This window comes from Arvicola amphibius, chromosome 9, assembly GCF_903992535.2.
Source record: "Arvicola amphibius chromosome 9, mArvAmp1.2, whole genome shotgun sequence".
NCBI lineage: Eukaryota > Metazoa > Chordata > Mammalia > Rodentia > Cricetidae > Arvicola > Arvicola amphibius.
Genome location: NC_052055.2, coordinates 117,330,565 through 117,604,459, shown reverse-complemented (window position 1 = coordinate 117,604,459; position 273,895 = coordinate 117,330,565). Strand labels below are relative to the sequence as shown.

Genomic DNA, 273,895 nt, shown 5'->3' with positions numbered 1-273,895 from the left:
TTTGGCTCTGCACAGGGCACTCTGAGTGCCAACTGATAGACAGTTGCCTCCCTCTGCTGGTGGCCCTTTGGTTGGGTCTGGTCTTTGCCCAGTTTATTTTGAAAGGGAAAAGGCAAATTAAAGGGGAGCTAAAAAGATCTTTTAGCTGGGTGTGGTACCCTAGGCCCGTAATTGCAGTAATTGGGAGGCTTGCTATGAGTTCTGGACTAACTATAAAATGAATTGTGGGGACAGTGGAACACAGAGGGTGGGGCCCAGACCTCTGCATAGTCTAGCATATAGAGCAGTGATATGGGCACCCAAGATGCCACCTCTGGCCATACCCTGCCACTTGGGCCTCAGTTCATAGCACAAAGGATGCACCAAGCTTAGGGGTCTCCCTGTCCTCAACCCCAGACTCCCAGGCTGTCAGCACAGTTGTTGGCACTCTACAGAGTGGTTCAATAGTAACAGGAGCTGACTGGTCTGTGCTAGGTGGTGCTGCACCCCTTTAATGCCAGCACTTGGGAGGCAGAGGCAAGAAGAAGGAGCACTCCGAGTTCCAAGACAGCCAGGGCTATACAGAGAAACCCTGTCTCCAAAAACAGGAAAGAAAGAGAGAGAGAGAGAGAGAGAGAGAGAGAGAGAGAGAGAGAGAGAGAGAGAGAGAGAGAGAGAAAAGAAAGAAAGAAAGAAAGAAAGAAAGAAAGAAAGGAAGGAAGAAAAGAGAAGAAGGGAATTAGTAACAGGAACCCTTTGCCAAAGCAGCTTCCTTGTGGTCCTCAGGAACATCTGCTCTCCCAGGTCCCATTGCAAGGGTCCTATTTCAACAAGAAGAGCAGTGCTTGGTTTGGCACCTGTATTGTTTCTAGGACTCAATGTAGGTTTTATTTTAATGTCTTGAAGTCATTTACAAGGAAGGGGTACACTGCACCTGATATGGTAACATAGCCCTGTGCTGTCCCCCTACCCAGCTGCCTGATGAGATGGCCTTGTCAGCAGATACTGGCCTTTGCAGGAGCAAAGGGGTTGGACTCTGGGTCCCTCACCTCTGACATCTCCAAACTCTGTCCCAACCCACTGGGCCTGCTGGCCTGGGCTAAGGGGAGGGAGGAGGTGTGGTGGTGTGTAGGCAGAGACTGCTTGTTTGTTTCCCAGCCACTCTGACCCAAATAATCACACAAAAACTGTATTAATTACAACACTGTTTAGTCTATTAGCTCAGGCTTCTTATTAACTAACTCTTACATCTAGATTAACCCATTTCTATTAATCTGTGTATTGATTGGCACAAGGCTGTGGTTTACTGGTAAGGGTCCAGCTACAGTGGTGGCTGCTGCAGACTTACTAACCTGATCTCCCTTGCTGCTCCCACTCAGGTGAGAGCGGGGTTGGGGGTAGGGGGACCGCAGCCCATGCCCAGCCTCTGCTTTGGGCGCCTCTGACTTTCTAGGCCTTGGTGCTCAGCTCTCCGAGTGCGTGGGGTGTTCCCAGCTCCCTCCGACTTCAGCCTCAGCAATAATACTTCCGTTATATATACTTCCATATATGATAATAATAATATGGGATGGGAGGCATTTGCTACTTCTGGACCAATGCCCTTTCCTGCTGTGGGTCCTGGGCAAGTGTGAGGCAGAGCAGAACCAGCATTTCCAGTCTGAGCTTGGAGGACAGGGGAGGCAACCTCTCAGCTAGGTACATCCAGTGACCCTTTGTGCTTGGTGCTGAGACCCAAAGGGCAGGGTATAGCCAGAGCGGGCAGTGTGGCCTTCAGTACCCATGCCACCTTCCCTCTCATAGACTACGCTAGTCTATGGCAGAGGTCTGGACACGTTCTCTGTGTTCCGCTGTTCCTATAGTTCCTAGGCCCCAGGGTTAGCACCGATTCTGTGGGCCTGCAAGAATGGGGCTCTGCTGGCTGAGTCCAGGGCTTCCTGTTGCCATGGATAGGGCAGCAGAAGCTGGGGACTAGGAGTGAAAGGAAGCCGGGCCCACCCAAGGGCAGCTGCCACTCTCCTCCACAGCTTTCTAAGTGTTCTGGGGAGTAGTTGAATGCCAGACTCTAATTTCCTGGCTCTGAGCCCACTGGGATGGGAGTGCCATGGGAGTGTTCAGTTCTCTCTACCTGGACTGATGGCGTGTTCCAACTCCCTTACAGGTATGAATGCTGCTGTCAGGGCTGTGACTCGCATGGGCATATACGTGGGGGCCAAAGTCTTCCTCATCTACGAGGTAAGGTCGCGTTTGGTGGGGATGAGGTGGGAGGAGCCTATGCTGAGGTAACCTGTGTGCACCTACAGGAAACACATTTTTTTCTGTGGTACAGGACAGTGTGTTCTGTTCTGGTCACCTTGGAAGCTTTCAGATGTCTGGACTTGGACTAACGGGATGTGCGTTGTCTGAGGGAAAGGGGTTGAGCCAAGGCATCTGCAGAATGAGACATTATGGGGTTGGTGCCCACTGATACTTGTCCCATAGCCACCTTTGGGCATTGTTCAATGACGGAGGCCTCGCTTATGGAAGGAAGGTCACTAGGAGACCAGCCAGGACTACAAGATCCATGCGGGAGGGTCCAGGCCCTACCTATTCCAGCCCTGCTTTGTCTCTTGCTGTCCTGTAGCAAAATCCATCTTCCCAGGTCTTTGTCAGCATAGAGCCTTAGGGGCAGAACCCCGCCCCTCCCCTGGGCTACACTGTCTATCCTGGGTGGTTCTGTCATTGTGGCCTTTAGGAGCAAGGTCAGGGTGGGGAGGCTCCCTGACACTGTTGCTTCCGGTGGACACTGCAGTCTATGAGCCATTTTCTCTTTTCCTCTTCCCACCCTCTCCCTGAGTGTCTTGTCTTCCTTCTCCCTCAGGCTCCAGAATTCCCTTTATTATCTTATGGATTATCTTATGGTTATATTGTTTTATATATATATGTATATATATATATGATGTATCCAACCCTCGCTGTTGCTCTGCCTCTTCATAGGGCCTCTGCCTCTCCCTCTCGCTTCTGGGTGTGTCCTTGTCCCTTTGCCCTGGCCCCAAGTTATGGCAGGGCCATACCCAGTCTTCTGCTCTACAGATGTGGGGGAGGGAGAGATAGTGGGGGCTCCCCCCTAGTATAGAAGATACTGCTCCCTCTCTGAGTGCAGGCTTCAGGCTTGGATGGGGGGGGGGACACCCTGCAAATACTGAAGTGGAATATCAGAGATCTGAGGCACGGGAGCCTGGCAGCCGTGGCTGGGGACCTGAGGATATGGGGGCTCCCAATGGGAAGAACTGGGTCCAAGCCATATGTGAAGTCCCTTTCCTCAGGATCCTGGCGTCCTCAGTGAAGTGGGAATACAGAAGGCCAGGTGTGTGTGGTATGTGCCTTTGATTCCAGCGCTCGAGCTGCAGAGGCAGGAGGATCTCTGTGAATTAAGGAACCAGCCTAATCTATATAGCCAAATAAATACATAAATATGAGTTCTCCCTCGTGTCTTTATGGGTGGAGGTCTCCTAATGACTGTGTAAGCAAGTGGGGGCTGCTTTGTTCTCTTGGAACTTTTGGCTTGGGGGGTCCCCAAGGAGGAGAGTGTCCTGGACTTTACAGTGGTCAGCAGCAGCAGAGAGGGAAGGACAGAGATGCTGCCCCTCTCCATCACTGCAGGGCCCTACAGAGTGCCCCTCCTCTTCAGAGACCTCTACACAGACAGCACTAAGAGTCTCTACTTCCAAGTAGAGAGGGATTTCAGAGAGAGCCAATGTGAAGCTGATGGGGTTAAAAAGAGACATTTCAAACAGAACCAAGCACCCCTAAGAGCGTGGGGGGTATTGGGATCCGTTTGTTTGTTTGTTTGTTTATTTGTGACAGGGACAGGGTTTCTCTGTAGCTTTGGAGCCTGCCCTGGAACTCGCTCTGTAGACCAGGCTAGCCTTGAATTCACAGATTACTTCTGCCTCCCGAGTGCCAGGGTTAAAGGCATTTGCCACCACTGCCCACCAGAAACACAGATTTAAGTTTCCCCCAAATTCCATGTTGCAATGCGGGAGCGGTTTCATGAAGTGTCACAGTTTTACAGAGCAAAGAAAGGCATAAATCAAGGCCAGTTTAAAACATTGGTAGGGGTCAGAGAGGTGGTTCTCAGGGGAGCTTTTCTATAGGGCTCAGGTGCTATCCTATGAGGGTCTTAGCTTTTGGGCCAGCCTAAGCTAGTGGTCTGCTGAGCTAATAGATTCCCAGAGGTTTTTATCTATTAGACGTAGGATGTTAGTTCTGATACTGGGATGGGCAAGGCCAGATACAGTGATGGGCCTCTGGACCGGCAACAGTCTACCGTCTCCACATCCCTGCCGCTCTAACCAGTTGGCCTCTGCACATACAGCTTCTTTTCGGGAATTCTTGTTGACACTTAGCATGTGATTCTGTTTAATCAGTGGTGTCTGAAGTCTTCGTGCTTTCACGGCCTAGAGGTCTTAAGGGCCCAAAGGAGGTACAGTTGGCCTGGCTTGAACTAGGAAAAGCTACTTACTCCTCAGGCTGGGGTGCCTTGTCCTCCTGTGGCTCCTGAGAACCTTCTGGTGGTTTCCAGGGGTGGAGGCAGAGTTCTGGAGCCTGAGCTGACCCTTCACTGTGATGTTTTCTGCACACCCTCTGGGGCCTTACCACTTAGCTAGGGGGGAGCACGGGGCAGAGCTGAGTTGGACAGCCCAGGCCAAGCATGGCATGCCCACTTCTCCCTGGTGCTGGGAGGCCAGGAGTGTCCCCTGAGGAGTTTGAACTACATGGTAGAGGCCGTCCATCTTGTCTTACTGTCTTAGTTAAGGTTTTCATTGCTGCGACGAGACACCATGACTGTGGCAACTCTTATAAAGGAAAATATTTAATTGGGGCAGCAACTTACAGTTTCAGAGGTTCAGTCCATTATCATCGTGCTGGGGAACATGGTGGCGTGCAGGCAGCATGGTGCTGGAGGAGTATCTGAGAATCCTTCATCTTGTAAGAAACAGGAAACTGACTGACAGGAACAAAAGACCTCAAAGCCAGCCCCCACAGTGACACACTTCTTCCAACAAAGCCATACCTCCTAATAGTGCCTCTCCCTTTGGAGGCCATTTTCTTTCAAATCATCAGATTTACCCATGTCCATCATGTATAAAACCCACAGACAGCATTTGTGGTAGAGGCACTTGGCACCTTGCTGTCTGATGAGCAACAGCAGAGGTCAGCAAAGAAGCCAAGTGGAATTCCCACGAGGGTCCGGTCCATAACCTCCAGGATGAAAAATAAGTGTTGTCTAGACCTGTGGGGTGTACTGCCCTGCGCTGCTAAGCTCCGGGGTGAAGATTGGCCACAAGTACCTGGGGACACATAGGACACTCACTGTCTTCTGTGGCTGCCCACACATCCATGGGACTTGTGAATTCTCCCTTGGGTATGGGCCTTTCACCCAAAATGCATGTCCCCCTGGGGAGTAGTGTGTGTGTGTTCCTGGCAGCCTGACTTCAGCCTTAGAAATTAGGAATTACATATGTACATGGGTAGGGGAGGGCGTCACATTATGTTGTCATGTAGCAGGAAGCTCTCATAGTCCCCTCAGACCACAGCTGGGTCATTTCCACCACTCACACTGGACAGATCTCTTCTGAAGGACATCGGGCTTCCCTAGGGGCTTCTGTGTCCTGGCGTTGTCTCTCTGATTTGGGTGCAGTGATATGAGCTCTGCTTGGGGACAGTCCTCAGGTGTCTGCTTGCACCACGAGCATGCACCGAGTGTTTTCCTCTGTAATAATGGATTCCTGGGCATGTCGAGCATGCTTGGAGTCCGGCGTCAGCTGCTGGGCCTGTGAGCAGCAGGGTTTGTGGCTGGGCTTCTTGAGCCAGCTCACTGCGGTGAGCACAGTGCTGCTGGCTTCAGTGGGGCTGTAATCTCATCTGTCCGTCTTTGCTTTCAGGGCTACGAGGGCCTTGTGGAAGGAGGTGAGAACATCAAGCCAGCCAACTGGCTCAGTGTTTCCAACATCATCCAGCTGGTGAGGCTTGAAGTCAGATGGCTCCTTCCCACCCCAGCAATGTGTGAGCATAGAGACACTCAGATACAGAGATCTCATGGGTGCACAGACACGTAGACATGTCAAATGACACACACACACACACACACACACACACACACACACCAAGAGGCAGTCTAGACCAGGGAGGCTGTGGGTGGAGACAGGGATGCTTCTGTTCTGGTGGGTGGCGTGTGTCATGTGATATGTGTTCTTTCTAGTTCTAAGACTTGTGGATATTCCCCAGACCCAAATTTTTGGACTGAAGGATAAAGGCCAGAGAGGAGGGGGAACCACACAAGGTTCTAGAGACTTTTCGCTCTAATTCTGTGGGGTCCACCTCGTCCAGCAGTGGCATCTCTCTGATGCCTCCTGGGACCTTCTGCCACCCCACCTAAAGGCCCCTTCCTCTTCCATGCAGGGTGGCACCATTATTGGCAGTGCCCGTTGCAAGGCCTTCACCACGAGGGAAGGACGCCTGGCAGCAGCCTACAATCTACTCCAACATGGCATCACCAACCTGTGTGTCATTGGTGGGGACGGCAGCCTCACAGGTGCCAACATCTTCCGCAACGAGTGGGGCAGCCTCCTGGAGGAGCTGGTGAAGGGAGGTAGGTCGTGTACAGCTGGCTCTTACCTGGCTCTGGAGGTAGCTGGAAGTCGTCTCCTCCAGGGTGGCTTCTGATGTGGGGTGGTCTGCTGGTGGCCAGGTCAGCATGAGCCCACCGCTCCTGGCCTCAAAGAGCCCTCGAGATCACAGGTGGTGTCCCGTGTTCTAGTCTAGCATGTTCCTGGTCATGTGATGGCCGTGTTTGTGACCGAATCCTGAGAATCTGGTGTGGGACACAGACTCAGTTTGCAGAGGTGTAGCTATGGCTCGGGTGACATTTGGCTCAAGTCCCAAGGTTGCCGCTTAGAAGGCGACATCTCAGCCTTTCTGTGTCTCCTGTGGGAAACCTGGAACACAGCGGGTCCCCCGTGGTCTCCTGGAGGCTTCCTACTGGGTGATGAGGCATTTGAGAGGGGCTGAGTTAGGCCCGGGGCCCTGCTGGGCTATACCCCTTCTTATAGATGGTGGATGAGGGAGAAAAAGGTGTGGGTGACTGGAGTTTGTTCAGGTCACAGCCCTCACCAAGCCTGTGGTTCTCTGGTGCAGGAAAAATCTCAGAGACCACGGCTCAGAAGTATGCACACTTGAGCGTCGCCGGACTGGTAGGCTCCATCGACAATGACTTCTGTGGCACCGACATGACCATCGGCACGGACTCAGCCCTGCACCGCATTATGGAGGTCATTGATGCCATCACCACCACTGCCCAGAGGTAAGTGGAGACCCATGCTAACAAGGCTCGCTGGGGGAGGGGGGCTATGTCCCATCATGGTGGTGAAGTTGGCTTCATGAGGCTGCCATGGGGGCAGTGGAGCCGGTAGCCAGTGGGCTCTATAGCTGTATCTTCAACTCTTGGCTTTTAGGCCAGTACCTTCTGCTGAAGGAGATGCTGGGGTCAGCCCCCACCCTTCTAGATGTCAGTGCGACATTGGCAGTGCACCCTAGCTGTCAGAGGCTACTGCACTCTGGGGTGGTGGTGCCCCTGAAGGGGGTTCTTGGGCTTCAACCAGGGGTCACCAGGTTTGGATCAGGACCAGGCTTTCAGGATGGTTGAGAACTGTCTCGAATATTGATGGGTGTTTTCTAGCCCGGGGAGCAGTTAGCCCTGGGCATGAGGAGGTGGGCACTGCCCTCGGTCAGCACCCCTGTCCTCTTGGTATAGTCTGGTGGGTTAAGATATGTGGGCTACGGGACCTGGCACTGTTATCTCCTCTCATTTCGTCTCCGCAGCCATCAGAGGACCTTTGTGTTGGAGGTGATGGGGCGTCACTGTGGGTAAGGAGACTATCTCAGTCGGCGGGGAGTGCTGGGGCACCTGGGGACTGCTGGGGACAGTGGGGTGTGGACACATAGTGTCGGGGACGCACTATGTTATGAGTATGAGGGAGCCCTTCAGGGCATCAGGGAGGAGAGAGACAGAGAGGAGGGAGGAGGCCCTGAGCAGGCTTGGCCCCTCTGCTCCTCCAGATACCTGGCGCTGGTGTCTGCACTGGCCTCAGGGGCTGATTGGCTGTTCATCCCTGAAGCACCCCCTGAGGATGGCTGGGAGAACTTCATGTGTGAGAGGCTGGGCGAGGTGAGTGGCCAACAGGGATTTCTACTTCAGCCACTTGAGAATCTAAGAGGCAGGTGTCCCTGGAACCCCATTTATTTATTTGCTCGCTGGTTCAGCAGCACCTGCTGGCACCCTTTAGGGGATCTGGGAGGGTCATAGTGTTGACTATTGGATGCTCATGCCTGTGTGAGGATCATGGCACTGACCTGTGGATGTGCTTGCAGGAAGGTCATAGCACTGATGGCTGGATGGGCCTGGGGGAGGGCCACACTGCTGATGGCTGCAGGTGCTGATGTGGGGTCCCCTGTGCTGACCTCTGGACATACCAGCTGTCCTACCCATTGTGGGCAGAGCCAGTGGGCAAAGATATTCAGACCACTGTCTGGGCTCATCTCTGTGGCCAGTGCAGGGAGCATGGCAAATTTGTTTCTTGGAGTGCTGGCACTAGCTCTGAGAGGTGGCCTCAAACTCATAAACTCAGCAGTGACCCTGTAAGAAAGGTAACCCTGTAAAAGCCCAAAGGGTAGTTGAGGGACCTGGGGGCTTTTCTACCAGGTCTGTGCTCGTCTGTGGGTGGTGTCTGCCAGGTCCTGACTCGGGGACCCTGGAAGCAAGAGAAATGGGGTGCCTGGTAGGAGAGACTCCTCTAAGAGAGCTGGGGAAGGTGGCTGGTCCCTTGGTCTGGAGCAGGCAGTCTGGTACATGGCTCTCGAGATGAAGCTGAGGTGGCTCTGGCATAAGCAGGTATACTCTGCTCTCTGCAGAGGACCCATACAGACAGGGTGGTGCCCACTTACCTGTCTGCCCAGTGACTCTGTGTGTGTGTGTGTTTGTGTGTGTGTGTGTGTGTGTGTGTGTGTGTACACACATGCCTGTTTTGGAGAGGCAGACCCCCCAGGACAGAGCCAGTACTTCCTCCTTGTGGCTATGCATCCTGTCCAGGCAGTAGAGCTTCCTGGGGTCATGACCTGTTTTTTTTTTTTTTTTATGACCTGTTTCTAGAACCTTCCCAAGTGAAGTTACTGGTAGGATGGAGGTAGAACAAAGTGGGCAAGGCCTAGTTGCCCCTAGATAGAGGCAGCAGTGCCAGGAAGGGCCCGAGCACTGAGGTCTGTGTACCAGGCGCTTATCTACCTGGGTAAGGGGATGGGCTTGAGCCTCAGGTTTTTGGTTCTTTTCCCCTGAAGATATAGGCGTTTTCTGCCTTGTCCATTGCTCAAGCTGAAGGGAGGGGAGGAGCCTGGCTATTACACTCTGCCTGCAGCCTTGGCCTGGAGGTCTGGCTCCTTGCCAGCGTCACCTCCTCCATGCAGCTTTCTAATGTCCTCTACTATAACCAGGTCTCTCACAAGCTGCTTCCAGCTTCCTGACACGGGAGCAGCATGCGTTCTCTGCCAGCCTGTGCCATACCAATTCTAGGTCAGCCTCGGCAGTGCCGTGAGACTGTCTCACGAGCTGCTTCCACCCTGCCCTTACTAAGGCTCTGGGTGTCAATGCAGCCTGCAGGCTGGTGTATCAGGAAGATCCATCTGTCAAATCACTAAAGGGAGAAGCCGAGGAGCGAGCGTGCTCTGTGATGGTTAGATTAGCCTGTGACACTGACTCACCTAGGGAGAGCTCTTATTGGGCCTTCTGGGTCCCCTGTGCTAAGTGTAGCCCTCCCATTAGTTTGGTGTAGAGGGTGGATCAGAACCCTCGGCTGTTGGTTGGTGGTGGAAGTTTCCCCGTTGAAGGATGCAGAAGCAGCCTGAGAAGGGACCTGTGAGTCTCTAAATTAGCTACCTGCAGGAACGGTTATTTCTGGTCTGCCCCGTGCAGACACCCTAGCCAGTACCCGCTCATCCCGTCCCTAGCCTATTGCTTGCTGCCCTCCACCAGGACGGTGTGGTCCCGGTCGGCTGGCCTTAGCTCTACCATGCACTCCAGATCTCTTTCCCGCTTTCAGAGGTGGGGAAAGGTACTGTCCTTGCTCAAGTGGGTTGTAGATAGTGTCCTAGACCCCACCCAGTGAGGCTTGCTGTCCCCGATGGCTACATGTCATGAGTGGTCCATGGCTGGAGAGTGAGCCCAGTGTCTCTGACAGACGCGGAGCCGCGGATCACGACTAAATATCATTATCATCGCAGAGGGAGCCATCGACCGGCACGGAAAGCCCATTTCATCCAGCTACGTGAAGGATGTGAGTACAACAGCCGCCCGGGGCTCCAGCAGTGTCTCCTGCAGAGGCCCTGCTGGTCCTGGGTTGGCTCCTCTCTGGGCTGAAACTGGCACTGGGAGATGCTTTCTCCTCTTGACACTGTCAGTTGTAGGGTGGCTGGCTGGGGTCTCCAGGTCTGGTGCAAGATCCCTCTGTATTGTGAGCCTCAACCCTTTGGGTCCTGACTGCATTCAGTTTGTCTCTGGCTGGGCCCCTTGATACCCCAGTGTTAGGTCTTAGCTCTGTGAGCTCTCCAAGTGATGGAGTCCCCACCCTCCACTCCAGACTCAGCACTCAACAGTGTGGATTTGCCAGATGTGTTGCACACCTGTAATCCCATGAGGCAGAAGGAATGTGAGTTCTGTGCCAGCCTGGCATTCATACGAATTCTAGGCTAGCCCTGGCTTTGTAATGAAATTTTATCTCAAAACAAAGCTAAGCAAAACTAAACAGAACTAATACCTGGGACTGAAGTGCCTGCCTCTAGCCTCTGGTGGTGGTGGGCATCCCCCGGGAAAACACAGCCCCCCCTCCTGCCTTGGTGTTCCTACCTTTGCCCCCGGCCCCTCTGCCAGTGATTATGTCCCATTTCTGATTCTGTGCCAAGACTCTAACCTATTTGCTATTCTGTCTGTACCCAGGCCCCCTGAACCACAGGGGTTCAGTGGATGCTGAGTAGAGAGGCCAGAGAGTACGTTCAGTGTTGAATAGCCAGGGCCATAGGCCATGAAATATAACCAGTCCTGGATGCACAGGTGTACTTCCGTATGCATGCACACATGGACCCTCCATGCACACGCACATGGTCACATGGTCTTCACATACACATTCACACTCACATGAGCTCCAGGCTTGGATGCTGTAGCATGTTTCTTAGACTGGTTCTAGGGACCCTCGGGACTGTTTGTAAACCTAAGACTACACGAGTGGACCATGGAGACTGGGCTCATGGACAAAGCTGGGCAGCACCTACTGCAGAAGCCTATAGACCTTCTGTTTTTTGGTTTTTTGAGACAGGGTCTCTCTGTGTCACCCTGGCTGTCCTGGAACTCACTCTGTAGACCAGCCTGGCCTTGAACTCAGAGATCCACCTGCCTCTGTCTCCCAAGCGCTGGGATTAAAGGCGTGCGCCTCCACCGCCTGACTGATCATCTGCTCTTTTGACACATAGCTGGTGGTTCAGAGGCTGGGCTTTGACACCCGAGTGACCGTGCTGGGCCATGTGCAGCGAGGAGGGACACCCTCAGCCTTTGACCGGGTTCTGGTATGTTTATGAGCTTGTGCAGGGCCATATTGTGTGTGTGTGTGTGTGTGTGTGTGTGTGTGTGTGCGTGTGTGTGTGTGTGCGCGCGCGCACAGACCGAGCTGGCTATCTCTTGGCTGCTCCAGATTCCTTCTGAGACTGCTGAATGAACATCATATCAGAGCCAAAAGGAAACAGGTTCTTGGCCATAAAAGGCTGATGCATGTCCAAGACTGTGCATGTGAGGGCTAGTAGTCTATGAAGAGCCGTGCCAGAGGTCTCCTGACAGACTGGACTGTGTAGATGTAGCTTGGACCCTGTGTACACCACATCCACTTTGCTGAGCCAAGAACCCCAGTATGCCATCTCCCTCGGCCCTATGGAAGAACTGGACACAGACCCATGGAAAGGGGCCTCACTGGCTCATCCAGTCCTCTCCTGCACCCTACACGAAACTTGAGTCTCTAAAGAGGTCAAGGGAGTCTGAGACTTGGGCACAAGGCCCATACCACCCCACCAAGATCTAAAATGCCCTGAGATCACTCTGCCTGGTCAGTGCCCTGGATGCTGGTGAGAGTGCGAGGTGCCCAGGCAGAGGCAAAGGCCAAAGGAACATCTATCTCACCACAGTTTGGCTGTCACCAGAGTGCCAGCATTTTTATGCCAGTTCTGAGTCCAAATGTCTGCTGGGTGATGCCAGGGGATACCTGCGTGAGGAGCAGATCTTTCAAGAGTCCCTCATTCCTGTCTGTCTGACTGTTCTCTCTGCTCTACCAGAGCCTGCAGCTTTGGTCTGTCCCCCTGTAGCACAGTTCTTTGGCATTTTGGGTGTCTCAGCCTATCAGCCCACGTTAATCACCCCTACATATCAGGAGAATGTGACATGAGGCTCCAAGTGAAGAACGTTGTGGAAGGAGCCCTGGCTGTCCTTCCCTGCCACTCTCAGACCACTGACCTTAAGCAAGTCCTCACCAAGCCCACAAGCCAGGCTATGGGGACTGATGGGAAATGGGGCCTAATTGGCTATTGTGGCTATAGCTCATGCCAAGGCACCCTGCTGGCGGAGGCTGAGAAAGCTGGGGCGTGAGCACCCGCAGAGGGCTGTGTGGTGTGCAGAGCGGATGGACGACGGGGTGCACTTGTGTGCCGTGGGGTGGGCTGTAGCCTGAGCTGTGCTGTCTCCTTGTGTGCAGAGCAGCAAGATGGGCATGGAGGCCGTGATGGCCCTGCTGGAGGCCACACCCGACACACCGGCCTGTGTGGTCAGCCTCTCCGGGAACCAGTCAGTGCGGCTGCCTCTCATGGAGTGCGTGCAAGTGGTGAGTGCTGCTGTCCCTTCAGGACCTACGTCCGAGTCCTCTGCTTCTGTGTATATTAGAGGGTGGGACACAGGGGTCAGTGGGGGGAGGAAGAGGTTTCTGGGCTTCAGAAAGCGTGGAGAAGCTGGTCAGAGGGAAGTCTGGAAGTGGACAAGTGTACACAGGGAGCAGAGACAGCAAGACCTCAGCTTCTTGGGGGTGGTGGCATTGGGTAAGTGACTAGGTGTTTGGGATTATGGTGGGAAGGGAGGTCATTAGGGTAGCCAGAGCAGGGACCCTAGGGTGGAGCACACATAAAAGCAGAAGGACCGTGAGGCCAAGCTGGGAGATGCTGACTTTGCCTCTGTAGCTGGGGGCAAGTAGACAGGGTACATTAGGAGTGCTGGAGGCAGGGGGCAAGCTTGGTCCTGATCCTCTTAGGAAATCTACCATGCCAGGCCATGCTAGGTACTGGTTATATGTCTGGGGGGAGGTGGGGGTTAGGGGGGTGGGGAATCCTCCCATTCCCAGGGCTCTCCAGGCTCTGAGGGGTTTGAGGCACAGTGAAGCATGTGACTAGTTTGTCCCTAGTAGGGGAGGACTCATGTCTGGGGCCGGGTGGGCCTCTTGGGCTTCCTGAAAACTGGGCTTAGGACATGAAGGTGTTGGCTAAGAGTCCCTTCTTGAGCCCGGCAGGCTGGGTGCAGTCCGACCTCTGTGACCCCAGCTCCCTTTTCTCTTTAAGACAAAGGAAGTGCAAAAGGCCATGGATGAGAAGAGGTTCGACGAGGCCATCCAGCTCCGTGGCAGGTAAGGGTAGCTAGCCTTTAGGGCAGTGGGGAGGTGGGGGTGAGCCTGGACTTGCATTCGCTGACAGTGCTTTGCACGCACTGCGCCCCGCTCCCCTCAACACTCTGAGCTAGCCCCTGCTGTTGGAGATGCTGAGGGGAGGTAGTGCCTGTGATGATGGTGCCAACTGTGAAGTGTGGGGCTGCTGTGCCAGGGAGGGACATACAGGGTGTAGGTGTTGGGGGTAGTGGTACTGCAGGATGGACAGAGGTCATGGCCAGCTTTGGATGTGCTCTACTGGAGGATAGGGAGGGCCAGCAGGTATGCAGACTCTAGTTCTTGGTGGCATGGGGTGCCACCTCCTGGCCCTGTAGGCCTGACTAATATATTCTGACTGACTGCCCAGGCTAGGGCCTTTGTCACTGGAGGGAACACAGCCTTGTGTCCTGCTGGATCTCAGGTGGCTGTTGAAGATGCTCATATGGAATGCAGCAACAAGACAAGCTGACCGCACAGGATCTGACTCCTGTGTTCTGGCCTTGTGCTAAGAATGTCCTGAGCCTCAGATGTACATGAGTGCTTGTGCCCTGCTCTGACTGTTGCGCTGTTGGGCTCATGCCTCCCTGAGTTCATAACTGTGTGCGGCTGCAGGGAAGCTGTGGGCTTCATCATCTCCTTCCTTTCTAGGAGCTTTGAGAACAACTGGAAAATTTACAAGCTCCTTGCTCACCAGAAGATCTCTAAGGAGAAGGTAAGGAAGAGGGTGGAGCCCAAGGCCTTGGTGGTTCTGCCATCTTCTGCTTTCTCCTGTCCCACTGCTGCCCTGCCTCATGGGGACCTGAGTTCCAAGTCTGGGGCTGGGATGTGGCTGGCAGCAACTCCTCCTTCCTGCCTTAGGTCTTAGCCATGCTCGCTCCAAGGGCTGGACTCAGCTTTGCTTGTGGCCACAGGGTCCAACTATATCATAGGATAGTGCTTCTCAAGGACTGTTGAATGACATGGCCCCAATGGAACTTGGGGGAGGTGCTGGTGCATCGAGCTGTTCCGCCACAGCTGAGAACCCCAGTGAATGGTCTCCAGAGCAAGAACAATGAAAGGACCAGTTCCTGCTACTCTAGGGACCAAGACAGGGCCCACTCAGATACTCTGAGCCGGCACACTGGATCATAAAATTTATATCACTTTATATCGACATAGCAAAGCCGGTGCTCCTGCTCTGGGCAGAGCATAGCTGCTATAAGATTGGGCGTGCCCTCCCCCTCCATGGCTGTACCACCTCTGTCTATGGATGGCTGATGCCTGGGGGCTTTGAAACAGCTGTTTACCCAGCCCATCAGGCTGTGCCTGTGAGCCTGGCTATCGTGCTGTGTCCATTTATCATGCCAGGAGACCTTGCGATGTACGCAGGACCTGTACCCGCTCTCATTTAGTCTTTCCCAGAGCTTTCTGGAATGAACAGGACAGATACATTACTGCCAAGGGAGTTGACAGGGTGGCTAGCATTCGGGCTGGCTAGGGTTCCATCTGTTGTTTTTCTTTTTCCCTGAAGTCCAATTTCTCCCTGGCCATCCTGAATGTGGGAGCACCGGCTGCTGGCATGAATGCAGCTGTGCGTTCAGCCGTGCGCACCGGCATCTCCGAGGGACACACAGTGTACGTCGTGCATGATGGTTTCGAAGGCCTGGCCAAGGGTCAGGTAGGTGTCATGGTGATGCAGGTGATACCTGGGGCCCTGGACTCAGCCACTCACATTCAAAGATCTGAAGGATGTTGGATGTGTAAGCACAACAGTCCTTCCTATTCAGGGATGTGAAGACAGGTGATAGTCCCTGTGAACGGCTGGCTGCCCTGGGAATAGGAACCATGGGACTCTGTCCTCTAAGTCAGCCCTGAGACCCAGACCCCTGCTTTGAAGAGATGCCAGCACTGACAGAGTGTGTCCCCTACCTGAGGGGTCACACTGGGCCACCTTCCTGAAGCGATGTTTTTCCTGGCAGGTGGAAGAAGTGAGCTGGCATGATGTGGCAGGCTGGCTGGGGCGTGGTGGCTCAGTGCTGGGGACCAAGAGGTAAGTAGCTGCTTCCTGGATGGTGTGCAGTCTAGCTGATGGGACAGGTAGAGACTGGTCCTGAAGTTGGGAGTTGGCCCCTTGGGGCTACAGCCTTAGGTGAGCCGGGTAGAGGGCACTGCCCAGTTTCTCATGCCTGCCCTGCAGTGTTGGGACACCCGGTAGAAAGGCAGCTGGAGCAGATGTGTCTCCTATGAGAGATGGGTTGTTCCTTCTGGCTGTGGCTGTGGCTTTTATCTCAAGGCCTGGTGGTCTTAGGATGGGTTCGAGGTCCTCCACAGAATTGGCATGGGGTGGTGTGGTCACTTTGTGTGGTGGTGGAAAAGTTGTCCAGTCCAAGTCTGTGGAGCTACAAAGGCTGGAGAAGGCGTCCCTTCCTGTTACCAACCTCAGCCAGAAGGGACACCCAGAGTAGGCTGCCAGGCAGAGGGTTGGCTATGGCTAGCCAATGCCCAGTAAGGTTGTTGAGTAAGCAACCAGGCCTCTCACATGCTGGCCCCCAAATCTATCCCACATTGAGTCTCACTGAGGGGCCCTTGGGTGACTGATCTCTGACTCTGGGAAAGGCCAAGCCGCATACTTTCTGAGGTGAATGAACTCTTGCTTTGTGAGCTGCATGCCCCTCTCCAGGCTGATGTATCTCCAACCACAGGACGCTACCCAAGCTCCACCTGGAAGCCATTGTGGAGAACCTCCGCTCCTACAACATTCACGCCCTGCTGGTTATTGGTGGCTTTGAGGTGAGGCTTCTCATTTTGGGTCGCTGTGGGTGCTGCTGTACCCTAGGGCTGGAAGTGCAGCCTCCAACATGGGCCTTGGGTTGGGGCAGCCAAAGGGTCAAAGCTGTCGTGTGTAGGGTTGGGGCTGGAGTTTTTACCTTCTGAAGTACAGTTAGCCTAGTGCTAGGAAATCACGAGGGAGACGGGGAATACAAGGCCTAGAAAAAGGAGGTAGAGAGGAGAGGAGGAGGAACGAGGCCTGGGGGGAGGTGCGTTGATGCCGTGCCCTGGTGCTTGGTGAGTCCTAGCCAAATGATAAACGTAAACGCTGGGTAGGATCTTGATTTTCTGGTAGTACTAGTGTCTCTAGACAGCTTCAGCCTCCATCCAGCTCTCGGGTGGGAGTAGACTGTGCCAACTTAGGATCAGATATAGCCATCAATGGGAGCAGGGCAAGATGGCTCCCTAGCCCTGGGGAAACCCTGCCTCATCCCGCCCCGCCCCCTGCCTTACTTCCCTTTCTGCCCTGCAGGCCTACGAGGGTGTGCTGCAGCTGGTGGAGGCACGGGGGCGCTATGAGGAGCTCTGCATCGTCATGTGTGTCATTCCGGCCACCATCAGCAACAATGTGCCTGGCACTGACTTCAGCCTGGGTTCAGACACAGCCGTCAACGCTGCCATGGAGGTGAGGTGTCTTGGAGAGTCCAGTCAGGCCATGGGTGGGTGGCTTCATGGCTCCCCTAGGCCCTGCCCTTGGGATGACAGTGATGACCAAAAGTGGTTCTTTGCTGCTGTCTGCACCCCTAGGGGGCAAGCACCCCCCACCTGTGAGCCCCTGAATCTGTGCACACCCAGTGGAGGTGGCCAAGGCTCTGTCCTATCCAACTATCATGGGTATTGTGGGAGCCCTTAGTACTGGGTACAATTTTTTTTTTTTTTTGGTTTTTCGAGACAGGGTTTCTCTGTGGCTTTGGAGCCTGTCCTGGAACTAGCTCTTGTAGACCAGGCTGGTCTCGAACTCACAGAGATCCGCCTGCCTCTGCCTCCCGAGTGCTGGGATTAAAGGCGTGCACCACCACCACCCGGCTTGGGTACAATTTTTGCCACCTTGTGACCCTGTCATGGTCCATAGAAGGGAGAAGGATGATCACAGAGGGTTTTATCTGTCCTCCCTTTCCTTTTGTTTTGAGTAAAGGTCTCATTCTATAGCCCAGGCTGGATTAGAACTCACTACATAGCTCAGGCTAGCCTTGAACTTGGAATAGTTCTACCTAAACCTCCCAACTACTGGGATTATAGTAGTTAGCTGCTATGCTGGGCTCTGATTGCTCCCTTGATCCCTCCAGAGTTGTGACCGCATCAAGCAGTCAGCCTCGGGGACAAAGCGTCGTGTGTTCATCGTGGAGACCATGGGGGGCTATTGTGGCTACCTAGCCACGGTGACAGGCATTGCCGTGGGTGCTGATGCCGCCTACGTCTTTGAGGACCCTTTCAACATTCATGACTTAAAGGTGAGCCTGGCCCCACTCTTGTGCTCTGCAGCTACCGGTGAATCTGACCAGGCCCCTCCTGAGACAGAAGCAGACGGCTCAGGATGGGAGTCACTGCATGAGCGACAGCATTCACCTTCTGCAAGTCGTGCGGTGCCTCAGCCTCCCACTGAGGTGGCTGGGTCCCACGTACCCTGCTTTTCCTTCCACCTCATCACTCACCTCTTCTCCTTCCCAGGCCAACGTGGAGCATATGACAGAGAAGATGAAGACAGACATCCAGAGGGGCCTGGTGCTCCGGTGAGGCTGCTGCGGTGCTGGGCAGGAGGGCACAGAGCCTGGGAGTTGCCACCCCTCCTCACCTATCCCACTCCACCTGTGCCCGGCCTGGGGAACCCAGACCTGGGGCAGCCTCGACCGCCTTGTGTGCCTCCATAGGAACGAGAAATGCCACGAACACTACACCACGGAGTTCCTGTACAACCTGTACTCCTCGGAAGGCAGGGGCGTGTTTGACTGCAGGACTAACGTGCTGGGCCACCTGCAGCAGGTACAACTCCAAGGGTGGTTCCCCGGCCCCAGCAGGGTTCCCATCTCCATCCCATGTTCTTCTCTGGGGGTCCTGGGAGGACCCAGGAGAGAAAGAGAGAGGGAGAGAGAGACTGTCCTTCATGCGTGACCCAAGAAGGTGCTTGCCAGGCTGTTCTCATTCTCAGCACTCTGGGGTGGAGAATGTTCTCATCTCTCCTTCACGGAGAGAAGACTGTGGGGCTGAGACCTAAGCCTGGCACTTGAGCCCTGGGCTGAGCCCTCATTTTCTGGGAGGTGGCCCAAGCCTCTGTCATTCTGTTATATCCTCCTGGTCTATTCCCTCACCTATTAAATAAACCCGATTGGCTCGTGGTGGCTTTTAGGAGGCCTGGGGTGAGGCCTTGGATCCTGAGTCCCAGGGGTCATTTCTGGTCTCTGGAATAGAGTGGTTCTAGGCTGCGCTTTAAGACCCTCCAGGTTATAGGAAGAGGCCTGATGGCAAGAGGTCAGAAGTGGTCATGCTCGCTGCAAGGATACAAGGAGACAGTCATGGCTCATGTGCTGGCTTAGGGCCCCCTTAGTGTCCAGTCTCCTTTGGGGCTTGGCTAGCTCCAGGGATAAAGTTTTGCCTGTGTTTCTAGGGTGGTGCTCCAACCCCCTTCGACCGGAACTACGGGACCAAACTGGGGGTGAAGGCCATGCTGTGGATGTCGGAGAAGCTGCGGGATGTCTACCGTAAAGGTAGGTGGGGTGAGCTGGCCCGATATGGCTCTGTGAGGGTCTCCTGAGGGCATGGCCTTGCCCACTGCATGTCTGTTTCCATAGGACGGGTTTTCGCCAATGCTCCGGACTCGGCCTGTGTGATCGGCCTGAGGAAGAAGGTGGTGGCCTTCAGTCCGGTCACAGAGCTCAAGAAAGATACTGATTTTGAGTAAGTCCTTTTGGAGCTGCGTGGAGAAGGGAGGATCCTGGGAGGCCCAGAACGTCCCTGGACAGGGTCCTTGTCAGATTTTAAACACCTTGTCTGGGTGTTCTAAGACCAAAGCGGGACCGACTGGGAGGGTCTGTGATGAGCAGGCTGATTAGCTTGTGGCTCTTGCACCTAGCTCCACCTCAGCAGCATCCCCTCACCCCCGGCCAGAGGAATGGGGTGCCCAGATGTATCCCATATACCACCCTGGTCACAATAACACTGGGTTTAAGGGACTGCAGGGTTCAGCTTCTCTAACTACCCTACCTTGATCTGTCTACCCAGGCACCGCATGCCACGGGAGCAGTGGTGGCTGAATCTGCGGCTGATGCTGAAGATGCTGGCACACTACCGCATCAGCATGGCGGACTACGTGTCTGGGGAGCTGGAGCACGTCACACGCCGCAGCTTGAGCATAGACAAAGGTTTCTGAGGCCACCGTCACCACCCTTCCCGCTTTCCTGGACTCTCTCCCTTCCAATGCCAGCCACGGATCCCAGCACTGAGGGGAGCTCGCAAGGAACTCAGAACCGACGGCTGGAGGATGGGGGTCTAGTGTGCTGCCCTGGGCCTTCGCTCCCCTGGCCACCTCCAGGACAGAGCACCTGGGGAGCCCTCACCTTCCAGCCCCGCTGGACAGACCCACATTGCCTCTCCCTCACTGGTCAGCTGGCTGCCTCATCACGTACTTTTTTATTTTAGAAATAAAGTCACCTGACTAGAGCCTGCTTACCTGGACAGCATGACCTGAGGAGTCCAGGGAGAGGGTTGTCAGGATCCATGTGCTATTATGCAAGATCAGATGGTAGGGGACACCCGCCCCGCCCCCCCCCGAGTGGGGCACTAAAAAGGGCCAAGAAGAGTTACTGAGCCTGGTGTGGGCCCCACACCTGCCCCCTGAATAGCTGGGGTCTCGACCTGAGTACAGTGGACCCCTGGGTCTAGAGGGGAGACTGTCACTGTCAGTATAGTGTTCCCAGCTGGCTACTGACCCCTCCCGCCCACGGGCGTTTCTTGGGGCCTACAGGCTGGCTCCTTAGAGAAGCCTGTGAAGGTCAGAGCCCTGGCTACCCCCACTGCAGATCCTGCTCCAATCCACTGGCCAGGGTTTCTGTGTGAGCCACTGCTGGGTTCATTCCCTGGAACGGCTGGATGTTTACAGTAGATGGAGGCTGTTCTCCTGCCTGAGGATATGGAGGTCAAGGGTTGTGGTTTTGGCTTTGTGGGCCTGTTGGCCACATGGGTGTGGTGATTGCCCTGGGTAAGGGTCTCCCTGTGGGCCTGGACTTTTCAGGCAGCTTTAGGAACCAGCTGAATTGCCAGGGATTCCCCCTTGGCTGCCTTAGTCCCAACCTAAAGGGCAATAGGTCTGGCTGGACTAATGAGGCCAAGAAAAGGACAAGCACTCACATAAATGGCTGCTATTTCTCAGCCTCTGGTTCCCATGCTGCTCTTTCCCATATGTTGGCCACCAGGAGACAACTGGGAAGCCATTGTCCTGCAGAGAACAGACCACAATGGAGCAGGGCCTCCCTCTGGTGCCCAGGGTACTGGGGGTAGCAACAGTGGTCTGATATCCAGAGCTGGCCGGTCCTTTGTCACTGTTTAGTGCTTTCTGGGTCTTGAGACCCCTGAATAAATCTTAGGGTGATAGGGAACCTTAGGAAGCATTCCCCAAAGCATGACAGCCGACAGGCTTACCCATTGTACTAGCCCCCTGCAGCCCTGCTTGGTGGCAGGCCACAGAGTTCCTGAGTCACCATGTCACACTGGTTCACATATGTGGACTCAGAACCCAACATGAGGAGCAATGGGAAAGCACCTTGCGACTCTTCCAGTAGCATAATATCTAAGCCATTGCCCCAGCAGCCATCAGAGCCCCCACCATCCTACGGCCTCACATCCCCATGTCGTCTAGTCTGATGACATGAACTGGGTGATTCCGCCTATTGGGATGTCTGACCCTTGTGAAGACTAAACAGGGTCGGGGTCAATGGAGCATGCTGCATCAATGGCTTGGCTGAGATGGGCAGGTCCTTGCCAACCCTGCCAGCTTGCCCAGCCCAAGAAGGGGCAGCATCTGTAAGGGCGTCATCTTCCCTAAGGCTAAGCTCAACAGCTGCCCACTCTACATTGCTCTGCTCAGAGTGCTGCATGGATGTAGGTGCTGCCGGGCAAGCACGTAGCTGAGATGCCAATGGTCGGCCCCATAGGTCACTGCAAGGCTGCTGTGGGTCTCTCTTCCAGGCAACATGCCAGCTGCCCTCATCTGGCTGGAGTTCCAAGAAACCAGTGTCCTCAAGGCTGCTGGGAGAGGGGTCCAGGCAGGATTTGTGTCTTGAGCACGTGGCAACAAGGTCTGTATTATGGCTCTTGAGGAACAGAATCAATGGAATGTATATATGTTGTAAAAGTGGGTTCACCGGGCTGGTTTACACAAGTGGGCTGGGTGGCCCAGTAATAGCCATCTGCATGTGGGAGAGGCTGAGAACCTGGTAGCTGTTAAATTCATGCCTGCATGTCTCAGCAGCCCCCATCTGCTGCCGAGTGCCTGGAGGTTTCCTGTAAAGTCTCTGGTCTTCAGTTCACACTGGAAGCTGAGAAAGTTGGGTTTTGGATTCTGGTGTCAGTAGAGGAAGGAGACAGCAAGAAGGACTGGCAGGCAGCATTGCCTTTTCTCCTGGACCACTCTGTATCTGGGCTGCCTGCTGGGGTGCTGCCACTCTGAAAATGGCCTCTAGACCATCATAAGACCTCACTGGCTCTCCTGCTCCCCAGCTGACCGGTTCAGGAGTCCCTGCTGGGGGACACATGCGCTTGTCCCAGAGTCACCATGAATATCCATTAACTGTTTACCGTGTGCTCCCTCCATGGAGGGCAGCTCAGGGTCTGGGAACAACAGCAGGCCGTGGTTGGACACCTGAAGATTAAACAGCACCCACCAGGCTACTTGCTCAGTCTGGGCATCTGCCACACTGGGGTTCTACAACATGGCATCACATGCTGGAGATGCAGACACAGCACCTGTCTCACTCTGGTCACTACCAGGTGGGGTCAGGTTATTGTCCCATGCCCTGGTTCCTTCAGCATGGGGCTCAGCTCTAGGTATGGAACTCTGCCAGGTTCAATATTTATCTGTTCAGCTGCATGGCAGCTTTGGGTCCTGGTGACGGCAATGGCTTTAGGAGACACCCAGGATACTGAGCAGCTAGCTCTTTCCTGAGCTCTCTTGTATGGCATCCACTCTTTTAGGGGTGACACCTCCAGCCTCAGTTCTCCCTGCTGTGAGTTGGACAGGAGGGCGCCTCACCCCTGTGATGCCAATTCCTGTTTTGCTCAAGGGGCTACACCTGGAGCACTCAGAGTAGGGGCTGAAGGTCTCCTTGCTCAACTCCAAGTAGGGCCCCATGCTGTGCTGTAGCTTGTCCCCAGTCCTGTCAGAGAAGGCTGGAGGTGGGGATCAGGGATTGGGGTCTTATCACAACTGGTACAGTTTGCCCATCCCTGAGGTATGCATGAGTGTGCCACAGGAGGAAGGAAAGCTAGGGTGTTACAGGCATGTGGTGTGGTTCAGAGGGCAGCTGCTAGCATTTCCAGATTTTTATGTCCTGGAACAAGGAACTGGACCAGGGACACACATACTGACAGAAACAAGTTTATTAAGAGAGAAAGTACTCCCAAGATTGGAGGTGGATCAGAGGAGGAGCAAGGTCTAGTGGCCAGTGGTCCTGAACTGTCAGCATTAAGACCCTTAGAAGTCATCTAGAGTCAGCTATTGTAATGCAGCCGGCTTCTTGGGCCATGTCTATCTGTACCATGGTGGTGGTCCTGGTTCCTTTTTGCTCATTGTTCTATATACGCTAATCTTGATATCTTTCTTGGTTCTATTCTCTTGTGGCAGGTGTAAGCTCACCCCAAGGCCCCCCTACCTGGTGGGTAAGTTACAGGCCCTACCCCAGCTGTTCTAACAAAGACAGCCTTATTGATAGCATCTAACACCTCAGAATGCTGAGCATCTCTGGATGTCCCCAACATTTACTCTACCTATGTGACATCCCTCTCCTGAAGAAGAAATAAAAAGGACAGTGTCTGCCTGTCCTTGTCCTGAGAGGAATCCATTCTCCTAGGCTACGGTGTCTAAGGACATCTGTGACACGGTGTCTTGTAAGACCATTTCAGGCCACCTCCCTGAGGACAGGTTTGACACGGGGACACCAGGGCTCCCCCATAGCTGCTGAGAAACAGCATGGACCCTGAGGTCAAGGCCTTGCCTGTCACTGAGATGCTGGCTTCCAGCCCAAACAAAGTGCTTTATTGGAGGGCATGGCTCGTACAGTCCCCCTTGAGGAAGGGTCAGGCATTGCGCAGATCCTCAAGGTCTCAGCTGTCAGGGACCATGCTGATGGGCAGCACCTCCACCAGCCCTAGGCACAGGAGAGGGGTCTGCCCAGTTGGCAATCCCTGTTCCTCCCTGGGCCTGGTGTTGGGAGCCCAGAAGGAGGCTTTCCAGGTTGAGCTGTGTTTCCACAGGATAGAGGGTCCAGGTACTGGGGCATATGCAGTCACTCCATGTCCTCCTGGGGCTCCAGCCTATGCAGCGCCTGTAGCCGGCTGCCCACAGTCTGCTGGACAGCCTCTAGCCCCTCTGTGTCCAGTTCCCGCAGCAGCAGCAAGATGGCAGTCAGGATGTTCTGGGGACAGAGAGGGTTACCTAGAGACTGCCCGGTGGCATCCTTTAGAGGGTAGACAGTCTCGGGATGAGGGGGCAGGGCTTCCAAACAACAACTTGGGGAGGTCACAGCACAGACACTGGATAACTGCCTCCCTATCCAGTTCTTGCCAATCTTAGGTCTGTGCCCTAGCTTCAGATGGAGAAACTGAGCATATTGGCTGGGGGCCCAGGACAGCTCAGTGTGGTATTCTCTCATACAAGGTGTGAGAAAGTGTTTCCAACCAAAGACAAGAGGATGGCTGAGGGGCAGTACCAGTGGCTCACTGGGAGGAACGAGCCAGAAGTGAGGCTTGACCCCTGACCTCTACAGCACACTAAGGCCTCTGAAGACCCCTATTTGTGTCCTTGCTCTACAGATGCTGGTCCCAGGGTGACCAGCCGGAAGGTGGGCCTTTCTCTGGGGTGGGTGTGCCCATTCTAGCTGTGGGCCAGAGGATACCTGGTGGGCACCAGTAGACAAATGCCTTTGGCAATTCTCTGTGGAGCCCTTGAGGACTTGGAAAGGAAAGAGAGACTGGGCACAGGCCTGCTCTTGGAGTTGAGTTTGACATGGGCATCAAGTGGAGAGGGAGGAATCCTGAGGGACAGTGACCTCGAGAGGTGGGGGCTCCAGCGTGCTGGAGTGGGAAGCAGAACTGAGCCTCGTGCCTGCCCCCCCACTTCCTCCCTATGAGCCTATATCTGGCCCCATGTTCTGCTGTCTGGAGAGAGGGGGCAGGGGCGGTGGTCACTTACCCTACTCTTGTGACTCCTCAGGGTATCCCTCTGTGAGAAGGAAGGAGGATGGTCTCCAGCAGTCTGACCTGGTACTCTGCTGGTGAGAGGGAAACAGAGTGTGGCGGTCAGAGGGCTGTGGGCAACACCTGCAGCCAAACCCTACTATGAAGACACCAAGTCACACTGGCAAGTGGTCCCAGTCCAGAGCAGCAGACAGGGGGCAGGCACCCTCAATCTAGGCATTTTATAATGGCACAGGAGCCCAGTGTACAGAGCAGGGTCCCAGAGTTACAGGGAGCAGCTTCTTTGTGCTCAGGTCTTCCCGCCTGCAATGCTTTCCACCCAGGGCTTTAGGGAAGGCACTGCCATGGAAATGACCCTGGCGGGAGTCAGAGCAGAAGAGTGGCCCATGGTCACTCCCAGGGTTCATCTCCAGTGCCGTCCACAGATGGGAGAAAGCAGGCTGCATGTGCCATGTGGAACTCAGCTGTGCCCCTCTGAAGAACTCACAGCCTTCCTCCTGTGCCATTCTGACCAAGCCTAGTCACAACAAGCAGTAGAATGCCCTCATTCAAGGCCACCGAGGAGTATAACAGCCTTAGGCTGCTTCCGTCTCTGCGTTACCCTTCCTCCCCGGGCCACCAGCACTGTGTTGAGCTTACTTCCCTCCCCAGGAGACAGGAAGCCTCCTCATGGCCTGAGGATACCCCTGGAAGTAAAGGTCCTGATCCCCTGGCAGGCTCTCTCACTCTGTTTCCTCTGTGTAGCTCAGCAGGCCTGGGCTGGTCTCAGTTGTCGAGGTGACAGAGCTGAGGGTGTAGGAGGGCTTGGGACAGCCATTGCCTGCACCCTCTCTGTCTGGGGCAGCGGTGATCTCATCTCCCTCCATCAGTGCACGAGTCAGCTCTTCCTCCGTCACGGCTTGGGGAGAAGGACAGAAAGGTAAGGGTGTCACAGTGTCATAGGCCTGTGCTGCACAGCTCCATGCAGCTCCAGCCTCCTTGGGGCTTCAGCACGCCTGCTTCTGTGTGTATGGGGGCTGTCCCTGTAGAGAGTCAGTTCTGCTCCTTCTGATCCCCAATCCCAGAACGTCTATGACACTTGGCAGAAGGGCAGGGGGTGCTTGTGAGCATCAGATCTTGCATCTTCTAAGAGCAAACCTCAAGTCCAGATAAATCTGCATGGTGCTAGGGTTGGGCCCAGGCCTTGCACATGCTAACAGGCTTTCTGCCATTTCTCTGGAAATTACATTTCCAGTCCCTAAAACAAATCTGAAAAAGAATGGGCTTTCCATATTGACTTCATCACTCTTGTTCATTAAGTGTCTGGGAGAAAGCAATTACAAGGTGAGCATCAGCATCTGGCTGCTAAGAGCATAAAGCCCTGGTGTCAGCGAGCTGGACCCTGCCAAGAGCCCATAGCAGGGCTCCCCACCATGATAGAGGGGCATGAAGGCACAGCATAGGTGGGCATGGTGTGGGGGGCAGTGGGGATCTCCGCCATGTGGCTTCAGAGGCCTGGCTGCCAGTGCAGCTGAGCCCACACCATGCTGCCCAGTCACCCCACTGCAAACCCTCACCATAGTATACAGACTTTCCTCACAGAGCGAGGCAAAAGAAGGAGAGACTGTTGAGGCACCCAAGTCCAAGTGGGCTTAACAGACAGGAGCCTGTGCTGACTAAATGCTGCAATGGTATATGGGAAAGGGGACACTCTCACATGGGCTGCTCCTGATGACACTATGCGGTGGGCATAAGCCCATTTCCGCAAGCTGGGAGCTGCATAAGACAGGGAGGTGGAGTGCCTGGGAAGCCCCCGAATGGGGACCACCTCAGTTGCCAGTGGGTGGACACGCCAGGCCCTACCTTGGTTGTCTAGCTTCTGCAAGTGGGGCAGGTTGCGCAGCACAGTCATGCGGTAAAGGTGTGGGCTGGTGCCGCAGCACGGGTTCTCGGCCAGCCACAGCACCCTGAGCTGTGGGAGATCCTTCAGGTAGAACAGCTCATCCAGGCTGGGGATACGGTTCCTCCTCAGGTAGAGCTCGCTCAGGCGTCGGCAGCCACGCACAGGTTCCAGGGTGGAGACACTGTTGACGCTGTGGGACCAGCACACTGTTAGGGACCCATACAATCTGGATCGCCATGGGCCAGGACCTGTGTGGGTCTGCCTCAGCCTTGAGTACCAGCGAAAGGTCTGGCCTTAGAAATGGGTCAAAACCAAGTAAGTCGGGGCTGGGGAAGAGGCACCCTTAGGAGGGTCCCTGAACTTGAGGCACCATGTGGGCAGCTCCTTGGCCTAAAGCTCTGCATTCTCATGGAATCATTGTGGCAGACGGGGTGCTTCACCCTCCCTTGTAGGTGGCACTGAGTCCCCAAGGGACAGGCTTAGCCCTCAGCAGGCACAGCTAAAACTCAGCAACAATGCCCACAAGCCCTATATCACATGCAAAGCAGTTCTGGCTTCCAGAATCCAGGCTAAAGACAAACAGGATTTTAGAGTGATTTCCATCCTGTAGGAAAGGGAACACAATGCGGGAAGGGAAAAATGAGCATTCAGAAACCCCAAACTCCTTATCAACACACCAGATCTTGCCAAACTTTCTACCTCCCAGAGCCAGGGCCTGGCCTGCTGCACTAACTCTATCCATGCTCCCTCTTGCAAGGCTGCTCTAACATGTTAACATGCTCTAGGAAAGAACACCAGCATCATGTTGACATGCAGAATACCCATATGCCAGCACCTGGCAGGCAGTAGGGACCGTAAGTATCAATCCTATCTTAGGTCCCAGAATGCTCAGGGGGGAATCTAGGGATGGAGGAGCTCCTAGCAGTGATAGAATCAGCATGGTGGAGGGGGTTGGGCACTGGGAGGTTCTTGGGGACAGATGCAGCCACAGGGAGGACTGGCCTGGGTGGACTACTATTCATTATTAGCAGGCTTGACTAACCACGGCTACAAGCGCACAGATAACTTCCTGGGGCGGATGTGAGAGGGTAAGCAGAGTGGAGCCTTTGGGAGGCCCAGGTAAGTCCCTGAGAAAGCAGGTATGAGTTGCAGGAGGGCCAGGCTCTTGTAGGCCCACTCCCCAACCCAGAAGCTGCTATCCTAGACTGGAGATAAGATAGCTCCAGCTTTCCTATCTTCCCTGGGTCCCACAGGAAGGCCATGCAGACCCCCACAGCTTCCATACCCCGGGACTATGGTGACACAGGGTCAAGTACCTGAGTGTGATCACTTCCAGGCTGGGCATCTCGCGGCATATGGAAATCTAAGGAGGGAAGAGTGGGGTGGTGAGCTGGCAACTGTGTCCGCTGTCACTTATCAGGTCAGGGAGGACATCTATCCTGGGTCCTAGCACCTGCACTAATGGGGCCAAGGAGCATAGCCTTGCACAAGCAGGGTGCTCAGAAGAATCAGTGCCTGCCGATCTCTGTGGCCCAGACTGCCTTCAAAGTGCTCTTCCCTGGGTTGGGCATTTCCACCTGACCGTTTAAGATAGTTCTAGAGACAGAACATTGTTATATTCAATGCCCTCAAAGGATATCTGGCTGGGGAGCTTGGTTTCCTATGCCACAATACAGAACTTTTTCTCTTGCTGAGGCACAAGGAAAGGACAGACACCCTTCCTGCCAGTGGATCTGGGCCCAAGTCAGACAGAACAGCAAGGAGGTTTTGGCTACAAGACACTGTTGGATCTGCAGATCAGACCTGGGTCGTGGGCTCCACAGTCCCAGCTTGGTATACTGTCTAGTCTCTGCCTGCCACGGTGAGATGGGGGGCACATCCTGAAACTGGGCCATCTGACAGGAGGCCATGCAAAGAGCCTCTGAGGATGTCTGTGAGGGAAAAGCACCACCCAGGACTCCTCCAAGAGTGGAGCTTTGACTTGGCCCTCTTCTGTGTGGGACCAGCAAGCGACAGGGCCCCGAGCTGATGACCACAGATCTGTGACTTTATCTAGTCTTCTGAGGAAGAGGCATCTGGGAGATGACCAAATCAAGGCAGAACTTACGTCTGTGAGCTGGCTGCCCCTGGGGAAGAAAAGACAGATATACTTTAATCTTGTTGAATGGAAATGACAATTGTCTATACCTCTGAAGAGTCTATGATCTGAATGGCACAGTAAGGGATGCTGGGCACCCAGATAACAGGAGAGATATCACAAATGATTAGGTTGATTTCTGACACTACTACATGCTTGGTGTATGGGGGTTCTCTGTCTGCTGGACACGCGATTTACTCCTCACAGATGCCCACAGCAGAAAGCTGTTTCCTCTCACAGACATGTTCAAAGGCTGAGCATGCAGCTTATGAAGCAAGCTACAAAGGCCTGCAATAAAGCTGTTGTTTCTCCCTGAACAGAGGGATCCCTGCCATGTTGGCTCAACAAAGGCATTATTGAAAACTCAGAGGACAAAAGGGACTGTGGTTCAACACCAGCTGTGCCAGGGCAGAGAAAGGCTTTTAATTAACCAACTTCAGTCTTTCCAATAGCATGCTGACCCTGCAAGGAGCAAGGGACTGACTTGCTGTGCCTCTTCTAGATGCTTTGGCCAGTGTCCCACCTGAGTCCCCAGAGAAACCTGTAGCTCTTTCGTACCCCACTAACACAAACTCCTCCCAAAGTTCTGGTCTTTCAGTCTTAGTGGGACCCAACCATGCATCTGTGAGCGCATCCTTCTTAAACTATCTAAGTGCCAGGCTGTCTCTCAGACCTGGTCACCCTCTCCAGCATCTAGTGACCACGGAATCATGACTTTACAACCTCAGTTCTCTCTTCCGGTAGACACACCACTAAGCACCTTCGTTTTTAGATAGCAGCCGCACTCACAGAGGGTTAGTGGAAGCCCCTCGGGGAGACTAGAAGGAAATTCTAGCTGTCAGGCGAGAGCCACAACTCCTCCGAGGCAATGGCCCGGTGGTGGGCCTGCAACATGGCTAGCTTGGGGCAGCAGGCGCCGCGGAGGGGGCGGGGAAGGAAATGGGCTCTGTTCCCTCCCGCGCCTGGCCGGCCTCACCAGCAGTTGAGCTTCCGCACGCTGTGCAACTCCGAAGCTTTGGTTCGGGACAGGACCATTTTTCGCGTTAGCTTCATAGTGGCCGCGGGGCCGCGGACCCGGCCGCCCCCTTGTTGTACACTCAGCTAGCGGGAGAGGCCTTCGCCGCGGCGCGTTTCCAGGGGCGGGGCCCGAGTCTCCAGGGGCGGGGCCTGAGGTCCCATTGGTCGCTAAAAGAGAGGGTGGAACTGCACGGGAGCAATGGGACGGGCCGACTTCCGGGGCAGGAGGCTCCGCCCCGAGCCTGCGATTCTGCGCATGCGCGAGGCTCCCTGCTCTACTGCGTTTGGACCGCCTGTCGCAAGGAGGTTGGCTCTCTGCTAGACCTCCGGGCTGGGGGTGCTGAGAAGGCGCGGGTGTGCAAGATTCGGGACGCCAGGCCGGTCCCGGAGACATCGGGAAGGATGTAGCTGCTGCAGTGCAAGCCTGGACGAGTGGGGAAGGATGACGGAGTCCTCGTGGAATACTCCCGCGGAAACCCCTCCAGGGCCGCTTGCTTCGGATCCTCATCCCTCCCAGGGATGGAGGTCACCCTTGCGCCCTTGCCTATTCCTGCGCGGGCCCAAACCAAGGATTTGAGTTACAAAACAGCTAACCCACCGCCAGGCGTTGGCTTGTGCTTGTAGTTGCTTCAGTCAGAGTCTGAGGCAGGAGGATTTGCCTGAGCCAAACAGTTCCTGGTCAGTTACAGAGGGAGACCTTGTCTTAAAAAACAAAGCCAGGCAGAGGCAGGAAGACTTATGAGCTTGAGGCTAGCCTGCTCTACAAGTGTGAGTTCCAGTACAGCCAGGGCCACACAGAGAAACCCTGTCTGGGACACCTACCCCCCCCCACAAAAAAGCCAGGGGGCAGAGCTGGGGCTGGAGGAACCTTTCAGAACATTGCTTTTTCGGGGAACTCAGGTCTGTTTCCATCACCTGCCTGGCGGCTCACAACCTTCTGTAACTCTAGTTTTGGGAGATCTGACGCCCTCTTCTGGCGTCTGCGTGCACTAGACATCTCGCTTGCAAGCATGACACACACGTGCAGGGAAAAAAAAATCTTTAAAAACAAAACTCAAACAGAAAATAGACTTTATGTTTTTGAAAGTCTCCCCACCCTATGCCTGTGATCTGTCAGTGCGCATCTCAGGTGATCCCAAATGAATGTTTTGTTTTGTGAAGCTGGCGCTGACTTTATTTTTAGGTCGAAAACTTCTATACCATCTCCTGGCCTACAGATTACACCAGGACAGGCATTGGGGACCTCGGGCCCTTCAGAGATGACAAGCTGTACTCAATGAGCGTTTTCTAGGGCTTCCCTATGAACTCTTTTCCCATCTGACCACCCTGGCCTACTTTTACCAAAAACTGGTTTCAGGGGCTAGTAAAATGGTTTAGTAGGTGAAGACACTGGCTGCACAAGTCTGAAAACCTGAACTCGCTCCCTGGAACCCACAGTGGGAAGAGAGAGCAGACTCCCGAGGTTGATTTATCTTCTGATCTGCACATGTGTGTCATTAACCACTCTAACAGTGAGGCCTGAGCTGAAAGATACAGAGAGCAACTCAGCCTAGCCGGTATGGTGGGAAGATAGGCTCAGTTTAGCTTAGGTCCTGTGGCCACACCAACGGAGGCTGTGCAAGAAAGACACGGGTGATAGAAAGTGGCTGGAGAGGGCAGCTGATATTTGGGGTCAAGACTTGGAGGGGTGTCTGACAGGAGGAGCTGGGCATCTCTTACTCTCCTTTCTGTCCTGGGAGAGACCTAGGCCTACGGAGGAGTGGTATCACATTGTACCAAATGCTGGTAAGGCTGATGGAAAAGTGTGGAGTTGCTATTCTGGTCAGCTTGGATTTGACTACCCTAGTTCTTGCCTCTTTTACCTAGACAGAAGTGGCTAAGGTGCAGGGGTGGTACAGGCAGAGAATGGGTCAGGCTGTGGTGGACCCTGGTTCTGCTGCTTTTCCAGTCCTGGTATCTGACCCTTACCCTTCTGTCTATGTGTTGCTTTTATTGGTTAATGAATAGCGGCTCCTTGCAACAGGAAGGTCACTTTGGTGATGGACAGAATATAATGATGGTCCTTCTTGCCCGGCAGCCAACAGTCTGTTCCCACGGCCATCTTGCATGCACACCCAGAAGCACCCTGGCATCACTTGGTGCAGACTCAGAACAGAACCCTTCTGTTCTCCCTGTCTGTCCAACCCTGCATCTACCGTTGGGGGGGGGGGCACACTTGGCTCCCCAGATTCTGAAAGCACCCTTGCCCCACTTCAGGAGGGCTGCTAAGGGGGGCTTCCCTGAACCCTGCAATTTCTCGTCTCAGACTTCCACTTCCCTATGCTGGAACAATTGCGTAAAGTTTGGCGCCTCTAACAAAAGTCTCATTTCGAATGTCAAGGAGCATGTTTTCCTGCAAAGAACCTGGCGCCGACAGGAAAGTAATCCCAGCCCACTTAGTCTGAAAGTGACACACTGCCTCCCCGGCCCAAGAAGCTTGAGTAGTGGCTTCTTACCTCTGGTCAACCACAGCTCTCAGGTCATGGCCTCATCCTGTGTGCTACTGGCCTAAGGCCGCTGTGGTTGTTTTCTTGGTATGGAGTTGGCAGTTTCACATCTGGCAGGAAGAGTGTTTGGCCAAGTTCCTCAAGTTCACACTGGGGCTGGCCCTGTCTGGGTCCTGTCCTCTCCCTGAGTTGGCTGTGCAATACCCCATCTGTAGTCGGTAGTCCTTCCGGGGGACTGCACTGTTAGTGTCCTGGCTGCCAGGGGACCAGGCTGCTGCCAGCCTGGCATTGCTGGGCTCCTGCTTGGTTTCCTCAGCACTGACACTTCTTTTGCTGCTGATGCCCCTCTCTGTGAGGCCAAGGCTCATCCCCTAGTGTCGTGTGGCTTTTCCTACGGAGACACAGACAAGCATCTATAGGGTAATGACAATAGACAGAAACAATTCTCAGTTCAGTTTGATGAACCAGTGAAATTGTTGGGGTTCATTCTAGGGGCGTGGGTGGCCATTCACAAAAGCTGTGTCCATCAAACGTCCTGAACAAGTTTCAGGCAGTGGATGGCGCTCAGAGAGTCTCCTCAGCAATTTAGCTGCTATTTGACCTTGGGGAGGGGCCTTGCCAGTCTTGTTAAACTTTCTGAGTTTCTTGAGCCTTGTGGGTTCCCTTAGCTTTTCCAATCTTAAGTACCTCCCTTCTCCCTTAATGAGCAAACATTTCAGTTGAGAGGAAACAACTGCACAACACCTGGGAGCACCTCTCCTGCCCCCCAAGAAGAGGAATGTGGCTGTTGTAAAACACCATCCTTGTCAGATGGGGTGTGCCTGTTTGTAAGAGGCCATCAGGGGTAGTCTTGCTGACCACTGATGTTCTCTCTAGAAAGGGGGGGTGGGGAGGGCCACTGGACCCTCACCTGAGAGTCTAGCCCCTCCTCCTCCCAGTCATTTGTGTCCTATGTTTCTCTAGTTTCATGAGGCCCTGTGGTCTTAGGGTGTGAGGGCACTTATTGATGGGCGGCTGCTGGAGAAGCTATTGTCCATGGTGAGTGAAGAGGTTACAGTGTTGCAGGGTGGCTTCTGTGCTGCTCCCTTCCCCATCCCCACCACCTATGCTCCCACCACTAAGCTCTTACCTCTCTGTAAGTAATCCCAGCAATGTCACTGGTTGCCCCAGGTAAACTTTGGTGGAATTGTACTTTGGCTTGAGGCTAGGACCATATTGTGCGGTGTGTGTGTGTGTGTGTGTGTGTGTGTGTGCGCGCGCGCGCGCACAGTAATATTGTTTACATCTCCACAGGGAAGGAATTCTCCACATAGTGCCCCTCCTGTCTAACCCTGCTCCTTCCTCCTCTGTCTGAAGCCCCACCTTGATCGCCACCGAAAGATGGAACTCAGAGCCTAGTCCTGGGAAATTACCAACAGAGGCCAGCAGAGGGCATCCGATCTCCTGGAACTGAAATTACAGGTGCTTGTGAGAAGCCATGTGGGTCCTGGAAACAGAACTGGGGTCTTCTGAAAGAGCAGCAAAAGTTCTTGCTGTCTGAGCCAGCTCTCCAGCTCCACACAGCGACTCTTTACTGAATCAGAAGCCATCTCTGTTCTCAATGGTTACGCTAGCCAAGTACCTCTCATAAGAGGTACGCACTGGAGGTCTTTTTTGGCACTTACAGCCAGGGTGCCCGGGACCTCAATTACCTGTGCTGGCTCCTGCACTAGAGCCCTGGCTGGGGCTCCACAGGAAGACCCCCCACAGGGGATGTCTAGCAGCACTCAGCTGCCTCAGCTCTTCTCTCCTCCCAGAACGGGTTCAGAACTTGCTTTGGAGCTTGACCTTCCTGGCCTCTTCCAACCCCAGTGTGAGGCATTCATCTCAGAGGGAGACAGGTACAGTGGATGATGCACATTGTCCCCTGCACACATGCAGTGCTCCGTTGTGCAGTTGTGAGTCTTACATACAGCAGGGATAACCTCATCACACATAGGTGTGTATTTGTGTCTTGTATCCGTGCTTTTTAAAGGTTTTTTTGTTGTTTCATTTTTAAGATTTTTGTTGAAAGACTGTTTCATTGGATTCTGTTTTTAACTATGTGTATGTGTATGTGTCTACGTACGGGTATGTGCTGTTGACTTTTACTGAAAATGTCCTGTGACCTTTTGGGCCCTGGGGTCAATCCAGCTCTCAGGATGGCGTTGTAGCATTCAGCAGCCTGCAGTGAGTGGAGAGTTCCCAGGTGGCACCAACTGCTTGGCTCACAGCTTCCTGCAATGCCTTCTCACTGCTGAGTTTCACAAGCAGCCCTTTGGCTGAGATGTTTCTAGAATGCCGAGGACCTGTAGACTCCCTCGATGAAGGAAAGTGAGGATGTTCCCCACTCTCAAGCCTGATTCTCACCTCCAAATCTGGCACTCTGCCTGTTTTTTAAAAAAATATTTATTTATTTATTATATATACAATATTCTGTATATGTGTGTATGCCTGCAGGCCAGAAAGGGCACCATACCCAATTACAGAAGGTTGTGAGCCACCATGTGGTTGCTGGGAATTGAACTCAGGACCTTTGGAAGAACAGGCAATGCTCTTAACCTCTGAGCCATCTCTCCAGCCCTGTTTTTTTTATATATATATAAATAAAGTTTTATTGGCATATAGCCATGCTCATTCACTAATACATCCTCTATGGCTGCGTTTCCTAACACAACCACAAAAACACTGGGCCAGAGCAGCTACTGTACTCTAGAGAGAAAGTGTGGGGCTCTGGGCTCAGACCTCTTCTTCCACAGCCTCCTTTCTCAGTCCTGCTTCTCACTCGTGACAATGCAGGGAGCCATCAGATCACATTTCTGTGGTTTGCTTTTTGCTGTCCAAGCAGGGGCTTTTTGTCTTGGGCATAATGTCCATACCTTAAAAAACAACCCCTCCCCCCCCAAAAAAAAACTCTTGTGCTGAATATTTCTTTTGTCAGAATGGAGGCGACTTTCTGGCGAGATCAGCATGTGCCGCATCCGAGTTTTATGGATGGTGCTCGCTGTTTTTATGGATGGATATTTCAAAAATGCCATTGTGATGGTGTCTTGGAAGCTGTGATATGGCCTTCCTGTAACCTGTGGTTCTTCTCTAAAAGAGAAAGAACCACTCGGGGCCACACAGCACAGACACTTCATGGGAGATGTGAGGCTCATTGGCCATTTCACCTTAGATGATATTCCCACAGTGGCCCTGGGCTACTTGGAACCAGAGGCCAGTCTGTTCGTCAGCTGGCCATGCTGCAATTACTGTCTTATGAAATATTAACTGCACATAGTTACTTCAGTTAATGAGATGTCTTAGGCAAGATGTCTATGTGCTGCCGGCATGGGGAGGAGGGTAGCCACTGCCTTACCTGTTACCGTAGGTCTGGGCATGTCTCCTGGGAATGGCAGCCAGTCCTATAACCTACCACTTACTGAGCTATGGTTGCCAGGCTCTAGGAACACAGTAGTGGACAGGGAAGAGATCTGGGTACCAGCGCAACAGCAGCCTAGCAGGGCAGTCACAACCCTGATAACCATGTGTACATTCGCCCCGTCTGTGAACCAGCCAGATGGGAGACCCAGCCAATGGGAGCGACCAGCTCCTCCCAGCGCAATTATTTCTAATAATATGTCATAAAGAAGCTATCAAGTGTTGTCCTTGCAAATAGTGCATCTTTACCATGACTCCGTGGAGACTGGGGTGGCTCCGCAGAGGGGGAGATGGTGGGCAACTTCAGTGGTGAGCATCAGCAAGCTGTTTGGTGTAGTGATTCCTCTGCAGCCTTTACAGGAGGCAGGGAAAGAGCGATCCATGAAGAGACAAGACTGAAACTCAGCTCAGCCTGATTTTCTTGTAACCAATGCTGGACCAAGACTTCTAGGGTCTGGCCCAAATCGTTTTACCTTAGCCATATTCAAGCACAGCACACTTTTTGAAGAAAGTATTCAGACAACAATTAACTCAGTCCCAAGTACGCAACAATTTATGACATGTTTGCTTTGATATTCCTTAAAGTCCATCTGGCTTCTTAAAAATGGGCACTGTTGACTCAGAGATAGTGCCCAAGGTTTAGGGTCTAGGAAGTTTCACTAAGGTAAACATAATGCCGGTGGGTATCTGCATTGGCCTGACCCTAAGATAACACAGAAGTCACTTAGGCTGTTGTAATGTACAATCATAAGATTGGGTTTTATGGCCTAAAAGCAGTGCTCAAGATTGAGGGAAGAAAATCTTGATAAGTTAAATCATAAATTCTGGGAGATAAGGCAGAGCCTGTCTCTGACAGCAAAGGATCACCAGGTTGTAAAAAGGACATCATTCCTAGCGATCCAGGAATGACCTCAATGAACCTCATTCCGTTGAAGGGGCAAGAAGCTGTGTGTTCAACTTTCCTTGCTTCTCCTCCGCATAAGGCTCTTTGCTCCCTACAGGTTGGCTCATCTGGGGTGTCAAAGCCACAGGCCAGCTGTGGAGGGACCTTCAATGGTGTATGCTTGAATCAGGATCTGGATGGGGGACTCGTACCCCAGGGAGGAGATGAGAGAGGAAGCTGCTGGCCAGACATGACTTCCTTGGGCAGATCCCCCATGATCCAGATCAGCGGTCATAGGTCAGTCCTCTTCACTTTCCTGGCATCGAGGCCAAGGGCTAGGGAGTTCTGCCAGGCATTGCCTTCTGGTGTTGGGAATGGAGAACTCAGAGCGTGATTTAGGGATGAAAGAATCGTTGAGGAAGTCACAGTTGGTGTCTTAGAAGCCAGTGTGGTCCTTGTCACTCTCAAGAACCAGGCACGACACATGCCCACTGTGAGGTGGACATCTTTGGGTCCTAGAACCTCCTTGGTTGCAAGCTCAATTTGGGATTGATCCTTTGGGTTCGGGTTCTTCCTGTCTCATCTGTTGTGTGACACATTTTGGGGAAGGGGTCCTGAAGCTGACATTGCTCTAAGGTCCAATGTCAGTCACTCCCTGGGAGTGGTTTCATATTTATTTATTTATTGGCTTTAGGTGCTGCTAATGTGAGGGTAGTGGTAAGGGACTTTTAGCAGGAGGGTTCTGAGACAGGTGTATGCCGGTTACTTAACTGGACTCAGGTCCAACAGGGGTCCCCTGACTCTCTATCCCAGGCTGCCTTTGTGGTTTAGGGTTTGGAGACAAGGCTTTATGCTTTGCGGCGATCCTACCCTCAGACCGCAAATGCCATTATTCTGAGCGTCTGTCACTAGGTGTCCTGAGGAGGCTGGCTGACCTGCAGGTGGAGCATCTCAGGGGGCCCAGTACATGCTTGGCTTCACGTTCTTAGTTGCAGCTGCCCTGCAATCAGGCTGAGTGACGCAGAGTGCGGGGCGGGCCACTCAGGCTGCGCCTAGCCCTGAGATGTGGGGCAGGGCTGCCGTCCTGCGCAGTTGCGCAGAGTGACGCTGGGGTGCGCGGCCTCTGAGCAGGTACCCGGCGCTAGTGAAGGGGCGCTGACCCGGCATCTGGAAAGGAAATGCGGTTTAGTGGGGGAAGGGAGTGCTGGTTACAGGGGGTCAGGCGGAAGGCAGGGAGGGTGCTCGGCACCGGGAGGGAGTGTGAAGTGTGTGTGTGGGGGTGCGGGTTGCTGTGTCCTTTGAGTGTGGTTGAAGAAAGTGCAAAGATTGAATCTTGGACCTTGGTGCAGGCATGGACTGGAGTGCGGTCAGCTTTCTGATGCAAAGATTTCGGCTTGGGTGGGGGAAGGTTGTGCCCTGGGATAGGGGTTGCGGTGTCGAGGGGCTGCAGGGTTTGTACAGGCTCTGAAGCTAGTACACCGTGCAGGCTCAGTGTCAGTTGGTGTGATCTGTGTCCACACCGCGGTACAGCTCTCGGCTCATGCTCTGGACTCTCACAGGGGACTGGAGATTAGCTCCTGTGCCCTTTCGTGTGTTTCCAGGTTAGTATGCCTGAGGATGCCTGGGGAGCAAGCAGAGAACTAGCGGGAAGCCTGAATGCCATAGCATTTACACTGAGCAAGGTAGGGAAGGTGTCATATGTCCCAGTCACCAGCCAGGGTTCACAAGTTCCTCCCTGCCCCACGCAATAAAGTCTCTTATGTTTTCTGATACATCTGTGCCCTGGGGTAGGTGGGGTGCCCAGATACACAGTGGGTCCAGAGGTCCTGAGCTCAAATGCCAGTTTGGAAGATGTTCCCAGAGTCCGATTGCATTTGGCTACACATCCATTCCTAATGAGGGTTATCTCAGCAGGAGCTGTACTCAATTGCTGTAGGGCTGTAGGGGAGGGTGTGCCACCCCCCACTTCTGAGCCCTTTTCTGTCTCTACTAGTGACAAAATGGGGTGGGGTGGGGAGAGGATAACAGATCAAGGGGCCAGAGCATCTGCCTGAAGCCAGCAACTGTAGCCACAGTTCAGCCTTAAGAGCCCCGAGGAAGAAGTGCTGACCAGCAAGTGGGCAGAGAAACAGCTTGGGGACCTGTATTGGAGAAGAGATGTTCAGCGCAGGGAGAGGCTGAGGTGTGGGGTTGTTTTTTTGCCCCTTGGCACCCTTCTTTTATGCCTGCTGGAGTAGTGGAATGAAAGGTGATTATCATCACAGGACATCAGGGGCATTAGGAGATACATCCCAGGAAGTACACAAGACTAAATACCTTTTTTTTCCTTTTGAGATAGGGTTTCTCTGTGTAGTCCTGGCTGTCCTGTAACTAGATTTGCAGACCAGGCTGGCCTTGAACTCAGAGATTGGCTTGCCTCTGCCTCTCAGGTGCTGGGATTAAAGGTGTGCACCACCACGGATTTTCCTGAGAAAAACTGGTAGCTTTTTGCAACCTCAGCCAAGCAGAGCCAGGGAGGAAGGGTTTGCATCAACAGGCTGGCTGTCGTTTAACAGCTGACTTCTCAGGATGTAGCAGTGTGGTACTTCCCAAAACCTACTTTGTGGGCAGCAGAGGCTTTTGTTTTCCTTTTGGAAAATGAAAGAAGCCAACTGAGCTCTGTAATCACGAGATGAAGAGCCACAGGGCACACACCAGGGCGTGTGGTGGCCACAGGAAGTTGTCTTCCTTTACTGGTCTGGGCGCTCCATCGGGGAGCTGGTGAATGGCGGAGCTATGGAGACACCTGAGATTGCAGCCATTAGGATCGGGCTCCGAGGGCCCTTATCTGCATATGTGTTTGTAGACTGCCCAAAGCGCTAGAACTCTGGAAGCGTGGAGAGATATCCAGCCCGACAGGGGGAAATAGATGAAGACCACAGAGGAAAGAGGTGGGTGTTCCTCTCAGAACTACAGCCTGACCTTCCTCTTTCGGGTGCATTTCAATACCTCTCTCTCACCCCCAGCCTCGCAAATGAGAAAAGACTTCCCTGAAGACATCCAGAAATCTCTCTCTTGGGGGTGAATCTAAAACTGTGAACGATGGAGTCCTTAGACCGGAGAAGAACGGGTGCTGAGCAAGAGGAGGGCTTTGGGATGGAGGCCAGGAGGGCCACTGATCTGGGCATGGTCCCCAATCTCCGGCGAAGCAATAGCAGCCTTTCCAAGAGCAGGAGGCTTCTGTGCCCCTTCATTGATAAGGTAGGCTTCCGTTGGCTGATTTGTTACATCATGGGCCACAGAAGCAGCCCAACGGTCACCATTGGTTAGGTCACCCTGGGCTACTCAAGGCAGTCAGTGACCATAGGGTAGGCTCATTTCTTACCTGGGTCTACCCACCTCAGGGCCTCCAACCCAGAGATGCCCTTTTGGGAGAGGATAGGACACGACACCAGCCAGACTGCTTACTGAATATTGCCCAGCCACAGCTGTTTCCCCTTCTCCACTGCTTGAGAAATGGGCAGGCGCACACTGAGGCCCCGTGCCAGATAATGGGAGAAGCCCTCACTCGCTTTCTCAATTGTGCAATAACTCTAGTTCCTGTCTTTCTGCGGAGTTCAGGGGCGTCACATCAGGTCCCAGGCCAGTGTCACCGAAAACCCTTGAGTAATCATGTTGAAAGTGCATATGAGTTTGTGCTCAGGCAGGCGGGAGGGTGGCTTCAAAGCCAGGTGCCAGGTACCAGCCAGGTTTTCACCCCAGACGTTCTCTTCATATCATACAATTCCCAAGGAAAGCGAGCTGTAGAGTGCTGAGCACAAAGTATCCCCCAAAGAAAATGATTGCATAGTCTCATCCCTGTCTCCTGAGTACGCACCCAGAGCCCAAGCAAGGGTGCTTTTAAGTTTTTTTTTTTTTTGTTTTTTTTGTTTTTTTTGTTTTTCGAGACAGGGTTTCTCTGTAGCTTTGGAGCCTGTCCTGGAAGTAGCTCTTGTAGACCAGGCTGGTTGCTTTTAAGTTTTAAGGTGGCTTTGGGTCCCTCAGTGGAAGCTGGTCAGGGAGCAGAGAGGTGTCTAAGGGAAGCCTGGGGACTTCATAATGTCAACATGCTCTTTTTGACTCCCAGCAAGAAAACCTCAGCTCATGGATTCCTGAAAACATAAAGAGGAAGGAATGTGTGTATTTCGTGGAAAGTTCCAAGCTCTCTGATGCAGGGTAAGTGGCATGACTTTGATGAAGGTCTCTGAGCCATTTCTCCTGGTACAGTGAGCATGGCTGATCAGACTCCCTTATGCGACCTCAGCCAGGGCCAGTAAAGGGGCATCTGGGGTTTATGCCAGGCTGAGAATCTCCCCATCTCATTTCAGAAGACACTTGGGGGAACATGCCCAGTCCACCTCCTTCACATCCCTAAGAGTTCTTTGGGGGCATGGAACGTGCTTTGCAAATAGGTTGGCCTAAAGCAGAGGGTGACCTGTACTGAGTCTTGCTGTTGGCTGCGCATTCAGATCAAGCCTGGTGGGCCAGGGCTCCATGACACGTCTTTGGAGCTTCTTGGTTTCCAAAGAGTCAGGGATCCAGGAACTGTAGGGACCTAGGGGCAGTCCACAGACCAAATGTCCTTAAAAGCCGCGTCAGAGGGTCCCACTGCCGCAGGGTCTCTGGGCCCCTTCTCTCCCATCACTTAGCCCACAGTGAGACTATGGTCTCTGAGACCAGGATGGAGGTGTTAGCGGTCGCTCCAAGCAGCTGGATGTTGTTGTTCCCCAGGTGGGACTGCCCGCAGGTGGGGCCAGTCAGAGGGACTATGGAGCAAATGGGGGCCCAGCTCTGTTCCTAAGACTGCAGCACTCTTAGAAACTGCTCTCTGAGGTGGGGGGTCCCTGAGACGGAACTGGGTGATGATCTATGTTGTAGCCCCCTTCAGCCACCTGCTCTTTTCCTTTTCTCGTGGAGACCCCCTCCTCACTCCTCAAGGCCAATGGCAGGTACCACCTCTCCAGGGCAGCCTCCCTGGATTCCACACCTGTTCGGGATGTAGCCCTTCCCCCCAGCAGGCTCCACTGATCGCTGTGTTGTGCCTGGGGCTTAGTGCTCGTCTCTCCTGCTTACTGCTCAGGTCCTTTGGGGGCTGCAACCAAGGCAGAGTGGCTTTATGACTTCTTTATGATACACATCTGGCCTTTCTGTTCTGAATGGCGTGGGTAAGGACATGCCTCAGACTGTGTTCGGACTGAGAGACCGCGTTACCTCTGAGCCCTGTGACCTCTCCTGGTGTGATCAGTGGGAACCCCGGGGCACGGAGGCTTTGGGGCCCATTCCCTGGCCTGGGTTCTCTTCAGGGAGGAGTCTCACTGCTTCTCGGTCATGATGGAATAGATCCTGGAGGGAGAGGTCACCCCACTGTCGCTCACAGCTTCACACCAGGAACGCTACTGTACCCAGTGAGTAATCAGTTTCCAGCGAACTTCCCTGAAAAATAACAACGCAAAACCATGCGTAGCACGTGTAACCACGCACACAGAATGCACACAGCTCGACTCCCACAGAGATGGCCCTATGTAGTCATCCCCCACCCGTTCTCACCTCTAGTAACCTGTACTCCAATCTTCATATACGTTTCCACTTGTCACTTGGAGAAAGTCATAGGAATGGAGTCAAACGCCTCCAGGTCTGTGTCACCACACATTGGGGGCCTGTGCCCTTTGACGCGTAGCCTTTGAACGCCATTCATGCTTCCACACCAAACTCTTTCACAGTTGAGCAATTCTCTAATTGTGTATATTTGAGGTGTGACTTTGTAGATAATAACCAGGTTCTGATTTTTGCTCATTTGTTTTGTTCGTTAATCCCATCTGTCTGTCTGTCTTTCCCTTGTAGACCAGACTGGCCTACAGATCTATCTTCCTGCCTTTGCCTTCCAAGTGCTGCTTGGTGTAGTCTCTGTTTTTCAATGGGTGATGTGGGATTCCCCTCTGTGTGCTGTGTGTTGTTATTTTTCAGGGAAGTTCGCTGGAAACTGATTAATTATCATTAATGAATAAGGAAACTGCTTTAGACCTATAGCAGGGCAGAACTTAGCTAGGCGGGGAAAACTAAGCTGAATGCTGGGAGAAAGAAGGGTGGAGTCAGAGAGAGGCAATAGAGTTGCCTCCAGAGTCAGACTGCCGAAACTTTGCCAGTAAGCCACTGCCACGTGGCAATACAGAGATCAATAGAAATGGGTTAAATTAATATGTAAGAGTTAGCCAATAAGAAGTTAGAGCTAATGGGCCAAGCAATGATTTAATTAATACAGTTTTTGTGTGCTTATTTTGGGGCTGAGCACCCAGGAGCCAAAGAGCGGTCTCCTCCAATAAATGGGTATATTTAGACCACTTACATTTAATATAATTATTGCTGCTTTAGAGAGCTTAAACCTGCCTTTTTTTAAAAAATCTGTTTTCTTTCTGTTTCAGTTCAGCTTCTTTGTGACGGCTGTGGTTATCAAAGTTACATAACAAAGTGTGTCACAATCCACGAGTGTTGGTAGGCCGAGCGTTACAGTGGAGTGTAGAAACACCTCCTTTTACCCCTCCTCACTTACAATTGTCTAGAATACCGTGTTTGACCCAGTTCAGCCATCAAACATCATTTTAAAACTCAAGAGAAATGAAATGTATTTACTCACATTTTCACTCTTTCTATTGTTTCATCCTCCCCCATGCTCAGAATGTCTTTGTCCTTTCACTTCCGTTTAGATAATTTCCTTTACAAGTTGTTTTTAAAAAGAGTCTCACGTAGCCCAGGTTGGCCTTGAACTCCCTATGTAGCTGAAGGCGACCGTGAACTTGAACTAATCTTGCCTCTAGCTCCACCTCCTGAATACTTGGGTCGCAGGGGTGCCTCTGAGCATGCTAGGAAGCCCCTGCCAACTGAGCTACAGCCCCACTCCCTTTAGCCATTCTTTGGACTTATTCAACTGTTGACAACTCTCTTTAATGATAGTTTAGCTAAGAGCATTCCTTGACTTCTTCATCCCCAATGGGAAGTTTTGCGGACTATAGAATTCTGGGTTGTAGTTTTTTAATCTTTCAGCACTGAGCCTCTTCTTTTATGGCTTCCGTGGCTTCTGATAAAAAGCATGCTGTTTTTAACCTGGGTGTGGTGGCGCATGCCTTGAGCCCCAGCACTTGGGAGGCAGAGGCAGGTGGATCTCTATGAGGCTGGAGAAATGGCTCAGCAGTGAAGAGCACTGGCTGCTCTTTCAAAGGACCAGGGTTCAATTCCCAGGACCCACGTAGGGGCTCATCTCTGTTTCTATCTCCAGTTCCAGGGAATCGGATGCCTTCTTCTCGCTTATTGGAGCACCAGGCACACAGGCAGGCAAAATACTCATATGGATTAGAACAACAACAGAAACAAGAGGCTTTTCGGGGAGAGAAATTGGCAGGCGCCACTGTGGGCTTACTACTGTCCAGCTTTTTTTCTCTTTTGGTTTTGGAAGTTTGATGATGTCATCTCTTAGCCTGTGTTGCTCTGGGTTCACGCTGCTTGTCGCTCACTCGGATGCTTGGATCTGTAGGTTTATGTGTTTGTTTGTTTATTTTGAAAGCTCACCTGGGAAGCTGTGAGAATCCGTGTAAAAAAACTGTGAACTTACTCTGAACTGTGGGTGGGGCAGCGTGCAGAGTGTTCTCCCTACAAGGAGGCCTTCTAGAAAGAATTGCATGAACCATGATAAGTGAATGCTCTTGGAAACGAGAATGTGGAGGGAATCCCCGTGGCTCGTCCACATTATCTCTGTGAGAAAGGCAAAGGCCTGGGAGGAATATTCTTGGTTCTCATCATATAACCAGAGATGAACAGACATAGCGCCAGGCATATTGCCTCCCTGTACCTGTATTTTCTTAAGCTAATTGTGAACATCACCTAATGGTTTACTGGCTTTAGTAACAGAAATGAGAAGGACTTTGTCTGTACCACTCTTGAACTCTGATGCTCTGAGCCCCTGGTTGCTCCACACAGATCTTTGGCATTTTGATCCACAGAGACCGAGCCTGGTTGGCCGGGCCTGGGTCAACAGGAAATTTAGGACATTATTTCTTCGCATGGCTTTGTAGGCTTGCTTGTCTTTTCTTTCTTTCCGGGGACTCTGCCTGCCGGTCCCCGTGGCTCTGTGTCACTGTGATTCTATTTTGGTTTATTTTCTCCCTCTTGGTCATTACCCTTTTGCAGCACCGAGATTTCCAGTTGCTGTACTCTCTGTCTCTCTAGAAGCTGCACTTTGAGTTCAGGGTATTTTTAGTTGCTCATCGAAGCATTTTTAACCTGCTTGCTGTAAAGTCCTCCCCAGATGTCTCCCGCACCTGGCTTATTCTGGTGGGAGTGTCTGGCGTGGCTGACTTGCTTGGTGTGACTAATAATTTTTCTGGCTTTTGTATTTTACCTAGCCCTGACCCTGTCTGCAGGAGGGAGGGGCAGCATCTCATTATTGCCACAAGGGAAAAGTTCAAAGGCCAGGGCCACTCTCTGGCTGTCCCTGTTTGGTTCCTAGCTGATGCCACCTGCCTGGGGTGGGGGGGGGGGCAAGGATGCCTCATACTCACTGCCCACATGGTCCCCTTGACATTCAGGCAGAGTGTCTTGTTCCTGCTGAGTGGGATGAGTGTCCTGGCTCTCCTTTGGGTCCCCCGATGTCCCTATAGAGAGCGTTTCATTCCTGTGATCACCTTGGTGTCTTCACAGGAAGGTAGTGTGTGAATGTGGCTACACTCGTGAGCAGCACTTGGAGGCCGCCATCAAGCCTCACACCTGTCAGGGCAAGGAATGGGACCCCAAGAAGCATGTCCAGGAGATGCCTACAGATGCCTTTGGCGACATCGTTTTCACAGGCCTGAGCCAGAAAGCCGGGAAGGTGGGTTCCATTGCACTCATTCTTCACTGTGTTGGTCCCTGTGACCCTGTAGCAGATTTCCTGGAGGGTGCGGGGAGAATGAGAGTAGGCATCCAGGTGCGTGGAACCCACTATCCACCGAGGAACGGCATGGGGTGGTTTGCACTCTTCAAGCAGACGAGAGGTCTGTAAGCAGAAGGAGAAGTGCAGGACATCCTAAGGGAGGTATGGGCTCATTCTGAAGGGTCCATTGTCCGTCTGGGTCTAGGGGAAGGAGAACAACAACTCAGGACCTAACACAGACGTGGTTGGCTTCTGAATGGTGGCGAGCGAAGGGAGGGGAGAGGGTGTGGGAAGCAGAGGCAGGAGCCTCTGCAGGTGGCTGTACCCTGGGCAGGAGGTGACATAGGTGCAGAAGGAGGTCTTGTCATCTGGTCTCAGGTCAGGAAGAGTGGTAAGGAGAGGGCTCATCTCTAGCTCGAAGTTATGATAGGTAGAGCCATGGTGGATTTAAAACCAGCTGATCCCCAGTCCAGGTTCCTAACCTGACAGCCTCCTGGATCCAGCAGCTTCTCCAAGGGCAGTGACAGGGAGAGTCCCGAGCCAGGGACAGTTAGTGGTGGGGGTTCTACAAGGGAGTGGGATACTTGTTGGGAATAATAAGGTATGTCCTGACCTCAGTGAATCCCTTCCTGAGTGTGTGTGTGTCCCCACTGTGTTACTTTCTTGTCCCATGACAAAGGCAGTTTCTGGAGGAAGGATTTATTCTGGCTTATGATGTGGAGAGATGCAGTCCATTATGGTGGAGTTTCAGGTGCTTGAAGCCATGGGGTGGGGGTTGCTGGTTGCATCTTGGTGGACCAAGACACACACACAGAGAGAGGGGGGGGGGGAGGGAGGGAGAGAGAGGAGAGATGAGGAGGAAAGCCAGGCTATCTTCACCAAATCTTGCTCCCCAGTGACCAGCAATCCAGTTCCCCCAGACAGATGCCACCTCCTAAAGGTTCTACAGCATCTCCTTCCTCCAGATAAAGATCAGATGTTCAAATACGTGAGCCTGTGGGGGAACGTTTCATATTTAAACTATAGCACCCACAATGTGGATCCTTAGCCCCTTTCCTTCTGGACATCATGTGGTTTACAGTCCAAAGGGAAAGACCATGAGAGGATGGTCCTGGACACCGGCTCAGCCCTGTGAGAACAGCTGCGGTGAGGGCTGGCAGGAAGCAGCCACTGTGGCATCAATTAGCATTCTTTGTTGTTATGCTGTGTCCTGTCTGCTCTGGAGGTTCCTAATGTCCCTTTGGATTTCACATTGTCCATCATCCCGCCCATTATGGGTCCCTCAGGTGGATCCTAGTCAAACTGAATCTCCATTGATTTAACTAGAGTGGAAAAGTCCACGGTGGGATGTGGGCTTCAGTGCTTGTCTGGCATACATGGGTCTCTGGGTTCCATCCCCAGTGCATGCACACACACACATGCGCACACACACATGCATGCACACATATATGTATATACACACAAACGCATGCATGCACACATATATGCATGCACACACACGAACACATGCACAATGCATACATGTGTGTACATATACACACACAAACACGTGCATGCACACATGCAAACACACATGCATGTGCATATACACATATGCATGCACACACGCAAATAGATATGCACACAGACATACATGCACATACAAATACATGAATGCACACACACATATACAAGTGCATGCATGCAAACACACAAAGTCCATCATGAGCTTAGGGTGTTCTGGAGTGTGAAGCCAGGGGGCTGCCACCTCCCATCCCCCCACCCTACCCAGGGGCAGACAGTGTGTACACACAGAGTAGGGCCAAACCCAGGAAAGTCAATAGCAGGTCAGGGGCCAGCAGAGGGCAGCCAACACCGGGAGTGTGAGGATAATAGGAAGTAGATGGGGTGGAGGTCAAACCTCATGGAGGAGCCAGTGCAGAGGGTAACAAAGGAGGGTGTTTGTGTGTGTGGGGGGGTGGTCTGAGCTGCTCTTTAAGCAGAGAGGATGAGGAAAGAGGAAGTATGGGAGAGGGAGCTGGACCTAGGTGTTTTGTAAAAAATACTCTAGATTTACCTAGGGAGCCTCTGTACTTGGGCCTCTCTTCTGGGCCTCAGCTAGTCTTTCTTCTTACAACCTGTGTTTTGGCTACTTTTCTTCCTGGATGTGAACTCAAGGTGTACAGCCCCAGGCTGAGCAGGCAGGGCACAGGTAACCTCACTCTGTGTTGAGCGTGAAGGTTGAAGCCATTCTCTCAGGGCTCCTTCACTGTCTCCTGCTGGGTAACCTCACTATCCCCTGCATGGTTTCCTTGCCCTGCAGGATGCCCTCACGGTCCCCTACAGGGTGTCCTTGTGCCTTGTAAGGTTCCCTTGCTGTGTCTCCTGCAAGGTGTTCTCACCAGCCCGTGATTCCCCTGCAGTATGTCCGGGTCTCCCAGGACACGCCCTCCAGTGTCATCTACCAACTCATGACCCAGCACTGGGGCCTGGATGTCCCTAACCTCCTCATCTCGGTGACTGGTGGAGCCAAGAACTTTAACATGAAGCTGAGGCTGAAGAGCATCTTCCGGAGAGGCCTGGTCAAGGTGGCCCAAACCACAGGTGAGTGCTGAGGCGAGTATAGGATGAAGGATGAAGGAGAGCTTCAATGGGATCTATGTTATGGGTACTGGGAAACTCTTGGGGATTGTTGGGACTAATGAGTCCTGGCCTTCAGCTGTTCTTCCCTCCTAGAACCTTCTAATTGAAGTTACTAAAAGCTGTGCCTAGCTTAGAGGATCAGAGAATGGGATTTTCACCTGTTGGCCATTGATTGCAGGGTATTTAAGCCTCCATGGTGCTATTAAAGAAAGGCTTTTGTACCAGTGTTGGAAGGTCTGTGTGTCGGTCTGTCTCTGCGTGTGTTTCCTCAACCTCCAGCCCCTTGCCCAAAGCTCGCGAACTGGGTTCTAGCGCATAGAGCACAGACCAGGGCCGCGGTGCGCGGCAATTGGAGGTTCCACCGAGAGGGGATAGCTGAGTTCACAGCCAGGCCTGGGTCAGATTCCTTGGGTCCCTCATCTACAGGCAGCCCTTCCCTTGATGCCCAGCTGCCTCTTAGCTCACACTACTCATTTCCCTGACGTTTATAGTGACATAGCCGCTGCCATGTGCTAATGGACTAGATTTAAAAAAATTCTTTTTACTTAGTGCCTGTGTATCTATCTGCATGTCCGTGTGTATGCATGTGTGTGTATGTGTGCGCGCGCGCGTGTGTGTGTGTGTGTTTATGTTACATGTGCTCAGATGCCTGTGGAAGACTGAAAACGACATTGGATACCCTGGAGCTGGGGTTAGTTATAGGTGGTTGTGAGCCTCCTGACATGGGTTCTAGGATCAGAACTTAGGTTCTCTGAAACAGCAGCCAGTACTCATAACTACTACTGTCTCTCCAGACCCTAGATTTGGTTTTATTTTAATGTCCACATCACACGTGTCTTTGAGAGCACTGTGCAGTGAGCTCACCACCCAAGCAACAGCAGATGGATCTTGGCTCATGGAACAGCAATGAGGGCTCTGCTCACATGCCCTCTCTTTAGGGGCTCAGGCAGGACCAGCAGACCCCACTTGTCACTTGCTGCTCTATAGGTAGAACCAATTCACTCAGCCCTAGACATTCTTACCCTAACCAGCATGCAATGCACCCCCAAGGGTAGGGGAGACAGTGACAGAAAGAGTGTCCCCTATTGGGGCCACTGTAAGTCACGTGGCTTTAGGCGTATAGTCATCTGTTAGGAGTAGGGCCAAGGAATGGGGAACATGGACATCATCTACCATTCTCGGGTCTCAGACACTGAGGAAGTTGGAAAGCGGCAGGTCCTTCAGATCCTGTGTGCTCCTTAGCCTGGGACAGAGAGAAGGCAGAGTGGCAGGAGAGGCCTGCAGAGAGAAGATGGGGAGTCTTTCCTATTCTCATCTTTGCAATGTGGGGAGCTCAGGTCCCAGAAAGGCATCAGGAAGATAGTGTCACAGTACAGTATCTCCTCCTTAATCCTGCTTTAGAGACATATCTGCCAGTGCACTTGATGAGGTCCCATGTCAGGAGCACAGTGGGACTCTGGGGGTCACTACTGGCTTGACAAGAGGCATATTGGAGCCTGGAGGTATGGCCTGTCTCTTTCCCCAGGGGCCTGGATCATCACTGGAGGGTCCCACACGGGTGTGATGAAGCAGGTGGGTGAGGCGGTCCGGGACTTCAGCCTGAGCAGCAGTTGCAAAGACGGAGAAGTCATCACCATTGGCGTAGCCACATGGGGCACCATCCACAACCGAGAGGGGCTGGTCCACCCCACGGTGAGTAGCCAGTCCAGAGTGAGCCTGGGTCAGAGGAGGCAGGCTGGGAGCAGAGGGAAAGGAGCCCAACTCTCTACAAAAACTACAGGGAGCTTGCTGAGTGTCAGCGTGAGTGACGGGAGAGGTCGTGGTGCTGCAGGGCACGGGTCTGACTTAGGTAATGTAATACCTCGGACACAGTGAGCAGGGTGGGTGGCTAACAAGGACAGCCATAAGATCACAGGAGGGATTTCCATGCTGATTATTACCAGGTCGGGGTACATCTCAAGAGTCGAATTGGATAAGAAATGGGCTTCAAGGAAAGGGGGTGACTGACTAGGACCACACAGCCAAGCAAGCATGGGGGTTAGACTGAGCCAGCTTTCTGACCACAGAGTCTGAGATTTTAGCTTTGAGCCTCTATGCTCAGAGGCCTCCAGCCTGGAATTCCACACAGCCATGGTTTCTGGCAGTCAGCAGAAAGTTGGGCTACCCTATAATGCTATACCTAGAGCTTGGCTCAGCAGCTGCTTAAGAATGGAGACTTGAGCTGGATAACTTGGTTTACTAAGGGGGATTTTCTAAGGACACTTTGACTCTGTACTAATGAGGACATGGACATTTAAGTCATTGTCAAGGAAATCTGGGGACAACATAGTCTGTGGCTAGAGAAGGTTTTTGTCACTGCTGAAGAGTGTGTGCCTGGCTCAGTGTAAAGTCTTGATCTGTGTGTGTGTGTGTGTGTGTGTCAGAATCATGGAGTGTTTCCCTGGGCAGGATAGGCCAACTGACTGAGGCTAAGGGAGGCTGGGGGAGTTCTGAGTTGAGAACCCTCTGGTTGTTCCACTGTTCTATTCTCTGTGGACAGTAGACAAGGTGTCTGGTCCAGCAGATTAGTCTCCTGGGGTCTTGTGAAGCATGACCAGACACCTGGTGGTGGAAAACAACTCACTTATCCGCCTACAATTAGACGTCACTCTCCCACAGCACAGACCCCACCACTCGGCCCCAATGAAGATGAGGTTCTACTATTCTGGGGCTCTGATGAGGACCCTTCCTGCCCTTTTAACTTCTGGTGATTCTGGAAGTTCCTGGGGACCCAATCCAGATAATTCATGTTAATTTTCTCCTGGTTAGATTCTTAACATCACAGCTGCAAAGGCCCTTTCTCCAAATAAGGGGCCACAAGCAGATTCTTGGTCTAAGGACATGGTATTTTTTTGGGGGGGGACATTATCCAAGCTATTAGACCTCCCATTTCCAGAATACAGATATGACTTTTTACCAACCTGTGTGAGTCTCCCTTGGTCATCCGCAGGGAGGCTTCCCCGCTGAGTACATGCTGGATGAGGAAGGCCAAGGGAATCTGACCTGCCTAGACCCCAACCACTCCCACTTCATCCTGGTGGATGACGGGACCCATGGCCAGTATGGTGTGGAGATTCCCCTGAGGACGAAACTGGAGAAGTTCATATCAGAGCAGACAAAGGAAAGAGGAGGTACACATGAGCGTGCTTCTGAGGGAATTTGGGGCAGAAAGAACTGAGACCCTTCCTGTGTCAGAGCCATTGCTGGCCAAGGCCTACATTGTGCATGGAGGTGAGATCACATCACACCCGCATTGGTTTCCTGGGTCCCCGTCTGCTTCTTCATGAGGACCTGTCTTCTCTTGCTGCCTTAATCAGTGGGAGGGTGTCAGTGTGGGCTTGTCTGTTTGCTGTCAGTCAATAAAACAGTCTACATTTTCAACCAGAGACAGTTTCAGGCTGGGAAATGAGAAGATGGCATCCAGAACTCTTAGCTTGACCTCAGCTGCTTGTGGGGAGGTGGAGTACCTCATGTTTGAGATGAAGAGAGGGTCTAGGGAGCACGGGGAGGGTTCCAGCTCAGCGCCTCGGGAGCACGGGGAGGGTTCCAGCTCAGCCCAGTGTTTCCTGAGTCAGGGTCCCAAGTGGGGCCTGACCACTCTAAAATCACCTCCCCTGGGTCTGGGTGGCATAGAACTTGCATGCCCATTAAGTTCCCAAGTAGATATGGTGCCTGTGTAGGTGCCACACTGGGAGAGCACCATTTTCATGAGGAGAACCCAGGGTGAGGTGTGTGAAAGCAGGGACTCTTGTTGGCACTGGGTGGGCTTTGCTGCTAGGGGAAGTGACTCCTAATATTACATCTGTTTCTCCTGCCCTCTGGGTGAGGTTGAGTAGAAGGGGAGAAGAGACATGAACTGTGCCCCAACCCAGCCAATGCCAGATAGGTCAGTGTCCTCATAGAGGTTCCCTGGGCCAGCTTGGATGTCGAGGTATCATAAAAAGAACAGGAGAGAGGCAGGGGGTTAGAGTGGTCCCCTGGGTAGAGAAGATGGTGTTCTGTTCCTTTCTGGACAGGAATTCAGTTAGGATGGAGTAGGAAAAAGGTGGGAGGACGGGGTATGTAGTTAGGTGCAAGGGTAGGGATGTGTAGTGGGTGCAAGGGCAGGCCAGGGATGGGGGTGGAGCAAATGGCCAGGAGGCCTTAGTTTGCTCTTTCATGGTGCACGAGCAACTTGTCTGCAAGCCGTCCTCGTTCACCTTCAGCTGCTGCCCGTTATCTACCACTCGGCCCAGCTGGTGCTTATCCGCGGGATTAGGGGAAGAAAGCAGCTTCGAATAGTAGGCCCGTGCTTCCCCCAAATTTCACATGGGCTCCATGTCTGCCTAGGTGTGGCCATCAAGATCCCCATTGTTTGTGTGGTGTTGGAGGGCGGCCCTGGCACGCTGCATGTGAGTACTAGCTGCTGTGCATCATGGGGCCAGGCCTTGCTGTGGAGGAAGGACTGGTGGATGCTTTTACTAAAATCTGGCGCCATCACTAGCAACACACATGGCGTGCTGCCCTGAGGATATGGAGGGGAAGGAATTCACCACAGGACAGGGATGTTTCCTGGTGGGAGAAGGGACGCCTTACAGGTAGACGCTCATGTGGGAGAGGTGACTTGGCGTTAGCCCAGGTCGTGGTGGGGTTGCTGGCTCTTTCTTCCCAGAGCCTCTCCAGAAGGCGTTCACCCAGAGTCCCAGGCACTATTCTCAGAGTCCAGTCCAGCTCCTGGAGCTCAAATCTGGGCTTTTCCTCATGGTTCTGTTATTCCCCTGGGCTTTGGTCATTCTGGGTCCCTGTGAGTGGGTCTGGTCAATGACTGTGCCATGAACCCTTTTGTTACCGCGCTATTGGGTGTTGAGTGACAAGCTTGAGTCAGGTGTGCCAGCGGCACACTCCTGGTGTGTCAGCAGCAGCTCTTTTGTCTCTCGAACGGCATAGTGCGCTAAACCAGTGACGGCTTCCAGAAAGTTCTAGCTTCATAGGCTTGCTCTAGCTGCAAGTGACTTGCAGCCCTTGCTGCCACCAAACGATGCTGTATTTCAGAAGTGTCAGAGCTGGGTGAGGACTCTGGCCAGCCGACACTTGGTTCTGCTTTTGCAGACCATCTACAATGCCATCACCAATGGCACACCCTGTGTGATAGTGGAGGGCTCCGGCCGAGTGGCTGACGTCATCGCCCAGGTGGCTGCTCTGCCTGTTTCTGAGATCACCATCTCCCTGATACAGCAGAAGCTCAGCATGTTCTTCCAGGAGATGTTTGAGACTTTCACCGAAAGCAGGATCGTGGAATGGACCAAAAAGGTAAGGCATATAGGCATATGGTCACCAGGCTGACTCCCAGACAGACCAGGACTCCAGGAACCTGAAATGGGTCAGAGTGGGTGCACAATTGAATTTGCAGATGGTGGGAAGCTCTGAGACCTAGGACAGGCAGGGCCTCCTGGTTGGGCACTGGGAGGTTGAAACATATGACAGACAGCATGCCAAAGCAGAGCTGAGGGGCTGGAGAGATGGCTCAGAGGTTAAGAGCTTTGCCTGCTCTTCCAGAGGTTCTGAGTTCAATTCCCAGCAACCACATGGGGGCTCACAACCATCTGTACTGAGATCTGACGCCCTCCTCTGGCATGCGGGCATAAATCAAGACAGAATGTTGTATACATAATAAATAAATCTAAAAAAAAAGCAGAGCTGAGATTTGAACTCTATTTGCAGAATGCCAGGGCCATACTGGGACATCTCAGAGCTTGAGAGTTGTTGTTCTGGGACCCAGAGTGTGTTAGACTGAAGGGGTGTGGTGCTTGGGAAGGACCAGGAAGCACTGCAGAACACAGGAGGGGTCTTGACCAGGATACTGACAACAGAGCTTAGCATCCACAGCAGTGAGTGACAGACAGCACATGGTCCAGCCTTGTCTCCCCATAAGAACACTAATGGAGCGCCCTCAGCAGTGCCCAGCTCCCCAGTCCTGAAGCTGGGTTTTGGGGTGGTGTCCTGATGTGTTCTGCAGAATGTGCAGTGAATAGCTGCCCCTTTGGTCCCAGAGTTTAGATAAAACCCCCAGTTTTCCACAGTGTGTGAGCATCCTTGGGTGAGCGTGAACACAGTGCTAGCTTTAGCTGAGTTGAATTCAGACCCCACCAGGCCCAGGCCAAAGGAACACCCTGGAGCTAGCCACGCTGAACCGTGGCTCATGGAGGGGATGAGCTGTGGCTGGACAGCGGAGTCAGGAGCTCTCTGGGTGGCTCAGGGAAGCAGGAAGACCTTATTGTATATCTGCCAAGTACTCAGAGTGGCCTTGTTTGGTGTGGATGCTCTGTGAGATTATCTGGTAGGGAAAAAACAGAAGTTTAGTGAGCCCCTTATCTCCTCCCCTCATCCCCTACCCTCTCCTGAAGGCTTTTGCTTGCTTATCCAGGGTGCTGTAAGCTGCTGGGCAGGCCGGAAGCCTTTTTTCAGCAACATTATAAATTATTCAGGCAATTCAGAGAACTGAATTTAATCTCTCTTTATCCAAGAGTATTTTTGTTACATTTAGTGTGTGTGTGTGTGTTTACTCATGCTCACACGCTGGTGCCACAATGCACACATCATGAAGGTCAGAGGACATTTTGTACCAGTCACCAGTCAGTTCTTTCTTCTACCGTTTAGGTCCTAGGAGACTGAAGTCAAGTCGTCAGACTTGGTGGCAAGCGCCCTTACTAGCTGAGCCCGCACAGACTAGGGGGTGTGGTTACTTGTTGGGGCCTCAGTCCCTATTGTCCTTTAAGGAGGCAGAATCCCTCAGTCCTTAATCTCACTAGCAACCATTTGCTGCAGATCCAAGACATTGTCCGGAGGCGGCAGCTGCTGACAGTCTTCCGGGAAGGCAAGGATGGGCAGCAGGACGTGGATGTGGCCATTCTGCAGGCTTTACTGAAAGGTGAGGCTATGAACGGGGGAAAAAGGACAGAAAGACCAGGACATGTGTGCACATGATGAATGACAGCATCCAATCAGATGCGCTGGGGCCATGCCACCGTACACCCCTGTCATCCAAGAAGCAGCAAATTTCCAGTAGGCTGAACTCAAAGGAACCCATGCCAATCCCATTACAGTAAAGCTTTCTGAAGACAATGTATCTTGAGAATAGCAAGGAGAGGCTGCTTATCCCATACAAGGGAGTCTCAGTAAGATAATGTACAGATTTCTAATTAGAGACTAGAAGGTGGAAGGCGGAGGGCTGTAAAGTGGGAGAGATTAAGGTATTCTCAGATAAATTAAAGCACAGGGTATTTGTAATCACCAAACCTGAGTTACAAGAAATGCTCAAGGGAGCCAGCAGAATGAATTGAAAGAACACTAGATAGTGACTCAATGCCATATGAAGGAATCAAAATCTCAAACAGGCAAATGTATGGGCAGTTATGAAAGCCTGTGTCATTGTAACAGGCTTATAACAGCAGTGTTAGCTTTCTTTGTTACGTAAGAGATTAAGACAGTAATTACTAGTCTAAAAGCTACTATTCTAAGCCAGGTTTCCCAGCTCATGTCTATAATCCCAGTACTTCCGAGCCTGAAGCAGGAGATTCACTGCAAAGTTCAAGGCCAGACTGGTCTGTATAATACATTCAAGATCAACAGGGGAGCCTGCAAGATAGTGTGCAGAACATCACTACAGCAAACACCACTTGCAAGAGGGACTCCAAGTAGAGAAAGGAGTGGATCAGCTGGGTTCTGATCTCTACACACACACACACACACACACACACACACACACACACACACACACACAGACACTGTGTGTTGGCTTTTGGAATTCTGCTTTGCATGTTAGTGTAAATAAATGCTTTTTAGAGCCCTGTATCTTGTTTTTCTATGGCTTTTTGCCTCATGCTGGGTCTCACCTGTCGCAGAGGGGCAGGGCATGGCTGGGAGATGACTCAGGGTGGGGAATGGGGTGATGATCAAAACTCTGGTTCTCTGAGTCTAACAATGAGTGAAATGTGCTTTATAAAGCAGATGTCTCAGGGAGGGTGTCACCAATAAGCTCTGAGTTATCACTTTCAATCATTAAGGGAACTAGAGTTCCCAACCAACTCCCGAGACCCACGCCAAGCCTCACACAGAGGCACCTGACACACACTGCCACCCACAGCCTCTCGAAGCCAAGACCAGTCTGGCCACGAGAACTGGGACCACCAACTGAAGTTGGCAGTGGCGTGGAACCGTGTAGACATTGCTCGAAGTGAGATCTTCACGGACGAATGGCAGTGGAAGGTGAGGCACCTGCGTCAGTGGGTTCGTGTGTGTGTCTTCAGGGTTCTTAGCTCCCCTTTGGGAATAGGTGACCAGGGTGGATTCCATCCTTCAGAAAAAATATCACAGCCACTCCTTCTAGGGTCCTGAGCTCAGAGTTCTAGGGGGTGCTGACCTAATGCGCTGGCCACTTGAACATTGCTCCCTCTTAGCCCGCAGATCTGCACCCCATGATGACAGCTGCCCTCATCTCCAACAAACCTGAGTTTGTGAGGCTCTTTCTGGAGAATGGGGTGCGCCTGAAGGAGTTTGTCACCTGGGACACTCTGCTCTGTCTGTATGAGAACCTGGAGCCATCCTGCCTCTTTCACAGCAAGCTGCAGAAGGTGCTGGCTGAAGAACACGAACGCGTGGCCTATGCATCCGCTGCACCCCGGCTGCACATGCACCACGTGGCCCAGGTGCTGCGTGAACTCCTGGGAGACTCCACACAGCTGCTGTACCCCCGGCCCCGATACAGCGACCGGCCGCGGCTATCGCTGCCCATGGCACACATCAAACTCAATGTGAGTCCTGGTAATGTGGGTGCCAGCGATGGGGTTGCTGGTGTCCGGAGGCAGTGTCCATGCTGGTTCCTTGGTGGGTGACTGCTGTGTTCTCAGCTGTGTTATGAGCTCTTACATTCATCAGGAAAGAGATTGCTAAATATGTGTGTGTGCACGCGCACACGTGCATGTACGCATGCATGCACCTGCGTATAATTTCAGCTCTCAGGAAGCTGAGGTAGATGATAAAGAGTACAAGGCCAGCCTGGATGGCATAGTGAGGTAGTCACAAAGAAAGAAAGAGGAAGAGAAAAGAGAGAGAGAGAGAAAATCGAAACCAATTGACCAAACAAATAAACAACCCTAAAGCAATGGGCTCTGCAGACCATCCTGGAAGGCATGGGCTGTGTGAAACCCTGTAGATCTGGGACTTAGACAATAGCAACTCATTTTCTCACAGTCCTGGGGACACTGTCTGAGGACAGTGACAGGGCTGGCTCCTGCTGAGGCCCCCTCTCCCTGTCTTGCAGGTGTCAGGGGGTCTCTTGCTGAGTCTGCATGAGAAGAAGGGTGGGAAAAGAGAAGGGCCCCTCCTCTGCCAATAGCCTCATTTTGTCTTATTTACCTCCATAAATGTCTGTAGTAGTTACTTTTCTCCTCACTGGCAGAAAGTATCTTTTGGGAAGAAGGTTTTATTTGGACTCAGTTCTAGGGTACATCTTTTTTTCTTTAATGTGGATGGTGGAGAGAGCCAAACTTAGGCCATCCGGCTTGTGTGGCAAGCTCTTTCCTGCTGAGCCATCTCCTCAGCCCCCAGCGAATCATTTAATTACATTCCCAAGAGTGGAATATGCCATCTCTCCATGACTGCCCAAGGCAGGACACACACTGCCCACTACCTTGGGGTTCTGCTGCTAGGGGCCCCTGTGGGACATGAACTATTCTCCACCTACAGGTACAGGGAGTGAGCCTCCGGTCCCTCTATAAGCGTTCAACGGACCATGTTACCTTCACCATCGATCCAGTCCGCGACCTTCTCATTTGGGCCATCATCCAGAACCGCCAGGAGCTGGCAGGCATCATCTGGGCTCAGGTACCAGGACTGGTTTAGTTGCAGACTCGACAACATCTAGACTGGTGATCTGCCCCTACAGCAAACCACAGTTCATAAGGGACAGTAAGATCTCTAACCTAGGGAGGCTTGGAGCACTCGGTGGGGAACAAAAACTTTTGTGGAAAAACAATTCTCAAAAGAAAGAAAAAAGGGCTGGAGAGATGGCTCAGAGGTTAAGAGCACAGGCTGCTCTTCCAGAAGTCCTGAGTTCAATTCCCAGCAACCACATAGTAACTCACAACCATCTGTAATGAGATCTGGTGCCCTCTTCTGGCCTGCAGACATACATGTAGGCAGAATGATGTATATATAATAAATAAGCAGACCTTAAAAACATAAATAAAAACTGACATTTAATAAAAGTAAGAAAGAAAAGGAAGGGAAGATAAAGGCTTTCTAAGCAAGCTGTTGTGGTTATTTCCAGGGCTGAGGATGTGGGCAGTGTTGCTCTCTATGTCCTGCTCAGATCTTACCAGCTCCTGTCTGTGCATTACACCTGTTAGGGAGACAAGGGTATGGTACCATGGTTGAGTACAAGCGGCTACCATCAGAGGGGTTATATGTTAATGTGGGGTGACTCTATTTGTTTATATGGATGGGTCCCCCCAAACTTCAGGTCTTAAGCATCTCTGTTCACTATCATAGCTTTCTAGATACAGGGTGGGTAAACCTAGTGATTCCCCAGGTCCTCACAGTGCCCTGTGTCTCAGAGCCAGGACTGTATTGCTGCAGCCCTGGCCTGCAGCAAGATCCTGAAGGAGCTGTCCAAGGAGGAGGAAGATACAGACAGCTCAGAGGAGATGCTGGCACTGGCGGATGAGTTTGAGCACAGAGCTATAGGTGAGTTCCCTGGGGCCACCTGCACTGTCACCAGGGTCTCCATGTCTGTATGTCAGCTCCAGTGCTGTTACCTAGAGTCCTTGTCCATGACCTGGATGTTTCCAGACAGTACCTAGGTACCTAGTATGTTCTGCCTTTGCTGAGGGTCCCTTTGCTGGCTCTCTTATTGTCCCAGGCTCTATTCCTTTTCTTTTCTTTTCTTTTTTTTTTTTTTTTTTTGGTTTTTCGAGGCAGGGTTTCTCTGCAGCTTTTTTAGAGCCTGTCCTGGAACTAGCTCTTGTAGACCAGGCTGGCCTGGAACTCACAGAGATCCGCCTGCCTCTGCCTCCCGAGTGCTGGGATTAAAGGCGTGCGCCACCACCGCCCGGCTTCAGGCTCTATTTCTTCTCCCTCTGCTCAGGCGTCTTCACTGAGTGCTACCGGAAGGATGAGGAGAGAGCACAGAAGCTTCTCGTCCGGGTGTCAGAGGCCTGGGGGAAGGCCACCTGCCTGCAGCTGGCCCTAGAGGCCAAGGACATGAAATTCGTGTCTCATGGAGGCATCCAGGTGACTCCCTGAGGGCCCACTTCCAGAGTCAGGTGCCCAGGGGAACACAGCCCTGCCTCTGATGATATGGCTGCTCCATGTCCAGCAGTGTGACTCTATGATGGCTGGGATAATGCCTGGTACCTAGGCATACACTGACGGACTGGCTATTGCCTCCTGGTTCGGGGATGGGGAAACTGGTGCACAGCAAAGTCAGTGGCTGGTAGACATGGAGGCAGCTGCTCAAATGTCAGGTGGCCCCCAGTGTACTTTCCAGGAACCTGTGCCATCTGGGGGGGGGGTGTCTCAGGAAGGGCAACGGGATAGTGTAGCCCTCATGGAACATTAGACTATGAAACATACTCCTTTAATTTGGGTATCCTTGGAGCACAGCCAAAGATGTAGTTTGTGCTCTTACCGTGTCCACGGGACTCCATGTGTCCTGGAATGTGCAGAGCCCGGGGATACCCAGGGAGGGATCAGGCCCTGCCCCATGGTGCCCAAAAGGGTCTGCTTATGACAGCTTGGGACTGCATGGCCTCGGGACCTTGCAGAGATTGGGGGTCCTGAAGCTGGAGGAGGGATGGCAGGCAGGAGGGGAGTTAGAGCCCTGTGTGATAAGCCCTGCTTATCCATCACTTATCATCCACCATGACCTGACTCCAACCACTCAAAACCCTGATTGCTCTACTGGCTGACCATGGGGTGCCTGCCATGCTAGCCACTTGTGGTTAGGGGTTCAGAGCACAGTGATTAGGGGGACGTGACTAGCACTCATCCTCGGGTGGAGGTCAGACTGCTGGGTGGCCCCTGCCCTGAGACCACGCTGTCTGCAGGCTTTCCTGACCAAGGTATGGTGGGGCCAGCTCTGTGTGGACAACAGCCTATGGCAGATCATCCTGTGCATGCTGGCCTTCCCACTGCTCTTCACTGGCCTCATCTCCTTCAGGTGAGAGGGAGGGGTCCAGGCTCCTAGGAGGTGCAGGAAGTAGAGGGGGCACCGCCCATCCTCAGTGCCACCTTGGGTCAAACTCTTCCATGGCCCAAGTGTTCTGCTGGATGCTGGATGCTGGCGGTGCTGATGAGCCTGTCTCTTGGCCTCAGCTCCATGGCAATAGGGAGCATGGGGTGGGTAGGGTACACTTGATGCTGTGGCCAGACTGGGTGGAAGACTGAAGACCGGGTCTGGCTGTGGTTCACTTGTGGTCACCTCAGAGCACAAGCACTCTCGTGAAGATGTTATTTCTATTTTGCTAGATAGCATCTCTGGGTTCCCTGGGAGTTCGGGGGCAGATGCCAAGCTCCAGGTTGGGTGGCCAGTGGCGAACCCTCTCATAGCCATAGGCCACATGCTCTATCACCTTCTCACGCCCTGACAGTTGGGGGGTGTGTCTTGGGGGAAACGGAGGGGCAGCTCAGGTACTAAAGCAGTTTCAGTCTGCCCTGCTTTCTGAACTCCCACCCTGCACAGACCCAGGAGGACTAGAAGTCAATCTCACATCCTTCCAGGGGTCGTGGACATCGTCATGTGACCTTCGTAGTGTTTCCCCCGCTCCCCCTCATCCCTGAGGGGAACAGAGCTGCATCTGTGTTTCCAGCGGCAGCTGTGGCAGGAGGCTGCACATCAGAGTGTGTCCACGTGGGGACTCGGTCACGCTGTTAGAATAGCCTTTGTGACAGTAATGGCAGCTGGCCCCCGTTTGTGGGGGCACCTGAGGCCTGAGAAATCCATCTAAGAACTCATGCTAAGAGCATGGCACAGAGAACCTAACCCAGGTTAGGCTTGTAGTTAGGCCTCGGCCCTGGATAGGCGCTGCGATGTTCACAGTCCAGCAGGAGGCAGAGACTCCTGGCCTTTTGGGTCTGTGCAGGGTTTGGGGTCTTTAGTGCCAAGGTTGTGCTGGCCTGTCTAGAACTGCTATGTGACCTTTGGTACCAGGGTCCTTTCCTAGTATATTTGCCCCTTGAGCCACGTGTCTCTCAGGGCAAGTGGGGATCCCGAGGACTGTGGGGTATTGGGTTTTCAGCCTGTCACAGTCCCCTGAGGTGTCTATTGCAGGGAGAAGAGGCTACAGCCCCTGTGCCGCCTAGCCCGTGTCCGCGCCTTCTTCAACGCGCCTGTGGTCATCTTCCATCTGAATATCCTCTCCTACTTCGCCTTTCTCTGCTTGTTTGCCTACGTGCTCATGGTGGACTTCCAGCCTTCGCCTTCCTGGTGCGAGTACCTCATCTACCTGTGGCTTTTCTCCCTGGTGTGCGAGGAGACCCGGCAGGTGCTCACCGCCCCCACACCAAGTGTCTGTCACTACGGAGCTTCATCCAGGCCCCCGGGAGCTGGGTGGAACCCCAGGGGGCAGGCACCCACTTTTCCACCTGGGAGCCTTGCCTCCATGGTCTGGCTACCTTGCCTGAGGCTAGGTGATGGATGGTTTCCAGTGCCCCAGAAGTTGAGCTGGTTCTGTGTGGCCCAAGGTCCCCCAGCTGCCTAATCACATTCCGTGACTGCCTTAAGTAGATGTGTCTCCCTACATTGCCAAGTGTGGGGCCCTGTGTGATCATTTGCAAAGGACGCAGACTGATGGAGAACCATGAATATGACTATGGCTCATTCCAGAAAAGGGCTTAGAGTAAAGCCTGTCCGATAGAGGTGCCATCCATCCAGGGACTGTTGGTCCAGAGCATCCAGAGGTTCATTCCCTGAGGCAGGGGCAGAACATGATTCTCCCTGCAAGGGTGTGTAATGACATTCAGGGTTCTGGTCCTTTGGGCTAGCCTCTGTAGCCAGAGACCCTCCATGAGAGTCAGAGCTTCTGTGTCCCCTGAACTCACCTCAGCTGGCAGCCCAGCATAGAGAGCACATGTGTCTCCTAGAATCTGTCCCTCAGGTCCAGGGAACGGACATGCTTGACCATGGCATTTGGGGCCTGTTACAAGAAAAGGGTGAGGATTCCTGGCAGGCAGGGCAGACCACATGAGGATGCTGGGGTCTCCTCCAGGCCCCTCCTTCCTGGGCTGTCTCAGGAAGCGGGTGTCATTCTGGACAGAGCAAAGATCCTTGTGGGAGGAGCTGGCAGGGAGAAGGGAGCTTCTCCAGCACACATATATGTACACACTTGCACTCATACATGTGTACATGCATACACACACACACACGCGCACCCACCCACCCACACACACACCCACCCACCCACCCACACACACACCCACCCACCCACCCACACACACACCCACCCACCCACCCACCCACACACACACACACACACAGGTTTAATAGAACCCCTGGTTCATGAGAGTCTAGCAGGGAAGTGTGGCCGGCACTTACCTCTGCTCTTGCTGTTTTTGGACTTGTTGAGTGCAGAGGATCCCCCCCGTGTCCTGCTGGCCCCCACCACAGCCAAGCTCTGCCCACAAAGAGCTGTCAGTGTGATGGGGATGGAGATGTTGGCCTCCCTAACTGTGGTCTCCTCAGTAGCTCTTCTATGATCCCGATGGGTGTGGGCTGAAGAAGATGGCGTCCCTGTACTTCAGCGACTTCTGGAACAAGCTGGACGTTGGTGCCATCCTGCTCTTCATAGTAGGACTGACCTGCCGGTGAGTGGCCAGGATACCCCTGTCTTCTTCCTGAGGGGCACCTGGACCCAGTCAGCTTAAAACAAGGTGGGGAACTGGCTTTGCCCCTGACAAGGTAATCTCTGAACCCTGACTCTTGCCTGTCTGTGGGCACAGTGACGGCTGAGACCATGCCTGCCCTTGACGCTGATGGAGAAACGCTGTTGGGGTGCGTGACTGTTCTTGTCCATCTTGGGTTGCTGTCACGTGTGAGGGCCTCCAGTCATTATTGTTTGTCTCAGCTTCCCGGACATACAGTGTCCTCTGTGCCCCTCCCTGCCGGGCTACATCTCACTTGCGACAGCTTGTGTATCTGAGAGGTGGTGGCCCTCTTTCTTCTTGAGGTGGGATAGATATGGCCAAGGCTCCTGGAATTGTTTCTGCGATGTCCTTGCACCTGAGTTTCTGGTTTCTACTGAAGCCAACTCAGTTCTTCACAGGTATTTTACTCTTGATATCTCCATCGCCTTTGATATATTTGGCCTGGCTCCTCCAGAGCCCTGTACTTCCAAGGACCACCCCAGGTCAGGGAGAGGCTTTAGAAACCTCTGCCTTCTGGCCAACAGAGCCTGAGGTGGTACCTTGCCCACTGCCAGGCTCATCCCAGTGACACTGTACCCCGGGCGCATCATCCTGTCTTTGGACTTCATCATGTTCTGCCTCCGCCTCATGCACATCTTCACCATCAGCAAGACGCTGGGGCCCAAGATCATCATCGTGAAACGCATGGTGAGGACACAAGGGGCTTGCCTGGGAGGAGCTGGAGCCCACGGCTGCTGTGAGGGAAGCTGAGGGCTGTGCCCATCATGAAAGAGGCAGGACGGTACTAGAGCTCACCGTTTGTCCCATGCCTTGCCTCTGCCTCATCCTCAGAATCTCTGAATGTCCCTCATCCTATTGTCTGGATGTTATCTACTTCAGGCTGCCTTGCCTCTTTCTCATTTCACTGCCCTAGGTGGGCCCCAATCCTGCTCAGATGCAAGCCCTTTCTTCTTTGAGTCATAATTGTCCGGCCCCATTCCACATCTTGGGGTGTTCCCTGAAGATGTCAGTGAATGCTCTGTGAGATTGCAGGGAGGTCCTGCATTTATGTCGGGTTGACAGCGGAGAGAGGAGATCCAGGATGGAAAGTACAGCTATTGCTTCACTCTCTACAGATGAAGGATGTCTTCTTCTTCCTCTTTCTCCTGGCGGTGTGGGTGGTGTCCTTCGGAGTGGCCAAGCAGGCCATCCTCATCCACAACGAGAGCCGGGTGGATTGGATCTTCCGTGGGGTCGTCTACCACTCTTACCTCACCATCTTTGGGCAGATCCCAACCTACATTGATGGTAGGAGCCAGAGTGGGCATCTAAGGGCCAAGGGGGATACAGAAAGATGGAGTGGGGGAGCTACCTAGAGCCCTCTGAGAGTCCAAGGTTACAAGAGATAGGGTTCATTTTCAGCCAGGCTGTGTGGCTTTTCTTTTTATCCACTGGATGCTGAAGCCCTCGGCAGAGAGTGGAGGGCACCAGGATTTCCCAGTCAATGAGGAGCGTGACAGCAGGAACTTAAGCTATGCAGAGATTTATGGGGCACAGTTGACAGTCCACAGCATTAAAAGTCACCCCATTCCCCTCTCTCACCCCACTGTACTCAGAAACGACTGCTTACTCTCTGATAGAAAGACAGCTTCTCAGTGTGAGTGGGTGTGTATCTGTGCCTGTGTGTGAGCTTGTGTGTGCTCACACAACTTATATGAATGTGTGTATGTGTGTGAGTTCATGTGTGTATCTGTGAGTGTGCGCACATGTGTATGGGTGTGTATGCAAGTGTGGTGGCCAGAGGACAACCTCCGGTGTCATTTCTTAGGAGCCACCCACCCTGTTTTTGTTCTTAGTTTTTCCTTTATTTTTATTTTATGTGTATGAATTTGCATTCATGTATGTCTGTGCACCATATGTGTGCACTGCCCAAGGAGGTCAAAGAGGGTATCAGACCCCTTAGGACTTGAATTACAAACAGCTGTGAGCCTCCATGTGGGCGTTGGGAACTGGACCCAGGTCCTTAGGAAGAATAGCCAGTGCTCTTAAGTGCTGTGCCGTCTTTCCAGTCCCTCCCTTTTATGAGACAGGATCTCCAATTGGTCTGAAACTTGCCTAGTAGTCGAAGCTAGCTAGGCAGGGTCCCAGGGGTCACCTGTTTCCTCCTTGGCACTGGTATTGGAAGCACGGGCCATAACATCTGGCTTTTAACATGGTTTGAACTCAAGTCATACTGCAAAGCAAGTCTTTTACTGATGGTGCTATTCTCCAGTCCCATGTGTGTTTTAAAGCCAGCTTCTTTCAGGTAGATTTTCTGTGTCATAAGCCACCCACAGAAGGTCTACACATGCATGGCATATCACGGAAGCTAGCTTCAGCCCTCATCCCTTCAACGGCCACTGCCCTCCTCTCTCTGTCCTACAAAGCTACTCATCTGCTGCCGTCCATACACGTTTGCCCTCCCGGACTTGTCACACACGTTAGACCTAATGTGGTGTGCGGTCAACCGGGTCTGGCTTTGTCACCTAGTGTCACATTTCCAGGCATCACTGTGTGTGTGTGGAGGGGGGGGCGCTGCGACAGTTATCAGTGCTTTATTCTATATTATTGTTAAATTGTATTTCTCTGCATGGACGAGGCACATTTTAGTGATTCTGAAGCTGTGACCTCTTGCATTCTTCCTGGGTTTCGGCAACTCAGACTGCTGTTGCCGTGAATTTATGTCTGTGCTTTGGTGCGGGTGTGTTTAACTCTGAGACAAGCCAAGCTGCTTCCACAGAGGCTATGCGTTCCAGTTTCTCCATGCTCACCTCACACTCGTCCAGTGGGGGTCAGTGGTGTGTCCTTGTGGCTCTCATGGGCACTTCTGTTGTGGCTTCTGCTGAACATATTTTTATGTACTTACTGGACTGTTTGTACATCTTCTTGGGAAAAATGTCCATTTCTATCTTTTGCTCATTTCCCCCTTCCATTATAATTTTTATTGTTGAGCTTTTAAGACCTTCGTCACAGGGCCAGTTTGCAATATTTTCTCTTATCACAGAGGTTGTCTTTTTATTTTATTTATGGAAAGACATTTTCTTTGAAGCATAGAATTTTAATGAGGTGCAGCTTGATTTTTAAACCCGTTTATGCCTCTGTGTCACAGTGGAGGAAACATTGCTGAACCCACGGCTCGGAAGGTTTATTTATGTGTGTGCTTTTTTTTTTTTTAAATGAGGGTTTATGGCTTTCGATCTTTCTTTTGGCCTCTGACTCATTTGCAGAAATTAGCTTTCAGCCTCACCCCATCAGTGCTACCGTCTTCTTTCCCTAGAGAGCCACAAATCTACTTCATCTATACACATTTGTGTGTGAGATAAAGGCCATTCTTGTTTTTAAATTACTATTATTTTATATATGTTGGTATTTTGTTTGCATGCCTGTTTGTGTACTACATGTCTGCTTGGTGTCTAGAAAGGCCAGAAGAAGGCATCAGATTCCCTGGAACTGGAGTTAGAGACGGTTGTGAGCCACCATATGGGTGCTGGTAATTGAATGCATATCCTCTGGAAGAGCAATCGATGCTCTTAACCTCGGAGCCATCTCTTCAGACCCACTGTGCTCGGCAAGGGCCATTCTTTCTCAGGTGGCTGTCTATTGTCCCAGCAGCATCAATTGACAATTGTTTTTCCCTGAGCTGTCCTGGTTCCTGTGACAGTCACCTGATCCTTAATTAAAGCATTCATCTGAGGTCTCCCACCTTTTTCTGCTGTGATGTGCATCTGGCCTTGCCCAGCCCCCGCTGCCACGGCTACTGTAACTTGTAGTAAATTTGATATCGGGTAAGGTGGGCCCTCCGGCCTTGCTCTTCTTTTCCAAATTGCTTTGGACTCCTTGGGTCTACACGAATTTTGGGGTTTTGGGCTAGAAGCAGGTTGTCCCTCTGATTGTTTGAACCTCTGCTTACCTTAGCCATTCTTCAGTTTCTAGGGGCCAGGTCTGGGGCTGTTAAGCTCATTCTGGGGTATGTCCTCCTTTTTGTGTTAGTGTTATTTTTTCTTTTAGTCCTATTAGTTTCTTGATTTATTTTATTTTTAACGATGTGTATGTATATGTCTCTGAGGGTATGTTCACATGATAGTGGTGCCCACAGAGGCCAGAAGAGGTCTGATCCCCTGGAACTGGAGTTATAATAGTTGAGAGTCACCCAAAGTGTGTTCTGGGGACTGAACTTGGGTCCTTGGAAGAGCAGTTCTGTGCTCTTACCTGCTGAGCCGCCTCTCTAGCCCCACTTATATATTTTAAGGTCCTTTTCTGCTGAATTGAATTTCTCAGAATCAAGACCCATCCACTGATGTCTGCAGCCATGAGAAGTGCCCTGGGGGAGGGCTGGCTGGATCCTGGAGTGCAGGCTGCCAATCTGGGCAACAGCTCTGGCTCCAGACTCTCACAAGCAGCCCACTTCCTGCTTGAGGATACCCAAATACAGACAGACCTCTAGTCAGGCTTTGGACCCTAGCTGGATACCCATCCCTAACTCTTGGGATGTCTGAGCCTCTGGAGACTCTCAGTGCCCCAACGGCCAGGGTCCCTGGCAGCCAGTTCCTGGAGACCGACTTCCTGTTTTCTGGTTGCCCTGCCCACTCCCCACAGGTGTGAACTTCAGCATGGACCAGTGCAGCCCCAACGGCACAGACCCCTACAAGCCCAAGTGTCCCGAGAGTGACTGGACAGGGCAGACACCCGCTTTCCCTGAGTGGCTGACGGTCACCCTGCTCTGCCTCTATCTGCTCTTTGCCAACATCCTGCTGCTCAACCTGCTCATCGCCATGTTCAAGTGAGTGTAGGCGTCTGTGCAGGGAAAGGCTGTCCTGGGCTGGTGTGTGCACAGGCAGGCGAGTGTGTGTGGAGCCAGTGTGGCATCCTGTCTGTGTCACTGCTCCCAGGGGCCCAGTAGCGCCTGTCCTCTGACTTTGGGGTCATAAAACCCACTCTTATTCTGACTGGGAGCAAGTCAGCCATGGAAGGCCCAGCTTGCCCACCGTGAAACCCTTGAGCCCTGGGCCCTCCTGTCTCTACAGACAGGTTCCTGGTGGCCGTGACCTTTGGCATCTCTCCAGTGTGGTGTGAACCATGTAGTCTTTTCTCACCAGCTGACTTCAGGGGACTCCCCTTCTGTTTTAGAGTATTCTAAACACTGACAGCTACATGTACTAGCTAGATCTGAGGTCAGGGCAGGGGGTATGGGGAGGGGGTAGGGTGGACTCTGTCTCTCAGGCCGCAAAAGCTATCTGATAAAGTGGCACGGGTCCTTTCCCCTGCTCCTGAGCTTCTCTGTCGTTCTTGGGTACCTGGATACCTGAGACAGTGTCCTCTACTGCTTTAAATCTAGACATGCAGATAAGCTCTTCTGTGCTGTCCCTCACAGACACCGCCTTTGTTTATTCATAAGTACAAATCTAAAATCCCTGTGATTTCCTGTCCTTGCCCTTTCCCAGAAGCTGGCTGCCACTTGGCATTTGGCTTACTTCCTGCTCACCTGCTTCTCCTGTACTTGGCCCTGGAATGTTGTGTCCCACAAACATTCTGATCCATATACCCCTGCCTCCTGGGGCCCGGAGAGATGGCTCAGAGGTTAAGAGCACTGACTGCTCTTCCAGAGGTCCTGAGTTCAGTGCCCAGCAACCGTATGGTGGCTCACAATACCCCTGTACACATTCCCACCAGCTACACATTCCAGGAAGTGCAGGAACACACAGACCAGATCTGGAAGTTCCAGCGCCATGACCTGATTGAGGAGTACCATGGCCGGCCCCCGGCCCCTCCCCCCTTCATTCTCCTCAGCCACCTGCAGCTCCTCATCAAGAGGATTGTCCTGAAGATCCCTGCCAAGAGGCACAAGCAGCTCAGTGAGTCCCCCTGTCCCCCTGACACCGTGCAGTCCCATCATCCTGGGTGCAAGTGTGGGGTTCCTTCCAGAGTCCTGGACCATCAGTAGATATACTGATGTCTCATGCTTCTGGGTTTTTCCCACACCTGGCATGGGCTAGTAGCTCCCTGGATCTGGATATGGGGTGATGGACCCTCTCCAGGGAGCCCTGAGTGGGTCCTCAGGTCCTTGCTTACCCTATCCTGCCTACAGAGAACAAGCTGGAGAAGAACGAGGAGGCGGCTCTCCTGTCCTGGGAGCTCTACCTGAAGGAGAATTATCTGCAGAACCAGCAGTACCAGCACAAACAGCGGCCAGAACAGAAGATCCATGACATCAGTGAGAAGTACGGAGGTGGGGAGCCCTGGGGGATGCATTAAAGTCATGTCCCGCTGCTCCAAAGCCACACTAAGTGCAGTCCCATGGGGGAGGACTCATGCTCAATTTGTGGGAGAGAAAACCAGATGTCAGGCAGACAGGGCACCCGGTTGTGATGATTTTGGCAGATGATGGTGATGGTGATAATAACGGTATTGATGGGTTGTGGGGATAATAACGGTATTGATGGTCGTGGGGATAATGGTGATGGCAACAGTGTCAATGATGTTAGGGCTGGAGGTGATGCTGATGATAGCGATGATGTTGGTGATGGTGATGATAATGGCTGAGATGCTGGTGACGCTAGTGACGATGCTGGTAATGAGAGTGCTGGAGAGAATGGTGTTGGGAGTGACGGTGCTGCTCCCGATAGTGCTGGTAGTCATGGTGACGATGATGGCAACATCAGCAAACCTCATTGAACTAGTGAACTACCTAGTATGATGGGTGAGCTAGACAAAGATATCCCATTTGCTTGAGTTTGGGTACAAGGACATCAAGCTAGTCCTTGAGACTCCTTCTACTTAGAGCAGCTGTCTACTCAGTGTCCTTGCACTGAAGGGTCCTTCCTGCTCCCACACCCCCGTCTGTGCCTCTAAATGATTCTGAAGGTTGGCTGGTTGGCAGGTTTACTGGTGTGTTAGCTGATGGTTTTGTGAGTGCACTCTGTGGTGAGCCTGTCTCAGGTTTCATTTGTGGTTTATTGGTGGATTTGGAGGTAAGCTTGTTGGTTGGTAACTGTATCAACTGATTGCTTGCGAATGTACTGGTTATCTTTTGGTAGCTGTGATGAAATGCCGTGACCGAGGTGACATATAGAAGAGTTTATTTTGGCTTACAGGTCCAGAGTGTAGGTGCCAATTATAGTGAATGAGGCGAGCAGGCCTGCTTTTCGTCCTGCCCTGCTCCTGCACGGCTAGTTTAGCCCCAGAAATAATAACACAGAAACTGTATTCATTTAAACACTGCCCGGCCCATTATCTCCAGCCCTTTATTGGCTAACTCTCACATATTGATTCAACCCATTTCTAATAATCTGTATCACCACTTGACTGTGGCTTACTGGCATGAGTCTAACCACCATCCGTCTTGGAGAGAAGAGCCATGGCCATCTGCTTGACTCTGCTTTCTTTCTCCCAGCATTCTGTTTGGTCTACTCTGTCTATCTAAGCTGTCCTATCAAAAGGCCAAGGCAGTTTCTTTATTAACCAATGAAAGTAACACATAGAAAGAAGACCCTCCTACAGGGCAACAGCATGGCAGTCTGGTGATAGGCATTTAGCAGGAGCAGGAAGCTGAGAGCTCACATCTTAGACTGGAAACCCAAAGCTGAGAGAGCAAGTCTCACACTTCCTCCAGCAAGAATAACCCAAACCTTCCCAAACAGGGCTGTCAACTGGGTACCAAGTGTTGAGATGCTCAAAACTTAGGTGGGAGGGCATTTCTCATTCAAACCCCCACACTGGGCTGGGGTAGTATCCAGCTGTCCCTCTGTGAGCTACCTGAGAGCAGGGACAGAATTTTACAGGGTCCCCACAGTAACTGACCCCCAGAAAAATCCCAGAGCCACACAGAAACTCACTGAATGCTGTGTGATCCTTGAGCTATGGGTGTTGGCCTGGCTACCTTGCGGCCGTCTGGGCTGTGTTCTTTGGTGACATCCCACTCTCATTGTCTATTTAAGGGCAGGTGCCAGGGTCCATGCAGCCCCTTAACACCTGCTATTACCTGCTCATCAATAATGGTTGTATGGTGCCATTTAATTTTGAATAATGACTGTGCCCAATGCCCAGATATTGGGGTGTGTGGTGTTTAGGGAGCTCCTGAAATGGGGCCCATGTCTGGATGCTCCATTACCAGGATGGTCTTGAAGCAGGATCAGTAGTGTTAACATGAGGGTTATGACGGCACAACGTCAAGGGCTTGCTGGACTGAACACGTGATCTGATTCCCTACCCTAGCCTTTCTTACAAAGAGGTGTTGGTTATTCCACCTTTGCTGCTGAGGAGACAAAGACGCAGAAAAGGGACGGAAGTAGACTAGTCCAGTGTTCACTGCTGGAGAGCGGTATAGTCTGGACTTGGGGGCTTGTCCTGGTGATTTCACTGCCTGCTCTGCCAAAGGTCCTGAGTGCAATTCCCAGCAACCACATGGTGGCTCACAACCATCTGTAATGAGATCTGGAGCTTTCTTTAGGAAGAGACCTGGTCAGTCATCAGAATCAACTTAGACTATGAAACCCAATATGGACAAGTTCAACAGAACCGCCATATTTGGGCTGTCCGGGCATGCTTCAACATTGCCAGGGCATAAATTTCATTTTTGTTCCTGGTGATTTTCCAGTCTTCTGCTTCAGGGAACTAGGCTAGCTCTGAAGAAGTCAGTCACACAAGCCGAGCCCACTCAGCCCTCACCCCAGATTTCCTTCTTTGTAGGAGGCTCAGAATGGATCTGATGTCCAGTTTCCAGCCTGGAGCCTGGAGGAACTGGGCTTCTCCAGTTATTTCCTGAGGTTGAAAAGGATTATTAATACAGCAAATTTCCAAGATGGTTCTGACAGACATTCTAGGGAAATACTATCTAGCATGCTAAGATGTAACATTTCAGAATCTCTGGCCTGTTATCTAGAAGCCTTTAACAAAACTCTATGTGCTCGGTCAGGGAGTGCTGTGAAACAGATGATGGGGAGATGAGGAGTAACCCCTCAGCCCCGGTGAGGACCTGGCCACACACAGCGAAGATCTGAGGCCCAGGGGGTGCCCTGGTGTGTGGTGTAGTCCCAGCTCCTCACCCACAGAGTATGGCTGGAGTTTGGGGAGTTCCTGCCAATCTAGATGGTTCCCATGTGTCACTGTGACTGAATCGTGGGGTTCCAAACATGCTATAAGTGTCACTATGACCTGTTCTCAAGGTTGTCTGAAAAAAAAAAAAAAAAAACCCAAAACGTCAGGGGCGCCAGAGTGTCATCTGGGGACTGAAGCAATGCAGTGTGTGGGGAAGTAGACTCCAGCATGCTCAGTGCAGTCCTTATCTTCCCTTCCTTGGATGGCTGTTTAAATTGGGCCACATCCCCAGAAACACATTCAGATATTACGGTGTGGCTCACTTTATTACACAAGAATATTGCTAGCAGTTGGCACCGCAGGTTAGAGGAAATAAAGGAATCCCTGGGCAGAGTCACTTGGAGCTCAGCAGGCAGGCCTTGACTTGATGGTAGTTTTAACCGTAAACACAGCTGGCCACTGTAGGGAACGGGAGGGGGGCTTCTGGTGCAAATCAAACACTCCCCAAAAGCCCCAGTGCCCCACCTGTACCAGCCCAGCTGTCGCCACAATCTTTGTCATTTGAGACAGCTTTCAAAGCTCATGGCCCGGCACCAGCTGGCAAATCTATACAAGTGGGCTACTGTGAATGCAGTCACCTCTCCCAGCTGACACTCTGATGGCCCGATGAGCTGGCCACATGAGCCTGGGTTGCCCTTCTTCTGGCTTTATTTTATGATAGAGATGTATGTTGTAGATACTTTCAAATTCTAAGAGACAGCATTGACCTGAGAGCCAGTGGCATGCCACGCCTGGGCTACTGGGTTTGCTGGGGCTGTCTGCAATTGGGGTATCATGTTTCCTAGAGTTGTCAGGGTCCCTAAAGCCTGTCTATTTGTCCTGTATCAGAGTGGACACCATGGTGGGTCTGCTGGACATGGACCGTGTGAAGAGGTCAGGCTCCATGGAGCAGAGGCTGGTCTCCCTGGAGGAACAGGTAGGTTGAATTGGGGTCTGATGGGACATTTTGTGGTGCGGTAACACTGATACCAAGAACTTTGGGGAAGGATAATGGAGGTCTGAGGGGCAGGGAGAGGGAAAAGGAGAGAGGGAGAAAGAGAGAAATAAATACAGAGACAGACACAGAGAAAGAGGGGAGAGATAGAGAAATAAATACAGAGACAGACACAGGGAGAGAGAGGGAGAGGAAGAAAGAAAGGGAGAGAGATGGAAAGAGATATAGAGACAGAGACAGAGACAGAGAGAGAGAGAGAGAGAGAGAGAGAGAGAGAGAGAGAGAATTTTCCATTGGAGGGAACCCCTTTATTCTCCAGAAATTTATACCCAAGCTTTGCCACTGAGCTTCCCCCGGGTTTGAACAGTGAGGTGCCCACATCAGTACACACTCCTGGCAGTCCCAGGACCCTTCTCTATTCGAGGGCACTCCTTAGACATGTCTTGAGACTATGCCTTAACTTGCCTGAGGCCAGAGGGCCAACCTCAGGTTCTCCTCTGAGGCTGCATGGCCCAAAAGGGTGCCTTGGTCACTTGGGGAGTGAGGCCAGTCCTCCAGGCCATAAGTCATTTGCAATGTGGGCCACAGGTGTCAACTTAGTCTTTTTTGGGGCATGCCATCCAGGTAGCTCAGACGGCCAGAGCTTTGCAATGGATTGTGACAACCCTGAAGGACAGTGGCTTGGGCTCGGAGGCAGGTGTGCTGACCCTGGGTGAGTAGATGGTCTCTCGATAGCTTTCTTTTTTAAAAAAATATTTATTTATTTATTATGTATACAATATTCTGTCTGTGTGTATGCCTGCAGGCCAGAAGAGGGCACCATACCCCATTACAGATGGTTGTGAGCCACCATGTGGTTGCTGGGAATTGAACTCAGGACCTTTGGAAGAGCAGGCAATGCTCTTAATCTCTGAGCCATCTCTCCAGCCCTCAATAGCTTTTTTTATTGATCTGTATGATTTGGAGTCTGAAGGATGGGTTGGCAGGAAAGGCTGGTTATAGGGGTTTTGGCTGTAGCTACCTCAATGCCCTTTGGGGCCAGTTCTCACCTATGAGCTGAGCAGGTCTCTTCCAGCTTGAGCAGTTACAGGACTCCTGGGGACAGCATGTCATGCCTCCTTGACCTCCTTTTACACATCTTGCTATTGGAGGCCGGGAGCAGTTCTAGGGGACCGAGACTATCATGTTAGTCAAGGCATAGAAAGCAAAGCCTGTTTCCTTAGATGTGCAGCCAGCAAGGAAATGGAAACAAATGGTCTCCCTTAGGTGTGGCTGCCCCATAGGGAGCAAACTTGCCCGATTAATTGGACAGGCCCTGTTGCTCACTGCTGAGACATTTAAGTGTGGTTTCAGTGGCAGGTGTCTGCTAGGTGGTGCTGACCTAACATTTTGTCCTTCTGTAGCTGAGGACCCTGGGATGGGACATGGGGTCTCAGAGCTGGCATTCAAACACGTGTCTGTGTCTAGCATCCCAAAGGGCCTTTGATGAACCAGATGCTGAACTGAGTATCAGGAGGAAAGCAGAGGAGCCAGGAGATGGCTACCACGTGAATGCCCGGCACCTCCTCTACCCCAATGCCCGCATCATGCGCTTCCCTGTGCCCAACGAGAAGGTGCCCTGGGAGGTGAGCGTAACTCTTATGTGAATTAACGCAGGAGGGGCTGACTTTGGGGGAGGAGGAGAGATCCTCCCGTGTTCATAGTGGCCTCATCCCACTATAGCCTCTCTGGTCATCTGCACATTAGATGAGGAAACTAAGCAAGGCATGAGAGATTAAATCACATGAGCCATACAGCCAGTGTGTGGAAGAGCCTGGTGTGGTACCCTGGCCTTACAGAGCCATGGCCCAGGGCTGCTTCTGTAGCTCCTCATGTTCCAGCTGTCCCGGGCCTCTCATCCCATCCACACCTTCTTGTTCTTGACTCTTTGAGCGTTGGGCATAAAAGAGAGACCCATACACAGAGATAATGGCACTGGGGAGTTCACCTGCTTGCTGTTGCAACCCCCAAGGCTTTTTCTCAGTTCTTCTGGAACATTCTAGCCTAAAGCTCCCTTCTTGCTTTCTCTGCTGTATGGAGTTTTTATTTTTTTCCTCTAGGGACCCGTGTAGTCCTGGTCCCACCCCTGGAAGGTTTTACATCATCCATCGCAGTGCCCGCTGCAATGGGCTGATCCCACTGGAGCGTTCATCTGGAATTCTTCCTTAGCTCCCCAATGTGGCGAGATGCCCATGCACACTTGGGGAGGGCATTTGGTCCAGAATTGGGTAGTGGCCTTGGCTGTAGCTGCTCTTGTAGCACCCAGGCCTCTCTTGCCCGGGAGAGCAACAAAACCCTGAGGAAGCCACTTGCTTTGTTGCAGGCGGAGTTTCTGATCTACGACCCCCCGTTTCACACAGCTGAGAAGAAGGACGTGGCCCTCACAGACCCTGTGGGAGAGTGAGTGGCCCCTTCTCCAGAGGAACCCTAGAATTTACCTGGAGCAGGCCCAGGCAGGCTCTGCCTCGTCTGCCCCAGGGACCCCAGGGCAGCTCTTTCTGTCCTGGGCACAACTCATCCTGACAATGGACATGACTTGTGGCCAGAGGTCCCTTTCAAAGGCAAGGCCTGTGGCCACTGAATTTGAGCTACCCATAGAGGCCGAGTCCCTGTCTCTCTATCCTCTCTGTGCCATAACCTTGCTCCTATTGGGACATGTCCTCTTCCTTGCCCCCAGTACAGCAGAGCCCCTGTCTAAGATCAGCTACAACGTTGTGGATGGACCAACGGACCGTCGCAGCTTCCATGGAGCCTATGTGGTCCAGTACGGGCTGCCCTTGTGAGTATGCCCAACCTAAGCTGGCATTAATAAGCTGGCCTTTGGGGTGAATTCATCTCTGAGCAAGCTGGCATTTCTTTCTGGTAAAAGCCAACAAGAGAAGAGGAGACTTAACTTGTATCATTGAGAAGGCTCCTGGATCTACCTTAGCTGGGTCCCAGGTGTGTGGGTTTCTTGGTACCTGGGGCTTTTGTCTCATGCTTGATAAAGCGGGAATCACAGCCAAGCGTGAGGAAAGCACTCTGCTGCCAGATGCATGGCTGGTAGGCCCACATTAGGGGTGGTAACCCTGCCCAACATCTGTGACAGGCCCTTTACGGGAAGACAGCAAGAGACCCATAAATACCATTGTGCTTCCAGATGTAGGATGTGGCCAGCAGGGGGAGCAGTGGAGCAGAGGATGCTGTGGGGCCTGAGGGAAGGAGGAGGCAGGCAGGTTTTGAAGAATGAAGAGACTGGGCTATTGTCCCTGGAGCCAAAGGTCGGAGCAGCAGGGGAAAGGCAGCATGAAATAGACCAGGGCTCTAGCCTGGGTGTCCTCATGATGGGGCCATGATGGATGGGGGAAGAGTGCTTAGTAAGGAATGTCAGTTGTGGGATGAGTGACGGACCGCAAGGGAGAAGGAGCAATGCTGAGGTGACAGGTACATCCCTGTTGTCAGAACAGCTGTGTAGAAACATATGCGCTGATAGGGCTCAGGGTGGTCCTGTGTTTGTGCACAGGGAGAGCAGAGGCGTTGGGTGTCCCCTCCACCCTGTCACTTGTCAACTTCCTCCTTGAGGCATGGTCTCTCAATGAGACCAGAGCTCACCAGTTGGTTGGACTGACCGGTCAGTGATCCTGTCTCTGCTGCCCCTGGGAGCACAGGTGTGCTCCACACTGACCTTATTTTACATGAATTTTGAGGATTTGAACTTAGGTCCTCAAGCTTGCATGGCCAACACTGCTTACTGAGTCATCTCCCAGCCCCAATAATTTTTATATAATAGCATACTCACATAGTTAGGACTCGAACTGCTTTTTAAATTATATTTCCCTGGACATAGTTTCCGTCTGTGAACTCATTGGCTACGTCTGTTTTATGTTGCCCCTAATAGAATACCGGAGACTAAGTAGGTTATGAAAAAGAAAGGTTGATTTTTTGGCTCATGGCTCTGGCCCAGTGTCAAGGGCTTGCATCCAAGGATGCCTCCTCGCTGATGGAGGCGGTGCAGGATGTCACATAGCTAGGGCCGTCTGGGAGAGCAATCACTTTCTGAAGGCCTCACCTGCCCCAGTGCCCCATGCATCTAACGATAGGGTGGATCTGACGTGAGCTTTGGTGGGGACAAGCGCAGATCATAAGAAAGCGTTAGCCTCTTTTCTTCTCCACAGTAGTGTTTGAAGCGAGTGTTTCTCACTGAGCCACACAGCTGAAGTGGGGGTGGGGGAGGCCCATCCAAGGTGGAGGAGGTGCTGGGCCCGGCAGCTTTCCATCATTACAAAACACCTAGGACAGCCATCTGAGAAACAAAGAACTGTCACAGTGGGCTCGTGGGCTTGTCTGGAAGTTTTTAGTACAGACTCAAGGTGGCTCTAGTTGCCCTGTGTGAGTGTAAGCCCACCATGGCAGGATGTGTGGAGAGTGCTAGCTACCTTATGGCTGGGAAGCAAACGAGAGGGAAAGGAAGCTGGGGCTCCTTTGTTACCTTAAAGGACATCCCAATGACCTAAAGCCTCCCACCAGGCCTCACCTCCAAAGGGCTCTACCTCCTAATAGCTCCATGCCGGTACCAACCCACTGGGTGGTGTGGGAACACCAGGACCTCAGCTGAGCAGTTAGAGATAGGGGAGGGAAGGGAGGGAGGGTGCCAGGGAGCACTAGGAGCTGTGGAAGGAAGCAGAGCCCATCTACAGGGTGGCTCTTGCCAGGTGACAAATGTGGAGTGGTAGGCTGAGAGGGTCCTATGTGGTGGCGGCTGTGCCTGTCCTGTGGCAGCACAGGGGTGTGTCTCCCCCTGTTTTGTGTTGAAGTCGTGAGACCCACCAATTCTTAGACCTGATTTGGAATGGGGTCTGGTGGAATGAGAGGAGGGGAGAGGGGTCCTAGCTCAATGAGAGGGACCTGCCCTGCCTGCAATTAGCACTCTGTGCTCCAGGGGTACAGTGAATCCGTGTATCCACAGCCTGGTCCCCATCATTTGTGGCCACAGCCACTGGACATAGGCTTTTGAGTTTGTAACCCTAGCTGCGGAGGAGGGCCGACCATGGTGGTTGTACACTGACCAGAAGTCTTGGCTTTACCCTCTGGAGATCTCAGAGGGGCCAGGAGCTGGCACACCATCTCTGTTGTACCCATTGTGACTCAGCCCCACCTGCCCATGTCCCTAACCAGTTTCCCTCCTAACACTGTCCTAATCTCTCTATCAAGTGTAGTGGCTAAGTTAATTCTTTCTAACCTAGGAACCCCATGGGCCGTACGGGGTTGCGCGGACGTGGGAGCCTCAGCTGGTTTGGGCCCAACCACACCCTGCAGCCGGTGGTTACTCGGTGAGTCCTATGTCTGACAGCTATACCTTGGTCCCAAAGATACCCCCACCCCCATATGTTCTGAGGATCTTGGTGCTTGATACTCAGTGGAAGCCTGTGGAAAAACACAAACACATACCCTGTGCCCAACCCTCTTTGAGAAAGCTCAGGCTACCCTTTCCCCCCTGAAGACTGCATACATTTCTTAAGGCACCCTCTTAACCCTACTAGAGGGCTGATCAAAACTGTCTAGAGCCTCTACTAAAGAGAAAATGTTTTAGAAATGACAAAACCTACCCACGATCCCACTGAATGTTAAGACTGGGAAGTTTTCCTACCAGGGGATGAGTCCTACCCACCCTCTTACACAGCCTTGCCCCCACACCCATGTGTGCCACCCTCAAGCCTTTTAACCATGCGATGTTTCCAACCCTGGATCCCACCTACCTTCTGGGCAGGTGCGGTCTGGCTGCACTTGGGGAATCTCCTGGGGGTCCTAGCCTCTGTTTCACTGAAGCCCAGCAAGGCACTAGGCTCTCAGGGACAGAGAGCTGTGGCCTTGGACAACTGGGTCAAAGGCTGAGGAGAGACTTTCCCCTGCAGCTTCTGTCTCTATTCTGCCTTAGGGAAGAAGATGGGAGTGGGCAACACAGGGGAGAGAAGAATTGGGGGATGGAGGTGGGAGTATTGGCTGTGGGGGATGTTGCCTCCAGGCCCAGCCAGTCCCTGCCAGCTGCTCGGCACAAGGGTGCCCGTGGCCCTGCAGCTGTAAGTGGGTCCCCCCTGTAGGTGGAAGAGGAACCAGGGTGGAGCCATCTGCCGGAAGAGTGTCAGGAAGATGCTGGAGGTGCTGGTGATGAAGCTGCCTCACTCCGAGCACTGGGCCTTGCCTGGGGTAAGCCAGGCACCTTATCTGTCCATCCCACTCACTGTGTGCATACTAGCCACCCGCAGTCACTGGCACGGACAGTCCCAGCCTCCCATCGCCCTGGATGAGCTGATATGGTACTGTGCCTCTTGAGAGCTCCTTCCCTGGCTTCCCCACAGGCTCACATCCCAGGCCAGGCTTCCCGGGGTGGCAGAACTCAGTACTGGGGCAGCTTAGTACTGGTTTAGACATGGATTGCTCTCCCTCTCTAGATTCTGAGTTGAGCCCTAAAGGCAGAAGGGTGCTATTTTAAGGGCTAATGGTGGGGTGTTGCACGGGCCTTTGGCACAGGAACAGTCACTGGCTGTAGGACTGAAGGTGAGAGACCCTTTGGTAATGACAGAATTGGGGTACAGAGGCCCAGGCCATCCATGCCAGTTTTTCCCAGATCAGCTTGTCCTGCTCCCCCCACCTCCAGGTCCAGCTTATAGCAGGGGTCAGAGAGCCTTGTCCTGTCGCATCTGTGATGCAGTCCATCTGTCGATGCACCTTCCCTGTCCCTGTTCCCTGGGTCTGTGATTTTCTCCAACTCAACTGCTGTCCTGCCCTTAAGACATCTGTCTATCCCATGGCTCAGAGGTTGCCTTGGTAGGAGAACATGTCCCTGTAGTGACTTGGAGCAGTGGTGTCAACCAGAGTCTTCAGGCTAGAGGGTGAATTACAGGACCAGGGCAGCATCTGGGCTTTATGGGCGCTGAGAGCCTAGCAACAGGGGCCAGGCAGAGGGGACTGAGGATAGGCAAACAATTCGGATATGGTACCTGTCCGTCTCTGGTGCCAGGGTGCTGGGAAGTGGTGGGAGGGCTCAATTGCCTTCATGGAGTCACAGTGGCTGTCCCTGCCCCTCTTTAGCCCCACGCTCCTGCTCAGGCTGTGGATTGATGACGCGGATGGTAGGTCTGGGCAGTGTCACACAGCCAGAGAGCTGATTCTAGACTGACAGATACTGCTGCCTTCAGCTTTTCAGGGGGCTGGCTGGCTGCCTACACTGGGCAGGTGGCCAGAATAGATGGGTTCCTGAGTTGCTCGGGATCCATCTTGCATGTCTTGTTCACTGGCCTTCGCCTCCTCTCTGCTCAGGGGTCTCGGGAGCCAGGGGAGATGCTGCCACGAAAGCTGAAACAGGTCCTCCGGCAAGAGTTCTGGGTGCCCTTCGAGACCTTGCTGGTGCAAGGTACAGAGGTAGGGCCCACTTCCTGTGTGTTGAGCTCCTGTGCTGAGCCCCTGCATGTCAATCAACGCCATCCTGGATCCTTAGGCAGGGCTCGGATGCTTACTTCTTTATAGGACCCTCCACCTGCCCCCCTGCAGCCAGACTCTCTGCACACAGATATGCACGTTCCTGATGAACGTGGGCCACGAGCAGCCTATGACCTGCTTTTTCTTAGCAGCTGAGATGCTGTGTTTAAGTCCAGATTTGTAAATTCATCTCCCTGTTTGTTGGGACCAACATATATACTGTTCTGCATATACTGTGATCAATCTTAGCAGCCCTCTGGGGGTGGTCCAGCTGTTCTGCATCTTAGAAACAAGAGTGATGGCTGGTGAAGCCCACTGTTTCCTAGAAGCCACACAATTTTGAATGGTGTCATCGGCACGGTGCACTGGACACCACTGCCTTTTCTCTTAAGAATTTAAGTTCTTCTCTTAGCAGAGTAAAATTCATATAACGTGAACCTGGAGGAACTCCATGGACAAACAAGGACACACCCAGCAACAGGGCTGGAATGCCTGCATCTCACCCTCTTTGAGAAAGCCCAGGCTATCTCCCTTCCCACAGAGGCTGTTTAAGTTTCCTGGGCTCTCTCCTTAGCCCCATGATGGGGCTGACAGAGACTTAGTCTAGAATGAGCAATTTCCTCACAATGACTAACTCCTAACACTCTGTGGCCACCATCCCTATCTAGTCCCAGCATGTCTCGTCACCCTGAAGAGGCATCTGTGCTCTGGGGTGGCCATCTGCCTTTATCTCGAGGATTGCTGGTCTGAACTCTCGCCATGTCCTCCGCTGTCTGGGTTCTCAAACAGGATCCTTGAGGATGAGGACTCTGATCCCCAGGTCCTTTGCTTGACTTGGGCCAGAGCCCAGTCGTGGGGTCAGGAGGCTGTGGGGCCTGAGACTGACCAGGGAGAAAGCATGTAGCAGGCAGCCTCAAGGCAGGGGTTGAACAGCCAGCCAGCCATGTTCAGACCCTGGCCCAGGAGGCCCTCCCTGTGGATCTGAGCTCTTCCACGGTGGCCTGGGGAGTTGGGGCCCCATCACTGAACCAGGTAGCTCACCTCTGTATTGGCCTCCCAGGTGTACAAAGGGTATGTGGATGACCCAAGGAACACAGACAATGCCTGGATCGAGACGGTGGCTGTCAGCATCCATTTCCAGGGTCAGAATGATGTGGAGCTGAAGAGGCTGGAAGAGGTACGAGCCCGGCCTCCACATGGTGGAATGTTCTGGACACGTCTCTGGGTCCTCCCAGTAGTGGTCTGCCTGGGGTCTTGACAGAGCTGCCCGTGGGTGGGGAGGCTGAGGCAGGTGCTCATCCTGGAGGGACCAAAGGGGCACCAGGGAGAGGTCAGAGAGCCACAGTAGGGGCCTAGACTGCTGGATTGTACTGCAGGTGGTGAGGAGATATATTATTTTTCTGTGTATTGGTTACATTGCTGTGACCAAATACTTGAGAGAAAGCAGCATCAGGAAGGGTCTATCTTGACTTGCAGAAGTCATGGCAGCAGGAACATGAAGTGGCTGACCACGCTGTACCTGCAGCCAGGAGAATGCTGGTTCTCAGCTCAACTTCTCCCTCCTTATGTGTCCCAAGACGCCATCTCAGGGAATGATGCCATCCGCACTCAGAGGGGACCTTCCTTTCTTAGTTAATCCAATACACCCTCTCATAGACTTGCCTGGGGATTTGTTTCCAAGGTGATTCCAGATCCTGTCAAGTTGACTGTCGGTATTAACCACCATAAGAGGACTTGGGGACCGTGTTCAGAGAGAGGCTGGCATGGTCTTCTCCACTCCCTGTGCCCCCTTTATGGGACAGTTGTCCCCTGGCACTGAGAGCCGTTCCTCCCTCCTGTTGATCTGGAACCAGGGTGGGGAAGTCCCACTCTATGAAACCCAGGTTGTCCTGGCAGGACAAAGGCCTCAGTAAGGTTACATCTTCTTAACTCACTTTGGTCTATGGGTCCCAACAGGGCCACCAGCTTAGGCACCCAGAGCAGGCGATCTCACATCATACAGTGAGCTGGCCATGGGCGGGAGGCAATCTTGTAGGCTGCCTTGGTCCCCGCAGCCTGAGGATTCAGGTTACCGGGTGGACATAGGCTGTTTGTCCTTGCAGAACCTGCACACCCACGATCCAAAGGCATCAAGCTGCGGCCTGCAGACGTCTACTGAATGGCAGGTGGTGGATAGGCGCATCCCCGTGTACGCAAACCACAAGACCATCCTCCAAAAGGTGGCCTCGCTGTTTGGAGCTCACTTCTGACTGTGGGTTCTGGTGGAAGCTTCAGGGGCAGGAGTGGCTGTCCACCAATGCCCTCCAACACTTGGACTGCTTTATCTTGGTCTGACTGGCAGGTTAGGGTACTGGGTTGGGTGACCACGGGGACAGAAGTGGTATCCTGAAAGTCACTTCTGCTACAAGAAGAAGACAGCATGAAGACAGAAGTGCATTCAGTGGCTCCTGGTGCCTATGTCCTCAGGTGCCATGCCTTGACTTGGGCTTTCTGGGGCCCTGTCCAGCAAGATGCTGCCACTACCCATAATCCTGGCTGGAAGTACTACCTCTGGGGCAGGTACTACCCCCCAGAGAGACTTCTGTCCTCATTATGGGAGCCTTCCATCCCAGGCAGAAGGTAGATGGAGGCTGAGCCTCCTTCAGGAGAAGACACTATCCTCACGACTTCTGGCCAGTGCTGGGTCCTAGGCACTGTGGGAGGCAGTGAGGACTTTGAGCTGGATGACTGCCATCCCTGGACTTTGGAAGTGCTCTTCCGGAAGCACTCAAACAGAGCATCCCCCAGCTCCAGCTGACCTGCTGGCTACAGAAGGTACTAGAAGACGACAAGGCATCATGTCATGGCCTCTAGAGGAATGTACCATTGGGAATGCTAAGCTTTCTCTGACAGGTGGCCAGAGACTCAGGGATTGGTACTGGCTATGAGATCAACTCTACAGCCAGGGTAGGGGGTGAGCAATGTTGGGGTTTAGTGGGATGGGACAATAAAAAACTGGGTATGATCAATCTATCTAAAAAGTAGTCTTGGGGAAGTTCAGGACTCAACTTGCATCACCATGAACAGAAGAAAGCTTGCGAGCTCTGGGGTGGCCAGGGCCTGTCCCAGTAGACCTGGGGGGCACATCCTGAGCTGCTCTGAGCCAGTGGAGGCAGCCTGGTTCCCAGGAATGAAGCCTGGATGCCTAAAGGGATGTGATCTGATTGAGAGTCTCTGGGAAGTGACAGGTAGCCCAGCGAGGGTTCAGTGACTCAGACTTGTGCTGTCTGTAATGATCTTTTCACTGTCGAGCATCCTCTCGTTCTGGAGAGTGTATTCTGTTTGAGTGTGTGTCTGCTGTCTTCTCACAGCTGTACGAGGGGACTCACTGGGTAGGACATCACCAGAGCAGGGCTGTACCCTTCTCGAAGGGTAGCTACTGTCTTTCTGATCACTAAAGACATGCACCCAGTGTGATGACTAATCATTGTAAACTTGGCTGGACTTAGAATCATCTAGAAGATGGGAGAGCACCTCTAGACAATCCTGTGAGAGTTTCTAGAGGAGTTTAACTGAGGCAGGAAGACCCAGACCAGGGTATAGGTTGAATAAAAGAGGAAAAGGGGAAAAGACAGCTGAATGCTACTATTCAGTCATTTTGCTTCCTAGTCCTCTAAGATGGGAGTAAGCAAGTTGAACAAATCCTGCCTTCTGGGCTATGAATGGACGCCTGCTGCCATGCCTTCCCCACCAGGAGGGCAGCCTCAAACTGTTAACCAGAATAAATCCTCCTGTCAGTCACTTGTCATATTGTTCCCCAATGAGAAGAACAACCAGTGCACTCGGCCACATAGACGGCGCTTTCGCTGCTGTAAAGTTATCAGTTTTCCCTTTGGAGTTGATTGGTTTTGAGAGGTGCATCAACACTGTGGGACCCTAAAGGAAGTGGCTTGAAATAGAAAACTCTGTTATGTGAAGAGGAAGACAGAAGGGGACGTCCTACCTTAACTTGACTGAAAGGAAGCAGGCATGGCTGTATTAACGGCATACAAGAGGGATTTCCAGGAATACACAGGCAATTCACAGTGATAATAGGGTCAGTTAGTCAAGAATACACATGGTCAGAGCATAAGGGTTCGAAATGAGCAAAACAGACGCTGGTGGGGCTGGGGAGATGGCTCAGTTGGTAACACGCTTGCTGTACAAGCGTGAGAAACTGAGTTTAGATCCCCAGCACCCGTGTCGAAAGAATCAGTACAGCATCTTGTACCTGTAACTCAGTGCTGGGAAGACGGAGATAGGGGGATTGCTGGGGCTTGCTGGTCAGCTGGACTAGCCAAACTGGTGAGTACTGGATTAAGTGAGAGACACTGTCTCAAAAACTAAGGTGGAGACTGAGGAAGACACTCAACATCAACTTCCGGTCTACATCTGTATACACTTGTGTCCATACACACACATTCACACACACACACACACACACACACACGAAAAGCCGACTAATTTACAATTTTTTTTTGGATTTTTGAGATGGGGTTTCTCTGTAGTTTTTGGTGCCTGTCCTGGAACTAGCTCTTGTAGACCAGGCTGGCCTCAAACTCACAGAGATCCATCTGCCTCTGCTTCCTGAGTGCTGGGATTAAAGGTGTGCACCACCACCACCTGGCTAATTTACAATTTTTTAAAATTTATTTCTTAACATTTTTTTTTTAGCTGTGAAGTGGTGGTACACACCTTTAGTACCAGCATCGGGAAGCAGAGGCAGGCAGATCTGTGAGTTCAAGGCTAGCTTGCTCTACAGAGCAAGTTCCAGGATAGCCAGGAAGAGAAACCCTGTCTTGAAAAAACCAACCAAACCAAACAAAATCATTTTATTATTGTGCTATGTGTGTTTGCACATGTGTGCATGCGTGTGTGCACCACAGCACACATGGAGGCCAGAGGACGACTTTGTAGAATCAGTTCTCTCTACTTTTGGGGGATTCCGGGAACTGAACTCAGGCCATCAGGCTTCAGTAGGTGCCTTCACCAACTGGGCTATCATGATGACCCTAATCTACGATTACATCATGATGACCCTAATCTACGATTACATCATGATGACCCTAATCTATGATTACATCATGATGACCCTAATCTACGATTACATCATGATGACCCTAATCTACAATTACATCATGATAACCCTAATCTACAATTACAACTAGGGAATCCCCACACATCAGTAACTTTCAGAGCAAGCGGGCGAGTTGGTAATTCCAGAAGCTTCTCTGTAATATAGCCAGCAATTTCCATCCCACAGACACAGAACACCCCTCAGACTGCATGCAAATCATCTCCAGATTCTGGACCATAAATGGGTCTCAGTAAAATTAAGAGGACCTGAAACATAGACTATATCTTCTGACAATGAATCTAATTAAATTAGTAACGATAGAAAGATTGCTGGAAATTTTCCAAACACCTGGAATTTGAATGACATACTGTTAAACCCATGGATCAAACAAGAAATAGAGAGGCTGATGCGATGGTTCGGAGGGAAAACCAAGCCTGCTGCCAAGCCTGAAGACCCAGGTGTGATCCCTAGGACCTCATGGTGGAAAGAGAGACCCTGCTGCTCTAAGCTGTCCTCTGACCTCCACACACTTGGGTGGCATTCGCCTGGTCATACAAACACAAAATAAATATTTAAAGTAGAATGAGAGTTATAGAGTATTTAAAACTTGATAATAAAAGATGTTCCGATTTCTGGGAAGCAACTGGATCAGGATGAGAGGGGAGCCTCTGCTGGAAAAGGAAGCAGAGTCTGGGAGCTTGGCCTCTAGTTGAGGAAACTAGAAAGGGAAGAGGCTGCTAAACACATGGGAGCAAAAGCCAGAAGAAAGTTCAGAGTGCAAATCAGTGGGGGAAGAGAAACAGTGGAGAAGCCACTTAAACCAAAAATTGTTTCAAGTTGATCAGCCAGTACATGTCTGTCCTGAATTATCAGAGAGAAAGTGCAGGGCACTGGAGGAGTCAGCCATGAGAGCAGTGCCAATCCAGCACATTTCATGGCCGCTGGAAGGAAGGACACTGAAAAGGTTAAAGGTATTATGAACTTATTTATGCGACAGCTCGGATGAGATGGAAACTTCCTTGAGGGATAGAAAACATTAGGCTAAGGGGAAAAACTCGGCACTTGTAAATGTGCTAAATAATTCTACTGCATACAAAGACGATGACATCACGAGTAAGGGTGCTTTATCCCCAAACAGAGGCCACTTTAACACTTGAAGATCGATTGCTATAATCCCATGTTACCAGACTTGTGAAAACAAAATCCAACACCCACTTCTGCTTAAAAAGATATTCTCAGCAAAACAGAGAAAGGACTGTCCTCTCTACATGCAGAAAACATGGGCTGTCCATATCTCATGTCCCACGCCGTGCACCCAGATCAGCTCCAAGCCCAGACTCACGTGCATATCTGGGCATCTGTAAACTTTATCTCAGGCAAAGACATCTCACATATAACACCCAAAATCATAATCCTCCAAAGAAAGAAAATCGCTCAGTTAAACTCCCTCAAAATTAAAAACCAGCTGTGGGAAAAACTGTCAAGAGAATGGAGAGACAGTCCGCACAGACTGAGGAACATTTACAAACCATGCATCTGAGACGGGTTTCCAAAAAACTCTTACAACTCAAAAGGAAGGAAAACAAACAGCTAAAAGAAGAGCCATGGAGCGGACAGGAAACAGCAGAGCACAGACCCACACCACAGGTCAAGCCGCCACTCCACACCCAGAGTGTCTCTGACGATATCTACCAGCCCATCAGGTGCTATTGGCCGTGTGTCTGTGTTGTCAGTGGGGTGTGACATGGAACCAGAAGTCAAACACTGCTCGCATTCATCAAGACTCCTGCTGCACACTGCTTCCATTACCCTTCCGTTTCAGCCCCAGATCAAATCCAGCTGAACAGATGAGCAGACACAGAAACTGGCACACTGGACCTAGGAACCGCCTCAAGAGCCACTCCGCATGTTGAACCTCGAAATAAGGAGGCCATTTATAGACGTCGTGGGAAATGCTTATTCCACTGTCCAAGGAAGGCAGGTGACAAGGGGAGACTGGGGTCCTCTTGTGGCCCTTGGTGATAGGGTCGGAGCTGAGGATCAGGTCCCAGTTGACGCCCCTGTCCACCTTCCTAGGGTGCCACCACTTTGGATCTGGGATTTGGGGTGAGAGACGTCAATCAGGAGGTGAGGACACTCAGGGCCGGGCTTGGCCACGTGGCACGCCTCAGACACTCCCCTTACCAATGCCCTAGAAAACCGCTAAACCCTCCCTTGCCATCTCAGGCCCCGCCCAGACTCCGCCTCTGTCAGGTCAGTTAAAAAACCAGGCCCCGCCCCTCACACGGAACTCCGCCCACAACCTTGCGCACCCTTCCTCAGTCTCCGCTCTTTAGGTTCTGGTCCCGTCTTCAATCGTACTCTGTTCAGCCTTTTGTTATTCAATCCTCACCCCTTACCCAGATCCTTCCACTTAAGGCTTTAGCTCTCCTCAAACAGAACTCTCCCCTACCCAGCCCCTCCTCCAACAGGCCCCGCCCATTGATCAAGAACCGCCCCTCATAGACCACGCCCTTACCTGACACTTCTCACCCACAACAGGCTCCGCCCTGTCTCCACCCCCCCCCCCCATGCACACACCACCACCACCCTTATCTGGACACCTTCTCACCGGCCCCACCCCTATAGCAAGGCCCCACTCCGCCCGGCCCCTCCCCTCAAGGCCCCGCCCCAACCACGTGAAACCCCGCCCCTCTGGCCTCACCCCTCTAATTCCAGACCCTGCCGCCACGCTGCCCCTCCTCTTGCCGGCCCCTCCCCTATCTCAAAGGCCCCCCGCCCCTCCCGCCCTGGCTTGCCAGCCTCTTCCCTCTACTGGCCGCTGGGTGGGCGCGGGGCGGGTCGCCGCGGTGCTGGGAGGGCTTTGGTCAGGCTCCGGGAAGCTCGGAAGGCTCAGAGTAGCCACGGCCGCTCAGGTAAAGCTCCTACCCTATCCGCCCGCGTGGCTTCCTATCCGCGGAGCTCTGGTGTCCCGGCCCTGCCACCCTGCTCTCTGACGCCGCTCCCGCCCAGCCCCGCTGTACGCAGGGGGCTGCTTTTCCTCTCCGTTGCCCCCAGCGCCACGGGCATGGAGCTGCTGCCTGGGGACGCCCGGCAAGCTCTACTGATGACCGCAGTCTTTAAGGTGTCACAGGTAGCCGAGTGCTCAGGGACAAATGGGCCGGGCGGGCACAAGCGGCCACCTGCCCCTCCCGACCTGGCTGGCACAGATCGGGAGGGAAGCCCTCCGCCAGCACTTGCCTGGAGTTGGGGGAGGGGAGAGAGATGGATCTGTGGGCCTATGCCCAGACTTGGGTCCCCAGCTATGGGTGAGTGACCAGGGATAGGGCCGGTCTCCAGCTAGCGGTCAGCCCTAGTTGTCTTTTTTAGCTGGGAGATGCTTCTCTGGGTGGCCTTGGGAATCTTCCAGAGTAAGTTGCAAAGCAGGTATGTTTGATAGCCTGCAACCCTGACTCAAACCTGGCTTGTCTATGACGCCTTTCCTCCCCGGTTCTGTCCTCCCAGACGGACGGTAATGGGCAGTGTTAGTCACCCTGACCTCTCTTTTCTCTTTTTCTTGTAGACCTGAGACCATTAGGCTCTTCTGTAAGTGAGGACACAGAGTTTGTGTTGGATGACTGCCTGCAACGCGGAGGAGGACACTCACCGGCAAATCCCAGTAGAGAAGCACTACCTGGGTCAGGTGGAGGCAAGATGGGCCCCAGGGGCAGGCAGAGCCCCTCATCCCCACTGGCCCCCTCGCAGGGGTCTTGTTTCTTCATCCTCTTCTGCTTGCGCTTAGGTGCCTCCTGCCCACAGGCCTGCCAGTGCCCTGACCATGCTGGGGCTGTGGCTGTCCACTGCAGTTCAAGAGGCCTGCAGGAGATCCCTAGGGACATCCCAGCGGATACCGTGCTCCTGAAGCTAGACGCCAACAGAATCTCCCGAGTCCCCAACGGAGCCTTCCAGAACCTGCCCCAGCTGAGGGAGCTGGACCTGTCCCATAATGCCATCGAGGCCATAGGGCCTGCAGCCTTCTCAGGTCTGGCTGGAGGCCTGCGGCTTCTGGATCTATCCCACAATCGCATCCGAAGAATTCCAAAGGACGCACTGGGCAAGTTGAGTGCCAAGATCCGCCTGTCCCACAATCCACTGCACTGTGAGTGTGCCCTGCAGGAGGCCCTGTGGGAGCTGAAACTGGACCCTGACTCTGTGGATGAAATTGCCTGCCACACCTCGGCCCAGGAGCAGTTCGTGGGGAAGCCACTGATCCAGGTCTTGGACTCAGGCGCCAGCTTTTGCAGTACCCACCGGAAGACCACCGATGTGGCAATGCTGGTCACCATGTTCTGCTGGTTCACCATGGTGATCGCCTATGTGGTGTACTACGTGCGCCACAACCAGGAGGATGCCAGACGACACCTGGAGTACCTGAAGTCCCTGCCCAGTGCGCCAGTCTCCAAGGATCCTCTCAGCCCTGTGCCCTAGCGCCTGCCTCCGGAGGGCACTGAGCCTGGCTGCCCCGGTTTCTGCACCAGGTGGAGGTGATGGTGCTCTTGTGTTCCCAGAGAGGTGCACTCCAGCTGCTTCTGCACGGCCCCAAAAGCACTTCCATTGGCATTTGGTCCCTGCAGCCACTGCCTACCCAGTAGGGGATTTGCCCATCTTATTGGGTAGGTAAACTGAGGTTTAGAGGTATGGAACACTTTGCCAGAGACGGATTCAGTTGGCACCTAAACCCAGGCTGCTTGTGGTGTAGGTCTGAGACTCCTTTGATCTCTCTGCCAATCTTTTCCACGCGGTGCTGTGGGAAGTGAATATCTGCGCACACAAGGATGGGGCCCTGGTGGGGAGGATGGCTGCAGCTCTGTCAATCAGAGGCATCAGCAGCTTTGCCGCTGGGGAATGGCTCTCTCTGTTTACTCTTGCCCTCCCAGTCTATAGGAACACAGAGATGCTGCCCTTTCCCAGAGCAAAGCACGGGCGATCTAGCCTTTCGAAAGAGGTCAGTGCAAAGTCCAGCCTGCACTGACTTGCACTGACCTTTGTTCTGGGAGTATCTGAGTTGCCCTTGTGCCAAAATTTCAGTCCCTTGAGGGGGAGAAAACGGGAAAACGTGAGAAAGGTCCAGCATGGGCTTACCGTGGCAGTGTCCGCTGCCAGACAACTTATGGCCCTCCCCTGCTTCTGCCACTCCCATCTGTGCCTGGCCAGTGGAAGCCTGTCAATCACAGTGGCTCCTGTGCCTTGCTTTTCTACTGCCAATATCTAAAGCAGCTTTTTCAAAGGAGGAGGGACTGGTGTTTGAGGTTTCCATGCCAATCAACAGGATGCTGCTTTTGTCTAGCAACAAGAACTTTCTCCTTTCACCTCGCTGAAATCTCAGAGTTACTTCGTTGGTCAATTTTCTTACCTATATTACTTCATGTTCAGGGGTAGATATTACAGCCACCTACTTGACTAATTTCCAGTTTTATTATTTTCTGTCTTCTTGTATAAGTGTTTTTATCTTAAGGTTTGCTGAGTCCTTGGGAGAAGCAAATGAGTGTAGATTGTGTGGATGGTGAGTGCCGTCAGGTCTAGCTGCCTTTTCAAGCAGAAATTGATGATGGCTTCTCTTTCTGTTGGGAAATTCTCTTGTGACCTGCAGGGACAAGGTGAGACTGTGTCTGGGGCCTGGCTTGGCTTTAGCATCACTGTGGCCCACAGCTATGTCACCACAAGACGTGGCACCTGGGCCACATGACTGTCAGCCGCAGAAGCACATGAAAAAGAAAAAGCAGCACTCATGAGCTTTCCCTACTGCTGAGCGCTCACACTTGCGTGGCGGCCATGGGGCCACCATGCCCAGCATGTGCAGTAATATAAGCGGAGCGTTAATCTGGAGCCTTGGATGAGCTCAGATCCTGACCACCATTCCTCCACCGCACTGGGCCAAGCTACACTTATGACCCCAGGCACTGGTGTGACTGTTGCCTGGCCCACATGGCACAGACATGGCCAACACATGGTGTCCGCTTACGTGTTCAGTGGAGACAGGCACTGAGGGCAGAGTGGTCTGGCCCTGGAAGGTTCTGTCCCAAGGAGAAGAGGCTAAAAAACCAGCACTGAGGGCTTGGATTAAAGACCGGGTGCTATCCTGATGCTGGGATGGTGCCGAAGGGGCTGTGTCTGTCCCTTGAACAGGGACACCGCTAGCCTGGCAGTGTCTCCGGGAGGTGCTGCTGGAGAGGATATGGCTAGCATGCCTCTTGTTGGGTGTTGTGACGTGTGGTGGAGGGAGGGTCTCTGCTTCTAAGCTGATGTCACAACATAGGTGGTAGCTGGGCCCCTGCAGCCCTTCCACCTTTGTCAGGGGCCTCCACTGTCCAGCAGGTCTGTCCCGTTGACATGACCGGGTCAGGAAGGAGAATGGATGGAGGCTGGGTGGATGGGGGGTCAGTACCCCAGAGGTCTTCTGTTGTTCTTGTCCCAGAATCACCAGTGGGCCCTTTAGATACACAGGGGTAGGACTCCTTCTCAGGCTGCTCAACTCACTGCCAGACTCAACATGCTGCCCTTAGCCTAGGACATGGCCCTACCTGGCTGTGCATCCACAGGGCTCCTGCAGAGCTCCTGCTGGAAAGAGAAGGCAGGGGACAGTCTACTTGTGTGGAGCCTGGAAGGACATGTCCCCTCCTCCTGTGAGGAGAACCCCAGGGACCCCAGCACCCTCCTGCTCATCCAGGCTTCCAACCCTACTTCTTTGGAGTCCCATCTTCCGGCCGTGCCATTCCCTGTCCTCGCCTTTCCCTGCCTGGACCAGCTCACAAGATAAGGGTATGAGGCCGGGCTCCCTGATGGAAACTTGCAGGGGAAGGGGTGCATTGAAATGTTCTTTCTTCCCGGATCCCACCTTCTTCACCATCCTTCAGTCCTTGAATGAGATGCTTTTCCTCCCCAACCCTGCACAGACCCTCTAGATCCTTAGACACTCTGGTCAGCCCTGCTTCTATACCCCTCCCCAGACTATGGAAGGCAGGTGGGACCTTGCCACACAAACAGAGGTGCCCAAATGTTCCTCAGACACAGTGGGTGGTTTATGCCACATGCCTCCATGTCACCCCCTCCTCCCCCCATCAGTATAAACTCACTGTCCCAGGTCCCAGCCATTGGCCCCACTGGGCATTTTCCTTCCCACTAGTCACTCATGGTTTCTAAGACACGGTTCTAAACTGAGTTCCTTGGGTGGGGCCAGAGGTAGACTGAGATGTAGTGTTCTGGACCTGTGGCAGCTCTCAGCCATGCAGAAACCTGAGGATGGCTTCTAAATTGCCTTTCCTGGAAGCCCCGTCCTGAACCTGATCTGTCCCCTTCTCAGCCTTTTTTTTCTGTGAACCCCTTTCTGTGAACCCCCAATAAAGCTCTTTGTGCTGAAAGCCACCGATGGGGATTGTGTCTTCAACTCCAGCCAATGCCTGTCCCTCACAGCCCTGTCAGAATATGCAGGTCCTCACAGCTGGGAGGGCATCTCCATCTGATTGTTAAGAGTTGTTGCATCATGATGATCACTAAGTTCCCAGGAATTCTGGGAGCCTGCTTGCACCATGGCCCTTTCAAGCTGACCACGTTGAAGCACTACGCCAAGGACTTGGTAAACACTACATGTCAGAATTCCACCCTCACACCCTAGTAAATGGTCACCATTTGGCAACATACTGCCAGAGAGGTGTCTGGTGTGGCCTCCAGGCTGGGCCAGCAGCACCTGGATCATCACAGTGCAGGGCTCCCACGCAGTGATGCGCCACCGGCTTACAAGCCACATTCTGCATTGTGCTCTCCTGCCATGGAGCCTTCCTACACCAAGTCTCTGCTCTCCAGCTCAGTTCCCAGCGAATGTGGCTGAAAGACCCCAGAGGGTTCCCATCGCCTGTCAGCCTGTCTCCCTTCCCTGCAGACTGGCTTGTCCCTCCTAAGGAATCCTCAGTGTAGGCAGAGCAGGGCCCATCAGCTTCCACAGTCTACACACACACACACACACACACACACACGTACACACACACATGCATGTACTCATGCATACACATTTTCACTACATATAACCCAGGCAAACACTGACATGATGTCACATTCATGCTCACACACACGTGCTCACATGCACACGTGCTCACATGCACATACTCACTTAGGGACATGCACTGTTCACTGGTACCACCTCCTTTCTCAGCATCTGCACCTGCACCTGCAATCCCTCGGTCCTTCCTGGTACAGCGTGTCTGTGGTACTTGGTGGGAGTGTTGTGCCCCCTGCCCTTGGCCTCTAGAGACTGTTGCCTGCTCAGGGCTCTCTGTAGTGGCATCCATTCCCTGACTTTTCCAGCATCCAGGGGCAGCTGCTTTCCTGGGATTCTGAGGACATCTTTTCTGCAGCTCTCTGAACCTACAATGGGCCCCTCTGCCTTGCACCCCGTAGGCTGAGGAGGCCTGACCTGCCTGTGTCCCTGCGTGCTGGGCTCATAGGGAAAGCCCTTACTTTGGAAGGGGCCTGTGGGTGGTGCCAAGGACAAAGCCATGAGCATGGGTAGGACCACTCTGGCAGGGTTGGTGTCCAGGTTTTGCCAAAGCAAGAACCCATGACTCTGTCGGAGTCTGGCATTGAGATAACAGCAGCTCTCGATCACCCTCTTTTCTCAGGACACAGGCCACCAGAAGGGGACCATGACCTCTACCTCACAAGGCCACCTTGCTTTCAAAGGTGTTGGTTCTCACAGTGGCTGGCACAGTGGGCCCTGCTCTGCTTCAGAGGAGAAGCTGAGGGCCAGGAGGAGTGGCGTGCTTGCTTAGTGGTGGTTGGCTCCTGGCAGCCCGAGCTGGAATCTGAATCTCTGATGGCTGGCCTGGACACTGTCACTGGAAACTGGGCCTTGGGGTGTTGTCAAAACAAAAGGCCAGAGCCTGGTTGACTACAGATGGAAGAAAGGCTAGCGGCCAGTGTGTGAGGCAAAACAGACCTGTTCACCCAGCCTGTCTACAAGGCCACCATAGCCAGGGGCAGGACATTTCAAGCCTGGAGCCAAGAACTGGCTCTGCACTTGTAACCATGGCAACAACAGTGCCCAGAAAGGGAGTGGACACCTAGGCATCACTGGGTGACATTAGCCATCAGAAATGGCCATGTGTTGCTGTCGGAACCAGTGGAGGCCAACCATCTTGCCTCTCCCCTCATATTCTGTGCAGACTTAAGCAAGGGTCCTCCCTCCTGTCCCAGGCCTTTTGTTCTGTCACTTTTGAGATAAATTTGTGCCCTCTTAGGAAGGGTGGCTTTGCAGTTTGATGAATACGCAGCTCACCCTGTCTTTCTGTCCTCCCTGAGGCTCCTGGAGGCGGCAGGTCTGAGGACAGGTGCCAAGCTGTCTTGGACTTCTCCCCATGGCCACCTTCTCATTGTGTCTCAATGCTGGCCCCTCTGGAGTGGGGGAAAGATGGGATGGGGAGGAGGAGAGGAGAGGAAAGGGGAAAAGAAAGGAGAGAGGGGGAGGAAAGATGAGAAACAAGAGGAAGGAGAAAAAAGGAGAAAAGAGAGGAGAGAGGGGGGAGGAAAGATGAGAAACAAGAGGAAGGAGAAAAAAGGAGAAAAGAGAGGAGCGAGAGGAGGAAAGAGAAGAGGAAGGAGAGCCCAGGGCATAGTCAGCAGAACGGGCTCTTGTAGGTATCCCGCTCTAATCCCAAAACCATGCCTGTTTCCTTACGCAGCAGAAAAGGACTTTGAGGTTGCCATTGCTAACCACTGCACCACTGAAGACACCTGGCCCAGCACACTTGGGACTTTCCTGAGGAGTTGCTAGGTGGGTCAGAAACCATGAGTCTGTGGCTCAGCAAGCAGCCTGGGCTGCACGAGCACCATCAGTAAGACGCAAACCAGAGGTGCAGCTGGCAAGCCTCCTGTAAATACCTGAGAGTTCTCTGTCCCCCTCTGGCTTGCATTCGGAATTTAAAAACCTTGATTTACAGGCTCGGCTTCATGTTTGTTTCCATTCAGCAGACCAACCCGAGCCAGGGTGGCACCTTTGGGTGGAAGACAAATTCCTGTTCTCTGTTTTGTGCCCACTGTGTTGGTGATGAGTGTCGCCTGCCTCCCCTCCTTGGCGCCAGCTTCCTGGGTGATTGGACACTGTATCAACACTCATGCCTCAGAGGCAGACTGTGAGGGAAGGTGTTCTAATACACACACAGGCTTAAAGGCCACAGGTGGCTGGGGGGGGGGGGACTAGAATGGGCTGTCCTGGCTCCTGCTCAGGGACTTTTGCCTGTCTGTGTCTCCAAAGAAACAAAACCAGCCAGGCACAGGCCTGTCATTCCAGCCTCCTTGGAGGCTGAGGCAAGAGGATCCCAAGTTACAGGTTAGCTTGGGCTACAGGGTGAATAATTTGGTAAGATCGTGTCTCAAGATAAAAAGTGGGGAGGAACTGGGAATTTAGCTCAGAGGTAGAGTGCTTGCCTAGCATGCACAAGGCCCTGGTTTCATGTCTGAGTCCTAGAAAAGAAATTATAGAATAAATAAAAACAGAGAGGGGGACGTGGTGGTGGGGAGAACACACACAGGCCAGAGAAATGCAAAACAAACAGGGGTCTTGGGATTGAGCCTGCGAACGTGAGGCTGGTAATCGTGGTCGGTTCAGTAGCCTGGGCTAACAGACTAGAGAAACTAGAAATGCTTGCAGACAAAGAAATCCAATTCACTGACCTGCAAGTCCCTGGCCTAATCAGGCCTTCAGTGGATCACATGGGGCCCAACTGTCTGCTTGACCTCAAGGTCAGATTTAATTAATCTCCAGGCAGTGTCGGGCATTACCAAGACTGAAGCAGCCACCACGGAGCCTGCATGGGTCTGAGCTTGGTCCTTTGCACAGATGTTAGAGTTGTGTAGCGGGGTGTTCTTGTGGGACTCTTAACAGTGGGAGTAGGGGTGTCTCTGACTCTTTTGTCTGCCTATGGGCCCCATTTCCTCCCATTGGGTTGCCTTTTCCAGCTTTAATGTGAGGGTTTGTGCCCAGCCTTACTGCATCTTGTGCTATGGTTAATTGATATCACCTGGGAGGCCTGCTCTTTTCTGAAGAGAAACGGAGGAAGAGTGGATCTGAGGGAGAGGGAAGGTGGGGGAGAACGGGAGGAGAGGAGGTAGGGGAGGTTACAGTTAGTATGTATTATATGAGATAAGAATAAAGAAAAAAATTGGAGCTGGAGAGATGGCTTGGTAGTTAAGAGCACTGGCTGCTCTTCCAAAGGATCCAGGTTCAATTCCTAGTACCCATAAGGCAGCTCACACTGTGTCTGTAACTCCAGTTCCAGAGGACCTGGAACCCTCACACAGACATACATACATGCAGGCAAAACACCAGTGCATATAAAATGAAATAAATTTTTTTAAAAAAAAAAAGTATTAAAAAAAGAAAAATCATCTCATCTATGTAACACTAGGGCCTGTTTGTTAGGGTTTCTGTCCTGCCCGGTTCCCACAGTCATTAGGCCCCAAAGAAAACCACAGAGAGAATCTACATTAGATATAAACTGATTGGCCCATTAGCTCAGTCTTATTAGCTCTTGTAGCTTATATTAACCCATTATTTTTATCTATGTTAGCCACACGGCTCAGTACCTTTCTCAGCGAGGTAGGTCACATCCTGCTTCTTTGGTGATCTGGGCAGGGATGGTGAGGAATGGGCTTCCGCTTTCGCCTTCCCAGCATTTTCCTATTCTCATGGCCCCGCCTATACTTCCTGTCTGGTTGACCCGCCTATACTTCCTGCCTGGCCAATCAACATTTAGTTAAAACATGATTGACAGAATACAGACAATTCTCCCGCACCACATCTACAAGTGCTTTCCAAACTGACACCCAAACTATCACAGGACGGAAGTTGGGCTCTCTGGCCCCTGGGGGTGGGTCAATCTCTCCCCTTTTGTGGGACTAGTCACCTGCCTGTGTGCCAGGGAGTCTGCTTGTGGAATGAGCCCTTCCCCCAGGTTGCCTGCTCTGCCCTAGTACTATATTTGGGTTACAGTTACATGCCCTAAAAATCCTCATTTGTGTGAAGGTCAGCTTTCATTGGGCACTTTGTAGTTTTAGCCGGCACTATTTTGTTTGTTTATTTTTGTTTTGTTTTGTTTCAAGACAGTTTCTTTATATAATATTCTTGGCTGTCCTGGAAATCACTTTGTAGATCAGGCTGGCCTCAAACTCACAGAGATCCGCCAGCCTCTGCCGCCTGAGTGCTGGGATTAAAAGGTGTGCGCTACCACCGCCCGACTTTGCCTGGCATTCTTTAGTAAACTCTCCTGGAGTCGGGAAAGCCAGGGCTGTGTCCTGGCCCAGACACAAGGCCCCTGGCTACCCAGGGCCAGGTGGCCCAAACCAGCCAGGCTCTGGCCCTAGGGCCACAGCTGCAGCACCTATAGAACTCCTCCCCACTCCTGCGAGGCTTCCTAGCCTGCCTCATGGCAGAAGTTCTGCCCAGGGTCACCTGGATCAGCCAAGTCCCACTAGCTTGGCCATCCCACCTTCTGGAGCACACACATCTCCCAGCCACAGGCCCAGTGTTTGAAAATAGAGGGCTCTGATTGCGCTGAAATATCCACATCTGGTCAGAGGAGAGCAGGCCTGGCCTGGGGCTCCTTCGCAGAGGTGATTCGAATCCCATAGAAGCAAAGGCAAGTGTGCAATCATCCTGATGGGAGGAAGAGATTCTCATCATCCTGATGGGAATGAAGAGATGCCACAGAGATACCTACCCCTCCCCCCTCCTTTGACCATCAGACATTGAGGAGCTTGACACAAAGGAACTGGAATTACTCCCGGAGTCTCATGCTGGGAGAAGGAAAAGGCTAGTTCTCTTACACCAGCCAGAGGGGAGCTTGTCTTCCAGGAGAGATTTCCCACAATTCTGACAACATGTCAGACCACCTTGCAGGAGAGCCCAGAGCCCAGACAAAGATGGCTCAGTGATGGACGGGACCACACCTTGGCCAGGATTGCTTAGTTACTCAAACCGCTTGCCCTCTCTTTAAACCTAAGTGAGGCTCCCTGTGGAGTCGCTGTATCTTTGTTCCTCTTCCCAGCGTGGCCAGACTGAGTCTTCTTTTGGCTTCCAGCCTCAGAGTCTAATTGGTCTATTGAGGACAAGGACTGGACTGTGGGTGATTGGGGGCTGTTCAGGCCCTGGCTCTGACCCCAGTGGCTCTGCTAACAGGTGTTGTGCCTCCAGCAAGTGCTGAGCTAAGAAGACCAGGGACAGCTGCAGAGGGCAGGGCACAAGGGAGGCAGGGTGGCCCTTCTGAGAGAGTCCTGCTACTTTCAAGAGACCTGGTCGCCTGCTAGGGAGCTATATGGGAAGTGAGGTGCTGCCACTGGGACCTCCTTGGGGATACCTCAGCCTCTCTGGTTCTTATGACCAGTGGCCAGAGCAGTGATGGCTGAAAAGGACCCTTATTGGGACGGGAGCCACAGGGTATCCAGTTTCCCTTCAGTTCAGGAGAGATGGTACCCTCCTGTGCCAGCCATGGCTCTTATGGCATAAGGTATAGGGATATGTCAAGAGTTTTGTCTCTAGGGGCAGACATGGGCACAGTGGCATAACTCACTATGTGGGAAGTGGGGAAAGGCAGGAGTTAGATGATACCCAGTTCTCTATGGGAACCACTGAATAAGGGCTTTATTTGGCCTTATCCATGAGTATATGGGCCCATCAAACCCAGGCTTGCCCAGATCTCAGGGACCTCCCTTAACAGAACCTGGGCTGATCCATGGACCAAGCATCATCCTTAGATGTTGGGGGTGGGTGGTGGCAGGGAGGTAGAAGCAGCATGCCTGGGAAGGTGGTTCTTCGTGGACCAGGAGCCGGATGGGGACTTCATGGACAGGAAGGAGGCTGAGGACCTTCAGAGACCCATCCTAAACTCAGCAAGAACTTGAACCCCCTGAGCTTGGGGGTAGAACCTGAGATGTTGTCAGAGTCAGCTACCATCCACCTTCCTGCTCTGGTGTCCAGCACCCGTCACACTCCATCCCTAGCCAGTGTTGTGGAGAGAGACGGAAAATGAGGCCGGATGGCAGGCCCCTCCCTGTGGGCTGCCCCCTCTCCTTACTAAGACTGGCTTCAGAGGGCTTTCTAGGATGACCATGTGAATGGCAGGGCATAGGGTTGACCTGCACTGCCCAGCCAGCATCCCAAGTAAAGGATGGTTGGATGGAGGCTACATCAGCACCGGATTCCTGGGCTGACCAATGAACTGCTCTGCATGCATCTTTTCTGTTGGGCCTGTGTGCTTGTGAAGTTTACTTCTTGGGCTGAGAGTTCAGTTTTGGAGCTGGACCATTTCAAAACAGAATTAAAGGGCTGCCCATCATGCCTTGTTGTGAAGAGCTTATCAAGCAAGAAGGCCATCAAGTTTTTTTTTTTTTTTTTTTTAATTTTTTTTTTTTTTTTTTTTTTTTTGGTTTTTCGAGACAGGGTTTCTCTGTGGCTTTGGAGCCTGTCCTGGAACTAGCTCTTGTAGACCAGGCTGGTCTCGAACTCACAGAGATCCGCCTGCCTCTGCCTCCCGAGTGCTGGGATTAAAGGCGTGCGCCACCACCGCCCGGCGGCCATCAAGTTTTTAAAGATATGTCTAAGGCGCCAAATCATTGCTTCAACATTGGCTCTTTTGGGAGGTCACTCTGGCAGCAAAAGCTGTGCTTTCTTTCCTCATGCTGACTTGGCTGAGTGTCCTACTTCCTCGGTCAGCATTGAGAGCTGGTGTGCCCAGCTTTCCTTCAGTCAGTGCTGGCTTCTCACTCTGGCGTGACCTACGGTCTGGGTCACTTCTGATTTCAGGTCAGCTGGCTGGAAGATATTTAGAAACTGTGCAAGGAGGCACACACCTGAATCCCCAGTACGTAGGAGGTTGAGGCAGGAGGATCAAGGCCAGTTCCAGTTCCACAGTAAATCTGAAGCCAGTGGGGGTTACACGAGACCTTGTGACAGAAAACTAAAAATAAACCCAAACAATAAACCATAAAGCTACCTGGACGTGTGATGCTCTTTCTGCATGGGTTTCCTTTTGCAGTCCCTTTGTGAATTGTCTCAGGTGTGCAAGAGAAAGTCAGTTTCAAGTTAACTTTGGTGACCACACAGGGGCTGACACTCAGTAGTATATTAAAACAGATGTTTGGGGCTCTCATTCAAAGTCCACCTGGGGCTTCAAGGTACCAACAACAGGGTTCCATTAAGCCTGAAAAGTCCCCTGAGTATGCCCACAGCAGTTGAGGTCCTGGCCATGCCTCCTGGTTCCAGCTCTGGCAGCTGGAGAAAGGTCTGGAAACAGTGGCTGAGCTCCCCTGTACAGCCTAACCCCCCAGCCTGCCAATGGTTTCTGACTCCAGGACCCAAAGTGGCAGGCCTGTGCCCCTGAATCTCTCATAGGACTGTCTCTCAAGGTCTCATTGCTTCTTGCCTACCCTAGAGATGGCTCAGTGCCCTGCCCTCCCTGCCATCCTGGGGTTTCTCAGTGTTCATGTCATCCCTGCCATCCTGGGGGTCTCTTGGTGTCCATGCCCTCCCTGCCATCCTAGGGTTTCTCAGTGTCCATGCCCTCTGAGCTGCTCATAGTGTATTTATACCACTTCTAGAACCATTTAGAGAAGCATGGGGCCTCATGCTGGGCCTGGCCATGGAAAGGAACAAGCTGGCTTTTTCTTGGGTCCCTTTGTGTGCACCTAGCTCACTGCAGTGTTGAGGCTGGAGTTCAGCTAGTGACACCACCCATGTCCCCATGATGGGAGTCCCGAGGAAGGGAGACACACACCACATAGGAGCTTGGAATTTCTGATCTAACTTTTCCCTGGTGCTTATATGAGCAAGCTGATGTCAGGGGAAGAAGCCCTCTACAGAAGGACGTGTTTCTCTATATGAGTCCACTACTGAGACCTCGAAAGAGAAAGGATGCCATTCACGCTTTTTGTAAAGAGCAATATAAATATATTTACATATAGATAAAATACAATAAATAGGTGTTGGTCATGACACGCACATCAGGACTGCACAGTAGGGGTGGCTGGGAGAGCTGGGACCCTAGAGACTTCCAGGGTACCTGTGTTTGAGGTAAAATGTGATAGCAACTGTCCCTTTAAGGCAGAATTCCTGCAGGACACAGGCTGGGAGCACCAAAATTGGGTGGCAGCCCTGGGCCTCAGCCTGAAGGATCCCAGGGTCACCTGAAATATGGCCATCAGTCACCAGGACTGTGGTTCTGGTACAGTCACCAGCTGAGGGAGGGGGAAAGAGCCAGCTCAGAGAGGGTGGAGAGATTAAGGCATCTTCACCTGCCCCAAGACCCAAGAGGGTTGGGTGGGTCCTGCCTTCTGCTCATGCCCAGCTGCTTGGAGGGGGCCAGGGAGTGGGAGGAGGCAGTGGGGTCCTGGGTAACTTCAGCCAGTCCTCAGCTTCAGGACCCTGGAGAGGGGCTCTTTGGCGCTGGAGTAGATGAGGTAAGAGCCAGCAGTGGTATTGAAGGCCTCCCAGTCCCGGCAGCCAAAGGTGGGGAGTTTGTGGACGGCCACGAAGCCCTCATAGCCTTGCCACCTGTGGGAGGAATAGTCAGCCTGGTCCCCTTGGCACCAGTGCAGGGGACATGCTTCCAGGGTCAAGTGAGGAACTGAGGCCCAGAATCTGCCCCATCCGAGATCCCAAACCTCCCTTACAATCTACCCAGGAGCCTGTTTGGGCACCCTAAGTATTTGGGGGTGTGCAGTCAGCAGTGCTGGCTGTTTGTGTCTCAAGCCTTAGAAACAGGCTCACTCAGGCACAGTGCTTTCTGCCGTCAGCCTTGACAACTACAGGCTTTGTTCTGCACTCTGAGGTCAGCAGATTCCTTTTAAAAAGGACATGTTTCCTGTAGGTGGCTTCATGACCATAGGACAGAGTCCCTGAGTGAACGACTCCTAGGTCAAAGGGCACCAGTGGCGCTCATGTTAATATTTTCCAAGATTATTCTGTTAATAGGTATTGATCCTTAAAACCAGCAGGCAAGGGCAGGCCATGCCACTCTGGGCTACCTCAACATGCCAGTGCTACACTCCACTGTATTCCACTGAATATTCTTGCCCATAGGGGTCACCCATTTTCCCAGGTTAGGAGTGTCGGCTGTTGATCTGCAGGGTTCCTACATGTGTGGAGCTCTCTGATTTTGAGGAGTCCAGTAACCTCCCAGCCTGCATTTTCCACATGTTTGAGGCGATACAAGGTCCCCTTTACTTTTCTTCTGTTATTTTCACTGTTGAAATGTTTTACATTTGGATTTTTAATCCATGTAAGATTAATTTTTCTGTGCATGGATATAAAGTAGTGATAGCTCTTCTCTGTTTGAGATAGGCAATTCTATGAGTTATTTTTTTATAAACAAAACCCCTTTCCATTGACTTGGAATTCAACAATTTATTGGCTTAGGTGAGCATGGATTTCTAGTTGTTCTGGGTTGTATTCTCTTCTATCTGCCTGCTGGAAAATATTTGTTTACTTATTTATTTATTTTGCAGTGTTGGGAATGGAATCAGACCTTGGACACGGGAGGCAAGTGCTCTATCCCTGAACCACACTTTGGCCCAATCACCTATCGATTTACCTTTGACAAAATCCACCCGAGTTTATTTACATGTTAGTAGGTCCCTCCTCCACTATTCCTCTCTGTGTGTGTGTGCATGCGTGTGCATGAGCACGTGTGTGTTGGTTTGTATGTACATATTGTGGAGGCCAGAGATAGACTTGGGTATCTTCCTCAGTCACCCCATCTGATTTTCTCAGGGTCTGTCATTGAACCAGACCTCATTGATCTGGCTGGGCTGGCTGGATGAAGAGCCCCATAGACCTGCTTATCTCTACCTCCCCAGTTCTGGGATTACACACATGGGGTGACCTATATGTGGGTGCTGGGAATCAAACTTGACTGACTGCGACATCTCCCAAGTATTCTCAATATTACTTTTTAAAAGTTTCTTGGATATTATTCTTCAACATACATTGCACTTTCTTCTTTTAAATTTGTTTCTTTTATTTTATGTGCATGAGTGTTTTGCTTGTGTATATACATGGTTATCACGCACATGCTTGGTGCCCACAGAGGCCAGAAGAAGGGGTTGTATCCCTAAGAATTGGAGTTATGAATGGTTGTGAGTCACCATGTGGGCAGTGAGAACTGAAATAGATCCTCTGGAAGAGCAATGATTGCTCTTAACCACTGAGCCATCTCTCCAGCTTCCTCTTTAACATACCTTTAAAAAATTACTCTATCACGTTCAAAAGACTACAAAAATGAGTCTGAAAGTCTAAGCAAAGCCATCCTAACTTTTCTCATGAACTACAGGTGACAGAAGCATTTCAGGACACCTGAAGAAGATGGTAAGCATGGGGGAGGGGCTTATAAAGAGGTCTGAGGCCCAGAAATGAATTTAACCCAATGACAGAAATCGACACGCTAGTATTTAAGCTGTTCTAGCCACAGGTGCAGAGAGAAGCTGCACCACATCCTTAAAGTTACAGACTTCAGGGTGTCATGGGCAAGTTTCATTTCCTTTGTAAATCAGAGTCTGAGCTGCAGTTGGAATCTAGGAGGATGAAGAAATTCTGAGTCGGCCTCAGCCGCTCAGCTCGGAACAAATCTCTCATTGGGCATCCTCACACCAGCGGATCTGCTGCAAGTGCTAGGAACCCCTAAGGAAATCAGGGACCAGGCAAGCCACTCAGTATGACCTTTAGATCAAAGCCAGGGGCAGAACTATTGACCACCACTGCTGCTGTGCAAGATAGTTCTGGAACTTTGAGCTAATTAGGCACCTAACTAAGCAATAGAGGCCTTGTCAGCTAAGGGTGCCACTACCTTCGTGGCAGAGACAGCCAGTAGCTAGAGTCACTGAGACTCCTCCCAAGAGAAGGCAAGACAATTTGGTCAGGTGATTAGATGCAAAAACTAATGAGATTCTGCCCATGGAAACAACACCCCACTCACGCTGAAACAATCGAAAAAAATAATAATAAAAACACTCTTAGAAAAAATGCAAGGAAATTGTCACAATGTAAGAGAAATTGAACCTCATAAATTCCCACTTAGCATGCCCATCTATGCATATTTAGCTGCCAGTCATTATCTGAGGGGTGTGGCCTAATGGGGTGCCCTCTAGCAGGTGCAACCTGGCATCAGATTCCTTGCCCTGGCCAGGCCTGGGAAAACACACCCACAGCCTGATGGTCTCTACTTGCTCTGAATCAGTGGTCACCTGTGAGGGTAGGGGAGACCCCCCAACCCCTTCTACTATGACCCCTAATGTGGGAGGACGAAAGTCGGCCATCAGAAGTCCTTACCTGTAAATAATACTGTTCACTGAGAAGGTGTTTCCATCAAAGGAGTTTGCGACCACCAGGAAGTGATCTTCTCCCACGGAGAAGAACTCCCAGTCCAGGGCACTGAGGAGACAGGAAGCCAGGTGAGGATACCAAGACCTTTGCAGAGCTGATGCTGGCCCCACGCTAGGCAGGCCTTGTCTCCCGAGTTACATCTCACCTTTTTGCTCCAACTGCTTCCTCTCTTTTATTTTTAAGATTTATTTTAAGTGTGTTAGGAAATATTTAACTATGGAAAGATGTGTTACATTGTTTCTGCTGCATTCATGAACAATGGAAAGATGTGTTACATTGTTTCTGCTGCATTCATAAACCATGTAAAATGTGTTACATTGTTTCTGCTGCACTCATGAACCATGCAAAGATGTGTTACATTGTTTCTGCTGCATTTGTTTAATTATGAGACAGTGTTGCTGTCTCACCTTGCCTGCCTAAGGCACCTGATTGGTCTAATAAAGAGCTGAATGGCCATAACTAGGCATCAGAGGGATAGGTGGGGCTGACAGGCAGAGAAAATAAATAGGAGGAGAAATCTAGGCTTGGAAGAATGAGAGAATGAGGGAGGAAGAGAGGGAGACACTGAGCCAGCCAACCACCAGCCAGCCAGACACAGAAGAAGCAGAAAAAGTAGGACAAACAGAAAGGAAAGGTTTAAAAGCCCCAAGGCAAATGTAGATGAAGAGAAACAGGTTAAGTTACAAGACCTAGAATCAAAACTAATAATAAGTCTCCGCGTCGTGATTAGTTGGTGCCCAAAAAAGAAGCTTGGTACATGTGTTTGCAATGCCCACAGAGGCCAGAAGAGGGCATCAGATCCCCTGGAGTTGGAGTTATGATGCTCCATGTGGGAACTGGAAATGAAATTCAAGTCCTCTGGAAGAGCAGCACTCTTAACCACGAGGCCTCTTCAGCTCCTCTACAATGGTCTCTAACCACAGATTCTCTTTATACTTGTTTTCTTCCAAATTCCCTTCTTAAAGGCCTAGTGGGTGCTTTATTCTAAGACTCATTCTCAGCAGACTCCCTTCAGGGTCCACCAGGCCCAGAAGCCACAAGCAGCTCGGGTGGGAGTGGATCTTGGGTTGAGCTGGGCACTGCTGTTATTTCTTTTTGTTCTTTGTTCCAGGAGTTCTTTTTATATTTTTAATTAAAAAATGAGATTTTTCAAAAGTAAAGATTGTGGGTGGGTACCTGTCAGTCAGAAGACTAGGCCTGAGTAGAGGGTTCGTCCTCCCTTCCTTACCTATCCTACTATGTCACTGGTTTCTGGAGCAACCCTGGCTGTGGCCTGTGTGCAGAGTGCAGCCTACGGCACGATCCCCCTTGCGCTTACAGCTGTGCATCCCATGAACACACAGTGCCTGTGTGCCCCGTGATGTCACAGACGCCAATCTCACCGTTTTACTTGACTATTGGCCTTAGAGTTTTTCTCTGAAGAGTCTAAGTTCGCTCAGTGTTCTACCTCTCAGGGTGAGGAGTGCCTGGCACTCAGGAGGGGCTGTAAATGTCCCCCAAAGCTCTTAAGAAACGAAGGACCCTGTGAGAGCTCCTGCTGCATTCTGGGTTGGCAACCACTCTAGGCCCAGCCAGTGTTTCTCAACCTTCCTAATGCTGCTACCTTTTAACACAGTTCCTCATGTTGTCATGACCCCCAACCATAAAACTATTTTCGTTGCAACTTCCTAACTGCAATTTTGCTGCTGTTATGAATTGTAATATAAAATTCTTACATACAGGATATCTAATATGTGACCCCCTAAAGGGGTCACGACCCAAAGGCTGAGAACCCTAGCCTGGAGCTCAGCCAGGTGGCTCTGCTCTGTGGACAGTGTGGCTGCAGCTGTATTTTACTTGGAGCTGGTGAATGTCCTCCTAGAGGCATCCTGGGAGGAAGTCGGGGATGGCCTGACAGGCCTCCTGGTGTTGCCCACCCACAGACTCGCTTCGCCCTTCCAACCTCCTGGTTGGTACCTGCAGGTGGGGATGTCCTGGAACTTGACGAAGTTCTGCGCTGTGACATTCAGCTCATAGATGACAGAGCTGAGGACATAGGAATCGTTCTGCGCCTGCATCTGCACGTCGTAGCTGTGACTGTTCGCCACTGCGAGGAAGATCCTCTCGCCAATGTGGAAGACTTCCCAGTCTGCAGCGCCGAAGGTCTGGAGCGAATGAAGAGCCATGCCGGAGGGTGAGGCCAGTGAGGGTGGCTCCAGCTGCCATGCCCCCAATGTCATCACCACTGTACCCAGTGACCCAGTGCCAGCTGTCTCACCAAGGCCACCTGGATGCCATCTTTTCACTAGAACTCAAAACAGAGTTCCTCTGCCTGCTTGCTCCAGAGGTCACTGGACCCCACAAAGCATGAGGTAGGGGGTGGGGATGGGGAATGGAGTTTTTGCCATAGACCCGAAGCTGTGCAGGTTCATTTGCATAGGGGCTATCAAAATTCATATAGGGGCTACAGCATGGGTTGCAGGGGTGGCACAGAGAAGGAGAGGGAGGCCCTGATCAAAGGGGAACATTCCCGGAAAAGCTGAAGTGATGGCAGACAGGGCCACAGTAGATATGTGACTGCCTAGGGGGACAGCAGGACAGGGGCCAGAGGGTGGGAAGGAATGTGCTAGCCCATGTGGGGGTCTATGCATGGTGGACAGTGCACTACCAGGTTCCAGGAAACCCAAGGCGCACCCAGGGCTCTGTAGTCTTAGCTTCTGCTCGCATCCATGCCTTATGCCCATACTGCACCAAGGGAGGGAGGAGCTCCTGGAATGGAAGGAGCTGCCGTGTGGGGGTAAGGGGTGAGCTCTGGAGGGTGGCAGATCCAGGAAGTGGAGCCTATGGCAGGAGGAGGAGCTAGGGCCAGGAGCCCCAGTCCACCTGAGGGTTCTGGCTGCCACTCTGGGGTCTCAGGGCAGCAACAGAAAGGCTGTCCGTGAGTGAGAAGGGCTGGGGGTGTGGAACTAAGGGAAACTGCCTGGAACTAAAAACAGAACTTAGATCCAGCAAAGCAAAGGCGAGAACCAAACTTCCATAGGTCAGCGGGACCAACAGATAATCGTTAGAACCTCAACTCCTCTCAGAGGGAGGAAACAGCATATACAGTGGCTACATGCAATCACCATGTCTACTATCCAAGAACGCGTGCCCCGTGGGGACATGGGTGAAATCTGCATTCGGGTAACAGCTGACACCTGCTGGACTGTTAGTTAGACAATGCCACTCATTCCACTTTTGTCTTGAGATAGCCCATTGGGCTCATTCTGCTTTTGTCTTGAGATAACCCATTGGGCTAGATTCTGTTGGTATCCTCATTGAAGGGTGGGGACTGGAGCCCAGGGCAGGATGTTCAAGCCACACAGCCAGGAGGAGCCCAAGCTCTCCAGCAGGCTACTTCTCTGAAGACACAGGCAGGCTACCCTGGGGCTCTCCCAGGTTGTCCTAGCTGGGACAGAGTGAGCCATGCTATGGTTTGTGCTTCAGACTGTCCAGTGGCATCTTCCTGGCTTTAGCTAATGCCCGGGGACCTCCTGCCTGAGGGACAGCTTGCACAGCTGGTGTGGGAAATGTCTTTGGAACTTCCAGGTGTGTGTGTTCACCTATGCAAGTGTACAAACACATGTGTGCGTATGGATATGGAGGCCAAAGGTCAGCCTTGGATATTATTACCCAAATTATTACCATTTGCTTATTTTTTTCTTTTTTTGAAAGAGGGTCTCTGTGTGGGACCTGGGGATCATTGATTCAGCTATCGGTGAGCCCCAGGGATCACTTGTCCCTGCCTCTCCACAACTTAGATTACAAGGACACGCCACTGCACACCTTTTATGGGGGTTCTAGGGACTGAAATGTCAGGTGAGCACTTTACCCACTAAGCCGTCTTCACTACCTTCCTTCGGTGGAGGTCAGTTAACTACTTGTCTGCACACTACCAAGCGCCCTGTTTTCTTGTTGTTCATGGCCTGGCTGAAGGCTTAGAGGAAAAAAAAAAAAACCCAGCTCTGAGAGGAACTTAACCATATTCTCTCCTATGGGCAGCAGAGGGCGCCAATACCCAATGAGCCCAGCCAGGTCATGGGCAAGCACTGACCAGGAATCCAGAGGAGGCTGCCCTATGGTTTGATCCAAAATGAGCTTGAGGAAGCTTAAGAGGCATGAAGTGAGAGTCATCTGAGGAATAAGACTGTAGAGGACAAGGGATCCAGGAGTCCTGCGGCCACAAAGTCCTGGCCAGGGGCCTTTTAGATCAGCATCCCTTCTCCTCACTTGGAATGTCTGTAAGCTGGCATCAGTCCAGGGCCACCCTACACAGAGATACTCAGGCCTGCAGGATTCAGACCGCCAGACCTCCACCCAAGCACAGCATGGCACAGGCATGTCCCCCGACTGTCATGGCATTGATTCTTGCAAGGAAGTGCTGAGAAAATCATCACTGTTGGCTACACTCCTGTTTACATACATGCAGACACACACATTCACAGGCATACTGGCACACTATCATGTGCACAGCATATGTGTATATGTGGATGCACAGGAACGTGTTTGTGCACATACACAGAAACATGTCTATAAGATGATTATGCATACCTGTGAGTGTGTGAATGTATGCGCACATATGCATAAACACGTGTGTATACCTGTGTATACATATCTCTTTCAGGTGGACACTCACCTGCCAACATGTGTGTGAACACATGCAGATATGTGTACAGGCAGGTGCCTGCAGGCACGCACATACATGCCCTTACAGTACACATCTTCCTCAGATCGCCAGGGCCTCCTTTCAGCTTTGAGCTGCTTGCTTTCTTCTTGCCTGTACTGATGGGGCCAGAGGGGATTTGCAGAGGGAGCCTGGTAGTGGCTGTCCTGTGCCACCCAGGGTGGCTGGAGACCCAGAGCAAGCTCTCCTGGGACTGGGTAAGAGGTGTCAACTTCCCCCTGGGGTCAGGCCAGGTGCTGAGCCTTGGTGAGCAGTCAAGTGTCCTCCTTGCCCCTCAGGAGCCCAGAGCAGGGGTGTAACAGCACATTAGAACCGTAAGGGGCTGCCCAGGACTTTGGGAGTACAGAAGAGTGGCAGATGTATAGGGGGAGCAGAAGGGGGTCAGGGGGGAAGAAGGGTGGAAAGTGTTTCAGAGTGGCAAAAATAGCAGGATACCCACAGGGCATGTGGGGTGCAGGGGGAAGAAGGAAGCTGCTCAGGAGGGGTGGGAGAGAGATAGAGAAAGCTTCTGAGCATGAAGAAGGTGAAAGCAAACAGACATCAGAAGCCTTGGAGCCCATAAGAACCAGGAAGGTGTGTGGGAGGTGAGCCTGGCATCAGGGGTATGTGAGGCTCACCCTGCTGGGCAGATGCTGGAACAAGGCTCCAGTCACCCCTTGGAGAGCCTGTTGTGTCCCTCAGGCATGAAAGACACAAGGCCTGCTGTGTGCCCTGACAGCTGGGACTCAGAGGCAGCTATCTATCCTCTCTGAGCCCAATCAGGACCAGGGTGCTGACTTAGCAAATGTGAGCACCGCCCTACCCCCCAAATTTCAGGTACTTGAGGAATGATATTCCCTTCTCCATATATCCCACGTAATAGTTGGGGCATAATTCTATAAAAATATTCATTTTTTATCTGAAATTTATGTTCTCCATTGTTCCTGGGTAATGTTAGGCATGGACCAGTGGAGACCTGCAGGGGCCCTGCTAACTCAAGCTCTGGCTCAAGCTCTGATCCCATAGCTGGTCAGTGGCTGCCTCACAGCTGGCTGGTCACTGACTGCATGGATTCCCAGGCCTCACTGCCAGAGTCCCCTCCCCGGGATGCCCACACCGCCCCCTCTGCAAGCCCCTCCCTCTCAGAGGTGAGAGATCAGCTATAGGCTACATCAGGCCCTGTGGCTTAGATTGCTCCTGTATTCCCAGAATATCAGGGAATGAAGAACCCCACTATCAAACCATGTTATAAAAGCCCACCTAACATTGGAACCCAGGTGATCAGTATCCTCTGGGATGGGAGACATTCCCTCTCTCTCTCTCTCTCTCTCTCTCTTTCTCTCTCTCTCTCTCTCAGAGGAATTCCCCCAGAGAGCTGCCTGCTGTCCAGACATTGGGTGTGTGCCGCTGGAGTACCTTGGCAGGATAATGGCACTTCCAGGAGCTGCTGCCAGGAGCACCTGGCATCCCACAGCTCCCATTAGGGTGGGCAGGCAGTCAGCCATCAGAGGATTAGTTGCTGAACAATAGAGACTCTGGGACTGGCTTTGATGGGGAAAGAATGAGCGTGCTTCTGTAGTCCAGGAGTGCCAGGAGAGGAGGGAAGGCCGATGCATGGCCCGGGCTTCCCTAGTTGCTTGGGGAAGACAGTCAATCAGAAATCCTGGAGGTACTGACCCCCTCACTCTGGGCATTCAGCTCAGGCAGGCACTTGAGGTTACAGGAAGATGCACTCCTGAGATCCCTGAGCACAACACATTCCCTGGACAACTCCTAGTGGCCCCCCACCTCTGTGCTCTTGTCTGACCATAGAGCTATCCCCCAAATCCAGGGTCTTCCCAATCTGCAATGGCCATAGCCGGTTTCTGTCTCAGTGAATGCAGAAGTCATAGGCATGTGGAGGTGCTTACAAAGCCCAGAGCGGCCTCTTCCACGGGCTGCCCAGGTACTGCCTACCCGAGAGGGATGCTTTCATGCCAGACTTACCTCACAGACAAGGAAACCAAGACAGGGAGGCATGCTTGGGGCCAGGCCTCGGGATGTCCATGATGGGGCATGCATTCATGCACAAACACATTCACACGCACATGCAAGTATCTGGGAGCCATGGTCCTGCCCTACAGGATTCACAGAGCATCCTATTGACATCGTGTCTGATGATGTCATTATCTGCTCCTGCTGACCGGGTAGCTGCTGCTGTTCTTGCCCTGGTCTCGCATACCTTATTGACACTCATGTCATGACACAGAACATGGAGGCTGCTAGGCCAAAGGTTTTAGCAAACTTAGAAGCAAAATCCCACCTGCGTGGCCACGCCAGCTCCGAGGTTTGTGTGACTGGCCCGTCTGCTTTCCACTTGCTGGTGGCAGTGTGATGTTTGTTTGTTTGTTTTGTTTTGTTTTTTAGAGCTGTATATTGAACCCAGGGCCTGTGTATGCTACTCTACTACTGGGATGTACCCTAGGCTAATCCCCAGAGCACACTTTGATTGCAAGGCCTACTTTAGAACCCTCCAGGCAAGCAAACGGAAAGCTAAGGTCCTGGCCTTGTTGTCTTCTGGGATTGGTGAGCTGGGACAAAGGACTGGAGATGCTAAGAATTGGCCTGACACTGTCACTTGTTGGTGCTCTGAGTGAATATTTGGAGACAGGGAGGGTCTCCCCCTTGTCCTCGGTACAAAATGGCAGTATAGGGGGCTGCAAGCTCTTGGGTGTGGTGGGTAGGGGGTGCGACTTCATGGAGAAGGAAATGTGTAGAGGAAACAACACATGCACAGGGGACCTCAAAGTGTTAAGGCGAGCCCGTGTGAGCATGTATGCATATGGACACACATGTGTAAGTGTGTTTGTGTGTGTGGGGTCTCTCCTGCCCTTTCTGATGCCCAGGCAGAAGATGGGAGGTGGTTTGTCACTTCTGTCTCCCGTGTCTCTGTGGGCCTTGCTGTTCTTGCTTCCCAACAGCCCAGGCTTCATGTCACACCCCATTTCCACTCCAATGGCTCCCCAGACAGTATCTCTGGCTTCATCCCTCACCAGTCCTGGACCCAAGGTTTCTTCCATGCTTAACCTTTGCCCTCCTCTAGCCCCAGGGAACCCGAGACTCAGCCCGTGTACCCTCTTCTGGTGTCTGCTTCGACTCCCACTAGGAGAATATGCCACCCAGTTTTATGGGTGTCTGTCAGCATCTCCTGCTAGGCCACTCCTGCTGTACTAGGAAGCTATTGACTCATGGCTGCTGTGGCTTGAATATGGCATGTCCCCACAAACTCACATGGAGGCTTCGAACCTGGGAAGATGAGGCCTGTCTGGACCATGAGCGAGGTGAGTGTCCTTGCTGTTGAGGACAGGTTAGTAGTCACGAGAGCATGCTGGTATGCAGTGTGGTGGCCCTCCTGCTGCGTCCCTGCCACCTGCACTCACTCCCTGCCACTTTCTGCTTTGAGTGGAGGCAGCATTTTGCTCTCACCAAAAGCAGGGTGGATGCACGCCCATGCTCTTGAGCGCCCCACCTCCAGACCAGAGCCAAACAAACTTTGTTTATAAATTACCCCAGCTCAGGTATTCTGCTGAAACAATAGCAAATGAACTAAGGGCCCAATCCCAGGAGCCTGTGCCTTTGCTCTAAGAGGAAGGCTCTGGGATTTCTGACGTGAGACTTGAGAGACCAGAAGGTGTGGCTAAGGAATGCACCCTTAAAGCATCCGCTGCCCGACCTCTCTAACTGCCCCTCACTCCCGCCCCAGCAGCCAGTCTCTGTTCACCCAGCCCTGGGCTCTAACTAAGATCCCTGATGCCTGAAGCCATCCTTTGAACCACAGGACTTACCCATGATACCCTAGGAGTGCCTGCCCTATGGATGGGAGTCCCTGCACTACAGACCCTTCCAGAAAGGCATGCCCTGCAGAGGTGGGTGTGTTCCCACAGCTTGCAGCTACATCCAGAGCCTGCAGCTTAGTTAGCTTCAAAGCTCATGTTCGTGACATTGCAGAATGCAAACGGTAAACGTATTAAGACTTCTCCAGGGCTGAAAGGATTTAAGCAAAAGAAGAGAGACTATTGGCAAAGCATGAAAGTGGACTTCTGTGGGTTCTGAGGAGTCAGGAAGACGTCGGGGGAAACTGCTTGTAAGCACCGCCTGCAGCTCGGGCAGGGCTGAGCCAGTCCACCCTATTGGTGTCTTCCCCCATGATATCCTGTGGCTTCAAGCTGCTTTTGCCTCTGTGCCCTCGGCTGTTCTGTTCCAGCTGTGCCCCTCCCTCCCCTCCTTCAGCAGAATCACTCCTGGCCTGCCCTGGGCTCAGGGTTTTGCTTTGATCCTGTGCTAACTGCAGAGTGGCTGCTGGCCTCTGGCTGTGCCTCTGCCCTCCACTAAGGTCACTGCTGGAAGCTCTGCTATTCTTGGCAAAGCTATGGCTATGCAGTGCAGCTCACATGAACAGACTGTGACATGAAACCGAAGTACTCAGCGATCTTGCCAGCAGGGGTGGTGGGACCAGCCAAGGGGCTTCAAAGTCAAAGGAGAATCAATACTATGTCTGGCCCCACCCAAACCCCTCTGCCCTGGTCAGAGCCAAGTTACTTTACTACACCAGACCTGGAGACCTGGAGACCCACAGACACTGATTGATCAGAGCAGGGGAATTGTGGCCTCTGGAGAGGACTGCTATGGGCACCCAGGGTACCCTCCTCAACAACCCAAACTCAACCCTCACCCAGGCTTTCCTCAGGGGCGCTGGAGGTCATGGATGCAGTAAGGACCCAAACCACCCGGGAAGATGTAGCATACAGAAGGGACAGGCACTTGGACACTGGTGTCAGGGCCACACTACATTGTTGTTCACAGAGCCCTGACCCTCGGTGGCCCCGCTTTGCAGATCGGGCATCCACTGGAGAACTCGGGCTTCTCACCAGGAATGACTGGAAAAGCTGGAAGGCGCCCACGAGCCAGATGTACAGGTGGGAGTGCACCTGGGTGGAGGTGCCATTGAAGGTGTTGGCCACCACCAGGAAGGAGTAGGGCCCCACGGTGAAGAACTCCCAGTCGTAGGCACCAGACGTGGCGATAGACTGATTGGCTTCAAAGAGCTGGCTGCTGGGGTTCCACCTGTAGATCACGCTGTCGATGTTGTGGTTGTCGCCTGGAAGCAAGGTCAGTGCTGGGGGAGGGGGGCTGCTCCCTAGAATTCACAGCTGCTTAACCCCTCCTCCCCCCGAGACAACCTCTACTGCCCAGCCAAGGGGCTTGCATGCCTGCTGTTCCCAGAAGAAAAAGCCTGCTGGTGGGTCCAGATGGCCCGAAGGCCAGCAGTGGCCTTCCACCATTTAAACCTTCCTCACCTTCTGCCTTGGCCTTCTCCTGTCTTAAAAGGTCAGGCTTTCTCACAACCCTCTCTTTGTCTGAACCATCTTCCCTGTGGTGTCTCTGGAAGTCTTCCATGGATAGTGCTCTCGGTATTTCTCCCTCATCATGATCTCTAGAAGCCCCACACCGTGGTATTTTCTGGATGCCCGCCACCGTGGTGCTGCTCTCTGGAGCCCCCCCCAATGGAGCTCTCTGGAGGACCCCCCCATGGAGCTCTCTGGAGGCCCCCCTGTGATGCTCTCTGGAGGCCCTCTCCTGTGGTGCTCCCTGGAGGCCCCCCATGGTGCTCCTTGGAGGCCCCCCTGTGGTACTCTCTGGAGCTTCTCCCCCCCCCCCCCGTGGAGCTCTCTGGAGGCCCTCTCCTGTGGTGCTCTCTGGAGGCCCTCTCCTGTGGTGCTCCCTGGAGGCCCCCCCATGATGCTCCTTGGAGGCTCCCCTGTGGTACTCTCTGGAGCTTCTCCCCCCCCCCCCGTGGAGCTCTCTGGAGGCCCTTCCCCATGATACCCCTTGGATGCATTTTCTGTGGTGTTCCCTGGAGGCCCTCCCCTGTGATCATCTCTTCATGGTGCTCCCTAGAGGAAGTCCTGAGGCTCCTCTCCCATGGTCCTTTCTGGAAGGTCTTCCATCCCTGTCTCCCTCTCCAGTGCCTGCTGGAGTACTCATCCTGAGGGTTATTCTGTTGTTAGGGGTCTTGGTCTCCCCTAGATCCCGAGTGCAAAGCCTGGTACTTCATCTCCAGGCTGCCTGTGTGCTTCACACTTGGGTGGATCCTGAACTGTGAAGTCTCCCGAGAGATGACTCAGAGTAACCCTACAGTCACTGCCTGACATCGTCCCATCCTTGGAGTTCCAGGATCGAGAAGACTTGGCTACCATCATGCCAAAAGCCTGACTCAGACACCAGGTTTCCCAGCCTTTCCAGGCAGTGCCACCTGCCATCCCCTCTGACATTACGGAGTCTATGACAGAATACTGAGCTTGCTCTCAGGGAAGCAGTGGAGGGGGTGGCTTCCAAACTGGCTCCCTCTGTGACCACACACCCATTGACATTAATGCTGTTTCTACAGCCTTGGCTTATGCCACCTGCTAGCTGTGCTGACTCCTCCTCAAAATTAGGAGGGAAGTTGCTGGATACAGTCCACATTGGGACTCAGTGGCTTCTCTGGTGGTCAGGAACCATGCGGCTTCCCTGCCCCCCTAACCTAGGTGAACCACAGCCGTGTTGGGGTTTAGGTGGACTATCCCTGAACACACATTTCAGGGGTAAGTTGCAGGCAATGGGCCATGCATGACTTAGTGTTTGTGTATGAGTGTACACGTGTGTGGGGTGTGTGTGTGTGTGTGTGTGTGTGTGTGTGTGTGTGTGTGTGTGTGAATGCATATGTATGTGTATCACGCCCATGTGGAGGCTAGAGGCCAATCTCCAGTGTCATTCCTCAGGGACATTGTCCACCTTGTCTTTTTGAGATAATGTCTCTAAGTGGCCTGGGAATCTCCAGTCAGGTTATACTGGCTACGGTGGGATCCTCTCCCCACCTAGTGCTGGGATTATAAAGGCAGGTTTAGCTATTTTTATTACATCCTGGTGTCAAACTCAGGCTCTCATGCTTGTAAGACAAACACCTTATTGGCAGAGCCATTTCCCAGCCCTAACTTAATATATTTTTTTAAATTTTTTTATTGTTTTTAATCGAGTTATACATTTTCCCCTATTCCCCTTCCTTCCTCCCCTCTCCCTTTCCCCCTTCCCCCTGCCCCTTCACACTGCCAATTTACTATTTTTTAATGAGATGAAAATTCACCCTTGTGTACAAACTATGGAATGTTTTCCTTCCAGGTCAAAGGTCATACACACCCTACCTTCTCTGTGGTTGGCTACCACCAGGAAGTGCTCTCCATCCACTATAAAGGCCTCCCAGTCCCGGGCACTGTGGGTGGCAATCCTCTGGTAGAGGGTGAACTTCAACTTTCTGGGGCTCCACTTGTAGATGACCGAGAACTCTTGACCCCTTTCGTTTGGCCCAAAGTTGGCCACGGCCAGGAAGATCTGGAGGAGAAGCGTTATCTTGTGTTGGCACCAGACCAGGAGCCCAGTCTGCAGGATTCTGATCCTCAGCATCACTCCCACACGCACAGGGAAGGGTACAGAGACAGATTGAGTAAACACCAAAGTGCTGGTAACGGGACAGGCCAGGGCCCTATGTTGCATGGTTGTGTGGCTCTCCCAGAGACAGAAAGCATGGGTTTCAGTTACGTACGATGTGTGTGCATTGATCATATGCAAATGAGAGCATGCATTCCCTCAGGGACAAAATATTTCCTTCCCTCAGTTTTCTGTTTTCCAATATTTCTCGAATACTGAAATATCCACTCCACCCCCTTTCAGATGTCATTAGGAAAAGAAACCAAATGATAACACTTTGGCCATTCTGAACCTGGACACAGGTGTGTCCCAATCAGGAGGCAGCAGGCTTTACCTGTTTTATCCCCAGTGTCTGGCCTGAGCCCTTGGCTGGGCCAGAGCCCTTGCAGACAGCCACACCATGCTGTCTCTGCGACAATGTCCTGCCATGCAGGCTGCAGGAACTGGGAAGAGAGAATTCACTTCTCCTGCCATGGTGTCATGGTGCCATGGTGCCATGGTGCCGTGGAGTAGGCAGACTGTCCACTGGTACCACCTCTGTCTGTGGGAAGCTGAGCAGGCTCCTTCTAGGTACACTCCTACAGCCTAAAGCCTGTGACTCTGAGCCCCACCCCACCTCAGCAAGGGCTTGGAACCCTGAGAGATGCGCTGATCTGCAGGAGTCCAGCCTGCGGACCCCATGGAGGCGCCCGTCAATGAGGAAGGGGACGTCACCTGCATAGACTTGCCTTTTTCCCAATGGTGAAATGTCTCCACGACTGTGCCTGGTGTGTGGCGATGTTCTGATAGGAGACAAATTTCCCGTCTGTCCATTTATAGATGGCGGATCTAGCCTTCCTATTGGCCGTGGCTGCAAAGAGTCCCACACCGGGGATGTTGAATACCTCGATGCCCAGGGTCTCTGAGTTGGTGTGCAGACTCTGGTGTTCCTCCACGTAGTCCAGCTTGGTCTTGGCTTGGAATGGGAGGATGGGGACCTAGTCAGTGTGCATAGGAATGGAGCTGGGGTTCTCTGGGAGTGATCTTTGGGACGCTGCCATGACTTGGCTCTTAGGTTCGTGCCCAGGGCCCTGGAATTTATGAAGGAGTTTTTTCCCTGGTGCTCCATTTTATTCTCTTGGGAAAGGACCGTCAAAGGGAGGATGCTCCTGTCCACTAGGGGCTTTGGAGTCCGTGTGGCCCCAGCCTCAAACAGGACAAAAGGGAGGCCTGAGTGTCTGTGATGTACCCTCTTTCTGCCATTGGCTAGCAGGGAAGAGTTACTGAGAGAAGCCAGCCATGATGCTCATGGCACACTGGATATGCCTATTTCTAGGTTGAATACACAGGCTTGCCACTCCTTCTGGAGTCCTGAGGACAGTTCTGGGGAATGGGCATGCCTATTCTAGGGAGGAAGACAGCCTGGCTTGCCTGGGCTGTTCTGGCAGCCACCTGCTCCTGAATGTATTAGTGAGGAGGCTTTCCATTCTCTGAAGTGGCCCTTACAGGTGGATGGGGCTTGAAGCCTTTCATGATACCCTTTTCCTAATGGGGATACAGCCAGCTGTTCCATGTGCGTAGGATGTGAATTCTGAGTCTAGCCTCACCTGTCAACACAGAGACCCACTGGCTGTCGGCACACAGGTAGAGCCCCTTTTGGGCGGCATCAAACCAGAACTGGACACCCTCTGCCTTGGTGCATGGCGGCCGGGATCCCAGGGTTACTTTCATGTCAGCTTCTGTGGGGAATATCAGACACAAGTGTTTTGCATATCAGGATTCCTGAGATAAGGACTTTGGGCAAGGGGTCCAAGCCCAGTGGTCCTATCTTTACCTTTGTACATGGCTGAAGGGAGCCCTAGGCAGCACAGGCCATTGGAGGTAGGGTGGGAAGCCCTAGAACCCCAGCCATAATGTTTCCTGTGTGGCTGGCTGACCACACCTACCTTCTACCTGGAGGGAATGTCTCTCTGTCCCTTTGCTGTCACACAATGGACAGCCTCAATAGCCACACACTGCTCTTCCCTGAGAGCCTGCCTCTTCTCAGCAGGAGGAGCTAAACTCTGGGTGATGTTCTTAGGTCTGTGTTTTGGTCTTACCACTATGGGTACCAGCATTGGTCTCATGCCAGGCCTCCTGGCTTTATGGGGATAGCCATCAGCACCAGGCAGCAGTGCCACACAGTAAAACCTAAATGCCTGACATATTCAGATGGGAATGTCCTTTATTTATTATATGAGAACCATAAGCTTTAGGGGCCCGACTGTCCTTCACCTCATCTTCTTTCCACGGAGCAGGGGTATATGGGTAGTTGGGGAGGGACTCTCAGATTCTGTACAGAAGGGGTGCGCCAGAGAAAGCACATCTAGAAGATGCCATGGGCTGGAAGGGTTGATGGGAAATGGAGTTAGGTCTCAGTGTGGGTTGGGCTGAAGTTGGGATAAGCTAGACAGAGTGGCTGGGAGATAAGGGCAGTTGCTGGCCAGGGAGCCTTCCTGATGTAAGCCATATCTACCACCTGCCCAGGGGACCAAGAAAGGTGCATGATCTTCCTGTAGGCTGTCCAATCAGAGTCCTTCAAGGGAGGGACAGGTTAGTGGTTCTGGCCTTTCTGATGGCCCTGTGTATCCTCCTGGCCACTGTGACACCTGCCCTTCTGTCACTGAGAGATGCACACTGGAGAGGCTGAGAAAGGAGCCTGTGCTCTCAGATGGAGCCAGGGTGGGAAACAAGCCCCGCCTACTAACCATAGGGATATTTCAGCACATCGTTAGCATCAGGCTTCTCTGTGAGCCTCTTCAGCACCCGGGGGATGGACAGCTCAGCCAGCCTGGCGTTCCCGCTGGGACATAGCCTTGGGGTGGCATCTGAGCCGGGCAGCAGAACCAGTTGCCTTATCAGGCCCTGCGGAAGGAGAAAGTGAGGTTCCACTGATATCTGCAGCTGTTGGGGACCTTGGCCCGTACGGCCCAGTGGGTCTAACCTGCAGTGTGGGAACGGGTCTGCATGTGGCTCAGGAGTGATGGAAGACAATTGTTTATTGTTTTTAGTAAAGAAGGGACTGTCCACACGGAACTAGAGTGACCAGGCCACATTCCTTGTCCATCTCATCCAACTACTTTTCCATTCCTCCCTTAAATATCTACCCACCATCGATTCATTCATTCATCTATTTACCCATCCATCCCTCCACCCACCCATCCATCCATCCCTCCACCCACCCACCCACCCATCCATCCCTCCACCCACCCACCCATCCATCCCTCCACCCACCCACCCCTCCATCCCTCCACCCACCACCCCTCCATCCCTCCACCCACCCACCCCTCCATCCCTCCACCCACCCACCCATCCATCCCTCCACCCACCCACCCATCCATCCCTCCACCCACCCATCCACCCATCCATCCCTCCACCCACCCATCCATCCATCCCTCTACCCACCCACCCATCCATCCACCCACCCGTCCACCCATTTAGCAGTCATCCTTCTGCCCAGTCACACATGTCTATTCATTAATAACCAATAAATCCACCTACATATTTATCCCTCTATCTATCCACTTATCCACTCATCCATCTACCCACCCATTCAAATATATATATATATGTAAATATATATATATATATATAAAAAATATAGCCACCCAGGCATCAACCCATGCATGCATCTATCCACCTATTACTATTTACCCATGCATGCATGCATGCATCCATCTATCCACCACCACCACCCACCAATCTATGCATGCAACTATCCACCTATCTGTTCTTCCATTCAATCATAACACAAGCACATTTCCACAGAGTGATTACTATGTACCAGGTATGGTTGCAGATGCCGAGGACACCACAGAGAACTGAAGCTCCTAGTTGTGGAGTAGACTCCAGATACCATCCCAGCAGTGAGCACACCACAGGTGATGAATGTGTGGGCGAACGGACAGATAGGTGGATGGATGTGTGGGTGGATCAGTGGATGGGTGGGCAGAAGAGAGGATGAATGGGTGGTGGATGTGTGGGTGGGTGGATGGATGGATGGATGGATGGGGGTGCTGACATACATCAAGGCCAGAAAGACTGGGTTCAAGCATCAGTTTATGAGCATGTTGGGGACAGGCTTCCATGAGAGGAGGACTTGTGAGCAGGGATCCAAGAGTCTCAGGGAAGAGTGTGTGAGAAAATAGGAAGAGCCAGTGTGAGGGTCCTGGGGTAGACTCCGCAACCCCTTCGTGTTTCTGGTTCTCACTTAGCATTGATGGCAATCTACCATCTGAAGCATGTGACAGGCTGTCCCCAGAGCCCTTGGGGAGGGTTGCTGCTGGCAGTTCCTTCACACTCACTGTGAATAGGCCTTTGGTTCTCTTCCGACTGCCAATGAAGAACCGGGCTCCTCTTACTGATAGGGTGGGTGGGAAGGGAACATCAGCCATTCTGAAACATGAGCGGACAGTACTAGTACCATAGAAGAGGAAGGGCATACACCCCATTTGCTTATAAAGCTAGGGGATGGGTCTCACATGAGAAACAGGCGAGCATCCTAGGGCAGCTGTAATGTCAGGCTTCATAGTAATTAGAGGCCCTAGGCCTGCAGAGCAGTACCCTCTCTGAGACAAAGGAGGACACCTTGCCCTTCTGGCTCTAGTGGCCCCAGGTTTCCCAGCTGTGGCTGCATCTCTCTACCTCCATCTCCCTTCCCATTGCATCTGAACATGCTTGCAGCCTTTCCCCTGCCTCTGTGGTCTCTGCCACCTCATCAGAAACTGTCTTACTCAGCTGACATCATCTTGACTTGATTTAAGACCCAGTTGGCAGGTAAAGGTACATTCATAGTCCCCAGGGGAGATGAGTTGGGGCACCCAGGACTGAGGTCCTTAAAGGAATGCATAGCGAGGATACATATGAGACCTTTTGCTACCTCCTGGTGAACCTCCAGGACCTTCCTCTGCATCAGGTCCCTGACCCATATAACCACTGTGTGCTTTTATACAGCCCGGGAGATGATGGCTACAGGTAGGAGGGAGGAACCTTGCTAGAGACCCGGGAGCCTCTGGGAAGTGTGGGTTGTGATTGCTACGAAGGTTGAACTCACTGAGGAAGACATGAAAGATAGCAGGTCAAGGGAGGGACGTGTGGCTGGAGCCACTGCATGAGGTGCAGTGTGCCATGACATGCTGTCCTCTCCTATAGCTCCTGCTTCCTCCAGCCTTAACCATCTGCTACAGTGCACCAAGCTCCAGGCCAGGGGTACCAGGCAGTCAGCCCTCCACCCACAGCCCGCCTCCGCTCTGTGGCTAGGCATCCTGGCTCCTGAGCCCAGCCTGTAGCCTTAGAGATGGCCTGCATTCTCAACCCAAGGGCCTCAGATCTACCTTGGCCACAGTTGCTCCAAGTAGATGATTTCTAGCCCCTGACTGGGCACCTCCATTTCACAGAGCTATGTAGCTGCTCTATGACCCCTGGCCTCATAATGGAAGCCTGTCTTCCATAAGGTCCTAAGGCATTCCATAATGCACCTAAGGCATTCTCCATAGCCTGCCCCAAGTAAAGGATCTGGCAGGGCAGGGGCAGGGGTGAACTTGCCCAGGACCCAACCCCCATGGTGCAGTGGCAGAATAGTCACTGCAATAGGTTGCTCAGATGACACACAGCACGGTTAATCTCTGGAATGAACATCCTGGTACCTACATGTCCATTGGGAAGCCACAGTCCATGGTGAGGGAAAAGGATCCTTGGGACACAGCCAAGATCAGCGTGTGCCACTGGCTGTCCATGAGGCCGGGGCTCCGGAAGGACACACGGGTCTGCCAGGCACCAGCCAAGTCCTCGGTGAGAAATAGGAAGTGCAGCTGTGTGGGTGAGTACCTCAGGCCGAGCAGCAGTGTGTCCCTCTCCTCCGCCAGCAGGGAGAGCAGGTATTCATTCTTCTGTGGAGACCAGGGCCAGAGGTGGGGCAGAGCTGAAGGAAAGGGAGGAGGGAAGGACCAAGAAGGATGTGCAAGGCCAACAGGGTGAAACAGTTGGGAATGGAGGGGAGAGAAGAGCAGGGCCTGGGAGGGGGTGGGGAGAGAGGGTGGGGATAGCAAGAGGGTGGGACTGAGAGGAGGAGGTGGGACTAGTCAGGGAGTGGGAGGAGCTGATGGCACCCTACCCAGTAGTACTTTCTGGGTGGGAATTCAGTGTGGCTCCCCACTCTAGCTCCCCAGCCAGCTCAGGACAAACAGCCTAGCCCATGGCCCAACAGAATGTTTTCAGCCTGTCGAGAGAAATAACTCCATCATGAAGGAGCCGGGAGGACCTCACACTGAGGAAAACAAACCAGACCAGAAGGACAGGTGGTGCACCAATTTGCTTAGGTTCCCAAAGGCTCAGATTCAGGCGGACACAACAACAAGGGTGCCAGGGATTTGGGGTAGGGGTGGGGAGGGGTGTGGAGCAAGCAGCCAGGAGTTCACAGGATAGCTGAGATTTGGTAGGTAGCATGTGAATGAACTCAGCGCAGCCGGGATGCGCTCACAAAGAACACAGAGAGTTCTGTGCTATGCGTGTTTTATTACAGTCGGCGAAGCAGAGTGCTAGGTCTGCGTCTTTTCCGCTGCGGGCTATTTCTGTCCACACATCTCACCAAACCGTCCTTAGCCAAATACAGGCAGTCTGACCAGCCAACCGGTAATTTAGCTCTGCCAACTGCTGAGTGTGTGCATGCCGAAGTGTGCACACTTACTCTCTTCTTTAGCAAGGTTCTGCCCATGTGAACCTACGTGCCAGTTCCACGCACCTGTCCTAAAGAGGGGGAAGGCCTGTGTGACCTTCAGAGTTGGCTCAATGTGCAGTATGCCTTGGTCACAGTATGGGACACTTGCTCGGGTTCCTTTGGGAACAGGGGCTCTTTCTGCTCCTGTGGCTCTCACAGTGGGGAGAAGTCTGTTTCCTGGAGACTTCCAGGAAATGGTGTGGAGTTTGGGAACCGACAGGTGACAGAGAACAAAACCCTCCCAAAGATGTCCAGGGGATCGGGAGTCACAGAAGGCCGAGAAGGAGCTAGGGATGGTGACAATGGGGAGGTATAGGGACGGAGCACCCAAATCCCCCAACACACACACCAGGCTCACGCTGGCTTGAGCTGTCAAGTGCTCAGCCTGCCCATTTTGTATTCATTATTTTGTAGCTATGACTAAGCACCATGACTTATGAAAGAAAGAGTTCATTTTAGCTTAGGGTTCCAGAGGGAGAGTCCGTAAAGATGGGGGATAAACGGCAACAGGTGAATGGAGCAGGATGCCAGAGAGCTCATCTCTAACCATGAGCAGAAAACAGAGAGCGTGGAATCAAAGTGGGCGAGGCTATCAGCCCACAAAACCTGCCCCCATGACTTACATCCTCAAGCAAGTCTCTAAAAGTTTCACAACTGCCCAAACAGAACCATGCACCAGAGACCACGTCTTCAAATAAATGTGCCTATTTGGGACATTCTTTATTCAAACAACTGGTGACCCCCAGGGGAGGTGGCTACTGTCCCTCCTAGAAACATTCCTGGCTAGGAAGATGGATATTTATTTGAACCGCATGTTTCAGAGAATAAGAGCAGATCCAGGTGGGTAAAAGAGTTTATTGAAGCCATGGGCTGCAGATAAGCTGATGTCAGGGGCAGGTAACCAGAACAGAGGGAATGGGAGGGGGCAGTGGCACTGAGCATCAGCAGGCCCCCTGGGAAGGTCAACTCACAAAGGACAAGTTGGGGGCTTCATCCTGGGTGATTGGCTATCCCAGGTGAAGATCAGGCTGAGAAAGCTGGGAGGGGCCACAGGGAGGGAATGAGTCAGCTGGAACCAGGAACAGGCCCATCAGCAGCTGGACTTCTGGCCAGAAGAGAGGCCACAGCAGGCCTGGCTGGAGCAGGCAGGGCGGCAGAGCAGAGACACGCTGGAGCAGGGCTTGCAGCAGCTGGGCTGGCAGGAGGAGGCACAACAGGAGGAGCTGGGCACACAGCAGGCGGGTCTGCACACAGGGCGGCAGAGCAGGGACACGCTGGAGCAGGGCTTGCAGCAGATAGGCTTGCAGCAGACAGGCACACAGCAGGATGGCTGGCAGCATGAGGGCTGGCAGCTAGACTGCTGGCAGCATGAGGAGCCAGAACAGATGGGTGTGCAACAGACAGGCTTGCAGCAGACAGGCACACAGCAGGAGGATTGGCAGCATGAGGGCTGGCAGCTAGACTGCTGGCAGCATGAGGATCCAGAGCAGATGGGTGTGCAGCAGACAGGCTTGCAGCAAAGGGTCACACAACAAGGTGAGGAGGTACAGCATGAGGGCTGGCAGCTAGACTGCTGGCAGCAGGAGGAAGACCCAGAGCAGACTGGTGTGCAGCAGAGAGGCTTGCAGCAGACAGGCACACAGCAGGAAGATTGGCAGCATGAGGGCTGGCAGCTAGACTGCTGGCAGCATGAGGGTGTGCAGCAGCTGCTGCAGGCAGATTGGCAGCAGGGGCTGGACCCACAGCTCACTGGGGTGCAGATGAGGGTCAGGCAGGGAGCTGGGGCACAACAGCTGGGCTGGCAACAGCTGGGGCCACAGCAGCTGGGGCCACAGCAGCTGGACTGGCAGCAGCTAGGTTGGCAGCAGCTGGACTGGCAGCAGCTGGGGGCACAGCAGCCAGGCTCACAGCAGCTCTCTGGGCAGTCGTCCACCTGCCAGGAGGAGTTGGTGCAAGCGTCAGAGCAGACAGACATGGTGGAGGTGGCCATGGTGGGGTTTTCTGGAGGAGGATGAGGAGTGTTGAGTGAGTGTGTGAGAGTGTGTGTGTTATGTGCTGTGCTGTCAGCTTTTATACCAGGGTATGTTGTCAGCCAGAAGCCTCTAGAACCTTCCTTCCTCATGGGTATTTTAAGTCGCGTCCTGAAAACCCTTGTTAATCTGTTTATTTACAGGAGAGTCACTCCTCCTGAGCCCCACGTGGTCCTGGCTAGGGCCTGAGGGTGCTGTGTGCTTGGTCCTCCGAGTGGAGCCTTGTCCAAGCTGGGTCTGGCTTTGTGCACACACCACATGCCTCATCATCCAGGCTGCCCCACTAGGCAGTGAAGAGTTTGGAGTTCCGGCCCAGGTAGGTGGGTAGGGTCATAAAACCTACTGACTACACACACCTGGCAGGAAGGAGTCCCTGAACCCTGGGGGAGACTATCCCGAGTGTCTCAACGTGGCACGGGGCTGCAGAGAATGAGATGGTGAGGGAAAACTAGACGGAGATGGATTCTTCTAGAACACAGGCTTTTCAGAACAGCAACAGAGAAAGGGGAGCTGTGAGGCAGGGACTGGGCCCCTCTGCAAGTGAAATGTCACCGTGTGGGAACCTGTGCCCAGAATGCATGGGGACACCTCGGGGCTTTCACACAGCCCAGCACCCAACCTGAGCTTGGCAGGATGGGCAACCAAGATAGAGTCTCCCTGGACCGCTGCTGCTTTGGGATGACTGGGGGTTCATGACACCAGAGGACAGGAGTGGGCTGAGCTTTAGTAAGAGGCTTGGAGAGCTCCTGCCTGCAGAAAGAAGAGCTAAAGCCAGAGACAGCAAAATGACACTTGGAACCAGTTGAAGCTTCTAACTCTGCCCCAGGGCAGGTAGCCTGCCTCCTGGACCCATAGAGCTGTCAGCCATAAGACCCACTCCCCTTCCCTCCCCTCCATTTAAGCCATTCTTTGTGGTTTAAAATTTTCTGACCTCAAAATTCAACCAACTATTCACACCAAGTTTCCGTCTTTCTATAGCTCTATAATCGCGTTGTATTGATTTCCCACAGTGTAGCTGGTAGATGTTTTGACTGTCCCGTTTACTACAGATAGGAATAAGGTGGTAGTCACTGTTGTTTGTGTTTGGTGTTTTCTGTGATGATGAGTTTTCTTTCCTCTGGAGTAAATCTCTGTGTACACTTCTTGGGTCACACATGGGTAAATGTTTATCCCCAGGCTGCACCATCCCTGAGAGGCAGGCCGTGTGTACTCCGCAGCAGTGTGACCAGGCTTGCACTCTTGGTTCTCCGTGTTTGTGCTACGATGCGCTCTCTGATGGCTGGCGTTGTGCTCAGTGTGTTTAAGGGACCCATCTGCCCCGCTGCTTTGTGTCTGCAAGAGCATCCTACACACAGTGTGGGCGAATGTGCTCCCCACGCTGGGCTTCTTAACCTCAGTGGCTCTAACAGGCTATGGGGCTCCTCTACTGTGCTTGGCATTTCCCACCGAGACTCTCACCTGCTTCTCTCCTGCCCAGGCATCTTGGTAAAATGTGTTTTTCACATTTAAGCCTCTTTTTTAAACTTCTTTCTTTTGAGGCAAGGTCTCATATAGAATTCACTGTTTAGTTGAGGATGGCTTGGAACTCCTGGTGGGATTTCAGGTGTGCCTCACCATGCCCAGCTCATGCTTGATGGTTTAAAGAGGAGCATTTAGTACCTGGAGGCCTAACTCATCAACCAGTCTCTTATACACTCTGCTTCCCACACTGATCTGAGAAATCTACTTCCTATTGGGGTGCGCAGACACTCTGCCTGTAGTGTGTCCTAAAGGTCAGATATACTCACTCGTTCTCTCCCTCTCCTTCTTCCTCTTCTTCCTCCCTCCCCTCCCCCTCTCAGAGGTTTGCTGAGCACATAGCTGGGGCAGTGGCCTGGGCAGGGACAAGTGACCTGCTTTTTGTTATTTCTAGGTCAGGACCAATGGAGAGGCTCGTTGTTGCTCTGTGGGAAAATTTTACTAGAAAGTGTGAGTTATCCATATTTGTTCTCTTTTTTCCCTTGTGCTGATGATGGGTTCTTGCGATTACATATTAATTTTAAAACCAACTTGCAGATTTCTGCAATGATGCTCACTCACATTCTGCTAGGAACTGGGAAAATATCCAGATGAGTGGGCACCCCTTCCTGATGTACTGAGAAGGTTTTCACCTGAGTTTCACAGTTTCCAAAGCATCTGTTTTGCAACTCAAGGGCTTAACTTGGATATCAGGACATCCATCTCCCAGTGGTGATTGGCATTGATCGGCCTGTGCCTTGCAAGAGGTTAGGGAGAAGGTATGGCACATGGTGATGTCAGCTGTGGGTTCCTAACATATCAGAGTAAGGAAGTCTCCTCACCTGGGCTTGTGGGGGGCTTTTATTGTGAAAGAATCTTGGGCCATCTCAGCTTCTTTTCTGCATATATTGATAGGATGGTGTGATGTTTGCCTTTATTATGTGTCGGACAATGGTTTTACTTGTAAAGATTTGTTTCTTGTACTTGTTTAATAAAATGCTGATTGGCCAGTAGCCAGGCAGGAAGTATAGGTGGAGCAACCAAGCAGGAAGTAGAGGCTGGGCCTCGAGAACAGGAGAATTCTGGGAAGAGGAAAGAGTCAGTCTGCAGTTGTCACCCAGACAGGGAGGAAGCAAATGAGAAAGGTACCAAGTTACATGGCTAACACAGACAAGAATAATGGGGTAAGATGTAGGATGTAAGAATTAGTTAATAAGAAGCCTGAGCTCCCAAAGTTCTGATGAGGAGCGGATGGAGAGAGATCATGAGAAAGAAAGTCAGAACCATGAGGGATGCGTTCACCCACTGAGACGGCAGGACAGAACTAATGGGAGACCACCAAGTCCACTTGGAATGGGACTGATGGAACATGCGACCAAATCGGACTCTCTGAGGGTGGCTGATGGTGGAGGCTGACCGAGGAACCAAGAACAATGGTGATGGGCTTGGTCTCTACGACATGGACGGGCTCTGTGTGAGCCTTGTCAGTTTGGTTGCTCACCTTCCTGGACCTGGGGGGAGTTGGGAGGACCTTGGACTCAACATAGTGTAGAGAACCCTGATGGCTGTTTCTGTTTGGCCTCAAGAGGGAGGGAGTGGGGGTGTGGGTGGAGGGGAGGGGAGGGAAGGGGGAGGAGGAGGGGAGGAGATGGCAATTTTTAATAAAAAATAAATAAACTGGAAAAAAAAAGAAGCCTGAGCTACTAGGCCAACCAGTTTATAACTAATAGAGACCTCTGAGTGTTTAATTGGGTCTGAACTGCTGTGGTACTGGACGGGACAGAAACCTCTGTCAACATTATTATATTAATACAATGTATTATATTAGTTGATTTTTCAAATATTAAACCAATGTTTTATTCCAGAGATAAAACCCACTTAGCCACAGTGTTAAGCAGCTTCTATTACTGTGACAGAATGCCAGAGGCAAGTCGCCTATAAAGAGGAAAGGTTACTTGACTCCTAGTTTTGGGAGTGTCACTGTATCTTAGTGACATTTCTGTTGCTGTCATAAAATAGCATAGCCAAGGCAATTTAAAGAAGAAAGAGTTTCTGTAGGCCTATGCTTCCACAGGGCTAAGAGGAGACCATGGCGGGGAAGTGACTGGTGGAGAGGCAGCTGTGGCAGCTGGGGTAGCAAGCTGGGAGCTCACATCTGGGAGCTCACGACTTGAACCACAAGCATGAAACAGAGAAAGTGACCATGAAACAGGGTGAGTCTTCAAACTCTCAAAACCCTCTCCACTGACATGCCTCCTCCCACAAAGCCACACTTCCTGCTTCTCCCCAAACAGTGTCACCAACTGGGGACCACATGTTCAAATCCTGGAGCCGACGGGAGGCATCTCATTCAAATCCTTACACACCGTGACGTGACGTGGCTGCTTGTCTCTGATGCCTTCAGGCCTGCATCAGGCGGCATGCACAGTGGGAAATGCAACAGGAATCTGCTTACTTGTGGTGGCTAGGAGGGGAAGAAGACAGCCATAAGGTCCCAAGATGCCCTCCAAAGGCACACTCCGATGTCCTAGTGTGCTTTCTGTTGCATGACCAAAAGCAACTTGGGGAGGAAAGGGTTTATAGTTCGTCTTACTACTCCACATCCGGGTCATCATTAAAGGAAGTCAGGGCAGGAACTGAAGCCAAGGCCGCGGGAGACCACCACTTGCTGGCTATTTCCTGTAGTGTGCTCAGCCTGCTTTCTTAAATACCCTAGGATCACCTGTGCAGGGGTGGTACCTGCCCAGGGGGAGCACCATGTATACTGGGCCAGGGCCTCTTACATCAATCATTAATCAAGAAACTGTTCCGCAGACTTGTCTATAGGCAATCTGGTAGAAGCTTTGTCTCAATTGAATTTCCTCTTCTCCGATAACCCTAGCTACATCAAGCTGACAAAAGACTAACCAGCATGTCTAATGACCTCACTTCCTTCCATTAGGCCCCACCTTTTACAGACATCGTCATCTCCTGACAACCACAGGCTGGGGACCAAGCCTTCAGCACCTGGGCTCTGGGCGCACCAAAGAACTATCACACCCACGGCACCTGGCTCTGTTTCTGTGATGCTGGATTCCATGGCTGGGGTTTGCTGAGGGCCTGTCTGACAGAGACGTTGTGTGTAATATGCAAAGGGCCTTTAAAAAACAAAGAAGTGGACTTTAAAATGGGCAGGAGAGCTGGCGAGACCCCTTGCCTAAGGCTGTTGTCTGCTTGCTCATCTCTGGGGATGGCCTCAGAGTGGCCTGAGATGCGCCCCCCTTTCCAGCTTTCAGAAGAGGTCCTGTGGGTCGGTGTCGATGCTTCTTGGTCCGTCTCCACCAGGGTCTTTGTTTTTCTTCCTCGTGCTTGGCTCTGCTCAGTCATTGACCTGAGGCCTTTCTCGGCACAGTGTCCACAGCTGTGAGCTTCTCCCATCGCAGGCCTTCTGCTGCCTCTGCGCTGTGATGGCTGATGCTGTGTCAGCCTGACAGGATTTGGAATCATCTAGGGGACCCTTCTGGGCATGCCAGTGAGGGTGTTTCCAGGGCAGATTAACCGAGGGGGAAAGAGCCACGGTGAATGTGGGGGGCGCCATCCCATGGGCTGGAATCTTGAACTAAACATCAAAGAGGAAGTGCTCCCGAGAACCTGCGAGCATTGCTCTCTGCTTCCTGACTGAGGACTCGGGCGCCTCCTCATACCCTGTCACTGTGACTTCCCTGCCATGACAGACTGTGTCCTCAAACCCTGAGCTAAAATGAAGCCCTTCTTTCCTTCACTTGTTTCAATCATGCAGAAAAGCAACAAACAGAAGGGGCACCAGGGCTCGACAGGGGTGGGGTGAGGGGGTGAGGGTGGTTGCTCCCCTTATTAGACAGAGGCCGCCATGCACATTGCAGAGGACCCTTAAAATCAGCAATCAAATCAACCTAACTCAAAAACTGCAAGAGAGCTGGATAGACCCCTCCCCGAAGAAGATGCCAAATGATGCCCACAGTGTAAACTTGGAAAACAGAAGTCACAGGCAGGATGGGGCATGGAGGGGCATACTGAGCCTCCGCTGAGAGGGAGAGACCCTGCAGGGAAGGGGAAACCCTGCCAAGGTAGAGACTCTGCCTCCAGAGAAGGGAGTGATGTTCAGCACCAGAGGAAAAGGACTGTGGAGGGGCATGGAGGGGCATGGACCTGGAGGGGCATGGAGGGGCATGGACCTGGAGGGGCTTGGAGGGGTTTGGACCTGGTGGGGCTTGGAGGGGCATGGAGGATGTGGGGGAATGTATTGGGACCTGGAGGGGCACAGAGCCCTTCTGATCACGGTTCTAAGTGGGGAGGGGGCTGTGAAGGTATTGCTGGAGGTTGGTGGGCAGGGAGATGTTGGGGGCTGTGGATCCCCAGACCCTGAATTTCCTGTAAACAACTTGCTATGCTTGCAGCTGCTCTGAGCAAAGCAACTTGTTTTCCTGTGTTTGCAGCTGCTCTGAGCATGAGGCCCTCAGGAGTTGCTGATTGCAGGGAAATGGTTTCTGGTAGGTTTGACTGGGGCATGGCTATCAGTTAAGGATCCCTTATAGAAGCTGCCCCTGAACACAATAAAGGAGACACACTTGTTTCAAGGATGACCCATGTCCCCGTCTGTCTGTGTGTGTATGTGTTTAAATCTCTAACCCCTTTCCCAGCTCGCATACCATCCCGTAGTGCAGGCACTACAGGGAGACTCCACAGGACACCAGAGGATGCTCAGGACAGCAAAGGTCCTGCAGTGATGGGGATGTGTGTGTCATCCAAAGTCCTTAGCATGTCTGACACCAAGAGCAGAGCTGGTGACAAAGCCAGGTCCCTGAGCTCGACTCTGCAGGACAGGACTTCCGCCCGCTGCTCCAACTTGCTCCTTTCCTCCTGTGCAGGTCACTGTGAACAGTACCTGAGCCAGGCCCATGGCATATTGACTTTATCACAGCCCCTAGTGGGCTGCAAGCCCCACTCCCAATTCATCAGCACCTCTCTTCCACACAGTGCTCCTCTGAGCTGTCCCTCTCTGGTTCTCTTTTTTAAAACATCCTCCTGTCTTTGCTCAGTTGCTCCATCTCCCTCTAAAGTCTTGGCTGTGTGGGATAGGGGAGGCTAGTGAATCCCCATTTGACCTATTGATTGACCTATTGGCCACCTTTTCCCGCCTTGGGAGTCTACTGAACTGAATGGCTCTTTAGTTGGATGCAGTGTTTCTGTGCTCACTCAAGTTCTGTCTGGATGGGCCGGGTGCCGGCAGGCTGGTCACTTGGGACCCAGTTAGGTTGGTATTCTGATGGTAAATTAGGTCAGGTTACTTCTCTGGCTCCCTTCAGAGGAATTCCCCTTAGGGCAGTACTCCAGGTGCTAAAGACAGGCTTCATGCCCAGCTGAAGGCCTGGCTATGAATTCTACTGTCTATTTCCTGAATTCCCCTTGCCCAGCAGCAGCTTCTCTTGGCCTTCTCTGTGGGTGTGTCCGAGACTATCACCCACTGGACAGTGGGAGCCCTCTGTGGATGCTTGTACACCCCTTCCAGATATGGGGACCGTCATAGCAGCATCTTTCTTCTGCTTTGTACAAAACCTGCCACTGAGCTCCACTGGCCACAAAAGGGCAGGTGACTAATGTCTCTCACTATTGCAGGGCCACCTCTCCCCTCCCTCCTGGACAATCATAGCCTGGGAGACTGATATGGACTTAAACCACACTTCTCACAGCATGAGAGGAGATCCAGGCAGTTAGAAGAGTTTATTGATGTTCTGAAGGGCTAATGCCAAGACAAGGGACCAGAGCTGAGGGAAGTAAAGAGGGACAGTGGCCCAGGCAAGAGGTCAGGTCAGGTCAGGGTAGGGAACAAGTTGGACCTCTGTCCTGGAGAGATGCCACATCAGCAGCTGAGAGAAATTGGAAGGAGAACATGAGCAGGAAATAGACAGGTCCATCAGCAGCTGGACTTCTGGCCAGAAGAGAGGCCACAGCAGGCCTGGCTGGAGCAAGCAGGGCGGCAGATCAGTGACACGCTGGAGCAGGGCTTGCAGCAGCTGGGCTGGCAGGAGGAGGCACAGCAGGAGGAGCTGGGCACACAGCAGGCGGGTCTGCACACAGGGCGGCAGAGCAGGGACACACTGGAGCAGGGCTTGCAGCAGACAGGCTTGCAGCAGACAGGCACACAGCAAGATGGCTGGCAGCATGAGGGCTGGCAGCTAGACTGCTGGCAGCATGAGGAGCCAGAACAGATGGGTGTGCAACAGACAGGCTTGCAGCAGACAGGCACACAGCAGGAGGATTGACAGCATGAGGGTTGGCAGCTAGACTGCTGGCAGCATGAGGATCCAGAGCAGATGGGTGTGCAGCAGACAGGCTTGCAGCAAAGAGTCACACAGGATGGCTGGCAGGGGGAGCAGGTGCAACATGCTGGCTGGCAGCTAGACTGCTGGCAGCATGAGGAGGAGCCAGAACAGATGGGTGTGCAGCAGACAGGCACACAGCAGGAGGATTGGCAGCATGAGGGCTGGCAGCTAGACTGCTGGCAGCATGAGGGTGTGCAGCAGCTGCTGCAGGCAGATTGGCAGCAGGGGCTGGACCCACAGCTCACTGGGGTGCAGATGAGGGTCAGGCAGGGGGCTGGGGCACAGCAGCTGGGCTGGCAGCAGCTGGGGACACAGCAGCTGGGGGCACAGCAGCTGGGGGCACAGCAGCCAGGCTCACAGCAGCTCTCTGGGCAGTCGTCCACCTGCCAGGAGGAGTTGGTGCAAGCGTCAGAGCAGACAGACATGGTGGAGGCGGCCATGGCAGGCAGGTCTGGTAAGAGCTGTGGGTGAGCGAGTGAGTGAGTGAGTGAGTTAGTGACTGTGTGTGTGTGAGGCGCTGGGTCGTCAGCTTTTATACCCCTCTGCTGTTGTCAGACTTGGTCTCCCTTCCTTGTTGATGTGGCTCATGGTCATCATCAGGGTGTTTGTTTGTGTGGGATGTAGTCAGGCCTGTCTGTTTCCTGCCAGTGAATGATGCTGGGAGCAGTTAGGGGAGGCTCTGTGAGTAGCAAGGTTGGGATGTCATTGGTGGGACTTTTCCCAGCCATGCTATGGCTGCAGAGATGTCATCTGGCATCCCTTCTCAAAAAATAGATGGACTCAACCCAGTACTCCTCCCATAGCCCAGCTCTGGGTAAGAACAGTTGTCACTTCATGACAGTGCCCGTGTGGTATGGGGTGGACCCTTACCAGCCCGGTGGGGTGGGGAAAGTGGAGAAGCTGGCTTGACAAGTAAGTTTCTGTTTGAAGGCACCAGGAGGCCCAGAGATAGCTGAGACTTGAGGGACCAAATTCTTTTCATGGGAAGAGCCCTGGATGGAGCTTGTGTCACCGTGGATTTTCCTCTTGAGGCACTGACAGAGCTACAGCTCACTGGGACGGGACCCAGAAGTTGACCAAAGCCTTTAGTGGTCTTAGAACCAGAGGGCAAAGCTCAGAGTTCAGGGCCTGCTGAAGTGGAGGGTCTGGGAAGCAATGGCTTTCAGAAGTAAACACTGACTGTGAGTGCCGGAGCCTCCCCCAGGAAAAGCAAAGCCGGAACCGGATGACCTTGCCTGCACCTCAACTCAAGTGCACATGGTAAGATGCCCACAGACCAACTGTTTGTCAGAGACATGGTTGTGGTCTATCTTGCTTGTAATCTAATAAATAAAGCTTGCCTGAAGATCAGAAGATGGAGCTAGCCACTAGTTAACCATAGAGGTCTGGAGGTCTGTACAGACAAACAGGAAGTTATATGGCTGGGCAGAGAGAGGAATATAAGTTTGGGAGGAGACAGGAGCTCGACCTCTTTTTGGTCTGAGGATTTTGTAGAGGTGAGAAGTCTAGCAGCTGGCTGCTCTGCTTCTCTGATCTTTCAACTTTCACCCCCTAATATCTGACACTGGGTTTTTATTATTTATTACGACCAATTAGAACTCATGCTACACACGGCCATCACGTCTGAGCCAGATACAGCACCAGGGACTTAAGGGATCTTAGATTTTGTTTTTTACACAGTGAATTATTGTCATTGGTCAAGTGTTACCAGACATTCTAGAAGACAAGACCAGTTGACCAAGAATCAAGAGAAGAACAGGCAAGAAAGTTAGACTTCAGAACAGTCACACCTGAACTTAAGGCAACCGATGAGGCTGGGGATGTCGCTTGGTCCTGACTGTTTAGGATGTACAAAGCCCTGGGTTTGGTACCCAGCACTACAAAAACAAAGAGGGTAACTGTGGAGAAACACTTCAAAATCAAAAGGTTAACCATGGTGATGCTCTTGTTTCTCTTCAGATCAAACAAAGCATGACATATCTTTCAGGAAAATTGGGAGAAAGACGGAGATTTTATTTTTCCCCCAGTGGTAACTGGCAGTCCACAAATAAGAACCAAACCCTGGGAGTGAAGAACCCAAAACCTGAACTTTCAGTATGGTAGAAATAGATGAACAGCATATCAGACCAAGTCAAAGAGACGGTTAGCGAAGGGAAGGAGCTGCTGGGTGTGATGACTGAATGCAGGGGTGGGGAGGGCTGAAGTCGAGGAAATGGAGCAACAAGCAAAGGGACAGGGTGGGGAGGGAGTGGTTTGGACCCTAGGAGAGACAATGGGTTGGGGGTGTATGTGTGTGAGGTATTTGAATACAAACAGGCAGGAGCTTCAAACTGATGGTAGACGTTGATCCAAGAGGACAAACAGAGTGTATTTTAGGTGTGTTTAAGAGAGTTCAGTGAAGCACTACGTAGGAATCCACGTGTGTGCACATCGGGACTGAAAAACAAGGACAGCAGACAGCAGGGGTGGGAAGAAGCGACATGACTGACAGATGAGTTCTTGATGGGAAGGTTCCACCATGACCAGGAGGCCATGGAAACATTCTTTCTCATCAGAAATAAACCAGGGACCACGCTAGAGCTCTTCGCCCACAGAGAATGGCCTTGGGAGACGAGGGCCAGACCCCTCCGTGTTGCAGGGGACTCCGAGAAAGCATTGAAGTATTGCCGATGAAGGGCGCGCGGGTAAACCAAGCAACTCCAGACTGTATCGGAAAACTCACAAACCCTTACAGAGGTAGAATACGTAGAAGCAGGATGGAGTTAAAGGGTCTCAACACACTGCACTGTCCGAGGAGCAGTATGTCACATGGCTGTGCTGGCATCTCTGTTCTAGAGTCCCACATCTATATACAAAACCACACTGTCCCCTGCTAAGTGGGAGCAGCTGCTGGGAACCAATTGGAGAGAAAAGAGAGGGAAAGTGGAGGAATGAAAATTCCATGCGTGCGACCCCAAGCATGAAGCAAGGAGGTAAAGGGGACACAGCCAAATATACAGTGGGGCAGTCAGTTTGAGCCTGGCTACAAGGGACACACTGATACCCTAGTGGAGCTTGGGTGCAAACTCGTTCACCGAGCTCCGTTTTGTATTTCTACGATGACTTGGGAAGCAGTGGGGAACTACATGTGCTTATTGGCACCCTCAGTTCTGCCTTCCTGGAGGGTCTGTCCACACATCCCATGGCAGTATGAAACACAATGACTCTATGTCTAAGTCATGCCAGGAAAGTGGTTCAGATGTGAGATGTCCCCACATGTTCACATGCTTGAATACTTGGTCCCCAGCGGGTGGTGCCATTTCGGAAGGTTGTAGAACCTTTAAGAAGCGGAGCCTGGCTGGAGGAAGTGTCACTGGGGGAGCAGGGCAGGCCTTGAGGTTTTATAATGGGTCCTGCTTCCATTCTGTTTCTGGACCAGTTGTCTCATTCTCGAGCATATACTTTTGCATATATTTTTTGCTTTACAATTTTCTGAAGTAACCTCGTCACACGGACTATGTATCAGAAGTATTCTATTAAGGAAGTGCTTGGGCAGTGATTTGACTGAGTTCCTTTAATGCCTGGTGCCGTGGTTTGGATTTTAAATGACCCCCAAAGACTTAAAAGATAAGACTTAGTCCCCGACTTTTGGCACTACTAGGATGAGAGGGAACCCTTTAGGGGATGGACTTAGTAGTAGGAACATAAATCACTGAGGGTTTGCCTGTGAAGGGACCCTGGCCCTGTGTCCTTCCTCCTGTCTCAGTAAGGTGAGCATCACCGTGTTGTACATCTCCCCCACGAAACTGTGAGGCCAACAATCTCTTCCTCCTTATGTTGTTATCTTGGGAATTTTGTCACGGTCACAAAATTGTTTCCCCCTAAGCTTTGCAGCTGTTGTGTGTTTACCCATGGGGCTCAGCTCCCAGCTGACACTTTCCCGCCCTTCTCCCCTTCCTGTTGCACCTTTACTTCCTGTTTGCTCAAAGCTCAGCCACCAGCGGCTGCCCCTGAGGTCATGCCTGGAACCTTCTAGACTCCCAGGACTGTTTCAAAGCCCTAATTTCTCGAAGTCTTTCCTTCCCAGCTTGCCTTAACTCTTACCCAGGTGTTCATCTCTTCCCCGGGGCAGCAAGGATGGGTCGTTCACACTTAGATGCCTGACTGAACCCTGCCCTGTTTTTAGCAATTTGGAGAAACTGAGACTGGCTCTTCAGGGAGCTTCAGACAGGTGAAGATGGATGCTTACACATTCCAGTTTCCTTTCTATTGCTGTGAGAAAATGCTCCTACCAGGAGCAACTTAGGGAAAGGAACCATCCGACTTATACATCCAGGTCACAGTCCAACACTGAGGGAAGTCAGACCAGGAACTCAAGCAGGAACCTGAGTAGAAAGCATAGAGGAACATAGCCTCCGTGCTTAGCTAGCTTTATTTATTTATTTATTTTTGAGATCATATTATAGTTACATCATTTCCTCTTCCCTTTCCTCTCTCTTTGACACCTCCCATGTACCTTCTGGCTCTCATCCAAATTCATGGTCTCCTTTTCTGTAATTGTTGTTTTACACACACAGACACACACACACACACACACACACACACAATTTGTCATCTATCTATATATCCATCCATCCATCCATCTACCTACCTACCTACCTACCTATCCCTAAATATGTAAATACAACCTGCTCACTTCATATAATACTACTTGTATATAAGCTTTCAGAGCTGACCATTTGGTATTGGATAACTGATTGGTGTGTTCTTCCCTGGGGAAGACTATTTTTCCCACTCTTAGTTCCTTAGCTGCCTGTAGTTCTTTGTGTAGGATCGAGACTACCTTCACACATCCATTGGTTTTGTCCTCGTTCAGCTCGTGTTTAGGCAGAAGTGTTAGTGAGACTTCATGGGTGTAGCAGAGACAATCTCACAGCCAACTCCTGTTCCTCTGTCTTACAGGCTTTCCACCCACTCTTCCGCAATCACCCCTGAGCCTTAGACAGAGGAGTGTGTTGCAGATGCGTCAGCAGGGACTCAGCTCCACAATTCTGCATTTTGATCAGTTTTCTGTTATTGTCTCTGTTGCAAAAAAAGTTTTCTTGATGAGGGATGAGAACTATACTTATCTGTGGATATAAGGATAAATATTTGGATTGTATTTAAGAATTATGCTGGTTTAGACTTCACTAGCCCTGGGTATTTGGCTAGGTTTCCAGCCCCAGGCATGAGTTCCCTCTTGTTGAGTGGGTAGCTAGCTCTCTTGAATAACCAGAACCACCTGTCCAGGGAATAGTGCCCTTCTACATCAATTAACAATCAAGATTATCTCCCACAGATATGTTCAATATGATCTGTGCAGTCCCTCGTTTGAGAATCCCTCCTCAGATGATTCTAGGCTGCGTCAAGTTGACACTAAAGCTTTCTCAGAAGGACATCCACTCTGTTCCCAAGCACCATTCCCACATAAATTGCACCTGCTGCTCAGGTCTGGGTCTGGGCCCAGGAGGGCAGGGTTGGGAGGTGACAGGCACAGAGCTCTCCCAGCTGTGAATGGCATTTCCATGCTTCAGTGTCTTGTATGCCCATAGTTCATGGTCATGTCAGAGGAGAGAAGGTGGTAACTGAAGTTTAGGTGTCAGCTCACCTGATGGGTGAATCTCGGATTGGCAAGGCCCCATGACCACAGTCTCCAGAATGTCTTTTGCTTCTGCGGTGCCTTTACATGTTTGCCGCTGCCATCTTTCTCTGGTATCTGGCATGGTGTGAATGGGTGTGGGGAGATCCCCAGTGCTTGTAATGTAGTGTGTTTATCTCATGGAAACATCCTGTTCTACAGGGTATTTTTACCTCTGTATTTTTATGAAGAGGATTTTTAAAGCTGCACCATCTAATTGATAATAATGACAATAGTTAGAGTTTTGATGATTAAAAATAAATACAAAGAAATGTCACACATTTAGAACCTATGAGTTTCACCTAGGGAGCCACATAGATCGCAATTGAGGTCAATGATTGAGAAAAACAATTGAGTCTCCAGGAGTCAGGCTGGCCTGAATTCTTTTTAATCTTAATGTTGAAAAATAGATTCACAGGTTTTGATGTGTATCACAGCTGAATCAAAGCCTCAGAATAACTTCAGATTAGATTAGATGTTTGGATAATAGCTTTGAGATTAAAAACCCTAGAAGACAATCTAAAGTTCACAAGGACGCATATCTGAGTTATAGGTTCTTTAGGTTAGGGTCATAAATACAACAATACAAAAAATACTGGCACACTATCTTTGCTAGGATTGGTTGGTGATCAAAGATGATGATTAACTCCTTGTACCCATTTTTGCCCTCAGTCCCCTGATATAAAAAAAATAATTGATGAGTGGGTATACACCCTAAGATTTAAAGTAGAGTTGATTGATCGTTTTACATGTATAAAAGTTTAGGCTTGTGACTCCTTTAAGATTCCTCGTAAGATTACCTTTCAAGGTAAGTAATAAGGTGACTGAGTCTTTCTTTGTAACTGCAAAATACAGCCTGACAGCAAAAGAAATGGCTGAGAGAAATACTCTGCTTGCTTACTCTGTTCATCTACACCAAGTTACTTAATGTAAGTGGGTTCTTGGGATGATGACTTTGTTGTAATAATATAATGAAGATGAAAAACACATTTTACCCGTATTCATTATAATTATTCACTTGGAAAATAGATGTGACCACATTGCAATTTCTATACTGCCTAAAGATTTTTGTTGGGGGTGTATAAGCTGTAGAATAAAATTAAAAACACAGAATGCAGAATCAGAACACAAAAGAAGAATAAAGAATAAAGAAAAGGTCTGAAGAAACCATCAAGAGAGTGTGTGAGTGTCTTTTCCCTTCCCTCTTCAGATAAAAAGTCTTAATACACAGACCCTGCAGATTCCCTTTGAGCCCTGCACCACTGGAGGCTGGTCCCCCAGGCAACAGAACACGGAGGCACCTGTACCTCAGCAAAGGCCTCCATGGGAGGTTGTACTCCTTTTCACAAGACACCAAGATAATGTGTCCATGATGAAGTGGCTTCCACTGCCCCTGTTGCTAAGTGGACTCAGGAGTCCCTGTGGAGACACTGCCTTCATCTCCCTGACCAGCTCATCCCCTTTTCTCTGCCCTTGTGACTCCAGGAGACAATTCTCCAAGTCCCCCAGCAAAGGTGAGGCCACATTTGCCCAGATTTGGACATCACGTCCTTCCATCTCCTGTGGGCACCTCCCCTCACCACTCTAGGGTGCTGTGGTCACTCCAGGCTTATGACCATCCCCATCCCATGGTACACCGTGGCTCGTCCTCCATCTGTAGCTGGGCAGCCTGAGGCATTCTGGTGCTTGCTCAGCCTCACCAAGGTCGTGGGTGGGCAGGAAGACGGGATGCCCAGACTTCCCTACAGTGGACCCTCTCGGTGCTGAGCTAGAGGCCAGAGTCCCGTGATCTTCACCACACACAATGGTGGACACTTGGCAGCAGGCTGGGGTTTCATTCAGAGCCCAAGTGCTGCTGAGGGTTGTGACCAGTGTGCAGAGGTTCTGTTGCCCACAAGATCTGGAAGTGGCCAGCGGCAAAAGACAGAAACTCCAGATCATGCTGATGACTCCCATACCCCACAGCTGCTGATACAGAGAGAGTGGAAGGGTACAGGTCCAGAATCAGTGTAGGCCTCACAGAGCCCGGTACAAAGCCCAGAGCCCGGTGCATAGTCCAAGGTCAGGTGCAGGCCTAGGAGCCAGGTGCAAAGCCCAGAGCCAGGTGCAGAGACCAAGGCCAGGTGTAGAGCCCAGAGCCAGGTGCAGGCTTCAGAGCCAGTTTTCTGTATGACAGTTACTACGGAGATGGAATGGTACAGAAAAGATTTTATTGGTGCTCAGAGGCTAAGAATAACACAGCTGATAGCAGGATCAAGTCAGCCAGATTGAGGGTGGGTGAGGTGGAGCAGCCAGCATGTCCAGAATCTGAGTCAGGAGAGTAGCTGGGGGACACTCAGGCTCCAGACCTGGGTGGGCTGGTGAAGGAAGGGTGAGGTTGGGTGGGTGGGTGGGCCCAGAAGGTCCAGCAAGGCCCAGAAGAACCATGGGTCAGGAAAGACAGATGGTAATCCAGTTCTCAGCTAGACAGTCAGCAGCATGAGGAGGAAGCCCCGCAGCAGACAGGCTCACAGCAGACAGGCTCACAGCAGACAGGCTCACAGCAGACAGGCTCACAGCAGACAGGTTTGCAGCAGACAGGCACACAGCAGGACGGCTGGCAGGGGGAGCAGGTGCAACAGGCTGGCTGGCAGTCAGAGCAGATGGAGACACAGCAGACAGGCTTGCAGCAGACAGGTGTGCAGCTGACAGACACACAGCATGAGGGCTGGCAGCATGATGGTGAGCAGGAAGATTGGCAGCAGGGGCTGGACACACAGCTCACTGGGGTACAGACAAGAGTAATGCAGGAGGCTGGGGCACAGCAGCTGGGGACACAGCAGCTGGGCTGGCAGCAGCTAGGCTGGCAGCAGCTGGACTGGCAGCAGCTGGGGGCACAGCAGCCAGGCTCACAGCAGCTCTCTGGGCAGTCATCCACCTGCCAGGAGGAGTTGGTGCAAGCGTCAGAGCAGACAGACATGGTGGAGGTGGCCATGGTGGGGTTGGCTGGGAGCTGGGAGTGTGTGAGTGTGTTGAGTGAGTGTGTGTGAGTAGTGAGTGTGTGTGAGGTGCTCTGAGCTCTGGGCTTTTATCCCCCAGGTGTGTTTTGCTGCAGGAGGCTCTGCACCCTTCCCCTTCCTTGTTGTTTAGTCTGGAGGGTGTTCTGTAGAGCACAGTCGTAAACTGCTGGGCTGGTCACTCTGCTTGGGCCCGTACCTGGGGGACACCTGGAACATGGTCTCCCTGGGCTGTCTGCATTCTCTACCTGGTGGTCACCTGTCAGCATTTTGGAGAAGACTCTTGGCTCTGAAGATACATTCTGTGTCCCTAGCCTCTGACCTCAGTGGGGTGACCTGACTGGCCTGTGACTGGGAAAAAAGAGGCAGGTGTCCTGCTTTGGAGCAGGCAGTGAGGACATCCAATGATGTTTCCATGGTCCAGGGATGGATCATATGTAGGCAATCAGCCAAGGGCCTCTTGGAGACGAAGATAGTCACTGAAGCCCAGCCTGGGCTCCTAGGCATTTGGAGACTACACTAAGTCTGACCTAGCTGGATGTCAATGTCCTCCTGGAGTCCAGGGCCACTTGTTCTGGGTGAACATACAGGCTGCAGGAACATACTAAAATAACATGGAGTTCATGGTACAGGGGATGACCCGTGCCAGGGAGGTGAGCTGGGGAGAACTGGCTCTGATTCCCAGATGCTCATCTCAGGCATACCTCTCCTGCATCCCAGTGCCCTCTTGCCCTCTCTTGTCAGGTGCAGAGTAGCACTGTGGGCAGAGAGACAATGTTCAGACCTCACACAGTTGAGTCTCTCAGGAATGGAGGCCTCCTTAGAGTCCTCAGCTGGCGTGAGGAAGAGGTGAACAGGGCCACCATCACCAGAATTTCCCACGCCGTCCAGTAAAGTGACAAACCAAGAATCGCGATGATAATGAGCATGTTCAGTGTCTGTGGGCGAGACCCCTCCACTAGCAACTGAGTTGCCTGTCTGCAGAACTGCTCTGCCCTTGTTCACAGGGGGCCAGGTGAAGAGAGATTCTGAGCACCCAGTAGTCCCACACACACACACCCTCACCGAGGCAACTGTAGGGACATGGTGAGGAGAGAGAGAAGCTGAAGCCACCAGCGTAAAACACCCATGAGACTCTGAGACGGTGCCAAGGTGTGCACAGAGCTCTAAACCAGAGCACATGCTCACTCCCTGAGCAAACTCAGGACATGACACCCCGGGGTGTAGGGCTTCCGTAGCTCTCATTTGGCTTAGGCCATTTGGGGTTTGACTGAAGTTCCACCCAAACCCAAGTGGTTTTTCTACACATTCATCGCATTCCGTGCTCCGTAACTGGCAGTCACAGCCCTCTGTGGTTACCTGCAGGGGACACCACAGACTCAGCTCAGTGTGAGACACACCTAGCAGAGCCCAAGGAATGTGAGCAAGGGGACAGCAGCCACAGGGAGCCAGCAGCAGCATTTATGGAAGCTTGGTGCCGTGACCCGAGGGCAGGAAGTCACAGGGCACAGACTTGAATGGCAGATTCAGAGCTCAGAAAATGGTCGATGCCATGGTGACGACAGGGACAGGGATGGTCCGTGGGATGCCCTGAGAACCTGCGGTGTGCTTGGCAGTGTTCTCAGCGCTTCCCGTCTGAGTGGTTTGAGTGTGAACTGTCTCCATGAGTGTGAAATGTCTCCATGAGTGTGAACTGTCTCCATGAGTGTGAGATGTCTCCATGAGTGTGAGATGTCTCCATGAGTGTGAGATGTCTCCATGAGTGTGAGATGTCTCATGAGTGTGAGATGTCTCCATGAGTGTGAGATGTCTCCATGAGTGTGAGATGTCTCATGAGTGTGAGATGTCTCATGAGTGTGAGATGTCTCCATGAGTGTGAGATGTCTCCATGAGTGTGAGATGTCTCCATGAGTGTGAGATGTCTCCATGAGTGTGAGATGTCTCATGAGTGTGAGATGTCTCATGAGTGTGAGATGTCTCCATGAGTGTGAGATGTCTCCATGAGTGTGAGATGTCTCCATGAGTGTGAGATGTCTCATGAGTGTGAGATGTCTCCATGAAGCTCACTGTATGTTTTAAACAGGGCCTAGATGGTGATGGAAAATCATGGAGGGGCAGGAGAGTGGCTTGGGGGACACAGACTGACTCTCTTGGCTTGAGTTTCTGCCCCTTGGTCCCTAATATGTGAAATGCCCAGTCATATACTCCTCCTGCCACATCTTCCCACCAGGACTTAGTGTATCCTCTCGAGCCATGAGCCCAGATAGGTCCATCCTCTTTAAACTGGGTATTCCCTCATGATGGCGAGGAAAGAATCCTACAGAAAATCAGACTGGGGTGGCACGATTGTTGTGGTGCATCTGTATGCTCAGGCCTTCGGACTGGTTCATGGGAGGGATGTGGGAGAGTCTGGGGCTGGAAAAGTCCTGGACTCTTGTGAACTGAGCTTAATGGGCAATTCTGAGGGCGATTCACATGATCAGAGGCCAGCGCAGACAGTAAAGACCTGACTCCCGAGATGTCAAAGAATAGGATTCTCCTGGGACCTGGGCTTAAGGTCGTTCAGGATTACGGCCTGCCGAAGAAGCTGGCTACATTCTGCCCACGTCTCCGAATATTGGATGGGACTAAGTTAAAAACTAATGAACTGATTTGTTTGGTGGAGAGGATTTTAAAGATAGCCTAGCGTCAAGCCTGTGGCATGGTTGATGCTCGCCGCCTTTCTCCAGGTTTACAGTGAGAGTTCTGAACAGAAGGCAGAGCAGGGAGATGTGGAGAACATGCAGTTCAGCGGGAAAAGGTGTAGGAGAGAATTCCAAGTCTCCAGCAAAGCAGCTGCCCATATAGCAGATGCCGACAGAAGCGAGTGGCAACTACTGAAGAAATCAGTGCAAGGAAGAAAAAGCTCCACAGGACGAACTGGGGCAGCAGAAGTGAGAGTGAGATGTGTCCACTCTGGGGTAACCTGCTCCAACAAGACCGTCTAGATTCCCCTGACACAGGAGAGAATGTGTTCACTCTGGGGTAACCTGCTCCAACAGGACCGTCTAGATTCCACTAACACAGGTGAGAATGTGTCCACTCTGGGGTAACCTGCTCCAACAGGACCATCTAGATTCCCCTGACACAGGAGAGAATGTGCCCACTCTAGGGCAGCCAGCTCCAACAAGACCGTCTAGATTCCCCTGACACAGGCACAAGAGGCTGCTTTGGCTTTGGGACAAGAGGGCCAGGCTGGCTCTTAAGCTGAGAACACTACCTGCTGTCACCATCCATGTAGCGCTGTTATATTAGGCATGCAGAGTATAAGCGTTGCAATGTCACGGATCATGTGCCAGGGTTCCAGTCAGTCTCTGAAGCCAGGCACTGTGTGGAAGGCCAGAGTCCCTCTGTGAGTTTGTATGGACTGTACAGGAAGCTGCAAATGTGAAGCCTACATAGCAATGGGGACCTAGAGAAGTCCTTAAACACTCTAATGGGGACCCCAGCATGTTGGAGATGCCAGGTAGTCAAAAATCTGTTGAGGAAAACTGGGGGCACGAGTGGGGGCTTTTCAAGGAAAGAGATGTGAGCTGCAGGCAGTGGGCTGTGGGCAAGGCTACTCAGGGGGCCCCCAACAAGGATGCCATGAACCTGAGATTCTGGACTGGGGCTGAAGGGGTGAGCCCTGCTGGGTTCTGCTTTGCTTTGGTGTGGTCTCTGTCACCAATCCTCCTGTTTACATTGGGAATATTTCCATGTTGGCGTATGTGAGCAGGGTTTGATTTTTACAGGGGCTCAGAGTTAAATGACTGTCTTGCATTTCAAGGACTTTTAAGTGTTGAGACTGTTGAGGGACCACGGAGAGTTTAGAATTTGTACTCCATGTGTTTTGCTCTGAGGGATGACCGTGAGCCAACAGGGACCAGAGGTGGAATGTTACTGACTGGAATGTCCTTCCTAGGCTCCCATGTTTGGACATTTGATACCCAGCAGGTGGCAGTGCCATTTTGGGGAGGTGGTGGAACTGGATACAGGTTCTAGCTGACAGGTGTAGGTGGCAGGCGTGAGGCTTGAGGGTTCTGGACGGACTCTGCTTTGGTCCTGAGCTCTGTACGCCTTGGTGAGGAGGCCTGAGGAGCCTGTGCCACATGACCGCGCTGCTGTGAGCACCACCCTTGCTTTATCCACCGTGATGGGCTGAAGTGCTCGCTCTTCAATGAGAAGCCAGAATAAATCCTTAAGTTGTTACCACTAGGAGAAAAGTAACTAATCCAATATCTAACCACTGTCGCATCACCTAGATTAATTTATATCTAGACAGATAAGGAGAACCTTGTACAAAGCCGCCTTTCCTTGGCTGCCCGGTAAGATGAACCATGATCCCCCTGCGTTCCACAACAGGAGACAGGAAGTATGCAAGGAAATGTAACCCCAAGCGACTGGGTTTTAAGTTCCCCTTAGAGGCAGGGAAGAACAAATTAGCACCATAGAGCTTCCACACAATGATAGGGACAAACAGAGCCAGTTCCTCCAGACATAGAAGGAAAAAGAAAATAAACCGAGCGGGAAGCCTCACTGAGACCAAGCATGCCAATTCAGTCATGAGAGAGAGAGAAAGCACAGCCAGGACAAAAATAGCCACCAAGAGATGAGGTGGATGAATGAGAACAGCGGCCATAGACTCATGTTTGAATGTTTGACCCCCAGACGGTCCACTGTTGGGGAAGGATGAGGAGGTGTGGTCTTGGAGGAGGAGGAGGTGTGCACTGGGGTGGGCTCTGGGATTCCAAAAGCCCACATCACTCCCAGTTAGCTCTCTGTCTCATGCTTCCGGGTCATGATACAAGCTCTCGGTTATTGCCCCAGTGCCACGCCTGCCTGTCTGCTGCCACGCTCCCCTCCACGGCTGTCATGGACTTAACTGTCTGGAACTAGGAGTTCCTGAATGAAACGCTTACTTTATAAGCTGTCTTGGTCATGAGGTTTTGTCAGGGCAATAGAAAAGTAACTAAGGCAAGAAATAATGGGGGGCTGGAGAGACGGTGCAAGCATTTAAGAGCACTTACTGGCTGTTCTTCTAGAGGCCCGAGTTCAGTGCCCAGCACTCCCATTGGGGGCTTATACTGCCCTGTAACTCCATCTCCAGAGGATCGACACTCCGTTCTGGACTATACTCATGTGCATGCATGTATGTATGTATGTATATATATATATATATATATATGTATGTATATATATATGTGTGTGTGTATATATATATATATATACACACACACAATTTAAAAATATTCTTTTAGAGAGAAAATGACTTGGGGGACCCTTGTCTGAGTGCATAGCTGCTGTGTGCCAGTGGAAGGGGTGAGTGGACGAGAACACTGGTCTCTGGAGGACTCCAGGCCCACAGGTCACAGAAGCATCTCCACAGCAGAGTGTTCTATATTGTTCTCTGTGGCCTAGGCATCCATCAACAGGCCCGGAGAGTGAGAGGGGGCGAGTGTGCACAGCTGAACTTAATCCAGACATAAGGAGCAAAGTCACGTGGCTTTTAGGGAAACGGGCTGTCACTGGGAACAATCACATTCAGTGAACCCAGTCGATGCTCAGAAAGACAAATACTGTAGATTTTATCCCTTTTCAGTTCCTAGATTTTATATGGTTAAAGAAAATCACGAGCGTGTGGATTTAATGCAAAGAGAAATCAAATGGTCTATGGTAGTGGTTCTCAACCTGTGGGTCGTGACCCCTTAGGGTTTGAACCACCCTTTCACAGGGGTCTCCTAAGACCATCGGGAAACACAGATATTTACATTGCAACTCATAACAGTAGCAAAATTACAGTTATAAAGCAGCAATGAAAATACTTTTATGGTTGGAGTCACCACAACATGAGGAGCTGTGTTAAAGGGTCACACACATTAGGAAGGGTGAGAACCACGGGTCTAGGGGGACAAAGGGAATTAATTGGAGGGAGAAGAGGGAGAAAATAAAGAGAGAGAAGGTAGAAAGGGATACTCAATATACAATATATTCCTATAAGAAAACACTAACGTAAAAGCTAGTCTGAGTGTCCACTCTGGACAGGGGCTAGGGAGGTTTTCAAATTAGCAGCCAGAGGAGCCCTGTGCTCAGCAGTCATGGGCTATGGGCTGAGTCCAAGCTGTTGGTGCCCCTCCCCCAATTCTAGTATACGGGTGTGATGGGTGATCAAGTCAGCAAGGTGGAGCCTCGTGATAGGGTTGGTGACTCCGCTCACACTGCAGCCCCCTTCCATGTCTGTGGCCAGGGGTGAGGTTCAGCCAGAACCCAGAACACACCCCAAGTGGCTGACTGTCCCTGAGCTGACTTCTGGCCCCCAGCCTTCCGGCTCTGGGAAGAATCTGTTTATGACCTAAGGCCCCAGTGGCTGCTGTTTGTCTCACGGCCTGGGCTAAAGCGGCAGAGGCAAAGCCAGGACAAGGGCTCAGTAGTCTGCAGATTCCAGTGTGGGGCTAGTGAGGCACAGTGACACAGAAAATGACCGAAGTCTCAGCAGTGACACTGGGTGTAAGTGTGACGTTCAAATCAATTACATAGTGTGGTGTTAATTGTCCCAGCTACTAGCGCTGCCAGTGTGACCGTAACTTGCCGCATACAACTATGGAGCATTTGAAACACAGCCGGTTGAGCCCAGTGAAGCGCTGCACCTTAGATACAGTGTGTCAGCATGTTTTCTGTTCCTGCATCTTAGATACAGTGTGTCAGCATGTTTTCTGTTCCTCTCATGAAATGCCCAATGCCGGGTGCTAATGAAGAGATTTATATATGATCATGGCTCTGGAGACTGGAAGTCCAGCAGCATGGCCCCAGTTCTGTGTCACTGTCCCCCACTAAGTGCATCATACCACGGTGGATGGCGGCCTGGAAGGAGGTCACATGGTGGGAGGGGACCCCAGAGGTAAAAAGGAGTTAGTTCTGGCCTTCATCACACCCCACCTCTCAGTGTCACCCCACCAGGGACCAGAATCCCAAGATAGACTCTGGGGACACCCTTCAGCCACATCCAAACAGCCCTAACGGAAAACCTAGTTATTAAATCAATTCTATCTGTTATGTTTGCCATCTCAGCCTGGCACAGTGGGGGTGGCCCGGGTGAGCTGTACCTGCCGGATAGTCCTGTTAAAGCACGTTAGGTACCCAGGCGAACAGGGCAGAGTATCACAGAAGGCAAGAGAGCCAAGCCAGCCTGCTTCTCTCAGGATCTCCGCAAACTCATGTCAGTGTTAACAGCTAAAACATAAATATGAACTCATGGCCCCAGACAGAGCAAAGCCTGCTTAAGTGACCATGTCCCACACAGGCTCACACAGACTCAGCAGGCGATGGTTTCCAGGATTCCAGGATGCTGCGTGAGCTCAGACCCCCCTGACCGCGGCTGCTGCACCCATCTAGAAATGAGGGTCCAGTACTCTATACATCACGCCTGTTGGGACTCTAATGACCGAAGGGCATTCTTGCCTGATTACAGTACCCCATGATGGGGAAACAAGCTTTATTTCCAGAACCCTTCAAGGAGGAAGTGGCAATCTTCCAAGGCCAGACTGGCCACCATCAGTAGGGGACTTACAGAGAGGTTGAGCTATGGTATCAAGGGCAAGAGAACTGCCCTCCTCAGCCCCATGAAATGAACAAAGGCTTGGATGGAAGCTGAACGTTTGGTCAGCTGTTCTCAGGCTGGGAGGTCCACTCATTGGAACAGACTGGGCACTGGGCAGAGAAAGGACCCAGGAGGCACCTGTTTCCTGCCCCTCTTGCCTACCTGCAAGCCTTGGAATTTGGAAGGAAATGACCAGGCCCATGTTCATTGAAAGATTGCTAGGGGCTGTCCCTTCAGATAAGGACCATCAAATACACCATAGTTGCCCGTGGGAGCAGCAGCTGCCGGAGCACTGAGCACTAGAAAAGAGTCATCTGCCTGCCAAACCACCAATTCCCATTCTGCTGACAAACTTGTCTTAAAAATGATTTGATGCCTCCGACTCTAATTTCTTCATTCACTGGAAGAAGGGGAAACTCTTTCCGTTTGCAGTGCAGCCATGACTCATGGTCCTAAGAACCATCTGAAGCATGTAGCTGCTCCAAAGCATTGGATAAGTTGGCAGGCCATGTTTGCTCATCATCCCTCCACTGCTTCTCACAAGCTAAGAGATGTCTGCCTCTGATCATTTTCCTAGGGGACAGTGTGCCCTGAGTGGAGGTGAAATAAAGATTTGTGTGCAGCTGTTGATTGAGATCCATGGCAAAGTCAGGACCGATAGAACCCACACTGCTGGGTTCATAGACGTCATCATCACAAGACTAGAGAGAATGTCCATCTGATCTACGACACCAAGGGTCGCTTTGCTGTTCATCGCATTACACTTGAGGAGGCCAAGTACAAGCTATGCAGAGTGAGAAAGATCTCTGTGGGCACAAAGGCAGTCCCACGTCTGGTGACTGACTATGCCCATGCTATTCGCTACTCTGATCTCCTCATCAAGGAGAATGGCACTATTCAGATCGATTTGGAGACAAGCAAAATAACCGACTACATCAAGTTTGACACCAAAAACATGTGTATGGTGACTGGAGTGGTTACCTTGGGAAGAATTGGTATGACCACCAACAGAGAGAGATCCTGGCTCTTTTGATGTGGTTTATTTGTGTGAAAGATGCCAATGGCAACAGCTTTGCCACTCAACTTTCCGACATTTTTGTTGTTGGCAAGTGCAACAAACCATGGATTTCTCTTCCCCGAGCCTGACCATTGCTGAAACGAGAGAGATATAAGGATAGCAGCCAAACAGAGCAATGGATGAAAAGGTCTCTAGGAGACATGCTGGAGAGGTGTTTGTAACCTTGCTACAAGTCTTTCTAGGCAACATGCTAGATTAAACAGCATGATGAAAAAAATTTGATTTATTTATGTAAGTGTGAGTGTGTGGGAGTGGGTGTGAGCTGTGTGTGTGTGTATGTGAATGTATGTGTGTGCATGAGTAAACGTGTGAGAGTATTGTGTGTGTGCATGTATGTATGTATTGTATGAACATCTGTGTGTGTATGAGTGAGTGTGTGTGTATGTGTGTGCCTGTGTCAAGTATGTGTGTATTGCATATGTATGTTGTGTGTGTATGTGCATTGTATGGGTGTGTATGAATGTGTTGTGTTTTGTGAGTATGCATGCATGCATGCATGTTTTGTATATGCATGTTATGTGTGGTGTCTCTGTGTGGTGTGTGTGTGTGTACCTGTGAATGTCAGAAGACAACTTGTTGAAGTTAGTTCTCTCTTATTACCTTGCCAGATCTGGGAATCAAGCTGAAGTTGGCAGGCCTCCCCCTCAGTGCCTCAGTCCACTGAAAATCTTTATTCCCGCAAAATTGTGTGTTTTGTGTGGTCAACAGGAATAAGCTCCAAATCTAACATGGCAGATCATGGCCCTTGGTGCTTCCAAGGCCTCCCTCAGTGCTCTGTCAGAGACAAGACCACGTCTCAGCCAAAAGGGATGAGGCACACAAGGAAATAAACCACCACAAACTGGAACCAGCAGAAACTTCTGGAAACAGAATTGGATCCCAGAGATGACAGAGGTGGAAATGACCAGTCAGACTGGAAAGTGAATACATGTAGAAGCCTAATGGACTGGACCACCATACAAGCTCTTCCAGGAATCTCAGCTTTATTTTAGTTCACAGAGTAGAAGATGGCAGTGGACGGCAGCAAGGAAGAAGGGAGCATGGTGGAGGAGGGAGGTTGCAGAGAAAGAAACCCCACTTCAGCTCAGTTCTGAGGCAGAGGATATTGGAAATGGAGACAGCCTGCTGTCTCTACCTAGGACAGGTGTCTAGTAGCCACAAAGGGTCCCCTTGAGCCTGTTGGGTAATAGCTACATCAAAAGAACCAGGCAAACAGAAACAGGACACCCACATAGTCAGTGGAAGGCCAAGATTGGATGTAGCTCGAGGCCAGGGTCCCAAAGAGACCCACACATTCCACACAAAGCATGTTCTCATGGGTGGCCAGATGCTCTGGGGAAAATTTCGAAGGTTTGTAGGACTCACAGATCATCAGCTGGTCACAGGATGGTAACCAGCATCAGGGCAGATGAAAAAGAGTGGGGAAAATCAATATGGAAAACACGAGGAGACGTGGTTGTGAGGCTGAGCCCAGTTGTGGAGAACAGGACCACTGAGCTCTCAACTCTGAGGGTGTCAGACATGCACCTGGGGGACTCTGAAGCATGGGACAGACAGGTCAGCAGCAGCTGGACTTCTGGCCAGAGGAGAGGCCACAGCAGGCCTGGCTGGAGCACACAGGGCGGCAGAGCAGGGACATGCTGGAGCAGGGCTTGCAGCAGCTGGGCTGGCAGGAGGAGGCACAGCAGGAGGAACTGGGGAAACAGCATGCGGGTCTGCACACAGGGCGGCAGAGCAGGGACACACTGGAGCAGGGCTTGCAGCAGACAGGCTTGCAGCAGACAGGCACACAGCAGGATGGCTGGCAGCATGAGGGCTGGCAGCTAGACTGTTGGCAGCATGAGGATCCAGAACAGATGGGTGTGCAGCAGACAGGCTTGCAGCAGACAGGCACACAGCAGGATGGCTGGCAGCATGAGGGCTGGCAGCTAGACTGTTGGCAGCATGAGGATCCAGAGCAGATGGGTGTGCAGCAGACAGGCTTACAGCACAGGGTCATGCAGCAGGATGGCTGGCAGCATGAGGGCTGGCAGCTAGACTGCTGGCAGCAGGAGGAGGAGCCAGAACAGATGGGTGTGCAGCAGACAGGCTTGCAGCACACAGGCACACGGCAGGAGGATTGGCAGCATGAGGGCTGGCAGCATGATGGTGAGCAGGAAGATTGGCAGCAGGGGCTGGACACACAGCTCACTGGGGTACAGACAAGAGTAATGCAGGAGGCTGGGGCACAGCAGCTGGGGACACAGCAGCTGGACTGGCAGCAGCTAGGCTGGCAGCAGCTGGACTGGCAGCAGCTGGGGGCACAGCAGCCAGGCTCACAGCAGCTCTCTGGGCAGTCGTCCACCTGCCAGGAGGAGTTGGTGCAAGCGTCAGAGCAGACAGACATGGTGGAGGTGGCCATGGTGGGGTTGGATGGAGGAGGATGAGGAGTGAGTTAGTGAGTGGGTGTGTGAGTGTGTGTGTGTGAGGTGCTCTGGTAGCCGCCTTTATACCCCTGGGCTGCTTGTGTTGTGCCTCAGTTCCTGGCATCCTTTTCCTGGTCTGTGTTTGGAGTCAGGCTGTTGCCTCACTATGGATGGACTGTCAACAAGTACTGCTGTCTGGGGACATTGCTCCTGGGGGAAACTCCGCAGACATGCTAGATTTCATGGGAGGTGGGGATGTCAGCAGCCAGGTGACATCTGGAAGTGGCAGCCACTGTCCTATCTCTGAAGTCTTCGTTCTTGAGACGGCTTCTCCACCTGGGCAGAGAAGGAGTGGGCACAGCCTGGACTGTGTGCTTTGAAGATGGTGGCATGTGCTCCTGGGTTGTCCTGTAGGTCTTGGTGTCTGCGGGTGCCTCCCTCTGTCTGTGAGAACTCAAGGCTTGCCTGGTGGCTCTGGCAGCCTGGTGGAGTCAATGCGAGCAGGAGGGTGAATGTTTTGGGGCATGTTTCAGGGTGAACTTCTCTGCATTCCCTGACAGCACCCATAACATTCATGGTTCTTTGCCCCTCTGAGCACTGGCACCTTCTCCTCTACCCAGGTCCTCAGAGCTCCTGTTGACACATGGATACAGCCAGCCTAGTCCCTCTACCAACTCAGGGGACTCAGAGACACGGTGAGGACAATTTATTGTCTAGAGCCTGTCCCATGCACCTGCCATGCTCAGCAGTGCTCCAGCTTTGAGGCCACAGTGGAGTTTGGTCACCTTTCATCTCATGTTCTCTGTACTCAGCCACATTTTGGAGGGTCAAGGACACATCCTTGCTGAGTCTCCAAATAGCTTCTCACTCTATCGTTAGGCACTGTCTGGGGCAGGGGGTGGGGGACAGAACTTGGAATCTTTGTGGCGCTAACGGCGGAATGAGGTGCTGTGCTATGGCCCTCCGTGCAGTCAGGCGGAGAGGTTTATCTTAAAACATAGGATGAAACTCGGCGGATATACTGAAAGACATCAATCTGCACACCCAGGGACTTCAGTTGAGGAGACAAAGCCACTTTGTTGCTCTGCAGGCAGAGGTGTTACAATGAGAAAGCTGGGTGCCCAACCCAGGGAAAGATTTTGAAAACTTCCACAGGAACCCTGAGAGCAGCAATGGCCAGGACTGGTCAGATGCCTGGAGACCAGGGCCAGTGGGTAAGATCTAGTGACACATAAAACAATTTCAGAATTTAAGGCTAAATAGAGATATTCCAAATACAAACAAACACGCATACACACACACAAACACACACACATACACACACAAACATACACAAACTCATACATACACAAACACAAACACACACTTACAGACATAGTAGACAGGCACACAGCATTCACACAAAATACACACAGCATACACACACAAACATACAGAAATACATACACACACAAACACACTCACACACACAAACACACACACAAGCACACACGAACACACACTCAGCACACACACACACATACACACAAACATACAGAAACACATACACACACAAACACAAACACACACTCAAGGACACAAACACACAAGCACAAACACACACAGAAGCACACACACACACACACAAATGCCATGGGATTCATGCTGTCAGCAGGAGTTCAATTTAGACAAAGTGGCTGGACACAGAATGGAAAAGATTTTTACCAGCTGCACATCTGATAGAGGGCTAATAGCTTAAATACATAATGACCTTAAAGCATGGGGTTTAAGAAAACAGCACAATTAAATGGGCTACATATGTAAACAGAGAGTTCTAGAAGATAAAACTCATACGGCTGAAAAACAAAGAAAAAAGTTCAACATCCTCAGTCATCAGGGAAATGCAAATCCAAACTACATCACGATGTCACCTAACACCCACCATAGTGGACAAGATCAAATAAAACACGTGACAGCTCATGTGCTGAGGAACATGTGGAAAGGGGGACACTTACTTATTGCTGTGGTATGTAAAAACTTGTACAGACACTATGGAAGTCAGTGTGGTAGTTCCTCAGGGCAGGGAATCAATCAACCTCAAGTCCATCTGTACCCCTCTTGGGCATTTATCAAAAGACTCTGCACCCTACTACAGAGCCCCTTGCTCATCTGTGTTCATGGCTGCTCTATTTGCATCAGCCACAAATGGAAACAGCCTAGGTGTCTTTCAGTGGATGAATGGATAAAGAAAATGTTGTATATTTACATAATAGAATGCTGCAAAGTTGTTTAAAGATGAACCCACAAAATACACATATAAACTGACGGAGACAGAGAGAAAAATCATCCTGAGTGAGATAACCCAGATCTACAATGGCAAGTATGGTTTGTGTTTGCTTCTATGTGGAAGAAAACTGCTAACTCTTCAATAAGCAGCCTACAACCCATATAAGCAGAGGTTAAGTATGGAGGGAAGCATTGGAGGAAAGGAATTCCCAGAGAAGGGGAAATAGAATATGTGGTTATGGATGGACGAGATGGGAGAGAATGGGAGGATTAAACAGGGAGGGGACCAGAAGGGTTAGGGAGAGAGCATAGAGAAGGCAAATTAAAACTAAGGACTATTTGGGGTCATTTGGAAACCTACAGCAGTAGAGACTTCTTTAAATGAATATACATATGAAAGAAATATAATCACAAACAACAGGGAGACAAATCCCCAAATACACATCTCTTGCCACCAAATTAAACCTCTAGTAATGGGAATGGGTTACATTAAACCAATATGCTTGCCTAAGGGGCTGTATAAGCCCCCAGACAACCCAAGCCATTGCCAAGGCTATAGTGTGAAGACAACACCTATAAATCTCCTTGAACATTGAGAAGTGGAGCTGGTGTCTTCCTAAAGCCTTCAGCCCCTACTGAATAGTGTTCATGGCACAGGAAGGCGTCCTGAATGCTACCAGAGGAGGCCGGTAGACACCAACCCTTGCTGTGGATTGTGGAGGCGTGCACAGGGCCGAGGCAGATTGGGGTTCCAGGAATGAAAGAAGACGTGGACAAAAGCCATCCTTAATTCCAACTGATAAGCACTCACAAGGGAAAATTTACTGTTATCTAGCAGAGTCTCCCTGTGTTTACAAAGCACAGTTTAGGGAGGCCCCATGCCAGCAGCAGATGCCAACACAAAACGAACTGAAAAGTATTTTTGGAAGTTTTATAATGCTGTGTCTGACCATTAGCCTTTATGTGTATGTGTTTTTTATTTATTCTTACATGACATAAGAATATATAATAAATATGTATATATAATATAATAATATAAAATAATATACATAAAATATACAATAAATTTATGTATATTCATATATATTCCAACTTTCTATTTCATGGGATTTCTCTATGTGAAAAAGTGCGTGTCTCTGCACCTGCATGCGTTTTTTCTGCTTTGTTCTATCCTATTCTGATTGGTTTGAATTTACTTTATCTTATTCTACACACCTGAGGGTGATAGAATTCACAGGGGAAGCTAATGGCCAGTCCAGCAGAAAACAAGAGGCTGCTTAGCCCACCCTGCTCTGGACTCTTTAAAAGTCAAACGTTTCTGGGAAAGTCATTGTAACATCCTTACTCTTGAGAAGGTTTTCTTTTATTCTGTGTATGCACCTGTGGAACACGCGTGGGCTCCTGTGGGATTCGGAAGAGGATACTGGGTCCCTCAGAGTGGGAGTTCCAGCTCTGAAAGAGCAGTAAGTGCTGTCAACCACTGACCCAGTTCTCCAACACTGTGTCCTTGCATTTTTTTTATTTTTAGATACAATGAATATCCCAACAAGATCATTTATTGTGCAAAAATCAACACACAAAGGCATATCTTTTGTGTAATGTATGTGTGTATGTGTTCACATGTTTGCATGAAGATCTCTCAAGTCGCTCAAACCTGTGTGTTCTGGGCAGGTCTAGGAGCAAGCCCCAAATCTAACATGGCTGATCATGACCCCTGGAGTTTCGGCACCTTCATCCAAGGCCTCCATCCACTAGGGCTCTGTCAAGGACAAGTTCACAGCTCAACCAACACTAGGAAACAAGCCACTAAGAGTGAGAACTGGCAGAAACTTCTGGAAACAATTGGATCCCAGAGATGATCCAACCAGGGGCTGAACACACAGCTCACTGGAGTACAGACAAGAGTAATGCAGGAGGCTGGAGCACAGCAGCTGGTCTCACATGGCAGATGTAGAAATGACCAGTCAGACTGGAAGCAAATAATGTAGAAGCTTAAAGAACCAGAACATCACAGACTTTTCTGGGAATCTAAGTTTTATTTTAGTTCACAAGAGTAGAAGATGGCAAAGGAGGGCAGTAGGGGGAGAGCTGAGTGGAGGGGGAGGCCACACAAAAGAGACCCCATGTCAGCTCGGCTCCCAGGCCCAGAACAGGGGAAGAGGAGACAGAGCCTGCTGTCTATACCTACGACAGGTGTCTAGTAGTCACAAAAGAATCCCCCTTGGGCCTGTTGAGTAATGGCTACATCACTGGGAGTTGACCAGGGAGACGTGGGACTGAGGCTGAACCCAATTATTGGGAGCAGGACCACTGGGCTCTCAACTCTGAGAATAGCAGACATGCATGTGGGGACTCTGAAGCATGGGACAGACAGGTCAGCAGCAGCTGGACTTCTGGCCCGAGGAGAGGCCACAGCAGGCCTGGCTGGAGCACACAGGGCGGCAGAGCAGGGACATGCTGGAGCAGGGCTTGCAGCAGCTGGGCTGGCAGGAGGAGGCACAGCAGGAGGAGCTGGGCACACAGCATGCGGGTCTGCACACAGGGCGGCAGAGCAGGGACACGCTGGAGCAGGGCTTGCAGCAGACAGGCTTGCAGCAGATGGGCACACAGCAGGATGGCTGGCAGCATGAGGGCTGGCAGCTAGACTGCTGGCAGCAGGAGGAGCCAGAACAGATGGGTGTGCAGCAGACAGGCTTGCAGCAAAGAGTCACACAGCAGGATGGCTGGCAGCATGAGGGCTGGCAGCTAGACTGCTGGCAGCAGGAGGAGCCAGAACAGATGGGTGTGCAGCAGACAGGCTTGCAGCAGACAGGCACACAGCAGGATGGCTGGCAGCATGAGGGCTGGCAGCTAGACTGCTGGCAGCAGGAGGAGGAGCCAGAACAGATGGGTGTGCAGCAGACAGGCTTGCAGCACACAGGCACACGGCAGGAGGATTGGCAGCATGAGGGCTGGCAGCATGATGGTGAGCAGGAAGATTGGCAGCAGGGGCTGGACACACAGCTCACTGGGGTACAGACAAGAGTAATGCAGGAGGCTGGGGCACAGCAGCTGGGGACACAGCAGCTGGGCTGGCAGCAGCTAGGCTGGCAGCAGCTGGACTGGCAGCAGCTGGGGGCACAGCAGCCAGGCTCACAGCAGCTCTCTGGGCAGTCGTCCACCTGCCAGGAAGAGTTGGTGCAAGCGTCAGAGCAGACAGACATGGTGGAGGTGGCCATGGTGGGGTTGGATGGAGGAGGGTGAGGAGTGAGTTAGTGAGTGGGTGTGTGAGTGTGTGTGTGTGAGGTGCTCTGGTAGCCGCCTTTATACCCCTGGGCTGCTTGTGTTGTGCCTCAGTTCCTGGCATCCTTTTCCTGGTCTGTGTTTGGAGTCAGGCTGTTGCCTCACTATGGATGGACTGTCAACAAGTACTGCTGTCTGGGGACATTGCTCCTGGGGGAAACTCCGCAGACATGCTAGATTTCATGGGAGGTGGGGATGTCAGCAGCCAGGTGACATCTGGAAGTGGCAGCCACTGTCCTATCTCTGAAGTCTTCGTTCTTGAGACGGCTTCTCCACCTGGGCAGAGAAGGAGTGGGCACAGCCTGGACTGTGTGCTTTGAAGATGGTGGCATGTGCTCCTGGGTTGTCCTGTAGGTCTTGGTGTCTGCGGGTGCCTCCCTCTGTCTGTGAGAACTCAAGGCTTGCCTGGTGGCTCTGGCAGCCTGGTGGAGTCAATGCGAGCAGGAGGGTGAATGTTTTGGGGCATGTTTCAGGGTGAACTTCTCTGTATTCCCTGACAGCACCCATAACATTCATGGTCCTTTGTCCCCTCTGAGCACTGGCACCTTCTCCTCTACCCAGGTCCTCAGAGCTCCTGTTGACACATGGATACAGCCAGCCTAGTCCCTCTACCAACTCAGGGGACTCAGAGACACGGTGAGGACAATTTATTGTCTAGAGCCTGTCCCATGCACCTGCCATGCTCAGCAGTGCTCCAGCTTTGAGGCCACAGTGGAGTTTGGTCACCTTTCATCTCATGTTCTCTGTACTCAGCCACATTTTGGAGGGTCAAGGACACATCCTTGCTGAGTCTCCAAATAGCTTCTCACTCTATCGTTAGGCACTGTCTGGGGCAGGGGGTGGGGGACAGAACTTGGAATCTTTGTGGCGCTAACGGCGGAATGAGGTGCTGTGCTATGGCCCTCCGTGCAGTCAGGCGGAGAGGTTTATCTTAAAACATAGGATGAAACTCGGCGGATATACTGAAAGACATCAATCTGCACACCCAGGGACTTCAGTTGAGGAGACAAAGCCACTTTGTTGCTCTGCAGGCAGAGGTGTTACAATGAGAAAGCTGGGTGCCCAACCCAGGGAAAGATTTTGAAAACTTCCACAGGAACCCTGAGAGCAGCAATGGCCAGGACTGGTCAGATGCCTGGAGACCAGGGCCAGTGGGTAAGATCTAGTGACACAGAAAAACAATTTCAAAATTTAAGGCTAAATAGAGATATTCCAAAAACAAACACACATGCATACACACGCACACACACACACACACACACACACACACACATACACACACACAAACATATACAAACACATACACACACAAACACACGCACAAACACATACACAAATACACACACACCAACACATACACACACACAATATAACACAAACACACACAAACACACACTCATACACACAAACACAAACACACAAATGCACACAGAAACACACACACACAAATGCCATGGGATTTGTTCTGTCAGCAGAAGTGTAATTTAGACAAAGTGGCTGGATACAGAATGGGAAAAGATTTTTACCAGCTGCACATCTGATAGAGGGCTAATAGCTTAAATACATAATGACCTTAAAGCATGAGGTTTAAGAAAACAGCACAATTAAATGGGCTACATATGTAAACAGAGAGTTCTAGAAGATAAAACACATAGGGCTGAAAATCACTTAAAGAAAAGTTCAACATCCTCAGCCATCAGGGAAATGAAAATCCAAACTACTTTAAGATTGCCATATAACACCCACCATAGTGGACAAGATCAATAAAACACATGACAGCTCATGTGGTGAGAACATGTGGAAAGAAGAACACTTAGTTATTGCTAGGTTATATAAAAATTTGTACAAACACTATGGTAGTCAGTGTGGCAGTTCCCCAGGGCAGGGTTCAATCTACCTCAAGTCCAGCTGTACCTGTCTTGAGCAGTTTGTTATCAAAGGACTCTACTACAGAGACCCTTGGTCATCCATGTTCATGGCTGCTCTATTTGCAACAATCACAAATGGAAACAGCCTAGTGGGTGAATGGATACAGAAAATATTTGCATTTCCACAATAGAATGCTACACAGTTGTTTAAAGATGAACCTACAAAATCCACAGGTAAGCTGATGAAGATAGAGAAAGAAATCATCCTGAGTGAGATAACCCAGATCTACAATGGCAAGTATGGTTTGTGTTTGCTTCTATGTGGAAGAAAACTGCTAACTCTTCAATAAGCAGCCTGAGGTTAAGTATGGAGGGAAGCATTGGAGAAAGGAATTCCCAGAGAAGGGGAAATAGAATATGTGGTTATGGATGGACGAGATGGGAGAGAATGGGAGGATTAAACAGGGAGGGGACCAGAAGGGTTAGGGAGAGAGCATAGAGAAGGCAAATTAAAACTAAGGACTATTTGGGGTCATTTGGAAACCTACAGCAGTAGAGACTTCTTTAAATGAATATACATATGAAAGAAATATAATCACAAACAACAGGGAGACAAATCCCCAAATACACATCTCTTGCCACCAAATTAAACCTCTAGTAATGGGAATGGGTTACATTAAACCAATATGCTTGCCTAAGGGGCTGTATAAGCCCCCAGACAACCCAAGCCATTGCCAAGGCTATAGTGTGAAGACAACACCTATAAATCTCCTTGAACATTGAGAAGTGGAGCTGGTGTCTTCCTAAAGCCTTCAGCCCCTACTGAATAGTGTTCATGGCACAGGAAGGCGTCCTGAATGCTACCAGAGGCGGCCGGTAGACACCAACCCTTGCTGTGGATTGTGGAGGCGTGCACAGGGCCGAGGCAGATCTGGGTCCCATGGCTGAAAGAAGAAGTGAACGAAAATGCCATCCCTAATTCCAACTTATAACCACCCACAATGAAAAATTTACTACTATCCAGCAGAGTCTCCCTGGGTTTACAAAGCACAGTTTAGGGAGGCCCCATGTCCGGGAGCAGATGCCATCAGGAAACAAACTCAAAATAATTTTGGAAGTTTTATAATGCTTTGTCTGGCCATTAACCTTTATGTGTGTGTTTATTTCTCATTTATTCTTACATAACATTGGAATATAAAATATGTATATATATAATATACTAACAAAATGATATATAATAAGTATATAAATATATAAAATAATTATATGTATATTCACATATGTTACAACTTTGTGCTTTTATGAAATTTCTCTATGTGCAAAAATGTGTATCTCTTTACTTGTATATATATCTAATATATAAAATATAAAATAATATATAAATAAGATATAATAAATATATTAAAATATAATATATATGCATACTCATATATATACATATTCCAATTTTGTGCTTTTATGAGATTTCTCTATGTGCAAAAGTGTGTATCTCTGCTCCTGTATGTGTTTTTACTGTTTTTCCTTTGGCTCTGTGTTTTCTGCTTTGTTCTGTCCTATTCTGATTGGTTTGAATTTACTTTAACTTATTCATAGAAGTCACAGGAGAAGCCAGTGGCCCAGAAGCCATCAGGAAATGGCCAGTACAGCAGAAAACAATAGGCTGCTTAGTCCACCCTGCTCCAGACTCTTTAAGAGCCAAGTGTTTCTGGGCAAGTCATTGTAACGTCCTTGCTCTTGTAAAGGTTTGCTTTTATTCTTGTGTATGCATCAGTGGAGCACGCGTGGCTGCCTGTGGGATTCAGAAGAGGATACTGGGTCCCTCAAAGCTGCAGTTCCAGGTGGATGTGGCACACCTGTCGTGGCTCTTGGGCACTGAGCCTGGGTCCTCTAAAAGAGCAGTAAGTGCTGTCAACCCTAACCCAATTCTCCAACCCCGTGTCCTTGTGTGTTTTTATTAATTTATAGATACAATGAATATCCCAACATGATCATTGACTTTGTAAAAATCAATACACAAGGAGGTATATCTTTTGTGTACGTGTGTGTGTGTGTGTGTGTGTGTGTTTACATGTTTGCATAAAGAACTCTCTAGTCCCCCAAACTTGTGCATTCTGGGCAATCCTCAGGTCAAGCCCCAAATCTAACATGGCTGATCAGGTCCCCTGCTGCGTTAGCATCTTCAACCAAGGCTTCTATCTACTAGGGCTCTGTCAAGGAGAAGTTCACAGCTCAACCAAAAAGGAAGAGGCACACAAGGAAACAAGACACCAGGAGTGAGAACTGGCAGAAACTTCTGGAAACAGAATTGGGTCCCAGATATGACAGACGTAGAAATGACCAGTTGGATTGGAAAGCAAATACATGTAGAAGCTTAAAAGACCAGACCAACGTCACAGGCTATTCCAGGAATCTGAGTTTTATTTTAGTTCACAAGAGTAGAAGATGGCAAAGGAGGGCAGTGAGGGGGGAGCTGAGTGGAGGGGGAGGCCGCACAGAAGGACACCCCATGTCAGCTTGGCTCCCAGGCCCAGAACAGGGGAAGAGGAGACAGAGCCTACTGTCTCTACCTAGGACAGGTGTCTAGTGGCCAAAAAGGGTCCCGTTGGGCCTGTTGGGTAATGGCTACATCACTGGGAGTTGACCAGGGAGACGTGGGACTGAGGCTGAACCCAATTATTGGGAGCAGGACCACTGGGCTCTCAACTCTGAGAATAGCAGACATGCATGTGGGGACTCTGAAGCATGGGACAGACAGGTCAGCAGCAGCTGGACTTCTGGCCCGAGGAGAGGCCACAGCAGGCCTGGCTGGAGCACACAGGGCGGCAGAGCAGGGACATGCTGGAGCAGGGCTTGCAGCAGCTGGGCTGGCAGGAGGAGGCACAGCAGGAGGAGCTGGGCACACAGCATGCGGGTCTGCACACAGGGCGGCAGAGCAGGGACACGCTGGAGCAGGGCTTGCAGCAGACAGGCTTGCAGCAGATGGGCACACAGCAGGATGGCTGGCAGCATGAGGGCTGGCAGCTAGACTGCTGGCAGCAGGAGGAGCCAGAACAGATGGGTGTGCAGCAGACAGGCTTGCAGCAAAGAGTCACACAGCAGGATGGCTGGCAGCATGAGGGCTGGCAGCTAGACTGCTGGCAGCAGGAGGAGCCAGAACAGATGGGTGTGCAGCAGACAGGCTTGCAGCAAAGAGTCACACAGCAGGATGGCTGGCAGCATGAGGGCTGGCAGCTAGACTGCTGGCAGCAGGAGGAGCCAGAACAGATGGGTGTGCAGCAGACAGGCTTGCAGCACACAGGCACACGGCAGGAGGATTGGCAGCATGAGGGCTGGCAGCATGATGGTGAGCAGGAAGATTGGCAGCAGGGGCTGGACCCACAGCTCACTGGGGTACAGACAAGAGTAATGCAGGAGGCTGGGGCACAGCAGCTGGGGACACAGCAGCTGGGCTGGCAGCAGCTAGGTTGGCAGCAGCTGGACTGGCAGCAGCTGGGGGCACAGCAGCCAGGCTCACAGCAGCTCTCTGGGCAGTCGTCCACCTGCCAGGAAGAGTTGGTGCAAGCGTCAGAGCAGACAGACATGGTGGAGGTGGCCATGGTGGGGTTGGATGGAGGAGGGTGAGGAGTGAGTTAGTGAGTGGGTGTGTGAGTGTGTGTGTGTGAGGTGCTCTGGTAGCCGCCTTTATACCCCTGGGCTGCTTGTGTTGTGCCTCAGTTCCTGGCATCCTTTTCCTGGTCTGTGTTTGGAGTCAGGCTGTTGCCTCACTATGGATGGACTGTCAACAAGTACTGCTGTCTGGGGACATTGCTCCTGGGGGAAACTCCGCAGACATGCTAGATTTCATGGGAGGTGGGGATGTCAGCAGCCAGGTGACATCTGGAAGTGGCAGCCACTGTCCTATCTCTGAAGTCTTCGTTCTTGAGACGGCTTCTCCACCTGGGCAGAGAAGGAGTGGGCACAGCCTGGACTGTGTGCTTTGAAGATGGTGGCATGTGCTCCTGGGTTGTCCTGTAGGTCTTGGTGTCTGCGGGTGCCTCCCTCTGTCTGTGAGAACTCAAGGCTTGCCTGGTGGCTCTGGCAGCCTGGTGGGGTCAATGTGAGCCGGAGGGTGGATGCCTTGGGGCATGTTTCAGGGTGAACTTTCTCTGGATCTCCTGATAGCACCCATAACATTCATGGTCCTTTTTCCCCTCTGAGCACTTGGAGTCTCTCATGTGTCCAGGTCCTCAGAGCTCCTCCTGCCCCAATTACACAGTCAGCACCTCCTTATGATTTATTTTTATTCATGTTTAAGTGTCTGCGAAGCACGTGTCGGTGCCTGTGAAAGCCAGAACAAGGTATTGGATCCCTCAATGCTGACCTTACAGGTAGATGTGAGACACCTGACTTGGGTCTTGGAAACCGAATCTCGGTCCTCTGAAAGGTTAACTGCTGTTAACCTTTGACCTATTCTCCAACCCGGTGTCCTTGTGTTTTGGGGATTTATTGATACAATATACATACCAACAATACCACCAGTTGTGCAAGGAACAACCCACTGGGGCAATATCTTTTGTGTACCCTCATGTGTATGTGTTCATGTGGTTTCTTCTTCCTTTCCTCTCCACTCTATTTTTTAAGACATGGTTATAGCACGAATAAAAAAACCCAGAGACAGATATTAGGGTTCAAGCTGAAGATCAGATAAGTAACACAACCAACCACTAGAGAGAACTTTGACCTCTACCAAATCTTCAGACCGAAAGGGCAAGGTCCTGCCTCCCAGAATCCTCAGACTCCACACTCCTTTCTCCCTGTCTCTTTGTTTGAACTTCCAGCTAGCCATATTTTGCTTGACCATTGGCTGAAACAGCTTTATTCATCAAGCAATAAAGCAACACATATACAGAAGGATATCCCGCATCATATGGTCGTTCACCAGATTCAATGAGTCTGGGTGGCCAATGAGCCCAGAGATTCTCCTGTCTCTGCCTCCCTAGCACTGGGGTTGCACACACTCCCTGCCATTTTCAGCTTCTCACATGGGTTCTAGGGATTCAAACTCAGGTCCTCAGGCTTAGGTGGCAAGCGTTTACCCACAGAGTCTTCTCCCAGTCCTGGAGCAACCGTTTTCTATCTCACTGGAACTGAGTGAGTATAGATGTCAAGTAGTTTGAAGTGTATGCAGTCTGGGTTCACAGAAGAGCTTAAAACAAAGGTATAGATCAGGGGTTCCCATCCTGTGGGTCTTGACCCTCAATAAAACAACCTTTTCATGGGTTTGCATATCAGATGTTTGCATTACAATTCATAATAGTAGCAAAATTACAGTTACAAAGCAGCAATGAAAATAATTTTATGGTTGGGGTCACCACAACATGATGAACTGCCTTAAAGGGCCACAGCATTTGAAGGTTGAAAACCACAAGTATAGAGCAAAAGTCATTAGAAACAAAGAGAGTCACATCAAAGCGAGCTGAGGACTTAACACCTCGGCTTCAGGAGAACAGTTAGCAGAAGGACTAACAAAAACAGAACACTTGTGCATTGTGGCAGGTCTACACCATGCAGCACATCCCTGCAGGGTCTCCTCACAGCAGCCAAGCAAGTATTCTGCTAATGTAGGGGTATGGGTAGAATGGGGGGTAGGTGTGAGTGCTGGGGTAGGTGTACATGTGGGTGTGGGGGTGGTTTAGGTCTGTGTGGTTTCAGTGTGTGTGGGTGTGGGTGTGGATGGTGTGTGTGGTGTGGGTGTGGATGGTTGTGTGGTATAGGTGTTGGTGGTATAGGTATATATGGTGTAGCTGTGTGTGGTGTGAATGGTGTAGGTAGTGTGTGTGGTGATGATGCTGGTGTTATAGATGTGGGTGATGTCAGTATAGGTGTGGATGGTGTGTGTGCTGTAGGTATGTCTGGTGTTGGTGTGGGTGGTGATGGTGTGGGTAGTGATGGTATCAGCGATGAAGGTGTGGGTGTGGATAGTGTGGTGGTATCAGTGTGGCACGGGCTCAGATTGTGTGTGTGTGTGTGTGTGTGTGTGTGTGTAGAGCTTTGTCTACACAGAACATACATGGGTCATGAAGCTAACCTGAGGAGAGAAAACACACAGAGTACGAGCTCAGGCAAGAACAAAATTACAAATTGATGACACAGAAAAAAAATCAGAAAACTTAGAAATAAGTGAAAATGAATAGCATAGCCCTTAAACAAGCAAGAGGCCATAGGAAAGAATAAAAGGGAGACTGTACGATACACTGAGATGGATGAAACCGAAAACCCCTCATTGCTATGACAACACAAAGAGCAATGTCAGGAAGCAACCTGATCCTTGCTCAGGGTTTAGGATACAGTTCCTCATAGCAGGGGAGGAATGGTGACTGGTGCCTGGGGCAGTGCCGTATTACATCCTCAGTCAGCAAGGAGAGAGAGAGAGAGAGAGAGAGAGAGAGAGAGAGAGAGAGACAGAGACAGAGACAGAGACAGAGACAGAGACTGACTGGTGGTCAGCTCGTTTCCTCCTTTTCATTCAGTCGGGAAACTAGCCCGTGTGATGGTGCCCCCCACATCCATGGTGGCTCTTTCCCCCTCGGTTAACTCGGTTAATCCGCCCTGGAAACACCCTCACTGGCATGCCCAGAAGGGTCCCCTAGATGATTCCAAATCCTGTCAGGCTGACACAGCATCGGCCATCACAGCGCAGAGGCAGCAGAAGGCCTGCGATGGGAGAAGCTCACAGCTGTGGACACCGTGCCGAGAAAGGCCTCAGGTCAGTGACTGAGCAGAGCCAAGCACGAGGAAGAAAAGCAAAGACCCTGGTGGAGACAGACCAAGAAGCATCGACACCAACCTGCAGGACCTCTTCTGAAAGCAAGGGGGGTGGGGGTGCATCTCAAGCCACTCTGAGCAAGTGCTATGCTCACACCATCCCCAGAGACAAGCATGTTGTCCACCACCTCTGTGTCATGGATGAACATCCTCAACAATAGAATCTAGCATCACAGGAACGGACAGGAGCCTAACCTTTGTGCTAAAGGCTTGATCCCACTTCATAGTGTTGCTGGGTGCCAGTGGGTCCTTTAAGAAGTGGAAGTAAGTCAGATGTGCCACTAAAAGGGGACACTGGGACCCTGGCCCTCTTCTCTTTGCTTCCCAACCACACAGAGGGAGCAGATTCCTGTCACACTTCCCACCAAATAATGTAATGATTGTGGAAACAGCCTGGTAGTACCTCAGAAGTCACAGAGTTCCTAGGTGACCCAAGAATCCCACCTCTAGATTTGTCCCCAGGAGCAATGAGAGTGACTCCCCTAGGACATGAATGTTGACAACAGCATCATTTCCAAGCCCCGAATGGAGGCAGCCTAAGTGTCCATTGGTTGCTGACCAGAGAGTCAACACAGTGTGGACAGTGTGTGCATGCAACAGGAGGTGATTCAGCTATGACTAGGGATGCAGCTGAGCCACATGCTACAACATGCATGAAACCATGAAGACATACACTGAACAATTGGTCATGAATGGCTAGATTCAATGTTCTACCTATATGAAATACAAAACAGATCAACCAGCAGGCATGGAGATTTGCTGTAAGAGATGAGGCAGGGCCGGGGGATTGTGAACGGACACAGGACTTCTGCAGTGATCAAATTATCCTACATTGATTGTAGAAATCCATGACTACAATGACAACCATTGAGTTGTACACACCCAGAACCGTACTGAGCTGTGCAAACCTGTGACCATACCGATCATCCTCAAGATGTAATCATTAGGAACTATGCTAATAACCATGGAGATGTGTACACTCCAGCCACTGTGTACAACAACCATCACGCTATACATATCTGGGTTTACACCAGCAACCAGAGGCAGTGTGCATTCATGACTGCATCAGCAACCACTGAGCTATGCAGAGTCTTGGCTAGACCAACAACTACCAGGCCACCCAAACTGGTGGCTATGCCAACAACTGATCTCACATCTGTCTCTACAGTAACAATCACCAGGCTTTGAAAACCGCTATATAGCAACCACTAGCTGCAAACTAGCTGCAAAGACTTGAGACTATCCTAACAGTCATTGGGCACGCCACTGCTTGACTTTACCAACAACTGTTGGGTTGTGCAAACTCTTGACTCTACCAACAGTAATCAGACTTTGAAAAAAAACTATGACTATATCAACAACCATGGAGCTGTGCAAATCCATGGCTATATCAACAACCATCAGGCCACACAAATCTGCACATATAACAAGCACTGGGCAGTGCAAACCTGTGGCTATAGGAACAATCTCTGGACCTTGCAACCCATGGTGGTACCAACAACCATTAGGCCACACAAACCATGACCATACTAACAACCATCAGGCTGTGCAAACCTGAGGCTATACCAACAACTGTCAGGTTGTACAAATTTATGACTGTTCTAGCAACCACTAAGCCACCCAAAACCATGACTATACAGTTCACCATTAGGCCACACAGTCCCTTGGCTATTCATCAACCGTCATCCGTGCAAACCTATGCATGTATCAACAACCACCCCACAGGGCAGTGCAAACCTGTGCACCAACAACCATCAGGCCGAAGGTTGCACAGACAGGGTCTGCACATGACCAGGGATGGAGCTGGGATGTGGGCAGGGCAAGCCCTCCAGATCCCAGATTCCTGTCAACTTTGTCAAGTGGCTCTCTATGGCTCAGATCAGTACAGCGCTCTATGGGCACAGAGGCTGGAAACATCAATAAAGAAAAGCAAGGAGGAAAACTACGCTTACGAGAAGAAAAAGTGCCACTGACCTTGGGTGGAAGGCTGGGAACTCTCAAGGTGACGACAATGGAGAATTCTTCAGGGAAGAGGTCACAGCTGGAGAAGATTCTAGAGGCGGGGAAGCTCATGGTACGAGGCTCAGTGGCTGAGAATTGGAGCCCCAGCACACCCTTGGCCTGTACCATCCGGATCCCACTTGTAGCACCATTCAAAGGGACCACCTCTGCCAGGATGTCCAGGGGACGAAGGTCTGCGGCAAAGACATGGTTGGGGAGAGGTTAGACAATGGTTGTGCAAGACGACAGCCATGATGACTCCTTTACAGAGTCTGCGTATTTTCAGCTTTTCCATCATGAAAGCTCTCAGAGCCAGGCTACAGCCACAACTTGAGCTGTGAATCCCAAACCATGGGAATAAGCAGTGAGTCTGGGGGAATGTACGGGAGTGACTTCCTGCATGGCTGACCAATGGCAAGAACCAGTCCCAACAGGTACTGCTGGGGTCGTAGCTTGGCACAGAGGAGCCCACTGCCTCATACGGTAAAATATCTCCGAGGACATCTGCCGAGCCTCTGCTCTGCAACCAGTAATGGACGCTGTGCTCGCTGCTGTGCTCATGGCCAGGGCGTGTTCTCAAATGCCCCACATAACCCTCCTGGCCTTTGGAAATGTCCCCTTGCCTCAGCCTTCTTGAGCTAGACCACAGTTTGCCACGGCATGCGTTCCCGTTACATTGTGTTGCTGCTCTTTGAAGACACTCTGCCTCTGTTACTCAGGTTGACAATAGCCCTGGGAGCAGTGGGTCCTGGTTGTCCCTGTTTTCCCAGTGAGGAAAGGGAGGCGTCTAGCAGCAACCCTGATCCTGCCTCCCTGCTTCCTCAAGCTTCTGCTGAGCTCTGCATACGTATAAGTGAGAGTAGCCACTGAAGGGCGTGTCCCCGTGTCAACGGCTGACATTGTGCTGAGACAGAGTTCTGTCCACCGGAATGGGAGGCCTCAGGCCACCCACAGCTCCTCTGGTGTCATGCAGAACCCCCAGGGCATTGTTGGTGGGGAGGACCTCCTCCATCTCCCATCTCCATCTCCTGGGAGAGGCTCCTCTTCCTAGTTCAACATCACTAGAGATAGAATCAACAGTCTGGCCTGGCCTTCACTGGTTATGGAGAGCTTTGTTGCCAAAAAAGAGCCTTTGGGAGTTCACAAAGGGCCCCAAGAGGAGGTCATGAGACAAGCCAGGTGGGTTGGCTGTGTCCAGAAGAATTATCAAAGGGGGAGTGGCAGGGAGAAAGCTGTGGGCATAGATTCCTGGCAGAGAATAAAGATCTTCAGGAGAGTGTTGGGGTGTCACGCTAGCAATAGAGAGGGGAGAAGTGCCCCAAACCCTAAGGCCTGTGCAGGAGCCCGAGACTAGCCAACACTCAGAAGCAATTAACATGAGGGTAACTTGGGACCTCCCTTGTGATCTTCCTGACCAGCTGAGTCTGTTAATATAAAATAAACATAAAAATATTTTAATTTAAATAAATAAAAATAAAAAACATTTTTCAAAAGGTAACAAAGGGGATCCTGGGATCCCCTCTACATATGCATAAAAGGAATTTACAGAATCCAACCTCCTTTTACAGTGAAATCTCCTAGCCACAGACAAGAACTTCTAGGCCAGACAAGCCCAGTCTGGAAGACCTAGCACTGTAATAAGGACACCATGGTTTGCTCCTGGACTGTCCCTGAGGCCTGGGTTGAAGGTCTGGCTCCTAGCTGAAGGCACTATAGGAGGTGGGGCCTAAGGGGAGGAAGTTAGGTCCTTGGGAGCATGCTCTTTTTTTTTTAAATATTTATTTATTTATTATGGATACAATATTCTGTCTGTGTGTATGCCTGCTGGCCAGAAGAGGGCACCAGACCTCATCACAGATGGTTGTGAGCCACCATGTGGTTGCTGGGAATTGAACTCAGGACCTTTGGAAGAGCAGGCAATGCTCTTAACCTCTGAGCCATTTCTCCAGCCCCGGGAGCATGCTCTTGAAGAGGTCCTGAGACTCAGAACCATTTCTCTCTTGTTTCCTGGTTGTCAGGAGATGAGAAGCCTCGCCCCTCCTCATGTTCCCACCATGATGTGTGTCTCACCATTGTCCAAAGCACCCAGGCCAGCCCATCATGGACTGAATCCTCTAAAACCACAAGCCAAAATAAACCTTTCCTTTTTTTGAAGTCAATGACCTTGGAAATTTCATTGTAGCATCGGCAGGAAAGCCAACTCACAAAGGAAACGCTAGGTGCCAATGCCCTCTGTGATCACAAAGAATCTCCCAGCCTGCTTCCTGGGAGGCCCAAGAAACATCACACCTACAGCAGAGCTTGGGGCCTTGGTTCCTGAACACCACCTGTGGGAGAGCTGCTGAGCTGGGAGGGACGCAGAGTATGAGATGAGCCTGGACCAGACAGAGAGTAGTCAGCAGTGGAGAAGGTAGGAAGATCCCAGAGCAAGCCAGTGGCCAACTGGGGCAAGATAAATAAGGAACCATTGAAGAAAGAGAAGAGAGGTGGGTCTATTCTCGGACATAGTTCTGCAGACTGTACGGTGGTTGGGCAGGTAGGCTAAAGGCAGAGTCCACAGAACCAGACTGAGGATAGAGCTCTAGGGGAGTGGACATGATGGACAAATAGTTACATAGAAAACGGAGGCTGGAAGTTTCCAAGACAGTCCAGGCACGTGTTAGTGACAGGGGGAACTAGTAGCTTGACCGGCAGAGGCTTATCAACGTGGTTTCCACAGGTCACACTGTGCACTGGGCTGTGGCCCCCAACAAGCTCCCATTTGACTGGGAGAAGTGCAGGTGGTCCGCGGCTGGTGTTTTACAGGACACGCAAGCCCTCTTCTCTGGAGTCGAGGTACAGGAAGGGAGGCCGAAAGGCCACGAGGATATTCATCCCTAAGCTGTGTGACACTGCTGCCAACTGCTGGGTCCCAGTAGAGCCAGTCCTGGGAGAAGCAATGGGTCAGCAGGATATCTGGATTAGGTGATGGGCTCGGGGGACACTGGTCTGCTCCTGAGCAGGAGTTCCAGATGGCCTGAAATGTGCCTCTCTGGAGATGCTGGGTATGAGTTCTCAGACCTGTGCATGTGACTGTACTGGCAAAGTAGGGTACTTGCAGATGACCAAGGTATGGCGGGTCGCTAGGTGGGCTATCAGCCAACTCATGGTATAAAAAAGGGATAATCTGGACACAACTCACAGGGAGAAAGCAGATGTCAGGGACAAGCCAACAAAGCTGGCAGCCTCAGGAGCTGGGTGGCCTGGGCAGTCCCCTTGGCTCAGGTAGCCCAGCCCTGACAGCTGACATGGACTTCAGTCTCCATGGTGAGGTGGTGACAACTCAGTTAGCCATACAGTTGGGTACTTGGCTGCCCAGCTTGAGGGAACTGACAGATCCCTGAAGGGAAGTCATAGAGTTTCTCTACCCTCTGACCATCATTGCCAAGCACCACAGAAGTGCAGAGTTCTGCCCCGGCCCATGAGACCCAGGGCCAGTAGTGATCCATGGCCCTATGGCCCTCTGTCACCATCAGCACTCCCTGACACCCAAACACCCCGAGGAGAAAGTCCACGTGGTCCAAATGAAACCCTAAGACCAAACAGAAGACGAGGCACCAGCCAATGCGAGCAGCGACGCGGGAAATGAAAGCAGGAACAGGGCCAACAGCAATCAGGAAGCTGTGGTCACAGGCTGGGCCAGAAGTCCCAGTCAGGGAGGAGTATAAAGTCAGCGTATCCTCCCCTAACACACACTCTCACACACTCACTCAACACTCCTCATCCTCCTCCATCCAACCCTACCATGGCCGCCTCCACCATGTCTGTCTGCTCTGACGCTTGCACCAACTCCTCCTGGCAGGTGGACGACTGCCCAGAGAGCTGCTGTGAGCCTGGCTGCTGTGCCCCCAGCTGCTGTGCCCCAGCTCCCTGCCTGACCCTCATCTGCACCCCAGTGAGCTGTGGGTCCAGCCCCTGCTGCCAGTCTTCCTGCTCACCTTCATGCTGCCAGCCCTCATGCTGCCAATCCTCCTGCTGTGTGCCTGTGTGCTGCAAGCCTGTCTGCTGCACACCCATCTGTTCTGGCTCCTCCTCATGCTGCCAGCAGTCTAGTTGCCAGCCAGCGTGTTGCACCTGCTCCCCGTGCCAGCCATCCTGTGTGACTCTTTGCTGCAAACCTGTCTGCTGTACCCCCATCTGCTCTGGATCCTCCTCCTGTTGCCAGCAGTCTAGCTGCCAGCCCTCATGCTGCCAATCTTCCTGCTGTGTGCCTGTCTGCTGCACACCCATCTGTTCTGGATCCTCCTGCTGCCAGCAGTCTAGCTGCCAGCCAGCATGCTGCACCTGTTCTCCTTGCCAGCCATCCTGCTGTGTGACTCTGTGCTGCAAACCTGTTTGTTGCACACCCATCTGTTCTGGCTCCTCCTCATGCTGCCAGCAGTCTAGCTGCCAGCCCTCATGCTGCCAGCCCTCATGCTGCTGTGTGCCTGTCTGCTGCAAGCCCTGCTCCAGCGTGTCCCTGCTCTGCCGCCCTGTGTGCAGACCCGCCTGCTGTGTGCCCAGCTCCTCCTGCTGTGCCTCCTCCTGCCAGCCCAGCTGCTGCAAGCCCTGCTCCAGCATGTCCCTGATCTGCCGCCCGGCCTGCTCCCGCCAGGCCTGCTGTAGCCTCTCCTCGGGCCAGAAGTCCAGCTGCTGATGGGCCTGTTCCTGGTTCCAGCTGGCTCACATCCCTCCCTGTGGCCTCTCCTAGCTCTCTCAGCCTGATTCTGGTCTGGGAAAGACAGTCCTCCAGGATGAAGTTCCAATCTATCCTTCATGACTTGACCCCTCCTTTTGCTTCCCAGGAGGCCTGCTGATCCTCTGGGTCACTGGAAAGGGATCCCCCTGTCCCTCTGCTCTGGTTACCTGCCCCTGACATTGTGTGCAGCCCATGGCTTCAATAAACTCTTACCCACCTGGATCTGCTCTCACATTCTGGAACCTGTAAATATCTGTCTTCATAGTCAGAAATGTTTTTAGGAGGGAAGGACTCAGCTCTGCAATTGACAAGGGACAGCAGCCACCTCCCCTGGGGATCACAATGTGACTCAGGGCCCCCCTCTCAAACATTCAGTCTTCTCTGACACCTATGGGTCACAGGTCACCCACAGGTATGGGCATCCCCACTAATGGTTCATCTGTCCCTACAGGCTATCCCTCCTAAGGGTTCAGCAGCCCCTATAGGCCATCCCCACCAAGGGTTCAGCAACCCCCTATAGGCCATGCCCACCAACTCCTCCTCCTTATTTTTCTAAAATCACACAAGCAAAGCCATACTCATGGCTCTAGGCACCGTAGCCCCTGGCTTGGGTCACCTTGTGAATCCTGCCTACCCTACAGTTCTCTGAAAAAAATATATAGAGAGAGACAAGAGATATTCATCTGGAAATAAAATCATTGTAGGGGTGAAGGGGGGTACACAGGACCAGACACTGCCCAGTACCCTCTTCTGGGACACAGGGACATAGTCTTCCCTCTATAGGTTGCTTTGCTCTCACTCATAAAGGGGATGGATTATCAGCCCTCTCTGGTGTGGAGCAGACATGGGCTGGACTTGGTGCTCAGGTGAGTGAGCAATGTGTCAAGACCTGGAAACTTCCAGCAGAATCATGTTGAAGAGCAGAGGCCAAGGACATCATGATCAACTGACCGTTACGCGCAATGAAGCAAGGATGCCAATCAATATCCATGTCCCCATCCCACCCTGGACACCACTGACTGGGCCCTGACTTCTCTCTCTGAGCCTTTCTTGTCCCTCTGTCCTGCATCCATCTGCACCCAGCGCATCCCAGGCCATGCTGTTCATGGGGTCTCAGACCATCTCCCAGTCCATTCTCCTTCCCTGCCACGTCCACCTGAGCCATGCTCTCTCCCGCCTCGGCGGGAATACCTTCAGTATCCCTCCACCTCTCACATCCAGTAGCCCAGAAATCCCTGCTCTAGGGACTCCTGAGGACACATGCCCAGACAGCAAGTCAGCCTGTGTGAACAGCTGTGCTCAGTTTCTGTTGAGCAAACATTTCTGGTTCTCTCTGTGGAGACTGAGGAAAAGTAAGGTCACTGAGTCCTGACAGGCTTGTTCTCCTGAGGGCGGCTGCTTGGGGCTTCCTCAGGCTGCACTGTTGTCTGTCTCTGCCCACTGTGTCAGCCATTCTTCTCAATGCTAGGACCAATTATCTGACAAGGATCAGCTTGAGGGAGGCAGGGTTTATCTTGGTTCAGGGTTGGAGGATGTAGTCCGCCCCACGGCGGAGAAAGGCAGGTCTGTGCTCACCTCTGGCAGCAGACACATGAGGCCGCCTGCTCACATCTTGGTGGAAGCAGAGAGGTGACAAGAAGTGGAGTCATCTTATGATCCTCAAGTCCCACCCCCAGAGCAGAACTCCAGCCAGTTTCCATCTCCCAAGGTTCTACAACCTCAAACGCTGGCACCTGTAGGGATATGGCACATCCAAGCCACGGCTCTCCTGAGGGATTAGCATCACCTCTACACAGTGCCAGCACATGCCTACGCTGGTTTTCTGTGATGAGACCCTGAAGGTTCCATGTCACTGGCATTGCCCTGGTGACTAACAGTGTGGGGTATCTTGTGTGGCTTTGGTGACCTGCCAGCTCTAATCCTCCTATCTATTTTTCTTAGATCAGATTGTTTGTATTTGTATTATTAAAGTACATGCTCTTTATGACTTCTGGATGACAAACACAGTATTAACATAAATACTGCAAACCTTCTCCCCACGGGTGCCTCTTCAGTGTTGAGCCTAATCCTTATTCCAGCAAAGCCCACTTTACCCTTTGTCTTCGGTGACCCTCCCTGATAATTGCTCCTTTAACTCAGAACCACACAGACTCATTCTAGGCTCCTGCTGAGAGTTGAGTGTGAAATGCTCTCAGGGCCTGTATGTCTGAGCACTCAGTCCCTGGCCTGCAGTGTTGTTTTGGGAGGTTGCGGAATGTTTGGGGTTGAGGCACAACAAGAGAGGCCCAGAAGTAAAGCTCTATCTCCCAGTCCAAGCTCTCGGCTTCCTGGTTGGCCTATGTAAGGAACAGAGCTTCCTGGTTGGCCTATGTAAGGAACAGAGCTGTGCTCCCACCCACCATGACTTCCTCACCCTTGACCAGTGAGCCAGGATAAGCCTGGCTTCCTTCCAGTGGCTCCCGCCCGCCCCGCAGGGGTTTCCTCACCATAGGAGCTTGGCTAGACTCCTCATGTTTCATTTTGTAACATTGTTTTTGATGTCCCAAATTGTTACAACTCCTTGTGGATACTTCCCTTTGTCCATTGGGACACCTGCTGAGCACACACGGGAGGGATACTGCTGGATTTCAGCCAGAATGCGGTTTCCTGTTACTCATCACATCTTTGACTTGGTGTTAAAGAATAGAAGTTCTTTGATACTGTCTTTTTCAGGTTTGGTTGGCCACGCTGGGTCACCTATGAACCCCAGAGGTTTTAAAACCAGCCCATCAAATTTGACTGTAAAGCCTGCCAGGATCTTGACTGAGATTTCATTAAACCCACAGATTGCTTAGAGAGGATCAGACATTTAACATTGTGCCTTTGGGTCCATGAACATAGTATATACCATACCATAAAGGCACACATCTTTAATCCCAGGAGCTCACTAGTTTGCCACAGGCGCCTGGGCAGTAGTGGTGCACGCCTTTAATCCCAGCACCAGAGAGGAATATAAGACGGGAGGAGACAGCTCTCAGACACAGTCTCATTCTGAAGATTTGTGGAGGAAGGGTCGTCATTTCAATCTGCTTTCCTGATCTTCAGGTTGAATCCCAACACCTGTCTCTGGGTTTTTATTATTCGTGCTACACCTGGGTGAGAAGGCAATGCACCACCATACCCCACGAGCTCCTACACTTGGCTGCAATTATCTAGAAATAATGAAGTGAGCTCTGTGTGTGTGTGTGTGTGTGTGTGTGTGTGTGTGTGTGTGTGTGTGTGTGATCCTCTCATGTTCTCATGTGAGATCGGTGCCATTTCTCCCAGAAAGGACAAGAATCTGATTGGGAGGCCTCTTAGAATCAGAGTTTGCTTTGTAGTGTGTTTTTAGTTAAGACTTAAATCCCTTTGCTGCTCCAAGGCTGCTCTGACCTTTCATCTTTCTCACGTTAATTTCACACTCTCCCTTTCCAATTCTGGGTTGTTTCCTTTACACTGCTGGGTGTGTCTGTGTGAGGCCATTGCCTTCTGCAGCGTCCCTTTAATGTCCACGGACTCTGGGATGATGACCCTTTCCATTCCTAATATGGGTCATTTACTTCTTCCTCTTTCTTGACCAGTAAAACCAGCTAGAAATGTCCATTTGGCCGTCCCAGAATGCAAGAGCTTGGTCTTGGATGTTTCCTCCTGGAGCTGCCTGCACGTAACTAGTTATTTGGGGCTTCACTTGTACCCCATCTCTAGGTCTGAGTCAAAGCACAGACTCCGGGCCTCGCTTGTTTACCAAGAAGAATCACAGAGCGCCTCTCCCCAGGTGTTGTGTTAGCTTGACTTCATTTTCATTTTGCTGAAAATACACCCTAATTCCCATAGTGATTTTTATTTTTGTCTGTGGGCTACTTTTACACACTCTCTCTAATTTCCACATGCTTGCAGTCTGGGTGACTCCTCGCTCTGCTGAGGTCTGGGCACAGTCTGGATTTCAGTCCTTGTGATGTGTTATGGCTTATTTTGGTGTGTGTTCACATAGCTTAAACAAAGCTTCCCACTGTGGTCGGACGGAACGCTTCTTAGATGTCAGTTGACAGGTGGGTGTCTGGAAATGCTTTAAGTTTCCTGTGTTCTCATCGATGTGATTTCAGATTTGGAAAACTAGTTGGCACTTTCTCTTTGCTCCACTTCCAGCCCCAGCCTTTCCCCTCATACTATGGTTTCCTATGTGTCAGGCTGCTCAGTACTGTGCCCACGACTCCCACTCTGCCTTGCCCGTGACTCTGGCTCTGTGGACCCCTTTAGATGCTCCTCGACATCCCTTTCTTTGGAGAACTTCATTTGCAGGTTCTTTGATCATTTTGGGTTTTTCTTGCTGCTCTTCAGGTTTTTAGCTCTTGGTGTCTGTTTTGTTTCTGCCTCCCCTCACCACACCTCGGCTTTTGGTCTGGTCCTCACACATCATTAATGCCATGATTTTACTCTCTGCTAATCGCACTGGTTCTGCCATCCTGGACTTCTTCCCATCCACCACTTCCATCCCGAACGGTGCTGGCCTCTTCTCTAGATTATTTCCCACCGTGGTCTGAGCATGCGGCTCTGTTTCATGGGCTCCCCCTCGCCCCACTGAAGGGTGTTGTCTCCTTCCTGGGGGCACACTCTTGTGAGCCAGCTCTATCTTCTCATGGGTCCCTGTTGGTGACATTCTGGTGGGGTTGACCCACAGAGCTTTGCTTGAGGGTAGTCTAGGTCTACCACGACTAGGACGAGCTGCTCCTCCGGGTAGACCTAACGCTTTCGGTCCTGGGATAGGCCCTCTGCTCTGACTGTCTACATCCGGTGGTAAGCCTGGGCAACTGCTCTCATTCACAGTGCCCATGTACTACTGCCCAGCTGCAGGACATGGAGCACCCCACAGGGCATCAAGCCCCTACTCCCCTGCACTTCACCCACCATGCCCATCCAGCTAGAGCACCCTGAGCTCTGGTATCACCTTTCCAGCTCGAGAAAGTCACCTGCACTGGGAGTCAGCCCCGTATTGTGGTCTGAGCCAAGGCTGTACACAGACAATGTGGGCTGACTCAGTGTTCCCTTCCTGTGGGATCACTGGTCTCTTTGGGTTCATGGTTTTGGAGGTTTCAGTCCATAGTGGACTAGACTGTGGCCAGAAGAAGAGCATGAAGTGGGGGAGGCCACTAACCTCCTATGTGGAAGAGAAAGAGACGAAACCACTACCATTCTGCCGCAAGCTTGCCAAGACCCTGGATGGCAGATCTCTCTCCATGCTACCACTGCAGACTGCTGCCTCCCGGAGTGTAGGCAGAGCGCAGGCCTCTGGGGAGCACAGCCACACTAGGCACTGTCCCCTGTGCTGCCGATGACCAACTGGGACTCTAGACAGTAACCTCATTGAAGAGAAAGTTTCACTCTGTGAGAGCCAGTCTCCACGCTGTCGGGACTCGGGCAGTGACTGCCTGAGGAGGTGACCTGCCAGGGTGGGACAGTGTCCTCCCATGTCTATAGCAATTTCTTCCTGCTTGTGTGGCCTTCAAAAAAACGTATTACCACTTAGACTGGAGTGGTATTCTCTTCTCAGTGACAGGGAAGCCAGGTTTAGGAGATACTTTTAATCTGGTCCCAAGCTGAGAGCCACACACTGAGCTTGTGGCTGGTGCCAGGCACATGGACACCTACTGCCAAGACATCTGCCTATCCCAGAATTAGACTTCAACATGGGGCATTGCTTCCCACTCTTTACCCTCTGCAAGCTGAGTTCATTGAATGGTCACTGGCATAGAGTCAGGACCACCCTGGCATGCCAACGCATCCTCATCTGAAACAAGATTGTAGGTAAGTAAAGCCATAGCAGACTTTTCAGTGTGCCTGGCCCGTGTGCTCCATTGCAGTGTGTTCCCAGTGTGCTCCATCCCAGTGTGCTTACTCTCCAATCAGCCTGTATACTACCACACACTGGAGGTCTCTGCATTTAGAGCCAAGCGACGTCTAGAAGTAGGGACATGTCTGCTCACAAGGCCAATGGCCCAGACCTGATTTCAGTTGCCAGCATACACTGGCACCACTGAATAGGGGACAGTAGCAGGACCACAGGCCAGCAGGGGTAGCACTTGGCAAACACGCGGGGAGGAGGCACCTGAGCTGCCCTGGGTAGCATGGGGCATGGAAGTACCTGTTCAGGTTTGATTGGCACCATACAGAGGAGGTGCCATTACTTAGCAAGGTGGACAGAGGGAACTGTCCCCTGAACTAGCACAGAGAGGCTCCAAAGCACAGCAGATAGAGGATGCCAAGGAGAAACCATGTGACACCAAGGAGGGCCATGGGAGTCTACACAGGTTCAGTCAGGGTTTTTATTGCTCAGTAGGCTCAGCATATTCAGAAAAGGGGCAGTCACAATGAGGGGAGATTGCTTGGCCCAGAAAGGGCAGAGGCAGAGAGAGGAGGCCACTGTCATGATCTTCCCTGGTACATAGAACATGCAGTATTCTTCTCTGAGCTCTGGTTCCTTGGCACTCACTGAAGACACAGGAAATGCTCTCCGTGGGGGGACAGATTAGCAGCAGCTGGACTTCTGGCCTGAGGAGAGGCCACAACAGGCCTGGCTGGAGCAGGCAGGGCTGCAGATCAAGGACATGCTGGAGCAGGGCTTGCAGCAGCTGGACTGGCAGGAGGAGGCACAGCAGGAAGAGCTGGGCACACAGCAGGCAGGTCTGCACACAGGGTGGCAGAGCAGGGACACACTGGAGCAGGGCTTGCAGCAGACAGGCTTGCAGCAGACAGGCACACAGCAGGATGACTGGCAGCATGAGGGCTGGCAGCTAGACTGCTGGCAGCAGGAGGAGGATCCAGAACAGATGGGTGTGCAGCAGACAGGCTTGCAGCAGACAGGCACACAGCAGGATGACTGGCAGCATGAGGGCTGGCAGCTAGACTGCTGGCAGCAGGAGGAAGATCCAGAGCAGATGGGTGTGCAGCAGACAGGCTTGCAGCACAGGGTCATGCAGCAGGATGGCTGGCAAGGAGAACAGGTGCCGCAAGCTGGCTGGCAGCTAGACTGCTGGCAGCATGAGGAGCCAGAACAGATGGGTGTGCAGCAGACAGGCTTGCAGCAGACAGGCACACAGCAGGAGGATTGGCAGCATGAGGGCTGGCAGCTAGACTGCTGGCAGCATGAGGGTCCACAGGAGCTAGCACAGACAGATTGGCAGCAGGGGCCGGACCCACAGCTCACTGGGGTGCAGACAAGGGTAATACAAGATGCTGGGGCACAGCAGCTAGGCTGGCAGCAGCTGGACTGGCAGCAGCTGGGGACACAACAGCCAGGCTCACAGCAGCTCTCTGGGCAGTCGTCCACCTGCCAGGAGGAGTTGGTGCAAGCGTCAGAGCAGACAGACATGGTGGAGGTGGCCATGGTGGGGTTGGCTGGAGGAGGGTGAGGAGTGAGTGAGTGAGTGAGTGTGTGAGTGTGTGTGTGTGAGGTGCTGAGCCCTCCGCTTTTATTCACCTTCGTGGCCCTAGCCTTCCTTGTTTGGTGACCCAGCAGTCTCATTAACACTGTTCCTTGTTTAGTTGTGAGCTGCCACTCACCTGGTAAACATCCCCAATATAAACAAAACTACTGGTCTTTCCCATCTGCGTGGCACCACACTGAGATGGCCAGAATGCATATTTGCTAAGGGCTAAGTGGCTGTGTGGGAAACTCCCCACATTGCACTCCCTGGAACATCACCAGAAAAAGCCATGAGCTCCCCCTGAAGACTCATTTGTCTGAGGGGCTGAGCTTAGGGAGCGCAACAAGAGGGTCATACTCACAGGAACTCTGTGGATGTTTCCAGAATCAGTTCTCAGTGCAGAAAGTCTCTGAGGGTCAGCATGGAGTGTGTACAAAGCCAAGAGTGATGTCGTCCAAGTCACAGTGACAGATTGTGGCTGGGGGCAGCATGTCCCTACCCCTGTGTTCATGTGCAGGGTGTTCCCTGCCTTGTCATGTGGTGGGCCATGCCCATAGCCAGGGCCAGCATGTGGTGGCTGCAGTAAAGGAGCTGGTGTCTTGGGGGAGCTTTCCATGCATAGAAGAAGCCACACCTCACAACCTGTCCATAGACAGGGCTGCCTAAAAATGAAGCTCCACAAAGAAACTGAGGTGCTCAGTTTTAAATGCCTCAGTGGCCACATGAGTGGGGGAGGGATCTGCCCAATGGAACCATGAGGGAGTGCTTTGGTAAGGCTCTGCTAGAACCAGGTTCTACTGTCACAGATACCCAACACACACGCTGTGAGGCAAGTGTGTGTTATTTTGAATCACACCAAAGAGGGGATGCACATATGGACCAATCTAGAATGCTCATGAGCATTAAATGAGCAAATCTTTACAAAGTCACAGAAAAAGAACTTCTTGAATTAAGATTTAAAAAAATGTGGGTCAGGTATGGTACAGTTTGTGTTGTTAAACTATAGACACGGGGACACCCTTATGTGTACACATACATATTATATGCACATCTACCCACAGATGGATAGATAGATGATAAATGTTGGATGAACAGCAAGATGGATAAGTAAATAAATGAATGGATGGATGCCTGAGTGGGTAGACGAATGAGCAAGTAGATGGATGGTTGGGCTGGGACATGGGTGAGTAGATGGATGGACGGATGGTCAGACGGACGGACAGAGGGAAGAAGGGATGGAGGGAGGGAGAGATGGATGGATGGATGGATGGGTGGATGGATGGACGGATGGTCAGACGGATGGACAGAGGGAAGGAGGGAGGGAGAGAGGGAGAGATGGATGAATGTATGGATATGTTGGTGGATAGATAAATGAGTGGGTGGGTGAATGAGTAGGTTAGTGGATGGATGAGTGTGTTAGTGGATGGATGAGTGTGTTAGTGGATGGATGAGTGTGTTAGTGGATGGGTGAGTGTGTTAGTGGATGGATGAGTGTGTTAGTGGATGGATGAGTGTGTTAGTGAATGGATGAGTGTGTTAGTGGATGGATAAGTGTGTTAGTGAATGGATGAGTGTGTTAGTGGATGGACGTGCGTGTTAGTGGATGGACGTGCATGTTAGTGGATGGATGTGCATGTTAGTGGATGGATGAGTGTATTAGTGGATGGATGAGTGTGTTAGTGGATGGATGAGTGTGTTAGTGGATGGGTGAGTGTGTTAGTGGATGGATGAGTGTGTTAGTGGATGGATGAGTGTGTTAGTGGATGGACGTGAGTGTTAGTGGATGGACATGCATGTTAGTGGATGGATGTGCATGTTAGTGGATGGATGAGTGTATTAGTGGATGGATGAGTGTGTTAGTGGATGGATGAGTGTGTTAGTGGATGGGTGAGTGTGTTAGTGGATGAGTGAGTGTGTTAGTGGATGGATGAGTGTGTTAGTGGATGGATGAGTGTGTTAGTGGATGGGTGAGTGTGTTAGTGGATGGGTGAGTGTGTTAGTGGATGGATGAGTGTGTTAGTGGATGGATGAGTGTGTTAGTGGATGGGTGAGTGTGTTAGTGGATGGGTGAGTGTGTTAGTGGATGGGTGAGTGTGTTAGTGGATGGATGAGTGTGTTAGTGGATGGATGAGTGTGTTAGTGGATGGATGAGTGTGTTAGTGGATGGACGTGCATGTTAGTGGATGGATGTGCATGTTAGTGGATGGATGAGTTGGTGATGATAAATAGGTGGGTGGGTTGGTGGTGGATAGACAGCTGGATAGATGGATAAGTGGGTGGTTGAATGGCTAGGCAAAGAATCAACCCTCACAATTTGTGGATTCTGTTTAATTTTTACTTTCTGACTTTTACTTTCCCTATATCTACTTGTGGTCTTTCTGTGGCCATCCATGGACATACACAGAGCAGGGAATCTTAAGGCAATGCTCCCAGCTGGTTGGATGAAATACTAATAAGGCTCTGCCTTCTGGTTTTGATTCATCCTAAAAACAAGTCTCATCGGTTCTCCTTGGTGCCAATTTTTCTGGGGCTGTGCTGTCCTCTGGGAATGCCCTTGAATGGTGCTGAGCCACCATGGTGCTGTAACATTAGTACTATAGGGCACTTCACAGAGGATCCACAATTCTTCTGCTGGTGTAAGGTCAACGGTAATGAGTTTACCATGTGGGTGGCTCAAGGAGCTTTTGGACAGAGCACAATCAAACCAGCTCCCGTGTGGCACACTGATGACCAGATAAACTGACCCTGTGTGAACCCCAGCAGCAACTGAGCAGCATCTTCTAAATCAGTGCTAGTGACTCACAGAACATAATCTCTAAACCTATGCATGCGTGCATACATGTAGCAAGACAGAGAGCTAGAAATGAAGGACCTGGAGCAGCTGCTTCCTGAGGACACTGGCCAGCACTGGTTTCAGATGACACACAGCCTAACTTCCAGGTGCATCTTCTACACTGCTCTGTGTACACATGTGACCTAGCCTAAGAGCAGTTGCTATGGACACACATCCCAGTGTTTGAGTGGCAAGGCTGTGTGGCTGGTGGTCAGAAGGGTTGGCGAGGAATTGTTAGCAGCTTTGGAGAAGGATGGAGTAGACAAGGATGTCTGGAGAACACTGAGCAGGGAGGCAGAGAGTGGCACAGGTTCCTGGCCCATGCAATGCTTCTAGGGTTTCAACAGATCATGAACCTCCTTAGGGTTAGAAACAGAACCTAGCCAGGGACTGTCAGCCATCTTGAGTATGGAGGGGCCAAACTCATCATCCTGCATCTCTCAGTACAAAGATAGGGTGGACACAGGCACAGGGCAGGGGGGACAGTTGCACAGGACAATACAGAAAGGTACAGGAGATGGGGAGACACTCTAGGTGTGGTAGTTATAGGCCAGTCACTGTACCCTCAACTCAATGGCCCTACAAATGCCACTGCACACCATCTGGTCTCAGCACTGCCATGAAGTAACAACTGTCCTCACCCAGAGCTGGGCTATGGAAGGAGTACTGGGCTGAGCACATCTACTTCTTAAAAGGGAATGAGGGTCCTGGCAGCGGGCCATGGCCAGAGGACATCTCTGCAGCCATAGGATGGCTGGGATAAGTCTTACCAGTGACACGCCAGTCTCACTGCTCACAGAGCTTCACCCAACTGTCCCACTGGCAGGAGACGACAGGCCCGACAACATCCCAGAAAAACAAACACCTTAATGATCCAACAAGGAAGGGAGGCCAAGTCTGACAACAGCAGAGGGGTATAAAAGCTGACGACCCAGCACCTCACACACACACATCCACTCGCTCACTCACTCCTCACCCACTCACTAACTCACTCCTCATCCTCCTCCAGCCAACCTCACCATGGCCGCCTCCACCATGTCCGTCTGCTCTGACGCTTGCACCAACTCCTCCTGGCAGGTGGACGACTGCCCAGAGAGCTGCTGTGAGCCTGGCTGCTGTGCCCTCAGCTGCTGCCAGTCCAGCTGCTGTGCCCCCAGCTGCTGTGTCCCCAGCTGTTGTGCCCCAGCCCCCTGCCTGACCCTCATCTGCACCCCAGTGAGCTGTGGGTCCGGCCCCTGCTGCCAATCTGCCTGCAGCAGCTGCTGCACACCCTCATGCTGCCAGCAGTCTAGCTGCCAGCCCTCATGCTGCACCTCCTCACCTTGTTGTGTGACCCTTTGCTGCAAGCCTGTCTGCTGCACACCCATCTGCTCTGGATCCTCCTGCTGCCAGCAGTCTAGCTGTCAGCCATCCTGCTGTGTGCCTGTCTGCTGCAAGCCTGTCTGCTGCACACCCATCTGTTCTGGATCCTCCTCCTGCTGCCAGCAGTCTAGCTGCCAGCCCTCATGCTGCCAGCCATCCTGCTGTGTGCCTGTCTGCTGCAAGCCCTGCTCCAGCGTGTCCCTGCTCTGCCGCCCTGTGTGCAGACCTGCCTGCTGTGTTCCCAGCTCCTCCTGCTGTGCCTCCTCCTGCCAGCCCAGCTGCTGTCGCCCAGCCTCCTGTGTGTCCCTGATCTGCCGCCCTGCCTGCTCATGCCCCTCTTGTTGAGTCCTGTCCTCAGGTCTGAAGTCCAGCTGCTGAATGGACTCTGTTGTCACCCCAGAACTTGGGAGCTCCCTCTCACCTGACCCCTGGCTTCTCTGCTAGTGGCCAGCAACTGTGTCCATTGCCTCTCCAGGGTCTTGGAAGACCTTGGCTGTTGCTTGCTTGCCCCTCCCTCACTATGGGAGAAGCCCCCAGCTCTTACCCATGACTTTCCTAGGAAAACTACCTGCCCTGCCACAGTGAGGAATATGTATCTCTACAATCTAGACCTCTGTGTAGCAAAGCAGAAGCCACTTCAGAGATGGGCTTCAGCCACTTCCCTGGGTCTGTGACGGGCCTCTGCTGTGTTCAGGCCAACCTTGGCTCTTCTGGATTCTCAGCCTCCCACCCCAGCCCCTTCAGCTCCACCTCTCAAACTCTAATAAAATGCTTGACAAACCTAGCCAAGACTGTCTCTGTGCTCGCATGAATGCTCAAGTTCTCAGCCCTGGCTGCTCACAGGGCACTGAGCCCCTCCCCTTCCTTGGTGTCAGAGCCAGCATTCCCTGGTCCTAGGTGTGTCCCAGGGAGAAACTTGTGTTCAGGGATGCAACGGGGCAGGTTTGACAATTGCACCTACCCTAGGTGTGACTTTGGCCACCCTGACTCCCCCAGACTTCCCTGCCCTGGTTGTTAAGATCCTCGGAGCTGTTCTTTGTAGAGAACTAGGGTCTGGGAAGCTCCTACCAAGCTGTTTCACTGGCCTGCGGTCTTCATAACTCAGCACGGCTGGATACATGCTCTCCTAGGGGATTGTAGGGCTTTGGTGCGTGGCAGGGGTATTTGAAGACCAGTTCACAGAAGTCCTGGTCAAAAGTCTAAAGCATACCCTGATAGATGACATTTTACATGGGCCATCTATCCTTGCTAGGGGTGCTGAATACATCCCCTGGAGAGCCCCAGTCTCCCAAGCTCCTTTTCTGGGCTTGGGGTGATACCATCTCTAGCCTGGACCTGTGGTCTGGTCCAGCCTGTTGCAGTTAGAATCACACAGTGGTATCTGAAAAATAAATTGCTGGTAACAGTTTCCCACCTCCAGGCCCCAGCTCAGGCCCTTCTCTTCTTTGCTATAGCACCTTAGAGGCATGGGTGTGGAGGTGGAGGAAATGCCCTGGACAGGGATTCTGGGAGCAGAAAGGACCTCACAGTCTCAAGTCTCTGAGACAACCTGCTCTGGGCCCTGTGTGTGACAGTTACTGCCGCTAATAATATGTAATGACAAAGAACCCAAGATTTGAGTTTACAATTAAATGAACAAAAGAGGTAGCAGTAAGCACTTATGGAGACGCCCAGTGGCCAAAAGTCACACCCATGACATGAAGACATAGATGTACAAAGAAGAGACAGTTGGCACCCTCAAGATGGCAAGCGATCAGTTGTCAACGCAGCCGCTGTAGCTGGTCACCATGTGGTCAAAGCATACAGACCGATAGAATGGTTGGTTCCACTTGAAACATGCAGTAGGGCTAGTGGTCATTACAGTCCTACGCCTCCATAGTGAGTCCATGACAACACTCCGGAGCGAACAAAAGAGCAATGCCCCACCCATGTCCTGTGTGGAGACAGTAGCTCCTAGGGAGCTGCGCAGGTCAGCAAGTGCTGATACTTGTCAGCCGGGCTGCTGGCTCCCTGTGTACTTTGCTACATTGTGTTCTGTATTGTCTGCTGCTGATCTGTAATAAAATACTAAGAAAAAGATGTTGCGAAAACCACTCTTCCGGACCACAGTTAATAAAGCCAACTCATAACAGTAAAAAGACAGTCACTTTTGGGAAATCTAAAGACATTCCCTCCAGCAGATTCAGAAGTGGAGTTGGACGGTGGACCCGGCAGAGAGTGTGGGCGTGCATCATGGACCAAACAGTGAGCGTGGATGCATCACTTCTCAGAACACAGTTAATACAGGAAGGGTAGGATTCAGAAGAAAATCAAATCCTCAGGTAATGCAAATGAACAGGATTGAAAGTGAGAGTTCAACCCACAAAACTGCAAGAGCTTCCAAAATGAACTTTTAAAAGGGAAATTTTAAATATTAGAAGACAACTGGGAGATCCAGAAATTGGTGAAGTATTGTCTTCACAGATATGAGGACCTGGGAGCCCATATTTGTAAAACAACAGGACATGGCTGTAGGCCTTGTAATCCCAGGGCTGGGAGGCAGAGGCAGAGGCAGAGGGTCCCTGCGGCTCCCTGGACAGCTAGTCTGAATCAGTGAGTTTGGGTTTCAGAGAAAGATCTTATTTCAACAAAAAATAAGGCTGAGAGTGACCAGGAAAACACCATCTGCCAATCTCTGGCCTCTACACACACACACACACACACACACACACACACACAGAGTAAACAAACAAATGATAATTAAGGAAGGAATTATAGATATAAATAAAACTGATCAGTTGTTTATAAAAGACAATGCAAATTAAAATACTGGCAAATCCAGAAGAGAAAAATTATGATGAAGATTAATTGTGATAAAATACATAATAAAAATATTTAATGCAAATACTTGAATGATATTACAATTCACCAAGTTCCAGGGTAAGATGGTGAGTTAAGCGTTGCCTCCACTTGACTGCTCTGGACTCTTCCAGATGCCTGTGGCTATTCTCTCGCTTATTCACAATAACTAACCTCCCTCCCACCCCAATAATAGCAGTCATTTTGAGTAGTTTATTTGCTGCATTTACAATGAATACATACACATTGCCTGGTTTCATAGCCACAGCAAATAAGACAAGAGAAAGAAATAAATGGGATACAAACAGGAGAGAAAAAATCAAAACATCTTTATTTTCATATGTAAAAGCTCCAATGGCTCCACCAGAAATGCTTAAATCTGATAATACTTCTTGCAGAACGGCTGAATATAAAATCACCTCACAAAACACAGTGTCTTTTCTATATTCCAGTGATGAACAGACTGAGGAAAACAGCAAGACTCAGAACCCTGTTTACAGTGCTTCAGAAAACAGAACATTTATGAATAAACCAAGGAACTGAAAGGAAAAAAGGAGGACGAGCCCTGGTGGAAGGGAGGACTTCCCAGTGTTCCAGTGCAGAGAGTCAGTAACATGAAAATAGTCGTATTACCAAAGCAATCTATAGAGTCAATGCGCTGCTCATCAAAATTCCAACAGCCTCCTCTAAAACATATAGGAAAATAAGTCCCATAATTCACAAGGAAGCACAAAAGAACATGACTTTAATTTAATTTATTTAAGACAGGGTTTTTCTGTGTAGCCCTGGCTGTCCTAGAACTCACTCTACAGACCAGACTGGCTCAAACTCAGAGATCCACCTGCCTCTCCCTCTGAAGTGCTGGGATTAAAGGTGTGCACCATCATGCCCCAGCTTGAGAGACCTTGAATTTTTAAAGCAAACCTGAATACAAATATCAATGCTGGAGGTGTCACCCTGACTTATTTAAAACTGTACAACAGTTACAAGTACCAAAAGCAGCTTGGTGTTAGCACAAAGGTAGACAGATGGGCCAGTGAAATAGAAAACCCAACTAAAGTCAAAAAGGAAGACACCTGATGTTGACTTCTAGACCTCCCGACAAATAAACTGTACTAAAGTATCTCTGAGGAAAGATGGCCATTTCAGGTAATGGTGCTAGGAAAACTGGATTGTATGCCATGGATCACAAGAATAGAACCCCTGCGTCCATTCCGAACGTCTCCAAGGGATGGATGTGCTCTACCAAAACAAGAACACTAACCCAGAAAGAAATCGCGAGGAGCCAGCACTGAAGAAAATAAAGGAAAAGATTTTTAAAAAGAATAATAAGGAAGACACCGGATAGCAGCAGAAAACCAATTCTGAGGGGCTGGAGAGATGGCTCAGAGGTTAAGAGCATTGCCTGCTCTTCCAAAGGTCCTGAGTTCAATTCCCAGCAACCACATGGTGGCTCACAACCATCAATAATGGGGTCTGGTGCCCTCTTCTGGCCTGCAGGCATATACACAGACAGAATGTTGTATAATAAATAAATAATTTTTTTTTAAAAAAAAAAACAATGCTGAGGGGGCCAAGGGTTGGGGGGCAAGGCTGGGGGCACAAGAGTTGAGGGGGGAACCCAAAGCTGACAGAGGGCCAAGGTCTGAGGGGGGGGGCAAGGACTGAGGGAGGGCCAAAGGCTCAGGTAGAGACAAGAACTGGGGGACAGCCAAGGGCTGAGTGGGGGGTTAAGGCTGGGGAGGGCAAGGACTGAGGGAAAGGCAGGAGCTGAGAGGGTGGGGCCAAGGGCTAAGATGGGTACAACCCTGAGACATAAGGAAAGTTGAGGGTTGAGTTGGGTCTGAGGGCTGGTCAGTTCAGACTGACCTGTGAATTCAGAATACTGGAAGTGTTTGTGTTCTCAGAGCTTGAAGACACTAAGGGGCAGTCTGGGAAGATGTGATGACCAGAGTACAGGAAAACAAAAACAGGGGAAGTGATCGGCTCCGAGAGGGAAAAACAAAGACGAGATGTGCATGAATACAGAGATTAAGCTTGTCTGCCCACACAGAAACACTCAAAGATACCACTCAGATAGATGTGAAATAAAGTAACACTAAACCGTAAATAGTCGGTGTCCTGGTTTAAATGCACGCTGTCTTCAGAATGGGAGAAGCAGCTCCCAGGAGGTGACGGTGAGAGAGAATGCTGTTCTCCACAGAAGAAAATGAGCATGCTATTCTAATAAGCAATTGTACAACAAAGAGTGTGGGAGGGAGGAGAGGGTGGTCACCGCCTGCAGCAACAGAGGGTTCTGTAGTGTGGGGACGGCATGACACTGGACCTGCTGGAGCTTGTGTTCCTGAAGCTAAGGTGAGAGACAGCAGAAGGAATCACAGACCCCCAGCTCCACCCAGCCGTAGTGTCACATGGCCACTCAGAACAAGGATGTGCCTCGGCTCAGCTATGACCCATGCTCCCAGCCCTACACTGGCTGTGTTGTCTACAAACAAAGTGAACAACAAGGAAAGGAGAAGTGCCCACACTCATGAGAAGACATCCATGGGAGGCACATAAAAACCCCCGGGCCAGGCACATCACACAAACACGTCACTCACACTCACGCAGAGACCATGGCCAGCACCTGCTGCACAAGGACCTGTGTGATCGCTGCGTCCACCACGTCTGTCTGCTCTAGCAATCTGAGCTGCGGCAGCCGGGTCTGCTCGCCCAACACCTGTCCAGGCACCTCCTGGCCAGTGGACAATTGCCAGGAGAGCTACTGTGAGCCCCCATGCTGTGCCCCCGGCTGCTGTGCCCCAACCGCTTGCCTCCTCTGCACCCAAGTGAACTGTGTGTCCAGTCCCTGCTGCCAATCTGCCTGTACCAGCGGCTGCACACCCTCATGCTTCCAGCAGTCTAGCTGCCAGCCAACTTGTTGCACTTCCTCTCCCTGCCAGTCATCCTGCTGTGGTCCTCTCTCCTGCACACCTGTATGTTGTACACCTATCTGCTGGAGACTTTCCTCTTGCTGCCAGCCATCCTGCTGCATGACCCTGTGCTGCAAGCCTGTCTGTTGCACACCCATCTGTTCTGGATCTTCATGCTGCCAGCAGTCTAGCTGCCAGCCCTCATGCTGCCAATCCTCCTGCTGTGTGCCTGTCTGCTGTAAACCCATCTGCTGCACACCCATCTGCTCTGGATCCTCCTCATGCTGCCAACAGTCTAGCTGCCAGCCCTCCTGCTGCCAGCCATCCTGCTGTGTGCCTGTGTGCTGCAAGCCTGTCTGCTGCAAGCCCTGCTCCAGCGTGTCCCTGCTCTGCCACCCTGTGTGCAGACCCGCCTGCTGTGTGCCCAGCTCCTCCTGCTGTGCCTCCTCCTGCCAGCCCAGCTGCTGCAAGCCCTGCTCCAGCGTGTCTCTTCTCTGCCGCCCTGCCTGCTCCAGCCAGGCCTGCTGTGGTCTCTCCTCAGGCCAGAAGTCCAGCTGCTGATGGGCCTGTTCTGATGCCAGCTGCCTCAGGTCCCTCCCTGTAGCTCCCCTCTGCCTCTCCAGTCTGCTCCTGTCCTGAGATGGCAGGTCCCCCCAGAAGAGGAATACCATGTGTCCCCCATGCTGACCTGACCTCTCCCACCTTCCAGGAGTCTCTGAGTCACTGTCACTCTTCCCTGTCCCCGTGCTGCTCTGGGTCACCTGCCCTGCTATCGGCTGCTCACACCACCAATAAAGCCATGGCCACCCAACACCCTTCTGGATTGTTATTTTTGTATGTTTGGGATAAAATATCCAACACAGACAACAGGGAGGAAGGAAGGGTCTCACTCGGGGCTTTAATCCATCACTTCGAGGAAGTGAAAATGAAGCAGCTCTCTTCACAGAAGAGAGCTTTCTGTTCAGGAAGCAGAGAGAGACGTTTGTGTTTTATTCTTTCCTTTCCCCCTCCATCCTTTCTGCTCTAGTCCATGAAATAGCACTGCCCACAGTCAGGATATGTTCACCTTGGGGAATCTGCTCTCAATATGTCCTCTCAGACACCCCAGAGTGTACCTCAGTCTTCTAGTCAAGTGGGGTTCAGGGAGCAGGCTGGAGGGCATGGGCAACCCTTCTGAGCCAGGAGATAACAGCATCTATCAGTCACAGCTCCAGACTTACTGCCCCAGTGGCCATACCCCAGCCATGGCCTTAGCCCCTGTCAGGTCCATGCTGTAGGGTCGGGGGATGGATGCCCTTAGCCCCCCACCCGTGGACAGAATCTGGTAGACCCTGAGAAGGTTGCGGGCTCTTATCCGAGTGTTCATGGTCAATAGAACTCATTGGACCAGCAACATGGCTGTGACCCAGAAACACTGGGATGTGACCTCTCAGTGACCAGGTGATGTTCATGAGACAATGGAAGAGTGTGCAGTCCCTTGGCAGGACTGAACGTAGCCTAAAGTGGCACACTTGTGCCCTGAAGACTTTTGAGACAACTGGCTCCAAGAAATTAGAATTTCCTGGGGCTGGAAGAAGACAAAGGTTGAGCTTGGTCCCAGCCAGAAGGGGAGTTGGTCTTCCGGAATACCTTGCAGGAGCCACTGAAGTCCAGACAACAATGATGGGCGGAACCACACTTTGACCCAAACCAATGGTTGTGCATACTTCCTACCCTCTATTTAAACTTTACTCTAGTGTCAGAATACCAAAGATGGACTTTGGGGTGGCCTTTTCATAGGACCTCTCTTCCTCTTCCCCATGTGGCTGCACTTAATAAAAAAAGAATCCCCTTTCTCTGCTGTTCACCAATACTTGTGTAATTGGCACATCAAGGCTGGTGGCACGCCTCGCTTGTCTGGGCTGCAAGGCTCTGAAGCAGCTGTTAGAGAGAGTCTTGGCTGACAGCCCAGAGACATGGAAAGCTGTCAAACCTGGCAGAACAGGTCTGGACAGCTCCTTCCCTGTGGCCACATGGGCATCTACAGATGCATGAAGGACCAAAGCGTCATTCCCTGGGCATTGGGAACAAGTGAATAAAGGCACAAAACAGCTAAGCCCACTGTATAGGCCGGAATAAAATATCGGATAAAGTCAAACACTTGGGTATGAACTCAGTATGAAGATGTAGGTGTTGGTAGCATAGCCTCAGAAGCTGGACTTGGATGACATGGTCTTAGGGTCATGGCCTTGGGACACATGGACCTTTTGTCACCTCCGACTCCCTTTTCCCCACAATCCAATGACTTTGGGAAATCTACTCTATAGAAATAGACAAGAGAGGAGGACACCAAGACACAGCTTGTCTGGGCCTCACACTCATGGCCTGTGTCACCCATGGGAGCCACACAGCATGTGTCCCACAGACAGAACCAGGGCTAAGCACCTACACTCCTGAAATAAGAGGCAGGCGTGTGAAGCCATATGTCTCATTTGGAGACACACACATCAGCAATTTGTGAAGAAATGAATAATGTCACCTCTTAGTGTATTTCCCAGAGAAATGCTTGGGAACTTTCCCGAAGTGTTACTGTGGAATAAGTGACTCCTTGGAACCTCCCACCCCCAGCTTAGTCAGAACGCACAAATTCCACAGAAAGTTTTACAGCCCCTGCACCACCTCCCTGTCACAGGTCCCCACCTCGGAAAAGCTGAGGACAACTGGCAAGAGGCAGCCACCTGCCCTCGACACAGACTTCTGGTAGAGACGGATACGTCCAGCCCCCTATCATTCTAGCATGCAGAATCATCAAGAACTCACTGCTCTGATTCTGGTTTTTCAGCCCTCCAACATGCTCAGTGCTCCCTGTCACTCGGGACTACAATGTCATAAAATGACAATGTCCCTGAACAGAACTGCATGCTGACTTCCCAAGAAGTCCCTATAGCAAATTCTAAGTCTCCTTCCAAAAAGCAGAATTTGACCAAGGGCAGGCACTGTCCTGTCTCCAACCCTCACTTAAACCAGCAGAGTCCTCCAAGTTCAGGCTGCAAAAGCCTTTATCATGAACACCCTTTGTGACATGAGGTGACCATCTCAGGCAAGGCCATCATGGACAGAGCTGATGTAGGAGGATCTTCTATCTATCTGTTACTTTCATTGGTTAATTAATAAAGAAAACTGCTTGGCATGATAGGTCAGAACATAGGTAGGCGGGGAAGACAGAACAGAATTCTGGGAGAAAGAAAGCAGAGTCAGGCAGATGCCATGCTTCTCCTACCCAAGTTGGACGGTGGTTAGACTCATGCCCGTAAGCCACAGTCAAGTGGTGATACACATTAATAGAAATGGGTTGAGCAAGATGTGAGAGTTAGCCAGTAAGAGGCTAGAGCTAATGGACCAGGCAGTGTTTAAATGAATACAATTTGTGTGTCGTTATTTCGGGCAAAGCTAGCCGGGCAGCAGGACGTGGCCTGCTCACCTCATCACTACACAGAGCCTCCTCTGGAACACGCATCAGACACACACACACATGGAGCCACATCCCAGGCAATGTCCGCAGTGGTGCAAATGACCCAGTCATCATAGAAAACTGTCAGAGAGAGGCAGACAGTGTGCCAGCCAATGTGGCCCTGTGACAACAGGCCTAGATGTGCTCAGATCGGCACAGACACTCAGAGCTCTCTGACCCGGGTCACTTGACATCAGGAAATAAACACCAAGAGATGACTGTTGCTCACAGACACACTGGTCTGTGCTGAGTTTCTTGTTGTTGCTGGTGGTGGTGGAGATGCTTTGTTTTGTTTTGTTGTTTTGTTTTTGTTAAGGTTTTGAGGCAGAGTCTCATGAGATACCCTGGGCTGGCCTCATCCTTGAGACCTGTCTGCCTCAGCCTCTCTGACCTCTGATGAGATCTTACGATGACTCTCCTCTGGCTCTTCCTTTTTCATCTCCCTAGCAACCATTGGCACAGGGTGGTGCCTCCAGCTGGCCCTGATGGGTATGGCCACCAGGCCTCCAACAAAGGCTGACATCTTGTACACAGACAGAGGTGGATATTTGTGCTACTGGGTTTGGCTTCTCAAAATCTCTCCACCTGGACAGACGGCAAGTCTGCTGCAACCTCGCTACTCTCTGAATTGACTTCCCTCTCTCACCCTTGAGCTGCCAGCAAGCCCTGCTACCCAGACCACCTAGGTCCAAAGCTGTGGTTGGTCAGGAAGAGGAACTTCCCACAATGCACACAACAGGAAGAAAGGTGCGTCTGCCTCTGGGGAAACAGGCTGGGGGAGGATAAAAGATCAGTGGCTCAGCACCTCACACACACTCCCACACTTGCACACTTGAACACTCTCAACTTCCAGCACAACCCTTACCATGGCTGCCTCCACTATGTCTGTCTGCTCTGACGCTTGCACCAACTCCTCCTGGCAGGTGGATGACTGCCCAGAGAGCTGCTGTGAGCCTGGCTGCTGTGCCCCCAGCTGCTGCCAGTCCAGCTGCTGCCAACCTAGCTGCTGCCAGTCCAGCTGCTGTGCCCCCAGCTGCTGTGTCCCCAGCTGCTGTGCCCCAGCCCCCTGCCTGGCCCTCATCTGTACCCCAGTGAGCTGTGGGTCCAGCCCCTGCTGCCAATCTGTCTGTGCTAGCTCCTGTGGACCCTCATGCTGCCAGCAGTCTAGCTGCCAGCCCTCATGCTGCCAATCCTCCTGTTGTGTGCCTGTCTGCTGCAAGCCTGTCTGCTGCACACCCATCTGTTCTGGCTCCTCATGCTGCCAGCAGTCTAGCTGCCAGCCAGCTTGCAGTACCTGCTCTCCTTGCCAGCCATCCTGCTGCATGACCCTGTGCTGCAAGCCTGTCTGCTGCACACCCATCTGTTCTGGCTCCTCATGCTGCCAGCAGTCTAGCTGCCAGTCGGCTTGCGGCACCTGCTCTCCTTGCCAGCCATCCTGCTGCATGACCCTGTGCTGCAAACCTGTCTGCTGCACACCCATCTGTTCTGGATCCTCCTCATGCTGCCAGCAGTCTAGCTGCCAGCCCTCATGCTGCCAGCCATCCTGCTGTGTGCCTGTCTGCTGCAAGCCTGTCTGCTGCAAGCCCTGCTCCAGCGTGTCCCTGCTCTGCCGCCCTGTGTGCAGACCTGCCTGCTGTGTTCCCAGCTCCTCCTGCTGTGCCTCCTCCTGCCAGCCCAGCTGCTGCAAACCCTGCTCCAGCATGTCCCTGCTCTGCCGCCCTGTGTGCTCCAGCCAGGCCTGCTGTGGCCTCTCCTCAGCCCAGAAGTCCAGCTGCTGAGAGTCAGGATCCACTGCGAGCAGCAGGAGCTACCTGCCCACCAGTCTGTGGTTAGCACTCAAGCAGGCACAGCTCAGAAGAAAGATTTACACCATCTGAAGAGAAACCAGGGTATTACTCAACCACTTAGAAGGACCATTGTGTTCTTCCTCCAGCAGGTCCCAGGAGTGCTGGTTGCTCCCTTTCCATCCCTGCCTATGTGGATGACCCTGCTTCTGTGGTCAGCTGTACCATTGTAGACCCATGCACGTCAATAAAGCTTCCTCTGACCCACTCAACTTCTGTTGTGACTGTCACCCCGGGGCTCGTGCTGGAGCCTGAACCTCTTCCACCCTCCCCCCTGTACCTCTAGCTGGGGGTGTTGGAGTCATTACACAGACCCACAGCTCCCTTATTCCACATTCTGGTACTAGGGTCAGGGTTCCTCCTGTTCTGGGTCTAGACCTGCGCCATCCATCTCTGGGGCCCATGGAGTGACTCTGAGACACCCACTGAAAGGGCTTCATGGTAGGGAAGTCATGCTATGGAGGGCAATGGAGAGTGGATCCTTGTCCTCAGAGAAACTCAGCACTGTGGCTTTACAAGAATTCCAGGACCGAGGGCAGCAGCCGCTCTGTGGAACTCATACCTTGTCTAGGTGGCAGCACAGTACCTGTCACCTAGAAGGCAGAGGTAGGGCCTCAAGGTTCCTTGGTCATGCCACAGGCTGACCACAGCCTCCTGCAAGGTGCACAGCTGAGGAACATGGAATCAACTGTAGGAGTTCAGCTGAAGGGAATTCATCAGCTCCAGCCACAGCCCACAGCTCAGAGGCCAAAGATCCCAGGCAGATTTGATTAAATAGAACAAAGTACATCAGAGCCTGAAGATGGGTCTTTCAAAATATCACATTCAGACAGAAATAAAGGGGGGAAATGGAGGAGCATGGGAGATCTTTGGACACCATCAATCATTAGAATCACTATCACTGGTACCTGAAGGGGAAGAGAGAAAAGTTCAGAGCACAAAACAAACAAACAAACAATAATATCATCTGTAAAAATCTTAGGAAAGATACACCCAGGGAAGGGAAGAAGGTCCTTAAATGGGAATGACAGGGAAAACCCCTTACTACAGCATATTATATATGGCTGCCAAACAGCAGAACAAAAAGCTCTTAGAATCTGCAAGAGAGAAGCACCAAGTCTCATTTGCCAGTAACCACCCCCCACCCCAGATCAACTGCAGACTCCTGAGCAAAATTTGGCAGCCCAGAGAGTGTGGAAGGGTTTATTTAAGTCCTGGAAGGAAATAACTGCCCACCAAGATTATTAGCCCAGAATCGAAGAAGAAGCAAAGACCTTCCCCAATAAACAAAAATGAAGGGATTTCATCACTAAGATAACCACCTTTCAAAGATAGATCAAAAGAGTCTTACACCTGAAATGACAGGAAGACAGCTACCATCAGGGTTGCATATCAAAGTCTAAATTCCCTCAGAACATAGGAGAAAAATAGAAAAGAATCAAATACTATCAATTCAGCAAACCATCAAATGACAAAGATGAATAAGAGAGGAAGAAAAGAAAGAACACAAAACCACTAGAAGAAAAGCAGCAAAATGGCAGGCTCAAGCCCACACCTTCATCAAGAACTCTGAATGTGAACAGTCTTAATGTGTTAATTAAAAGACAGATCGGCTGAATGGATTGAAAAAAACGAGATCCAACAGCACACTGCCTACAAGAAATTCACAGCATCAGAAAGATACGTAGGCAGAGAGCGTGAAAGGAAGAAATGAAAGTTTCTTTTTGGGCAAATGGAACTTGAAAACCTGCAGGAGTGCCTATGCCTATTTCTGACAAAATAGAATTAATACGAGCAGAAAGAAGAGACAAAATGTAACTGCATAATGACCAAGGGGTCAATTCATCAAGAAGACAAGGTTGTTAACCTATTTGCACCCAATGGTGGTTGTCCAACTTCACAAAGCAAGCTTCATTTGACCAGAAGTGAGATAGAACCTGATAAAATGATACTGTGCCATGCAACAGGCATCCCTGGCAGTGGGTGGAGCAAGCAAAAGTCAACGGATGCCTGAGCTAACAGCACAGCAGAGGAAAGGATGTGTGTGCTGGCGGATGTCTACAGGGCACAGGACGTTCTGAGAGCTGCCCCAGACACATTCTTTTCTTTGGCACATGGAACTTTCTCTGGAACAGACCAGATCAGAGCTACAAAACAAGTCCCCACGAATTACCAACTGGTGTGGGAGGTCCTTCTGTCTATGTGTGGCTTTTATTGGTTAATGAATAAAGAAACTGCCTTGACCCTGTAATGGGATGCTTCCAGGGTACATACAGGAGCCTAGGCTCAACCCTCGATTACACAAAAGAAAAAGAAAAAGAAAAAGAAAAAGAAAAAGAAAAAGAAAAAGAAAAAGAGGAAGGAGAAATTACAATCTGTCCGCATAGTTAAGAGAGTTCATGGCTCAAAGACCTGCTCTCCAATAATTGTTTTGGTTTGTTTGTTTGTTTTTCTTTTTATTTTTTTCTACATAACAGAAGGGACTAAAAACAGCATTCAAAGCCACAGGGAGAAATGAGGTCGGCCTGTAACATCTGTCTACATCTGGTCTCCAGACTCCATGAGTCTGCCCCTGACACCCAAGTTCCCTCGTTTGTCACCAGCCACGGTTCAGGGTTCTCTGCCAGTCCATCTTGTTGACATAAACTCACAGCCATGACCCTGTTTCCATGAGTGGTTTTACTCCTTTAACTCCTTGGCCTTCAGTCGGGTTAAACACTGGCCAGTGTTTTCTCCGTTGCCACATTTCCCATTGCTGTCTTCTGTCTCAGTGTCCCGGCTCTCACCTGCACTTCCTGTGGGTTTGTTTGTACTTCCTCTTCCTGGTTCCCTGAGGTGTGAGTTTGGATGACTGGTCTGGGCTCTTCCTTCGTGACTCTGAGTTTCCCTCTTGCGCTGTTTTGGCTGCATCCCAGCTCGGGTTTGTTATGTTTGTTTTCATCTGCCTCTCGTACCTTCCAGCTTCTCCCCTTACTCCTTCGCTGTTCAAGTCTGTGTTCTGTTTCTATGGATGAATGAAGTCTCCAGTTCTGTTTTGATTTCTATTTCTTCCTGTCCTGGTCAGAGATGGTGCCTCACATGATCTCAGCTATGTCAAGTTTCATTGAGACTTTGTTTGGCCCAAGGCGTGAGCTGAGCTGCAGGGTTGGGGGAAGCCACTGCTGCTTGGTGTGTTCTGTGTGGCTGTGCACCTCGCTCTCTGAGCCATGACTTGTCTTCTACCTGCCTCTCCTTTTATTTCTTCTTTTAAATATATTACAGCATTGCCAGCTATCATCTTTGTACCAGAGCTGTTGAGTTCTTTCCTGTTCAGCTTCATCTATCTTGAAGTCTATAGGGTGACAACCATTCATTCTTTTAGATTGATCTCTATTGGTGTTTGTGTCTCTCACCATTTCTTATCAATTCTGACTCTCCAGCATGTGCAGTCTGCTTGCTGCTCAAATTTCTGTGGTTACTGATTCTAGGGGTCTCCTCCCTCATCCCTCTCATTTTCATGTGTCTGTGTCTTGGGATCTAAAATGTGTGAACTGGTCAGGGCCAAGGGGAGTAACTTGAGATGGTCACTAATTAAAAACCATCTGAACAAAGAGCCCAGGGCCTACAGCTTCAGAGATGAGTGACCATAAACTTAGAAAAGAATTATGACCTCTTCCACCACCACTCCCAACCCACAAAACATAATCAAACTGACCCCAGCAGCAGAGGAAAGTCTTGTGTGGCACAGCTGAGTGTCAGAAACGCAAAGCCGACTCAACCAAGAAACCAAACAGAGGAGTGTGTTGCAGGGGACTGAGGGACTGCACAGCCATCTCAATGATACAAAAAAAATGCTCAACACCCTTTCATAGTAAAGATCAAACCTAACAGAACTCCCTCACTGCAAGACAGGACACCTATGAAGCCCCATCCCTAGTCCTTTCTAAGGCAGGGACGAGGTGAGAGTGTCCATTCCCGCCACGCCAACACCATACCACGATGGAGGTTATAGACGAAGCCATTTGGCAAGAAAAACCACAATGACCAACAGTGAGGACCTTGGGGTCAAAATGGTGCTGCTGGTGCAGTGACTGGCATTTAGGTCAGCAGACTACACCGAAACACCTGCTTCCTCACAACGGCGCCAGGACACACAGCGAGCCAAGAGTGCTCTCTTTCATCCTGGGACAGTCAAGCGGTCTCATGCTGAAGATGACATTACACTCTCTGGCCACATTGAAGACAAACTCAAAGTGGATCAAAAAGAGAAAAACATAATGACCAAAGCCTCAACATAGCCGTGACAGGATAAATACAGAAATATGATGTTTGGCAGCTCCAATGAGACACCAGCCAGGACACCTCAGCTGAGGCCAGGTTTGGAAGCCCGATGGCTCTGATTTATTTTATTTATTTATTTTTGGTGTTTCCAGACAGGGTTCCTTTGTGTAACCTGGCTGTCCTGGAACTCACTCTGCAGACCAGGTGGGCCTCAAACTCACAGAGATCCTCCTGCCTCTGCCGCCCAGTGATGGCTCTGATTTTCACAAATATGTTTCTAGACCTGTTCTCTGCTGTTGTTGTCTTTAGCTGTCTGTCTAAGGGACAGTATCTGATCTCTGACCTCTGGAGAAAGGCTGAGGGTAGGAATGGAGTGGAGTGAGGTTTGAAAGGTCCATGCAGAGTCCTTCAAAACTAGGTGAAGGAGCTGGAGAGATGGCTCAGAGGTTAAGAGTACTGACTGCTCTTCCAGAGGACCTGGGTTCGATTCCAGGATCCACATGGCAGCTCATACTGTCTGTAACTCAAGTTCCAGTGAATCTAACACCTTTATACATGCAAGCAAAATATCCATGTATTAAAAAAAACACCAAAAAACCCCCACCTAGGTTAAAGGGGAGGCTGGGAGACCTCAGGTGAGACCAGGTGAAACTGCGGATCACTGTCAGAGATCCAGAGGGCTCCAGGAGCTATTGCTATCATACACATCTCTGGGCCTGGAGGCTGATAAGCCCTGTCACATGTGAAGCTGTGTGTATAAGGCCATGGGATGGGACAGAGCTTGTGTGAGAGGCTGCACCAGGTATATGAGCCAGAAAGCCCACACTATGTGGCATAGGAGCCCCACTCTGCAACAGCCAGGCCTGTGAACTGCTGAGCTCTGTGCCCGTGTTACTATATATGCATTCTGAGGCTCCCAGTGAGTACCCTCTGAGCCCAGGCATCTGACGATATGGAGGGTACTGGGATGCTGAGGCTGTGGGTGGGATGGTCTGGCCACAGTACTGGTCTCAGATGCAGGAGAGACAACTCTGTGATGGGCCCATCACCTCTCTCCCAGCCACAGGCAGGCCCGGACCACCCTCTGAGGACCGGGCTGGAGAAGCAGTAGTTTTGGTGCTCAATGCCATCACCAGCACCCTGTCAGGTAGCCACAGGTAAAGGACACAGGGTCAGCCCAGGAAGGCCACGCTTTTCCTCCAGGCGTGGTCTATTCTTAGGGCAACCAACCCAACAAGAGATTATGACTGAGCACCCTCCAGACTGAACAACAAGGAAGGGGAAGGGTGCAGAGCCTCTTACAGCAAAACACACCTGGGGGATAAAAGCCCAGAGCTCAGAGCACCTCACACACACTCACCACTCACACACACTCACTCAACACACTCACACACTCCCAGCTCCCAGCCAACCCCACCATGGCCGCCTCCACCATGTCTGTCTGCTCTGACGCTTGCACCAACTCCTCCTGGCAGGTGGATGACTGCCCAGAGAGCTGCTGTGAGCCTGGCTGCTGTGCCCCCAGCTGCTGCCAGCCCAGCTGCTGTGTCCCCAGCTGCTGTGTCCCCAGCTGCTGCCAGCCCAGATGCTGTGTCCCCAGCTGCTGCCAGCCCAGCTGCTGTGTCCCCAGCTATTGCCAGTCCAGCTGCTGCCAGTCCAGCTGCTGTGCCCCATCCCCCTGCCTGACCCTCATCTGCACCCCAGTGAGCTGTGGGTCCGGCCCCTGCTGCCAATCTGCCTGCAGCAGCGGCTGCACACCCTCATGTTGCACCTGCTCCCCTTGCCAACAGTCCTGCTGTGTGCCTGTCTGTTGTGTGCCAGTCTGCTGTGAAGCTGATTCTTCTTCATGCTGCCAGCAGTCTAGCTGTGAGCCCTCTTGCTGTACCTCCTCTCCCTGCCAGCAGTCCTGTTGTGAACCTGTGTGCTGTGAGCCTTTGTGTTGTGAACCTGTCTGCTGTACACCTGTCTGCTGCACACCCATCTGCTCTGGATCCTCCTCATGCTGCCAGCAGTCTAGCTGCCAGCCCTCATGCTGCCAATCCTCCTGCTGTGTGCCTGTCTGCTGCAAGGCTGTCTGCTGCACACCCATCTGTTCTGGCTCCTCATGCTGCCAGCAGTCTAGCTGCCAGCCCTCATGCTGCCAGCCATCCTGCTGTGTGCCTGTCTGCTGCAAGCCTGTCTGCTGCAAGCCCTGCTCCAGCGTGTCCCTGCTCTGCCGCCCTGTGTGCAGACCTGCCTGCTGTGTTCCCAGCTCCTCCTGCTGTGCCTCCTCCTGCCAGCCCAGCTGCTGCAAGCCCTGCTCCAGTGTGTCCCTGATCTGCCGCCCTGTCTGCTCCCGCCAAGCGTGCTGTGGCCTCTCCTCGGGCCAGAAGTCCAGCTGCTGAGCCTGAGTCCTCATCTGGGGTACTGTCATGCACAGGCTGCTCCAGCACTGCTCTAGCCATTCCCACCCTCTAGGCTTGACCACAGATTAGCCAAGGCCATCCAGAGCATGGCTGGTTCCCGAGTCCTTCCCCAGTGGAAGGTGGAAGTGCCTTGATGGAGTCCCACTGCCTCCTCATGCCCCATGTCACGTGATTAGTCCCCACTCCAGTGATCCTAGCCTTCCCTGGGCTCTCACTGCATATGTCCTGATCAGCTTGCCCTTTGGGCCTGGGGAGATAGTTCAGTGATTAAGAGTGCTTCTGCTCTTGCAAAGGACCTGAGTCCTGTTCCCAGCGCACAACGGGTGATTTACAACTGCCTATTGTAAGTTTTAATTCCTCTTCCACAGCATTTGCTGCCCTCCTCTGGCCTCTGTGGGCACCTGTGCTCATTTACACACACGCACACATGCGCACACACACACACACACACACACGCATACTTTAAATAAATCTTTAAACCTGCCGCTGTCTCCTGCTGACTGGTGTCTTATGTGTGGCATGGTATGGGTGGGCTGGAAGGGCCAGGCTTCGTGCAACAAGTGGGACCTAGCTCAAGGGTACACACTGGCTCGTCACAGAGTAGCTCCTTAGTATCTGAGGCTAGGGATGTGGAGGGAAAGTGACTACCTGGTAGCCATGGACCCCTGAGCCATACCTGTCCTTCCCAGCCCTGCAGCTGCTCTTGAGCACTGGGGTCCCCTTGAGCATGACCCTCCTACCAGGAAGCCACACCCCCAGTCGCCCCTCTGGGGCAGCTCTTTACAGCAATGCTCATCCTGCCTCCAGCTTTCTCTGTGGCTCTAGCCTCCCCAGGGTTTACATCTCAACCAGGGCTCCAGCTCCTGCCAGGACTCTGAGAGGTCCCAAGAATGCCAGCCTCCTGTAGTCTTCTGGGAGCCTCCTGTCAATCAATCCGGCCCTCCTGGATTCCAACACATTCCCTGCAGCCCTTCCAAGCAGCTGCCCCACAGAGTGTAGAATCTACGTCCTTCTTTACTGTCCAGTATGCCAGACCCAATATCCCACCCTGCCCAAGCACAGGGACCACATGAGTGGATGCTGGGTATGGGTGTGAGGACTAATGCTGCCAAGCTGGCAAGATCTAGCATCACCTTGCAAACAATCTGTCAGAGTATGCAGTGTCCCCTTCTCAGGCCAGAAGCCCAGTTGCTGACCCCCTGGCCTCATCTGGGGTACTGTCCCCCACAGCCTGTTTCTCTACTCCTCCAGTTATCCCTACACTCTAGCCTTGACCACAGAGGACTAGCCACACTCCTCCAGATAGGCTCATATATTTGAATGCTCCATCACTAGGGGTGGAACTGTTTGGGAAGGATTAGGAGGTGTGACCATGTTGAAGGAGGTGTGTTGCTGGAGGTAGGCTCTGAGGTTTCTGAAAGTCAAAGTCAGGCCCAATCTTGGGGAAGTGAGATACAAGCTCTCAGCTATTATTCTAGTGTCATGTCTGCCTGCCTGCTGCCTTGCTGTGTCACCAGTCCCAGGTGCTCACTCACAGGCCACCTGTGTTCAGGGAGCCACCTCCCTTCCCTCACTCAGAAGACCACCTGAGATAACCATCAGGGACATCCCAGCACCAGACACCAAATAACACAGCATCTCCACTTTCCTGGGGGTGCGAATTCATGTGGCCATAGATAAGAGGTCCCCAAAAGGCCATGATAGAGACATCCTGCCGTGGGTGTTGAGCGGCCAACAGGTAAGGTTCAACTTCCCTGGAGGACACCCCCCAACATATGTCTGTCCCTCTCTGGTGCTGTTGTGGCCATGGGGTTGGTACAGAAACAGGACAGGAGACAGGAGAGGACTCTCTGTGGCTTCTGATTGCTACTCTCACCTCTGCAGGCTGACATCCAAAATGCAGGGCCTCCACTGTCTAGTGACTCTTGGAGTGCCAGCCAGGAAGTGTCCCCTGTCTGCTATGAGGTTCTTTCCTTCCAGAGTTGTTAATGACAGGGTGAGCCTGGAACTCTGCCATCCCAGTCCCAGGTATCATCCTGTTGGAAATGAGAATATCCGTCCATCTAGAGCAGTGTCCACTCAGCCCCTAACAGATGACAGGAAATTATTCAAATATCCGTCTGCAGCAGAGTGGATCAATGTGTGTGGGCTGTCCATCACACAGCTGTAGAGGAGCCAACCAGTCGGTTCACCTCGGAAGCTTGTGCTTGATGTGATGACATGTGGCCATGCATGGAGTATGAGGACCAGGGACTTCCAGGAAAGGACAGCAGACACACAGGCCAAAGGGTGCATGGCGGATGGAGTGTGTGATGCAGCCAATGGTGTTGCTCATGGCTGAGACAAATGCCCGGCATAGAGAGCTGAGGGGTAAGTACTCTTGACTCATGGTTTCAAAAGTTCCAGCTCTCGCCCTGTTCATTCTGAGTCTGCGATAAGACAGAACACCATACAACCCAAGCACGGAGCCAAGACTGCTCCCCTCATGGCTGACAGGAAACAGAAAGGAGGAGGGGCGGGAAGAACCTAGAAAGGCCAACCCCCAATGGCCTACTTCCTCCAATAAAGCCAGTGACCTAATGTTTGGTCCACCTCCCCAAACAGCATTGTAGAGTTCAACACATGAACTTGTGAGGACATTCTGTACCCAAACCATGCAGTAGGTGTCAGAGGTGGGTCATGGAAAGGCAGACAGAGTACTCAGGGCCAAGGAATCTGGGGTGAGCAAGATGACAAGCCACCTGCTATGGGGACACTCTGACACCCTTGGCCCTGTCCTTCAAGCCTTGGCTCCATGGTACCCTAACCACTTCCCAGGAAAACTACCCAGTGGGAGCCACGGGCCATCATTAGGTCCCAGTGCTGATAGTCCTATCTCTTCACCTTAACTAGGGCATTGTCTGAAAGCATAGAACCCATGGCCACAGACCCTTCAGGCAAGGGTTAACTTGAAGTTGAACCTGATGGAAACAGGGCAGCAAAGCCAGGTTCAGGGCACGAATGATGGCTGTGGGTACCTGGGATCTTCAGCTGGCTGTGCCTGTTCTGAAGAGGAGCAACCAAGAAGGATGCTGCCCCTAGCCCAGCAAGGAACAGACAAGCCACCTCCCACTGAGTCTCCTATAATGGGGTCACTTCAGAAGAGTGACCAAGTGATTGGGACCCTTGCCACATACCTACTGCCAGTGAGAGACTTGGCCAAAGTCAGAGCAGGAAGAAGCACAGCCAAGCAGACAGCAACATGAAGAGGAGCAAGATTTCATCCTGGAAAATAAGGATGGGCAGGGAGAAAGGGAAAGATGAGGGAGGGGGAAGACCCTAGAGGTCTGGAAGCTAAGACAGGAGTCTGCAGGTGGGGTCTTGCCAGCAGGGTGCATGGCAGATGGAGTATGCCATGCAGCTGACATGAAGGGTGCATGCGGGAGGTTGCTGCTGAGATGCAGATCGGGACAGCTGGAAACCCAGGTGGGGAAGGCAGGAGCCAGATCAGGAATTAGGGAGCGCAGCTGGGAATGGATGGGAACGCTCAGCCTGTAAGATGAGAAGCTTCCTGAAGCTGAAAGGGATGTGTGAGTCCCGAGCTGAGGACAGTCTCATGGTGCTGTGTGGGATGGGGGCTGGCCACAGAAGTGGGAAAAGGGTTTAGAAAGAGATGGGGTCACCAGAAGAGCAATCCACTCACAAGCCCAAGGCGGTGATACACTTCCAGAATGTGGAGGCAAAAGGATCAGAAGTTTGTGGAGAACCTTAGCTACATAGTGAGGCCAGCCTGGGCTACAGGAGCTACTGTCTCAAAAGAAAAGTTGCAGGTACAGCCCCCACCCCTGCTGCTCCCAGCAACCTGAGGGAATGCCCAGCCGCCCCATAGAAGGAAGGCCAGCCCTCTCTGCACAGCTATTGGATGCCCAGTTCTACCATGGGGGCCTCAGACATTGATCTACAGGAGAGGGTAGACATGACTCATTGAAGTCACAGAACAACCTGTGAGTCAGGACCTCTGCTACCTGGCAGTGACCACATGTGTTAAGAGAACTCCTTCAGCCAATAGCCTTTTAGATACCAGCCCATTTTGGGCATGGTTGGAGGTACTATAAGCGTAGATGAAAAGCCTGTGCATCCCTTTTTCTGCTGGATTCGGTTCCAGCTTCCAGTGCCCACAGGGGGAATGCATATCGCTAATCACTACCCTCACGTGAGTCTGGTCCCCAATTAAATAAACCTTTGTTAGACTCCATTCCAGGCTATTGTGGACCTCTTTAATGCGCCTACATTTGGTGCCCAATTTTATTTCAGAAAGAGTGGCTGGTGGAAACCCCGAAACCCCAGTCTTGGGGAGCCAGGACGGGAGAGTTCGAGGCCAATCTTCACAGTGAGATGCTACATGAGCACAGCCCCTCAAGCAGGAGGGGTATAAAGCTGAAGCGGATCGCACAGACTACCAGAAGCTTACACTGCTGGGAACAGCAAGCACCACAGGTGGAAGGGCACAGACAATTGCAACACCAAACCACGTCAGAGAAGCTGTGGAACAAAAGCACTAACTCAAGGAGCCGCGCAGACACTTTAGAAACAAATTTTGAAGGAGGAAGGAATTCAAGTGGAGGCAGTGATAAGAGGACCCCACTTGAGAGGCCAGCCTGGACTATAGAGACCCTGATACTCCCCAACCCCCAAATAATACATAAATAAATAACAGTGAGATAATCTAGTCGGTATTTTCCATTGTGCCAGCCATTGTGGACACTCTTTAAAAACTTCAGGTCGCCCTGTGGCCAGAGTCCATCCATGGACACGTGGAGAAGACACCTATACCCACCCCACCCCCCGCACACCCTCAGCCACCGCAGCCAAGTAGTGGTGCATCAGACGAATGGGCTCAGTCTTTAACAAGGAGGAGATCCCAGCTTTGGTGACAACAGGTGAGTGTGGAGGACCTTCCACACAGTGAACTAACCCAGGCACACACAGCCCCGTCCCTCCACCGTTCAAAGTCTACACTGTCAGCTCACAATGGGTGGACCCAAAGCACAAGCGTTAAATGGCTCAGTGCTCCAATCTGGAAACTGATGAACACATGCTGGGTGGGGTCTAGCAGTCTGGGGACCAGAGGACAGAGAACTTGGAAACTCAAGCGGACTTGCTGGAGTCAAGGGGACATTACATTTGCATTCCAAGACGAAACCACGCCTCTGTGAAACTGAAGAGAAAATGGCTCTAAGATGTTAAACATTGGCAACTCAGCATAAGGATGAACAGACTCCAGTGACAGAAAGTGTGTGGAAATAAAACCAGGACCATCTTGCAAAGAAGAGTATGAAGGATAAAGGTGAGGAAAATGGGAGGATCAAGACACATTGAAGATTCACACCAGAAGGAACAGTGTCCAGAGTCGCCAAAGGGAAAGCCGGGAAAGGAGAAATGGGTTTTAGGATAATCCCGAGATGAGATGTCATACTGCAAGCCTCAACACACAGCAAAGCAACACACAGCCTGGAAACAGATATAGGCATTCTAGAATAAGAAGGAAGAAAGAAAGCAACAGACAGAAGTTGAAAGACAGAGAAAACTGTCAGGGAATTCCAGGTGTCTCTGCTCAGGAACACGGACACCAGGATAAGAGGCATTGTTACCTGGGCTTGGAGGGGACACTGGTTCAAACCCAGACTTTTTGTTTGCTTGACTGGTTATTTTGGTTTTTTGAGACAGGGTTTCTCTGTGTAGCCCTGGCTGTCCTGGAATCACTCTGTAGACCAGGTTGGCCTTGAACTCACAGAGATCCACCTGCCTCTGCCTCCCGAGTTCTGGGATTAAAGGCGTGCACCACCACCCAGTTCCAAACTCAGAATTCTATACCCAGCCAGACTATCCTGGCACGGGTGGGCAGGCCAGGAGTTTCTGAACTGTGGACACTGCAGGATGTAGAGTCTCTGGTCTTGGAACCACAGCAAAACAAAAACAGAAAAAGCTCAGTGTCTCCCTGGAAATGGTGAGAGTCTCAGAAGGAGGACCAGGCACTGCATAGGAAAGATGTCACCCTGCCCTAGCACAGTCTCCCTCACAATACACACACAGTCTCCTGTCAACAAGCCCCTGAGTCAACTGTGTTGTATATGACTTGCATCTTGCTAACCTTTGGAGAGGGTTGGGGGGGGGGGCTGTCATTAAATCCCCACGTGAGTTGTATTATGTAAGATATGTATGTTTTTATTTTGCCTATGTTTTAAAATGTTTAAAACAACAACAATAATGATAGGTCTCAGTCGCTCAGGCATAGGATGACAACCCCAGACCCTGTTGCCACGGAGCCCTGCTCACCTCCAAAACCTCTCAGGAGAAGTGGCCTCAAATGTTTCCCAGGCCTTCAGCTGAGTCAGAACAAACACAAACACAGGTAAGGTGTGCACACCTCCGATGACCGCCGCTAATGAGGGGGCTCCAGCCAGCCAGTAAGCAGGAAGGGAAACCTGAGAGGTTCCTCACTTGGACAACACCGGCCCAGAGTGCTATAAAAGCTGAGAGAAGCCCCTCTCACACACACACACTCACACTCACACAGCTCTTACCAGACCTGCCCGCCATGGCCACCTCCACCATGTCTGTCTGCTCGAGCGACCTGAGCTACGACAGCCGGGTCTGCCTGCCCGGTTCCTGTGATTCTTGTACTGACTCCTCCTGGCAGGTGGACGACTGCCCAGAGAGCTGCTGTGAGCCCAGCTGCTGTGCCCCCAGCTGCTGCCAGTCCAGCTGCTGCCAGCCCAGCTGCTGTGTCCCCAGCTGTTGCCAGTCCAGCTGCTGCCAGCCTAGCTGCTGTGTCCCAAGCTGCTGTGTCCCCAGCTGCTGTGCCCCATCCCCCTGCCTGACCCTCATCTGCACCCCAGTGAGCTGTGGGTCCAGCCCCTGCTGCCAATCTGCCTGCAGCAGCTGCTGCACACCCTCATGCTGCCAGCAGTCTAGCTGCCAGCCCTCATGCTGCACCTCCTCACCTTGTTGTGTGACCCTTTGCTGCAAGCCTGTCTGCTGCACACCCATCTGCTCTGGATCCTCCTCATGCTGCCAGCAGTCTAGCTGCCAGCCCTCATGCTGCCAATTTTCCTGTTGTGTGCCTGTCTGCTGCAAGCCTGTCTGCTGCAAGCCCTGCTCCAGTGTGTCCCTGCTCTGCCGCCCTGTGTGCAGACCCGCCTGCTGTGTGCCCAGCTCCTCCTGCTGTGCCTCCTCCTGCCAGCCCAGCTGCTGCAAGCCCTGCTCCAGCATGTCCCTGATCTGCCGCCCTGCCTGCTCCAGCCAGGCCTGCTGTGGCCTCTCCTCGGGCCAGAAGTCCAGCTGCTGATGGGCTTGATCTCTCAGCCTTTGCAGGCTACATCTTTATTCTTAAGCAATTCTCCACTCTCGGGAGCCCCTGGAAGTCACCTGGGGCCACCAGAGTCGTCTCACTATGGATTGGGGGCTACATAGCTGCTGTCCGATTGGGTTTGAGGGTGCCACCCAGCCCCTCCCCCTACAAATCCCTCTGTGACATAGAAAGCAGGCCCAAGAGCCTGTTCTCTTGACCGTGTCACATCATACACATACCAGATGTGACGGTTCACTGCTGTGTTCAATAAAGTGCTCATATCAGGACTCATGAGCTGGCTGTGTGCATTTTCTGGAATGTTCTGGGTCTTCATATCCAGGCTACCATGGCCCTGGGTGCCTTTCCCTGTAAGCCCAGGAAGAGTCTCCTACGCCATGTCAGGACACTGGGACAGAACCTGAGGCATATGAGTCTGTCCAGAAGTCTCTCAATATGGCTGCAGCCCGAGAACACATGCGGAGGGGCCAGAGGCTTCCATCAGGAGGCCATGATAAGAGGTTTCCACCATGCCTGACTCAGATCATGAGAGTGTGAAGTCAGCCCCTACTGTGGCAACACTGGTCACATCTGAGTTTAAGGCCTGGCTGAGGAGGGACAAGGCAAAAAGACATCATGAGTCACCCCCAGGACGGTGAGGAGGACAAGGTGGGGCTCCCTAAGGACCACTAACGTTGGAGAATCGAGTGAACAACATTCAGACCAGCCAGGAAATTCAGTAACAGGAGAAGAGTCCTCCGCAGGCTGTGAAGACAAGTTCCATCCTACCCCAGCTGAGCTCCTCCACCCAGGAGGAGTTGAGTAGAACCCCAAGGGAAGAATCTCTGAACATGGCAGTCTTGGGATAATCATTTTGTACACTGTGTATCTCTGTCCTTCCTCACCTGCCTAAGGCACCTTCTGATTGGTTTAACAAACAGATGAATGACCAATAGCTAGGCAGGAGAGGATAGGCGGGACTTCTCAGCAGAGATAGAAACTCTGGGAAAGAATCTGAGGTGGGGAGATTTACCACCCAGACTCAGAGGAAGTCAGACATACAGTATTGAGGAGAGGTAATGAGTCATGTGGCAGAATGTTGATTAATATAAATGGGTTAATTTGAGTTATAAGAGTGAGTTGGGAACAAGCCTAAGCTAAGGTTAATCTTTCACAAGTAATAAAAAGTCTCTCCGTATCAGACCACTTCCTAAATATAACCCCAGTAGCACAGACACGGAGAGAAACAATTAATAAATGGGACCTCCTGAAACTGAAAAGCTTCTGTAAAGCAAAGGACACAGTCAATAAGACAAAACAACAACCTACAGAATGGGAAAAGATCTTCACCAACAGAGGTCTGATTTCCAAAATACACAAAGAACTCAAGAAATTAGTCATCAAAAGAACAAATAATCCAATAAAAAAGCAGTGTACAGACCTAAACAGAGAACTCTTAACAGAAAAATCTAAAATGGCTGAAAGACACTGAAGGAAATATTCAACATCCTTTGTCATCAGAAAAATTTAAATCAAAACAACTCTGAGATTCCATCTTACACCTGTAAAAATGGCCAATATCAAAACCACTGATAACTTATGCTGGAGAGGTTGTGGGGTAAAGGGAACACTTCTACATTGTTGGTGGGAGTGCAAGCTGGCACAACCCCTTTGGATGTCAGTGTGGTGATTTCTCAGAAAATTAGGAAACAACCTTCCTCAAGACCCAATAATACCACTTTTGGGTATATACCCAAAGGATGCTCAATCGTGCCACAAGGACATATGCTCAACTATGTTCATAGCAGCTTTGTTTGTCATAGCCAGAACCTGGAAACAACCTAAATGCCCCTCGATCAAAGAATGGATAAGAAAAATGTGTTACATTTACACAATGGAGTACTACACAGAAGAAAGAAATAATGACATCTTGAATTTTGCAGGAAAATGGATGAAGCTAGAAAACATCATTTTGAGAGGTAACCCAGACCCAGAAAGATAAATATCACATGTACTCACTCATAGGTGGTTTTTAAACATAAAGCAAAGAAAACCAGCCTACAAATCACAATCCCAAAGAACCTAGACAACAATGAGGACACTAAGAGAGACATACATAGATCTAATCTACATGGGAAGTAGAAAAAGGCAAGATCTTTTGAGTAAATTGGGAGAGGGTTGAAGGGGAGGGGAGAGGCAGGGAGGGGAGCAGAGGAAAATGTAGAGCTCAATAAAATCAATAAAAATTTTTTAAAAGTCTCCATATTCAGGAGCTGGCAGTCCAGAGAAAGTCTGGCTATACAGTGGGGCTAAATTCTAAATTTGAAGTCACGCTGTTCCTGCTTGCTGGGTTTATTCACATCCCGCAGCCATCACTTGGTTATTCAAATACTCTGAAGAGAATGATCATCCCCTGGGTACAGGGAGGAAGGAAGACCTCGTGGCTGCACGGCCCAGCTTCCTGGTGTGTGATGAAACGCCTGAGGCAATCAGTGTAGAGACAGGAAAGGTTGGCTTGGGCTCACGGTTTCATCTGTGATCCAGCACTGTAATCTTATCGTTGCTTCGGGGCCTGTGGCAAGGCCTGTGAGAATGGGAAACTGGTGAGAGAGGAAGGAGCCAGTGTCCAGGCCGCTTCAAGGCACATTCCCAATGACCCGATGCTCTCCTATTAGCCCCATTAGTCTAAAGACTGTACCAGCTCCCAGTGGTACCACAGGCTGGGACCACACACAGCACACAGCCCTTAGAGATACTCCAGCCAAATGGTCATCAGGCCTCTCTCTCTCTCTCTCTCTCTCTCTCTCTCTCTCTCTCTCTCTCTCTCTCTCTCTCTCTCTCCTCCCCTCCCCTCCTCTTCCCTTCCTTCTCCTCTCCTTCTCCCTGAGACAAGACAAGTTTCTCTGTGTAGCCCTGGCTGGAACTTGCTCTATCGACCAGGCTGGCCTCCTGTCACAGAGTCTCTTTAAGAGACATGGTGAAAAAGACTAGAGAGACTCCCGGAGTGTGACTCACCCACACCGGCTCTCGTTGAGTGCCCGCTCCCCACTCTGGCAGCGCTATTTTGGGATATTGTAGATCTTTAGTAGATGGAACCTAGCTGAGGGATGTGCTACCTCTGAAGGTGACACCTGACCCCCCAGTTTGAGGCCAGGGAATGTACCACAATTAGGGTCACTCTGGGCCACCCCTGAGAAGGTGTGAAGCTGAGAGAGTAAAACCAAAGGGGCAATGAGGACCCTGGGTAGTTGGATATGCCAAAAATGTGGAACTCCTACCAAGGAGAAGCCACAAGCCATGTGGTCTACCAACAGCATGGCTACAGAGGTGGGGCTGCCCAAGCCCTTGGAGCTCACAGCACTCATCTGAGTGACACCAGACCTCTGCAAACCCCATGGAAACTGCCCCTCTGTGAAATCTCCCAGCCCTGTGAGGACACAGACATAGGGTGTAGGAGCAGGGGCTATTCTGCCCTGAATGAAGGCTCTTTTCATTCATCTTTACAAAGAGGAGGGCAGGTAGGAGTGGTGGGGGTTCAGATTAAATTCTTAGACTGAAGGGGCTTCAGGACTGCAGCTTGCTGCTAAGTAGAGACCAACAATCACCTTCAGGGACCCAAGATGTTACTGTGCACACATGTGCGTGCACACGCACACACACACACACACACACACACACACACCATCTCACAGGAGCAAAGTAGGCCAAATGAGAGCCACAGGGATACAACAGCCCAGTGTAAGGCAGAACATCAGAGAGAGGTGACCCTCCAGTGGTCACCCTGCTGCTGGTCTGGGCCCTGAGTCCCTTTGTTGAGTCTTTAAGATTCTCAGGAACATCCTGAGCAGTGTGGAAGCCCGAAGTGAAGTACAGCACAGACACGTGATGCCTCCTACAGATGCTTACAATATTTTGCTGCCGGCTGTTAAGGGCTGAAGGGTGTGGGGGCAATCGTCTGCTTTGCTCACTGCTCTTGTGGCCCTGGTGGGTTTGTTGCTGTGACTTTGCTGTTGTTGGGAGGTCTACATGGACCTGTAAGTGACAGCCTGGTGGAAATGTAGTCATGCAGCTGTTTCCATCTCTCAGCTGGGATGGCTACAGAGGTCCCAGGCACAGTAACAGGCTAGATGGCCACAGGGGCGGAGCTGCAGAGCAGAACGGGTAGGAAAGCTGGCAGCATCTGATGCGTAGCAGGTCACAGGAGCACACAATGGCCCTGCAGCTCACAGCATACACCAGGCTGCCTAACAGGGGAGAGCCAAAGAGAAGGCCAGACAGAAAGGAGCACCCTGCATATAGGCCTGCATATCAGGGCCACAGTGGGGCTGGGAGGCAACAACAGCTTCTGCAGTCCTGGGGTTGGCAACAGTTGTGGGGACACAGTACAAGTACAAGGAAACAGGGCCAGAAGTCACTCATTCCCATTGCTGGAAAGTTCCCCAGGATTTCTGAAATCACACAGTCATATTTGCTGAAGGGACAAATGAGCCCCTGTATCAGTCACTACACAATAGGGTTGGGTGTGGTTGTATTGTCCACGAGATAGGATCTAGCATCATGACAAGCATTCTAGGGAGGGTTTGTCTTGACTACATTAATTGACCAGGCAGACCAGTCCACAGTTGGAGGCACCATTCCATGGGCTGTATAAGTGGAGAAAGCAGCTAGGCGGCAGCCACATTCATCCTCTCTGCTTTCTCAGACCAGCTGCTTCCTGCTCCCGCTCGCTTGGCTTCCCCACCAGGATGGACTGTACCTTAAACTATGAGCCAGAATAAACCCTTTCCTTATTAAGCTGCTTCTGCCGAGTGTTTTGTCACAGCAACAGAAGAGAAACCAAAACAGGGAGCTAATTTAAGACATGGCAAATGTCTTTAACTTGTTTGTAACCTGCCATCATGGTCTGAACACAACCAACAACATATACACACATGGGCATGCCGCCAACAATAACATTTTATTTATAAAGACAGGAAGGAGGCCAAATTTAGCCCAGAGATTCTAGTTCCCCACCTCTATGGTAAAGTTTGCATTTTACAATGGAAAGTCAGAATAAGTAATAAAAAGCCTTCATTGATAGTATGAGATGAGAAAGAACAGAATCCTGACTTCAGTCTAGCCAGCGCCGCTGTGGGCTCAATAGTGGCCCACAAAACAGCACAAAATGCATGAAAGCCAAACCAGAACATCCTGTTTGTGGAAGGAGAAGTTGACCTCAAAGCCAAGGTTGTTTATGAGGAGCATAACTCAGGAAGACGCACCCCGGAATAACAAGTCACTGAGGAACAAGTGACAGAAACATCACGCAGAAGACCAGCTGCATTATGGGTTGCTGGGACATAGGGCTGGGTATAAAAGCCACCCTAGGAAGGAACACTAGACATTCTCACCCTCCTCCAGACCAGCCAGCATCTGCCACCATGTGCCACACTAGCTGCTCCTCAGGCTGCCAGCCATCCTGTTGTGTGTCCAGCCCCTGCCAGCCATCCTGCTGTGTGTCCAGCCCCTGCCAGTCATCTTGTGTGCCCTTGAGCTGCAGACCTGCTATCTGCATTCCTGTGAGATGCCAGGTAGCCTGCTGTGTGCCTGTGAGCTGCAGACCCACTGTGTGCATGGCTCCCTCCTGCCAGTCGTCTGTGTGTGTGCCTGTGAGCTGCCGGCCTGTCTGTGTGACCTCCTCCTGCCAGTCATCCGGGTGCTGCCAGCCCTCCTGCCCCACCCTGATCTGCAGACCTGTCACCTGTAGCACGCCCACCTGCTGCTGACCAGGGTCTCCAAACCAGCTACTGCCAGATGAAACACATCCATCCCTTCCAACACCTGTCATCTATGAGACAGGCTAGACGCATGCCCAGCCCACCGGGGAACTGCGGAGAGAGGGTACAGAAGAAGAATTTTGTTTCTCCCTGCCCAAGCCCAACCCCCAGGGATGTCCTGACTCCTAGTGTCTCTCTCTAGCCCTGAGTGTCAAATAAATCGCTTCCCCATCCAACTTGTGTTCTCTTTCATCCCCACATACTTTCCAGGTTCCCACTGCGTAGCCTTGGCTGCCCTGGAGCTCACTATGCACACCAGGCTGACCTTGACCTCGCAGATATCCACCTTCCTTTGCCTCCCAAGTGTCCATATACTTTTTAGAAAAGATTTACTTTTTTAAAAAAATTTTTATGATTTATTTATCTTTATTTTATGTGCATTGGTGTGAAGGTGTCAGATCCCCTGGAACCGGATTTTCAGACAGTTGTGATCTGCCATGTGGGTGCTGGGAATTGAACCCGGATCCTCTGGAAGAGCAGTCAGTGCTCTTAACCACTGAGCCATTTCTCCAGCCCCAAAAAGATTTACTTTTATGTGTATGAGTGTTCTGCCAACATACATGTCTGTGTGCCACATGAATGCATTGCCTGTGGAGGCCAGAAGAGGGTTCTGATGTAGGATGAAAAGGGCCAAGGAAACAAAACGCAAGGCATTCTGGGATGCTAGATCAACCTCTGTGGATGAAAGTGTATAATTACCACGCCCAGAAGGAACAAGACCATTCTGAGATACTCATTCGTGTGTCACTCTGGTTATCTGTCCCATGGAAACAAGATGCCCAAGGGAACTGGAATTCCCTGGGAATTTTTCCCTAGGAAATAAAAGGCTGAAGACTGGGGCCAGCCACATGGGAAGAGATCTCATGCAGACAACTGGTCATGCCATCTTCTGAGACGGCTGAAGCCGAGATAATGAGGGTGTACCACAGTGAGCAGGACTGCTTAATTATATGTAGCTCTTGTCTTGTATTTAAACCTTACCCTCATATAAGGACCTGGAAAACGGACTTGGGGGACTCGTTGGATCTCTCTTTCTTTCCAATGTGGCCACATTGAATCAGTCTCCTTTTTTATGACTTTTACTATTACTTGTTTGTTTCATTGGCTCATCAAGGATGGCAGCCACATATGAATTATTGGGGCTACAAGGGCCAGGCTCTGACCTTTAATAACCCTGATAATAAGTAGTGTCATAGAAAGGAAGAGGGGAGGAGAGGTGGGGTGGAGAGGGGGAGGGCAGGGAAGAGAGGAGAGGAGCTGGTGTGGAGGAAGGAGGGGACACAGGAAGGGAGGAGAGGAGAGGGACAGGAGGGGGACGAAGACAGAAGGGGAGAGGACCGAGAGGAGAGGACCGAGAGGAGAGGAGGAGAGGAGAGGAGAGAAGAGGAGAGGAGAGGAGAGGAGAGGAGAGGAGAGGAGAGGAGAGGAGAGGAGAGGAGAGGAGAGGAGAGGAGGAGGAGAGGAGAGACAGATACACCAAAGGGAACTCAACAGACACCTGTCGAGATATTGAGGAAATAGCACTCAGGAGGATTTCAGGGGCCCAAAAGAATGGAGGCCTTAGAAGCTGGCAACAGTTGGGAAAAGTTAGAGCCCTGGATAAACACGGTGGGTAAATGGAAGCATTCTTATCTTCTCTACACGGAGAACAGAGAGGCATCAACCCAGACCACACAAAGGCTCCAGCTGAAATCTTACAGCCCATCAGGAGAAATGAAAGCCATGACATCCATGACCCAAGAAAGGAAATGAAAGTTAGAAAAAAAATGGTATCAATGTAAATGCAAGTGGGAAGGGCTGTACAGGAAGTCTACAGGGTACAGGAAGTCTAGAAGGCTGGCCAGATGGCTTACAGAAGAAAAGAACTTGCTACCAAGACTAACAACCTAATTTAAATCCCTAGGATTCGCATGATGAAGAGAACCAACTCCTGTAAGCTGTCCTCTGACCTACACACATGTGACATAGCTTATGTACATACACACGTGTACATACAAGCACACACATGCATGCAAACAGGAACACATGTGCACACATGTGCGCATACACACATGTGCACATGTACACAAACACACATATACTAAAATGTAATTCTTTTGAAGGGAGTAAAGAAAGGAATAGCAAAGGAAATCAGAAGCAAACTCAAATACATCAGCAATTACAATAAACATAAATAGATTAGACTCTCCAATTAAAAACAGAGATTGTCTGTTTGCTTCAAAGCCTGCTTTATGTTATCATCAGGCTAATTTTGCCCTTTGCCTGTTTTGTAAGAAAGTTTTATTGGCTCCTTGACCACAAGTTGCCTTGCACTGGCTGATGTTCCTACAGCAGAGCCAAGTATTTGTGACAGAGCCAAGACAGAACCTGGGACTTTAATATATTTACTTAATGAACATTCATTGAACAGTTTGTCAAGCCTTCATTTTAAAGTATAAAGAATAGAAATGTTGAAAGCAAATTAAGGAAAATACACCCAGCAAATCCTAACAAAAAAATTCCCACGTGATTCAGTAAGGTAAAATATTCAGAAAGGTAAAAAGAATTATTTCTAATAAAGAATTCAGGGCAGGATTCTGGCCAACCTTCTGGGGCCACTTCTGAGGACAGGAGCACCGTAAACCTTGGACAGCTGGGGAAACTTCTAAACCCAACTCGACCCTGGAAGAAAACTCAGAAGATGGTTCTATCTGCCCTGAAGATGCGACAGTCCTCAGCCACTGGGTGCCACGGAGTTAAAGCCTCACAACTGCGAAGTCTGCTGATGCCAAGGAGCACAGGTCCCAAGACACAGCGGAAGAGGAATGGACGGCTCCGTTCCGACACGGGTTCTATCCCAGCGCCAGACACTCGGGTCACATCAGCTTTAAATATGTGTGAGACGAAGCTGAGTGTCCCAAGGAGTTCTTCTGCTTTCGTTTTCATTCCCTGCTTATGTGAATCTAGCTTTACATGCCGCTTCTTTATCGTGTAATTAGATTTTTCTCCTGTCAGTTTCTCGCTCTCATCCTACGATTCTTTCCTTTTTCCTTTATTTATTTAACCTCATTGAATCTTTTCTTCCCCTTTCCTTGCATTGCTTTTTCTAAAATTTCATTTATTTTAATTACTTTTACCTTAGCTCATTTTAACTTCAATAGCTTATTTTACATTATTTTGGTCATTTTTCTCCTGTGGTCATTGATAATACAGTCACTGGCTCCTCTCACAGGCTTAGGTGCCCTGGCTTGGCTGGTGGTCCCTGTGCTAATGTCCCTGTCTTTCTAGACCTTTACACTGACTGCTCCTGGTCAGTTAGAACCCTGACAGGATCTAGGAGAGCTCTTGTGTTGTGTGCACACATGTGTACGCATGTTCCTCAGTGCTGTGTCACCTGAGGGCACAACGTGAGCTGTCTGGATGAAGAACTGTGTCCACTGGAGGAAATAAAGCCCCTGGGAGAAAGTGGGAAATGGGCTTGGCAGAAACACAGCCTCAGGGCCCTCCCAAGGCCCAGTGCACCAATCACAACCTCCATGTTGCTCGGACAGGGCACAAAAAACCCCCAGGGCCCAGGACAGGGTTGGCACTGCTGGGAGAGCAAGGCATAGGAGCTACAGACACAGAACCATGGCCGCTGCACAGACCACTGGGGGCTACTGAGTGAGTGACGTTCTCAGACCCTACCCAAATGAGATGAAAAGGTGATTAGAAGCAAAGAGGAGGGAGGGGTGCTCATCCACCTCACCTGGACAGCCCCACCCCGGCTGCTTCCACACCTGTGGCCAACCCTGCCGTGGAGCAGCCACTATGGAAGTCTAGGTGACCTGCTCTTGCCTACTCCCTGGCAACAGGGTCTACAAGTTGCATCCACTGTAGCGCCCCGGTTAGATTCGGAGCATCAAGATTATGCCTGTCAAAGCCCATGCACTGCTCAGACCCTTCTAGACCAGGATGGCTGTTCCTTCGTCTCTTCTTCCTTACTCAAAAAAAGAAAGAAAGAAAGAAAGAAAGAAAGAAAGAAAGAAAGAAAGAAAGAAAGAAAGAAAGGAAGGAAGGAAGGAAGGAAGGAAGGAAGGAAGAAAGAAAGAAAGAAAGAAAGAAAGAAAGAAAGAAAGAGAAAAAAAACCCTATACTCCCTGTCTGGACCTTTCCCTCAAAACAAGTATATGTGTCTGAATCTCAAACCCTACCTTTCTTCTGATTCCTTTTGCTTCCTAGAAACTGTCCTTTGGGAAGTACTTCCGTCACAGTGAAGTATGAAAGAGGCCTGCAGGCCCATGCTGGGGAGGAAGGACTGATGAGGCCTCCACCCTGCACTCTGAACAGGGCAGAGGGTCTCAGAGGCCCTGAACCCCTCGTGTCTGAATCCAGATTTACCTGTCTGGCGGGGAGGTGGGGAGCAGATGTCAACGTGTGTGAGGGCGTAGGTCACGAGGGCTCAGGGGTGTCCGTGAGCACATACATGCATATCTGGAGTTGCTAGGAGTACATGAGCACATGCGTGTACTAGAGAGGTTCCAAGGGACCATAACTATCTATGTCTCTAGCATGTGTCTGTGTGCCTGAGAGTATGGGTATTCAGTTCACATGAGCATATGCACGTGCGTGTGTGTGATGAAGGAATAGTACACGTAAACGTGTGTGCACATTCAGAGCAGTGACTCTCTAACATCTAGATTCATTCTGGCTCAGTTTCACGCAGCTCCAATTTAAACCACACACTGGTCACAGACCTTCTTGGCTGCTGATTCATAAACCATTTTTGCTTGTTGCTCATCACCAACCTACAGCATGGGAGAAATGGCTGTAATCTAGGGCAGCCAGCAGCAGGAGCTCCAGGAGGGGCAGGGCAGGACAGAGCCGCAGGCACAGCAGACTCTGCAGCCAAAGGCATGCCCATCCCTGGGAGCCTCCACATGAGCTTCTCACTGCAATCCACGTGAGAGGGGGCTGCACATTAGAGACAGGAAACTGTTGTCAACGCACACAGAGGAAATAAGTTCAGACGTCGCCGACAAAGCCTTGAAGCACACGGAGCACAGATTCAGCTCTAACTCATTGACCGACGAGTGATGCCCACGACGCCCACGACGCCCACATGGCTGCAGCCAGGGATGATGTGAGCACCCACTGCCCATGCAGCCCTGCTGCAGGGGACTGGAAAGGGAGCACAAAGGACGGAACTATGAGAGACAGTGAGTCTGTGACAGGGGCCACATTCTCCAGGGCCACAGCAGGGACTACTTCATCAGGGCATGTCCTCTACCAGTCTCTACCTCCTGAGTCACAGTGAGGCAGTCAGGAATCAAGGCAGACATGCACAGCTGATTAGAAAATGCAGCTTTATTTGGCACACAGGTTAGAGAGGCTCTCTGCTTGCAGGATATCCTCCAAAGAAGGACAGGGCAGGGGGAGCTGGTTCATTCTTCTGCATCCTCTCTCCAGTTCCAGAGTGCAGTGAACGTGTTTCCCGCCTGCCTCCTATTGAATCCAAGGCCAAGAATGGGATTGAACAGGACGGAGTACGCATCTTCATGGAGGGAGCTGCACGTTAGAGACACTGGTCAGCAGCAGGAGGGGGTGCTACAGGTGACAGGTCTGCAGACCAGGGTAGGGCAGGAGGGCTGGCAGCACCCAGATGATTGACAGGAGGAGGTCACACAGACAGGCCGGCAGCTCACAGGCACACACACAGACGACTGGCAGGAGGGAGTCATGCACACAGTGGGTCTACAGCTCACGGGCACACAGCAGGCCACCTGGTATCTCACAGGAATGCAGATAGCAGGCCTGCAGCAGGATGACTGGCAGGGGCTGGACACACAGCAGGATGGCTGGCAGGGGCTGGACACACAGCAGGATGGCTGGCAGCCTGAGGAGCAGCTGGTGTGGCACATGGTGGAAGCTGGTTGATCTGGAGGAGGGTGAAGATGTCTGGAGCCCCCGTCCAGGGTGGCTTTTATACCCAGCTCAGTGACTCAGCCACCTAGGATACAGCTTTGTGTTTGTGTTTGCTTCCTGTCCTGTCCCCAGTGCTAGCCTTGCTTTTGTTTCTGTTTTTGTTTGTGCTCAGCTGGATAATGGATGATTACACCTCTTCTAAGTTCCTGGAGAAGGCATTAGGGCAAACAGTAAACACCAACTCCATCAGCTCCATACCAGGCATCTGGGACTCATGGTGGATACATCTGGGCTTCAACAACTTTGGGTAGTCCCATCCCTCTGCCTCTGCTTTCTGAACTACACAGAGCCTCTTTCTTAGGCAGGTTCCACTCTATGCCTGGAGTTTTGTTGGTGGATATCCCAGAGTCCTTACACCTCCAACATCCTGGGGTCTCTATTGAAACTTAGGTTTCACCTTTACAACTTCACACACAGGTTTTTCAGTAGACCTAAGATAGCCAATTGAACTACAACTTAGAGGTGTTCTGGAACCTTGTGGCAAGCCTTCATAAACCCCACAACTCTTGGAGTTTGCAAGCCAAGTAACAATGTTACCATGTTCTTCTGCACAAGATACAAGTAACAATGTTACCATGTTCTCCTGCACAAGATATAACATCACGCCTCTTTGCCATAGCTGGCAAGGCCTCGGTGATGTGGGATTTCCCTCTGTATGTTGTGCTTACCATTAATGAGTAAAGAAACTGCTTTGGACCTATATCAGGGCAGAACTCAGGTAGGTGGAGAAAACTAAACTGAATGCTGGGAGAAAGAAAGGCAGAGTCAGAGAGAAACCATGGAGCCGCCAGAGACAGATGCCTGTTGGAATCTTGCCGATAAGCCACAGCCACGTAGTGATACACAGATTAATAGAAATGGGTTAAATTAATATGTAAGAGTTAGCCAATAAGAAGCTAGAGCTAATGGGCCAAGCAGTGATTTAAATAATACAGTTTCTGTGTGGTTATTTTGGTTCTGGGCAGATGGGACGAATAAGCAACCTCCTCCTACACCTCAGTGTGCCTTAGCTGGAGAACCTGGGGATAAATTCCCTAGGCAGTTGTTCTGGGACAGGGAAACCCTTCAGCACATTTCCAGCTCAGGGTTTTCTCCTTCTAAATGAATTTGCATTTTCACAGGTTTGAGGAGTGGGGTCTTGCCGTAGGGGTCCTTAACTACTTTTCCAGTGTTGAATGGGAAGTTTCTCTCTAATGGAGCTAATCACCTCAGGAATCACACTTTCTCCACACACTCAGCTGGTCTACAACTGTAAACTGGCTCCTCTCCTCACCCACCTGCACATTCTCACATCATCTGCTCGAGCAATGTAGACCATCTGAGAGCGAGCAGTCAGACGCCACAGCCTGAATGCTGAGCTGTCTGAGAACCCTCTATAAAATGCCTTAGCCCATGAGCTTTCAATTCCACTTCACTTAGAGTTTTATGGACAGGGACAGAAAGCGGTTTTTTGTTGTTGTTGTTTTTGTTGTTGTTTTGTTTTGTTTTTGCCTGACTCAACCACAAATGACTTTTAGCACATTTCCTGGTGAGTTCATATTCTGCTCTGAAGCCACACAAGCAATCTTTAGTGCTGCCTTTTATTGGAATTCTACTCTTGCATACTCCTATGGGATGGCCCGTTCAGCTCTGCACACGGCACTGGAGAGCTGCTTTAGCTCACAGCTTACAGCACAGCTCCAGACCCCTCTCCGTCCCTCCCACTAACCAGCTCTGAAGGACTGTGAACCATACGACAGGACTCCACTGGTTGGTGCTGGAGGATGGTGAGAATGCCTGGAGTTCATTCCCAGGATGGCCTTTTTTCATAGGCCAGTGGCCCAACAATCCACGGCACAGCTGGTCTTCTTTGCATATTCGTTTTTTGTCTTGGTGTCTTCTGGTTGCTATGGCAAAATGCCTGGGGAAAACAGCTTAAGAAGGAAGGGTTTATTTTGGCTCATGGTGTGAGGGGATACAATCTAGATGGCAGGGAACACATGGTGGCACGAGGGAGGTGACTGGGCATATTGCATGGTGTGCTCCCCTATTTTTCCTTTTATTAAATCCATGACCCCAACACATGAGATGCCACCCACATTCAGGGCAGCATCTGTGGCCGTTTGAATGAGAAATGCTCCCCCACAGGCTAAGGCCTTTAACACTTGGTGTCCAATTGGTGGCACTCTCTCGAGAGATTATGGGGAGGCACAGCCTTGCTGGAGGAAGTGTGTTTTGGGGGCAGGCTTCACGAGTTGGGAGCCTTGTGCCTCTTCTGGTTTGCTCTCTCTGCTTCCTGCTTGCATTTGGAGATAGGAGTTCTCGGCTTGCTGCTCCTGCCACCATGCCTGCCTGCTGCCACACTTTCCTGCCATGATGGACATTTAGCCATCGGAACTGCAAACCAAAAGAAACTCGCCCTTTGCTGGGGTCTCTGGGTCTTGGTGTTCTGTCGCAGTAGAGTAACGAATATAGGTGGGTCTTCCTTCCCTCCTCAGTGAAAGTTCTCTGTAAATACCTTCACAGACATGCCAGAGATGTGTCCCTTAAAAGGGCCTAACTTTAGTAAAGGTGACAATGAAGATTTACTGACTCAATGAGAAGAAAATGTCAGACTCTCCAGAATCCTGTCAGCCTTCACTGCTATACCCCTGCACTATGCTATACCCCTGTTGCCTTCCACCCAAACTGGGGCAATGAGGCTTTTTACTGCCAAGAAGTTAATGTGTGCCTCTGATGAGACCGCCCCTGTGTGGCTACCGTCTATAAACAGGCCTCCTGCATGTCTAGCTGATGCATGCAAGTGTCCTCACACTAAAGAGCTACAAGCCTGTCACATTCATGAGCTTCCCTGCTCCAGGTGCTGCCACCCTCTGTCCCACCCTGATCTTCAGGACCCTCACCCAAGGCATCATTGCTTTCTACTGACCCCTCCTATAGAATACGTCAAATACTGGACCTGTCTCTAGTATTACCTCCTAATTATTATTATTCCTTGTTACCTCCAAAGCCCAGGGAAGAACTGTCCCTCCTGGCCAACACTCCATCTCAATCCTGTTGAATTAGGAAGAATCTCACCTCTCCCCAAACTCCCTGCATGGTTGAGCAGAGACACCTCCCTAAATCTTCTCTTATTCTCTATCCTCCCTTCCTCATTGGAGAATTGGTACTGCCTCCTAAAATGCCCAGCTATAACTCCATTCCTGTTTTTCTCACATTCTGAACTTGATTCCTAGGGTTTACTTCTTGGAGTACATGCAAACCACAGAAGGAGCCTGGGACAGGCCTTGGGGCCCATTCCGGGGAGGGAAGGTTTGGAGGTTCATCTTCACTGTCAACCTGACTGGGTTTAGAATCACCCAGGAGATGGAGGCACATCTCAGGCATGTCTGTGAGGGTGTTTCATTGAGGATGAACTGAGAAGGGAGACCCTACTTGAATGAGGCAACACGCATTCCATGGGCTAGGATCCTGGGAGAACAAACAAGGAGAAAGCCAGCCAAGTGCCAGCAATCTAATGTCTGTTTAATTGTGCCCCATGGTGTGAACCACTCCACTCCACTGTGATGGACTGAACACCTGGGAGCCATGGGCCAGCACTAAGCTCTTCTCCCTCTTCTGTCGTTCTGCTGGGTGATTCACCGCAGCATTTAGGAGCTAATGAATACAGAGCCTCTATGAAAAGAAGGTGTGAAGCTGCTGTAACTAATCTCGTCAGGGGGTCTCTTGGGTCTTTGTCACGGGTTTGTGGACGGAATTTGCCAGAGTTCAAAGATGTGAAGCATAGAAGCCCTAGAAAGCAGTAAGCAGAGCTTGAGGGGGAGCCCTCGTGGGGTCTCAGAAGACAAGAATGCCACTGGGATTCAGACAGGAAGGAAGCCTGAGCCCAGGAGGTTTCATGTGGGGACTCTGCTGGGAGCTAGACTCGAGGTCATTCGTGCATAATCTGGCAGAGAACAATGTGCATTTTTTTCCCCTGTGTCCAGAACTTTAGGGATATTGAGACTAATGGGGACTGGTCCCATGTCTGGCCTAGTTTCATCAAAAGCTCAGATTTTTTTGTTTGCTTATTTATTTTTCTGAGACAGGATTTCTCTGTGTAACCCTGGCTGTACTGAAACTTACTCTGTAGAGCAGGCTGGCATCGAACTCAGAGATCTGCCTGCCTCTGCATCCCGAGTGCTAGGATTCACACACCGCCACACCCTACTCCAAAACTCAGATTTATACCCCGCAGTGGCCACAGATCACCTTGACTGTTGAGCTATAAAACTGTATTAGCAACTTGCCTCTCTGCAACAGAAAGAAAGCAGCTGTAGCCCAGGACAGCCAGCAGTCAGAGCTCTGGGAGAGTCTGAGCAGGACGGAGCCACAGGCACAGCAGACACGGGGCTCCTTGTCCATCCCTGGGAACCTCCATGAGAACTGCACGCAACAGCCTGCAGGAGGCCAGAAATAAAGATGCACACCAGAAATGAGAGACTGTTACCAATGTGCATAGAAGAAGTAACCCCAGGTCTTAGACAACACTGACAAACACTTAAAAATACATGTCTGGGGCACATGGAGCACAGATTGGACTCCACTCATTGACAGACAGGCGGTGCCCACATGACTGCAGCAGCCACGGCCCCAAAAGGTCAGCAGAACATGACGATGCTTTCAAATTTCTAAGGTAGAAGTGCTGTGTGTTTATTAGGTGATAATTGATCGCCAGCCAATTAAAGATGGGCACGTGCGCACCGCTGAAGGGGAGGGGTTACAGGGTCAATCACACTGTATAAGATTCAAACACCCAAAAAGTGTCCTGTAAAAGCCACCAGGACCTGGGATACAAGGCAGCACCAGAGAGGAAAACTAGCCAGGGACAATCAGAATGTCTGCTACAGATGCCCTGGGCAAGAACTGAGGGAGGGGGACAGGATGCAGCAAAGCAGAGAGTTCACAACAGGGCTGCACACTCGTGCACACAGGAATGCCAGGGACCTGATGATAGCTGCACAACCAGGCCATGTCCTTCACCCATCTCATCTCCCAAAGATTCATAGAGAACATTTATGAACCTGACATAGCCTTTCTGATACAAGAGCCAGGAAGATAGACATGAAACAGAGCAGCTGAGCTCAAAAAAACTGGTTTATTTAGCACACAGGGTTAGAGAAGGCCCTGCAGCCAGGACATCCATCGGAGGTCAATGGGAGGTGACACAGATCTTGCTTCTGCATTCTCTTCTCCCCTAAAGTGTCAGGGTGGGACAGGTATGTTTCCCACCTGCTGCACACTCAAACCTGAGGTCAAGTAGAAAGGTTTTGACGACAGAGGTGTGTCCCATCTTCATGGAGGCAGGTGGTTTGCAGACACTGGTCAGCAGCAGGAGGGGTTGCTACAGGTGACAGGTCTGCAGACCAGGGTGGGGCAGGAGGGCTGGCAGCACCCAGATGACTGGCAGGAGGAGGTCACACAGACAGGCCGGCAGCTCACAGGCACACACACAGAGGACTGGCAGGAGGGAGTCATGCACACAGCGGGCCTGCAGCTCACGGGCACACAGCAGGCCGCCTGGTATCTCACAGGAATGCATATAACAGGCCTGCAGCAGGATGACTGGCAAGGGCTGGACACAGAGCAGGAGGGCTGGCAGGGGCTGGACACACAGCAGGCAGGCTGGCAGCCTGAGGAGCAGCTGGTGTGGCACATGGTGGAAGCTGGTTTGGTCTGGAAGAGGGTGAAGATGTCTGGAGCTCCTTCCAGGGTGGCTTTTATACCCCACCCAGTGCTCCCCAACTACCCAGAATGCAGCTGCTCTTCCTTATTTGCTTCCTTTGTCCTCCCAGGCTGGCTTTGTTGTTGGCTATGTTCCTGTTTTGTTTGTCCTCAGCTTCATGGCTAATTACACCTGCTCCAGCTCCTGCTGGGCCTGAGCTCCCACCCATCCTCCTCTGGGGCCTTCTGGATTCTGCCAAGCTCCATCACTTCCTGGTTTCCTCACACGAGATCCCAGAGATCCAGGCCTCCAGATGTTCTCCCTACAGGATGACAGGCCTTACACACCCACAGAGATCACACTTCTCCCAGGGTTAGGAAGGGTTTGCAGAATGTGGGAGGCTGAACACAGGGAGAACCCTCCCATGAGCCTCAGCTGGAGTCAGAGAGCAGACAGAAGCAGGCATGGAGGGCAGCTCTCTCTTCCAGTGTGGTGTGTGTGTGTGTGTGTGTGTGTGTGTGTGTGTGTGTGTGTGCGCGCGCGCACGCACGCATGCACACATACATGCATGTGTGCACATGGGGTTCAGAATTTGGGTATGTGTATGTGTGAGTCTAAATATGCACATAACCACACACACGTGTGTGTTCAGGACTGTATACCCATGTGTGACCATATGCCACCAAAGCCTGTTCCCTTTTCTATCCAAGACTTACGCAGTCCCTGCCACCTGTACCACATGAACTGCTCCTTGGGCCACCTGCTGTCTGTCCCTTTCCTCAGTGCTGTCTCATCCCTGCCTGCTGCCCTCCCAAGGCTGTGAGAACATGGACCCCCATGTGACTTTGTTGAGATGGACCCTGTGCCTCCTGCCAGCTGACCTGTAAACTGCCAATCCCTAGGGTGCTGCTAGCCCTCCTGCCCTGCCCACTCCTGCTGGTCCCTCCCTTGGTGCTCCTCGGCCTGCTGCTGGTCTCTCCTGTCCAGGCCCTCTAACTCTGGACTTGCTGCTGTAGTTGTGAGCCCAGGTGAGCTCTGGGCCTCCTGGAAGACACTCCTGTGATCCTGTGGAGCTTGGGAGGGCTTCCTCTATCTTCCCTTCCTCCTCTATTCTACTCTGAGCCTGCCTTTTCTCCTTGGCAAACACCGGAATAGCAGAAAGAAAACAGGGAGGCCTGAGGCTGGTGTGGGAAGGTCTGCCTAACAGTACAGAACCAAGTAGGGCACATCTCTGGCCATGTCTGTTAGAACATTTCCAGAGGGATTATTGAGAAGGTAGACCTTCCTTAAATGTGATACTATCCCATTGGCTAGAGACCAGGGAAGAGTGGATGTGGAAAAAGGAAAAATCCAGGCAAGTGCTAGAATTCCTAATTTTCTTTTTCCTGGTCCATCACGGTATGAAGGGCTCTGCTCCACAGCGATGCCCTGAATTCTAAAGCTGAGAGTCAAGATAAGACTCCCCTTCTCTCAGGTGCATTTAAAAATTAACTACTACAATGCAAAAACACAGAAAAGCTGGTATCAGGAAATCAGGACATCGTTGTGAATAACCCTGACAGTTTATCGCTCAGGTGTTCAAAGCTGGTCTGTGAAAGGAATGTGTCATGGTTTGGAACTGTGGGCTGCTGAGGCCTTAGAATTCTGTGAGCAAAGTTTACCCTGAACAACACCTTTCTTGCCTACAATGTCCAACCCTCTAAGGACTCAGGTCAGAATGCCAGTAAAAACACATTCAGACAGTAACGTGTACTTGTGAGGTTTCCGCAGGAAGCTGTATTGGAAGTAGGACTATACATCCTTTGTATTATATTATGGCAAACAATGATTTTGGAAACATTGTATGAGCTGAAATATGTATGCCATGAAGGAAATTAATGACAGCAAAGACTTCATGCAGTTGCATGGTTTTTGCTCGCTGGTTTTAGCCAGATTTACAGTGAGTATCAGGTACAAAGAGTGGAGCAGAAGGGTCTGGAAAACATGCAGTCCAGCCCGAAAGAGAGCAACCTGAAAGTGTGGGTGAGCACAGCGTAGTTGTTAAAGAGACTAGCACCGTTAAAGAAAAACTAATGTCACCTACCTGCTCTTCTACTTCCGGGTACCCATCATCTGTGTCCACAATATGACTTCACATCCAGTGAACACACAGAGGTGCATCTAGTCCCCATCTGTCACTCATTTCACTCTATCAGGTCCCTGCTGGAGATGCTTTCCATGCACCCCTTCTCTCACAGAACCATGCTCTTGCAAAGCATCAAGAGCTGCACTTACTTCTGGGGCTTTGCTGCATGGATGGTTTAGTCCACAAGCCCCTCTGCATGCCCCACACACCTATGGAGCTTAGCAGGTTAAGTTAGCATTGGCCATGTGTATTATCTGGTTAGGTTAGCATTGGCCATGTGTATCATCTGCCAACTAGCAACATCTTCCTCCACAGGGTCCTGTGGCTGACTGGTGGAACCCGGGATTAGCTTTGCAATCATGATGCAATGCCTCCCATGGCCCTCTTTTTTTCCTGGTGGCCTTGATTCAGAGAAGCTTCTAGACCAAAGGAAAGCACTCAGCTGCCTGACAGAGGTATCCTGCACACACGCATTATTCCCTTCCTGAGAAGCTTCCCATGGGCTTAGTCAAAAGGTGCTTAGTCCACCCGTTGCCCCACCATCTTTGTATGGCCACGGCTCCTCATAACCCACAACGAAACTTGCCTACCTAGAAGGGGTTGCCCTATCTATACTCAGATGTATGTGGAAGTGTTTTCATTCACTGTGCCCTCATATGCCCTCATATTCACATGATCTCTGGGGGCCTAGCTACTGTTCAGCCTGGCATCAACACCCCACTGTCTTCCATGTGGCGTTAGTTTTGCAGGCACACTGTAAGTCAGAGCTCTCTGATCATGGAGGCCTGTCCCTACATTTTTAAGAAAAGTCTGAAGAAACAGGAAATGTATAACAGGTTTAGAATATCTGTGAGGAATCCCTGAAAGAGGCCTCTGTGGTGTCATGAGGGTGAAGCTTAAGCTACAATGGGGACCCAAAGGCATTAGAGGTGCCAAGTACATGAGGCATCTGCCAAGGAAAGACAGAGACACAAAGGGGAGTCCGTCAATAGGGGCTCCAATCAGCTAGGGCACGGATGGGGCAGCCCAAGCCCGTGTGAGGTCACATCAGGACTAACCTCGGATCCCCAACATTGTAGGTTTGCTCTTGGCCCTGCTGAGCTCTGGTTGCTGTCTCCCTTCTATGTCTCCTTCGTCCACTCTGGACCGGGGCTGTGTACTCAAGCACTGAATGGTGTGCGCATGTAACTTGATTCTATAGGGACTCATAGTTTACATCGACAGAACCTACTAATACTGCTTTCCTAAATGGACATGTGCCTTAAAATCCCAGTACTCGGGAGGCAGAGGCAGGTGGATCTCTGTGAGTTCAAAGCCAGCCTGGTCTACAGAGTGAGTTCTAGGACAACCAGGGCTACACAGAGAAACCCTGTCTGGAAAAATCAAAATGAACCAGTGGACCTGCTGTCAGAGTCCTTCCAAACGTTTCTATGTTTATGCCCATAGACAGAGGCTGTTCTCAGCCTTGCTCAGAGAAGCAGCTTCCCTTTGCCGTGGGAAGCCATGGATACAAAGATCCGGACTGGTCAAAGTGCTGAAATTAAGAGACTGTTGACTGCTCAGGCCTAGATGAACCACCTATGTTATCTCTTCTCAAAGGCCCAGGGAAGGTCACTGGAGACAAGATGGAGCGGAAAGAATGTCACAGCATGGGGAGGAGCGCTGTAAAACACTGTCTACCACACATGACATGGCTGCTATACTCACAAAGCTAAGTAGTGGCTACCTGGACAAAACCAAAGCTGTCGCTATCCCAGCATGCTTGGGGAGGAGCATAAGAGGCCCCTCCCTCTGCTGAGGAGCTACTACTAGCAGTTAGTGGCTGCTGGGGCATGGGGTCATTTTCTTCAGTAGGGTAGCCACTCAGGTAAGTTCCCCGAGACAGTAAATAACTACTACCCAGCCCTGCACATGCTCATGCAAGCCTTGTTAAACCTTGGGGGGTTATTAAGAAGAGTAGGAGGGGAACACGTCAGGAAGAAGGGACCAGACAAAGTGAGAGGGAAATGGGGCAAAATGAGCAAAACGCATATATAAAATTGTCAAAGATTCTGTAAAAACTACTTTTAAAAATAGTTTCCCTTGATCTGCTAAAGGCACTTAACATTTGAGCTGTGTGGAAACTGTTAAGATTATATATAGGAAGCCGCAGACAGAAGGGGCGATTTTTTTCTTCACTGGGATGGGCATGAATTTTGGGGAGCCAGGGATGCAAAGCTCTGATTTAAAATGGCACATGTGGATGTCAAGTGGACTTTGGCTGACATCTGAGTATGAACCTTCATTGACAGCTTGACTGGATTTAGACTCCCCTAGGAGGCTGAGGCAAACCACTGGACAGGTCCGGGAAGGCTTCTCTAGGCAGGAATAATCGAGGTGGGTATCCCTGTCCCATAGGCTGGAGGGCTGACCTGAATACAAGCACGGCTGAGGAAACAACAGGGCACTGGCATTCCCCCCTCTCTGGTTCCTGATCACCATGATATGAGCTTCTCCACTCTCCTCAGTTATGAGGGAGTGAGCTCGCTAAACCCATGAGTCTTAGGGGTTTTATCAGTATCAAAATCAACTAACACCAAAGGGACAAAGAGGCGTCAGATCTGCGTTCCATGCCTTCCATCGGAAGTGGCGGGAACTTGCAAACTCTCCCCACCCATGGCTCTAAATCCAGTTCCACCTTCTGTCTGAGATCACAGTCGTGTGTGATGAACAGGAGTGTGCAGAGCTCACAAGTGTACAAGGACATACAAGGATGTGTGTGTGTATGTATATGAGTGTGTAAGGCTGTCCGCGCTTAAGGATGCATGCAGGAGGATGTGCATGTTCGAGACAGCTCGTGATGACTGGCTCCTTTCTGGCTCAACTCTATCAACAACCTCCATTTTAAGTATACAGCAAGTCACAAGCCTCCTTGGCTGTTGGGATATATGATCACGTTACAGCTTATAGCTCATCACAATCTGCAGATGTCAAGGAAAAGCCTAAAGCATGACACAGCCAGCAGCAAGAAATCTACAGGGGGACTGTCCCAGGATAACGCCCAACACCAAAACAAAACCAGAGAACCTCGGTCCTGTTCAGCCCAGTAACCTCTATAGGTAACGATCACATGACATTGTAAGAGACCATACTGTAAGCTCACACCTAAGAACCCAGAAACATGTTCATTGTTCATTCAAAGAACCAAGCTATGTGCACACAACTGCAGAAGCAGCTGCCCTGAGCGCTGGTGTCACATGGAGGCTGTGCTTAGTCTGTGTGGTCTGTGTGTTTATTACGTATAATGGATCATCGGTCACAAGAAAATGGGCACCTTTGGACCAGCGATGAGAAGGTAGAAGAGCAACAGCCAAGTTCACATCTCAGATCCCGGCATCCAGAAGCTTACCCGTGGTGAGAAAAGCCACCATGACCCACGACCCACGCTATAAAACCACCAGAGAGGAAACACTGGCTGAGGACAGTGAGCATTCTCCATCCAGGGAGCTCTTGGGGCAAGAGCACTTAGAGGGACTTAGGGTGGGGGACAGAGCCATGAGAGAGAATGAGCCCACAGCAGGGACAACCTCCATTCTAAGTACACAGCAAGTCATGGACCACTCAACGTGCAGGGAGCTGACTACCTCACTTTATTGGGTCACGCCTTCCTTCTGTGTCCCACACCTCGAGGAATTGCTGTGACGCTGGGTCATAAAGAGCATTGACCTTACATCTTTTCCGGTATGGGAGCAGCCGAGAAAGACAGACATGGAACAGGGCAGACATGCGGAATTGAGCTGGAGAAACTGGTTTATTTGGCACTAGAAGCTAGAGATGGCCCTGGAGCCAGGGCACCCTTCCAAAGGGCAAGGAGAGGGGAATCCAGAACCAGCAGCAGAGGAGAAGTGCTAGGAGAAGACGGGTTGTCCCCTCTTCACTGGGGCTCTGGTCAGCAGCAGGTGGGAGTGCTACAGGTAACAGGTCTGCAGACCAGGGTGGGGCAGGAGGGCTGGCAGCACCCGGATGACTGGCAGGAGGAGGTCACACAGACAGGCCGGCAGTTCACAGGCACACACACAGAGGACTGGCAGGAGGGAGCCATGCACACAGTGGGCCTGCAGCTCACAGGCACACAGCAGGCCATCTGGTATCTCACAGGAATGCAGATAGCAGGGCTGCAGCAGGATGACTGGCAAGGGCTGGACACAGAGCAGGAGGGCTGGCAGGGGCTGGACACATAGCAGGATGGCTGGCAGGGGCTGGACACACAGCAGGCAGGCTGGCAGCCTGAGGAGCAGCTGGTGTGGCACATGACTGAGGCAGGATAGTCTAAAGGAGGGTGAGGATGACTGGAGCTCCTTCCTGGGGTGGCTTTTATACCCCACCCAGTGCTCCCTAGCTACCCAGAATGCAGCTGCCCTTCCTTGTTTGCTTTCTTTGTCCTTCCAGGCTGGCTTTGTTGTGTCTGTGTTTCTGTTTTTGTTTTGCTCTCGGCTTCATAGTTAATTATACCTTCAACAAGCTCCTTCCACACCTGGGCTTTTCCAATACCTTCCCTCTTTCAGACTCGCTCTATTGTCATTCATGAGTTCTTTTTGTGATACCCCCAAAGGTCCAGGAGATCAGATACCCCTCCCTACGGAACAATGGTCCTCACGCAACCAAAGACTACACTTCTCCTGTGGTTGGGAAGGGTTTGCAGAAGGGGAAAGGCTGAACACAGGGAGTGTCCTCTGGCAGAGCATGCTGTAGCTCAGAGATGATGTCAGACATCAGATAGGAAGGGCACAGAACATCTGGGAATCAGTGTGTGTGTGTGCATTGTATGTATGCATTGTGTGTGTATGTGTGTGTGGAGAGCCTGCATGTGAAGTAGTGTGAACATGCACATGTGTTCAAACACACATGTGGTTTAGAGTTTGTGCCTGAGTGTATATCTGAGCGTATGTGTGTAGATAGCCATACATGTGTATATAGGACTGTATTTCTATGCGTGACCACTCATGGTAGACCTCTTTCTTCCTCTGCCCAGCCCCCAGCTGCCACATGAATGGCTCCCCAGGCTGTTCCCTGCTTCTCCCCCATCAACCACAACCCACACTAACACTGTAGGAACTGATACTGTCTGGAGGCCCCCACGCCCTGTTGCTGACTCCTGCACGCTGCCTGCTGGGGCTCTGAATTGCCAGTCCTCTGAATGCTGAGCTCTCAAATACTAGGGTTGTCACCATCATAAACTATCTCTCATGACCAGGTAGGGATAGGAGGGAACTCAGCAATCCCCCAACTTCCCTCCCGTGGAGCAGGAGCATACCCACGCTCCTCTTTCCTATTCTCATTGCCATTCTTCTCTCCTGACATTGAATGAAGTTAGACTTTTGCTCAAAGGAATAAATGTATCCAACCCTTGTCCTATTTCTCCTTTCTCGTTTTGTGAACCTGGCCATTGGGGAACATTTCCATAGAAAGAGGCTGGGGCCATGCTGAGGGTAGGGGTGATGGTTTGTCTTCACTGTCCACATGATGGATTTAGAATCTCCTAGAAGGGGCTGAAGAGATGGCTCAGAGATTAAAAGCACTGGCTGCTTTTCCAGAGGTCTTGAATTCAATTCCCAGAACCCATATGGTGGCTCACAACCATATGTAATTGGATCTGATACTCTCTTTGGTGCAATGAAGGCAGAGTAATCATGTACATAAGATGCATAAATAAATAAATCTTTAAGCATCTCCTAGGAGATGGAGCACACCCCAAGATCTGTCTATGTGTTTTGGGGGAAGACTGGCTGAGATGATAGACCTCCTTGACTCTGGAGGTGCCATCCCATGGGCTGAGGGACTAAGGGACTAGACGGACTACACATGGAAATGGAGAAAGCCAAGCCAGCAACACCATTCCTAGTCTGTCATCTCATGGTCCATCAGGACATGAACCACTCTGCTACCCATGATGGACTGAACAGAGGGGATCGCCTGTGCTCACCAGACAGAGGGGATCGCCTGTGCTCACCAGACAGAGGGGATCGCCTGTGCTCACCAGACAGAGGGGATCGCCTGTGCTCACCAGACAGAGGGGATCGCCTGTGCTCACCAGACAGAGGGGATCGCCTGTGCTCAGCAGACAGAGGGGATCGCTTGTGCTCAGCAGACAGAGGGGAACGTTTGTGTTCACCTTGCTCTCCCCTTTTTGTTCAGTCCAGGACACCAGCCCATGGTGGATGCCCCTCACATTTAGGGTGGGTCTCCCCACTTCCACTACCCTAATCTAGACAATTGCTCAAGGCACACCCAGCGATATCTCTTAGAGATTATAGATCCAGCCAAGTCGATAATCAATATTAACCATCAGAGAGTCCCTTTGTTTCTCAGCCTCTCAATCTACTTTCACCTTCCAGTGAGAGACACCAGAATCCATGCATGTGTGAGTGTATGGCACACAAGGGTACGTGCATACACGTAGGTGTTTCAGGAAATGTGGCTATGTTTGAGGGAGTGTACATATATGTACGCATGCATGTGTGTGTGTGTATGTGTGTGGCTGTGTAGTGTGTGTGCACATTAAACATGAAGGAGGCACAGAAATGTGTGTAAGATTATCATGCCTGATTTTTTTATACAAGAGCAGGCTTCTCTGTGTGTGATTGCATGTCACTGTGTGAATTTGAGTGCATGAGGGAGTGTGTATAAGAGTGCATATGTGTGCATTGGCCTGTGTGTACACATGAAGTGGGGTGTGTATGTCCAGGGCTATTATCCCATGATGACTGATTCTACTTCTGATTTAGTTTCATTCAGATCCCCTATTTAACCAACACAGTGCATCCTTGACCATGTAGGCATCTGGGTTATAAAATGACTTTAACAACTGATGGATTAAGCAAGCCAGCCATCAGTGAGAACTCCACAGAGAGGTTGATTCAGGACAGTATGCAGGACTTCAGCAGAGCTGAGGAGCTGCACACTTGCTTTCTATGAGGAATGAGCACAGCAGACTGAAGGAGGCTGGGGGTAAAGCTTTGCACTGGAGAGAGGGGGACCACAAGAGAGAGTGGCCCCAGTATGTTGGCATTGTTACTATGAGTGGCACAAAAGTGCTAGTCTGAGGCACAGAATGCAGCTAACTCGATTCACTGAAAACACAGGACAGAGTTCACCCAACTTTAGAAGCAGCTGGAGCAAGACACCAGTGGAACTTAAACAATGTGTCCAGCGTCCATACCAGAAGTGATAGGAAGTGTTTATGGTATCTGGTCATCTTTCAAAAACTATGGCATGCCACGGTGCAGGGGGTTGACAAGTTCAGATCACGGAACCAAGACCCAGCTTTCGAAAGCAGCCAGGCAGGAAGAAAGTCACTGTGACTCGTGGCACAGGACATCCCAAGAGAAGAGGGAAATGCAGCCCTGGACAATCCAGCCGCTCTAACAACTGCTACCTATGCTGTGCCTGTAGTATTGGGGAAGGAGAACCAGGGGAGGCAGGATGGAGCCACAGGAGATGAGAGTCCATGGCAGGGGCCATATGTTCAAGAGCAGACAGACAGGACAGGGAAATGACCACATCTACTTCATCAGGCCATGTTCTCTGTCCTACACTCTACCTCATGAAGAGCCGCTATGAGGCTGGATCAAAGAGAGCGCTGATATTGCATGCTTTCTGAGGGTAAGGCAGCTATGCAGACAGACAGGAACCAAGACAGACACAGAGTTGCCCAGAGAAGCCACTTTATTTGGCACAGGGGGTAAGAGAAGGACATTTGAGGTAGGACATTCTCAGAGAAGGGCAAGTCAGGGGAATCTGGTCACTTCTGCATTATCTCGCAGTTTCAGGGTGTGCTGGGCATGCTTCCCCACTTGCCTCATGCCAAACCCACAGTCACAGAAGGAGGTGGGTAGGAATAGATGTGTCCTGTCTATGGTGACAGCAGTTGATTTGAAGACACTGGTTAGCAGCAGGAGGGTCTGCAGACCAGGGTGGGGCAGGAGGGCTGGCAGCACCCAGATGACTGGCAGGAGGAGGTCACACAGACAGGCCGGCAGCTCACAGGCACACACACAGACGACTGGCAGGAGGGAGTCATGCACACAGTGGGCCTGCAGCTCACGGGCACATAGCAGGCCGCCTGGTATCTCACAGGAATGCAGATAGCAGGCCTGCAGCAGGATGACTGGCAGGGGCTGGACACAGAGCAGGAGGGCTGGCAGGGGCTAGACACACAGCAGGCAGGCTGGCAGCCTGAGGAGCAGCTGGTGTGGCACATGGTGGAAGCTGGTTTGGTCTGGAAGAGGGTGAAGATGTCTGGAGCTCCTTCCTGGGGTGGCTTTTATACCCCACTCAGTGCTCCCCAACTACCCAGAATGCAGCTGCTCTTCCTTATTTGCTTCCTTTGTCCTCCCAGGCTGGCTTTGTTGTTGGCTATGTTCCTGTTTTGTTTGTCCTCAGCTTCATGGCTAATTACACCTGCTCCAGCTCCTGCTGGGCCTGAGCTCCCACCCATCCTCCCCTGAGGCCTTCTGGATTCTGCCAAGTTCCATCACTTCCTGGTTTCCTCACACGAGATCCCAGAGATCCAGGCATCCAGATGTTCTCCCTACAGGATGACAGGCCTTACACACCCACAGAGATCACACTTCTCCCAGGGTTAGGAAGGGCTTGCAGAATGTGGGAGGCTGAACACAGGGAGAACCCTCCCATGAGCCTCAGCTGGAGTGAGAGAGCAGACAGAAGCAGGCATGGAGGGCAGCTCTCTCTTCCAGTGTGTGTGTGTGTGTGTGTGTGTGTGTGTGTGTGTGCGCGCGCGCGCGCGCATGCACACACACATGCATATGTGCACATAGGGTTCAGAGTTTGTGCATGTGTATGTCTGAGTATAAATGCATGCATAATCATACATGTGTGTCCAGGAATGTATGTCTACATGTGACAATATGCTACAAAAGCCTGTTCCCTTTTCCACCAAAGCCTTCCCCAGTCCCAGCCACCTGTGCCACATGAACTGTTCCTCAGGCCACCTGCTATATGTCCCATTCCTCTGTGCTGCCTCATCCCTGCCTGCTGCCCTCCCAAGGTGTGAGAAGTGCTGCCACAGTCACACACACACACACACACACACACACACACGCCAGTATGCCTCTGTTGAGATGGACCCTGTGCCCTGTGTCTGCCTCTGGCCAGCTGACCTATGGTGAAGCTGTAAGCTGCCAGTCCCCCAGGTGCTCCTCACCCTACCAGCCCCTCCCTTTTGGCTCATCTGCCTGCTGCTGGCCTCTCCTTTTCAGGCTCTCAAACCCTGGACCCGCCTACATGAGAACTCCTGCTTCCTAGTCTTCTTGTCTTTCCTTGCAATTTTAAAGAAAACTAGAGCTCCCTGCGTGATCCAAGTTTTTGACTCTCATTCTTTTTCTGCTTTCCCTTCTTCTGAACTCCCCTCAGGACCCCACCCCCAGATCCTAGCACCCAGAAGGAGGCGTGGAGAGGCCTGAGGGCCAGCCAACGCTATGGAGGGACCATATATAGTAAGAAGGTCCATCTTCACTATCAATCTGAATAGGTTTAGAATCTCCTAGGTACAGAGGTACATCTTCAGCATGCCGTGAGTATTTCCAGGGAGAATTAACTGAGAGTCTAGACTGTGCTTGAAGGAGGTGGCTCCCTACAGTGGGTCAGGATAGAAGTGGACAAAAAAGAGAGCCACTCAGTTACAAGCATTTGCCTCTCTCCTCTGTGACCCAGTGTGACTGTTGTGTTCCCCCGTGGCAGACTGAACTCTCTGGACCCAAGAGCTAAAAATCTCCCTCAGCCCTTTAAGCTGCTTTATTCAATACAGGTATGCAAAAATAACTGATACAGAAAACTGGCCAGAGAAGTCAGGATACTGCTGTGACTAGCCCTGACTCTGTGGTTCTTAGGCCTTTGACTGGTGTCTGGACTGACAGTATAGTTTTGACCTACGAACTTTAGATGCTATAGCTGTTTATGCTGCAGCTCAAACGCTATTCAAAGAACTAGTAAGGCATCCAGGTAAGAACTCAAGACCAGAACACCAACAGAAATTCGACAGAAGGATGTGCTCATCAAATTTCAGGATGCTGTTGGGAACTGGACCAGAGACCATCCATAGGATATTCTGCAAGAGAATTTCTGTATACCCAGAAGTGAGTATAGAGCTGGGCTGATAGTGGTGGCTAAATTAACCATGTCTAATAAATTTCAAGACAACAAAGAATTTGCACAGTGGCTTGGTTATTGCTGGGGGCTTTTAGACAGATTTACACTGAGAATCAAGAACTAAAAGCAGAGCAGATGATTAGAAAACCATGCAGCCCATGCAGAAAGGGAGCAATCAGAAAGCCATGGCTGAGGAGGGTGTGCTTGTTAAAAGGATTAGCACCATTAAAGGGAAGCCAACCGCTTCATCCTAGGACAACAGAAAATTGGCCAGACCCTACCCATCAAAGGCTCCAGAAGGAGAACATGAGCCAAGATCAATCCTGTCCCTTTTAAGTGTTCTGTACTTTATTGTGTCACAGTGATGAGAAAAGTCAACACTGCAGGACTGGCGGGGCCTCTGCCTGTGCCTCTGGGTAGCAGAGAGACATTCTTCACCTCCACCTCTCAGATGAGAGACCAGAATGATGCACAGGCGTGCCTGAGTGAGAGGCCGTGCGTGCACAGCATGGCTGTGTGTCTGCAGAAGCATGCATACATGTGGAGAAGTGTGAATGTGTGTGTACTAAAACACACGGGTGTGGGAATGTGTGTTTAAGTATGAGTACCTGAGTATATTGGTATGAATGAACATATACACATGGGCGTGTGATTGTTTTTCATGTGTATCCTCTATGTTTGTGAGGGTTTGAGTACAAGATTATATGTGTGTGCATGGGTCTGAGGGTACACCGTAGGTGCATGGAGTGTGCTGTCTGTGCGGGGCAATTAGTCAGGTTTGGGGAAAGTGCTTATTTAAATAGCACAGTGGATCCCTGATGACTTTGGATGCTAAGGGATAAAACATTTGCAATTGATGTCTGATGGCCAGCCTGCAAAAAATAAAGAAAAATGTCAAGGCAGTCAAGAGTGAGAACTCTAGGACCACAGGTCCAGGATGATGTCATGGGATGCAGCAGAGGATGCGACCCCAATGCCTGCCTGTCTCAGGAACTTCCACAAGGAACAGTCACTTCAGACTGCAGAGACAGGGCATAGAACCAGCCAATGGAAGCGGTCATCAACACTTCCCCAGAGGGAAACCTTCCCCAAAACTATAACTGTGCTGGCCCATCTCCGTTGTTAGCATAACAGAATTTAAGGTCACCATAGAAACGTGCTTCTGGGTATGCTGATGATTACATTTCCACAAAGGCTTCACGGAGGAGAAAGGACTCCCCTAAGGGTCGGCAGCACAAGCACTGTTCTATGGGCCTGGATTCCAGAACAAATGAAAAGGAGGAAGTGAACCAAGCCTGCGTGCCTCACTCTCTGCTTCCTGACTGCGGATGCAATGTCATCAACCACCTCAGCCCCTTGTCAGCGTGACTGCCCCATCGTGAAGAACTGCACCCTCAAACTGCAAGCCAACATAAATCCTTCCTTCAGGTTACTTTCATTAGATATTTTGTCCCAGGAAGAGAGACAGAAACTAATACAATCACTGAAAACCATCTGAAAGAGAAAGCACGCATCAGAACACACAGTAGTGACCCACACCATGATGTGAAAAGATACAGAACAGTACATCTGGTTTCAGCAGGGGCCACCCCAAGAAGTTAGTGGGACAAGCGTGTACTAACTGCCTTATAGTAAAGGGACTAGATGTGTGACTGTCATATTGTAATTAATCAACGGTAAGAAAATGGGCATAAATTTCTCCAGTACTGAGAAAGTGATTTGGAGCACAATAGTTTGTATAAGTGAAATTCAAACACCGCAAAGCTGCTCAGTAGGAAGAAAGTCACTGTGACCTGGGACACAGGACATTCCCAGAGGAAACAGAAAACCATTCATAAACACTGTAGGGCTCACCATGCACGAGTCCCCGCTACAGGTGCCATGGGAAATGCAAGCATAAGCAGACACTGCAGGGTGGTGCAGTGAGTCCATCACAGGGGCCACAGGGATGCCAGACGCATAAACCCACCCGCTCATCAACCTTGTCTCCACCCTGCGCGCTTCCTTCTAAGGAACCGTGGTGAGGCTGCATCATAGACACCCCGATCTTCCATGCCTCCTGGTGCCAATGAAGGCAGGAAGGAGACAAGAACCAGGACAGAAATGCATAGATGACTAGAGAAGTTACTTTATTTGGCACATGGGTAAAAGAAGGATCCTGGAGCCAGAACATCCGTAGAGAAGGGCAGAGAGAAAGGTATCTCTGTCATTCTGCTGTGTTCTCTCCCAAGTTCCAGGGCGAGCTATGTGTGCTTCCAACCTATTTCAGGTGCAGAGCCACCGCCACAGAGGGAGGGGAATAGATGTGTTCCATTTGCACTGGCAGAAGCTGGTTTGGAGACACTGGTCAGCAGCAGGAGGGTCTGCAGACCAGGGTGGGGCAGGAGGGCTGGCAGCACCCGGATGACTGGCAGGAGGAGGTCACACAGACAGGCCGGCAGCTCACAGGCACACACACAGACGACTGGCAGGAGGGAGTCATGCACACAGTGGGCCTGCAGCTCACGGGCACACAGCAGGCCATCTGGTATCTCACAGGAATGCAGATAACAGGCCTGCAGCAGGATGACTGGCAAGGGCTGGACACAGAGCAGGAGGGCTGGCAGGGGCTGGACACATAGCAGGATGGCTGGCAGGGGCTGGTCACACAGCAGGCAGGCTGGCAGCCTGAGGAGCAGCTGGTGTGGCACATGATAGAGGCTGGCTGGTCTGGAGGAGGGTGGGAATGACTGGAGCTCCTGCCCAGGGTGGCTTTTATACCCAGCCCAGTGTCCCAGAACACCCAGAATGCATCTGGTCTTCCTTGTTTGCTTCCTCTGTCCTCCCAGGTTGGCTTTGCTGTTGTCCTTGCTCTTGCTTGCCCAACTCCATGACTAATGCAGCTCTCTGGCTGCTGCTACATTAGGCTCCCAAGCCAACCTCTCCTGGTACTGTGTGGATTTGTCAATGCCCCATGAGTTCCTGATTTCCTTACATGGGGCTTCCAGAAGTCCAGGAGTTCAGATAACTCCCCTGTCGGACAACAGTCCTGCCCTGTGGCATGACAGTCCTCCTACAACCATAGTGATTATTCTCCTAGACCTGTAAATACAGTGAGTGTCCTCATCCATCCGTGTCCTGGGGAAAGGCAGGTTGGACCAGCCACACCCTTGGAAAGCAGGTAAAGTCAATATAGGCTCACAGGGAGCACAGCTGGTCCTCCTTTTGATGTGTTTTGCAGTGAGCCATAAGTACCATCAGGAAAGGTGGGATCTTGAGTGGAGGCTGGGTAGATTTTCCACATTTGTACCCCCACAGAGTTTAAAACCAGACCTACACAAGCTCAAAATAACCAACTAGCTGGCTGTCTGTTTGAATAAAACCCATAGTCACAAGAAGATAATAGAACCCAGAGTCTCCAAACATATTTCATAAGTAACCAGATATAATAGATTTTGTGATATAAATCACCTTCATAAGTAAAAGCAACCAGCAGAAAGAATCCGGGATGATCTCATTACAGAGACAGTCAGTGACCACAGCAGCTGTTCTAAGCCCAAAGATCAAAGAAAAATATTATCTTCATGAGTGAATAGGTAGAGACTCCCAGGAGGGACGTAGAATTAATCAAACAAAGGAAGTTCTAAAACTGAGATGTACAATAGCTGAAATTTAAATACACATTGGACAAATCTGATAGAAGATGAAAGAAGGATGAAATATCATTCCATCAAACAGAAATTATTCCATCAAAAACAGATGAGTTTAAAAAGAAGGAGAATTTAAGTGCTGGAGAGATGGCACAGCAAGAAAAGGCACATGAGCCCCCAACCCTGATGACCTGAGCTCAGTCCTGAACCAATATGGTGGAAAGGATAGACAGAGACAAATCGTTCTTCCTCCCCTACCTCTCTCACACACACACAGTGTTGGGTCCTAATCCTCAGAAGATAGCACTATCTGTCAGAAGTGCGGACGGAGAAACGGAAGGATGAGACAGTGAGGGAAACGCAGAGGGGCAGACAGAGACTGCACAAGAGAGATGCAAGGGTAGGACCAGAATGCCTTCGGGAGGGAAGACACTGACAAGTGACGTATCTGATAAAGCTAATAACCAGACTGTGGAAAGAATTCCTACAGCAAAAGGACACACCAGCACCAAGCAGGCCGAAGATTGAACGCTCATTTCTCCAGGGAAAACACACAAATGGCCAAGGTTCATTAAAGACAAGCTATCACAGTTGAGATGCACTGTGTCTCACTTTGGGGGTTGGTAGCAGTGTTTAAAAAGGAAGGCACGCGCTAGCACCTGTGGGAGTTTGGAGCCCATCTGCATTCCCAGTGGGGTGGAGGGTAGAACAGATACCAGATCTCCAGGGCACACTGGAGATTCCTCAAAAGAGACACAGTTACTGTATGAACCAACAGACACACCCCTGAGAAGTAAAGGGCACCCTAAAGTTTTTTACAGGGTCTTGCTCTATTTCCTAGCACAGACACAGGGTCAGCCTTTGGCTTTGAAGGTGACATCTGGCCCTAACCACACAGTCCACTACTTAGAAAGATATTTGACCTGAATCTTCACCCACCAAGAGTATCTGCACATCCAAGCCTTAGTTGGGACCCAGTGTTCAAACGTCTAAACCTGTAGGAATGCTCCACATTGGAACCACAACACTCTACCCCATATACTCGTTGCCATCTCATAAATCAGAATGTGTTCGGGCTATCTCTTAAGGGTCTTCATGATCTCAACAGTTCTAACATGATTCAGAGGCATTTGTTAGGTCTCCTCTGACTCAAGGCAGCTCTTCATTGTGAGCTCTGGAAAGTAAGTAAATAAATAAGTCACATGTTTATAGTATACACAAACACATGAGCATTCACATTGCAGAAGGGGAGGATGATGAGGAAAGATGACACCGAAGTAAGACTGGACACCAGCAGAGCACATATTAAACACCACAGCTCCATAGCTGTCATCTTGGGCTCATGATGACATCATATAGGCTCCAACAAACTTGGCAACCCTGCCCCCTAGCTCTGATGCCTGCCACACACACAGCCTCTCTCTCTCTCTCTCTCTCTCTCTCTCTCTCTCTCAGGTCAGCCCCCACCCTGTGTCTGCACACTTCCCCTTAACAGGCACTCCATGTTCCTGGCTTCTCCACCATCTTGGGATCTCCACTGTAACTAAAGCTTCACCTTTGCAACTTCGTGTGGAGAATGCTTAGGGCAACCCTGCTCCCTATTGCCTAGCCTCTAGAATAGGCTTTGCTCTAGAACCTTGGTGCAAGCTTTAATGACTCTTGTATCTTGCATGCCTCCACAACCAGACTCTGTACAAGTACCCTCCTTTTAGAAGAAAGGTATTTTTTATACATTTTATTTATTTATTCTTATGTCTATGGGTGTTTTGCCTGCATGTATATCTATATATTATGTGCATACCTGGTTCCTATGGAAGCCAGAAGTGTTTAATAACCTGGGATTAGAGTTACAGATGGTTGTGAGCTGTTATGTGTGTGCTGGGAATCGAACCCAGGTCCTCTATAAGAGTAGCTAGTGCTCTTAACCACTGAGCCATCTCTCCAACCCAAGTTTGCCTTTTTACATCTTGGTGATTTCATTGATTGGGATCATGTCTTCAAGGTCCCTTTCTTCTGAGTGGAAAAAAAATGCTTGACTTTCTTTTTATGGTGCTAATCTCTTTGACAGTTAAAGCTGATTTGCCTGCACCTCCCATGCCCACCCCACCTAAAATGTTAACTCCACCTACCTACACTTCTTCCTGTCCAAATGTCACCATTTTATAGTGTTGAAAACCTGGCTAAAGGCAGCCAGCAACAGTCATGCCACAGCCTTAATGTTATACATCTTAAAATTACCTCTTCCAAACAATTAGTCAAATGCATTTAAATTCAGCTTCACTTACATTCTCAAAACCCAAGCAAAACGTAACCAGATTCCTTGCCAGAGGTAGCGCCAAAAGTCTCTAGTCCTTGCTTCCATGCAAAGCCTTACAGGGAGGATCCTCACTGCAACATCTCTCTCAGCTTCCTGGTCTTCTGAACTCCCAACAGAATATCCCTCTGAGTTCTGTTCAGAGTATTCTAGAACTTCTCTAGTCTACAGCTCCAGTTTCTTCCACATTCCTCCCCCACGCCATTCCAAAGACCAAAAAGCCATGTGGTCAGGTGTTGTGGGATTTCCTTCTGGGTGATGCAAAGATTAACAGAGCTGGGTTAATTTAAGATATAAGAGCTAGCTAAAAAAGATGCCTAAACTATTGACCAAGCAGTGATTTAATTAATATAGTTTCTGTGAGATCATTTCAGGTCTGGGTGTCCAGGAACAAATGAGCAGTCTTTGCCAACAGTCAAGTTTATGACAACAAAAACCCCACTCCTGGTGTTATTCTTTTGGTCCCCGCCCCTTTCCACGCCCACTCCCAGCGACCTCTGGTCTCTTGGAGTCATCCTGAATCTTTTCTCTTCCCTCTCTCTCTTCTCACTGCCCCCCCTCCCTCTTTCTCCCTCTCTCCTTTAATAAAGCTTTATGTCTATTTTCTGTGTCTGTGCCGTTAACCCGCAGCTGCACCGCCTGTTCACCGGCTGCCCTGGTCACACGGGTTCTGCGAGTCTCCAGCTATGCGCAGCTGCCCAGCTACTAAGTCTTTAACAACAAAATTGGTGCCACGTGACCCCCGAACCAGGTTGCTTTTCCACTCTTGCCACCGGCTTCCCGGCTCACTCGGTGAGTGTCCCCCCCCCCCCACGGTTGCTCCCTTTGCCAGGGTCCTGTGGATTGGACTGGTCCCGAGGACCAATCCACCCGCGCATTAGCACTGCACGCTTTCCGGGTCCTCGGTTTATCTGTTTTTCCACCTCTTTTCTTTACTTTTTTCTTCTCTCAACGGTTAACCGCCACTCGGAGCGGCTCCCTCTGGCCTCTCTGGGTTCTGGGTTGCCAGAATCCAGCTAGGTCATAGCACTCAGGTCACGGGACCCGGGTGTTCGCACGGCTCTGCATCCCGCCTATATTTCTTTCAGAAGACGTTCTGATATAGGCCCTGGGTGCTTCCCGCGGGTTTTCACCATTTTGGCTCAGGATAGCAACCGGCTCTCCGGCTTTTAAACTTCCAGCTGGCTTTTTTAATTCCAGCCGTGGCGTGGTGCGGTTTTTGTTTTTTTTTTTCCGGTTTCAGCCTTTTGCGCCTCCCCTCTGCGGCTTCTGTTATGTCATGGCGGCTCAGCAACAGAGCAGATCATGCCTTTAGGTCCCTCTCATTAAACTTAAAGTTCTTACAGCTCAAAAATTGTAACTTTTTTCCTGCAACACGTGGCTGCCGCCATCTTGGCTGAGAGCCAAGTCAGGTGACCAAGCTCTCCCAATTTCACCCTGCCTCTTCACCAGGTCTTCACTAAAATTCTCCTGTTAACTCTGCTACATGTGTTTTGTGCAAATGGTATGTCTCTGATAGGGCCCATCAGAGTCATCCACGTTGCTCAATTCCTGTTCACTCTATGTATAATAATTGTTCATTACATCTCATTTCAGATTACAAAATCCTAAGTCTCATATTTTAAACTGGTATGTACTTTTAAGTCTCTTACGAAAATGCCTTAAGCTGTTCTCTACCATTGTCAATTCTGACATTAACCTTCCATTGCCAGCAGTTTCTTTCTGCCTTTTTACAAGTCTGGATCTTACCTGTTAAGAGCCAGTATACTGCAGCTATATTTAATCCAGCCCTCAACTGCTCAGAGATCTAGGGAATGTGATATTTAAATATTTAATTATTAAAAACTTTTCATGGGGGCTGGAGAGATGGCTCAGAGGTTAAGAGCACTGGCTGCTCTTCCAGAGGTCCTGAGTTCAATTCCCAGCAACCACACGGTGGCTCACAACCATCTGTAATGGGGTCTGGTGCCCTCTTCTGGCCTGCAGGCATACACACAGGCAGAATATTGTATACATAATAAATAAATAAATGAATATTTAAAAAAAAAAAAAAAAAAAAAAAAAAAAACTTTTCATAACGAAAAGAGACAGGTTGGCTCCTAGCAGCAGCTCTCTGCTCCCTCCAAAGAAGACAGACGCACGCAGAACAACATCCTACAGTTTGCTTCGACTGCCAAGCGCTGACCATTAGACAAAACTGCCTTTCATCCAAAGACCTCCAGACGTGGACAGAATCACTGGAATCGACAAGCCTAGCTTTTCAGGTCAAGGTAGGCCTGTCTTCCTACAGATTTCTTAGCCCATAGAGTCTTCTGGAACCTGGCAGGACTGCGCTAAATAACAAAGGTCAAACACAACCTCAGCGACCATGGAGGACCCAAAGAGTAGCTCTGGGTGCCAACCAAGTAAGTTCTCTGTCATTTTTTAATCGGTAACTCAAGTAAAATCTTATCCTTCTCAAAGATCTCTGACAGTTTGACAGCTGAGAGGTTTTACCAGGTTGAGGTTTTACCAGGTCACCTCACCAAACAAATTCCAAAACAAATTTATCTCTTAAAACTTCTGTTTTCACAAACCCAAGGAGTTCTTGTGAGTTCCAGGGAGTCGAATTAAGAAATCCATCGTAAACAGGTCAGATACCCGCTCAATTCCCTGGTCCAAAAAATTTTTTTCCTTAATTTAACTTTGTTCTTTGTTCTGCCAATACCTTAGAGACACCAGACATTTCCATGCCACAGACACCGGTCAGAAGCAAAGAGACCAGCTATGCCAGGATGTGACCGGCACCCAGCCTTCTCTCGTGTTCCCCCCCCCCAAAGACGACGCCCACAATCAGCCGGAAGCAGTCTTGAGAATTCGCCGCCCCAATTCCTTCAAACTGTGATGTCTAATATTTTGCTTTTTATTGTAAGAAATACCCGGGAATGTTATTCTTTTGGTCCCTGCCCCTTTCCACGCCCACTCCCAGCGACCTCTGGTCTCTTGAAGTCATCCTGAATCTTTTCTCTTCCCTCTCTCTCTTCTCACTGCCCCCCTTTAGCGTGTGCACACGCGCCCCCCTCTCTCTCTTTCCCTCTCTCTCCCTCTCTCCCTCTCTCCTTTAATAAAGCTTTATGTCTATTTTCTCTGTCTGTGCCGTTAACCCGCCGCTGCACCGCCTGTTCACCGGCTGCCCTGGTTACACGGGTTCTGGGAGTCTCCGCGCAGCTACGCACAGCTGCCCAGCTACTAAGTCTTTAACAACAAAACCTGGTATCAATTTTCTCTTACATGTATCGTTGCTGTTGAAAACTCCTCAAGAAGCAACTTGGTATCATTGGGGGGAGGGGGCCATTGTTTGGGCTCACAGCAAAAAAAGATACTTCTATTGACCCAGGAAGGTACTGGGAAAGTGTAGTACCTTGGGTCCATTTGTGGTGGGGATGGGGATCATAACACAGCTTGCTTTGCCATGACCCATCAGGAAGCAGAACTCAGCAGCAATCAGAGCCAGCCTAGAACCCTCAAAATGTTCCACAACCTTCCAAAATAGCACTCCCAGATGAGGGAACATTTCACATTCAATCCATAAGACCGGGTCTTTTCCAAGTTCTCAGGCAGGTCCCAGCCCCCTCCTAGCTTGATCATCCAGGGACCCAGTGTCACAAACAAGAAGGTTGTAAGGTGTCTTAAACATGGCCCAATTTTCAGCAGAAAGCCTCCTGCATCTGAGAACACAGTCAAACTCCAACATCCCTTCTAAACAACCTCCTTCCTCTTCCTGTCTGTCAGTCAACCTGGGTCCTCATGCTGTAGGCAGAAGTAGGCATTATTTTCAGAGCGAATCCCTGAAGCCCCTGCTGTGTCATCTTCATATCAGCCTGTCCGCCTCTTCAACCCCCTCCCCCGCCTCCAGTCCTGGGAGCGCAGTGACAACTCCCCTGCCCCAGCTCTACCATGCCTTTCAGCTCTAGCCCCGCCCAGTAGACATCATTCCTACTGGGGTGATGGGTGTCCTGGCTCGCCCCCGCCTCCCCCGCCATGCAAATATGAACACAGGATGGAAGTACCTGTGTTCTGGTGTCTGAGCGCGTGACAGACCCTTCTACAAGCTCTTGTTTGTCTCAGTTTCCCCCATCTAGGAATAATGAAATCGTCTTCCTCTCAAGGTCGCAGGGCTTAGTGAGTTGATATTTATAGACTAACTTGGAATAATTCCTAGATCAAAGCAAGAACTATTAACACTAGTATTGTTGGGGCTGGAGAAATGGTTCAGCAGTTAAGAGCACTGGCTGCTCTTCCAGAGGTCCTGAGTTCAATTCCCAGCAACCACATGGTGGCTCACAACCATCTGTAATGAGATCCGGCGCCCTCTTCTGGCCTGCAGGCATACATGCAAGCAGAATACTGTATACATAATAAATAAATATTTTTTTAAAAAAAAAAACTAGTATTGTTGATAAAGAAAATGAACACAGCACTCTTCCCGTCATCCCCAAATAAAGTGGCTATAAAATAAAGTTAAAATGTACTGATGACTCAATCAAGGGCTGAAGCAGGGATCCAGAGCAAGGGGCCTCAAGAGATGGCCACGGCAGACAACAGGGAACTGACCCTCCCGGGAGAGGAAATGGCACCTGCCCTGCTCTATCTGAAAGTTCTATGGGCGGAGCTACAGGTCATGGCCACTTGATTGATGGGTGTCCTTACATGATCATCAACATCAACATCAATAAGGAACTGCAGCTAGGACAACACAAACATACACAAACCCTTGAGAGATATATAAGTGGTACCCACCTTCCCGCCTCACTCACTCATTCAACACCTCCTCACCTCACCCTCGGTTCTCCACTCAACCATGGCCGCCTCCACCATGTCTGTCTGCTCTGAGCCCTGCACTGAGTCCTCCTGGCAGATAGAGGACTGTCCAGAGAGCTGCTGTGAGCCTACCTGCTGTGCCCCCAGCTGCTGCCAGTCCAGCTGCTGTGTCCCCAGCTGCTGCCAGCCCAGCTGCTGTGCCACAGCCCCCTGCCTGACCCTCATCTGCACCCCAGTGAGCTATGGGTCCGGCCCCTGCTGCCAATCTGCCTGCAGCAGCTGCTGCACACCCTCATGCTGCCAGCAGTCTAGCTGCCAGCCCTCATGCTGCCAATCTTCCTGCTGTGTGCCTGTCTGCTGCAAGCCCGTCTGCTGCACACCCATCTGCTCTGGATCCTCATGCTGCCAGCAGTCTAGCTGCCAGCCCTCATGCTGCACCTCCTCACCTTGTTGTGTGACCCTTTGCTGCAAGCCTGTCTGCTGCACACCCATCTGCTCTGGATCCTCCTCATGCTGCCAGCAGTCTAGCTGCCAGCCTTCATGCTGTCAATCCTCCTGCTGTGTGCCTGTCTGCTGCAAGCCCATCTGCTGCACACCCATCTGTTCTGGATCTTCCTCATGCTGCCAGCAGTCTAGCTGCCAGCCCTCATGCTGCCAGTCATCCTGCTGTGTGCCTGTCTGCTGCAAGCCCTGCTCCAGCGTGTCCCTGATCTGCCGCCCTGTGTGCAGACCTGCCTGCTGTGTGCCCAGCTCCTCCTGCTGTGCCTCCTCCTGCTGCCAGCCCAGCTACTGCAAGCCCTGCTCCAGCATGTCCTTGATCTGCAGCCCTGCCTGCTCCCGCCAAGCCTGCTGTGGCCTCTCCTTGGGTCAGAAGTCCAGTTGCTGATGGGTCCATTTCCTGGGGATCCGTCCCCTCTCCCCCTAGACCCTGGACTGCCTCAAATGCAAACCCTGCCTAAGCTTGAGTGTCATTCATCAAACAGCAGAGGATCCTGTCTTGCTCTTGGCCACTACCCAGTCTGAGATCCTGGTCACAAGCCTAGGAACCCTGCTCCACAGTCCAGGGGTCAGAGGCTTCTCTGTGGGAAATTATCAGGTGACCTCTCACTGGAAGCTCCTCAGAACCCTAATAAACACTTTCCTTGAGCTTAGCCACGCCTCATTCTTCCTTTCTGAACTCCAGTGGAACCAGCATCAAGTTCCAGTGGGGGAACAGGAAGCAGGGAAGCGGGGGCCCTCCACCTTGCCCAGCTTGTCCTGGGCCATGACTCTCAAACCTATGATAGAGGGTCCTGATCATAGGCAGCCCCTACCCACCCCTCTGGGTCAGCCTCTTTCCCAGGAGTCACCTGGCAAGGACAAGCAGACCCTCAGAGTGGGTGGACGCATGTCTGGTGCCAAAAGTCTGGTACCAGAAATCTAGCTGCCAGTCAGCCTCCTGTGTGTCTGTCTGCCGCAAGCCTGTCTCTGGAGGGACCAATAGGTGCAGCTGCTAAGAACCTGGTCCTTCAGAAGAGAGAGTGGACTCAGTCCCTCACAAGAGAAAGCAGGCAGCTCACCCTGTGCTAGGGGAACTCAGAGCCCAGGGACAGTGCGGGCCCTCAAATCTCCCCGCGCTCCAGTAGGCTACCTCCTCAGCTTAGAATGCAAATAACCCATAGGCTTTCAACACAGAATAAGCAGAGCTGGCTGTTTCTCTCACTTGAACTCCCTCCAGGCCCAGCAGCTGTCTCCCCTCCATCGCTCTCCATGTTGACATGTCTGCCCCCCACAAGAGGCCTCCAGAGCACACGCACCCACCTGCCCCTCCTGTTCTGTCTCTCGCTTTTCATGCAGAGCCTTCATCCGGGTTCCTGCAACCTGCCAACTCTGCAGTCTCTCCTCTAGCTCCTCTTCAGGGAGAAGCCACACTCTCCTGGAGCTGTGAGCCTGGAGGCCAAGGCCAGGTGTCCTACCTTCCATTTCCAAAGTCAGAGAGAGAGGCAGCCAGCAGCTACAATGCTCCGTCTGCTGTCCTGACTGACTCCAGGCTGTGGAGCAGCCGCGTGCAGGCTGGGCCTTTCCCTGGATCCCCTCCATGTCACCAGGAGCATTTGGCGCCATGGTGAGTGTCAACACTAAAGCAGGAGGATTCTCCATCTTGTTGTGTATATCAACAACACTGGCAACACCTGTCACAGGCTGAAGACTGACCCCTAAAACGGTCCCCTGTGAACCAGTCAGAGTGGATTGGGAACACATGAGCACATGTGCCTATTAAAACCATATCACAAAAACCTGGCCAACACACCAGAGCTTGTCCACCACACCAGACTGAGGAAAGGTGCTACACCCTCACTCCACGGGGAGGAGAACATGAGGTAACTACCCCCCCCCCCGGCCTTTCATCTAACCACTCCATGTGTATCAAGGGACCGACAGGAGAATGCCCACCTGGCGCTTCAGCTCTTTGGTCCCCACTGCTGATGTGACCCATCCAAACTGCTGTCCATCCACCCATCCTTTTGCCTGCCTGGCCCTGGCCCTGAATCTCACCAACATGTGTCGGGGTTCGCCACAGCTACCACAAGAAGCTAACACAACCAGCAGTGGCCAGTTCTGCAGGACTATGCCTTCACACCGCCCAGCTGTCAGAGGAGGGCTCTGAGAGGCCCCTAAGCAATGAAAAGATAAAGGCCTCTGTCCCTCCCTCCTTTCCTTCCTCCCTCCCCAGGAGGCAGAGGCTTCCTACCTCTGGTAGACCTGCGCTCACAAGACCACAACAGTCCTTGAAAGGACTCTAGTTGGCCCCGGGCATAACAAACATGGCACTGGCAGGCCTTGCCCTTCCCCACCTCCCTTGCAAACTGTAGATGACATCCCTAAAACTAGCCATCAAGGTTTATTCCCTTATTGGGACACTTTTTTATGCCAGACTCATTCCTGGGGCTGTCAAAGTACTGAACTCCAGCAATCCAAAACCCCCTTTTGGCTACCCTAATTAACATGCCCAATTAAAGCGTCCCGCTGCATCCTAGGCCATTCTAATACAGACCTCCCCTTTTCCCTCTTAAAAATTCACCACACCTGCAAGGGCATTTGCTGCTGTTTTTCCGCCTCAGTCAGAAGTCAGCCTCTTTTCTTCCCTGCTTAGAAAAGGATCTCTCTGTGAAAACAGGTGTTTGAGTGTGGTCTGTGCCTAATCAGTGTCCAGGAGGGAGCACCCCACTATGTGCCAGTCCCTTCAATCCTGACTCCTCATCTGGGCTATCCTATTACCCACATCTGAGTTAACAGTGGCTGCCCTGCCCTGATACCCAGCTGAGACACCAGTACCACTGTGAGAGCTGGGATGCCTACACTAGAGGAAAGTGCCCCCAGGGAGGACCTTAGTGCCCCCAGGGAGGACCTCAGTGCCCCCAGGGTGGACCTTAGTGCCCCCAGGGAGGATCTTGGTGCTCCCAGGGAAGACCTTAGTGTACCAGGGAGAATCTTAGTGCTCCCAGAGAGGACCTTAGTGCCCCCAGGGAGGACCTTAGTGCACCAGGGAAGACCTTAGTGCCCCCAAGGAGGATCTTAGTGCTCCAGGGAGGAGCTCACTGCCTCAGGGTGGAGCTCACTGCCCCAGCGAGGACCTTATGGCCCCAGGAGACACTCAGTGCTCCTGTGTATACCAGACCTCTGGGTGGCTTACCCTCTCCACCTCTCAGGCGAGGCAGTCTGAGTAAACTGTGAACACTGTCATGATGGAGGAGAGTTATCTGTCTATGTTTCTTTCATTGGTTAATTAATAAAGAAAACTGCCTTGGCCCTTTAAGAACAGAAAATTAGGTAGGCGGAGTAGACAGAACAGAATTGTGGGAACAAGGAAGTAGAGTGGGAGAGACGCTTCAGGCAGTCTCCATAGGAGTCTCCATGCTGCTCCTCTCCGAGATGGACGCAGGTTAAGATCTCTCCTGGTAAGCCACACCTCGTGGTGCTACCCAGATTACTAAATATGGGTTAAAGGAAGATGTGAGAATTAACCAATAAGAGGCTGAAACTATGGGCCAGGCAGTGTTTAAATGAATACAGTTTCCATGTAATTATTTCGGGTGTAAAGCTAGCCGGCGGCCGGCGGGTGGGACACAGCCCCGCCGCTTCACACTACAGATTGGCGCCCAACGTGGTGACTAAATCCACTTAAAAACCTTGCCCGCTTGGGATCGGAAAGAAAGTACTCTGAGACCATGCCAATGGCTCACTGCTCCCTGCCTGCACCTGGGCAGATGGCGGAATCAGGCTTAGGCGAGCGGGACAGCATTTGCGGATTCCTGCCGCCATAGAGAGAGAGATGTTTTCAGACTGCACGGTGCTCTGCGCTTCAGATTCGGCTGTGACTTGGATTAAGAGAGTTTCTGTGCTGCACGCTCAGTATCAAAATTAAACTGCTGAGTGCAGCTCCAATGTGGACTGCTGTGCACCTGGAACTTTGTGCAGCTCAGGGGCACCAAATGACTGAGGCAGTAGCAGCTTTGGCTCTGCTCCGCCATGCTGAACTGTACTGAGCTCAGGCAGGATCTATCGTAATTACCATGATAACAGCGCAGTTAAGGTTTAGACTTGGCTGGAAACAGGCAGTACGGTATTACCTATAAGTGGCGCAACTTAAGTTTTTAAGAAGTGCTTAACATTTTAAGAAATGCTCCTGGATAGTAAAAAATTACAGATTCACAATAGGACAGATTCAGACATATAAGACCCCCATATGGGTCACAATGTTGGATGACTGTACGTAGGCTTGAGAGAGAGAAAAAAATAAATATATAGAGAATAAAGTTAATGCCTTAAAAAAGGGGTAAAGTCTTTAAAGAGACAGAATAAAGTAAAGTGATAGAGTGAAAATAAGCCACGTAAAAATGGAAAATTCACAGAGAGTCTGGATTATGTATTTTGTTGTGTTTTCTTTGATTTTTTTGACTGTAAAGGAGCTAAGTACAGAGAGACATTTCATTATATGGGCTGCCAGGCTAGACCAGAATGGACATCTTAATGGTATGACTTCAGGATTTGGATCTAAGAACATGATGCTTTGGGAAAGAGTTTCTTCTTTTGTTTTCACAGAGGACGAGACTCTGTGGATTGCTTCTATCCCAATATGGTATGATAGACCACGCCCTCCTGAAAGGTTGCTGTGAACACCCTCAAAAAATTACTTCACTCAACTGCCGACTGAGATGAACCTAGCACACAGGTTATACCATGAAAGATCTAAATAACAGCGCCCCCATTCAGCAGGAAGCAGTTTGGAGAGAAATAACTGCGCCCACATTCCCAAATATTGTTTATAAATGTTCTTTTACATTTAAAGGGGGATATGATATAGATATGAATAATTTGCATTGGTATGGATTTTAAGGTCAATTTGTTATATGTATATGTATTTCTGATCTTGATTAAGCTATTGTGATTGTGTAGTTCATTTTAAAATGTAATGTATAATTAGGAAATATAGGTTGTTAATGGATAATCATCGATTAATAGTCAAGCTTGTAGTCATGTTAGTCATTTTCTAGATGTGCATAGATATATTTCAGATAGGCATTCTTCATATCTTTCAAAGACTGCAGAATATGGCATTTAATGTTTTAATAACTTAGGGTTTTTCATGACAATGAGACACGTCTGCTCCTGGCAGCACCAATCTACTTCAAGAGGAAGATGGGCATCGAAGAGGCTACTTATGGAGTTTGTTAGCCATTTGGGCAAGAAACTGCTCTTGGCTGGACTGTTCCATAAACTGGACACAAAGAACCCGCAGAGAGAGGACTGCTGAACTTGCCTAAAGGTGAGATGGTCTTTCGGGGTTCCTGATTCATGAAAGAGTCTGCGAGACGTTCTGCAGGACACAGTAGAAAGTGACTGAACTGTCTTTGGAATTTCTTGCTTCATGAAAAAGTCTGCTGGACACTATGGGCCTGAAGGCTGAAGATGGATGCCCCAACGGTACAGAGGAACTTTGGGTGACTGTCTAGGCAGCAAGTTGTCTCTGTCATTTCTAGAGTTTGAAAGTTACAAATGACTTGTTTACTTACGTAATATTATATCCTTCTGGAGTCTTTGATGGAGTTGAAGAATAAATAGATAGTTATAGATTTCCTTAGTTATGATAAAAGATAAAATAGATTTAAATATTGTAACTGTAATACTTGCTTGATAACTGTTTTGTTATATGTAATTTTGCTATGTTAAAGTTGAAGCCTTTCTTTTTTGTTTAAACAGAAAAAGGGGAAATGATGGAGGAGAGTTATCTGTCTATGTTTCTTTCATTGGTTAATTAATAAAGAAAACTGCCTTGGCCCTTTAAGAACAGAAAATTAGGTAGGCGGAGTAGACAGAACAGAATTGTGGGAACAAGGAAGTAGAGTGGGAGAGACGCTTCAGGCAGTCTCCATAGGAGTCTCCATGCTGCTCCTCTCCGAGATGGACGCAGGTTAAGATCTCTCCTGGTAAGCCACACCTCGTGGTGCTACCCAGATTACTAAATATGGGTTAAAGGAAGATGTGAGAATTAACCAATAAGAGGCTGAAACTATGGGCCAGGCAGTGTTTAAATGAATACAGTTTCCATGTAATTATTTCGGGTGTAAAGCTAGCCGGCGGCCGGCGGGTGGTGGGACACAGCCCCGCCGCTTCCCACTACACTGTCACAAGGATACAATCACTCTGTCAAACCTGAGCCATATACAAACTCATAAAGCCTGCAAGTCCTTGCTTTAGTGGGACCTCAATGTTGAGAGAAAATACTTGTGAAAATAACTTGGTGTGTGTGTGGGGGGGGTGGAGTACTTCACAGAAAGACGAGAACTGGGGGGGGGGAGGGCTGACATGGGAAAGAAGGCCTCACTCAGAGATAGAGTTTCTCCATCCTCCAAGAAACTACAGAATGGCTAGAAAGACGGCTCGTCGATCAAATGCTTCCCTTTGGAGCGTGAAGACTAGAGTTTGATTAGCCAGCCTAGACTACCTAGTGAGCTCCAGACTGGTCAGAGCCCCTAGGAGTGAAAGCAGAGACTGTCCTCTGGCACACGCGCATGCACCCGTACGAACACACGCACACAGACACACCTTCAAAACAGCTAATAAATCCAAATTGTCTAGTGAGATAATTTGTGTTTCTCTACAGACAGATCAGACACGGATGTCAGAAACAAGAAACAAGCAGTGTTTACTAAGGGCCAGAATGCTTGCGACCTCCATGTTTGCTGTATTTGCCTTCCTGTTTGTCCCTAAATCTAAGCAGTGCCCTTTATATACCACCCTAAAATTTCATTTACAAATGGAAGAGAAGAGAAAATAAGCCAGTTTGTGTAAGGTGATTGCTGTGCAAACTCGAGGACCTGAGTTTTAACCCCTGGTTTTAAAATCCTGGCACTGGGAAGGTGAGGCCAGTCAGATCATTAGGGCTCCCCGGCCAGCCAACCAGATTCAATCAGTGAGCCATAGGCCAAAGAGAGACCCTGTATTAAAAAAACCAAACGAAACAAAGTGAATGTCATATGAGGAGCAACATCTAAGGTGATCCTCTGGCCTCAACACACATACACACAACACACACACAAACACAGATACACACACATGCATGTGCATGCACTGTGCACACACACATGAACACAGACATACACACTTCACACACACATGATCACAGATACACACACATGCATGTGAACGTGCACACATGCACTGCACACACACACATGAGCACAGACGTACACACAAAGAAAGCCATGGGATCATATATACAGTCACTATGTAGACACCTCAGCAGACTCTCTGGGGACACTCACAATGCAATGTCTCTGTCTAAATTCTTCATAAATGCTTAACTGCACTCTGGCCCATCCTGAAGCGTTTTTCTGTGTCGGTGTTGGGAATCAGGCTCTACTCAGCTGGAGGTCTCTAAAATGGAAGAGAACGAGTTGGCAGCTGTGGCTGAGCTGGCCCCACAGTCTCAGAGGCATCACAAGTTCCTAAATTCAAACTGAGGTGAGAAGCTTGTACCTCACAAGCAGTTGGTGGTGAAGGGCTTCTTACCTCATTCATAGTTGCCAGGAAGGGAGAAGGGAGAGATGGGAGGAAAGACACAGATAGATAAGGAACAACATAACCCTTCAAAGTCTTCTCAGTGCCCACCTTGTGCCCCATTGCTGGCACCCTTCACCAGCACCCTCTGCTGGGGACCACACCGCTTTGGAGGGACACTTCATATTGAAACTACAGTAGTCATGACGACAGAACCTTGGCAGGACCACAGCTCATGCAAAGAGGCTCCCCACACACAACTCACACAGAATACTACAGGGGGAACCATCAGCTCAGGGACTGCCCATCCCAACCTGATTGACTGGTTTCCTCTACATCCCCAATGTGTGGTGCATGGCAAGTTACAGAGTCCCCCAGTTCCCTACCCTGCTGCGGGCTTGCCTAGAGTTCCAGCACCCCAGGAAGGAGGTCCTTCTGAGAATACCTGAACTCTCCCTTCCGAGATAGACTGTGACCACTGAGGCCTGTTCCACCCATAATTCCTCCCAAGGTCCTCGGACAGAGCTCTGGGGCTAATGCTGAGGGACTGTGCTGTGGTGAAAATGAGCCCTCAAGAATGAGACGAAGCACAGGGGCCCCACAAGTTCAAGGGCACCCAGGCACCAGGCTCAGGTCTCAGCCTTAACGCATATCAAAGGTCATCAAAGCCAGAGCAGGGAGCGCTGACATTGGTCACTAGCAAAAGGAACTGCTGCTTAGGCCCAGGCCCACCCCAGTCCTGCCTCAGACCCATCACCACCAGAGCAAGGTATAGCAGAGGACTAGCCATAAGCTACCCCAGGATGAGTCTCTCCATCCAGGCCAAAATGAGAGAAGGAAAGCCCACCTCAGTCATTAGTTCCACCTTCGCCTGCAAGGACTTGATGGCAAACTTCAAAGAGAAAGGGGACAGACATGGCCAGCTTGGTGCACTCAAACGTTTGGACTTTCCAGCAACACAGATCCGACTACCCTACCAATGGAGCCCAGCTCCAGTCCCTGACCACTGCCGTCTCCTACCCAGATCCCCTCCCCATCAGTAGAGCTGGCCAAGGTGTCTGGCTTAGCACAACACATAGCCAGGCATTTACAAGCAAGGTGGCATCTTCCGGCTGATGCCGGAAGGGCTCTCCAGGAACCAATTCCAAACACCAACAAGGAAAGAATGGCTGTGAAGGACTGCCTGCACCAACAACACTCCGTGTGCAGGATATAAAAGCTGACAGCCAGCCCTTCACACTCACACATCCACTCACTCACTCACTCACTCACACACCCACTCACTCAACACTCCTCACCCTCCTCCAGCCAACCCCACCATGGCCACCTCCACCATGTCTGTCTGCTCTGACGCTTGCACCAACTCCTCTTGGCAGGTGGACGACTGCCCAGAGAGCTGCTGTGAGCCTGGCTGCTGTGCCCCCAGCTGCTGTGAGCCTGGCTGCTGTGCCCCCAGCTGCTGTGTCCCCAGCTGCTGTGCCCCAGCCCCCTGCCTGACCTTCATCTGCACCCCAGTGAGCTGTGGGTCCAGCCCCTGCTGCCAATCTGCCTGTGCTAGCTCCTGTGGACCCTCATGCTGCCAGCAGTCTAGCTGCCAGCCCTCATGCTGCCAATCCTCCTGCTGTGTGCCTGTCTGCTGCAAGCCTGTCTGCTGCACACCCATCTGTTCTGGCTCCTCATGCTGCCAGCAGTCTAGCTGCCAGTCGGCTTGCGGCACCTGCTCTCCTTGCCAACCATCCTGTTGCATGACCCTGTGCTGCAAGCCTGTCTGCTGCACACCCATCTGCTCTGGATCCTCCTCATGCTGCCAGCAGTCTAGCTGCCAGCCCTCATGCTGCCAGCCATCCTGCTGTGTGCCTGTCTGCTGCACACCCATCTGTTCTGGCTCCTCATGCTGCCAGCAGTCTAGCTGCCAGTCGGCTTGCAGCACCTGCTCTCCTTGCCAGCCATCCTGCTGCATGACCCTGTGCTGCAAGCCTGTCTGCTGCACACCCATCTGCTCTGGATCTTCCTCATGCTGCCAGCAGTCTAGCTGCCAGCCCTCATGCTGCCAGCCATCCTGTTGCGTGCCTGTCTGCTGCAAGCCTGTCTGCTGCAAGCCCTGCTCCAGCGTGTCCCTGCTCTGCCGCCCTGTGTGCAGACCTGCCTGCTGTGCCTCCTCCTGCCAGTCCAGCTGCTGCAAGCCCTGCTCCAGCATGTCCCTGCTCTGCAGCCCTGCCTGCTCCCGCCAGGCCTGCTGTGGCCTCTCGAGCTGCTGCTGACCTGTCCTGTGGGGGCGCCAGAGCTCAGCTCCTTCCTTTTCTCACAGTGCTGTAGGGGTTGGTTGCAGCATCAGCTTTGGCACCAGTATAGCATAGCAGCTCTGTGATGTCACACCCCACCAGCTGGTGCCCACCCTCCCGCCTGCAGCCTCCAATAAAGGCCTGGTAGCACTCCAAATCCCCAGCATGCCTCTGCTTTCCCCAATGCATGTCTTGTCCTGCCATTAATAAACCTCTCTTCCTGGCCTTTGAGTGTACCTCTTCCTGCCTCATGCAAGGGTCAGGGATATTCTGAGAGCATTTCCAGGTGACCCTCGGGATTCGGACTGTCTCGCCTCTGACTGAAGTCCCCAGTGGAGTGTGGCTGGTGGCTGGCAGCCCGATAAGTCCCTGGCAAGAGAACCCTGCTTCCCCAAGTCTCACTGCCCCTGGTTGATTGTGACTCTTCAGGGACAGGAGGGAGCCAGCAGGGATATGGCATAACCAAAGCATAGCGCATCTTGAGCAGTCCCCTGTAGTACTTTATTCAAATGTCCCAACCCCCGTAGATTTCTGTCCCCACGAAGAGTACAGCCTGGGGGTGGGGGAAGGGTAACAAGGAGAAAGAAGCCGAATGGCAGACGGTTCTTTGTCCACCCTCTGTTCTCTCTCTCTCTCTCTCTCTCTCTCTCTCTCTCTCTCTCTCTCTTTCTCCCCCCCTTGGGCCAATCTGGAAGTCCCCCACATTTCCAGAGCTGCAAGCATGCCATGCCTTCTTGGCCACAGCCACATTCTGGCCTTCTGTCCCTCTTCACCCTCACACCAGTGTCCTGCAAACCCTGAGCCCGACTCTGCCAGTTCAGGAGAGAGCGGAGTGGAAGTGAGCAGGTTTCCAGACTATAATCCCAGGAAATTGAGAACCCTAACACCCCTGGGGCCTCTAACCTCCATGCCCAGTGTGGAAAAGGCTCCTCGGGAACTCTGCTCCTGCCCACACACCAAGCTTTCCTGCCTTCCAAGGCTGTGAAGACAGGTGGCACCCTGTCTCTGCCCTCCCACTCTCCTGGGAACCTTCCTGTCAAAGAGAGGAAAGAGAAGTCGGCTCCCACTAGGAGCCAGCAACCTCCTGGGAGTTCACTCACCAGGTCTGTGGAACGTCCTCTTTCTATGACTGAACCCCTACCCCAGCCTATCCTCTGCCATGTCTGAGACCAGTGACCTGGGGGCCCTGAGCACCACACTGCTGGCTACCTGCTGGAGAGTGAAGCCATTCGCCCTTCTCAGAAAGTCCCCAGAACACAGACTGCTAGACCCCACAGGGACAGCTGTGTGGATAATGAGGAAGACATTTCCTACCTGACACCAGACCCCCATCTTGTCACCTCATTTGCACGTTAAACACCAGGAAGCATTTGACAAGAGCAAAGAGGGGCCTTCTCTGGTCACCTCTAGAGCCAAGAGTGATGACTGGGAATACTCATGGAAGCTTCCCGCCACTTCCCATGTGCTGTGCACAGTAGCCCAGGCCAGGGAAAGACAGAACGGAGCATGCACCTGTGACCCTCATAGACGTTCAGAGTGGCTCAATGCTCAGCACAGAGTAGAACCGCAGAGACTTAAACCTGGGCAAACCCTCACTGGCCTCTCAAGCGTCATACAATGTAGATACATAATATCAGCCTGGTTTTTATGTGCATTTCCTCCCTGGCTCACCATATTTATAACTGGGTCATCTTTTAACGATTCGAAACGTAACTCCAGGGAAGAGGGGGCGGGCTTTATAAATAACCTTTATTATCATGTAAGGTCGGCTGTGCTCCCCAGGCTCAAGGAACAAGAAGGCACACGTTCGTGACTCATCCCAGCCCCGGAAGCATGGTCGCACACACGACTCCCAGTCAGGCCTGCACAGGGTCCTTCTGAGGCACACTTACACGCTCACCTGCATGGGGGGTGGCCCCACACAGGAGGGGGTATCGCTTGGAGTCAGGGGATTTTCACAGTGACAACAGACTTAGCCCCACACAGCTGATGAAGCCCCACATTCAAAGCCATCACTGCAGGTGTGGCTGCCAGAGAGCAGGATCCAGGGACCCAGGGGCTTCTGTTCTGCCTCAGATTCCTGCTGTGGTCCTGTATCAGGGCCCCGGGGCCTTCTCACCCACGGCCCGTGATCTGGCGATTGCTGGAACTCACAGCCAGTCTCTTCTTTGTGGTTAGGTTGTAAATGGCACCATCTATGCAGGCCAGTAATTTAAACCCAGATCACGGGATCAACTCCTGGACATGTCACAGAGAGCAACAGCCCAGTGCACACAGGAACCTCACACTTCCTGGCAACTAAGGAGGGGGTATGCACATGAAACCACAGCCAACCAGCACACTTGTCTGTGGGGTCCCCGTCACCAACTTGCAACCCCCCAGTAGGTCTGGCTACCAGATTTAAACATTTTACTTCTTTATTCCATAAATTGTGACTTGATAAAGAGGACCTCTTGTTGGGACCCCTAGGGCAGCGTGCTGTGGTCACTACTGCTCCCAAGTGGCCTCTCTAGAAGAGAAAGAGGCCTGTGGTGAGCCCACCCTGAGGAGCTCCAGGCTGAACCCAGGTGTGGGTTGTGGGTGTGTTTGGGGCTGGGCCTGTGTTTCTCCTTCAACTGGGGACAGAGCCAGGCCCGTGGCGGCCCAGAGCTTTGCTAAGTGCAGGTTGGATAGCTCATCTCCGTGCCAGGAGCCCGAGGGCTGGGGACTTCATTCCTGAAGCAGGTGCTTGGCCTTCCCCGGCAGCCAAGCAGGTAAGTACATGCGAAGCCTCCATGGCTGCTCTTAGCTCTTTGAAACTTGAAACTCCTCCCACATCTGGCAGCTCAAGAGAGACCTTCTATTGTGACTGTCTGTACGGTCCCCTCTATTGTATGCCCCTGTCTCCCATAACCCCACCATCTGTCCATGTTCAGCTCTCGAGGAGGCCAGCATCCTACCACATGCAGTGACCCGATAGCAGGAAGTCCCCTCCGAATCCACAAAAGATGGCCTACCCAGGTCCCCATGTGACCACCTTACCTGTGCAGGGCTCCCAGTGTTGGGCGCCACAGCGGGGGGTACCCAGAAGCAAGAGTGCCACACACAGCGTCAGCAGGGCAGACATGAGGGGCTCGGGTCCCAAGATCCATCCAGGGGCTCCACTTGCCTGCAAAGGCAGCCACCACTACTTCCCTGCGAAGGGCAGTCTGAGCCCAAGGTGGTCACTGCAATGAGCCCATGTCAGCGTCTGCAAGAGGACAGAGGTGGCCTGGGCAGCAATGACAGCCCCTAGTTGCTCTGCAGTAGCAAAAGGCAGGTGGCCCTGGCAGGCTGGGGCTTCAGCTGCAGGCAAGGGCTTATCTCTCCACTTCCCTGCTGGGCTTGGGTCCCGCGTGCAGGTGACAAGAGTATCAATCTTCAGAACCGGGATTAGTCATTGGCAAAGCTCACCCTCCTGAAGGAGAGACAGAAATAGATCCTTCAGCGGTGCGCGCTGAGAACAAACCAGAAAAACTTAGAAAACCAGTTTTTCTTGGGTGCAGAGGATGGTGGAGTGCTGTCGCAGGGGACTCAGTGCAGGTGACCTTGGCAGACTGGGAGTTAGCGACGGGGACAGGTGCTCTGCTGGTCCACCTCGTGCTCTGCCCTCAGCTGGAGTGGTGTCCCCAGAGGCCTCAGTATTCAGCAGGGGTCAGCCTAAGGTCCTGCAGGATGTCTGGTCCTCTGTCCTGGGCTGGGATCAGGATCAGTTTCAGAGGCACTGGTGACAGCCGCACGTCTGCCCTGCTGGGTCCCACACCGTCCCCAGGAGGGCTGGCTTTGAGGAGGGCTTTTTATCTGGTGCCCAGCCCTCAGAGGGTGTGTGGGTTTGTCAACTGTTGGCTTCAGGAATTCCCCTGTGGGGGGAGCCATCCTTAAAGAGAGCTGTTCCAGAGGAAAGGGGTTAGGGTGGCCTGTGGAGGGTGTGCTGCCTGTGTGCTCAGTTCCCGGAGGGAGGCTTTGGGCTCAGCAGGAGCCCCTTCCACAAGCCCCTAAGACACACTATTTTCAAAAGCTTCAGAAGGAATGATCCAGCTCAGAACCCAGGCAGAGCCTGACTCTGTGTGTGCTTGCAAAAGGTAGACCCTGTGTGTGTGTGTGTGTGTGTATACACGTACATGTGCGCACGTGTGCAAATGGTAGACCCTGTGTTGTACAAATGGTAGACCCTGTGTATGTATGTGTGTATGCGTGCAAATGGTATACCCTGTGTATGTATGTGTGTGTGTGCGTGCAAATGGTAGACCTTGTGTGTGTGTGTATGCGCGCAAATGGTATACCCTGTGTATGTGTGTGTGTGCGTGCAAATGGTAGACTTTGTGTGTGTGTGTGTGTGTGTGTGTGTGCAAACGGTAGACCTTGTGTGTGTATGTGTGTGGAGAGAGTTTAGGGGGAAGTGGAGGAGGGGAGTACCATAAACCAGAAAGGGAGAGAGGACAAAGATGGATGGAGAAGAAGAAAGAAGTGAGGGAAAGCCCCAGCTCAGTGCCCAGGCAGTGTCTGACTCAGTGGGTGACAAGAGAGAGAAATGGGCCAAAGACAGGGCCAGAGAAAGAAGGAAGAGGGTCCTGGAGGGTCTCTGTGCAGGGCAGAGCATCCTGTTCTTCCCTTCTCCCTGGAGACCCTGATCCGCAGTTTCCTGATCCGCAGTTTCCGTCCCAGTGAGAGGGTCCTGGACTTGTGGTAACTAGGATATCTGTGAAGAAAACCTTGAAGAGATACTTCTTTTTTTTTAAAGATTTATTTATTTATTATGTATACAACATTCTGTCTTGATGTATGCCCGCACACCAGAGGAGGGCGTCAGATCTCAGTACAGATGGTTGTGAGCCACCATGTGGTTGCTGGGAATTGAACTCAGGACCTCTGGAAGAGCAGCCAGTGTTCTTAACCTCTGAGCCATCTCTCCAGTCCCCTGAAGAGATACTTCTTGAACACAATTACTTTTCCTGGCCCAGGGGAGCTTCGCCACTAGGTCCCTGGCTCAATGCTGCTCCTTCCTGGTGGGACACACGGAGCAGTGGCAGGATTTCCTGAGGTCCCCTTGTGGTTCGCGCCATTGTGGGAGCTGCACTGTGGTGCAGCCAGCTTCACCATGACCCTAGCCGGCAAAGCAGAAATGCATGATTCCCAGGGGAGCAGCCTTGTCTGAGGTGGGAGTTGGGAGGGGAGCAGCCTAGACGGAGGGTGGGAGGGGGGAAAGGGAGCAGCAACCTGGTCTAAGTGGGGGAAGGGAGCAAGCAGTAGCCTGGTCTGAGGTGGGAGGTGGGGGGGAGCAGCAGTCTGACCTGGGGTGGGAGGTAGCTGTCTTGTCATGTAGTTTCTTTCCCTCCTTAGGAACACTTTGTCCCAGCCAGCTGCAGGTCGTGGTGGTAGCCTCCAGAGCCACACCCCGGCTGCAGTATGGAGGTGACTTCTGCAGGATGGGCAGCTACCACCTGTGCAGGGCCTCAGGCCCAGAGACAGGGTTCCATGCAGCCACCCTCTGATTCTTTTACTGGTCATTAAATGAAACGCTGACATTGGTTTTTTTTAACAGCCTGGATTAAGGAAGCAAAATTATGTTACCTTGGGAAAATCTTTTCTTGTCAAATGTGGTGTGGTCACACGCCTGTGTTGTCAGCAGCAGACAAGTGCTGGTTACTGGGACTATCGTGCAAAACCCTACAATCGTCACCTCAGTGTGGGGCCTGACTGAGAGACTTCAACACGCCACAGGGGCCATCCGGCAAATCAGACCACAGATGTGACCTGGATAAACCAGCAGGTCACAGGCATGCCGGCTCCTAAGCCCTCCATGACAGAAGAGAGTCCCAACCTCTTCCTGTGTACAGTTGGAGACACTGGTAAGAAGAAGAAAAAGCTCCTGTTTCTTCCCAATTTTTTTCCAAGTTGATTCTGCCACAGAAATCATTTCTCCCACATTCCATGCAAGAAAGAGTCGCAGACATGAGCCAAGAGTAACGAGAGGGTAATACATATCAGAGATGTTTGTGATTAGCCTGAGCTTTTTCCCAGCTCACCCAAATCTGAGCTCTCTGCCTGTTACCAAATCTCAGGCAGGAACAGACCAGCCCCAGCCCTATGGGAAAAGGAAACCTCCCAAGAGGTGGAGATGTAGCTCAGTCTAGAGCGGGATGGCCCACTCCCCAGCACCCCATGAATCGGGTACAGTGGTGCACTCCTGTAATCCAGGGACTCAGGGAGGTGGGTGCTCAGTGCAAGATCTTCCTAGGCAACACAGCAAGCATGAGGCCAGCCTGGGCTACTTGAGACTTTGTGGATCAGGAAGGAAAGAAGGGAGAGAGAGCAAAAGGGAAGGAAGGAAGGAGGGAGGGAGAGAGAGAGAGGCACATTAGTTAGATCACGGACCCTCTCGATGCCTTGCTGGATCTCCCAGAAATCAGGCCATGCCCTGCAATCTGTCCTTGCTGTGTCAGAGAGCCCTCGGGAAGAACAAACCCACCCTCCTCACTAGTCAAAAATATTTTCTTGAAGACTTACCGGTCTTGAGAGACAACCTTCAGGCATCTTCACAGTTGCTGCGCATGTCTGCTCAGCTCGTTCTTGCACCTGCATCAGGGAGTTCAATGTGTGGCCCGTTTGTTAATGCTCCCCTGTCGTATTACACTCTTATGTGCCCATCACCCCCCTGTGTGCCCATCACCCTCCGTTCTATGTCCCTATTTCCTTCGCCCGCATCAGGTCAGTACTGCTCGGTAAAACAGATACACACTAGCTTTTCCTTTCAAAAATGCATCTACAGGTCTGAGGAGATGACGTCATCCATGGAATACCTGCCTTGCAAGCACAATGATGGGAGTTCAATACCCAGAACCCACGTGGAGAAAGTTGGGTGTAGTAGCACGGGCTTGTAATGGCAGCCCTGGGGAGGCAGGGCAAGCAGATAGATCCCTGAGCCTGGCTGGCCAGGCAGCTTTGCTTACTTCTAGACCAGTTAAAAGACCCAGTTTCAGGAGGGCAGAAAAGGAGACAGTGCCTAAGGAGTGACACCCAGAATCGTCCTGTGCCTGCACACATATGCATGCACCAGCACACATAAACACACAAATGTATCAGCCACCAAGTGTGACGAAGCGTGTCTGCCCAGCAGGCAGAAAACGAAGGCAGCTGAATTTCAAGTTCAAGGCCAGCCTGTACTTCAGAGGGAGTTGCTAGCCTGAGGTTCAGTGAGACTCTGTCTCAAAAACAAAACAAGGCTTAGTAGCTCTCACCTATATGCGTCTTTACACAAACTCTAAAAACCTCTTGTCCCCATAGCTGGGAGTAACAGCACACACCTGTAGCATAGCTACCTGGGAAGTTGAGGCAGAAGGATCACTTGAGCCCAGGAGTTCAAGGCCAGCATGGTCAACATGGCCAGACTGTGTCACAAAATAAAAATAAAATAAAAAATAAAATTCCATTTAAAACTCCCAAACCAACGTTAAATAGTAAGCAAAAGTATTACAGGAATTGGGCTGGGGAGATGGCCCAGCAGATAACAGCTCGCCAAGCAAGCATGGCGCTCTGCATCCAGATCCTTAGTATCATCATGTGTCAGTGCACGCCTGCCATCCCAGCCCTGGGGTCATGGAGACAGAAGGATCTTGGGAGCATGTGGCCAGCCAGTTTGCCAATCAGTGAACTCCTACAGGCATAATGTAATCACTATTGTAAACATAATTGTGTGTGTGTGTGTGTGTGAGGTCTGTGAATTTGTGTGGCATGTGTGCATGTATAAGTGTGTGTGTGTATGTTTTGTTTATATGTAAGGTCTATCTGCATGTGTGGCATGTTTGTGGCCTGTGTGTGTATGTGTATGTATGGTCTGGCATGTATGCCATGTATGGCATGTATTTATGTGTGTGTGTGATCTGGTGTGTGTGGCATGTATGGTGTGTATGTTCTATGTGTATAACTATATGTGCGTATGTGCTTTGCACATGGAATTATATTTTTGCTCATGTTTAATGTTTCGTGTTCCTGTGTTCTGATCATATTACTTATAGCTTACCATGACATCGTCTAATTTATTGTGTCTTTCTAAATATCCAAGTTTTCCCAGAAGTATATTAAAATGTCTTATGCAAATAAGGTCTTACAGAGTGCTTACATTTTTTTCCCTGGATCTGACACTTTTATGTTTATAATTTTTCCTTTCAGGTTTTGATTTTAGTACATTTGTGCATATTTCAAGTGTTCAGGTCCAGTCTTGTTTTATTTCTTCCTCCACAGAGTACACACTTTTACCAGCGCTGCCTACACACAATCTGCAGTTGTGTGCTTGAGCTCTGACTTCTGTCCCGTCTCTCCCCAGAACTCTGGCCATATGTATTTCCATGTCACATTGTTAGATGCATATGTGTTCTTTGGCCATACGTATTTTGAGTCCATGCTGTTAGGCGCATATGTGTTTTTTGCTCCATACATACTCCAAGTTCCCTTTCCTTGGCTGATCCATTGCTTCCCCGTTCCTCTTTCTCACCAAAGGCTCCCCATCCAATCAGCTCTGCTTAGGCCTCCCCCTCCCTAGGCATCTGAAGTCCCTGTCACCTGCCTCTGCTTCATACACCAGACACCAACACACAGATCCCCACCTCACAACAGTGCCACACACGTTTACACAAGGGCTCTGGTTTGGAATGTTGGGAGACATTGGACACAGCCCTGAACTATTCGAACACGGTACATGCACCCATTATGAGGCCCTGAAGGTTCAACAGTAAACCACACATGAAACACGGCTTCAGTGCTCCCTGAACACAAGAAGGCACCCCAGTTTCCTACCGTAAACTCATCTTTGCCTCCTGCCTCTTTATCACTGGATCTGAGGGGTGATACCATGCAATATTGTTCCTGGTTCCTAACCCAGCGGGAGGAGAGGGAAGTCCCATACCCTTGGGAGTGGCATCCAGGCTTCCAGGGTCCAGGACCCAGTACTAAGAGTCCATGAGAAACACCCTGGGAAGCAGTGTGTGCATTCATGAAGCATATGAGCTCTGAAGTTCACTGATGTCATGGTGAACTTTGCATTAGATGGAGTTGCTATAGCACTCAGACACCTGGTCCGAGCTGCACAGACACTTCAGTAAAGGGACTTATTATTGGGGGAAGGGGTAGCCAACTCACTCAAGGTTATAAGACAAAAACTGAGCTCCCTAAGAAGAGGTATTTCTTCCAGAAACCAACCTCTGGACTCTAGCTGTCCCACCAACTCTTCCCATATCTCCAGCAGCGTCTTGACTTGCCACCAGTCACATGAGTCAATTCCTAAAATAAACACCTCTCCTGTCTAGAGGAGCACCCTTCCGCATACGTGTGTGGTGTGTGGTGTGTGTGTGTGTGTGTCTGCATCTCTCCACTGACACACACATCTGTCAGCTCTGCTTGTCTAGAGAGCCCTGATGATCACAGCTCGTGGGGGAGAGGCTCCTTAACTATGGTCCAGGGCACATCTCCGCAGTATGCAGAGAGGCCTGTGGGTCTGGGGAAGATGGACAGGCGGACTCTCTGGCTTTCTTCTGAGCTGGAGCTTCCCCGTACCACTGTAGGGGAAGAAAGCTCTCCTACAGCGGGTATTGAAAGCCTAGAACTCCTGTTCTAAGTAACTCCTGAAAAGCCAGCTCCTGCTCTAGGTGTCTGCTCGTGCCTCTCTCCCCTTCTCTTAATAGCCACATTTAAATCTACATAAAACACCTTTTTTTTCTTTTCTTTCTTTCCCTCCTCCTCTTTTTCCTTCTTCTTTTAGTTTTTCAAGACAGGCTTTCTTTGTGTATCCCTTGAGGTTCTAGAACTCTCTTTGTAACTCATGCTGGTCTCAAATTCACAGAGATCCACCTGCCTCTGCCTCTCTGGCATTAAAGGCAGGTGTGCCACCACTGCCCAGCTGTAAAACTTTCTTAAACGCCAACTCTGCCTCATAAAAGGAAAGGACCAATTCTGAGGAATCTCTGAGTGAATGCCAACAGTAGGCAGGGCTTGGAGTGGGTTCCTCTGCTCTCTAGGTAAGGACGGCTGGCATTAGGTTCTTCTTCTGTTGCCACAACATTTAGCTCTATAACACCCCATCAGTGTCTGTGGGGCTCTTCAGTGTGGAATCTATCCAGGCAGCTCTTCCCAGGACTTTCATCAGGAAAGTCACGATGGCAGTTTAAGGTCACCTGACCTGCTCTGAGTGTGGGGGCACTATGGTCTGCAGGAAGGTCCCTCCCGGAGCTCAGCTCTGGGAGTAGTGCCCAGAGTCCCTGGTCTGCGTGAAGTGGACAGGCTCTAGGCTGAGGAATGGTCCCTCACTGTCACTAGGAAACAGAGTGTTGCAGGAAAGACACTTTTATGAAAAGCTTGTCCCAAGCCCAGAGATAATGTCTAGAAATAGGCTGCCGGCTGGAGTTACCACGGCTCAACACCTGGTATAGCATCCAAAGGCAGAGTAAAGAGAGCAGCTCTGCTTCCCAACGCCCCCAGTCACTGGCTCTAACATATTTCTTACACTCAAACCTGCCTGAGTCCCTAAAAGGTGACACATCTTAGCTAACTGCTTAACTGACAGACACTTGAAGTTGCCACGTGGCAAGACTCTGGAACTGGGAAAGCAGAGCCACCCGGGTCCACACTTCTACAGTTGGGGAGGACAGATGGCAACGCGGGGCTGGTGCTAGAGGCCACCGGGCCGCATCCTGCCAGGGGGTCCCACGTTCATTTCCGGCTTGCGAGGCCTGGGTCCCCTGCAGCAAAGCCCGCTGCACGAAGCATGTTCTTAAAATTCTTTGCAGATTAACCCGCATTACTGTGAGCCCCATAAAAGCGCTTGGCGGCTCGCGGTGCTTTCCCCGGCGGGAGGCCGCGGAGGGCGGCGCAGCTGGCGGGAAGCGCAATTAGGGCGCGGGCTCAGCACTTCAAAGGCTCGGGCGGGCTGTAATTAGCGGCACCGCGGGCTGCGGCCTCGGCCTGCGCCCCGACAAAGGACCAGGGTTGCCTGAGTCACCCCAGGGCCCGGGAGCGCTCTGCCAGGCCCAACCTGCAAGCCCATGCTTTCCTGCCCTCACTTCAGGGTCAGCGGTCTGCAGAGAGGAGGAGATGCCCCGACCGGGGTAAGTTCCTACCTGGTCCAAGCAAACCTAACTTGACTCAGGGTCGCTGAGATCCGCCTGAGCAACCAGACATCTACACAGGAAGAGGATGAAAGGGAGAGAAGGATGGAGAGCTGGACCGCTTTTTCAAAGCTTTCAGAAGGACCTACCCAAGAGCAAGGAGGGACCTGGAGCTGACCCTCGCTAAGACTGAGCTTTGGTCCCCTGCCGGTAGTGTCCTGGTTACTGCTTTTTCAGGACATTGGACAGGCATCCCTGGCAGCCAGTGACCCGGTGCAGTGGGGGGGGGGGGGGGTGTGTCTGTGGGGTGTTCTCGAAGGGATTCCCAGAACGTCCTGGGAGGGTGGGCACACTTCTGTGGTGCTTTGGGATCCAGCTTTCGGTTGCTAGTTGCTTTTTTTTTTCTAGATAGAGGGTACAAGCTTACTTGGGAGTACAGGCTACTTTTCTTATGTTTTTCTCTACTCTATTTTTTAAAAAATACTTATTTACTGTGATGGCTAGTGTTGACTGAAACCTTGATGGAAT

The 273,895-nt window shown here is 51.3% G+C and overlaps 24 protein-coding genes, 1 long non-coding RNA gene, 2 other non-coding genes and 1 pseudogene across 85 annotated transcripts in view; 14 read left to right on the top strand and 14 right to left on the bottom strand.

Moving 5' to 3' along the window:
- Positions 1–20,192, top strand: part of Pfkl (phosphofructokinase, liver type) — a 22,970-nt gene extending 2,778 nt beyond the window's left edge. Inside the window, exons 2-22 of the mRNA XM_038342348.1 lie at positions 2,138–2,211; positions 5,904–5,981; positions 6,421–6,610; positions 7,156–7,321; positions 7,840–7,884; positions 8,077–8,185; positions 10,248–10,343; positions 11,533–11,625; positions 12,798–12,923; positions 13,648–13,712; positions 14,379–14,442; positions 15,241–15,387; positions 15,689–15,759; positions 16,412–16,499; positions 17,011–17,163; positions 17,825–17,989; positions 18,207–18,268; positions 18,407–18,518; positions 19,141–19,240; positions 19,325–19,430; positions 19,755–20,192. Coding sequence (XP_038198276.1) covers positions 2,138–2,211; positions 5,904–5,981; positions 6,421–6,610; positions 7,156–7,321; positions 7,840–7,884; positions 8,077–8,185; positions 10,248–10,343; positions 11,533–11,625; positions 12,798–12,923; positions 13,648–13,712; positions 14,379–14,442; positions 15,241–15,387; positions 15,689–15,759; positions 16,412–16,499; positions 17,011–17,163; positions 17,825–17,989; positions 18,207–18,268; positions 18,407–18,518; positions 19,141–19,240; positions 19,325–19,430; positions 19,755–19,902 — 2,258 coding nt within the window. The 3' untranslated portion in view covers positions 19,903–20,192. The remainder of the gene's footprint in view (positions 1–2,137; positions 2,212–5,903; positions 5,982–6,420; positions 6,611–7,155; positions 7,322–7,839; positions 7,885–8,076; positions 8,186–10,247; positions 10,344–11,532; positions 11,626–12,797; positions 12,924–13,647; positions 13,713–14,378; positions 14,443–15,240; positions 15,388–15,688; positions 15,760–16,411; positions 16,500–17,010; positions 17,164–17,824; positions 17,990–18,206; positions 18,269–18,406; positions 18,519–19,140; positions 19,241–19,324; positions 19,431–19,754) is intronic.
- Positions 20,193–23,108: 2,916 nt separating this feature from the next.
- Positions 23,109–30,095, bottom strand: Cfap410 (cilia and flagella associated protein 410). 2 transcript variants are annotated; one of them, XM_038342349.1, is made up of 7 exons: positions 29,937–30,095; positions 28,931–28,949; positions 28,140–28,186; positions 26,784–27,013; positions 25,668–25,839; positions 24,937–25,015; positions 23,109–24,160 (listed from the first exon to the last, which is right to left on the bottom strand). In XM_038342349.1, the coding sequence occupies exons 1-7, from the start codon at positions 30,011–30,013 to the stop codon at positions 24,032–24,034; spliced, it is 753 nt and encodes a 250-aa protein (XP_038198277.1). In that variant the 5' UTR covers positions 30,014–30,095; the 3' UTR covers positions 23,109–24,031. The 2 variants fall into 2 exon arrangements, with proteins under 2 accessions (XP_038198277.1, XP_038198278.1); XM_038342350.1 differs by having other exon boundaries at positions 24,937–25,012.
- A 9,086-nt stretch (positions 30,096–39,181) lies between these two features.
- Positions 39,182–84,534, top strand: Trpm2 (transient receptor potential cation channel subfamily M member 2). Of its 8 annotated transcripts, XM_038342340.1 has the most exons (33): positions 39,183–39,714; positions 39,790–40,024; positions 40,890–40,978; positions 45,491–45,659; positions 48,104–48,284; positions 49,849–50,015; positions 51,313–51,493; positions 52,692–52,753; positions 53,451–53,651; positions 55,167–55,269; positions 56,485–56,606; positions 56,798–57,151; positions 58,086–58,223; positions 58,955–59,084; positions 59,485–59,630; positions 60,446–60,558; positions 61,669–61,882; positions 63,082–63,200; positions 63,815–63,947; positions 64,376–64,547; positions 67,875–68,058; positions 68,949–69,130; positions 69,364–69,496; positions 73,200–73,287; positions 73,930–74,017; positions 74,773–74,930; positions 75,668–75,744; positions 76,022–76,123; positions 78,567–78,653; positions 79,422–79,527; positions 80,641–80,742; positions 81,860–81,976; positions 82,902–84,534. In XM_038342340.1, the coding sequence occupies exons 2-33, from the start codon at positions 39,866–39,868 to the stop codon at positions 83,046–83,048; spliced, it is 4,524 nt and encodes a 1,507-aa protein (XP_038198268.1). In that variant the 5' UTR covers positions 39,183–39,714; positions 39,790–39,865; the 3' UTR covers positions 83,049–84,534. The 8 variants fall into 8 exon arrangements, 7 of the variants coding, with proteins under 7 accessions (XP_038198270.1, XP_038198268.1, XP_038198269.1 ...); XM_038342341.1 differs by lacking the exons at positions 39,183–39,714; positions 39,790–40,024 and adding an exon at positions 42,106–42,207 and having other exon boundaries at positions 40,944–40,978; XR_005286844.1 differs by lacking the exons at positions 79,422–79,527; positions 80,641–80,742; positions 81,860–81,976; positions 82,902–84,534 and having other exon boundaries at positions 39,182–39,714; positions 76,027–76,123.
- LOC119822798 lies at positions 77,140–82,269 on the bottom strand. Its single transcript, XR_005286845.1, has 2 exons — positions 81,841–82,269; positions 77,140–77,626 (listed from the first exon to the last, which is right to left on the bottom strand). It is a non-coding gene; the product is annotated as an uncharacterized LOC119822798 (long non-coding RNA).
- Positions 79,481–79,539, top strand: LOC119824104. Its single transcript, XR_005287038.1, has one exon. It is a non-coding gene; the product is annotated as a Z6 small nucleolar RNA (small nucleolar RNA).
- Positions 80,584–80,684, top strand: LOC119824105. The gene has a single exon (XR_005287039.1). It is a non-coding gene; the product is annotated as a Z6 small nucleolar RNA (small nucleolar RNA).
- Positions 84,535–88,648: 4,114 nt separating the features above from the next.
- Positions 88,649–93,291, top strand: Lrrc3 (leucine rich repeat containing 3). 5 transcript variants are annotated; one of them, XM_038343974.2, is made up of 2 exons: positions 88,649–88,809; positions 89,457–93,291. In XM_038343974.2, exon 2 carries the CDS (start codon positions 89,588–89,590, stop codon positions 90,359–90,361), a length of 774 nt encoding a protein of 257 aa, XP_038199902.1. In that variant the 5' UTR covers positions 88,649–88,809; positions 89,457–89,587; the 3' UTR covers positions 90,362–93,291. The 5 variants fall into 5 exon arrangements, with proteins under 5 accessions (XP_038199902.1, XP_038199904.1, XP_038199903.1 ...); XM_038343976.2 differs by lacking the exon at positions 88,649–88,809 and adding an exon at positions 88,831–89,018; XM_038343975.2 differs by lacking the exon at positions 88,649–88,809 and adding an exon at positions 88,831–89,027.
- A 9,022-nt stretch (positions 93,292–102,313) lies between these two features.
- Tspear (thrombospondin type laminin G domain and EAR repeats) lies at positions 102,314–265,359 on the bottom strand. The gene is made up of 12 exons (XM_038341480.1): positions 265,275–265,359; positions 170,022–170,242; positions 123,145–123,383; positions 121,800–121,890; positions 120,204–120,360; positions 119,064–119,195; positions 118,206–118,432; positions 117,195–117,381; positions 114,882–115,111; positions 107,250–107,437; positions 105,240–105,341; positions 102,314–102,467 (listed from the first exon to the last, which is right to left on the bottom strand). Exons 1-12 carry the CDS (start codon positions 265,357–265,359, stop codon positions 102,314–102,316), a joined length of 2,013 nt encoding a protein of 670 aa, XP_038197408.1.
- Positions 125,301–126,200, bottom strand: LOC119822348 (keratin-associated protein 10-4-like). 9 transcript variants are annotated; one of them, XM_038341511.1, is made up of 5 exons: positions 126,104–126,200; positions 126,044–126,048; positions 125,529–126,008; positions 125,482–125,484; positions 125,301–125,390 (listed from the first exon to the last, which is right to left on the bottom strand). In XM_038341511.1, exons 1-5 carry the CDS (start codon positions 126,198–126,200, stop codon positions 125,301–125,303), a joined length of 675 nt encoding a protein of 224 aa, XP_038197439.1. The 9 variants fall into 9 exon arrangements, with proteins under 9 accessions (XP_038197439.1, XP_038197438.1, XP_038197437.1 ...); XM_038341510.1 differs by lacking the exon at positions 126,044–126,048 and having other exon boundaries at positions 125,301–125,780; positions 125,850–126,003; positions 126,055–126,200; XM_038341509.1 differs by having other exon boundaries at positions 125,301–125,667; positions 125,803–126,200.
- Positions 133,670–134,518, bottom strand: LOC119822352 (keratin-associated protein 10-4-like). 5 transcript variants are annotated; one of them, XM_038341523.1, is made up of 2 exons: positions 134,241–134,518; positions 133,670–134,153 (listed from the first exon to the last, which is right to left on the bottom strand). In XM_038341523.1, exons 1-2 carry the CDS (start codon positions 134,516–134,518, stop codon positions 133,670–133,672), a joined length of 762 nt encoding a protein of 253 aa, XP_038197451.1. The 5 variants fall into 5 exon arrangements, with proteins under 5 accessions (XP_038197451.1, XP_038197448.1, XP_038197449.1 ...); XM_038341520.1 differs by having other exon boundaries at positions 133,670–134,352; positions 134,398–134,518; XM_038341521.1 differs by having other exon boundaries at positions 133,670–134,352; positions 134,413–134,518.
- Positions 142,205–142,708, bottom strand: LOC119822361 (keratin-associated protein 10-5-like). The gene has a single exon (XM_038341537.1). It carries the CDS (start codon positions 142,706–142,708, stop codon positions 142,205–142,207), a length of 504 nt encoding a protein of 167 aa, XP_038197465.1.
- Positions 150,785–151,546, top strand: LOC119822356 (annotated as a pseudogene).
- LOC119822613 (keratin-associated protein 10-3-like) lies at positions 152,982–153,824 on the bottom strand. The gene is made up of 2 exons (XM_042055659.1): positions 153,575–153,824; positions 152,982–153,484 (listed from the first exon to the last, which is right to left on the bottom strand). Exons 1-2 carry the CDS (start codon positions 153,822–153,824, stop codon positions 152,982–152,984), a joined length of 753 nt encoding a protein of 250 aa, XP_041911593.1.
- Positions 158,469–164,839, bottom strand: LOC119822611 (keratin-associated protein 16-1-like). The gene is made up of 6 exons (XM_042055658.1): positions 164,724–164,839; positions 164,011–164,672; positions 162,132–162,187; positions 160,443–160,537; positions 159,652–159,949; positions 158,469–159,344 (listed from the first exon to the last, which is right to left on the bottom strand). Exons 1-6 carry the CDS (start codon positions 164,837–164,839, stop codon positions 158,469–158,471), a joined length of 2,103 nt encoding a protein of 700 aa, XP_041911592.1.
- LOC119822350 (keratin-associated protein 10-4-like) lies at positions 173,833–174,723 on the top strand. Of its 7 annotated transcripts, none has more exons than XM_038341516.1 (3): positions 173,833–173,952; positions 174,013–174,186; positions 174,256–174,723. In XM_038341516.1, exons 1-3 carry the CDS (start codon positions 173,833–173,835, stop codon positions 174,721–174,723), a joined length of 762 nt encoding a protein of 253 aa, XP_038197444.1. The 7 variants fall into 7 exon arrangements, with proteins under 7 accessions (XP_038197444.1, XP_038197446.1, XP_038197442.1 ...); XM_038341518.1 differs by having other exon boundaries at positions 173,833–174,022; positions 174,113–174,300; positions 174,388–174,723; XM_038341514.1 differs by having other exon boundaries at positions 173,833–174,022; positions 174,113–174,723.
- On the bottom strand, positions 181,307–182,164 carry LOC119822610 (keratin-associated protein 10-2-like). The gene is made up of 2 exons (XM_038342045.1): positions 181,952–182,164; positions 181,307–181,855 (listed from the first exon to the last, which is right to left on the bottom strand). The coding sequence occupies exons 1-2, from the start codon at positions 182,162–182,164 to the stop codon at positions 181,307–181,309; spliced, it is 762 nt and encodes a 253-aa protein (XP_038197973.1).
- LOC119822360 (keratin-associated protein 10-1-like) lies at positions 186,058–186,744 on the top strand. Its single transcript, XM_038341536.1, has one exon. It carries the CDS (start codon positions 186,058–186,060, stop codon positions 186,742–186,744), a length of 687 nt encoding a protein of 228 aa, XP_038197464.1.
- Positions 191,853–192,710, top strand: LOC119822354 (keratin-associated protein 10-8-like). Its single transcript, XM_038341527.1, has 2 exons — positions 191,853–192,178; positions 192,239–192,710. Exons 1-2 carry the CDS (start codon positions 191,853–191,855, stop codon positions 192,708–192,710), a joined length of 798 nt encoding a protein of 265 aa, XP_038197455.1.
- LOC119822346 (keratin-associated protein 10-4-like) lies at positions 196,506–204,127 on the top strand. Of its 21 annotated transcripts, XM_038341502.1 has the most exons (4): positions 203,162–203,335; positions 203,399–203,507; positions 203,577–203,720; positions 203,814–204,127. In XM_038341502.1, exons 1-4 carry the CDS (start codon positions 203,162–203,164, stop codon positions 204,125–204,127), a joined length of 741 nt encoding a protein of 246 aa, XP_038197430.1. The 21 variants fall into 21 exon arrangements, with proteins under 21 accessions (XP_038197409.1, XP_038197427.1, XP_038197425.1 ...); XM_038341481.1 differs by lacking the exons at positions 203,162–203,335; positions 203,399–203,507 and adding exons at positions 196,506–196,763; positions 196,980–197,102 and having other exon boundaries at positions 203,534–204,127; XM_038341499.1 differs by lacking the exons at positions 203,162–203,335; positions 203,399–203,507; positions 203,577–203,720; positions 203,814–204,127 and adding exons at positions 196,506–196,611; positions 196,702–196,879; positions 196,955–197,417.
- Positions 210,726–211,475, top strand: LOC119822357 (keratin-associated protein 10-8-like). Of its 4 annotated transcripts, none has more exons than XM_038341532.1 (2): positions 210,726–210,886; positions 210,983–211,475. In XM_038341532.1, the coding sequence occupies exons 1-2, from the start codon at positions 210,726–210,728 to the stop codon at positions 211,473–211,475; spliced, it is 654 nt and encodes a 217-aa protein (XP_038197460.1). The 4 variants fall into 4 exon arrangements, with proteins under 4 accessions (XP_038197460.1, XP_038197456.1, XP_038197457.1 ...); XM_038341528.1 differs by having other exon boundaries at positions 210,726–210,931; XM_038341529.1 differs by having other exon boundaries at positions 210,741–210,886; positions 210,938–211,475.
- On the top strand, positions 216,896–217,240 carry LOC119822364 (keratin-associated protein 12-1-like). The gene is made up of 2 exons (XM_038341541.1): positions 216,896–217,045; positions 217,106–217,240. Exons 1-2 carry the CDS (start codon positions 216,896–216,898, stop codon positions 217,238–217,240), a joined length of 285 nt encoding a protein of 94 aa, XP_038197469.1.
- Positions 222,838–223,170, bottom strand: LOC119822366 (keratin-associated protein 12-1). The gene has a single exon (XM_038341544.1). The coding sequence runs from the start codon at positions 223,168–223,170 to the stop codon at positions 222,838–222,840; it is 333 nt and encodes a 110-aa protein (XP_038197472.1).
- Positions 228,578–228,910, bottom strand: LOC119822365 (keratin-associated protein 12-1-like). Its single transcript, XM_038341542.1, has 2 exons — positions 228,834–228,910; positions 228,578–228,803 (listed from the first exon to the last, which is right to left on the bottom strand). Exons 1-2 carry the CDS (start codon positions 228,908–228,910, stop codon positions 228,578–228,580), a joined length of 303 nt encoding a protein of 100 aa, XP_038197470.1.
- On the bottom strand, positions 234,971–235,333 carry LOC119822362 (keratin-associated protein 12-1-like). 2 transcript variants are annotated; one of them, XM_038341540.1, is made up of 2 exons: positions 235,257–235,333; positions 234,971–235,196 (listed from the first exon to the last, which is right to left on the bottom strand). In XM_038341540.1, the coding sequence occupies exons 1-2, from the start codon at positions 235,331–235,333 to the stop codon at positions 234,971–234,973; spliced, it is 303 nt and encodes a 100-aa protein (XP_038197468.1). The 2 variants fall into 2 exon arrangements, with proteins under 2 accessions (XP_038197468.1, XP_038197467.1); XM_038341539.1 differs by having other exon boundaries at positions 234,971–235,210; positions 235,259–235,333.
- LOC119822609 (keratin-associated protein 12-1-like) lies at positions 238,967–239,281 on the bottom strand. Its single transcript, XM_038342044.1, has one exon. It carries the CDS (start codon positions 239,279–239,281, stop codon positions 238,967–238,969), a length of 315 nt encoding a protein of 104 aa, XP_038197972.1.
- On the bottom strand, positions 243,536–243,880 carry LOC119822608 (keratin-associated protein 12-1-like). The gene is made up of 2 exons (XM_038342043.1): positions 243,804–243,880; positions 243,536–243,743 (listed from the first exon to the last, which is right to left on the bottom strand). The coding sequence occupies exons 1-2, from the start codon at positions 243,878–243,880 to the stop codon at positions 243,536–243,538; spliced, it is 285 nt and encodes a 94-aa protein (XP_038197971.1).
- On the top strand, positions 251,972–252,817 carry LOC119822353 (keratin-associated protein 10-9-like). 3 transcript variants are annotated; one of them, XM_038341524.1, is made up of 2 exons: positions 251,972–252,077; positions 252,138–252,817. In XM_038341524.1, the coding sequence occupies exons 1-2, from the start codon at positions 251,972–251,974 to the stop codon at positions 252,815–252,817; spliced, it is 786 nt and encodes a 261-aa protein (XP_038197452.1). The 3 variants fall into 3 exon arrangements, with proteins under 3 accessions (XP_038197452.1, XP_038197453.1, XP_038197454.1); XM_038341525.1 differs by having other exon boundaries at positions 251,972–252,277; positions 252,344–252,817; XM_038341526.1 differs by having other exon boundaries at positions 251,972–252,315; positions 252,487–252,817.
- On the top strand, positions 261,291–262,232 carry LOC119822359 (keratin-associated protein 10-3-like). Of its 3 annotated transcripts, none has more exons than XM_038341535.1 (3): positions 261,291–261,583; positions 261,689–261,754; positions 261,923–262,232. In XM_038341535.1, the coding sequence occupies exons 1-3, from the start codon at positions 261,291–261,293 to the stop codon at positions 262,230–262,232; spliced, it is 669 nt and encodes a 222-aa protein (XP_038197463.1). The 3 variants fall into 3 exon arrangements, with proteins under 3 accessions (XP_038197463.1, XP_038197462.1, XP_038197461.1); XM_038341534.1 differs by having other exon boundaries at positions 261,689–261,814; positions 261,935–262,232; XM_038341533.1 differs by having other exon boundaries at positions 261,689–261,830; positions 261,918–262,232.
- Positions 265,360–273,895: the final 8,536 nt, after the last annotated feature.

What these genes read in the sequence shown, in the direction of transcription:
- Tspear (XM_038341480.1), bottom strand. Translation starts at nt 265,359, where the DNA reads ATGTCTGCCCTGCTGACGCTGTGTGTGGCACTCTTGCTTCTGGGTACC. An exon ending in TGTGCTGAAATATCCCTATG is followed by an intron (nt 119,196 to 120,203) that starts GTTAGTAGGCGG and finishes TATTCCCCACAG; the next exon opens with AAGCTGACATGAAAGTAACC. An exon ending in GGTAGCCAACCACAGAGAAG is followed by an intron (nt 115,112 to 117,194) that starts GTAGGGTGTGTA and finishes CCTTGCTTCCAG; the next exon opens with GCGACAACCACAACATCGAC.
- LOC119822348 (XM_042055648.1), bottom strand. Translation starts at nt 126,200, where the DNA reads ATGGCCACCTCCACCATGTCTGTCTGCTCTGACGCTTGCACCAACTCC.
- LOC119822611 (XM_042055658.1), bottom strand. Translation starts at nt 164,839, where the DNA reads ATGGCCACCTCCACCATGTCTGTCTGCTCTGACGCTTGCACCAACTCT. An exon ending in CTCCTCGGGCCAGAAGTCCA is followed by an intron (nt 162,188 to 164,010) that starts GCTGCTGCTGAC and finishes TTCTTCTTTCAG; the next exon opens with CCATGGGACCCAGATCTGCC. An exon ending in CCCACTCCTTCTCTGCCCAG is followed by an intron (nt 159,345 to 159,651) that starts GTGGAGAAGCCG and finishes CCCACTCACTAA; the next exon opens with CTCACTCCTCACCCTCCTCC.
- LOC119822350 (XM_038341512.1), top strand. Translation starts at nt 173,833, where the DNA reads ATGGCCGCCTCCACCATGTCTGTCTGCTCTGACGCTTGCACCAACTCC. An exon ending in AATCCTCCTGCTGTGTGCCT is followed by an intron (nt 174,073 to 174,135) that starts GTGTGCTGCAAG and finishes TGCTGCCAGCAG; the next exon opens with TCTAGTTGCCAGCCAGCGTG.
- LOC119822366 (XM_038341544.1), bottom strand. Translation starts at nt 223,170, where the DNA reads ATGTGCCACACCAGCTGCTCCTCAGGCTGCCAGCCATCCTGCTGTGTG.
- Cfap410 (XM_038342349.1), bottom strand. Translation starts at nt 30,013, where the DNA reads ATGAAGCTAACGCGAAAAATGGTCCTGTCCCGAACCAAAGCTTCGGAG. An exon ending in CTGGAAGTGATCACACTCAG is followed by an intron (nt 27,014 to 28,139) that starts GTACTTGACCCT and finishes CTGGTCCCACAG; the next exon opens with CGTCAACAGTGTCTCCACCC. An exon ending in GCAGAAGCTAGACAACCAAG is followed by an intron (nt 25,840 to 26,783) that starts GTAGGGCCTGGC and finishes CTTCTCCCCAAG; the next exon opens with CCGTGACGGAGGAAGAGCTG.
- LOC119822359 (XM_038341533.1), top strand. Translation starts at nt 261,291, where the DNA reads ATGGCCACCTCCACCATGTCTGTCTGCTCTGACGCTTGCACCAACTCC. An exon ending in TGCCAGCCCTCATGCTGCCA is followed by an intron (nt 261,584 to 261,688) that starts ATCCTCCTGCTG and finishes GGCTTGCGGCAC; the next exon opens with CTGCTCTCCTTGCCAACCAT. An exon ending in AGCCATCCTGCTGTGTGCCT is followed by an intron (nt 261,831 to 261,917) that starts GTCTGCTGCACA and finishes TCTCCTTGCCAG; the next exon opens with CCATCCTGCTGCATGACCCT.
- LOC119822362 (XM_038341539.1), bottom strand. Translation starts at nt 235,333, where the DNA reads ATGTGCCACACCAGCTGCTCCTCAGGCTGCCAGCCTGCCTGCTGTGTG. An exon ending in CCTGCCAGCCATCCTGCTAT is followed by an intron (nt 235,211 to 235,258) that starts GTGTCCAGCCCC and finishes AGCCCTTGCCAG; the next exon opens with TCATCCTGCTGCAGCCCTGC.
- LOC119822613 (XM_042055659.1), bottom strand. Translation starts at nt 153,824, where the DNA reads ATGGCCACCTCCACCATGTCTGTCTGCTCTGACGCTTGCACCAACTCC. An exon ending in CTGCTGCCAATCTTCCTGCT is followed by an intron (nt 153,485 to 153,574) that starts CACCATCATGCT and finishes CCATCTGTTCTG; the next exon opens with GCTCCTCCTCCTGCTGCCAG.
- LOC119822346 (XM_038341481.1), top strand. Translation starts at nt 196,506, where the DNA reads ATGGCTGCCTCCACTATGTCTGTCTGCTCTGACGCTTGCACCAACTCC. An exon ending in CCAGCCCCTGCTGCCAATCT is followed by an intron (nt 196,764 to 196,979) that starts GTCTGTGCTAGC and finishes CTGTGCTGCAAG; the next exon opens with CCTGTCTGCTGCACACCCAT. An exon ending in TGACCCTGTGCTGCAAACCT is followed by an intron (nt 197,103 to 203,533) that starts GTCTGCTGCACA and finishes CCTTGCCAACAG; the next exon opens with TCCTGCTGTGTGCCTGTCTG.
- LOC119822360 (XM_038341536.1), top strand. Translation starts at nt 186,058, where the DNA reads ATGGCCGCCTCCACCATGTCCGTCTGCTCTGACGCTTGCACCAACTCC.
- LOC119822365 (XM_038341542.1), bottom strand. Translation starts at nt 228,910, where the DNA reads ATGTGCCACACCAGCTGCTCCTCAGGCTGCCAGCCTGCCTGCTGTGTG. An exon ending in TGCCAGCCCTCCTGCTCTGT is followed by an intron (nt 228,804 to 228,833) that starts GTCCAGCCCTTG and finishes ATCCTGCTGCAG; the next exon opens with GCCTGTTATATGCATTCCTG.
- LOC119822610 (XM_038342045.1), bottom strand. Translation starts at nt 182,164, where the DNA reads ATGGCCACCTCCACCATGTCTGTCTGCTCTGACGCTTGCACCAACTCC. An exon ending in CCGGCCCCTGCTGCCAATCT is followed by an intron (nt 181,856 to 181,951) that starts GTCTGTGCTAGC and finishes GTCTGCTGCAAG; the next exon opens with CCTGTCTGCTGCACACCCAT.
- LOC119822353 (XM_038341524.1), top strand. Translation starts at nt 251,972, where the DNA reads ATGGCCGCCTCCACCATGTCTGTCTGCTCTGAGCCCTGCACTGAGTCC. An exon ending in GCCTACCTGCTGTGCCCCCA is followed by an intron (nt 252,078 to 252,137) that starts GCTGCTGCCAGT and finishes GCTGTGCCACAG; the next exon opens with CCCCCTGCCTGACCCTCATC.
- LOC119822361 (XM_038341537.1), bottom strand. Translation starts at nt 142,708, where the DNA reads ATGGCCACCTCCACCATGTCTGTCTGCTCTGACGCTTGCACCAACTCC.
- LOC119822354 (XM_038341527.1), top strand. Translation starts at nt 191,853, where the DNA reads ATGGCCAGCACCTGCTGCACAAGGACCTGTGTGATCGCTGCGTCCACC. An exon ending in TGCACTTCCTCTCCCTGCCA is followed by an intron (nt 192,179 to 192,238) that starts GTCATCCTGCTG and finishes TATCTGCTGGAG; the next exon opens with ACTTTCCTCTTGCTGCCAGC.
- LOC119822609 (XM_038342044.1), bottom strand. Translation starts at nt 239,281, where the DNA reads ATGTGCCACACCAGCTGCTCCTCAGGCTGCCAGCCTGCCTGCTGTGTG.
- LOC119822357 (XM_038341528.1), top strand. Translation starts at nt 210,726, where the DNA reads ATGGCCACCTCCACCATGTCTGTCTGCTCGAGCGACCTGAGCTACGAC. An exon ending in TGTGTCCCCAGCTGTTGCCA is followed by an intron (nt 210,932 to 210,982) that starts GTCCAGCTGCTG and finishes CTGTGTCCCCAG; the next exon opens with CTGCTGTGCCCCATCCCCCT.
- LOC119822608 (XM_038342043.1), bottom strand. Translation starts at nt 243,880, where the DNA reads ATGTGCCACACCAGCTGCTCCTCAGGCTGCCAGCCTGCCTGCTGTGTG. An exon ending in TGCCAGCCATCCTGCTATGT is followed by an intron (nt 243,744 to 243,803) that starts GTCCAGCCCCTG and finishes ATCCTGCTGCAG; the next exon opens with GCCTGTTATCTGCATTCCTG.
- Lrrc3 (XM_038343973.2), top strand. Translation starts at nt 89,175, where the DNA reads ATGCCCAGACTTGGGTCCCCAGCTATGG. An exon ending in ACTTGGGTCCCCAGCTATGG is followed by an intron (nt 89,203 to 89,456) that starts GTGAGTGACCAG and finishes TTTTTCTTGTAG; the next exon opens with ACCTGAGACCATTAGGCTCT.
- LOC119822364 (XM_038341541.1), top strand. Translation starts at nt 216,896, where the DNA reads ATGTGCCACACTAGCTGCTCCTCAGGCTGCCAGCCATCCTGTTGTGTG. An exon ending in GCATTCCTGTGAGATGCCAG is followed by an intron (nt 217,046 to 217,105) that starts GTAGCCTGCTGT and finishes CCCTCCTGCCAG; the next exon opens with TCGTCTGTGTGTGTGCCTGT.
- Trpm2 (XM_038342340.1), top strand. Translation starts at nt 39,866, where the DNA reads ATGGAGTCCTTAGACCGGAGAAGAACGGGTGCTGAGCAAGAGGAGGGC. An exon ending in AGGGGCTGGTCCACCCCACG is followed by an intron (nt 50,016 to 51,312) that starts GTGAGTAGCCAG and finishes GGTCATCCGCAG; the next exon opens with GGAGGCTTCCCCGCTGAGTA. An exon ending in CTGCAGCCGGTGGTTACTCG is followed by an intron (nt 78,654 to 79,421) that starts GTGAGTCCTATG and finishes TCCCCCCTGTAG; the next exon opens with GTGGAAGAGGAACCAGGGTG.
- LOC119822352 (XM_038341519.1), bottom strand. Translation starts at nt 134,518, where the DNA reads ATGGCCGCCTCCACCATGTCTGTCTGCTCTGACGCTTGCACCAACTCC.